The following is a 288358-nucleotide window of genomic DNA, read 5'->3' on the forward strand; positions in this document are numbered from 1 at the left end:
GTGCAACCCAGATGAGGATGGGTTTCCTTTGAGTCTGGTTCCTCTCAATGTTTCTTCCTTATGCCATCTCAGGAGTTTTTCCTTGCCACAGTCGACACACCGGCTCGTTCAACAGGGACAAACGTACACATAAAGAACAATCTTCATCATTCATTCTTTATCACCGCATTATCTGTGTAAAGCTGCTTTGAGACAATGTTCATTGTTAAAAGCGCTATACAAATAAAAATCAATTGAATTGAATCGAACATGTGAGCTGAGTTTATAGCATTTTTTTTCACTATACATCATTCAAGTTTATATGCCAGTCACCTCACAAGCACTACCTACACATATAACACATCATATTATAACAATATCCAATCTTAGATATGAGGAGTTTGATTGTAGTTAGTTCCTAATTAGAGACTTAGTCTACAGTACTTGTGGCTAATGTTTAATAAATGTGTGTAATGTTAATAAAGATATAACTACAAAATACATTTTGCATGGCCAATACTTACCTAACAAAAGGGTTTGTCAAAAGTATGGAAACACCTGGTAAGAGACACATACATGTTCTTTTTGTTTATATTCAACAATCTATGTAAATGAATTAACGGTATGGCCATTGACATTGAACAAACAAATATATAAATGTACACATGTTAAACATTATTTTTATTGAAAAAGCCTTAGTATGAATAAAATCCGTACACATGTCTGGCATTCAGACAGTTTCTCCAAACCTTCAGCTGAAATACTGAAAAGTTTACAGAAACTCTTTTTCTCCTGTAGAACCTACCTGTTCTTCTCTAGTTTAATATTTCTTTCTGACCTTGCAATCAAGTTCAACCATTAGCAGTTTAATAAAATGTATTTGTGGTGACTGGGCAGGCTGTTCCATGATAGAAAACACTTTAGCTGACTCTAAATGTGATACGGAGCTTGGACATATGGTTTGGGTCGTTGTCTTGTTTGGTGAAGTTGGTTCCAGTTAGCTGCAGTCCAGATTGAATTGCAGGGCTCTGAATTATGGAATGGTAGCCATGTTGTTTCAGTATTCCTTACACCTGGATTCTCCGATCTTTCCTGCTCCAAAACAACCCCAAACCATTAAGCTTCCACCTCTATATTTTGACTGTGAGTGTGAGGCAGTCTGTTGTTGAAAGGCATCTTCTCTCTTGTTTTTCATCTTACATAGGCTTTTCTGTTAGAGCCAAAAATATCAACATCTGTCCATCTCGCAGAACTTTCTCCAGTCATACAGTCACACACTGTCCCATTCTTGTGAGTTTCTGCTTTCTACTTAGATTATTGCATATAAACAAAAGGAAAATGCATGTGCCTTTTTAAATAATCAATTCCATTTAATTTAATGTGATTATAAAATACTAGGAATCGCCAAACTTTTGACAAGCACTGTAAAATCAATACAGAAAATGATGCAAATGATTTTGATGCACTAATACAAGTTTTGAGTTAACAGGCATTTTTTACCTCAGTTGACCACTTTCAAAACTTGTTAAAAATGAACAGTTGATGATTGAAATATGGATCAGGAGATCAGTCGTTTCTGAAATCGACAGGGATAACACATTCAATGTTACTAAGATCACATTCGTCCCTAATTTTGATGTCTGTAGTGAAGATAATATACTGAAGCTCTTGACCTGCATGTGAATTATATTGAGCATTATGATGCTGCAATGTGATTGAAGTCAAGAAGAAGTCAAGAAGCTTTTATTGTCATTTCAACCATATATAGCTGACGCAGTACACAGTGAAATGAAACAACGTTAAACAACAGAAAACAGAAAACACAGGGCTAAAAACTAGTAAGTGTCCTCGCCACATAAAGTGCATCGTGTGCAACCTGGTGCAAACAGTGCAAGACAACACAAGGCAGTGCAAGACAATACAGGACAGTGCAAGACAAATACACAAAATACAAAATAGCTCCACCAGTGAACCTGTTGTAAAGAGACATAAAGGGAACAGTAACAAAAATGTAAACAAAATAGTCAACAAAATTGACTGTGCACAGGTAGAGGTACGTCTTTTAACATGGCCAGTTGTGAATATATGAAGAGAAAATGTTACAGGCTTGTAATAAAAAGGGTGCTATCTGAAAACATCCACTCTGATGGTTCACTGACTCAGGATTTCAGTATCTGACAGATGGCTACTACTCTCATAAATTATTCAGCAATATACCCTGTGGACAGCACAATAGTTTCTCTAACAGTAGATTAGGACAATAGATCGGTTTAGGGGTATCATATCACAGTGTCCAATAAACATATGTTGCAATAAAATACATGTACACTGGATAAAACCTGCCAAGCATGAAACAACTATCTTTACTACCTAATGGTGTTATAGATGGATATGGGAAAACAAGCTCTGGCTCGATGTTCTGAGCTGAAATTTTCTCAAGCATTCCCAATACTGACTCAAATTTATGTCTTGTATATCAGACCCCCGAGGGTGTTAATATCACAACAGCAACAACAAAATGACCAGGACGTGTGCTGTGTTTGTGTCCATCATCCAATATACCAACAAGCAGCTTGTTTTGAGTGTCTACAGATGGAACCTTTTTAAACTTGTGCTTGATACATCAGGTGTGTTTGGCTATTAACTAATGCTCTTAAAAAAAAATGAATACTAAAAGTAGTGCAAAAAATTTTTTTTCTCAACCTATACAGTAGAAACTAGGTCGTTGTGGTACACAAAGCCTGTTTAAACTTCTGTACCTCTGAAAAACGCTACTGTAGTATACTCTGCAATAGCTTTTTCCCACATGCCATCAGGCTACTCAACTCACTCTGACAATACTGTAAAACCTACTGACCTGTCAAGACTAGAACGACTTTTTCATTCTTAGACTATTGTGCTATTTATTTATCTTTAGAAATTATAAGTTTATATATGTCACAGATATTTTACATTCTTGCAGTCATGCACTAAACTTAACAATGTGACCATTTATCTTGCATTAATTCTTTGTACTGATGTGCAATATTTTGCCTTTTTTTGCTCTGTGTGTGTCAAAGTGTAGATTTTCGGTATTGTCTAGTCTGCTGTCTATTTGTTACCTGTTATATGCTGACTGTTATATGTTACATCCCCACATTCTGCTTTGCACCTTGCTGCCTGGCTAAATGACAATAAAGTTCACTGTGACTTTGACTTATACAGTATTTTAAGATTACAGTAGCTCAGTTTTAATTCCAGTTATTTTCTATAAAGTAACAACTAATTTGGCAACCCAGTCAATAAGTGTTCTAGCCATTGCTTTTCCTCCGTAGTCAGCACAGCTAATGTGCTACAGGGTGATTCCTGCCCCACTGGACCTTTACTACTGCTTGTTAAAGTTCTGCTAATTGACTAGGTGTATTAATAACTCAGAGGGGCTTCAGAAAGCAAATCAGGTGAACAATGGATAATATTCATCAACTTGGAACATTAACTGTTGGTAACTCAAATGTGTTAATTAGTATGTTAACAGAATTTTGAATAGACAAATTTATGAAGATAAGCGCCACATAGTATATTGAAACTCTGCTACAGACATTTTGTTATTTGGTTGCTTTGGTGTCACTGTTGGAATAGTGCATGGTTCCTGTGCAAGGTTTACAGTTGTGTTCATTGTATATTTTTCCTTCAAAGATTATGGACCATCAACCTATTTATGGGTAGACATATTTTCCTTGATTGTGAGATGGTTTGCAATGCTTTTCTGCTCACAGTGGTTGGAGTATGCACAGAAATGCAGTATGACAGAGCACTGAATAACAGACAGGTATCTCATGCAGTGAGAATAAATGGTATTAGTAGTAAAGGCATTTATTTGTCATATGTACATTACAGCACAGTGAAATTCTTTTTTTTGCATATCCCAGTATATTAGAGGGACCAGGGTCAGAGTCATGATACAGCACTAGAGGGTAAGGGCTTTGCTCAAGGGCCCAACAGTAGCAGCTTGCCGGTTCTTGAATCCCCAACCTTCTGATTAGTAACCCACAGCCTCAACTGCTAAACTACCACTTAATCCAATAATAAAGCAGAAAACCCAAAGAACACAATTCAAACCATCATTTCTAACAGAAGCAACAACAAAATTGCATTTTTTTTACGGAATTAAAATGAAGGCTAATTGTGTGTTTTGTGCAAATTCCACAGGAAAGTAAAAGCAAAAGTATAAATGGTTCATGCCAAAAACTTAACTCTTTTGAATTGTTTTGGCTGCTCACCATGATTGCAAACAGTGGTCGTTTCTGGTACATTTGGAGGAGCCGCCCCCCTGATTTCTTATTTATGGCATTATTTGTGCAAATGTTCCAAATTTTAGTGTCAAGCAGGATTCTATTAAGAGGATTGTTTTTTATAAGGAGTTTTTCCAGACTTCCACTTCCGATCGCAGAAACCGGGGAAGTTCTCGCGCATGACGTCATACCTCTGACTCAAGCCTCTGCAGGTGGCGCTGCGCCTTTAAGAAGGTGCTTTAATAAACAATGAGCGTCTCGGGCTGGCAGCATGACATCACCGCTGGATTTGGAGACAGAGACGCGCACGGAGAACGCCGAGGCCACGTTAACCGAATCTGCACCATCCGAGTAAATCCTGGCACCGTTCTGTCTCCGGGTTTCTCAGGTGGCTTTGGATAAAGACTATAGACCATGTTCCATCCACAACTGGTCACAGACCCAGCAGGATTTATCGTCACTGGCTGGATTTAGGACTGGACGTCTTCAGCATCATTATTATCTCACGGTGAGTGATTAATAAGAACCGAAGGCCTGTGGATGCTTTGTGTAGAGAGCAACATGGCATTGTGGTCAGAAATACTTTTACATTTGTAGCCTTTCGAATAGGTAAAATTTCATGATTGCAAAAAATTAATAAAATAAAACCTGGATCGCAATGCATTTCCCCTGAATTGATCACTGATGCACTCTTTATAGATTGCACGAGAGACAAAACGTGAGGAGTGCTGAGAAGCTGAGAGAAGGGTTGAGATGGATAGGCACATCAACATCACATGCATTTGCTCTGGACCTTGTTTTGGCATGCTCTCTGACGCTGATGCATGCCCCTCTTTATTGCGTGCAAATGCAATGGCAATAAATTCATTCATAGAATAATGGTAATAAATACAGGTGTTCTCCATCATAGTGTTGGCTCTGGTGTCGCCTGTAGGTTAAAATACTACAGTGCATGAAAGGTTCTCTCGCTTGATTTACAGTTATGTTGTAATAGTTTGTTTTTTTTTCTTCCAAAGGTACCGGATGTCCCCTCCCCCATCACCCCGTTTACTGATGGTCCGATTATAGGTGTTAATACAAGAAGAAAGAAACGAAGCGGATTTGTAGTGATCTCCGTCCCGGCATTTCTTGAGGTGTGTGCCGGGTGGTGATGCGCACAGCTGCGCGCCGGGTTTCGCTCGCGCGCGCGCCCCAGCCGTAGCAGATCGTGGTGCTGTAGGACCTACAGTGTAGGTGAGATCGAGACCTGCGAGGAGGAGTAGAGGAGCATGGCCGCGGGCAAGCTGCTGCTCTACGCCGGCCTTTCTCTGTCCCTGTGCGCATTGGGCATGCTGGCCGTGGCCGTGTGCTCCGACCACTGGTACGAGACGGACGCCAGACGCTATCGCGAGCGCTGCCGCAGCTTCTCGAGCCGCCGCAAGGACCCGGGTTTCATCTACATCCCCAACAACAGCCTGCCGCTGCGCGCCAGCCGCTCGCGCCTCGACCGCTGGGAGGGCAAACTACTCGTGACGCGCAACCGGCGGCAGCTTTTCGCCATGAGCGCCGCCGACGAGTGCAGCCGCCAGTACAACTCCACCAACATGGGCCTGTGGAGCAAATGCCACCGTCTCGGCTTCGACCAGGACATCGAGGACCTCATTCGGAAAGGTAAGGGCTTGATGCGTAAGGGCTGTGGTCTTTATGGCTTCTAATGAACAAGCCATAAGAGGATCTAATGGTTCCGTGTCCTGGTGAACACCGAACCATCGGTTGTGTAAGCATCTCGTGCCAGTTTTACATCCACAATCCCATGCAAACGCTGAAATTTCCCTGCCTGTAATCCTGCACACATCACCAGGCGTGCGTTATGCAAGAGTCCTCAAATCAGTCACTATATGTCCTGTGTGCTCCGATCCATTTCTCGTGCTGAGCTCCAGATGTGGTTCACTGTGTGATGATCTATATTACTTATCTTTATTTCTAGATCAATGCTTAGGCTAGTAATCAAAGTTAGTTCCCAGTTTGTGATTGTTTTGGATTAATGTTAGATATAGAAGATCAAGTCAAGAGTCATGAAGCCTTTATTGTCATTTCAACCATGTATAGCTGACGCAGTACTCAGTGAAATAAAACAACGTTCCTCCAGAACCCTGGTGCTACATAAAACAACTTAAAGCTATATAACAGAAAACGCAGGGCTAAGGACTAGTGAGTGTTCTCGTCACATAAAGTGCTCTGTGGCAACCTGGTGCAAACAGTGCAAGACAGACAGTGTAAAGACAACACAAGACAGTGTAGGACAAATACACAAAAGCACAAAATAGCACCGCCAGTAAACTCGCTATATGTTACACAGTGCAGCGTGTAAAAGAGAACGTATGTGTACTCTTTGACACACTGCACTGTACTAACGAATATGTACTAATTAAATCTGCATGGTTTTGGTGTAAAAGCTGAAACCATGCTAAATAAACCCAGATCCTTTCCCAACTCTGATATAGCAACAAACAAAATTCTAAACAAAAAACGTGAGGAATCTGCAATATCCTTTTTGTACCCGAGTGTAAATCGAGGCTTTGACTGAGCTTGGAATAAACCAATCACATTCAAGCTGCTGAAATATAACTATTCTAATATACTGTACCTGTAATCAGTGACATGACACGTTGAGGTTATCCCCAAATAATGACCAACTTTCCTGCAGGATTTTTCTTGACATCTTGTTTTTTATTCGACTACTGAAGACAAGGTTCACAAAGAGCTTATTATGCATGTATTGGATCTCATTTATGAAATGTACCAATTATTAGAGGGGTAGAAAAGAATTTCCAAAAGTCAAGTTAAGTTTATTTCTATAGCGCATTTCACAACAGACATTGTCTCAATGCAGCTTTACAGAAATCAACAGTTAAGGTGAATGGTTTGCATTTATCCCTGATGAGCAGCCGTGGTGACTGTGGCAAGGAAAACCTCCCTTAGATGTTATGAGAAAGAAACCTTGAGAGGAACCAGACTCAAAAGGAGAACCCATCCTCATTTGGGTGACATCAAAAGTTAGATCATAAATCTTTCAACAATACAGAACACTGGAGAGTGAGAACAAATATGAGTACTGGAGTATAGGATTATAAGTAATGTTCTTTCTACAGTCATTATGGTTATAAAACTAGGAGCTACTGAGCTCAACATTTGCGATTATCACAGCTCCAGCACCAGCTTCTCCATGCCAGAGTCTTTAAACACTCCAGGAGGTCCAATGTCAAAACTCCACACATGTAGTGGGATCCAATTGACACTGGTACATTTCTAGATGGAACGGGATGTTTGTGAGTTCGGCATCTACTTCTTCAAAGGTCCATAATCTTCATGGGGTGGAACAAAAAACTGTATAGAATAGAAAAGCGTTTATTTGTCACATATACATTACAGCACAGTGAAATTGTTTTTTCGCATATTCCACCTTGCTTGGAAGCTGGGGTCAAAGCGCAGGATTGGCAATGATATGGCGCCCCTGGAGCACAGAGGGTTAAGGGCCTTGCTCAAGGGCCCAAGAGTGGCAGCTTAACCCAGCACCTTAAACACTGAGCTACCACTCCATTATGTAACCATTGAACACCTAAAGAATACCATACCTGTGATAAAGCATGGTGGTGGAAGCATCATTCTAAAGGGCTCTTCAGCTGGAACAGGGGCTCTAGTTTAAAAAGAATACCAAGGCATTTTGGTACAGAAGCTGCAGGCCTAACAACCCAAAGTACAAACCAAAATCCACAAAAGAGATTGCTTCTAAAGAAGGAAATCAGACTTTGGGATAAACCACTTAGAGCTAAATCTAAATCTTTTTGACAGGCTCTGGTTTAGCCTTATGAGGCCTGTGCAGAAGAGATCCTCTCACAATTTTTATTAGATCTGAAGCATTTTTTTGCCAGCAAGCGTGTTAAGTTGTACTCTTACCCAAACGTTTGAGTGCCATGTTAAAGCAGAAGGTACTTTTCCAAAGTATTATTGAAAGAGAAAGCACACTTGTGCAACCAAATTATTGTATGCCTTTTCCCCCTTTTTTATTGTATGCTTCTCTTCACATAAACATTTTTTTTATTTGAAGTTTGTTGGTTTTTCAAATCACAATTTCAAATGATTTATCTCATAATTCTGCAATTTTAACAGCACCGTGTAAACCTTTTAAATACACTTATGTGATTACATTGCCAGTGACTTTTTTTTTTACAGCAAATACTATATTTGGTGCATCATTGTTGTTGTCTTTGCTGATTAATAGCATCAAAGTTCTGGGTTTCCCTCAGCCAGGGATATGATACAATTGAGTTTTAAAAAAGCTATATTTTTTATTTTTATAACTATATATATATATATTTTTTTTTAAAAGAGAAAACTTTAAGTAATTGTGAATTTATCAGCAAACAAATTGCAGCTATTGGGTTTGCATAAATGAATTATCTGAGATCACTGATGCTGAATATAATTGTTTGTAATGTTTAGCATTTTTTTCTTATGAGGGCTTTGACTCTTGAACAGTAATGAGGCCAACCACATTCTTTTCTCACTGGAATAAGCAGAGAAAATATTACAAATGAGATGTGATCATCATTATATGATATTCCTGTTTAGAGATTAGCAATGTATAATTTGTATAAACTGGAATAAGGAACAGTTATTGTTAATATAACTAATACAGGATCTTTAATGGTGTTGTTTTTTAAAATGAAATTCTGAATTTCCTTTTTTTGGTTAATCTTTTACACATAAAGTCTCTATGTTTGATATGACGTTGTTCTACATGGCCCACAATGCCATTTGCCAAATATCTTTACTCTACTTTACATAAAGAAAGTGATGCAGCAGATTCCCTTGAAAAATGTCTTCAAATTTTTGGGGGAATACTGTGGAATGGCTGCATTGCATTCTGGAACTTCGAGTCCAAACAATTGCACCAACAATTGTATTTATAATTAACATTTAATACGTTGAATTTTGCTGAAAAATGTTGAGTAAGAAAAGAAAATTTTGAGCTTTTGTATTTAGGTGCAAACAAAGACACATTATGTCACTTAAGAGCTTTGACCTGTGTCTCCTAATTACAGCGCAAACAATGTCCTCCAGTGACATCACTGCGGCAAAACATCTGTCTATCTGTCTAAAAATAATAATAAAATACAGCACCAGGCAACAAATTGTAGCCAGACTAAACACATTATAAATATTTCATCATGAACAGTTTAATGTGTTTCAGGATACAGTTGTAAAGAGCTTCAAGGCTTCCAGCTTTCTCTGCCAAGGTGAATCTGCATATGACAGCACAAAATGGCCTCTGTGCAACATGCACATGCAAGCTTTTACACGCGCGTATGTGTACCGTTATGTAACTCGCTATTTGATGAAGAGGCGTCTTTGTGAGTTGTGAATGTTACAAACCTGTGTGTAGCACAAGCTGTCTGTGTTTTGTTTAATTGGCAAAAGGCTTGTTTTCTTTACTCATAGCGCGATTCAGAAACCATATTAGATATGGTCATGTTACAGTGTGTGTCGACTGCAAAGTACAATGTGTAGTGACCATTCACTGTCTTCCTATTTGTGTGTTAGAGAGATAACTATCTGGCAGATTTGTCATTGTTTGCTTGAAAATGGATGACCATTTGAAGTGTGTGTGTGTGTGTGTGTGTGTGTGTGTGTAAATTCTATTCTCCATTACAATCCTCACACACAGCATATCTTTGCATGAAATCTGCTGACTTTACTCTCATTGTCACCCCTCCTCCCTTTTTTTTAATTCCCAAAGGAAATTAATTTTGTCCTTACAAACACATTAGATTCCCATGAGAGAGAATAAGCGAGCGAGAGAAAGAGGAAGGGGGTGAAAATAGAGTGCTGAAAGGAAAGGGCTTAAGAATAAGGGTTGTGTTTTTTTCCCTATTGTAAAATGACAGGACTTTATGCATTACTTTGTATCCGTTTCCTAAAATTGACAGATTTAAAGAAAACAATGAATGTTTAAAAAAGCATGTGTGTTTCTAGAAAATATAAAAGACATGAACTAACAAAAAGTGTTTAAAATCTCTTTATAAATCTCTTATGTGGTTCTTGATCTCGTCCCTGGCAGAATGAAGGCTTCACTGTTAATTCCAAGGAATTGTTTAGGAAGAAGGAAATGATTTTAAAGGCCTTTAATAAGACTTATATGGCAGCATCTAGAATCATTCACTATGTAAGTTGCTCTGGATAGGGGCGGCTACCAAGTGACATGAATGTAAATGTATCTATGTTAGATAGTTGATTATTGTTGTGGTAAAAAAAGACAGCTACCTTATAGCTATTATAAAAGTTTAAATTGCTATTAGAAGGAACAGATGACAGATTCTTATATCATTTCCTCGCACCACTAGCTAGCTATCAAACAGGAAACTACTTCCTCCAAGACACATGAAGATTTTGAAGGAATTGCCCTATTCTGCATACACGATGCCCACAACTGGGTAGTGTGATGACAAGTGACATGGTAAAAAAATCAATATAGGCCCCTCGTTCACAGAGCAGCACCAGTGCTAATTAGATTGCTGGAATTCAAGCACTTTTCTGTTGTGCTTTATTTACATTTGGTTAGTATGAAGTATTTAAAGTATTCATAGTATTTTAACCACAGATCAATTACTTCCCTTGCTACATGTAAGCTGCACATGAGTTCCACATGAAAGTGTTTGATACTGAAAGAAAACCCACATACTTTTCTGTACAAACATCTTTAAAAATATTAATCAGCTAAATCTAAGAAAATCTGAACTCTTTCCATTCTCAACGAGCTGCCATCAACCAAACAAGTAACAGTAGCTTGTATGATTGGTGGCAAAACAGGATCTGATACAAAAGCTATGAGGTTCATGGTAAGAAAGCTGGAGATGCCATTTTTTTCATAGGCTGATTGGTTGATGGTTTCTGTTACAACGTGTTTGGAATGCTTGATTCGATCCTCTAAAACACTTTGCCCACAGCTAGACCATGTGTCAGTCCAGCAATGGATGATTTCTGGACTAGACAGTTACTCCAGGTGTACAACCTCAAGATTAGGAGATATTGGTAGAGAAATTGGGAGAAGAAGAAAAAAATAAAGGAAAATGATTCTTCAGGCAGAGGCATCCTGAGATTACAGGTAAAGCAAACAGTAGTAAACAAAAAGAGGAGAGAGAGAGAAAGAGAGAGAGAAAGAGAGAAAGTGATCACTCAAGGAAAGTGAATCCGTTTTCATCATCCACCATCTGTTCCTCAGCTCTCTACAGGAAACCCATCAGGAAATGATAAAGATGTTTAGGCCTTAGAGTGCAATCACTGAGTCGCACAGACAAAGTGAGAGATGCTTGGCTCCCTACCTAAACCACATCGTCTGTCCTCTAACCTAATGAGCAAGAAAGACAGTGAGAAGGAGGTGGGGGTAGTAATTAGATGAGATGAGGATAGGATTACCCTTCAGCTCCATGGGGAAATTCCTATCCATTGGGTGTGTATATTTGACACTGTGAGAGGAGGATGTTCTGGCCTTTTGGTTTGTCACCAAAACCCTAATGAGACATAGGTGATGACATTAATCAGAGAATTTTACTGCTTGCCTCTTCAGGGTACAAGTAATTTATTTAAAAAAATACCATTAGGAAGTCCTATAGTGAAAATAATAATGCTTGTGAGAATGTGTCAGGTTGAAACTCTTCCTGCCTTTTAAATATTAAAAGACATCAATAGGGTTTTTTTTTTATTTGGCACCCGTAACAGAATATTTGTTGTTACCAAAGCTCTTTAAGCAAATTTTGTATTAATTTAAGCTTTTTTTAAATCAAGCACACAGAATTGTATACATGGAATTGTGGCTTTCATGCTAGACCAAGATGCCTATGGGAGAATGGATAAGCACAAATTACACAAATTTCATAATAGGACAGATTAAGGACATGTACATTTTGTGATTTTGTGTTTGAACGAAATGGTTATAGCTTTTTTGTTGACCAGTTTTGGTATTCTGATGAAACATGACATGAACTCAGTAGATCATCAAAATTATAAATCATGAATGAAGCTGTTTATCTATCTTCAAGTGTTCATGTCTAGTAACTTGCCCCACATCATTCTTATTATTCCAGTGATGATGCTCATGATATAATGCATTACTCAACTACTATATATCTATAACTATAATTAGGCCATTGAAAGACATTACATTTCTCCTGTAATATAATGACAACCATTACTGTGTAACATTATCAATATCTTTTGATTCATATATTATAAAACTTTTTTTTAGGTTTTCTTTTAAACTTTTTTTTTTGCCTTTTGCCTTTAGTATTTTATTTGTTTCTATTGCTGGGTCATGAAGGACACAGCAATAGACCTCGATTCATCACCACACTCCTATGTTAGGTTTCTGAAGGAGCTTAACATTCTGACAGTCATAACCCAAGCCAGAGCTCGCAAATCTTTTCATTATTTTTGGAGCATCTTATTGTGGATGTGCTCTTTGAGGCATGTGCTGTGAGTTTACATGTTTTTTCATTGACATTTAACCTTGTTTTTTTGCTTCCTTATTCCTGTTGACATCACCTACATACGGTATGTGTCATGAATTGATGATGGAATTGCTTCCATGCTGCTTGTGCATTTCACTAAACCAAATTGTCAGCATTAAGGTTTTAGACTTTCTTCTGTGTTTAACAGATAAGGAATTAAGCATTTTGGCCATTCTGTTATATAAAAAAAACACCAGCAGGGTGGTATGATACAGCTTACTATGAAGCAGAGCTACTATTTCCACCCCATAGTTGATCATTTTTCCAGTAACAGCACTTTTACAATCATTACGTCCAATATTTATTTCCACTCTTGGTGTGGTTAAATTCAAAACAAAATGTAAGCTTGCTACATTATAGAGAAACCGCAAAGCCGTCTACTCAGGTAGAAAAAGGTTTACCTCTGACTGTTACAAAGCACTGACACTGAAGACGTTCTTTCAAATTCACCATATCGACAACTGCACACATTTTTATTCCCTTACTTGTTATCAAAGAAACAATAATTACTGTAGATAAGAACAGCACTAATAATTTATATAGTCCTGAAATTTGCCTTGCAGCTCAAACTGCAGTTTGAGTTTCATTTCTGAATATGCACAATCAAGAATTCAAGAGCACTGTGGTCAAATGTCCAAATGAATATATATTTAAATATATGTTACTGCCTGAGTCTTGCATAGAAGGATGCCAGTAAATAATTGGAAAGATACAAGAATTGGAAATACTGAACATGAATGTTTTTTTGCAAATGGTCCCAGAATATCAGTGTGTGTGTGTGTATATGTGAGTATATCTCTCTCAAAGATCCATTTGAGGCTCATGTTCCTTTAATACTACCCACCCACATTTGCAAAGCTCCCGTTACAATTTGCGTAGAAGGCAGGAAGCACGGATGCTTTACTTACGTTACTTAACCTTTTGGGAGCATCTGAACAAAACAAAACCTGGGTTACACAATACTAACACCATCTACTGATCTCTTATAGGCAAACTATTCTGAGCACACATCAAGCCCTTATTGCATAACTAAGCAGTGCCATCGGTAAAGCCGATTCCCAGAGAACAGCGTAGGCCGGGGGAGTAGTGATAAATATTGTTATTTCATGTGGCCAGAAGCCAGTGAATGGCTATCAATGTTTTATGACCCAGAGTTGTTCTGAGCTCGCTTCCTTCCAGTAACTGTTGGAACTTACTGTAGATTAAACCTTAAAGCCAAGCTTGCATGGTTAATGCTGCATCTTGTGGTATGGGAGTTGCTTGAATAGCAAACGTCGGATAAGGATTGAGTAGGGACACTGAACGCAGTATAGACTAATTCGCATGTGTTTACCTGTGGAACTCTGGTATATTCATTTGTTAAAGTGGACAGTTTGCTTTTTGCAATTATAGGAAGGAGTGAAAAGAGAACAAATGCATCCACAGAGGTGAAATAAGACCAGAAAAAGCTTTCTTTCTTCTTCGAAATGTCACTGTAATTCCGGCTTCATATGTCTCCTTCCCATTGGCTCCTTAGGACCGTAATAACACTGAAAAAGCCATCACTGGACCAACATCATTTTTCTGTGCTTCTCTCCTTTATGTCTGGCTTTTCAGTTTTGACATGTTACCAAGCATTTTAGTTATCAGAACATAAAACTTTTAAGCCATCAGATCACCAAGCTAAAATATAATGAAAAACAAAACTAAAACAAAAACAAAAAAAAACAATGTACAAGCCCAGAACTGATAGAGGTCAGAAAGAAGAACCCAGCAAATGGAGCTCATACCGTTTTCATTTTTTAATTCAGAATACACTAGAACAAGACTGGACAGGAAAGAATGTGAAGAGTTGATATTTACATTAAGTTTGGAATGAAAGAGATCTGAGAAAGAAATATGAGCTCTTTTTGATTGAAGGGTGTTGATTTGCTGTGGTCTGACATGAATAATATTATTATATTGTAATGAGATTAATCTTCTAGTCAAATTTTGTAAATGATTTTGTAGCCATAACCAAACATTTAATTCTACCTGACTTGCATTACTGTAACATTGATTTTGTTCATATTCATGTGTATGTTAATAAATACCAATCACCTGTAAAACATCATCTGTTTTGTGACAACAACAAAACTCCATTAAAGGCAAAGCTTATAGAGCTGGAAAATAAATCCCATCAATTAAATGGTAATGAATGTCTCCCAAGGGTGTAATAATGCAGCTCAGCCACTGCAACTCTTCCTCCTGTTGTATGGTGCCAATTTATTTGTCCTAACTGAATGACTAGTTGGACTTGTCCTCAGTGGTGGGTGATCAGGGCCAGCAAAGCCTTCTCTGACTGGCTTAAACACTATCAGAAGCACTGACCTTCATTTACAACCTAAATTCTAATATTTGTTCCATGAAATTGTATTAATTTTTCCCAACCGTCAATTCTCTTCATTTCGTAGCGTTTCTCTTGGCTGCACTGCTTCCAGTACGTGTATGTGGATGTTAGATTCTTTTGTCCAATCAGATTTTAGCCTCTATGTGCTGCCATGTCAATCTAATCTGCCCAGGGCCTTCAATGTCTGTTCTGCTGGCTTTTGACCATAGTCTCTTTCATATTCACCTCACAGGGCAGCTAGCTGGCCCAGAATAGCTTCAGCATTTTTCCGTTCTCTGATTGGTTGGTTAGAGGTACACTGTTACAGCCAGGTTTGACTGGCAAAACATGTGTACACACTCTGCACACATTAATACATCTGATATAGACTTTTTATGCCTATGGAGGAAGAGAAATTGATTTGGTTCGGACAAACTTAAAAATACATTTTGAAGAAAAGCTAGACATCGTGAACCCCAAAGCTAGCTAGTGTGTCTCAGCCCAGGAAAGGGTTTAAAAATTATGAGTCTGTATCTCTGGTGAGTAGGTTGTATTTTATTTAAATTAGTATGTTTTTGTCATGTTATTAGACAAATATTGATTCTGAACTATTCCAGATGATGTAGGTGGCACAGTTGCGGTGGTAATCTAGAGGTTTTGAGTTTTCTTATCTGTGTTTCTTGCTTTAGTAAAATAGTATTCACTCTCCATATGCGAAATGCCTCTCTCTGTAATGCCACGCATTGTTATATTGTGTTTTTGTATAGTGTTGATGGTTTCTTTAATTGCGACGCGATAGTGGTCGTATTAAAAGGTGGATTAATTCGGGTAAATCCCCATTGAAGGCCCAGGTACCAAATGCACGGCCTGCCACCGTTTGTCCTAATATGTGGATTTCATAAAAAATACAGTAACTTTTATTGATATGAAGTTGATCAATTGAGGTGCACATTAGCACATCAGTGAGTCTTCTTATTTGTAAATTTACACAATTGATTTATGGATTATATATGCATTTCTTGTGGAAATGCACCTGTGAATAATTTATGAATAAATATGTATCTGGTTTGATAAATTAGGCTTATGTATGAGAGCCGAATTAGATATAACCGAAAAAGGAAGCTGAAAAATATAAGCAGGTATGGTAATAACTTGCCAGTCAAAATAACAAAGTAACAAAGGCCTTATTTGTCTAAAGCTCTGTACAATACTATCATTGCTGTTATGTGACCTATTAATTTCACTGCACAAAAAGTGATTTTAATATCGATTTTTTTTTTTTTTCAAGTTGTCACACAGAGAAACTTCTATCCTTACCCGTCACTCTGTCTGCACTTCCTGCAGCCTTAAACAGGGCTCAATAGACCTGATTGAGCTCCTAGCTGGGATCTGTACCAGCTCTGATCTCTGTATGTATGACCTCTCCTTCGTCCAGGTGGGTTGCTCCATCCCTATCCTCTTCCTCTGCTACTCTTGTCCATCTCCTTTGATCAATGGTTCACCAGAAGGGCTGGACTTTGACCAGGGCCAAGCAGACAGGGAGGGAGATGACACCAATCAGCTTCCTATTCAGAGTAGGAAAAAGACGAGGCACTTGTTAAGGGCCGTGTAGAGAGGAAAATGGGCTTTTTTTTTAATTAGAATCACGTTCTCTGCAGCTGCCTGACTGAATGGGGAGCTTTCAGGCTGCCTACAAAGCAAGAATTATACCCAACACAGGAGTAGTGCAACTGCTTAAACTTTTACCCCAAAGAATATATGACAAAGCATAGGGCACTTTAGCTTGTTAATATTCAGTCAACAATTTTGCCTTGATAATCAACTTTTTTTTTTTTTTTTTTAGATGGACCATGCAGTTCAAATAAAAGGTCTGGTGAAATAAATGATACCAGGGCTCTGATGAGCAGAAATGTTTTCATTAATAGGAATAAAGATGCTAGGCTATGCCTTACCTATCAATTGCATCATATGTGTTTTTTCATGTTGGGAATGTATTTTACAATGGCACACATTTAAGGTACTAGGACTCTGTGTCATGTCACAGATATCAGATATAAAGCTTGCATTTCACATTATTTTAATGCAATTATCATCCTTAGTATCTGCCTGTTCAGTTGTCTTCTTGAGGCTACTAATGTTTTCATATTTGGTAAATTACATTAATTTGTAAAATATTATGAGTAGGTACAAATGTAAACAATACCTGAAAGAGCAGGATTAATAAAACAGAACTAATTAAGTAATTATCTAAGAGACTTAATTACAAAAGTATTGTTCAGTCATCTGTGGGTCTGCCCAGCTGCACAGAGTGGCCTCCAATCGAAGAGAATACGTTTGGATGTGGTTGCATTTATTTTCCCTTCTGGTAGACCCAAACCTGTTCCAGCATGACAATGCCCTTGGGTCAGCTCCATGAAAAAATCTGGTATATATTTAATATGCTGTTCTTCACTAGTCTGCTATAGAGCCCTGACCTCATCCCTACTGAACACATGAATGAATTGGAATGCTGACTGCACATCGGGCCTCCTCACCCTACATTAGTATTTGACTAACACCTTTTTGCTGCATGAGCACAAATCTCTACAAGCACACTCCAGAATCTAATGGAACATCTTCCCAGAAGAGTGGAGATTATGATAACAGCAAATGGTGACTAAAGGTGGAATATATTTTAAAAATGTAATTAAAATCCTTATAGCCAGGTATCTTTTAGCCATTTTTCCATACAGTGTTGGGTTCTTCCCAATGTTTTGGGGAGGCATATTGTTTAGGTGTATTTTTAAATGCAGCTTTCAGGTATGCCACACCTATGCTAGTTTTAAAAACCGAACAGAGTTACAGATACAGATGTATAGTCAGATATTAATGTCAGTGCTTTACACCCCGTACCCCAGGAACATAAGTTGGGCACATTGCAGGGAACAATGTACACATATTCACTTCTATCTTTAGCCAGTCCACATATTTGCATGTTTTTGAGGGAAAGTGTTCATGCACAGACTGTCTGAAACTCCACACAGTCAATAATCTAAACTCAGGTCCAAAATCGGGACCTACCCCTCATGGTACCTTAAAGTGACAAGACATGGTGCGTACAGTGGGTTAGATCTCAATGCAGTCAAGACTCCGTATGACAGTCTAGTCTGCAGATAGGTTGTTGGATAGAGCTTAATGGAAGGACCAGTTCTTATAGATGTTTCTTGCTCCTCAGTAGACTGACTCAAGTCAGACCCTTGCAAAAAACTGAATGACACCATTTATCAACAACAGGATGAAAATCGGTAATCATTTCTCTACCTCTGTTGTCATGGTAACATGAAGACATGGCTTGACAGATGTTTTTTCTGCTCTCCAGAGCAAGGCATTCATTGCTTTAGTATGTATGGTCCTAGACTGCGATTCAGAATGTGCGATGTCTGTGCGCTGTGCCAGTTGCAAATACAAAATCAAACTCATCCATATGTAGTTAGAAATGACTGATGTACTGCTCACAGTCGTGTGGGTATCTATACATAATAATGCTTGAAACACTGTGCTGACATGTAAATGTGTGAAAGGGGGAGGAGAAGAGAGAAAGTCAAACACAAAGAGGATCAGACTAAGACAGAGACTTTTATTGCCATCTAAAAGGACAAGGTGTTAAGTGGAATTAGAAAGTCCTTCATTGGCATTGATTTGCACTGTTTTTTTTCCTACAGGACACTGATTTTGTTTATTTCTGTTTGACATCAGAGGCACTTAAACTGATTTTAGAGCCATTGATGTCAATCATCGGAACAATCTCTCTCTTACACACACACACACACACACACACACACACACACACACACACACACACACACACACAAGTATTAGTCTTATTTAAGGTGCTTGAATGTGTATTTAATGGAGAAGTCTTGCTTGTATGAAAACCAGAAGACTCTGAAATCGCTTTGACATTTGAATGGTGTCCTTTTCCCCGACATTTAATTGGAGCTGTCAATGAAATATGCATAGGACAGACACACACTGCAAGTACTGTCAAAGCATTACAAGATCAAGAAGACAAAATCATCCTCTAATTAATATTAGTTCTGTTTTTCAGAAATTAGAGATGTGAAATGCTTGTCTAGCTGTTTCCTGAAATCATTGTAACATTTTTCATGATGTTCTATTTGGTCTGGTATCAAATACTGTATAATTTGTCGTTTTGTGTAATTTTTTTTGTATTGTGCGAGCAGTTTATGAACATACTCAATTAATATAGTTGCATATGTAGTTATTTATATATGTGTTTGTGAATTGGTTGTTGGGTTGTTAGCCAGGTGTACTTTGCTATATTAGTAACCCTGTAACTTTAAGATACTTCAAGATCCACACATCGGATTAAGGAAAGATGCCCTCACTCACAGCTCTGTCATTGTATGAGGTAAAAGATTGCTGCATTTGAGGGAAGACTGTCTATGATCTTTAAGATTAAGGATGAGGGAATGATCCAGCTAAACAAATTATGTTAGCCCAGGTATCAACAACATTAATAAAGAAAACTTGTACAAAACTTCTTTATGAAGTCAAATTTTTATAGTAGCCTCCACACTTCTGGGAAGTTGTTCCACTAGATGTTGAAGTGTGCTTGTGGAGATTTGTGCTCATTCAGCCACAAGGGCTTTTGTAACGTCAGGTACTTATGTAGGGTGAGGAGTCAGCATTCCAATTCATCCCAAATGTGTTCAATAGGGTTGAGGTCAGAGTTCTATAGGAGGCCATTTAAGTTCTGGTTTTGTGCACAGAGTGTCCATTATCATGCTGGAACAGTTTTGGGTGTCCTAGCTCAAGTGAAAGAAAAATGTAATGCTACCACATCAAAAAAAAAAAAGACTGCTCTACAGGATCGTTTGCTTTCTAAATAACGTTTAAATGTATGCATTGGATCGGGTTGTATGGTGAAGTTGGTTCCAATTAGCTGCAATCCAGATAGAGTTGCATGGCATTGCAATTATGTATGTAATGGAAGCCATGCTTTAGTATTTCTTTCATCTGTAAAAGTCTCCAACCTTCTCTGCAACCAGTGTTGTGTCCAAAACAACCCCAAAACATTAGACTTCCACCTCCAGTTTTGACTGTGGGTGTGAGGCAGTCTGGCAACATGTTCTCTCCAGTTCTCTTTCTTACATAAGTTCTTCTGATAAAACCAAAAAATGTCAGATTTGAACTTTTTTTCCACAGAACTTTATTTCAGCCATATATATATATATATATATATATATATATATATATATATATATATATATATATATATATATATATAGACACACACACGTACATACAGTATATTCATGTTTTTTTTTTCCTGAAGCTGACTGTGTGTAAGGTGTGTGTAAATGTCTTTAGGTGTGTAAACTCTGTGGGCTAAACCTGCACTACAGATGTTTCTCCTTTACATCTTAAGTGGTAAGGTGGAGACAACTTCCAAATAAAGGATAATTCCTGATACAGACTTTTAGTCTTGCAGTGGGTGGTATAAAACCTTGAGAAAAAAGAACCAGCAGCTTGTTGGTGGCTCAGTGGGTTAAGGCCAGTGACTCTATGAAGGTGGTAAATGTGGTTTGATTCCTGGTTCAGGTAATGTAAGCTCTTATGTTAGTATGTCTGCCTTTGTCAGTAATTACTTTCTCTGCTATTAAGGGTGTAGAACAAAAGATAATCTCCTTAAAAAGGAAATGGACCTGTCAGATCAGCCTGAATAAATATCTATACTTGTCTAAGTTATGAACATTGGCTCAGTAGTTGCTGGTTTTTGATGGAACTGTAAATTTTAGCAGAGAAGAACATTGAGAATTCTATTCTGTCCCACCTGGAGACCTGGTAGGTAGTGAAAGTGGCATGTATATATACATTTTACTATTTATTTTTATATTCTACATTATTTTGAATCCGGAAAATGCTACATGCAGTTTTGATAATTATTTGTATTAGCTGGTAGTAGTAATGGATGCAGTTTAATTGCGGGCTGTTCTTGTTTTCTGTATACTGGCGTACCAGCTGGTATGAGTGGGTAAGAAAACTGGCTCATCCAGAATGGGTGAGAACAGTTGGAGTTGCAATGCAATGCACTGTAATGCTGTCATAAATTTCACATCAAATAATGTCAAACACAAAGCCATACCTGCTGCAGCATCATACCTGTATAGGATATTATATATGAATGAACAGTGGATATACAAGAATTCATACTGGACTTGCTAATAACATTACTAGCTAAAATGAATTAAATTGAAGTGAACTAAATTGAATTGAATTAATACGATTTCCTACCTAGCAAACTAAAGGACAAGGAGCTAGGAAGATTTAAAGCTTAGATTGGATAAGCTGTATGTAATATCGCAGGACACTCCACAAAGCTGGACTTTAGGGAAGACTAGTGAACCATAGAAAATTCCATTCTACATTTTCATAACATGTATGTTTAAGACCCAGCAAACCTGGTAAACGTTTCTCTGGGATGATAAGACCAGGGCTTTGGCACAAGGAGTTTCATATGGTGGAATATCTCATCACCTAAAGAGCACCAGTCCACACAAATAAGCATGAAAGATTTCGAGAGTTACCCATGATCATCTTTTTGCTTCCTTGCCTAATGCCCAGTCAGTGACTTTTTTGAAAAGGATACAACCCATACATAGTAGATGTTTTGCAAGAATTTTGTCTCAGATTTTGAAAATGCCTTGAGCTGAGTATGACTTGCATGAGTTGAGCATGACGCTGGGAGTTCATGGTAGCCATACTTCAAGTCAGAGTTGCATGCGGTATTGAATTGGAATTTCAGGATAACTGGACATATGACTCTAAAAATAAATAAATGAAAATAAATTCACAGTCTTGTTTTATTTTCTTATGTTATTAATATGTAAATATAAGTTAATAAGTCCAACCAAACTGCTGTTTAAAAAAACAACAACTGTCTAGACTGTTTAAATACATCATTTATCTATTTATTGTGTATACAAAAAGGACAAAGACATTCAGAATACCACCGCCAGACTTTCATCAATGCACTGGCTATCTGTTTCATTTCAATTTTATTATAAGACTCTTTTACTGGTAAAGCTTAATGGTATAGAGCCTTTGTCTCAGACAGGATATTCTCAATATCAGGCTAAACGATAATCAAGGGCTGGCTTACTGAACATTTCGAGGTGAAAGTATGAAGACAAATTCAGCAGCCTTTGTTGTGTTGCAATATTTGGAATAGTAGCTATTCAAATTTGACAGAAAATAAAAAAATACATGAAAGAAAAGCAGCTAAGTCAGTTTTTAAACACGTTTCTTTATATTATTGATTGATTTTATTAATTTTCAATTTTTAAATATATATATTTAAATGTATAGACTTTTTATTCCAAAATAGTGTATTTATAGTTGATCCATATTATTATTATTATTATTATATAAAACCAGAAGATCTTTTAAAATCCAAGACTGTAGTGCTGCAGATGTCAAGTCAGTGCAAGGTTCTGTGTATCCTTAGAAGTATTGCCTCATGCCTTCTCCTTGAGAGAGAGATATAGCGAGAGAGAGAGAGAGAGAGAGAATACTCCGGCTAGACACAAACCAATCATGCAGGTTTTGCTTGCCATACGTCATAGTACTGTCAAAATATAGAACAAACTAAACATGCTTAGATGATTCTTCACAATCTTCGTTCATTTAACAAAGATTAGCTAGCTGTGAGGAAATAAAGGTGCTATCATTTTGCATTTAAACTGCCATTATTTTCAATATAAAGAACAATAAAATGCTTTTTTCTTTTTTTAAATAAAATGCCACAAATACCAAAACACATTCCAGGGCCTTTTGTGTTACCTGAAGTTTTTCCACAACTGCCTCATTCCAACTTGAAATATATAATTTATAAACCTAGCCAGAATCCTACACCACCCACCTGATCAAAACCGGACTTAATTCACAACCATGTTCATGAGTCAGACCTGCTTCTGCTTGCATACGTAAAGAAATGACGGCTGTTGTTTCTAAAGTGTCTCTGTAATATTACATGGAGAAGTAATGTAGGGTTGATTTGAGCCTTAGCCATTCAGAACAGATCAGAAACTTTGACAAATCATCACACAAATAAAATATTATTTTTTGCAGCAAATTGACTTGTTCCTGTTTGCACCTCTACACAACTCTACACAACATGAAAATCTACAAAATTTTTTACAGTGTTGCTACATGTGAAGCAGCTGAAGCATGTTTAAAAAGTCACCAGAAGTCAGATGATATCATAGACTAATTTGCATATTGACTCACCCTGATTATTTACATATCAAAATGGGTTATGAAGTTCTGATGGCAGATAACAGATGGTATAAATGTCTTTTATGACTGATATTGGGACCAGTGAGCATTTGTGACAGTGGTAATAGTGTTTTGTCATTGGGAACAATAGTGATCAGTGATAAGTTGTTAGAAACAGTGTCACTCAGTGATTAGATATTGGCAATTATGACAATCAGTGATTGGTTGTTGGAAACAATAGAGATTGGGAACAATAGTGATCAGTGATTATTTGCTGAGAACAGTTGATGATTAGTGATTAGTTATTGGGAATAATGATGACCAGTGATTGGAGTTTGGGAACAGTCATCAGCGAGGGGCTGTTTGGAATAATAGTGATTAGTGTGTAGTTGCTGGAAACAGAGCATTTGTGACAGTAGTGATAGTGTATTTACGATCAGTTAACAACTGATTGGGAACAATACTGATCTGTGATTGGTTGATTGGAATAATGATGAGCAGTGACTGGATTTTGGGGATAAAGATCAGTGACTGGATTTTTGGAATCATGGTGATCAGTGATTGGAGGTTAGGAATAATGCTTATCATTGAATAGTTGTTAGGAACAATGGTGTTCAGTGATTGGTTGTTGGAAACATTTGCTAATGCAAGCATAAAGTAGACTGACTTTGAGTGAAACTGTTCACTCAGAACTCATGTAACCAGCAGCTGTGATGTGAGATGGAGAGCCTTGTTGTGCAGGACAGTCAGTGAAGTAGGTAAGCTCATTTTGTATAATTACACCTCCACAATAAAATGCATCTTACAGTATATTCAGTGCATGGACGATGGCCTGTGAGCTCTGAATGCAATATTGTGAACCAAAATAAAAATTAAATCTAAAGTACTTGACACAAGATTTCCTCTTTGAAAGACATAACCATCTTCAAAATGACACTTTGCTGTGATGGTAACAGATAACCTGAATGCATTATGTTTTAGATTATGTATATGAGTAGTCTAAAGCATTACTTAGCCAACCACATTTCCAATTAAGAATCCTTTTAGTGAATCATCAGCAAGCAAATTATATTGCAGATGTTTTACTTGTGTTTTAAGTTGTAAAATTGTATTTCGTCTTCATATTATTTGTTTTGTTTCTTATGCAAATGTAATGCAATGTACCCTGTTTCTGATCAGTTCACAATGCATAATTTAAAAAAACAACGGTTTGTTCTATGACCCTTTGCCTTTTACGGAATTGGCATTTTATGCACAGCATTAAAAAACTGTTGTTAAAAAAGAATTGTTGGTAGCATTGCTGTCTCACAGCGCCAGGATCCCTGGTTCAATTTTGAGCATGCACAACGAGATGGTTCTCTGCTTTCTCATGAGATTCCTCTGTTCTCTCAGGTTCCTTCCCAACTCTTAAAAACATGTCAGCAGGTAGACTGACTTTGCTAAACTTCCCCTTGTGTGAACAAAGGTGTGAATATGTGTGAATGCATGGAATAGTATCCCATCCAGAATGTATTCCCACATCATGTCTAGTGTTTCTGAGACAGACTTTAGATTCACAATGATTCTGACCAGAAAAAAAGCACAGATACTGAATATAATTCCTAGAATTAATGAGCAATCATGCCAGTTTATCTGTAATATCGTTTGTCATTTCCTAGAATTTGTTTCAGGCCAAAATCAACAGCAACACATCTGTCTCGCTGAAGGATTATTGAAGGATTATAATTTATTTTGCTCTGCTCTTTAAAAGTTTTATCTTCTCTAATAAATTCTCATAAATCCACTAGACATTATCCATCTACATCCATCATTAATGTGTTTTCTTTTAGAGTGGAGCTATAAAAGCACATTTGTGATAGCTCTTTGTTCTTATGTTATTTTACTCTGACCTCTGCTGTAGAAGCTTGGGCTAAAAACAAAACAAAACAAAAAAACACCTCATCAGGCAAAAAAGAAAGTGAACACAAGAATACAGGGATATACGGGAGATGGAGAGAGAGTGATGGAGTAAGAGAGGGAGAGTTCATTTAAGATAAAGCAACACATTTTGAATGGGAAAAGAAAGAAAAGAGGCGGAGATGGTGATGTACTGGGAGATGAAAGTGGTCCTCAATCTTACGCTCGCATTCTGCTAGTATGATAATGAAGGTAAGGCAGATAAAAATCTGTCCAGATAGATCTTGAGTTCATCAGTAGGATACCCTCTGGATAATTGGCTTTTCCCTGGGCTACCTGTACCATAGCGACAGCTCTCACTCCTCATATCTCACTCACTCACACACACACAAACACACACAGCTGCATACTTCCATAACATACTGTACTGCCTCATATTACCCACTTCAGCACCAAGGTTTATGATCATAAAAGAAAAAAACACATGTAAGAGGTTTACTGTGCAGCTTCGATGTGTGGAACAGAGTTCTCATTACAATCACACACCTAGAAGTGGCGTAATTGTAAACTAGGACAATGTTACAGTGAATACATTATCATGCAGTGTGAATGGATGTGCTGCTGTGTTAGCCAATCGGAGGAGCTTTTTTTAAATCCAATTAATAAAATGAATGCACAGTGAGATTTCCTTACTAACACAATACAATTACACTTAGTTTAACGGTAAACAGAACAGAATGGCTGAGGTATGTACTGTAGGTGTTCACTCACATATAGGGGTTTCTGGGTAACCATTTATATTGGATCATTTATTTGCCTTTAGGATGGAAAAACATTTTAGGATCTTTTTTCTCTGTCAATTCTGTAATGATGTTTTGACTGTCTGAGACACATTTAGTAGCGCCAACTGAATCGTTGTTGTGCTATGATTTTTTTTTTACAGGCTGGCAGGGATTTCACGGTATGTAGGACAGGATACATGCATGCTGCCATCAGATAGTACGTCATGCAAGTGTAAATGATGATGCTTTTCCGCCTCTAAATATAGCGTAAGAAGGCAGCATTTTTCCCTCATATTTTAGAAAATATTTGTTGGTCAAAAACCATTATGAACAAATATTAACTTTCAGGTAATGAGAAGCCAAAAGTGGAAGAAAGACTGAGGACAAATTCAAAATTTGTTTGTGACTTAAAGTTGCAGTAAAATGGCATTACAAATGGCCTGTAATATAAAATGTTATTTTTTAATAGGTAAAAAAAAAAAAGATGAAATAAAAAATATAGAGTAATGAAATGTACAATAAATTATCTTTAATTATTGCTCTGTAATTAAGCTCCTCCTGACAGTTGACATTTGCAATAAAAAATCTTCCTGAGATTATATTTGGACCATTGTAGCTCAGTGGTAAAGGCATTGGACTCTAGACCGGAAGGTCATAGGTTTAAATACCAGCACCACCAAGCTGCTACTGCTGGGCCCTTGAGCAAGGCCCTTAAGCCTCAACTGCTCAGTAGTAAGTTGATCTGGATAACGGCGTCTGCTAAATGTTAATAAAACGAAGAATCTTTGAGGGGACCCAAAAGGGGATTTATGCTCTCCTGACATAGATACTGTGATTTTTAAATCATTGTAGTTTACAGGTGAAGAAAAATGAAATCATGTGCAGAACTCTGATGTTCTCAGATGTTCTTTATAAGCATTTTTTTAATAGGAGTCCTGGGATGAGCACAGGACAGTGTTTATGATTACAGCAGCAATTCTACATTATTAGATGAGATTATATATTGGAAGGGTGTGTCTTGTCTTAGTTTTATTGTTTGTTTGGAAAGTGTAGAAGTGTAAAAGCTCTAATCAGAGGTCGAGCATGCGTTTTCATTCACTCTGCAATAATTTAGGGATGTGAGAACGCTGTCAGGGTTACAGCACTATAAAATGACCAGGCAGCACTCTGCTCATTAAGCCTGATTACTTGTTTTGATTCCATCAAGTACACTTCTGAAACACACACACACACACACACACACACACACACACACACACACACACACACAAGAAAAGTGCCTTGTTCAAAGACCGTAGGCGGGCAGCAACTTTTTTGAGTTTCATGTACAAAATTTCAGAATAAATGAAAATTCAAGATCATCATTATCAGCAATCAGAGATTATATTCTCAAATCTAATCTATCCAATATTTCCTACAACATTTCGAGTTCTAGAACGTTTGAAAAAAATGCTACCAGAATTTTAGTGCGATGACATTTGATCTGTCAGCACTTCAGCTTTTCAGCTTGACAAGTACCCCTATATTACATCTGCTAATGACATGTTATAAAAGCGATTACCGGCCAGAGAATCACCGCCTAAGAGGATCCTGAGGGAATACAATTATCTGCAGCCCTGTGAAGGCAGGACATGAAAGATTGGAAAATATTTGAAGCACCTCCCAATTGCGGCAGACCATTGATTTCTTCACGGCTCCTGTTCCCCAGGCTAGAAGGCCATCTGTATAAATGGCAATGCTGCTCAATGTTCACATTCATCAGTCTGCAGGTTACCACCCTTCTCTCTAAATTACTGCATACTCTCTGTGAAGATGCAAATGTAGAAGTCAAAGTGAACCATAGCAGATGTTTGGAGATTTATGTTTGGTTTGTATGTCATATTTTGATTGCATATTAACCCTGTTGAAATGGGTTGTCGGAGCAGTTCCTTTTGCCACCATAGAAATCTGCATGAGCGATTTTCAGGTCTCACAAATTCGGAATAAAATGCTAAGAAAATATAATTGTGCATAAAGTAATTTTAAATGAGCAGAAAACTCATACTGTAGGATGTTTACAGAATTATTCCAGTTAGATGTAATCTTTCTATTGTAATATGTGCTGGATGCTTTTTTTTCTTTTCTTCAAAACAAGTTATGAACAGCTCTGTGAATAATAACAGAACTTTTATTAAAGCCATATGTAAACACATTTTATCTTAATTAGAAGCACATTTTGAAACCGAATAACAACGTCTCTGATTCTCTATTTCCAAATAAAACTGAATACGTACAGGATTTCTATTAGACGCACACAGGTCAAAGCACCAAGATAACAACACTGTTGCACAGAACATTGTTAAGGCATATGACTGGGTCTACTAGGTTCATTGTCAAGGTTGTTTGTTAAAAATATGTGTTGTAAAATAGTGACCTGTTTTTTCTTATTTACTTGTCCCACAGCAACAAAAAACAGAGAACATTCTCTCATACACACACTCAACTAGTAAAAAGTTTGGAGACACCATCTCCAGTGGTTTTTCTTTATTTTTCTTATTCAACATTGTACATACTGAATACATCCAAACTACGAAAGAACATGTATGGAATTATGTAGTAAACGAAAACATGTTAAATATATCAGAATATGGTTTATATTTTCGATCTCTCTCGAGCACACTCTTGGTATTCTCTCAGTCACCCTCATGAGGTCATGATCTGAATGGTTTTCCAACAACCTTGAGAAGTTCTCAAAATGCTGTGGTAGCCATGCTGGTTAAGTGAGCCCTCAATTTTTTAAAAATCACCAAGTGTCACCAGCAAAGTACTTTCAAACGTTCAGGAATCGTCTGCTCGCCCTCTGTACATCTAACAATGACAAAGTGTTTAGAACCATAAATCTCACATTTGGCCTCATGGTTTCTTTACCACATTTTGACGAAGATGCCCTGACTCTCCTTTGAACAGTGAATGTGGAAATATGTCTGGTACTCTAACGCCAACAAGCATTTACTGTGTGAAAATTGGATTTTCCATGGCTGGTAATTCTAATAAACTTATTCTTTGCAGCAGAGGTAGCGCTTGGTCTATTTGGGATGTTCACATGAGAGCCTTTTTCAGTGTTTAATGATTTTGGAGACTGGAAATGGGGATACATTTAAAGTTCTTGAGATTTTTTTCGATTGACTGACTGACTTTTGCGGTGGTTACGTTCGTTACGCACGCGATAAACGAAAAAACGAGATAAACAGATGAAATAAAAAAATGCTATTTTATGTATACAGTACAGTACTATATTAGCATTTTACTTCGTTTTATAATTAACAATTATATTTTTATTAATAAGTATCATTATTTGAACATAAAACTCCATACATACAAAACTATTCCCTACACGTTTTTTGGTCTATCGTGCTATCGGCGAGAGACTGGGAAAATCAGAGAAACAAATTAGATATGTGGCAAATGCAATTCCGCAATAAACGGGGCGCCAGATTCAAACCGCAGTAAAACTGGGGAATTGCTGTGTGTGTGTGTGTGTGTGTGTGTGTGTGCATGTGTATATATATATATATATATATATATATATATATATATATATATATATATATATATATATATATATAATATACAGTGGAACCTCGGAGCTCGCGGCCTCAGCACTCGCGACCTCGCATGCTCGCGACTTTCATTCCGACCGGCGACTCTCATTCAGATCGGCTCGTGAGCAACCGCGAGCTGCTCAAAAACGCTAGTTTTAACATTTCTAATCAAGGTTTATCTCATTAAAATTGTCTAAAAAATGCTTTAAAACTATTTTTATTATGTATGGAGTGAAATAGTGTTATTTACTCATTTAAATCGATTTCGTATAGTGTTCTTTGGGTTTTTACTGGGTTGGAAGGGGCGTATCAAAAGGTCGCGAAAATTTGGAACTCGCGACCGGTCTTGGTCCCTAACCCTCGCGAGCTCTGAGGTTCCACTGTATATATATAAATTACACATTGAGGACAGAGATCTCTAAGAGGCAATTGAAGAGCATCTTCTTAGAGCCTTAATTGAGCCTGTATACAAAGACATCCTTTACAAATGTGTGCCGTACCAATGCTTTTGCCCATGTAATGTGTGTGTATGAACAAGGCACTTTTCTTGTGTGTGTTTGTGTGTGTGTGTGTGTGTGTGTGTGTGTGTGTGTGTGTGTGTGTGTGAGACCCTGATTTTGGTAAAGACTGGAGTAAATATTTTGTTTAAACAGACCACCACTTTGTAGAACTGCATGTCCTTGGGGAAAAAAACATTCATTGAATGAAATCTACATTCTTTACTAAGCAAAGTTCTGAAGGATTTACGGTACTGAATGCTTCTCTTCTGCATGTATTTCAAAATGAAGTTTGAGCATTTTATATTGGCCCAAAAAATGAGAGAGGAAGAAAAATGCATTTAAAGATTTCAATCCGATTGCAGTGCAGAAGCATCACTGATTGTTTGACAGCTAGGAGGTGATTACAAACTAAACTGATGAGGCTTATGTCCACTTCGCTAAAGCGTGATCTTCAGTGAGGAAGAAAAAATCTGTAAGGTTTTAGACAGACTGACTGTCTTTACCACTGCATTTTGACAGTGTGATCTTTGCAGGAAGACAGTTTGACAAAATTAAATAGTATCTAAAACATTTCCTTTTGGTGAAGTATATTTATGGTTTTGAAACTGAGTTGTCAAAGTAGGTTACAGACAGACAGACTGAGAAACAGTTTGACTAAGATCAGATTTTTATCTTTTCTGACTGTTTTAAAAAAATCAACCACATTGACGACTGAACTCCTGCCTTGGCATTTAAATGAAAAAAGTTTATTATCTTAAGCCTGCACTCATTAAGAAGTGCACAGTCTCTGAATTCAGACTTCATTAAACTTAGCCTAGTGTGATGAGGTACCGAGAGTCTCAATGGTCTTATGCAATGCCACAAAAGCTCTGGGATTAGATTCCTGCTCATAGCAGCAGGAGTATTAATGTGGCATAAAAGGCTAGATGAAGCATAGGAGAGTGTTAAAAGTGCTGCTGAATACAAACAGCTGAAAATTTAACACAAACATAATAGAGCAAAAGGCATTATTACCAGTTTATTTGTTCTTTAGCTTTTAAAGCAAAATGATTTCACAGCAATGTTGAATTCAACAATCTGATTGGACAAAAGGTGGTGATTCATTGTATTAAATGTTTTTGTCACAATAAACAGGATGTAACTCAAATTGCAGATTTCTATTAACTTCACAGTTCACTGGAACTTGTATGAAGCCATGTAATCTAAGGCTTTAGCACTTTTCCCTTACAAAAAAAGGTTTCAAAAATATGGCAATTTTTTAAATAAATAAAAAGTGTAGTCATGGCTAAATTTCTGTGGTGTGAAAGAAATAAAACACTTTAGGATGTGCTGTGTGTTAGAATGTGCTATCATACAGTATTCATTCTATCAGGCTAACATACAGTATTCATTCTAACAACCATAAAACCCATTTTTGTTTCATATGGACTTTAAAGTATAGAAATGTCAGTAAAGGTTATTTAGATTCATAAAGTAATATATCTTTAACCAGTTTCTCTATGAATAGACAGTGATTTGTCAGTTTGTTGTGGCAACACCATTTTCGTGAGTAATAGATATTAGTCAGAAGTCAGATATCTGCATTTTGTACAGTTTAAGCAGTGATTTGCTCTGTATTCACAAGTGTTACATCTTCTTAAATCAAAAGGTGGTAGTGGCATTGGGAATGGACTTTTAAAATGTATGTGAATAGGTCTAGCAGGAATATATAAAATTACCAGCTATAAATACACTTAGCCCAGCGAGGGGATTTTCAATAACGGACCTATGTGAAAGCATAAGTCTTATATGAGACAAACTAAACCATCCCTAGGGTGCAAAAAGTGTTACCGTCTAAGCTTACGTTCACAGACCCTTTAGTATCTTTGTAGGATTAGCATAAGGAGTCATACTGACCATTACGGAAGAAAAGGACATCTAGCACGCCCACGGCTCTTTTTAATGAGATGCTAATTTTGGTCCTGGTTTACAAATGGGCTGACAGTTTCATAGTAACCTCACCCATCTGTGAGGTGATGCAAAGTAAAGAAGCAGTCTCTCACCAGACTGCAGTCAAAGATGGCACCCACCACGGCGCCCGCCTACCCAGTGTCTGTATTTACAATTGCCTCATTGCCTGCTTGCTATTCCGGCCTGTGTTTATTTCCCCGGAAGGGCCGAGATACAAAAGCACAGAAATATTGGGGCAAAGGTGCAACATAAGAACGTATGAGAGCACACGTAATCGTCAGGTAATTCCAGACACCGAGAGAATACCAACACCTGAGCCAGGTGGGGAGCAAAAGGCCAGAACAGCACAATGGAGAGAAAAATAGCCTTTAATCTTCTAATCTTCCATATCACCTGATCCACTAATAGAATTCATTTCATAAAAATGTGACATCTGGAATGATAGCTTTGGATGTTTTTTTTTCTTTCTTCAAAGCAATTTCATGTTTCAGAAAAAAATCCAGAGATAAATTTTTTTTTACTTCCAGATCCTATTACTCTTATCTCAACCACTCTACTCCCAATCATATGTCAGTGGGTTTTTTTTTTCTTACAAGCATTTTCTTACATTGTCAACTAAAGTCCTTGAATGAAATGAGAGAAAATATTTGAGAATTGGTACCACATTTGATGCAAACTAGGGCGCTTCGAATTTTCTTCGGTGTGCTTTATATTACACTCATTTTTCCCACCGATTTTTTTCAGCATTTTGTACAGGCAAACAGAAAGGCCTGTGTTCTATTCTGTGTTCTATCAGTAAAAAGGTTCCTTCCACTACCCTAAACAGTTCTGTAAGTGGTCTTACCTTAAGCTGGGTGGCGACCAAACAAAACGGTAAATGGCGACCAAGCAAAAGTAAAATGTCTGTATATTTCTCCAGTGTTAGTTTTTTAGCAGGTTTTGAAACTTTGCTTCATCAGTTGAATGATAAAAGTGTAATTCGCCGAGACAGACAAGAGGTACGTTTCAGTCAGAAAGAGCTTTATTAATGCATAGCTCTTCTGCTAGCTCTGACCCCGAGGCCATGCAATATTTAAAGACAGCCATTTTTCTATTCTGTGTTCTTTAAGCTGCAGAATGGACAGAGAAGCCCACTGGCTTTGTAGATATATCAGTTTCATTGACTGAAGTGTTAATAAATAACTTACAGCCTTATCAACCACAAGTGGTCCTGCCAGGGATAATAAACTCCTCTGATGTCACCTGGAGTAATAAGCTCACAAATAAAGCCTAGATATAATTTGGTGCCAGTTTCAAAGCCTGTATTACATGCTGCTGAACAGTCAGGGTTTAACTTGACATGTAATTTATTGACTTTTATACCACAGTTGTGCCAGCTCACAGGGTTACTTTAATTCATTTATTCTAAAATTGAGTTTCTATAGTAACGGTTAATTCCCAAGGTAATGCATTGTCTAAACTCAAGTCAAATAATCAACAGATTAGGAAATAGGATGTTTAATAAAAAAAAAAATTATAATTGTTGAAATTGTGAAAATTTCTCTGAAAGGAGTCTCCAGTGTCAGGCCTCTGTAACAGCTAAAGTTTAAAGTTTCCACTATGAAAAAATAAAACTTTCTTTCGGCTTCTCCCATTAGGGGTCGCCATAGCGGATCATCCGCATGTTTGATTTGGCACATTTTTACGCTGGATGCCCTTCCTAACGCAACCCTCCCCATTTATCCGGGCTTGGGACTGGCACTAAGAGTGGCTGGGGTTGGTTCCCTGACTGGGGATCGAACCCGGGCCGCAGCGGTGAGAGCGCCACAGCCTAACCACTAGACCACCAGAGACCCTTCCACTATGAAAACATTTTCAGGGCAAAAGAATAGAATTTCTTTGTGGTTTCTCATTAACAAGCTGCATTTCTGTGATTTATTCACTTCTGCCTATTAATACTAATCTTCTGAAGAAAAAATGAAAGGACAATTGTTTGTAGCTGCAATAGTGGAATTTGACAACAGGAACTAAATTGCTTCACAGATGTTCCATAGGAGAACTGAATAAGGCATATAATGTGTTGGTAAATTAGTGTGGAGTAAAAGGAATAACCCTTCTGGTTGTGTTATAAACAAATATTACCTACACTTTATGGGGGTAATTTATAATATTGCATTGCTGATTTATGTTTTTTTCTTATAATGGTGTGTTTAATGGTGTTTTATTCCGGTTTATGTGTTGTATTCCGACATGTTTAGCAAAGCATGGCATGGCATTAAGATCCAGCTAAAGCAGCATAAGAAGGAGACATCTGAGGAAGGTAAAATTATTTTTATGTAGTTTGGACATTCAGCCCAACTTTCTGAAAAGTGATTGCCACACAGAGATATTAGGTGAGAAACACAGAGGAATTATTGCCTTGTGGATCCTGTAGGCACTAAAAAAGCTTTTGAGCTTTTTCCAACAGGGTCTTTGTGCAGAAACCACATTTCCCATTTGCATTGAATTATTTTGGCTGATAGTTTTTTATCCAAAATGATTTAGGGCTAAGGCAGGATTCAACTGAGCAGACGTGGGTGTCTTGCTCAAGGACCCAACTGCGGCAAATTAACTACACTTGGATTGGAAGGATCACAGTCTTTAGATCACTGTCCTAAAGCTTTAACAACTGAGCAGCCACTGATTTTAGGTTGACAGAGGGCTTTATTGATCAGTTTCAGTTTTTATGTCAATATTACTATGAAATGAAAACCAAAGGAAATGGATGAGACTCTCTTAAAGGTTTTCTTTCATTGTCACTGTCTTTTAAAAAAGAAAGTAACTGAACAACTGTGTTTTAATGATCAACTGTGGGATCTTCACGTTAATCACAATAAATTTGCATGTGTACTCTTATGTCTGCCTTATCTCAAACACAGTCCATGCTGTTCATACCTTATTTTAATGGCAGTCATAAAATAATGAACTAGTATTGCTATCCCCAAGCCCATGACATCCCCAGACTGGAAACAAAAATCATTTTCCAACAAAGAACCTTTTTTGCTAATGAAATGTGACAAGAGGTTCAACATTATCCACCAGCTCCAGAAACCTCACCTGTACTTTTTGGGTTTTAAAAAAAAAAATCTAAATATGCCTGAGCTCTCAAATGTATAAAGGTAGGAAATGATCTGAGATTACATCTCGTCGCGTGAGTAGGAGGAATATCACAGGGAGCTACAACAGTTTCATGTGTGTAAATGAAAAGCATAATAGACAGATCCTCCCGAGAGACAAGCCCAATCTCAGGCACCCTCCTCCATCTGCATGGCGTTTGATTGAGTGTCTTGTCCCGGGTCTAGTGCTGCAAAACATTTGCAAGCTAATCAGTCAATTAGGACCCTCTCTATGGGTTGACAGGCCGCATTTGGAGTCTGCGTGTGTATGTGAATGTGTGCGAGTGTGAAATTACTCATCTCGTTGAATGTAGGACTGTATTAAGTGCATTCAAGTATATGATTGGGAGTAGACAGTTGCCTTTCTGTGGCTGTAGAGTAGCAGGGACAGTCTAATTCAATTGTTGAAGACAAGGTTCTATACTATAGGTACTAAATACAAATCCGATGTTACTACCACAAGCATTGAACGTAGGATATGTACGTATACTAGATGTGATGAACTCTCCAAACATGAGTCACACCATACACCCTCAAATCTACGCATAATTATTAGCACCCTTCCCCCTTAAGTAGGTTTGTTAAGGTTACCATGGTAATGACCGTCTCATGCTGCAAGAATGGTATAATAGTATTCTGCATCATGAAAGCTGTAATTTTCTGTATTTTCTTTTATTTTGTTTATAATATAAATTTTAATATGAAATGACATTGAAAAAAAAACTAATTTAATTACAAACATTTCTACTTTAGATTCATATACCTTGGATACGAATTGATACCTTTCACATTACAGACTTTTTGTGAGACAAAACCAAATAGAAACGAAAACAACATTCCTTTCACGTTCTCCCATTCCCCATCCATCTTTCAGCCCTGCAGCAGTATCTGAGTGTCGATAGTATTTCTGCATGAGAGGACACGGATGTTGCTGTGTGTGTGTGTGTGTGTGTGTGTGTGTGTGTGTGTGTGTGTGTGCTGTGAAAGATGGCTGTATTGTTTGGAATTCTTTAGTGTGCATGGAGGAGGACATGTCCATGACTGAAAAGCCGTGAGGCAAACACGGTATGTCATGACAACGCATTCTGACAGAACTTGACTTCATGCCTCCCCAAATCTCTGCATCCACTCATGTGTGAGTCACACTGACTATTTGACCCACTTCATAACAGACCATGAGCGAATGATGTCATTCGAAGCACTGAAGGTTTAGACTGAGCAAAATGAGCACCCTTCAAAAACTCGATGGATATTAAGCCCTGTTCAGACAGGTGTAGTTCTACATGGGAAGATGGGGTCAATTCATCATTACTATAATATTTGTAAAGTAAAAAGTCTTGTCTAAATATATCATGTTAGAGAGAAATACCATAATTTATATTATAGAACGTAACACACAGTAAAGTACACTCACAGACAAAAAACATTACCTTTACATTACATTAACTATCTTTTTTTTTTTTGGTAACCCTTTGTCCCCAATTCTTGGTAGACAGTGGTAGAACCTGGTGCTAAGTCTGCGTTACTTATCCACCTGAATGTTTAACATGTTCATAGATACTTTACTGCTCGCCACGCTTGTAAAGATTATTGGGTATTGAAATGAATGTAACCTTTCTTGTCAGCAGTTTGGCCATTTTTTTCTGACCTCTTTTAAGAGAGCATTGCTTAGTAGATGTTTTGTTTTACACACTCCTCTGTTTTGTGCAAACTATGTAGGCTTTAAATCTTTCCCTAATTTCAAACACAGAACAATAAAAGACTTTTAAATAAACTAGGTCTAAGAATTAATGATTTTGAGGGGTTTATATATTAAGATATTATTTTTTAGCACATGTTAAGCCTACATACATGTTAATGTCATGTGACCTACTAATGATCAAGCATTCTCTTCTATGCATTACAACAAACACTAATAATAAATGGAAAAACAAAAGGTTTGCACTAATACGAAGTGTTTTTAACATGCATGGAAGCATAAGGACACACCTTTCTCTGTGATTTATGCAAAGATCATGTATCCTGTATGAATCGATCATAACTATAGCAGTCCTCTGGCAACAGTACTTAAAACACATATGTCTGGAAATCCTATCTGGTTTGAAGAGAACATGTGAATGATTTTTGTTAAAGTTTCTGAAATAATGTTGGCGATTAATTCGAAGTCTAGTGAAAATCAATGAGATCGGCATTGATCAGGACAGGATCAACCCCAAGTAGTGTATATATTTCAAAAAATGAATAGCATTTTGCAATGGCCATAGAATAGACAACACAGATCATTGAATCAGATGAATTTTTCTGCAAGCTGGCCATCCAACACAAAAGCGCACAACACGATCCATCAAGTAGCACAGTGTCTGCAGACATGTTTTGTTTTCGACTCGACTCAATACCACCCGATTTCATTAATGAGCTTGTCTCTTTAACAACATAGGAATACTAATTAATGGAACAGATGGAACAAGTACCTGTAGCTGTAGGAGATCTCAACAAGCCTTCAGGGAATTTAACAGGGAATGTTTTCTTAATTTCATACGTGAATTATCATTTAAAGTAAAAGTAAGTTGGAGACATCAAAAGCATGTTTTATGACATTAGCATTTTGCCTGTAGCATCCTCTGCTATCTTTAATGTTGAGTAATCATATGACTTGGTGCATCTCTTGTTCTGTTAGTGTAAGTCATAAATCTTTACCAACTCTGAGGCCTTGAGTTGAAACATATTACTGAGAGATCCAGCACAAGAGCAATTTTCCGAAAAATTACTAGTGTAATGGAAGAAAGTTCTGAGGGAAAGGGAAGCAACAGGCTTATGAAAAATCAAAGCTTGTTTTATCTATCTATCTATCTATCTATCTATCTATCTATCTATCTATCTATCTATCTATCTATCTATCTATCTGTCTGTCTGTCTGTCTGTCTGTCTGTCTGTCTGTCTGTCTGTCTGTCTGTCTGTCCGTTCACTCATTCATCCATTCGTTCATTCATTCATTCATTCATTCATTCATTTGTATACAGCTATATGAGACACCAATGTCTCATAATCTACATTATGTTTCATTTTCATTTCTTGGGGATGTCCCCTTTTAGAATGAAGTGGCTGTTCTCATTCTCATTCTCAGGTCTTTCTCATTCATCATCTCATCTCAGTGGAAGCTTAAAGACTTCCAGTATGCATGAACAACACTAGCTTCACTCCTTCAATGTTGCAAAGGGTAGATCTATCTATCTATCTATCTATCTATCTATCTATCTATCTATCTATCTATCTATCTATCTATCTATCTATCTATCTATCTATCCATCCATCCATCCATCCATCCATCCATCCATCCATCCATCCATCCATCCATCCATCCATCCATCCATCCATCCAATTTGCTGATTGAGATATGGAAAGAAAAAAGTTTTAGATTTTTTTAACTTTTATTTATAAAAAGGAATTTAAAAATGTTTACCAGCATTAACAACCATGTTATTAAATTTAATAAACATTTTTGGCTGATTCCTGAGTAGAAATGTAGCATTTGCATTAAATACGACCAGCAAATGCATGGTGGTTGAATCTTTTGATTTCTGTTTATTTTCCCTCAACCTGACAGAAAAGGTTCATACCTTATACATCTGTACAATGTCTGGATAGAGCTGGAGGCTGTTAATAGAAAACGTTATTTGTGCCTAAAGGCAAAGTGCCGCATTTCCCTGTGAAAATGCGGGAAATCAGTCTCCCCGGTATGTTCATTTCATTTGGACTATGTGGGAAGCTGGTCCTGCAGTTTTTGACGATATTACAACCTGCTGAGATGAAAGCGCATTTAGTTTTCACTTTCTGTGATCCTTTTTTATCTACTTAGTTGCAAACATGAGCCTGCTCATGGTGAAATGATAGGACAACCATCTCAGGGTTTTTTTTAAGGGGTTTCAGCTAAAATGTCAGAAAAAGCTGACAGCCATAGCATCAATCTGTACCACAGTCTATTAAATACTAAGGCTGAGTGTTGGAATCAAGCAACATGTGGATTTTGCACCTGACAGGATAAAGACAGAAATAAAATGAAATAAAATGTGTCCCTTTTAAAAAAAAAAAAAAAAAAAAAAAAAAAAATAGCTGCTTACAGGAATGAAGGTTTCTAATGGTACTTCTTCGAAATATTGCTGAATGTCAAAACTTTTAACTGTTCACTTAAACTTCAATGATATGGATAATATGATTGCTGAGTCATGTGGAACAGGGTCATTATTATCTGATGATAATGATAGCAAGCTCAGCATTTATATCTCTCCTGTAGAAAGTGATGATGACCCGTCCTTCTGTTCTGTAATTATCTATGTAATTTTTTTTATCAGCTGACCATATGCAATATATATATAATATAACAATCTTAATCTATTTTGGAAATCTTAACTATTTAAATACAATAGGTTTGAATCTATATTCACCTTAATTTCATGCATCAATATTAAGAAGAGTTTTAAAGGATTTAAACTAATGTTAAAGATCATGTCCTGGAAATATAGTGAAGAAATTTGGGCTGCTAGGTTTATATTCATGTGCTGGAGTATACGTTTAGAGCATTTGGCAGACACCTTTATAAGAGCTACTTACAATTATCACACTTATACAACTAAACAGTTTAGGGACTTGCTCAAGGGTCCCACAGTGACAGTTAGTTGTGGTGGCATATATGTAAACCTTTTATAAATAGGTCTTTTGTATTTTATTGTAAATTCATTTTTATTCAAAAATAACTGATCAATCATCAACGCATAATCCATCAGTATAATCAACAGTCTGGCTTTACTCTGAGAGGTTAATATGGATCACCATGTGATTTTTAAAAACAATAAGAAAATGACAGTTGAAGGGAGGCCTCTTTTTACAATATTATGCCATGCATAAACGCTCCAGACATTCATTGCAGAGAAAACCCCCAACCTGCCCTGCCCTGCCCTGCCCTGCCCTGCCCTGCCCTGCCCTGCCCCGCCCTGCCCTGCCCTGCCCTGCCCTGCCCTGCCCCACACTATGCTCTACTAGATTGTCTGTAGTTTCTGTATATGTGTTTGTATCTCATTATTCATAATTTGTGCAAATGGCTCCAGTAGGGACATTTACTCTGAAGAAAAGACAATGAAATTACATTTTTATTTCCGGTAACATAGTTAAACTGGAAATATTGTTCACTTTGGGACATTCATCATATTTGGTATTTGATATTTTGACTACCGCACTTTGAATAATTAAAAGAATAGAGAAAATTCATAAATAAATAAAAATATTTTATTCTCTTTTTTGTGTTCAGAAACAGTAAAAAGCCATATTTTTCGGCTTTTAAAACGAAAAGAAGAAAAAAGAATATAAAGGCATTGCAATTTACACTTTGTTTTTCACTAGCAAATCAAAAAACAAATGGATGCAACATTCACAGGTCATTTAACACTTTACAGTAAAGTCTCTTTAAAAGGAGCTACACTATGAACAGCATTAATGTACCATGCAGCATAAATAACCTACACTTGTGTTGTACACGAGTAACTCCAGAATGAACATGTTTGTGGTTGTCCCCTTAAAGAGTGTCAGGAATTCATCAGCATTTACTTTAATAAAACACATGCAGCTGTTTAATTTTTGCTAATTTATGTAGACTTGTTTTCTTGATTTATTTTTAGAGTGCAGGTGTTTTTTGTTCACATTTCATGAAATGTCAGGTTGTTAACATTATCTTCTGTCACCAATGATTTATATTCGAACCTCCTAAAATGTCTAATTTCACTTTCTGCATGTGGGTTGTTTATATTCAGGAAAAATGGAAACTATTTCTACACCACAGTGCAGTTGAATTCTTGATTCTAATTCTAATGCTAATTCATTTTCTATAGTATAAGCTCTTACTGACGTGATGTCTCCAATGCAAAGTGATTATGCAAATGGTTCTATAGTAAGAGTAATAAGTAATATTAATATAATTATAACTTTTTCACAAGGAGGTTACATTCTTTACAGGTGAATAAATGAAATGTCCTCAGTACACAGATGTTCATAATAATTAATTGGTAGCATTGGCAAATTAATGGAGTAAAAGAGGACCAAGATTTTTTACAGCAAAGTAATAAAATTTTTGCTGGGCCACATCACACCATTTTGTCATTAGGTATTGTTTGATGTTTCAATTCTTCATTATGAAAGGTTCCTATACACTTATGAATGGCTGTAGATGCACATTATTGGCATTTTCGCTGTAGATCAATAAATTGTTTTGGCATTCCAATCAGTGTTAGTTATTTGTAGCTTTTAATGCCAATCATTGACAGCTATGTCTATCATTGAAGCACATTTTAGCTTTTTAGCTATTGACAAAAATTGATTCCTCTCTAGAATGTGGTTTTACAGAGTGAGGAGGAACAGAATTGTTCTTGCCTGGCTGTCGATCCATCCCCAAATTGCTTTGGTTCAATTTGATTTGGTGCCATCAAGCTCTCTTATTAGATGGGCCAAACTGCCTTTATTTGAGGAGGCTACAATTTTATGACCGTGAAAGTGACAATGGTGGAGTAAAGGAGAGTTTTGGTTAGTTGATTTTGTAAAATGTATCACTGTCTAAAAGAAAATTGATTGAGATTATGTTTATAAATATTAGACACCTCAGGCTGATAGGTGTTAATATATGAGGTGATGGTGACATTTCCTGCTTCAATTCTTTATATGATATTTTGTGAAACTACAGCTACCTTAACAAGTACCTGGGCATAAAGGATTCTATGTTTGTCTAGTATTTATAGAAAACAAAAAATAATATTCAAATTCATCCACCTATAAAATTCAATATTATACTCTTACCTCAGTTAGAAACAAATATACATTCTGTATAATACCTGATGCAATCATTAATAGAAGGCAACATTGCTTGTTGGTTTTATCTCACCGTGATGTTTTTAAATGTTATTGTATATTTCCCCCTTTTGCACCTTTTATTTGAATGAATATAAAACAGTAATTATACATTTTAGGAAATTTGTCCCTGAAATGGTTGTCCTATTATTTCACTATGAGCAGGCTCATGTCTTCTGGCTGCAAGGCAAACTACAGGTTTATATCACGATAATGATATAATATATCAAATATAATGGTAATATATCTAATTCATGATCATGTCTATAGTAAGAACTTACACAGGGATTTATTTGGGGCAAAACTTCTTTATTTGGTCATTTTCCTAGTGTCAGTGTTTTGTAAAGTCATAGATAATTCTACAGATTAAGGTTTTCTGACTTAAAAAAGTATTTAGGACAGAGGACTGTGTGCTTTATTTAGTTGTTTTATCAATAGCATGATTGAATAAATAGAGTCTGTTTAAGAAAAGTCGGTTTATAACTGTTATGATCAGTGACAACCAAGTACTAACTTGTTCCATGGATATACAACATTTCATGTAAGTATAACTGGACGAATCTATAATACATAAAAAATAAAATTGTTATTGACTTGTTTTGGACATGACTCCTAACACCTTAAATGTCAGAAATGTCATATTTTAATTTGAAATGTCCCAAAATTTGAAAATGATAAATGAGTGTACAATTATTATACCCAATAATGAAACTAGTTTACAGTGAGTCATTATTCTGAGAGCTGAAGATGGCAAACAATGCTTAATGCCCACCCACTGATTCTGAAGAGTGGACAGTCTTCTTATTAAGTGATGTCCTTTTTTAATGGGCCCTTTTTAAATGCCTGCTCCCTGCAACTGGAGCACAGTCACAGGAAGATAAAGACCACATGCTAACCGATGCAGTTGTGATCATTGCTGTGGATCTCTTAAAAGGGTTCATGGTGGTGAGATTCAGGATATCACTATTTATTTATATTTATATATGAAGAAACATTTGATTTGTTTAAACTATGAGGGAAAGAAAGTTACAAAAGAAGGTTCCGGTTGCTTTGTGGTATAATTTCTTTATTATAGGTCAACGGTACATCTTTGTGTTGAGTTGTGTGGGAAGTTTCTTATGTTTGTCTCTTAATAATTATGGTTTGGGAAAGCCCCAATTTCCCTAATCCCTAAATCCTGTTGGTCTATTTGGTTCACCGAAAATTCCACTTCTACAAGAATAGACTAATGCACATGATTCTCAGGGGTTCATTATAATTAAAACCCAGAAAAACTCATGAAATGTTGCAATGACCGTCCAAAATTACAAAAGAAAAATCAGGCAAAATTGTTTTTCTTCCATTAGCATATGTTGACATTTCCACTTAAAGAAACCATCAATATATAAATAATAAATGATGAATAATATATGGTGTCTTTCTAGGGAATCTATGCTATCTTGGGCAAGAAGCCAGTTTAACAATCAACCATATAGTGTCTAAAGATGTTTACAACCTTGCTAGCTAGGCTTAGTTCTTCACAAGATCAATATCACAGTGTAGGATAGCTGTGTGTTGAACCGAAAGTTAAATAAAAATAATCAGGTCAGTTTGTAATTAGATATGCGCAGTCAAAATATCAAAATACATTTTTCATTTAACTCAAGAGAATATTATTAATGTGTTATTGATATTATACATGTGTGCTATTATCTCTCCAAGATTGTCTAGCTATAGGGGAAAGCAAGTGATAAGGTTACGTACCTTATCAAGACAAATGTGTTGATGTGATCAGTAGATGTATGTCTTTAATATACAGTACAGACCAAAAGTTTGGACACACCTTCTCATTCAAAGAGTTTTCTTTATTTTCATGACTATGAAAATTGTAGAGGCACACAGAAGGCATCAAGGGCTATTTGACCAAGAAGGAGAGTGATGGGGTGCTGCGCCAGATGACCTGGCCTCCACAGTCACCGGACCTGAACCCAATCGAGATGGTTTAGGGGTGAGCTGGACAAAGTGAATGAAGGCAAAAGGGCCAACAAGTGCCAAGCATCTCTCGGGGAACTCCTTCAAGACTGTTGAAAGACCATTTCAGGTGACTACCTCTTGAAGCTCATCAAGAGAATGCCAAGAGTGTGCAAAGCAGTAATCAAAGCAAAAGGTGGCTACTTTGAAGAACCTAGAATATGACATTTTTCAGTTGTTTCACACTTTTTTGTTATGTATATAATTCCACATGTGTTAATTCATAGTTTTGATGCCTTCAGTGTGAATCTACAATTTTCATAGTCATGAAAATAAAGAAAACTCTTTGAATGAGAAGGTGTGTCCAAACTTTTGGTCTGTACTGTATATCAAGTCAACAATTTTGAAATGATTAGAAGTGTTGTAGACCTAGAATTAGACGTCTATGAACATCCAGTGAAGAACGCACAACTGAGTTGGTCCTCTATGTCCTCTATGAGTAGAGACTGTGTATTGCCAAATTTTTGTGAACACCTTACCAAACACACCCAGATGTGCTTATTAAACACTCCTTTATATAAGTCTTCCTTTGTTGTTGTAAGGGTCTACACTTATCTGTAAAGAAATGGTGTGTCTTTTCATTTCATCAGGACTTTGTGCAGGATGCTTAAGTTTTCTACCTCAACCTTTGCAGACCTTGGATTTATGGAACACGCCTGGGCCCCTCAGCTGCAGTAGAGGGTACTTCTTAATGCTATGGCAGGCAAAGACACCCTAGACAATTGTGTGCTTCAAACTTCATGGCAACAGTTTGTGGAGGGTCAACATATGGGAATGATGGAGAGCTTTACCCACATACTTTGAACAAGAAAGACAAGAAAGTCCAACAACCCAAACAAAAATCAATGCTTCTTGCTAACTACTGAAAATCAAACATTGCCGTTTGGCATGGATGTCTCAAATGATTGCACTTCATGGTGGTCTGACACACCCCAAAGTTGTAACTATGATGCATGCTTCTGAATCTTCACCCATCCGCCAAGATGCAATCTGGTCGATGGAAGAATAGTTTCTACTATGCGGCTTAATTTGTGTACCGATGACAGATGAGCTTTTCAAATCAGGAACATGCAGGTCTGAAGAAACACTGACGAAACCGAGCAAAATAAAGTGCAGTGCAAAGTCTGCTGCTAGCACAATGCACACGTCACCTCACAGCTAAACATATCATGGTACAATAAACACGCTATGCAGACTCCAAAAAAATATTTGTGCGCATGATACAAAGAGAAAACACCGCGGTTTATAGAACAATTTGTCAATGTTCATTTTAACCAAATAATATTTACTGTAATACACATGAACATTTCTAGTCCAAGTGTTTCAAAAATAAATATTGCTTTGCTAGCAAAAAATGATGAATACCACACCAAAGAATGATTCCTTAAGGGTTTGCTAGATGGATAATTGTTCTTAAACACTATGTAGGTTTTATTTATACTGTTTGCGTGAAAAGGAAGCAGCCTTTATGTTAGGTGGAACCTATTTTTGTACGAGTGTTGGCCAGCCACCAACGTTTAAGCTTCTTCCTTCTTTTACCTCCTAAATCTCACATTATTTTTACTGACCTACTAAAGTGTTGGTGGTGATTTCTCTGGCTTGTGTTACAGTATGTTGTAGTAATGTAGATAGACAAGACACACCAGCTGGGATGGAGCGTCCGGGAGTGTTTTGACATCCTTCCCCATGCAATGAACTAGTGCGTCTTACTCCATTAATCCTGAGCTAGGGCTTGGGGGCGAACTAGGTCACCAAATAATGAGGGCACAGCATGCACTGCATCGTAGCATCCATCTGCCAGCTACGTGTGCTCGCCTCTGCCCAAGATGTGGAGGACTCAGGAATAAACAAGGCAAGAGGGAGCTTTCAGCCCGCACTCACTCAATGCTGGAGGAGTATTGCTAATGCTAGTCACCATTTCAGTGCAATGTGAGGAAAAAAAAACCAAAACAAAAAAAAATTCCCCAAAAAACAGAAAAGTGCATCTTATAATTTGAGGAATAACAAGGTCTAATCACAATATAAAAAAGTCACCTCTTTTAAATAATAACAAAATACAGTATACAGTATATATTTTGATTGTTTTAATTACATTTCTAAAGAAAACATTAAATGCCACATTACTTGATCCAGACATAACTTATAGGTATGCTTAAGAAAGTCAGCCATACCACCAACAAAGCTGTCAATTTTTCACCCACATCGTCCTCAAGGCATTAGTAGGAACAGCTTGTGCTCTACTGTAGGCTATGACAGTGATCTACGATGCCCATATGGACACTAGTTGCAAAAGAAAGTGACTCAAAGAACAAACTTGACTCATGCTCTCGAAAAGTGTTTTCCAGTCTTTATCATCTTCATTAAATATACTCCCACCACCATGAAGCACTTTTGTTGCAATTAGGCCATGGGGCATGTGTTAAATAGAATTGGTCGATTGTATTAGGCTGATGCTCAGACAGTGGAGACTTATGGTATAATAACCTTGATTAGTTATTGCAGGCTTATGCCATTCTTATGGCAGTCATTATGAGTCTCCTTTGTTGCTCATTCACTCACCTGAAAGGCTAGAGGTTGAGGTGCAAGCATGTGGAATTACAATAATGTGCAGTAATATAGTTCTCAGATGATTAACCAGATTAGAGTTCAGTAGGTAGGTTAAAACCGAGAATAAAACTAATATTTGTAATTCTTCTGGGATGTGCCCGTATCAGCTTTTTATAGGTGGATCCAAAACCTATTCATCAATCTAACAGCAATTTTTAGTTTTGCCAAAGATATAAAGATTGAACAACTAATATATAGCTTTAGCAGTATGCAGAGCCTCATTGTCCTGTTGGAAGTTGAACCACCACCTTGCAGACTGGAGCAGGTTTTCTTATAAGATTGCCCATCCATATAGTCCTCATCTTGCACCAGTTTCCCAGTCCTTGCTGACAAAGAACATTACCACCAGCATTTTTCAACTTCTCCTAAAGTTAGATTTTGTTGAAATTACACTAGAGTACCTTAGGATTTCAGTAAAAAGAAAGAAAAAAAATAGATTTTAGCTCATACTTTTTTTATAGTGTATTACTGGTAAGAACATGATCATCTAAAACATAATAAACATAATCGTCTCAGTCACTGTTACTTTGGCTGTATACTATTGCACTAAATACTACATCAGTATACTATACTAGTATAGTATGACATTATTCTGCAACCAGCCTACATGGATTTTTTTTTTTATTTCTGCATCCCATAATAATAAATCCAAAAATTCTCAAACATTTCTCTTTTTTTGATTATATAGTTATTTTTTTTTCATCTTCGAATAGAAGCCTAACCATCTAGATAAGGTGATCTGGCACAGAAACAGACTATGAGTAATGTTTTAAAGTGAACACTGCTGTGAATAAGCCAGTTATACAGTCAATGCTCCTGTAGCAAGCTGAGCGAGAGCTCTATGATTGATTGTGAGAGATGTGGAAAGCATCATACCAACTGCTGCCTCCAATTAGCTCAGCTTCCTCCATTGTAGCTCTGCATTGCAAATACACTACATCACCGAAATGAATGCAGCCTTCAGTATTGTGTGTGTGCACAGAGCACTCGGTGGGAAACAACAGCATTTTTGTAGTACTACAGAAAAATGGGAATACAAACGAAATAACAGGATTGGCACATAGGTCAGAATGGAGTATTGAAAACTGCTTTAGTCTGGTATATGAAAGCTTCTCCTGTTTTACAAAGCTTCATCTCTGAGAAATATAATATCCTATAAAAAGAATAATAGTATATTTCTTAGAATATATAACAACTATTGTGTAGTGATAACCATTTCAGTGTTTTCTAGTATAATATGCCCAATAAGCAAAAAAATGCAAATATGTAGAGAATGGAAAATATTTTTGGCTCACTCTTCTTTACAGTGTTGCACAGATTGTTTATTCCTGTCACAGCATTTAGGTTTGGACTTTAAACTTTTTGAATTTGTACATTGCAAAACCCCAATTTTGTTCTTTTCCAGCTAATCTGTTGTAAATTTAGCTTAGCAGACAGATGGCCTTCCATTTGAGCTTCCATGGTCAGCTCAATGATTACAAGTTGCACTGATCCTGTGGCTACAAAACAAGTCCAAATTATCACCCCTCCACCATCATGCTTGACGGTTGGTATGAGGTGTTTGTGCTGATAGTGTGTGTGTTTGGTTTGTGCCAAATGTGAACTTGTGCATTATGACCAAACATCTTTAAATTGGTCTTATCTGTCCAAAGGACATTTTTTCAGAAGTCTTGTGGTTTGTTCAGATGCAACTTTGCAAAACTACTTTGCAAAACTTTTTCAACTGGTAATGTAGTGTAAATTTCCCATTGGGATGAATAAAGTATCTACGTATGTATGTATGTATGTATGTATGTATGTATGTATGTACAGTATGTATGTAATCATCCATCCATCCATCCATCCATCCATCCATCCACCCCTCACATTTAAAATGTTAACTGAGGCCTGTAGTCACACCTCACACATCAGTGCTCTAAACCAGCAAACTACTAAAAACCTAGGCTTTTATAGAGTCACTTACACTTGCTGATGATCTATTAGCACCTGGCTGCTAATAAGCCTCTTAAATCCTGTGAAAGCATCAAAGATTTGGGTTTATTAAACACATTGCATGTAGGCATAAATATACTTTGCAAAATGTATTGCTCATATGAATAATATCATACTGTAGAATACTTACTTGTAGTAAAACAAGAAAGTAAAACTGCCCTAAAACAATCATATTTTCAATACTTACTTAATAACACGCTCTTTGAGTATACATTGCTTTGAATTAATATATTCCTTTGCATGCTCCTCCTACTTTTTTGTTTTGTAATGGTTTAATGGTGCTCCATAGGGTGCTCAACCAAACCTTGATTATAATATTTTACAGAACTTTGTCTCAGCATTGTTTTCATAACTTCATGGTTTTCATGATTGTGTTTGTCTAAGTATCTTCTTTGACCAAATCTAGGGCTTTCGAAGAGCAGGTGTATTTATTCTGAAATCACCTGACACCAGAGGTTGACCATATTCAACTAATTATATGACGTCTGATGGTAACTGATGCACCACTGTTTAAAGCAAAGTACTATAAAATACTTCATAGTAGTGCACAGTAGCACCCAACTTAAATATTTGTTAATATTTTGTATAGATTCATGACATAAAATCCCAATTAAATTTCTTTCTTTAAGCCACACACACATACACAAACACACCAATCATCAAATCACCAAATGTTCATGGACAATATCTTTACACCGAATACCACATTTTGATATGTTTACTTGTCGATGCAACACTGTTACTGCGATATTGTTCTTATTTGTGCTGTGTTGGGTGTTTGTTTGTACACGTGCATTTTATATAGTCCTCCGCTTATGTCCTAGTTACTTCTGTGTTTTGGCTTGTGTAAATGTATGTTGTTTCACATCGAGTCTTGGTCCTGGAGGATTGTTGATTTATTTTACTGTGTACTGTAGAAACTGTAGGTGGTGAAAATGACAAAAGAAAAGAGTCACTTGACAATTAAGTACATGAAAAATTTAATAGGGTGAATACTTATGCAAGGCACTGTATGTAATAATCTGAGAAAAGTGTCTTTTGTCTCTGGCTTGCCATCCTGAGGTTTCAAATCCACTTTCTCTCTGTCAGTGCATGAATAAAACATGGAAATTGATTGTCCACAGATGCTTCTGTTGCATTTTTATCCTGCATGATCTTTGACTAGAAGCTATAACCTTATAAAATTATATGTATTTTGGGAGACAAACAAAAAAGTCTTTATTTCCATAAATATTGACAATTAGGCAAACGGTTGGCGATGTGCACTTGGCTAACTCATTTTCAACCAAAATGTCAGCTCATTATGATTCAAGACAAGTCCATCGCTCTCATTAATCCCAGTTAGTAAACAATATGAGGCACTTTGACTAAAACACACATTTCTCACATCACTCTAACCTCCAGTGCCTTTGACAACGAGCCTTTGGCAATGAATGCGCAATTAGCTGCACTAGTATAAATATTTGAGAAGGAGAAAATACCTCTCTTGATAACTGTGTTTATTTTTCACTGGGACAGTTTCAATACAAAGAGGTTAAATAAGGTTCTTTTATAAATTTTTAAAATGAAATGACTAGTGCTTGCGAAAGCTGATTTTAGAGAACCGAGCATTTAAAGGAGAATCTAAGCAAACCATGGTTATGAGACATACATATAGATATTTTTTGCAGGATATATTACATAATTAATATGTACTGTTTGTGTTTGATTTTTAAGAGTTACTGTTCATTTATATGTCAAAGATGATGTCTTTGGGGTTGAAGGCTTGTTAAATGCCTGATAGACTGCAGTTCCAGTATAATACTTGTTTGAGATACTAGTCTGAGTTTCATTTGTGGACTTACTGAAATTGAATTCTAACCTGATATAATGTCTAAATCTGACAATTTAAAATTTGTAGAATATTTTATTAAAACCCTCTTAAATATTTTTATAAGTAAAAAAAACAGTGAAAAATGTATTCTTTTAATTTTGGTATGCATAATGTGCTACCAGTCAACCTTCTTATTATTGTATTGTTTTCAACATTGTATATTAATACAAGACATTAAAATTATGACAGAACAAATCTCGAATTATGTAGTCAACAAAAATTTTAAATAAACCCAAAAATATAATACATATATTTTTGAGTCTTTGAAGTAGCCAGCCTCATGATGTATTCACCTGTAATGGTGAGTACATAATAGGAAGTATATAAAGATTATGATGTAATAATGAAAAAGTTCCCAAAGGTGTTGAGTACTTGTTGGCTGCTTTTCCTTCACTCACTGGTCCAAATCATCCCAAACCATCTCAACTGGATTTAGATTGAGATTTAGATTTTTAGTCCAGGTCATCTGATGCAGCAGTCTATCACTCTCCTTCTTGGACAAATAGATCTTACATAGCCTACAGGTGTGCTTGGGGTCATTTTGCTGACATTGTTGGAAAACAAATGATGGTCCCACTAAGTGCAAACCAGATGGGATGGGAGGTTGCTCCTTAAAATGCTGTTATAGCCATACTGGTTAAGTGTGTCCTTAATTCTGACTAAAGCACCCCCACACCATCACCTCCTCCTCCATGCTTCACAGTAGTAACCACACGTTCAGGAACTGCCCGGTCACCCTTTGTAAGTTTAACAAAGACATGTCGGTCAGAAACTAAAATCTCATCGGACCAATTGGACTTATCAGACCAAAGGAATTTTTTCTATTGATCTAATGTCCATGCCTTGTGTTTCTTTTGCCAAGCAAGTTTCTTCTGCTTGTTGTTCTTTCAAAGTTATTTCTTTTCTGCCGCAATTGATTTTGGCAACTGCACTTACATTATATTTTAAGTTCTTGAGATTTTTCGAATTGACTGACCTTCGTTTCTTAAAGTAAAAATGGAATGTGTTTTCTCTTAAGAATGCCATGACAAGCTGCCATTTAAGGTTAATGTAGATACTTTGGACAATCTAAAATCTAAAACATGCTTAACACGTTTTTGTTTATTACATAATTTCACATATGTTCTTTCATCGTTTTCATAGATGTCTTCAGTAATAATGTACAATGTTAAAAATAATAAAAATAAAGAAAAAACACTGAAGGAGAATAAGTAAAGTTTTAACTTGTTCTCTCTCTCTCTCTCTCTCTCTCTCTCTCTCTCTCTGTCAGATGTGTGCATCATGGCAGATTTTAGGGCTGATTTGAGACTTGGCACGTCAGTAAAACAAACGTTTACTGATTAAATAATTTTTTTTCATAGTTTCTTTTTTAATATCTGAGTAAAGAAAGGACGTTGTGCATGAATGTGTTAAAGGTTTTAATTTCGACTCTTTTATATTTATTTATTTATTTCAATTTTTTTATAAAATGGTCAAACAGAAATGCATGCTGTATTATCGCTCGTTCATGAAATTAGTGTTGTTAAAATTAATTTGTTAAGTTATTAACAATTTAATTTTTCATTTATGGCGTGTTTTAAGAATAATGTTACAGTTATGAAACTACGTTTTGTGATATCAGAGCATTAATATAGATTTAGTTGTAAAACCAAGACCATGTTCCTCTTTAAGGAAGGAGCTTAGAGCTAATAATATGAGTATGACCGATTGATCAGTCTTGTAATGTAAGTAGTAATCAATCACAAGCAAACTCAAAAATCAGCCAATGGGTTTTGGAACCGTATACTCATTTACTGAGGTACTTGTGTAAAATGATCCTGTGCATTTTGCTCCTCTAAACTGTTTCCATCCACAACTGGTCAGATGAAAATAACCGACAGTATGAGCTGCTATTACAAATATAAAGCATATAGATCATACAAGAGAAGGGTACAACATACACCCACATTTTGAGGATAATTAATTCACCAATTGTGTCTTTGAGGTATATTTCAGAATCCAATACAAAGCAAGCGTGCAAATTATTTTCTTATTTGGATGAGCAATCCCATTAGATGTAATAAATGCTAAATCAGTGTGAAAAATGATCAATCCTGCTGAATGTTGATGAAAATATTCTTGTGATAAGAAATAAGCACAGATCACATTTAACCATGAAAACCAGGAAAATGAAAGGTTTGAAGTATGAGCTCCTCCTTATTTGCCAGATGTTTTATGTGGATCACAGTGAATAGGAACCAGAACCCAAGGTAGAAAACAGAGTGGTTTGATGCTTATGGCTATACAGAAATGTGACATCTATTTGTGATTATTCATAGCTCTGGTTAAAAACACTAAAACACTGCAGGAACGCTAGCTACTGTACATGTCAACAATTGTCTTCAGGTGTTCTTGGCTGTACACCAACATTTTGTAGTGACCTCATTCTAGTAGTCACTACACAACATTTAGAGAATTATAAGGAAAAGAGTGAAAATTGTTGCCTAAACAAAGACTACTTAAAAATGTCTCCTATGTATATATAAAATATTTTATGAGCACTTCATTACATACGTTATGAGCCATGACTCAACACAAAATGTTGTGAATTCTTTATGTTTTTCAGCTTCAAGGTTATTTTCTGTTTGTGTTTTTCATCTAATCTTACTGCATGTTTATTACTGGCATTAAGAGCGCAATGTATTAGTGTTAATTCCTCATGTAAAATAAGCGGATTTAGACTGTCAGAACAGATGTTTATATAGCCAGAGTATTTCAAGTAAAATATATTTTCGTATCACTTTACACTTTACAGTTCATCGTTATTCTGGCAGATTTGTTTTAACGATGTGTTATAATCTCCATATAGTGTTTATATCCTACTGTTTCTTTTGAGTGCTGCTAATAATATCAATAGTATGCAGACCATCTGTGTTTATGTCTGTATTTATATTGGTTTGTCCTATTTTTTATAGAAACATCCTCAGGCACATATGTATTATGTGTACATGCTTCAAGACTGCACAAATAAAAGGCCAAAACCCATTTATGACTTGCTTATCAAATTTATGTAGAGGTCAATATCTTAAATCACCAGCTCTCAGTGAGGAAATACCCAACCCGGTGTTTCTGCTACGACCCTGATTATTTTCCTATAACAGCACATCACAAAGTGTTTTATATTTGTATATTTTATTATCCATTTCTGGTTACATACTTCCCACTCTTCTGATCAGTTTGACAACATACTGTATTTGCTTTGACCAAATTCTAAACTAGTTTGCAAAATGACGTTTTGCATATTATTTAATTGATCAAACTTTAAATAAGTAGAAACCAATCGTCCTAATGGCAATTGTTAATAGTTTGAGCCACCAACCTTTCTTGAAATAAAGTTCACTATAAGTCATATTTTCAAAAAGATATGCTTCTTTTCGTTTGCACAAATGTGAATAGTGTCCAATTTCATTGAGATTGCATCAGACAGTAGTGGGGCCATGCTAGAAACTACCATTCATGTTTCATAGATCAATGTTAATCCTGTACAATGTCTGCTGAATATCTAGTCAGCTGTTGCAGCCATGTTTTTAAATAATGGGTTGTCATAAAATGACCTCCCACAGTTTATGGAATCGATGCAGAATACTGTATTTCGGGTCAGATGGATTGAGAGAGGCCTGAGAGCTAAGCCCTGAGGTTTTAAGCAAATTCCATATCAATGACCACACTGGAAAAATGAGATATTCATTGTTGATTTTGTTTGTTCTTAGATATGGAACATAGCACTCCATGTGAACGACAGTGCCACTATCAGGCAGATTAGACCCATTTACCTGCTTGCCAAGTTTCATGATTGTAGGACTTATGGTTTGTTCTGCACACTGTGTTTCAAAAAAGAATTATGGTAATACAATATTAATAATTATAATAATAATAAGAAGAAGAATGAAAAGTCCAACACTCTTGTTTGCTTGGATCCCAAATTAGACTTTAATATACTGTAAACGTGTTATTTAAATATAGTCAGAGCTGCTATTATAGAAAATTAATGAACTTTCTTGTCTGTTTCTTTCTTGCTGCATCAGTAGAAACAACATATATCTGATACATTTAATCTGGCCTAATTGGGTTTTAATGAGTCTTTAGACCAAACTAGGACATAAACACATGTAAGTGTCCAAAACAAACTCAACTGGCGGTCCAGAATTAACGCTGTGGTACTGATGATCTGCCTTTGAACTCTTCCGCCTTCACTGTACATAACTGAGATCTCACTGGTTTTTCTCCAGCTCAGCCTTCAGGAAATACATATAGTTAGGAGTAGAAATGGTTTACACTCTGTCCAGGATCAGATTTGCTCCACAAGGACAAGCGGTGAATAATATTTTAAAGAGAAAAGAGCTGTATTACACGCCACATGGAACATGAGATGTTGCACAGCTCCCATTAGTGAAGGCCATATCTTTAGCAACCTCCGAGTTATTAGCATAATTGTAAATTGAATTTGAAAAATGGCAAACTGCGATTATAAATGTGTCCCCTGTTCATAACGCACGGTAACATTTTATTGTTTTTATTTTTTTTCCCCCTCTAAAGAACCATAATTTTAAAAATGGCAACAGAGTTTTTGTTGCTATGCGATATTTTCATTTTAAACCATTTTCAAACCAGCATGCTAATTACTAATTAATCATTTTGGCACTGTTCCTCATGCTCTTAAGCACTGTTTTCTGGAAGACAGGCATGAAACGCTGGCCAAATACGTGGACTGTAATTTGCTATTTAGGGTGGAAAAAGGTGCTTGTGTCCATTCAGCACAGTGTTATAATTACCAGGCAATGATATCTTAGATGCAAATGACTTCTGGGATTAGTGAGCTTTTAGTAGATTATATTTATGTCTGTCATCAGCCATGTTCTCTTTAGTGTGTGTTTAGCTTTTTTAGAGACCAAATGGATCAAGGATAGAAATATCTGACAGTCTGACCTTGTAAAGACAAGTGGCTTGCTCCCATGTGTTGCTCCCTTAGTAAGACAAACATATATTTTGTTATATATGTATTAAAAAATACAAAACGGTGTTTTTAATGGGTTTTAATGGCTTTTTTAATGGCTTAACTGGGGGAACATAAGCCATTGTATAAATACTGTTATTGTATATAAGCTGTCCTTGTTTGTATACAACTGCAAATGCAGTTGCAGTTCTAATCAAGCAGCAGACATTTCAACAGTCGTGCTCTAAAGTGAAATCACTTTAGTCTTGAAACAAGATCTTAATCTCCATCTTTCCAGATCACACTCAGTTGCAGGATTTAAATTACAGTCACTTGGAAATTTGTAGCTGCTGCTGTTGATGATGATGATGATAATGATGACGATATATCAAATATGTAATTGCCTTGTTTTTCTCCCAAGAAGAAGCAAAAGATTAAACAAAAAAGGGAAAAAATCACTAATTAAATGCTACATAAATGAGATGTTAAGCAGTAAATGAAATGTGTCTACTATGGTGTCTACTATATTTCTGTATTGCTATATGAATAGTCCTAGTAACAGTGATCATATGAATACTACTAAATTTGGTTTCATTTAATCCACATCATTAATCAGCAGCATGATCCAAAAAAACATTTAGATGTAACTGAATTTTTTATTTTTAAGTTTACAACCACTGGCTTTACTCAAAGGAAATAGAAATTAGTTTTCTATAGCTGTCCAATGTTTGATTCTGGCCTTCTCATAGTTTTATAACTGCCTCCTTTTGGTTATAGGTTCCATTGCACGATGCTCCTATATCAAGTACCACTACTCCTCAGCCACAATACCCAAGAATCTGTCCTACAACATCACCAAGACTATCCGGCAAGATGAATGGCACTCCTTGCGTGAGTATTCAGTAATTTTACAGTCAAGTGTAAGATGTAACTCTAAAGCCTAAAATTTTTCATGAGAAACATTGGAGGAAAAGTAATGAACGCTTTTTACGATTATGGCTAGCTATAAAACTATACCATTCATAGCTTTTTTTATGATTTGGTAAAATCTAACACAATTACTCATGCTGATTACACATCCTAAATATTTAAAGCCTTATACAAAACCTTGTACAAACTGTTTTGTTCTGTAATGGATGTTCTGGTATTCAGTGAAAGAGGGCAAAAGCTTGTATTTACACTGAAACGAATGTCCAATCATTAAATCTCAGTTTATTCAGTAAATGATGTCATCCCTTCCTTGCTCAAGGAAGTATCCAATAGTTAACTTAAAAAAATCTAGGGAAGGAGCTGAGAGAACCATTGTGTAGTTGAAATTAGTCTGGTAGTGAGCTCCCAGTAGATCCAACCCAACCAGGATACAGCCATTTGTTGTGCCTTCTAAATAGGACACAAAGTCTCAAGTCCCAAATACGCCTTACTAACCCAATTTTTTTCCCCTCAGCTGAAGAATTTAAAAAGTGAATCCATACAGCTATTAAAAGTTTTGGCAGATTAAAACAGCACCAAAAGACTCTTTTTAGTGTCATAATTAATAACAATTAAATAACAGCTTTAGATAGAAAGGATCAATGTCATCTTTAAAGAATGTGTATATATATATATATATATATATATATATATATACATATATAGTGGACTTGTTTATTCAGCTTGCACATTTGTTAATGCCATAACCTTACAACCTTCTACTTGTTGTTCCTGTGTCTGCACATATTTTTTAATACCATAGCCTTAGAACCATTTACCTGTACTTCTCAACAATGTCCACACATCTGTGCACTGCTATAGCCTTTATATGTATATACTGTACAAATGTTTACACACACACACACACACACACACACACACACACACACACACACACACACACATATATATATATATATATATATATATATATATATATATATATATATATATATATATATATATAACATGCTGAAAATGATACATATTTATCCGCACTTGTCTATTTGCACTTCTGGTAGATGCCAAACTGGATTTCTTTGCTGTTTACCTGTACTATGCAATGACAGTAAAGTTCTATCTATCTATCTATCTATCTATCTATCTATCTATCTATCTATCTATCTATCTATCTATCTATCTATCTATCTATCTATCTATCTATCTATCTATCTATCTAAATGAAAATTGGATATATTTTTGAGTAGTCAATGTGCAGCTTGTAAAGCAGAATAGATGTACTGTCCTCTAAAAATAACTCAACATACAGCCATTATTTTCAAAATAGCTGGCAACAAAAGTGAGTACACCCTAACTGATAACAGCTGTAAGTCACTTAACCATGCAAAGCCACATGTCCTATTCATCATGTTAAATTTGTCTGCTGACAGGACCATTCAATTTTGTGTATCTTGTATTAGAGCAGTAAAAAGTTGGTGCTTTGAGTACAATTCTCTCATACTGAACACTGGATGTTCAACATGGCACCTCATGGCAAACACTTACAGTACAGAGTTACAGAACAGTGACCAGTGTCATACAGGGGATTTTCAAGACGTTTTCCACTCACGTGAACAGGCCTTGCAAGGGTCGATCAAAGAAGTTGAGTCCTTGTGCTGTGCGTCAGTTGCAGAAGTTGCTTTTAAAAACATACCCATAATTGTAGATCTGAAACAATTCCTCGAGTAACTCGGGTGATTCGAATATAAATAATACAATACAAATAATATGCCTCAATGCTTTGTTCGTCCATTTAACTGCACACGGAGCACTGCGTTTCCTACGGACCATTATTACTGACACACCACCCCACTACACTCTGGAGCGCCCTGAACAGGTAAACACAGAAGATGCTGCAAAATCATAGAATAGAGGAACAGGGAGAAAACGGCGAGGATTCGAGGAGGTTCTACAAGAGGTTGTAGAAGCAGAAGGTCTGCTTGTCAGTGCTCAGACCATACGCCGCACACTGCAACAAGTTGGTTTGCATGGTTGTCGTTCCAGAAGAAAGCCTCTTCTGAAGCGGACTCAAGAAAACCTGTAAACAGTTTGCTGAAGACAAACTGTTTAAGAGCATGAATTACTGGAACCATGTCCTGTGGTCTGATGAGACTAAGATAAACTTGCGACGCCCTGGTGAGGCCAAAGAAAATTCTGTTTTGCTTACAGTCAAACATGGTGCTGATAGCATCATGGTCTAGGGCTGTATAAGTGCTACTGGTACTGGGGAGCTGTGGTTCATTGAGGGAAAAGTGGGTTTCAGCATTTGCTGTGACATTCTGAAGCAGAATATGATGCCCCCCCTTTAGAAACTGGGCCAAACAGCAGTTCTTTAACATAATAACAACCCTAAAACACACCTCAAAGATGATAACTGCCTTGCTGAAGGTGTGGCCAAGTATGTCTCCAGCCCGGAACCCCATTGAGCACCTGTGGGGCATCTTCAAGTGGAAGGTGGAGAAGCGCCATGTGTCTAACTTCCAGTAATTCTGTGATGTCATTATGGAGGAGTGGAAGAGGATCTCAGCAACAACCTGTGCAGCTCTGGTGAATTTCATGCCAACTAGGTCTATGGCAGTGTTTGGTAACTATGGTGCTCAGACAAAATATTGACACAGTTTTGACGTTCATTTAGGGTGTACTCACTTTTGGTGCCAGCTATTTTGACAATGATGGCTGTATGTTGAGTTATTTCCAGAGGACAGTAAATCTATACTGCTATGCAAGCTGCACATTGACTACTCGCAAGTTTATTACATTTTCATTTAAATAGTATTGTCCCTTGGAAACATATACTAAAATAACTGCTGAAATGTGAGGGGTGTACACTATATGTCTAATATATAACAGTGATCAGGTTACTTAGATCCATTAACTGCACAAGTGAACTTGTTTACCTCAAATGGACCACATATAGTAACACTTTCCGAAGCAAAGAGTTGTGAAGACCACCTACCTTGCCTGCTTGCTCAGCTTATAAATTCAATTGGACCTGACTTTTATTTTAGGAAAGATCATAAACTAATCAAATGTACATATTCATTTTATTTTATTTTATTATTACTACATTATAATTTTGTAACATCAATTTAGTATATTTTTTATAGTAAGTAAACCTGCATAAAATACACTATATGGACAGAAGTATTGGAACACCTGACTCTCCAATCCATGTGATTTCTCCCCAAACTGTTACCACCTCCAAGTTGGACTCACACAATTGTATAGGATGTCTTTCCCTTTACTTGAACTAGAAGATCCAAACCTGTTCCAGCATGACAGTTCTCCTGTGCACAAAGCCAGCTCCTTGATCATATGGTTCACATAGCTTGGAGTAGAAGATGTTGAGTGGCCTGCTATAGAGCTCTGACCTCAATACTAGTAAACACCTTTTGGATGAATTGGAACACTGACTTCACCTCAGGCCTCCTCACCCTGCATCAAGACCAGACTTTACTAACATCATTGTGGCTTAATGAGCACAAATCTCCATAGGCACACTTGAGCATATAGTGGAATATCTATCCAGAAGAGTAGAGGTTATTATATATAATTATTATAAGGGGGACTAAATGTGTCATGGGATGTTTGCCACATAAAAATCGCACATGACTTTTATTTTCAGGTGTCCACAAATCTTTGTCTGTAGAGTGTATTAAAATGTCACCTAATTAAAGTTTTCAGATTCAAGCTTAGAATGGGAAAAATTGAACATGAATTCATCGTCAATGCAATATAACAATTTTAATAGTCCACATACAATGAACAGGACCCAGGACCATCTTTAAATAAAATATCCCACTACTGCTTCACAGTCATCTTTTTAAAAAATATATTATTGAACAATGGTCAATTGTGTGTTATGTTTAAAGCAGCCAGCCTACTGGTATACTCTGGTAGACTAAGCAGGTAGTTGGGACCAACCTGGCAGTAGGACTAACTGAAAAAGGTGGACAGTGTAGGATAACACATAGCCTAAAACTGTCAGACAGTTACACTCTAGTGAGCAAAGAAAATCAGCCTCTATGCAGTGATAGGACAGAAAACACTCCTTTAACATCAGAGCCTCTAGCAGCACTTTCTTTAACTCTCGTAAAGCTGGTTTATGCTTTCTGTTGTGTATTGATGGGATAAGAATGTGCACTATCCACTATAGTGAACTATACATTCATAAAAGAAAAGTTGTAGGGTGCCAAGAATTTACTCTTGCCAAAAAATTACTTATTTAAAAATCAAGCTATCCAGACAAACATTTTCTCAGGTAGTAAAAATGTTAGTTGATTATTTTTGTTTTAATGCAGCTACATTAGTTTGCCTTAAAAATCTTTTTAATCTGAGTAAATTTGCTGGTAATATGTATGACTAAGTTTAAGCAGTCTGCTAGTTTATTTATTAGAAGTGAATTATCACGTAAATAACCAATATTTACCATTAGCTCGGATTTAACTCGCTTCCAGTGGAATCAATGCTAGTCTTGCCTTAATTTAGCAAAGAAAACAGACTAGCATTGTTAAATACAGCACGGGAATGTTAGCAAAATCTTACATTAACATACTTCTTTAAATAAAAAAAGAGTTCATGCCTTGTAGGGAGGTCATTTTTATATGTCTTTGTTTATGATTTGTATCCTTTTCCCTAAGCTAAATCAAGACGCTTATCCGCAAGTCTAACAATGCAGTCTGGTAGCCTTAGAGCTAGCAACACTGTGCAGCATGGGAAGGACATCGCAGTTGGCGAATTGGCATGATTTTCTTATCTCATTCGCAGAGACTGATTGAATGAGTGTATCACGCTCAGGGCTGTTCTATACAGTATAGATTTTGGTCGCCTCAGCACTTGTACAACCACTCATCCCTATTAGAGAATAATGATTATATATATATATATATATATATATATATATATATATATATATATATATATATATATATATATATATATATAATCATTATTCTCTAATATATATATATATATATATATATATATATATATACTGTATAAAGATCTCTCCTTAGGTTAAACCTGTATCAAGACAAAACAGCCACGTGCAACTCAGTTTCTACATTAATGGTCAGAAATTAACGCTCCAGTGCCAGTGTGAAAGGGGTTATAAAATTCTGAATTAGTATTTTAAATCCACACTGATCCAGAATTGTGGTAATGTCAAACCACTGGTCTGCCCTATTTTTTCCAACCCAGTTTTATGGATGTGCACTATTTATTTCACCCACTTAAAAATAAAAAAAAAAGGCCATCTTACCCAACTGCTAATCAAATCCAACTAAATCAATTCAATTCAATTAAACATAATAAATAAAAACATCTAATACAATTAAAACTTTAAAATATGAATCAACAGAAGTTGATGAATAATTCGTTTTTATACATGTATGTAACCAACTCCAAGAACAGAAATTCTCAGGCATTTATTCATACAAACTAAAATACTGATTGAACATCCGTCATTAAAATGTAATAATATGATGATAATTTAATTTTAAGCAGCACAGATTAGTTTGGAAATTATAGAAGTTGTCTGGAAATCACCAAACCTCTTAGATAATTTTCAAACTCTATTTTGATTGTATCTTGAGAATTATTTATTTATTTGTTTTTGTCATAACGTTCCACATTTCCATTACAACATATATGGATTTTACGATTTAAGTCTAAAAGTCAGTATTTATGCAGAAATTGTACGGAAAATTACAGTATTCAAAGTCGGGCGTCAAAGTGGCAGAAGCCAATTTGCTAAATTTCTTTATTCAGATCAATAATTTTGTCTTTGTGTAGTTCCTTCCCAGGGTGATAGATTTTCCTTGAGGCACAAAAGAATGCCTTTGAACAGGATAGAAAATGGAGAATGAAGAGATTTTCCCTGTCAGCAGTTAAGCTTTGTCAATGAGCAATAGCCTACTCTTACTAACATTTTACATCCATTTTCTTTTTAACCTACCTAAGGACTTTGATTATCCGATGGGCAAATTTTAAACCAGAACACATACAAGAACTACTGCACAAAGTATTAACCATAGTAAAAGCATACAAGTTCATGCTGGTGAATATTGCATATATCAATAAAGCAACTATACTAATTAAAACATTGTAAATTAAAAAGTTGTTTTTTTTTACCAATATTTGGTAATTCAAAAGCCACATATTGTGTCTGGCCCTAATATACTGACTGTAATGTGTATAGCAAACACCAGAGATTTTCAGTTCCATCTACAACCTTTTAATTTTGGAAACTTTTTCTGTCTGCCTGAAATTAATAAGCAGAGAAGAGCCACAGGGACCTCTTAGCCTGATATCAGCTGGATAAGTGAAATTAATAGTAGGTCATTTAGGTTTAAGGTATTATTTATTTGATTAATAATTCGCTTTAACAACCGATCTCCTTGAATTTAAACAAACAGATGCGATATTGGATTATGCTCCGTTTTTAATGCAGTTGTGAGAAAACAGACAGCTTATCGGTAAACCTTTTTATGCATGTTCAATCAAAAAATTATATCAAGCATTAAAAAGTGTTTTCAGTGACTTGAGTAATTTTAGTTTTCTTCATTCAGAGATCCAATGCAGAAAATACAGTCAAGTATTTATTACTAAGTATTTTTTTGTGTGTGTATGCCTAGGTGTTTTATGTGTGTATGCCTATGCTTAAAATAAGAACTATTTTCACACTTAGCCTAACACAAACTACTACTGCAAGCAGGGAAACACTGGAAATCTTCTGTTCGGTCTGAATAAGTTAACTAACTCTGTGAACTCACTGATTCATCCAATCCACTGTATGTGAGAGGAATGAATCACAGTCATGACTCATACACTGATTCATTGAACGAGAGAGGATTTGTTCTCAGATGTGTCGAAAAGCTTTTCTAATTCAAACACTGTTCTACGAAATGACAGATGACTGAATCATGATCGCAAGGATTTACTGATTCAGTGGGTGAGAATAAGGTTCAGCACATATTGTACATTTAACACAATTTTGCTGTTAACATGTTTGTCTGGTAATCAGAAGTTCAGTTATGGATGGGTATTGAGATAGATATGGGTAGTATTTTGGTTTGCGCATTTTTTCTTCTTTGTGTTCTTTGTTTCAGTTAAAAATAGTAGCTAATGTAAAAGTTTACAGAGTCTACATTAGCATTTTATACAAATCTGAGATTTGAGATCTGAGAACTTTACTACTAGCACAAATAACAATAAGAAAAGTATCCTTTTTGCACTTGTAACCCCTGGTTCTTATAACAAAACCATTGAAGTCTGAGAAAGTGATCATATTGTTCAATCATCAAAAATGTGTTTTCTTCTAGAACTCTAAGTTAGAGAATTGAGATGCGTACTTTGACCCTCAGAGTAGAAGGTCAGTTCCGGAGTAAAGCTAGCATTAAGTTGAGCTGTTTAATGTCCTTATTACCAGCGATGCTGACATGCCATTCCTCATCCAAGCAGACGATACTGCCATGATGGATGAGCTGTCATGTAATAGCAGAACCTGAATGAAAAAATAAAGACCAAATAAACAAAAGCAACCACTTTATTTGCACTGCTGAGTGCAAAATCAGTAACCCAGAGGGTGAGAGGTTTAAAAAGTCTAGGACGAAAGGAGAAAGAACCTGAGAACTCATGACTGACAGTCTGGGATTAGAGAATATGTAATCATTTAAAAAAAAGTTGCACAAAACCCTCATCCAGAATATGCGTCATTGTCCTGCACAGAGTCTGGTCACTTCCGAGTTGTTCTTGTTCTTATTTGGATGACCGGCTCCCACTCGACTCTCATGAAGAGCGTGAAATTGACCTATGACTTATTTGAACCATTCCCACAATACATTTCTGCTCTCATGTGGCATCAGGCAAACTTTAAAGACTGTGACATGTACACAAAACTCATTTGTAGTTGTCTCTCAAACTACTAGAAGCAGGTTTGGTGCTGATACAGTCTCAAATAAAACTGCTTCTTCTATTACAGCCAAATGTAAATACAAAAGGTTAGAATCTCTATGCATGCACATGCCTATATCTTTTGTTTGCACAGAGCTAGTGTAAATTCATTGGAACCCAATTAATACTGGGGATTTTTTCTCTCCCTTCTTTTTTTCTTGGTCTACAAGAAAACAGGCCTAAATACTCCTTCCTAGGGATTTTTTTTTAAATCAAAGGAAGTTCACAAAGCAAACTGTCAATAATATGATGGTGACAATGGACAATGTTTAAAGCTGTCAGTCTACGCTAATTATTCCCCTGAAAGTTCAATACCACACAATTCACCCTCTTGATTGCAAGAACATCACAATGTCAGTTGTCAACTTGAATTCTGGTCAATTAGGATTTATAGATTTGAGCATTTGGATAAATTTACAATTCTAATGGCTAAAATCCCATTTTGCAGTACTCACCAGAAACAACTATTAAAGGTCATTATTTTTTCTTTATTTTTATTTACTTAGAATACTTTACTGATCCAACAGTAAAATTCTTTCTTCGCATATCCCAGCAATGTACAAAAAGCTTGGGTGGGTACGCAGAGTCAGCCATGTTACAGCGTCCCTGGAGCACAGAGGGTGAAGGGCCTTAAATCCCAGACCTGCTGATCAGTAACCCAGCGCCTTACCCACTGAGCTACCACCTCCCTTAACTACTTTATTTTAGAATTTATTGCTATTTACACCATACCCCAAAAACAAGATTGACTGTCTAATTGTTTTTGTGCATGCAAGTTTACCAACACTCAAGTAGTCTAGTTTTTGAATGCAGGGATTTCTGCCAACAAAGAATAATTTTGTTGAAAATGTTCTCAATGCAAACACTAATTGCAGTCTTCCAATCCCTAGACAGGTTTTATAAATCAGTATGACATTTCTCTGCTGATCATAACATAACATTCCCTGTAATCATGAAACTTGTAACAGGAAGTAATACGCAACTAATAAGTAACTAATCATCTTAGAACTAATCATGCAGAGTTGACGGTGTATACCTTCCACACTTGATGTGGACTGAACCACAGTTTACTTTAACTGGAATCCAGACTATAGTCTTTCAGAGCACCATGGATCAGTTCCCCTTCTTAAATGCTTGTAAACCTCCAGTCTCGTGTCAAATGGCCTCATGCCTCATAAAATGTAGAAAAGGATCTAAAACTGACCAGACACTTACTGGCCCTGGATGGGGGAAGGTGTAGCAGAGAGCTAGCATGTGATGAGTAAATGTTTAAACCTGTGGGTGGTTAATAATTACATTTGATAATATTAATATTTGGTGTGCTATGTGTGTTTTAGTTTGTTAATGCTGATCATTCAGTATGTCAATATCAGTGTGGATTAAGTAAAAGAAATTTAATAAGCTTCTCTCTAAAGCCTACTTCTAGTGTCTGCTTACCAGGGTTCTACAGCAAAGTGTTTGCCCCAGGGTGGGTAATAAACAGGGTTTATTTATTTCTGGTTAAACAAAATCTATTTATCACTCGTCAATGAGGTGCCAAATTTAATTAATACACTAAAAGAGAACGTACCAGTTTATTTTAGCTATGTAATGCCTTCCAGATACTAAAAAGATGAACAGATATGAGTAGGACCTAGGTCTCATAGCTATAACTGACATGGGGGTTAGAGGAATGGGCCGATCATAGAATAATCAACTGCCAACTGTTTTTTAAATTGTGTGCTCTGATTATTGTTTGTGTATAATTTTGCATATTTTCGCACTGCCTCTTTGTATTTCCTCAAAGTACTCTAGGGTGTGTACCTGCTGTCTATGCTGGATTGGATTCAAGATTATTGCACTGCATTATAAACACCTAATCGTACACTTATCCATATCTAGGAGCAAGCTAGTTAGAATTGCCAATCTACCTCCAGCACAAATTTAGGAATTTTAAAGTAACTGGAGAACCTGGGGGACAACTCTCTACACGGTTGCCTGATCTCAGGATGGAAGTGGAAACCCTGGAGCTTTCATATTGTTACCCAGCAGTGTTACCCATATGCCAAAAATAATTTTCTTTATCTATGTTTCTTTACTCATTTTCATTTCACTGAGCTTTTTACATGCAATTGGTCAATCAATGTTATACCTATCAGAGACAGATGGTCTTAGGAAACGTTGTCACAGAAACATTGTTCTTTAAAACTTGGTTTTTAAACAGTCTCCTATAAAAAAAAAAGTGAAACCTTCCTGTAGAATACTAAAGTCCACATTAGATACACTTAGAAACCAACAGACATATGATCAGACTAATACTTATTGATTAAATATGTATGGTAATCTTCCTTCTACAGCACTTCATGAGTTTTATCCGCTTTCTATCACACCAGTTGGCCAACAATTACATTTTGTATGTAATAAATAATTACATACACTACATGGACAAAACATATTGGGACACCTGACTTTTCCAGCTATTTGTCCTTCTTCCTCAAACTATTACCAAAAAGTTGAAGGCACACATTAGGATACAGTTGAAGGCACACAGTAAGATGTCTTTGGATGCGGTAGCATTACAGTTTTTCCTTAAGTTGATGTAGGAGACCCAAACCTGTTTCAGAATGACAATGCCGCTGTGCACAAAGCCAGGATCTAGCTGGAGTATAAGATCGTGAGTGGCCAATAGACCTCAACCCTATTGATCATGTTTAGAATATATTGGAACACTGACAGAACACCAGGCCTCCTCGCCTTACATCAGAATCGGACTTTTCTAACACCCTTGTGGATGAATGAGCCCAAACCTCAAAAATCACACTCCTATATCTAGTAAAACATCTCAGAAGAGTGAAGGTTTTTAGCAGCAAACAGGGACGTAATGTGGAATGCAATGCTTAAAAAGCACATGTAAATCCTATAGTCAAATGTCACAAACTTTAGTACATTTAGTGTACATTATCAGCTTATGGTTACAGTTTATGAGAGAAGTTAGTTCCTGTTGTAATTGCTTATTATGTTAAATAGTCATTTCTTAATTTTTCTGCTAACAAAAAAAAGAGTCAAATCATTTGAAATGAAGACTTAAAACTGTACAAACTTTTACAAGCACTCACATTGGAGTCTCCTTCCATAAATGTTAAACACCTCTGTACAATAAACTCTTACCATATAAAGACTTAATATAAAGACTTTTTATATAAAGAAGAGAGAGAGAGAGAGAGAGAGAGAGAGACTTATGTACGACAAAGTCTTATATAAACTTATAAGACTTTAATAACAACACGTTTTTCATTTACTTTAATTAGGATTCATTTCAATTGATGTTACTATAGAAATGATAGAACGAGTACATACCATGAAACTAATTTGCCCACTATCTCTACAACAACTACCGTTGCTATAAAAATGTGAAAGAAAATCAACTCTACTGGCTACTTTGTGGTATAGAAGACATTAGATATCAGTATATAAACTTCAGAGTGCACTTGTATGTTCTATTAAGAAAAGGCACAGACACTTGCATTGCTGCTGTCTTTGTGCCCTATTACTAGCTGATTACTCAGCATTGTAATTGAGTACGCCCATCTGTAATGACAACATTCCAGGCTGTAATTTAGTCTCTTTACCCCAGATTGTGATACTCAAAGGAAATAGCATGTTGAGAGTAATTAACTGTCACTGGTGTAATCAGCTACTGTTAAGGTACGATAAAGCAATTTACTCAACACTAAAGCAGATCTTGGTATTATATCAGCAGTATCACAATGAATCGAACATTCAGTAGAGAAATGCAAATTCATCTTTTCTAAAACTCTTCATTTGTATTGTGCCACATTTCAGCTTAAGCTACCTGCCTCGACTTGATTTCATTTCCCTTAGACAAGCCGTTTCCACAAGCGTTTTGCATTAGTAAGCAATGAAAATAGAAAGCGGTCTGTGAAGACACCTGGGCCTAACATCATTGCAGCTGCAGGATAGAAGGAATGAGGGAAGGTGCTGAAAAAAATGATTTAGTGTGATATTTCCAAGAATCTAATGCAAGATTGCCATGTTATGTCTTCTGTGTGATATCCTCAACCTTTCTGAAAGATGAGTCATGACAATCAGGAGGAAATCTTAAGATTTCCTGCCTTCAAGCTCTTTAAAATTGTGTTTCTCAGCAACAAAATGAAGAAAGGAGAGAAAAAAGTTGATGAAATGCATTAGCACACAGGCTGAAATCGACAAATGCCAGTGTTTCTAACTGGGTTTAGGTGGAGAGCCTTGAGCCATTAGTGAAAATGCTGTATTGATTGCCAGTGTATGGAGTTTCCTTTTGTAAATGAACACTTGAGCCTTCTGTCATTACGCTGGAAGTCTAGTTATACAGTAGCAAAAGCGATTTTGAGGTACAAAAACACCTCGAATACAAATGCAGAGAAAATAAGTAAATGTTTTAATGCTTGTAGATATATTCTGTAGAGTAATATGTAAAGAATAAAGCATGACAAGGTGTGCTGTTATAGGAAAAAATAATCAAAGTAATAAGAAGGGTTGTATCTCTCTTCACACCAAAAAACAATTTGACAAATCTGAGACTGTTTTATTAATTAAATATCGCACATCATTATGTTTAAAATTGTAGAACGTCTGCAAAATATGTTCTGGTGTCAGTTATTATAACAGTGGCAAAGAGCTTCCTCAGTAAACTGGAAAAAAATTAACCCACTGCTTGTTATGATTCCAGGAAACCATAAAGAAAACGTAAAGATATTGATTGACCCCTGAATTTTACAAAAAGCTGAGACTGTCCAACTAGAGTGCTGCATCACATAAGTACCTGGTGATGAGGTGTTACTACAGAAATGATTAAGGTGTTGGATCAGAAGGTGATGACATCAAATCCAAGCACCACCAAGCTTTCACTGCTGGGCCTTCAAACAAAGCCCTTAACCTCCAACTGCTCTTTAAATGCGATCATTGCAAGTCACTCTGAATATGGGTGCCTGCAAAATGCTATAAAAACTGTAAAAATAATCCTTGTAGATCTAGTGTCAGAGCTGCTGTTTAATTAACATTGAATTAAAAATGCATCAAGACCTTCTGGCCATTCAGAATCAAAGTATTCAACAGAGCTGTGATGTAACACTATCATTCCTATTCCTCATTTGCAATAGTTATCAAGCTGTTAGATAGTTTTGCGGAAAGAAAATGATTTGAAATATTGTCTATAAAATAGGTTTTCTTCATTACGCAGCCATGAAGCAATCATGGCAAAAAGAACTATTTTCATAAAGACAATAAAGTACCAAAGTTGCTGAGTGCACGGATACTAATCATTCAATTCAATTCTCAAACATCAGTTGCTGAATGCTTGGCCATTTTCAGCTTCTGTTATTATCTTTTTTTTCCAGCTGTGTGCTATTCGTAATACGTATGAAGTGTATTAAGAATAGCACACAGCTGGAAAAAAAAGATAATGGCCACAACTGTAGTTGAGGACAAATCCTTCTCTCAAGCTGCAAATTGTCGATTGATACAGAAATCCAAGGTCAATGTAGTGCAAGTGCTTCACTACTGAACGATTATATTTGAGTATTCGTGCTTTACTCGTACTGTACACATTTGCTATCTACATTAACGCACATTTCATTTGACTTTTCTATGGTGAGATGAGTCTGAATATGAATGAAAAATATATTTAACCATTGTTTGTGTGAATGTTTTTTGGAAATACCAGTTTAAGCATACTGCATGTTGCAATTCATATTTTGTTATTTTAAATCCTTTTTTTATATAAAAATGATAAAATTTCAATTGATTTTGTTTGAATAAATGAACTCTGATGAATTCTTTTCTTTTTTTTTCCCCCTAAGTGAAGTCAAAACATCTCAAATCATGCCTAATTTAGATGAAGAGGAAAAAAATGTACAGCCAGACATGACTAATAGCCCTAAATCAATAAGCCTCATTACACACACATATGGGGTATTTCAGTTTAGCCTGAATCCTTTTCACTTTTAGTGGCTCGTGACCCTGGAGACTCATCACCAAGGCTCAGCTGTGTACACCATGGAAAATAGTGCCTCTTTTCGACCCGTGATGACATCAGGACTAACCTTGAGAGAAATATTTGATTAAATTATGTTGCTTTGGATTGTTTGTTCTTTTCTATGATTATTGAATGAGGATACATTTATATTGTGTATATCTCAATCAAAAACTCTAGGCTGACGGTGACTTCTGTTTCTTCAAACACATTTTTAGTAAAGGTTTATTTAAGATCTAAACATTTCTACAATGTATAGTTCATTTCATGCGTGGTTATATCTATAGACTGATTCAGATTTATGTTTGATACAATGTCTCACCCCCAGTAAACATTAGAGGTGATAGCAATTCCAGACATAGGCAGCATTAGACCATGCTTCTTTTATTATCTCCTTCCTTTCTCCACCTTTTTACCCACGTATACCTTTCAGTCTGTAGAGATAAGCTGATGGAATCTGAAGCTCTGATTTTCTTGGATTTATGTCTAAAGATCAAAACTAATTTCTTGGGTCCTGACTCAGTGTTGCTAAATTTCTAACGTCCTGGCGCTTTGACCAGGGTGCCACATTAACATTTCGCTTGTTAGCGACACTATGATTTATCAATCAGTAGAAAACTTTATATATACATTCCATTTAACATTTGGTCCTCATTTGCTGTTATAATAACCTCCATTGTTTTGTAAAGATGCTGCATTAGATTTTGGATTGTGCATGTGTATATTTGTGCTTATTCAGCCACAAGGACAAGGTTAAGTCAGGTAGTGAAGTAGGGTGATGAGGCCTGGGATGCAGTCAGCGTTCCTATTCATCCCAAAGGTGTTCAATAGGGTTGAGGTCAAAGATCTATCAAGCTATCTTCTACTCTAACCCATATAACCCATATCTTCATGAAACTTACATTAATATTGTGTTTAAATACAAGGTCCTCTTTGGTGTTAACACACCTCTGAATGCTCCGGACTAGCAAAGTGCTAAAACTTGGGCTTTTATAGAGATGGTCACACTCCTTATGGATCATATGTATTTAATAACATGGTTTAATATGTCATGTGTTTTTTATTTGAGGATCTAAGACCTAAGAAACAGATAGTTTTTATGTCCTGAGACATATGACCATATAATTCATAGAGGTTGTACTTTAATCTTTACATTACTGTGTAACCCTGGATATATTTAGTGTCCTGTGTTTGATCCTTAGCTTGAATTTATTTTTGCATGGAGTTTTGCATGTTCTCTCTGTATCACATAAGGTCTACATTTTCCTCTTACTGTCCAAGAACGAGTATGGTGCTCTCCATTAAACTGGTGCTTCATCCAGGGTGAATTCTTTTTACTTTATGCACAGTGTTTGCAAGAATTTACAACCATGAACAGATTAAAGCAGTTACTTACAATATATAAAATGTATGCATTTTTAAGCATTAGTGAAAACGTGCGTTTAAATGGACAATTTATGGCAAGATTTTTTTTTCTTTCAGATTTTGGGTTTCCATACAATTCAAGTAACATTACCAATAGTATGTATCTTATGCTTCTAGTATCCTTCAGTATTTCTTGAAGATATTATGAGGGCATGTTTTTTCTGCATGCCTCAGGGCTTAAGTACAGGCTCGTTTTTTTTTTTCTTCAGTCTCCTCTTGAGTGTGTGCTGACTCACCAACTCTGAACTCCGTTGCGCTCTAGTGTACCTTCAGATTGATTTAAGCCAGAAAGTCACCATGAAGACCTGTGTTGGGAAGCATGATCGAAAAAAACTAAAGCAAGGACACTGTGCAAGGCAAGCTTTTTTTTTTTTTTTACATTGCTATCCTAGTTTGCCAAGGTCAGCAATTCAGGCCTGCTGTTACATTACTTAAGAGTAATGAGAACCTTAAGAGTAATGTAGCCTAATGTAATGTTCTTTTAAAAATGAACATAGCCTCAAGTATCTCATAAGAACTGATGTGGAGTGGTGTTAAGGCATATCCATGCACCTTGTGAAGTCGGTAGTAATCGAGAGAGCTTCTGTAAGTGGTGATTTGTAAATAAGGGATTTCACAGGAGCAAATGTATTTCTTAAAGGCTTTCAGGAGATGTGCAGTGCACCAAGGGGAGGGTGTTAATTGTGTGCCAGATTTGATCACCTTCATTCTCATAGCAGTGAGAACATGGACTTTGTCACCATTGGCTGTCACATCCTCAGAGACTCTTGTGGATTAGCTGAATAGCTCAACTGTGGCCCGTGGCTTCATTAAGCTCTTGAGTAGGGGCAGCTTAATGACAATCGTTCTAATGACTCATCCACTAATTTTTTCCGTGAAGAGTAAGTGCACTCCTTGAGCTGCCTGCCCTGCCTTAAAATTAAACTGCTCTAAGATCAGCAGCCAATTACATAAAATCAATGTATAGGACTTAAGATGCACTCCTAAATTCAGGCTAATTATTTATCTGATGGTAGGCTTTCCTCCAAATATACCTTTGATGGCAAATCTTTAATTGGGCTTTTAGAGAGAACAGGTTACAATGAATAATATAGTAAATTCAGGCTCAAGGATTTTTTTCTTAGCAGGTTAGAACTGTTCTTTTGACCCCAACTAAAATCTCACTCAAATTTATCTTACTGTACCATATTTTTATTTATTTAATTGAACTTAAATGCCATTAGGTTTACAGGCATGCATCATTCTGTTTATCTTTACCATAACGCTATCCATTTCATTTAAATTGAAGTGCTATTAGCACTACTAGTTTGGTGCTAACTGCATTTCATTGTACCTGTACTTATAGACAAAATATGACTATCTGTATTAGAATGAAATATGTTGTGCAAACAGTATATAGTGAAACTGTTCCCACATTCCAATTAGTTTCACTCTGGTTGCTGAATGATTCATAGTCACTGAATAATCGTCACTGAATAATTAAGAAATAAAACATGGCAGGATGTTGCTGTTGTAGAAAGATAATCACCAATATAGTGGTATGATCTGTTACCACCACAGTGTTGATTATTTTGTAATGTGATTAGCACATCCAGTGTTTAATTCCTCGTATACCACAGCAGTTTTTTCCATTGATCACATCTACGTTATGGCCTGTCATACTTCTTTCTTGGTTATAGTTACATTTAATTTAGTAAAACGTCTGCAAAGAAAGTTTGTTAGTGTTATCATTTACACTCTAGCAGCTATCAACTGTCACTCCCTCACAAGGGCCTCTTAATTCTTTCTCGTTATCATGTTACCAGGTTTAATCAAGTAAAGCGCTCAGGTTCTTCAAGTGCTCCTGAAGAATATCCTGAAGATGTTTTCCAAAAATGGCCAATAATCGTTCACATAAATAATCATAGTGTTTTAATCAGTTTATTTGAAGTGTTTATATATATTTATTGTCTTGTATAGTCTGTTTTTGTCTTGTCTTGTCTGTTTTGTCTTGTATATTCCAAGCTGAATGTATAGTTTTATTTATGTCTGTACTTTGAGAGTCACTAACAGCTGGAACCAAATTCCTTGTGTAAATGAATAAAAACTAGCCTTTAAAATGTTAGAGGAAATGATTGTTATACAAAATGAAACAACACCTTCTGAACGATTAGAATCAAGAATTTAACCGTCCCGTGGTGTCATATTATTTTTAAGATTGAATAACACCATTCGAATAATAAGCTGGGACTGGCCATGTGTTGATGTGTTTTGCCAGATGTAGACCTGACCCATTCTTTCTGGACGACGTCAACAAACAATAAGTGAGACAGTTTAGATTCATGTTCTCAGGGATGTGGTTCTGTAAACATAATCAATGCCTGGCGCAGCCCAGAGACAGCTTTGCACCCTTCATTATGTTGTTGGAACTATATCAGAGTTATGCATAATCACTCACAATGTCTTAGTCTACCCTTGCAAGTGTTCCATGCATTTTTTTACTCAAGCTTTAACGATCTGATCTTGAGAAATACGTTGATGAAAACATCCATTTCTGCAAAATCATACTTGTTTAATGAAAACAGTAATTATACCAACAAACTAAATAATACTGGGTATTGGAAATGTGCTGGCAAAACAGTACAGAAAAGGATTCATTTGCACGAAGGTTGGACTCCTCACTGAATAAGCATGGCAGCACTGTGAGACATTTTGAACATAATGGCTTTTGTTAATCCAGCAGATGCAGTGCTATATTTGTCCGTATGGATAATCTCTTTTCTACAGCACTTTCCTTAAACAAAAAAAAAAAAGAAAGACAGCTTCTCTCACTGTCTGTCTCTATTCCTTCCATCACTTAGACTGTTTTGGGTGGACAATGATGAACTTGGAGACAGCTTCACCTCAGGCTACATCGCATGACAGTGACTCACTTGCTCGAGCATCCAGTCAATACAAAGCCCTTAAGAGATCAGGTCCTTGGAACTCCAGGTCATCATCATCTGTAAATGTGTCCCTTTTATCTAACTTGATCGCAAATCTCAAGCTTAGACTGAAACAAACATTCTGAGTACTTTGCTAAATCTATATGTTGGATATTTGTATGTATAACTCCTACATGGGTTTGACAGCTAAATAAGCTGTTACTATTAATAACTTGTCCAGCTTGGCAGGCATTGAAACCAGGTAAAATTATATAAGCATTAATAGTAGCTTAGACATTTCATGAAGCATAACTCTGTTATAATTGATCTTTTGCCAGATGATCTGGAAACAGACCACATGATCATACTGATCCCACTTATCACTGCCTGAAGCTGTTGCAGTGATGATTTAATTGGATCTGTAAAGAGAATTTGATGATGCATCTCCCTAGGTGTTTCCAAGGATTTAAGATTTAAAAGCCAGGAAGGTCTCTATAGTCCCATTAGCCCTATTAGATTTACATGGGGAAGTTGGGTAGAGCTTCATGTTTTAGAGCTTACAGGATGCATGAATGTATTTGAAAATCAGCTACTCCATTGTGGTCAGTTGAAATCTCAAATATAGTAGCAATAAAATCATTCTGTTGTCTGCTTACTGAGCAACTGATGTCATTTCTCAGGGATGAACAGGGATTGATATTTCTGTTATGTATTTGTGTGACTGTTGTTTCTGCTTGAAACTGCATAAACAGGGCCTAAAGTTGGACATGTGCCATGTATTCAACTCAACATCCATACACTGGTCCTACAAACAATGCTGCTTTTGTAGACTGGACCATGAGATGCTCTTGTACACGAATGGGCACACTGCAAAATACAACAGAATGAAATATGTGGTACAAAATGTATGTAGTGAACTACATTGGAACCCGGTTATCTCGCCCTCAGTTACCTCGACAACCCTATTAAGTCGACGTTTTTGAAGTGGAACCGCCAAATTCTGGCTTTTTCTAAGTATTTTTTATCGGTTATGTCGACTTTTTTTATGTCGCCGAACCCTGATATCTCGAGCACAAGGGGGGAAAAATTTGCCATTTAACGTCGGTTATCTCGGTGCAGCCGCAGAAGAATTTGCGGAAGTGGGGAAAAATCAAGGGAGCTTCAGAGAAAGCGGCCGAGAAAGCACCTGACACGCTGAAGGGAGCCGAAGGGGGTGTGGCAGGTGGATTCCTGACAGATAAACATGTACTGTATGTATTTTTATAGCATGCCTTCATCAAACAAATCGCGGCAACGCTGTTGTGTAAAAAACCCTCCAAAAACACGTGCATGCACATTCTCATTTATTAACGCACATCATGTTCATAAAGAAATTTCAAGCACGTTAATATATTGTCGCCATTTTGATTTTCGTTTATCTCGATCATCGGTTACCTCGATGCTTTTTGGCAACCCCCTAGCACATCGACATAACCGGGTTCCACTGTATTTCCATTTTCAAATGGGTAACTGAGTCTTGTGGAAAATTATCGGAATTTTTAATGTGTTTCAGGTTTGTTGAATTTTGTGTTTGGAATGTTGAATTTTCTGTCACTAGGTTTGCCAGATTTGACTAAGTAGGATTAAAACACGTTTTTGAGTTTGAGATTACTGCATACAGTATATTGTTATAAATACAGGAAATGTATAAATGCAGATACATATTATAACATGCATTGCATGCCTGTAACCTTAAGCTTAAGGATGGCATCAGGATGATGGTTGCTTAGAGGTTACTAGAGGTTATATTCCATCACCCAGATAGTACCTTCATGCTTTTTTGTTTCACAAGTAGGGTGCAGTAGCTTGCATTTAAAAAACTCTGAACCCAGACAGAAACTTTGCTCACCTGCTAGTCCTGAGTGCCTGGGCTACTGATTTGTCCACTCGTTTTTGTATTCTGCAAAAGAGAAAAAATAAAGCATTTAGAGCACTCAGAGTAGATTCCCTTGTGGTGCTATTATCAACTAAAGCTCAGTGAACCAAACAGTTTCTCCTCTGCCGCACTGCCACCATTTTCAGAGCCACTTCCTTCCTCTTCCCAAAAGTGCAGCAGTAATCTAGTTAGTCACATTGCAAAGCCTGTCCACTGTTGGCCAAATCCCAAACTAATTTGAACTTTAAAGAGGAGAAACTAGTTTAGCAGCACGTTGCTTGCCTGCCACATAGAATTTCACACCGCAAAATCATACTATTCAGTCATTTTCTTCTGTTTACTGACATCGGGTTTAACGTGCACACAGAGAAGCCACCTCAAAACTACACTTAATCTGACATTAATGCTGATTAAAATTCGGAAACCTACACAGTGAGAGGCACTCACTATGTAATCAAGGCATGCACACGCTTCATGAATATTAATAAGGAGGGCTTACTCATTGTTCAAAATCAGTGTACTTTCTGCATGAACAACTGTAATCGCTATAGCTTGTTGATACATAATGTCCACTCAGTGAGAGGTCCACAAGGTTAAATCCCATCTATTGGACAAAAAACTTTCAGAAAACAGAGACATTTGAAGGTCCTGGTCATGTGGATAAAAAAAAAATGCTTTGCCTATAAAATACTTTAGACATGCTACAGATATCCGTCATGGCCCCTCAGGCACTAAGAGGATTACTGCAGAGGAAAGGAGTCACCTTAATTTGTGATTGAGGTAAGAGAGGTAACTAGGAAACGCTTATACTGGAATTATGATTAATAAAGAAAGCGTGTCCTGTCAGCACCGTTTTGTTCGGTATTTGATATTTGGTTTCAGGCTCAAGAGGATTTTATTGTTTATTAGCAGATAAATCCCAAAGGTCCAAATAGTTTGGGTATTCAACAGACAAATGATACAAACAACATACAAAACAAACTAGAGTCAAAACCAGAACAGCATAGACACAATCTACCATTTGGTTTGTATTTAAAGCTTTCTGGTAATCAAGAATATCATTGTTGACTGATTAAACGGGTTGTCATTGGATGATCATTGGATGATCATGTGACTGTTTTTTCATGGTCCCATCCTGAGATTTATGTTTACTTTTTTTTAACAATTTCTTTTTGCAATAACAAAAAATATGCCATTTGCTAATAACCTTTTGTGATCCCAACAACACAAAACAGGCGCACAATATAGATCCATATATCTCACTCAACTACAAATTCCTCATTTCCTCCTCTCGTTTCTCTTTAACTTTTTTCCTCTTTTCTATCAGCTATTAGCTCAGATTGTTTTTTTTTCCTATGCTTTTTCCTCCCCTTAGCTTTTCCCCTTTCTGTTATTCTCACATTTACTTATTTATCTTCCATTTTTCCTTTCTTTCCTCTCACCTTCCATTCCCTGTATCTTTTTAGGTTTTTTTGCAAGCACTGGCTTTTTTTTTTTGCAAGCACTTATTTGTTCAATATGTGATTCGACAAATAAGTTATATAATAGTAAGAGATAAATCAGGGTAGATTCTGTCATAATTTTGCTAATAAAGCTGTATCCACCCTCATAATGATATATTGTGTATTCCAAGACACTTTAGCTTAGCATGTAGAATTTCGCATAGTTTTATATCATTTGAACAGTTAAAGGTTAAACAGAGCACTGCATTACTTCATACCATACTTCTTGGTATACAGACAGATTTTCAACCCTTTCTGAGTTCAAACCAAGAAATCGCACCTCTCAGATTACTTTATAGAGTTCAGAAGAAAAGTGGACTAAATTTTACTAGACTTTATTCAGAATTAGCTCATAAAATGCTCAAGATTTACACTGAAGCTTTTCTCAGATCATTGTGCAGAAGTCTGCAAAGGCATTTGGTGTGATTCCATGTCAACAGATTGCTGTGTAATTACTTTGTGAGCTAGAAGGCATAGTCGTTTACATTACCTAAAAAATAGATTCATGTTTATCACAAGACCAGAACGCAACATCTCAAGTTCTCTAAACAAATAGTTGAATAGGAAAGAATGCTTTTTTGAAAAGCACCAGTTGAAACAAAGTTTGTTATGTCTTGGCAAAGCAAAAGGGAATAAAACACAAAGATCCAAACAAGCCTTGGTGTTTCTTCATTTCTACTAAATCCTGAATCCTGCTGTGAGAAGATTGTGATCCATGGTGGATGGAAGTATTGTGTAAAGGTCAGGAGTCTGTATAAGTGTGTTTTCATCCACATGGCTTACATGCCCTTTGAGAATATCAGTAAGATCAACACTCTAGAACCGACCACTTGTGTCAAAACAGATACCTGTACCATTGACCCTTATACCACCATCATTGTTTTGCTCTCAGTGCATAGGAGGCCATTGTTGGATTAAAGTCAAGCTTTGAACTAAGCTTTTTTATTAAACTTAATTAAATTATTTTTATTGTTTAATTATTTGGCCTTGATAATTTTTTTTTTTACCATTGAGAAAGCTGTGTTGGGTTTTTATCTTATCGGAACATAATGACACATAACGAATTGGATCAATACCAGGATATACATATGCTTACCTCATTGAGCATGTAGGTAAAGGTACAGTTACTTGTGAAGCTGGCTATCAACATGTCATCTTTATGTCAGGATTAAAGAATCAGCCTAGTGCGATAAATATGAGAATGCTTTAACTCTGGCTCGACTTTAGGTACACAATATTATCCAAGCACATTGAATACACAGCATTGTCATTGCATTTAATACTGGATTTAAACTGTGAATCACGTTAAACGCTACAGCTAAACCAAACTTGCTTTAATCACTATTAGGCAACATAAAATATATTCTTTGAATATAAAACAAATTAGATTTGCTTGTGTTTAGTCTGGAGATAATCCAGAGAACACATTATAAAAGTGCTCTATATTATGAGCTTAAAAGACATCATTTCAATCTTTTCCAAATGTAAACTCATTTTGTAAGGATACAATTATTTATCATTTGTGAAAAGAGTCACCAGTGTCAGCACTTTGTTCTAGTTCAAAAGCTATATCTTTTTGTATGCCAAAAAAGAGGACTTTGCACTTAGTGAGTTCAGCCATTGGCATCCAGAGTATCTTAACAGAGAAGTTCAAGAAGAATCGCTCATTTGCAGATTGCAAGAAACATAGCACACAAAAACCAAAAATGACAAGGAACATAAACATTAGGGCATGTTCTGATAGAAGCTGTCAAAGGCACAGAACCACAGCAGGGAGTCTAAGATAAGAGCCGGCATCCTGACAAGAAACTGAACAAAGTCATCCAGCGAAAACCTTTGGGGTCTGTATGCGCAGCCGCTCTGTGAAAAATCCTTGCAGGCCTATGCATCTGTGACTCATGCCATCGGTGCTCGTGGCCATTGTTTGAAGAAGAGGTGAGCATCAGCAGTACAGCCTTATCTCCTAGTACATGTGGCCAATGGATGCTCTGTTTCACCCAAGGTCATCTCCAGTTCTCTCATACAATTGTGAAACATAGCGCATACATTTTTTTTTTTCCTTTCTTTTTTTTACGCTGATACGCTATTAACTGTGGCAGTGAACCCGGGAGTGTAATGCAAAAACTTTCCCCAACTTTTTCCTCCAGGCTCTTTTCATGTCTGTACTTCCTAACCCGATTGCACTGTGCATCGTATACACTGCGAGCCTCCAGTGAGAATGAGCTCATATGCTGAATTAGGATTAGTGTTCCTGTCCCAGTTAGTATGCTTAACTACAACAGAAAGCTGTAAAATTGTCTCAGTAAAGACACTCTGCTGGGCGCTAGGAGGAAAAAGCAGCAGGGTTTGACGAGTTACAGAAGAAAGAACTGCAGAATGGCTGCGAGCAGTACAGCGTTTCCATAAGCTCAGCTGGTGATAAATTGCTAGTGCTAATGTCTGTTCTCGCTGTTGTGACATGTGACAAGTGGAGATTTTTTTCTGCCCTCTGAATGTACCCCCGAGTGTCTCTAGCACTCTCTCTGCTTTAGCAGTGAAATGTGCTGTCATTGTTGTGAAAGTCCCTGACACTCTTTGTAGGAACATCTAGAAAACATAACCACGAAGATGGCTTTGGTCTGCAACTGATATGGTCGCATTTGCTATTATGGATAAGGACGAAAGTCGAAAGCCTCAACAAAATAGACTTTGTTAAAACGAAACCACTGTACTTTCTTACCAGTTATTGAAGAAAATGTTTGCATCCATCTATCCATTGTCACCCATATGAGGACGGATTCCTGTTTTTTTTTTATGTTTCCTCCTCCTTTCGTCTCAGGATATTTTTCCAAGCCACCATAATTTCTGGACTGCTCATTAACTGATTTTAAAATTTGATGTTTTTTGTTGAGGTCAATTTAAAAATGAAAATTATTTACACAAATATAAGACTGAAAATAAATGATTAAAAATAAAATGCAGTTAGCATGGGTCCTCGTTAAACACCCATGCTAACTGCATTTTATTTTTAATTTAATCATTTAGGAGCAAAACACCCAGATGTGTTTTAATGCTAGTGCTGTTAGATCTAGCTTGCTAACTGTAGCATGATCATAGTAGTTAGCCAACAAGTTGAAAACAGAACACCTAAATTATCTTGCCTTTAGCTGATAGTGTTGAAAAAAAGAAAAGAAAAAGGCAAGCGCATTGTCTAGCGCATGAGACGAGAGAATATGGCGTGAGAACAAACTGTGAGGTTGTTCCCTTACTGTGACTGGAGCATAAACAGTCCTCAGCTGCTAGCTTTGTCAGAATAACTAACTATAAAAACAAAGGCCATTACATAAAACATAATAGATGAACACTGTCCGATGAAATACAGTAATCACACATTTTTAAAGGCTCTATATCGCGGTGATTTGATGTGATTGCTAATACGAGAGTAATAGAAGCAATTATAAAGTAGAATCTCAGTTATATGAAAAATGATAGAAAATCATAATTTTTTTTTTAAATGGCTTTTTTTGGGTTGTAATGAACTTTTATAAAACCTAAACCATGCACATTGTTTGCATTTTTATTTGCCACTTTTTTTAATGTCCAGTCTTTGAAAAGCCCAGAGTCTGTATTTTTCTATATTAAAGGCTGTGTAAGCATAAGCACTTTGGGTGTTTCTATGGCTTTGCTTTTTTGCTGGGAGCAATTTCTTTATCTTCTTAGAGCGACTGTTTGGCTTCAGGTGGATTAGAGAGAGAGAGAGAGAGAGAGAGAGAGAATGTATAAGGCATGGCATCAGCAAATAGAAAGTCCCTCTTCACTTCCTTCACTTCCATATTTTACCTCATGAGCAATCCTAAACTACCGATTGCCAGCCCTGATCCAGGACTACCGCTCGTCCTACACATGTAATAAGTGGGTATTTTTATTGTCTAAAATGGGTTAGGAACATGATCATTATTCAGGCCAGCAAATGAAGCATTGTTTTGGTTCAGTTACACAGTGGCTCTAATCATGTGTACCATATTAAGAAACTTTGACACTTTAAGAAAAGAATACAGCAAAAAAAAAAATTATAATAATATGGCTACAGGTAATTTGTTGGAAACAGTCTATTTTGCAAAAAAGAGATGGACATATTTCTTCCAGTTTCTGCTGGATTCAAACTCGGAAACATAGATGTGTCACAAAGAAACCAGTCAATTTCAGTTATCGCCAAATGATTATGGCTATTGAGCACCAAATGGCAAAGTGCTTTTTTTCTGATGAAGTTTCAGATGGTTCTGCTTCGTCAATACAGAACCAATTACAGCAAGTGTTTGTTTATAAAAGTGAACCAGGCTTTCTGCACCTTCTAAAAGGGTCAAATTGGGGCAATGTTGCAGAGTTTACTGTGAAACCTGCTGTGGCATTTTAATGAAAGTGTGTTATTAACTATTATATGAAGAATAAAAACATTTACTGAGGGTTTAACAACTTTAGAAGTTTTCTTAGTTTAAACAATGTTTTGCAACAAGCTGGCCAATGGAATTGCATATGAGGAAAAGGCTTGAGGTAATATTTGTGTGACAAGGGCAGAAGATTTATGTTTACCAGTGTGGGAGCTATGCAAAAGATAAGATGCTCGCTAAAAATGAGCCATGAAGGAGATAACGATAGAGGAAAAGGTGTAAGTGTGGGTATGTGATGATTAATTTTATCAAGTGCTGCTGTGGGATCTTCACTTTGTATTTATCAGCTGACCACAAGACACTTTGTGTTCAAATGGCTAACAATGTTTACCTGTTTGTATCTGAACTTAGGGCATATCAAAAGTTAAGTTAGGAAACCAGGACAAGGACAGGAAATAATTACTTTCCTCGGGTTGGCAGCAGGCATGGCTGGTCATTTGAAGCCAGATCTCTACAAAGGCAGGGTGAGCTGGATTAATGGAAGAGGAAGGAAACAGTAATTGAATATGGCGAGGGAAGCCTCCTGAAAGTGGGAGCTCCGTTTAATCAAACGTATCGACTGTGGCAGGGCACTGGCAGAACCCTGCCACTGGAGGCTTTCAATTAATTCAAATCTATTTTATTTGTATAGCACTTTTAGCTATAGATATTGTCACTAAGCAGATTTAGATTTGCTAAATGTGCAAGCCAGAGGTAAGGAAAACACAAGAAACAAACCGTGACTCAAAGGCTCTCTTTTGTTACTTACAGTATATTTTCCTTACCTCTGGCTTGCTCATGTCCTGTATTCTGTAGGATAGGGACAGAGATTATAAATCATTGCTCTTTTACAACTTTACACTATAATGTCAAACAGTATGAAGTGTGTTGTAGGGATGAGAATATTGTGAGTAAGCATCCTGGGTTGAGCAAAAGACAGTTTTATGATTATAGCATCGTTTTTATGCACGGTATCCAGGTGAACAAAACTCACTGAAGCAAGGCTGAGTCTTGGATAGAATTTTTTTTTGGAAAGTGCAAATCTTAAGGGTATCCATGTGGAACTGTCCACAGCATCAAAAACTGAGTCACAAGTGCAGAAAGCTCCAGGCAGTAGTAAAGCATCAGGAAGAAGTGTAGAAGTGGTAGAACAGCAGTAGAAGTGTGTCACAGTCAGGATATATATTCCTTTGAATGTGAAACTTAAAAATTCTCAGTAAGAATCTCTGTTTTTATTTTCTTCTTTATTTTATATCCTCTTTTCTGTATTTCACATTGAGACAATTTAACAATTTGAAGCAAGAATGTATCAATAAACTATCTTAACATTGCAGGTGTGTTTACTAAGCTATTTTGTAAGGAGCCTAGTAAAGAGATGAGCCACCTGACAGATGGGCAGCAAAACACAAACACTCAATGCTTTCAACCAGCCAGTCAATGTGCAGACACAGAGGCCAAGGCCTACACTAAACTGTGAAGGATGTAGGATGGGCTGTAAAAGAGCCACTGTCTCACTTTTCCAAAGTGTCTTTCTTTCATCAGCTTGCCATGAAGCATCCACAGGCCTGTCTGTTGAGTCAGTCTTCAATTCCACAACCAAATACCAAATGTAGGACGGAGGCTCCAATGCACTATTACTTCAGTTACACAGCGTGGGTGTGTTCGCGTACTGCCATAAGCCTTAATGACAGAAATCCGCTGTTCTGGGAAAGGCAGTAGTGCTGAAGCATCATTTAGAGACTTGTTCATGCCGTCAGACTGAACTTATGTAGTAAAGTTTAAAATTCTCAGGCTTTTTAGGATCTATTTGTGTCTGCAGTAGGGGTTTTAAAATAAATTCTTTTTTCTGAGATCTCATTAGTTTAACATCACTCCTTACAGAAGACAGGACTAACCAAGCCTAGCTTTTGCTCACAGTCCCAGAAGCTGTTTGCATATCAGTAGCTAGTAGTAATGCACTAATATATAAATTGCACACCAGGAATTATTTTTTTTTTTCTTTGTTTGAATTACACACAAAAATAAAATCTTTAAAAGTAAAATATAAGAATAAGCCTATCATTTCTTATGAAATAAAACTTAATCCCAATTTTAACGTATATTACCGTATTTTGCGGACTATAAGCAAAATACTATAAGTATTTTGCGCTACTTTTTTCCCACATTTTGAACCCTGCGGCTTAAACAACGAAGCGGCTAATTTATGAATTTTTCCTGGGTTTTTCCCGGTTTCACAAACTTCAAGACAAAAAACTGAACCCCATAACATTAGACCAATGAAATTTCCGAACAGAAACGGAAAAAAAACGCACCTCACCTGTGTTCTGAGCTGCACGGCATCGGGAGAAAAAACTACCATCGGGTGATTTTTAAACACACGACGATGCCAAAAGATAAACTACCAAGAGAAATAGTTGTGAAAGGAAGGAGGAAGACAGTGAACAATGACTTTCTTGGTCAGCTACTGTTTAGGTACAAGACGTTGTAACGCGTTGAGTCAGGATGAAGGGAGAGCTCGCTTCTGGCATGCTATTCCCAAAATACCGCTTTGCTACTAAAGGAAGCGCAACATATTTCACCCGTTACACCGTGTGTAATGTGTCTTTCGTTAAAGCCTGTGTAAAGTACATTAGTGTAGACACCTGTGGCTTATTTATGTTAAAAATAAAAATATTTGTCAAATTCATATATGGGTGTGCTTTATAGTCCGGAAATTACGGTATATTAATGTGTGATTAATGCAGTGCACATTTCTGCTTGATCATTTTTAAATAAAATATAAATAAATAAATAAATGAATAAATAAATAAATAAATATAAAAAGCAAAATTAAAACCTTCAATACAACACAATTATTCAAAACGTCCTTTCTTTACTCATATTTATAAGAAAAATTATAAACTAAACATGTTTTACTGATGCACCAAGTCTCGAATCAAGCACCAAAATCCACCATGATGCACATATCTGGCAATTAAAACCGTCCGTGTGGAAACAAAGCAAAGATTTCCTTTTGGTGTCCTGATAATTTACGTAATTTTAAACACCGTAATCACTTTATTTTGTCTTCATACTATATGTTGAGATGGTTTCACTAATAATAAACATACATTTGCATAAAGCATCAATATTTGTGCATGCACATGTTGATTAGAGTATTAAAAACATACGTAACAACTTACAGCTTAATTTAAGGCACATTTAGAACAGATAGAAAATGTAAAATTGAGTTGCAATAATCATAAGTTAACCCATGACAGCTATATGGACAAAAGTATTGGGACACCTGGTGTGTGTGTGTGTGTTTTTATGTCAAGTTGTCAAGTCCATTCCAAAACACTAAAATCTTACACGTTTATGTATTGGGTGAGTCACTGAGTGGAAGTGTGATCTGTGCAGACAATCTACAGTGCTCTTATTCTTTAGAAGTGTGTTTCTAACCTGATCGATTTGGAGAGACAACTTACTTGATTTATCTTTGTATCTGTGGGCCATGCTGGAAGAGCAAAGTCAATATTCATTTAGGAAGGGCGGATAGTGTCATCTGCCAAGGATTTAAAAACAACCATACCATATGTTCCTACTCAATGAAGTGTCACGAATTTAGCATGTTGCTCAACCTTATTAGCTGGATAATGGATGTGTCTATATGCCACAGTAATTGCACATTAAATAATCATTATAATATACATTATTATGTGTGTTCAACGTGTGCACATAATGCTTATCACCTCGAGCTCTCTAAAAGCTTCCTAGTTCCTTTCTTCTTGATTTCCATGAATAAATTTTAAGAATTGGTGCATCCTGAAAGACGGTGGATTTTTCGATTGATTTTCAATGTAATATGGAGGAAAGAAAAAAGATCAACGATGCAAGGAGATTATAGAGATATATAAAGCTAACATACATTGGGGGACAGTAAATTTATTGATAAATCCATTTTTTAGCTCCACCAAATGAGTCCTGTTTATAGGCTCTTTAAACACTCAGCCAGGTTTTGAGTCAAGGATCGAATTCTAAACCTTCTATTAAATTCTGTCTCTTGTATCCTTCCAACACACTATTTCCAAGGAACGTCATGCCTGACCTTTAGGTGATATATAAATATGAACGCTATAGGCATTATATACTCTATATAGTCTTTTAGTGTAATATGCATTACAATTTTTAATAAGCATATACCTGATTTTGTATTGCTTGCTTCATGCAGAGAGCCCATATGGAGAGAGAAAGAAAGCATGATGCAGATTTGAAAGTGTCATTGTTTCCATGTAGCTACCATGACCCTTGATGCATTGCCATGTGTTTAGGCTTATTCCTTGCTTAAGCCTTTACGTCCTCATTGGCAGATTCCATGGAGTTATTAGCTTACTCGCCTCTCCTGATTATTCTCAGCTTTTTCTTTTTTGCTTTCCATTGCGCTGCCTCTAAATCTCTCTCAGCTTAGCCCGCCTCTCACTATGCAAATCCACTGATGTGCGTGAGCACTCAAGCACCAAGTTAGCTGACAGCAGCGACTAAACGTGTAGCTCCTGTAATCCCACACGTGTCAAGATGCCACAACAACAACCACAACTGCCCAGTGCTGTTGAAGAATGACAGAATGATTGGCGTTGATCACGATTGCCTTGCCTTAAACCACAGCGACAGAAAATCGTTTTCGCGTTGCGAGAGTTATACTCCAGGTGGCCAATGAGATCACTCTAAGGTCCAGACTAACAGATCAGAATAAACAAAGTCACACAGCTGTCATGGCCAATAGTGACCACCTTGGATGATCTGTCCACTGCTTGTCATGATATCGTGATTAACTTCTGACAGTCATTGCTGTGTTTCAGACAGTGACTTGACATGGCTAAGTGCCAGTCCACTGCAAAGAAATCGCTCTGGGAGGTTCATCAAGACAAGATGGAAAAAAATCAACGGGACTATATGTAAATTGTTGTATGCCTAGCCAGATTACAAAGTATAGTAAGAAAAAAATGGCTGAGTATTCGCAAAGTTTTCTTACTCATTTACAGTATATAGGGTAGAAATCACTTAAATAATACATCCAATTGTCTTGCCTGGCTTTTTTTTTTTTTTTTGGCTGCCAGATCATTCAAATTGACACACTGATGATTTAATGCACTGAGGCTGCAGCCCAGTTTGAGTGATAGACTCTCAGCACCAGCACCTTTATCCACTCATACCATTCCTATCAGCACTTACCCAGTCATGCATGACTCCATTAAACTGCTCAACCATGACACTTGATTAAAAATGGTTATTAATCCGCCCCATCCAATTTCTCCTCTATTATGTGGGGACTGAAGGTGATTGAATAGTGCATAGAGGGCAGGAGTACCAAAAATATCTACAAGCATCCATAGCAGAAGTTTTTTTTTGTCATTTAGTGGTGTTATTCTAAATAACATTTTTAGTAATTTTATTTGTCAGTTTATTTATTTGGGTAGCACTTTTAGCAGTAGAAATTGTCCCAAAGCAGCTTTACAGAAATACGGATGTGGATTTAAGTTACTAATGAGCAAGCCCTAGGTGACAGCACCAAGAAAAAAAAACTCTTAAAGAGAATACAGAAAAAAGCTTCAGAGTGTCTAGACTCAGAAGGGAAATCTGTGCTTCTCTGGATAATATGGGATCATTTCTTTAAGTCATCTTATATAAACCTAGGAAATTTGAAGGTACTATTAAAACTTTTGTGAATTTAAGATACTGAGGTACAAAGTTTCCGCCAAAACAAGCTTAAGGCAGCTACAGGTTTTCAACTGCATCATTTTTATACTATTAAGCAATATTTTCTTGTACCCTTTTTGCAAAACCGGGCAATAAAATAAATAATAAAATATAATAATAAAAATGTTTTGTTGCAGTGAAAATATGAAACTAAAAAAGCGTAAACAAGAGTCTTAAAATGAACACTGGCGAACATTGACATACTAGAACTGAAAAACGGATATGGATTAGAACGATGTGGTTTGTGTTACAAGTTTTTGGCAGCTCGAGATGACTTTTGGGTCTGTAAAATTCATCAAACAATGCTACACAAAGCAGCTCATTTGTTTGTGCTTCGAGTCTATTTGGTCTTTTAGAGGTTGTTGCTTTTTTCCTTTTTTTTTGTACAATTGGTATGTGGATATGGAATCGGCACTCATCAGTGTGGTTATCCTGGCACCTCTTCTCTAGCATGAGTATTGTCGCTTTAGAAAAACCCATATCCTGATCCACAAGAGTGAACAATAACTCTCGGCACTTAGCAGCAAATGCAATCACTGCACTCCACAGCTGCAATCATCACAATTTAGACTAATTAAATGGGTGGCGGAAATATTTGTGTTGCTGGCTAATTGCCTTCCCTGCAATCTGACTGCGAGACAAAAGCATGACAAGACTCCACTCAGCTATATTGTTAACCCCAGTATCTGATGTAGCACACACCAGTCACCAGCCTTAGGAGGAAGCCCGTCACGCCTGTTCACTATCCTGATGACGGTGATGGACAGAATGTCACCATAGCAACTGTCAAAAATAACACCAGCTAGTACTCCAATCAGTGGGTTTTGTCAAGCTTTTGGGTTATATGAGCTGTTTTTTCAGAGAATGCGATCTTCTCATTCATATATCATTGTATTTATGCTTTTTATTGTTTTTTTTATTGTATATGTCTTTTGCTTCTTGTCGCTTTATAATTTTTTGTGGTTTAAAGGCAAATGATAAACCTCATTTCTACTACTGTCTTGAATTTGTGAATTTCATGCAGGTGCTTGGAATATTGTGAATAAGGATTCAATAAAATCAGGCAAAGAAACATGCACAAACTGATCCATGTAAATCCATGTAAATTTCCATGTGTAAATATTGACAATACTTATCCATTGATGAAAGTCAACGATTCTAAATATATCTCTAAAGCTTTACTGAAATCTTAATCCACATCAAGATATCTAATGCACAAATGTGACAGTGGTTAAGAAATTCTTAAGGAAGAATCCATAAGAGGAGTCTCAAGCTCTTGATTGACAGACACATTTCTCATCCAACCTTCAGACCCAACATGAACTGCTCCCTGCTCCCTAATGAATACTAAAACACAGTGCTGTCTGGGTTATATATCCCTCAGGACTGAAAGTCCCAACAGCTGCCTTGCCTTGAAGTAGCTTTTTGGCTTTATGCAGTGCATTTTCTAGGCTGCCTTTTCAATTTGTAAGAAGACCTGACTCATGGCCTTTCACTTTTAAAACGTCACCCGGTTCCAATGCTCTATCAAGAAATGCAGCAGGAGCAGACACTGCTCCCTTCTCTAGCTTCTTCCCTGCTGGGTGTAATTTGATTCAGGGCTGTGACTGTTCTCTCACTAGCAGCACTTGACATGCGGTAATGAAATTAATCTCTATTATCCTCCCAGCCAGTGGAGGCGGAGCTGACTACTGGAGCAAAGAGAAACAAACAGACCCATAAAGACGGTCAGCAGATCTCAACACTGGGAGGGCAAGGAGCAAGGCTATAATAACTTCTGAACATGTCAAATCATTACAACTCAACTTACTACAGTATGTATTCCTCACATCCAGTCAGCTCTTTTCAATTTTGGCACTCGCTACAAAAATGGGCAAGCGTAAATCTGCAAAACATTGACATCAAAATTACTGGCACCCCTACAGTTTGCTAATTGAAAGAAAAGTTGTTTATATTCATTACCTGACTTCTGTATATCAGCTGTCTGTGAGTGAGGCTCTTTTCCTCATTGTTGTTGAAGATAGAGGATAGACAGAGATTCTTATTTGTTTTTGAAAGAAAATATTATTAAAGGCAAATTATTGTAAATATTTCCACTCTTTTTTTTAATGAATATTGTGACAGAGGGCTGTTTGACATTTTCTCCAGATCTTTATGTAAACCTTTATTCAGACAAACAGCAAAGGACAAAAACCTTCCATTGTTTAATGTTATAGTCACCTTCTTCCAATCCGTTGAAGGGGTGCCAGTAATTCTTGAATTGAGTATAAGTATGGAGCACAATAGGAAGGTCTCCAATCAGGTTGGAACAATGAACAGTTATGCATGTCATTATGCATCTATTGTGTGTTGCAGCAAAAAAAAAAAAAAATTATATATAGGCTGTCATTTTATCCGTACATCGGAAATTTTCATTTTCTCCCCAAGAGCCTTTCATTTACAGAGGCACCTCTGAGAGCATATAATTAAAAGAAAACAGTGGCATGAGCTTGAACAATGCAGGCTAACGAGCCAGATAGGACCGAGCAACAGCTTTCAGCCTGTCAAGGGCTGATGCGTAAATAAACGAACATGGTTGTTATCCACATGGAGCTAAAAGTTGCTGGTCTAATGCAGGAAAACTAGGCAGAACTGTCAAGCTAGGTCAGAGGAAAACTTAACAATATTACAGAAGCAGTCTCAACAGTGTTCTTAAAATATCATTGTGCAGCCCAAATTTCTCCCAATAGCACATTACATTGCTATAAAAAAAGACCCAGGTGACAGGAATCGATGTCTGTGTGAATGCATATAACCTGTAAATGCAATGATATCTCTCTCTCGCTCTCTCTCTATCTATATAAACTTTCTTTGGCTTCTCCCGTCTGGGGTCGCCACAGCGGATCATCCGCGTGTTTGAATTTGCACATGATGGATGCCCTTCCTAACGCAACCCTCCCCATCTATCCGGGCTTGGGACCGGCACTAAGGCTTGTGCAACCTTAATGGCTGGGGTTGGTTCTCTCTCTCTCTCTCTCTCTCTCTCTCTCTCTCTCTCTCTCTCTATATATATATATATATATATGAATCAAGGTGAATCAACTGATATCTACCATATTTCAGTTGTAATAGTGTATACTACCTTGATGTCAAAGTCAGCTGTCAATTACTCATGTTAATTGTTTGTTAATTGCTTTTCACAGCTTCAGTCTCCTTTTGACCCAAAACTAAATTGCCCCTAGGTGTAAATGAGTGTGTGAATGCATATGTATACACATATGTATACACTGGAATATAATACAGGTTGCATTATTACTTCACACCCTAATCATTGCTTCAGGACACAAACCTGACCAGGATAAATTTTGCTACAGTCCTTTTAACTATGCAACAAGCAAGTAAAACATACCTGAAATACATACTGCTGATATTCATAATTTACAGAGGAAGACTACTCGATTTCACAAAATCTGCCAAATTCTTGTTAAATCAACATTTTATTTATGGAATTTGGCAGATGTCCTTATCCAGAGCGACTTATAATTATTATACAAATAATTATTTTAGGGTTAATGCCCTTGCTTAAGCAGTTGTATCTTGTCTTGCAGGAATTTGAACTCAAAACTTGTAAACAGAAGTCCATTTAAACGACTTACAAAAAAAAATCGCTTGTGTGCTTGTATGGGTGCAGGAACCGCTGCAATGTGAAAGGAATGCTAAGAAACACCTACAGTAGTAAAATCAGCTCATTAGAAATTGTTGTCAAAAAATACGACAATTATGTATATATCAACATTTTAAAATGTGCCATGGTGGAAATTATTTAATTACATTTTATTTGTATAGCACTTTTAACATATTGGATATTGTACCAAAGGAGCTTTACAGAAATAGATTATAAATATAAATGTAAAATTCATAGATTTACCCCATACATTTACTCCTAATGAGCAAGCCAGTGGCGACAAGGAGGTGCCAGTGGCAAAGAAAAAGTGGCTGGAGATGGTGGAGAGGTGGTATCTTAATGATTAAGGCTTTGGATCTAAAGGTCAAATTTTAAGTTAAATTTCCAGCCACACCAAGCTGCCACTTCTGGGCCCCTGAGCACTACTTAACCCCATAGCTGCTCAGCTGTATGAATGAGAGGTAAGTCGCTCTGGACAAGGACATCTGCCAAATGCCATAAATATATATATGTAAATGTAAATGGTATGAGGACAATACCTTGAGAGGAACCAGACTCAAAAGTGAACCTCATATGGGTGATACTGTATGACTGTTCATTATAGGTGTTGAGGTTATCAAATGTTCCCAGTGAACTTTTGAGTGCAAAACTGTTTGTGACAATTGTACTCCTAAATTATTGTAGCAATCTCTTTATTAACTACAGTACAAATCCATCTTGATGTTCCTTGGGCTGTTTTGTGGAGCTATCCTTAGCAACAGTGAGTGGTTTCCAGTTAAAGAAAACTTCACTGATTAGAGTAGGGCATCAGGATGAATCAGTCATGTTCAGAAAGAAGAAGGGGACAGGATCACTTATCAGACTTGTGATCTTGTTAGCATAGATAAAAATGAAAAATACACCCAATTATTGTACTTATTAAACTTTATAAGGTTTGTTTTGAAATAAACTTTTTTCCTTTTTTTTTTTCATCTACATGTTCTATTTTCCACAAACTTCCAGCTTTCATGCTATATACCGTAATCAACAACATCAACTGTGATAAAACAAGCTCCTGCATCACGTAATGACAGCTCATCCTCGCTGTCACTTATTCTATACTCAGACGAGACCTAATTGCCGGATCTTTCTGCATACATAATTATACACCTCTGCTTTCATGCACAGGAGAGCAGCACAGCACATTGCTGAGCTGGAGAGCAGCTATTGTCAACTTTTAAATTCACCCTTTCACAACAAGCCAACGGGGAAAAATGCACAGAGGCATGTGCCTGCTGATTTTAGAAACACAGTGGTGTATATTGGGTAGAGGGGAAAATTGCTAAATGATCTTTGACTCATGTCTAAAAGTGTTTTTAACTGTAGCACCTCCTTCTTGCATAATGATTTTGCTTTACTTTGGTTCCAGAAGCATCTAATGCACCTTACATCCAAATCTGTCTGTAAAGTCTGTCTAGCCTCGACACAAGCTTGTCATTCTTTGTGTTTTCTGAACTGCTTTGTATTTTTCAGAGCATACTGGGCGTCCAGTCTGTGCCCAGTTGGGGAACACCATTAAATCTTCAAAAACAGGTCAAAACTGGCTGGACATAATCCAGACAAACCAATCACACAAAGCTCGTTTTACTTGTGAAAAATATTTTTTCACTAAGGTTAAGTGCTTTAAGCAGCAGGGGCTGTCAGGAACATCATGTACAACAGAACAGAAGGAGCACTTATTGTTTTGATTAGTTTTTTCTTCTTTGGATTTTGTCCAATCATCCTCTCTAATTTGGTCACCTTCCAATTTGCCACCCAACAGTTACTGACCGGGGAAGATGAAGGCTTACACATGCTTCTATATGCTCACGTTTCATCACAAGGCAGCGTAACACATTCAGAAACAAATGTTATTTACTCTCTTATGCATACATGAGCTCATAGACAACCCCAACTGACAAAACAGAAACCATCCCTCGAATGTAGACATCATGGTTAATTTTTCAATCTAAGCTCCCAGCCAGTGGCTAAAAGGCTGTGAGATTGTCAAAACTCTAAATTAATTTGTCACACAAACAACAATTCAGAGGACAAATACTTTTTTCTGTTAGGCAAATTGGGAGGCCCCAAAAAGAAAATTTCAAACACATCCACCCTGAACACATGCTTCTTGTTAGTCATTATTAATATAAATATATACAGGATTGTTTACAGTAGTGGACAGTAACAAAATACATGTAATTCGTTGTACTAAGTACATTGTACTTAAGTAGCTTCCTTACGTATCTGTACTTTACTGAAGTATTTCCGTTTGGGGAGACTTTTTTGTTACACTACATTTCAAAGTCAAATATCTTACTTTTTACTTAACTACATTTGGCGAAATCATTAATTCCTTTTTATTTATTTATACCGCAGTGTGGTGGTATCTACCCATCACCAACATATGGTTCAGCGTCAGTTAAACAGCAAACAAAACACAGTAAGATGAATAAATGATGGAAGAAACTCCTGACTCGAACTTAATTATGCGATTTTTGAAGTAGTTGAAAAGTAAGTTTTGGTCTTTAATAATAATTTTATTAGATATCAATCAGTGTTTGACTCATTAATATCATTCTATTAATAGATTGGTGCGCTAAAAGAACCATTATAGTCTGTTCACATAAACTGAGCTGACGAAGCAAAGAGTCTTGTGACTAACTGTGTTATTAGGAACATTATAGCTAAAATAAATCATAATACATTGGATACTTAAGTACATTTGAAGGCAAATTTCTCAAATGAAAGTTTAAAGGGACACTTTTACTTTTAATGGAGTCATATTTCAACCTGTGTATCTCTACTTTTACTCAAGTATATGGTTTGTGTACATCCACCACTGATTATTTAACAATTTGATCCCAGAAAATCCACAACAGGTCCGTTATGTACGTTTGTTATAATATAAGAAGTTAAATTGGGATGTAGGATGTGATGGAACAACAGTGATATTGTGAAAATGTTTATCTTTTTCAGTAGTTCGACCAACTACAAATATGTTGCATAATATTTGATTATTATTTGGTCATTCAGTTGATTCATTATTCTAATCACAATAAAGAGTAGGAACAGCAATGGATCGTTTTATCTCTTTTTACTGAAACCTAACTGAACTACAATTTTGGCACATTGACCCAGACTGGCATTACTTTAGGAATGCGAATATCTCGAGAGTGGTCCAAAAAAGGGTTATCTGTGAGTTTATTGTCAAGCATTTAATATACTGCACACAAATCTGGCTTATCAGTTGGCAGACCAAACAGGGATTCTCTAAAACTAAAATTTCCATTAATCCAAATAGTTCCATTAATATGATGTAGAACCTGTAAAAAAAATAAAATAAAATCTGTCCTTCCATTCCTTACTGGAAATGTATATCTCTACAGTATATACTATATGTGATACTCTGTCATTTAGAGTAGGATAAGCGCAATACTGCAGAGTGAGAATGTATGAGGATGAATCGGCCTTCCAGACCATATCAGTCCATAGTTTTGAATCAAACACATCGAGCAGTGATGGCTTTTTGAATCCATTCCACTTGTATGAGTAATATTCATCTCTCAACCCCTCAAGTACATACTGTATGCAAAGACAGATATGAACTTTTACTATGCGACAGCTTTTTATTTTCCACCCCATTTTTTGGTGACTGACTACACAGAATAAAATTGCATGCTCTACATGTAGTGCACACTGTAATCTATAATCAAAGCAATTATGGGTAAAATCTTTAAATTAGGCAAGTGAACACATCTGACCTTCTTGTTTATAATATACACACAGCAACTACCTGTTGCCTTGACTGAAGTAATATATTTGTAGTTTATAAAGCAGTGAAAGATTTTAGTATATTATAATTATCACCATAAGTCATATTTTTCCCAAATTATAGTACTGTATTTACTCAAATGTATCGCAACTCAGCTGGCTTGAGCTCAATGAATAAATAAATGAATGAATGAATCTTTCATGCAACGCTTGAGGCTTGTGAGAATCATTCCAACTTTGAACAGCAGCAATCTTGTTATTAAATTTTAATGCCACCCCCTGCAGCCCTGGAGCATTTGTAAACAATAGCAAATACAAACCACAAGAGAGAATGCAAGTATGTAAGCTCATGAAGGTCATTTGGTTTGTACACAGACATTGTCTATACATTGGGTCTATTTTTCTATTGTGGAATAGCAAAATATGAATTTATGTTCAACACTTCTAATTGCAAATAGTAATTTGCATGCAATTCTTTAAGCAGTAAATTTCTCTGTGTGTATCTGTGTGCATGTGTCTGTGTGTAATACACCAAAATCCTTACCACATATTGAAAGTGTAAACCTGAAAATGTAAACCTGAAATCTCAAAACACAGGAGTCTTGTTAGGGACGTTAAAATCAGATTTTCAGTCTCTCGCTTGGTTTCATCCGCCATCTCCAGTCCTTCTTTCCTTCGCAGAGGAAAACCCTTGTAACCTTTTCTTTTCCGGTTGTTGTCTCTGGGCTTTTGGGTCGTTCATACTGAGAGAAGCACACTGAGAGAACTCAGCTGTGAGATTAATAAACAGCACACAGACGCTGAAGCTGTGTGACCTGGCCTCAAGCTTACAGAGTTGACTGTAATAAATACATAGCGTGTGCTTTAATTCTGCTTTGCGCGCACACACACACACACACACGATACAGTAGACACACACACGTGCACAGAGCATCTAAGTTTACCTGCTAAAAAGTAAAGAAATGTTCAAGACAATTGTGGGTGTACTTTCATTGGGTTTACAGATTGCTATTCTGATTGAGCCATTTTTGGTTTTGAACTGTGCAGTAATTTGAGGCTAAATGACTAGTGTGATTATAATATTCTAACCGAAATGAGGGTTGTGTGAATGACAAATGAATGACAAATGTTCTTTAAATAAACAAACAAACAAACAACTACAACACAGAATTAAATCCAATATTTTACTATTTTGACAGCAGCATATACACATTTCTCCTGTACTCACTCCAGTGTTGTGAGCTTTGAATTGCAGTTGACCTCTGGTGATATGTCTGTTTTGTGTCTGTGTGTGTTTTACATAGACCTGCGCAGGATGACTGCAGGCTTCATGGGCATGGCCGTGGCCATAATCCTTTTCGGCTGGATCATTGGCATGCTCGGCTGCTGCTGGGACCGAGGCCTCATGCAGTATGTGGCAGGTCTGCTCTTCCTCATGGGCGGTGAGTGAAAAACACATACAATTTGCATCAGAATTTGACAAAAAAATACTTTCAACGACCTAATAGTGCTAATCATTTTAATGTGGCAAAAATCTCATCATATTAAACCTAATACAAAGATTGGGACCAAAAACGCTATAAAAGCCTCAACTAAAGAAAACACTAAAGTCTTTTTCTCTTGCTGCTCTGTGAAGACCTTGAATTACAGATCAGAGACTGGTGACCAGTGTAGGCGTGTGGCACCGTTAATTTCATCAAAAGAATTCACTTTCTTTAAGTTCAGACCATTAAAGCATGTGTCACTCTTTTGTTCAGCAGGTGTGTACCGCAGCAAGTTCATTAGCACTGCTTCAGTGGTGTACAAGGCTAGTCATTTAGACTCCCTCTGAAACACTGTGGCTCAGGTGTCCTTGGGTTTGTTTAGATTGAAGGTGCTAATAGTAGGAGCGATTTTGTTGCAATGATTGAAGATAAAACAGTCATTTTGCCTGTCACACAATTATACTCAGCAGCTTATATGATATACAAAAAAAAATCTGTATAATGAACTTAGATGAGTTGAATTTATTTTTCATTTTCTTTTTTTGACGATATAGACTGAGCAGCCATAAAGAAAAATGACAAGAAAGTGTTACTATTTTCTTCATCCATGCCTAAGGACTTTTTAAAAGATTTGTTCCATATGGACCTCATTAAGTGAACATTGTGACCTTTCAGCGATTGGCAAACTACAGTTCTGGTCACAAGATTTAAAACAAAATTACACCACCTGTACCAAATAAAAAAATGGATTGTCTAAAAATATTTATATATTCACATAATTTATATTTTGATGGAAACCAGCAGTTTTATTTTTATCCTCCCACTTAATTTGCACCAAATAATCGCTGTCTAGTGTTGTCTATTAATGTAGGGTTTTTTTTTTGTTTTTTTGCAATTCAGTTTATGTAGTCTGTCAGTAAATATACCTGGCATATCAGTGTCTTCAGGGTTTTTTTCACACTGTTACATCATATTGTTTGGCAAGTCAAGGAAGTATGTCGAGGGCTTTAGTATAGATGTTGATTTTTGGTAAACACAGAGGCCTCACCTCACGTCACACTGCCTCGTCTGTATGCAGCATGCAGCTCCAGCGCTGTGGGGAGCAAAGCACGGATGCAATTAAAATGGGTGGCATTAATGTAGTCGCCCGCTCTTGAATAATAAGGAGGCAATTAAAAAGCCAATTAAGATGCTAAGTCATAAAAACAGAAGGTTGTACTGAGGGTCAGATTACAGGGGGTTGAGCGCTCGCTTGGTCACAGCATACACAAAAAGTGTGAGTTGGAGTATGGATTTATAAGTATGTAGAGCAATGAGTAGTGAAACCATGTGTTTGTTTTGAGTCACATCCAATTTCGCCGTGTCACGTGTTGGTGTCCTGAGTCATTCAAATGAAAGAAATTAAAAATCTGTGTGATTTCAGTGATTTGTGAATGGCATACATTTTCATTTATGCTGACTTGCTTTTTTTTCCCACCCTGCAGGTACCTTCTGCATCATCTCGCTGTGCACCTGTGTAGCAGGGATTAATTTTGAGCTTTCCCGCTATCCGCGTTACCTGTACGGCCTCCCAGACGACATCAGCCATGGTTACGGCTGGTCCATGTTCTGTGCTTGGGGTGGCCTGGGTCTGTCGCTCATCGCCGGTTTCTTCTGCACACTGGCTCCCTCTGTTCAGCCGATCCCGCGCTCCACCTGCCCCAAATCCCGGCAAGAAAATGGCACAGTGTGTTAAGCGGAGCTTTCGGGAAAAAAAAAAGCCACCGTGCAGCCATGTGCTGAGCAAAAAACAAACACTAAGAAGACTGATTATCAAAACCATACGTTTGTTCCTTAGTCATTTTCTGATGTCACCAGTCAGACGCCATTTTCGTGTGAGTTTGGAAAATAGGTATCCTGATCATTCCATGGCAAAAAAAAAAAAAGAAAAAATTAAGATCAGTATGTTACTGGGATACCAAAATGGAGATACTACACAGGAAGACTTTTCAGGATTATATCTCTCTCCCATGAGACCATTGGGAAGGGGAGCATGAAATGGTGACTAATGGAGACTTGTACATCAGTTTGTGAAAATACAGCAGCATGAAACTTGAAAGGTGTGTAAGAGTTTCTAGCTGTTCTTTAGTTGTCTCTTTATTGCTAAATTGGTGCTTTTGGGGTTGGAAAAAAAAATTAAATCCCACTATAGTATATGTGTTTTGTGTTTGAAGAGCTACTGAACTGGAGGCAATGCCAAGCTATACCGAAGGAGGGGAACAATGCAAATGGCATTTTGGAGCAATGGATTATATAATACAAATAGACCAATATAGTTGGAGCAACACTGTATACTGAATACAGCTGCAGGCCCTTCTTTCGGCAGGAAAGAAAATGGTACACTGCTTATATTGCAAATTGTAAAGATTATTCCGGAACAGATCATTACCATGGGGAGATATTTGGGAGAGTTTCACTTCTTCCATCCTCCAACAGGATCATTTGAACATTTTGAACAATGTAGTTTGCCTTTTTTTTTGTCTACTTGACTTTTTCTTTACTTGACATGTACCATGAATGGATGTGTGTGTATGTTTGTATCTGCCCTCCATTTTGCTTATCAAAAAAATGTTTGTGTGGGGAAAATGGGGTGTTTAGATTCTGTAGAGCGTAAATAAGGCAGGAAACATAAAAAAACAAGGAAACTTAAAACATACTTTAGTTGATGGTTAAACTAAAAGGAGAATTGAAAAGGAAAAAATGCCATATCTTGTTTGAAAAGCAGAAAGCACACAATTTTCATACAGACATAGTTGACTCAACGTCACAGTCTGCGAGATGCCACTTTCCAAACGATCTCTGGTTATTGTGGCACCCCATATTAACGGGCACATTAAAAGGACCCACACTGTTTGCATGCTTCTTGATTACAAGCGACATTAGTGACCGAGAAATTCTGGCACCTTTGCCAAAAGAGCTTCAGAATAGATGACGAGAGCAGCCATTAAATAAAGCACAATCTTAATGCGAACTAAAAAGCCTGAACACTGTTGGGCCCAGATCAATCCTCCGTGTCTCACACAGGTCTGCTTGCTTTGCATTCAATTTCATTTTCCTCAGTATCAATTATTAATGTCCTGAGTCCTGAGAATTGTAAAGTGTATCTAAAAAGCTTATTCCCAAGTGTTCTCAGTCCCAGTCTGGCCTAATTGTATTGTGGAAGACCGTTTGTGGAGTCTCTAATGTCTACAGTCATTCAAAATGCTGGACTGTGTTTTCTCTACATACATAGAGGACTAATGCAGACCTGCCAGCCCTGAAGGAGAATTTCTAGTTTCACTATGAGGGGAAGCAAACTTGCTGGAAACACTACAAAAACAATTATAATTTCAATACATTTCTTTTACAAAAGTCCCCTAAGCAAAACTATAAAATGTTTCAACATGACCAATATTTATCTGAGGATATCTGCTGCTCAAAATGTCACCCAAGCCAAGACAGTTTGTAATTACTTTCTCATTCATTCATTCATTTGTAACGTAGTCACACATTTTTGGTCCAAAATTGACTAGAAATCGAAATCATCATTGTTTAGTGAGCCATCATCACCAGATTGTTAGATTATACATTTTTTTAAAACTCTTTGATCATTGACTATAAAGTTAAACAGTAAAATGTGTTAACGTGATCTTTAGGTTTCAAAACTGAAAAGAACATCAGTCAAAATATTACTAATGTGAGACTGGGGGAGGGAGGGGCTTTAAGTAGACGTCAGTTCAAAATCATAGAATCCATATCATCTACACCACTGTCAACTATTGCAGATTTATATGGGAGGAAAAAGACTGAACTCTTGACATATTTCTTTTTTCGGGGAGGGAATTTCTTGTTCTTGGTTACTTCTGTGTGAAAATTCCTACACGTAAAGGTTGGCAGGTCTGCAAAAGTGGAAGAACACTATTTGATAGAACAGCTTGGGTTCTTTATCCATCTGTGCTCTCTGGTCTGGAGTGTAAGGAGGTTTGGGTGCAAAATGCTATGAAATTACATTAGCTCAGTCTATAGAACCCAGATGGAAAAGTGTGCCCTTGAACACTATATTCTTCCAAAGATGTGTATGGAAATCTGGTCTCAAAGGGAAAATTGTATAAGCCTATCTGGTCTTATATAAGATAGTGTTCCTGGACACACTTAAAAGGAAAAAATATTTAGGCTATTTCAGTCTGCGAGGATTATGCAACCAGGCATTGATATAAACGGGGTCGCATCCATTCCTCACTGGTAAAAAGCAGATGAGCTCTTTCCCATAATTTCTTATCCGGAGGCTGCAGGCCAGTACCACCACATGTGCTTTTCCAAAGCTAGGAAACAAACATTACATCATCATACATCAGACAAATGCAAATGCACATTGTTCATTTACATTTTTAAAAAGCATGAGGCCAGTATTGGCATGGGGTTTATATGCATTAAATATTTAAGAAGACAAGATCGTAGACCATTTTTACCCGCCATTTCAACAACCCCAAAGCAGTCATAGTCCAAACCTATAGATCAGACATGTAGGCACTGACATCTACCTAATATTTCCCATTCTACCATAATGGAGCAACTATTTTACTAAAAAGAAAAATATAATACATTGAGCATTTATTGGTCATTCAGATTCAAGCTGTTTTCATCAATCTAACATTGGAAAATAATTTCTAGACATATCATCCATTCAACTAATGTCTCTGTTTACATGAAAGCAGCCAAATATGCGTATTGTGTCTCTCTGTTAAAAGAAAAAGCATTCGAATGTTTGGCTCTAACGTTTTTTGAGTGAGTGGGAATATATTTTTCCTCCATATGTTGTAAAATAGTAGCAGAATAACAGGAACTGCAATGTTCATTTTTATGAGACAAGTAAAATCTAAGGACTTTGTCAAATCTTTTTTCATCAGTAACGTGTCTGTTGCATAAATCAAAAAATTGTACAAAAAAAAAAACCTGGAAATGTAAAAACTGTGGAATGTAAAAACCATAAAATAAAATGTCATTGGTGTGATTATTTGTATGGCCTAATCCCTGTACACACTGGAACCTGATTTCACATGTGCTGTTCAACTTGATAGACAGATAGATGAGTCAAGAACCTTAATTAGTTTCTCATATTGGCATACATGACCTTCATAGAGTAAAATATTGGAGAGATGTCATAAATAAATAAAAAAACACTTCAAAATACATGACGTTCTTATTGAACCAGAAATAACCTTAGGCTTCCTCTCAGTGTCATACGCCTACATTACAACTATTAGTATTGTTATTTTTTATATATATATATATATATATATATATATATATATATATATATATATATATATATATCATTATATGTTAATGCAATAATCTAATATTATACATTTTAGAGAGAGGGCAAATAATAGCCAGACTGTTTATAGCTAACATAAAAAGCTATGAAAACTCCAATAGCCACTCTACAAAACACAGGGGGCAATAAAAGCATCTCACAATGCACAACACAAAACTTTGAGGTGGATGGGCTACAGGAGAAGACTACATGAGGTTCCACTACGATCAACCAAAAACCAGTGTGTGTGTGTGTGGGTGAGAGAGAGAGAGAAAGAGAGAGCGAGAACACCATAGTAATTCACACAGAAAAAGTGAAAAAGTCCCACTTCATGATTTCAAGCAGCCAATCAGAAGAGAGTAACAGTGTGAGATTATGGGAAAGTCAATACAGTCAATTAAGAGTTCTAGCTTTACTTTTGCTGCAGCAGTAAGGTAATGAATTATGACTTTCCTCCTATCATTATCCAGTCTCAAAGTTGCTTTAAAAAAGAAAATATAATGACTGGAATGAGGATATCTAGCTGTGTTTGGTAGATTTCTGTGTATTTTTGTACAGTATAAGCTACATATATTGCCTAAAAGTCATGCAAATGTACCCAGTGATCAGTCAATTAATGGCCAGATATAAATATTTTGTTATCTATACATTTCTCTTTTAACTAGCCAGAGCTAATTTGGAAGCTTTCTACAAAAAGCCCCCCGATATGTTTAAAGCCGCAATAGCATTTTTTTTTTTTTACTAGAGATTTCTTTCAAACACAGCTTTAAAGTTTTAAGTAATGTGTGGAGTATATCATGTTAATATTTTAGGAATTAATATAGTAATATGATTGCATAGTGGCTTTATGAGACAAGAAGGACAGAGAAAAAGATACTTACCGAATAAAACCGGTTCAGTACAGAATAAAGTGACTAAAATACTGATTTGAAAAGAAGAGGATAAAAAAAAAAAAAAAAAACCCTTTAGGCTAATGAATTCTTCATGAAAGCTTTTAGAAGAAGGGCATGACTGTGAATAGCCGCTGCTGATTATGAACAGACAGCTCTCGATTTGTGGCCCAGAGTGCCAAGGTGACGGAGGGGCATCTTCCAACCCTGAGCAATTGCCCTGCATTTCATTACCCATTTCTTTCACTCAGACATGCTTCCTAGGCTTCGAAACATGCCATTAAGTTAATACTATTGACAACCCACCAGTGCAAGAATGAATACCTGAAGAATCCTTATACTGCAGCCACTCATTGGTGTACTTTCGGAAGCCTTAATTTAATAAGTGATCACGTTTTAAAAATTGTTCCTGTCAATTGTGACAGTGCATATAATTTATTGCACAGAGCAGTTTCTGTACAGAACCCAGCCATTATGGATGCACAAGCCAGTGCACTCTTAGTGCCGGTCCCAAGCCCGGGTAAATGGGGAGGGTTGCATTAGAAAGGGCATCCAGCGTAAAACATGTGCCAAGTCAAATATGCGGATCACAAATGAGAATTTCATACCGGATCGGTCGAGGCCCGGGTTAACAACGACCGCCACAGGTATCATTAGCCGACAGGGTACCGGTGGAAATTGGGCTACTGTTGGCCGAAGAAGGAGAAGGAGAGGAGGAAGACGTCTACTGAGACGGCAGGGAAAGGAGCAGTGTAGGAGAGTGGAGGTTAGGGTTGGTACTATGATGGGTAAAGGGAGAGAGGTAGCTGATATGATGGAGAGGAGAAAGGTAGATATGCTGTGTGTTCAGGAGACCAAGTGGAAAGGAAGTAAGGCCAGGAACATTGGAGGTGGGTTTAAACTGTTATTATGGTGTCGGGGTGATTCTGTTTCTGATAGGGTGATGATCGTGAAGGTGGAAGTTGAAGGGATGATGATAAATGTCATCAGTGCCTATGCTCCACAAGTCGGCTGTGAGATGGAGGAGAAGGAAAGATTCTGGAGTGAATTAGATGAAGTGGTAGATGGGGTACCTAGAAAATAATGATCGGTGATTGGGGCATACTTTAATGGGAATGGAGGTGAAGGGAACAGAGGTGATGAGGAGGTGATGGGTAGGTATGGTTTTAAGGAGTGGAATGTGGAAGGGCAGATGGTGGTAGATTTTGCTAAAAGGATGGAAATGGCAGTGGTGAACACTTATTTTAAGAAGAAGGAGGATCATAGGGTGACTTATAAGAGTGGAGGAAGGTGCACACAGGTGGACTATGTGCTATGCAGGAGATGCAACCTGAAGGAGATTGGAGACTATAAGGTGTTGGCAGGGGACAGTGTAGCTAGACAGCATCGGATGGTGGTCTGTAGGATGGTTGTGGAGGCAAAGAAGAAGAGGAGGAGAGTGAGGACTGAAAGAAGAATAAGATGGTGGAAACTGAAGGAGGAAGAGTGTAGTGTGAGGTTCAGGAAGAGGTCAGACAGAGGCTCAGTGGTGTTGAGGTGTTGGATGATTGGGCAACTACTGCAGGAGTGATGAGGAGGCAGCTAGAAAAGTACTTGGTGTGACATCTGGAAATAGAAAGGAAGACAAGGAGACATGGTGGTGGAATGAGGAAGTGCAGGAGAGCATAAAGAGAAAGAGGTTGGCAAAACAGAAGTGGGATAGACAGAGTGATGAGAAAAGTAGGCAGGAGTACAAGGAGATGCGGCAGCAGGTAAAGAGGATGTGGCGAAAGCCAAAAGGCATATGAGGAGCTGTATGAGAGGTTGGACACTAAGGAAGGAGAAAAGGATTTATACCGATTGGCCAGGCAGAGGGACCGAGCTGGGAAGGATGTACTGCAAGTTAGAGCAGTAAAGGATGGAGAGGAAATGTGTTGACTAGTGAGGAGAGTGTGTTGAGAAGGTGGAGGAGTATTTTGAGCAGCTGATGAATGAGGAAAATCAGAGAGAGAAGGTTGGATGATGTGGAGTTGGTGAAGCAGGATGTAGATAGGATTAGTAAGGAGGAAGTGAGAGCAGCGATTAAGAGGATGAAGAGTGGAAAGTCGGTTGGACCAGATGACATACCGGTAGAAGCGTGAGATGTTTAGGAGAGATGGCAGTGGAGTTTTTAACCAGATTGTTTAACAGGATTTTGGAAGGTGAGAAGATGCCTGAGGAATGGAGAAGAAGTGTGCTGGTACCGATCTTTAAGCATAAAGGAGATGTGCAGACCTGCAGTAACTACAGGGGAATTAAGTTGATCAGTCACACCATGAAGTTATGGGAAAGAGTAGTGGAAGCCAGGCTGAGAGAAGAGGTGACCATCTGTGAGCAACAGTATGGTTTCATGCCGAGGAAGAGCACCACAGATGCCTTATTTGCTTTGAGGATGTTGATGGAGAAGTATAGAGAAGGACAGAAGGAATTGCATTGTGTATTTGTGGATTTAGAGAAAGCGACGACAGAGTGCCAAGAGAGGAGTTGTGGTATTGTATGAGGAAGTCAGGTGTGTCAGAGAAGTATGTGAGGGTGGTGCAGGACATGTATGAGGACAGTGTGACAGCAGTGAAGTGTGCAGTAGGTACGACAGACTGGTTCAGGGTGAAGGTTGGACTGCATCAAGGATCGGCCCTGAGCCCTTTCCTGTTTGCAGTGGTGATGGACAGGTTGACGGACGAGGTCAGACAGGAGTCTCCCTGGACTATGATGTTTGCGGATGATATTGTGATTTGTGGTGAGAGTAGGAGCAGGTTGAGAAGAGCCTGGAGAGGTGGAGATATGCGCTGGAGAGAAGGGGAATGAAAGTCAGTAGGAGTAAGACAGAGTACATGTGTGTGAATGAGAGGGAGGGCAGTGGAGTGGTGCGGTTGCAGGGAGAAGAGCTGGAGAAGGTGGAGGAGTTCAGGTACCTGGGGTCAACAGTGCAAAGTAATGGAGAGTGTGTTAGAGAAGTAAAGAAAAGAGTGCAGGCAGGGTGGAGTGGGTGGAGAAGAGTGACAGGAGTGATTTGTGATAGTAGGGTATCTGCAAGAATGAAAGGGAAAGTTTATAGGACTGTGGTGAGACCTGCGATGTTGTATGGATTAGAGACAGTGGCATTGAGTAAAAGACAGGAGGTGGAGCTGGAGGTAGCAGAACTGAAGATGTTAAGGTTTTCGTTGGGAGTGACGAAGATGGACAAGATTAGAAATGAGTTTATTAGAGGGACAGCGCATGTAGGATGTTTTGGTGACAAGGTGAGGGAGGCGAGATTGAGATGGTTTGGACATGTGCAGAGGAGGGACATGAATTATATTGGTAGAAGAATGCTGAGGATGGAGCCACCAGGAAGGAGGAAAAGAGGAAGACCAAGGAGGAGGTTTATGGATGTGGTGAGGGAAGACATGCAGGTAGTTGGTGAGAAAGAGGCAGATGTAGAGGACAGGGTGGTATGGAGACGGATGATCCGCTGTGGCGACCCCTAATGCGAGCAGCCGAAAGAAGAAGAAGAAGAGAAGCAGTTTCTGTACAGCTTAACAGTTCGTTTTTCTTCCCACTGGTATATGAATTCCAATTTTATTTTATTTGTATAGTGCTTTTAAACAGACATTGTTACAAAGCAGCTTTCATTTGTGTAAAAAAAAAAAAAAAGGAACTTTATCGCAAGAACAATTTCACTTAAATGTCTTTTTTCTATACAAGAATAGGAAGATCTTATGAGGCTTAATTAATTTGATGAGAGATGCATTTACGTTCGGTCTTGTGGACAGATAGTGGAGAGAGATATTCTTCTTGAAGCTCCGCATGCTGGGGCTCTTGGGCCACACATAACCTTCAGCATGTCCATCACTCCTGGGCTCCAAATCTAACCAGCCCACGGTAAAGTATGGTGCTAATATACTAATGATGCTTGCTGGTCCAGGACATCTAGGGGAAGTTCACCACCTCGGTGCCAGAACAGAGAAGAGCTTTGAAGTATACTTACTTAAGGTGGTAACAGTTGAGCAGTGCTGGAGGATCTCAGACAGCATGGTGCAGTGCGAGGTGTGATGAGCTCTCCAAGGTAAGATGGTGTTGGTCCATTTATGGGCTTGTAGGCAAGCATCTTTGTAGATTTTGCCAAGTGCATGGATATGTAGGATCTAATCTGGTTGCCTCTGCATAGAAGTTATACTTAACCTTAGATCTTTTAACAAGATGATTCTGTCACATAAATGCATACAATAACCATCTTCATCTATATAAGCTTCTGTGGTTTAATTAAAAAGACAGTCCACATGTTTACATATAAATGAGCTTCAGATGTTCTAGATGTAATAAAATATTCCAGTATATGTGAGTATAAGTCAGGTTCGATATCACTAAAGAGAACATTAGGGAAACTGATCATTTTGGGGTATCAATAATCTTGACTGGTCCCCTGGTGGTCTAGTGGTTAGGATGCGGCGCTCTCACTGCTGCGGCCCGGGTTCGATCCCCGGTCAGGGAACCAACCCCAGCCACCCTTAGTGCCGGTCCCAAGCCCGGATAAATGGGGATTGTTGCGTTAGGAAGGGCATCCAGCATAAAAACATGTGCCAAATCAAACATGCGGATGATCCGCTGTGGCGACCCCTAATGGGAGGAGCCGAAAGAAAGTTAAATAATCTTGACTGAAATATAGAAAAAATGTATTTGTATATTTATTTACTCTATTTAATTAGCATTGATTACTACATATGAATATTTTATGATTTGTCATAGTATGAATTAGTATAATTTTTTCATTTATGTACTATTAATAATATTAATAAAACTAATATACATATACAAGTATAAAATGAGTCAAGAATTATTTTTCTTAATCATAAGTGCACAATCCACCAAATGGTTTGCAGATTCATTGAGCATAATGGACTTAATGGACTCTAAGATTCAGTAGTCACTACAAAGGTCTCTCAAAGAACCAGAATTGTGCTTCATCATCCTGTAATCATGTAAGTGAAGGAGCGCATGTCTTCTCAGCAGGGTGTCTGTGTTCCAGCATTAAGCAGTCTACCACGCCACCAAGTTCTACAGAGGATTCTGAATGGGCCTGGAGAACGAATCACAGAAGAAACCTAATTTTGACAATGATCTGATCAACATGCACTTAAGTAATCAGATAAGAGGGAAAGAAAAAAAAAAACAAAGTATGAGTTTCAGTAATCGGTTTTCTTCCTAAATGCATAAAGTCAGCTGGCTGCACAAAAGTAATAAATACAGAGGATCATGTCTTTACATTTTAACTCTGCAAATTTTTTCTCTCTTATTTTATAGAAAAATGTACTTCTATAGTAGCAAATTTGAAATGATGTTCTTATTTGGGCTGGTAATGCAAAACATCTCTCTGAACCTAACCACTAAAATATCTGTGGTGTGCAAAGTGTTTGTGGTGATAATTTGGTGGTGGTCTTGTGAGATTTTGCGCCTTCCTTCCATGGTAATGTCACAAACGGACATTGCTAGTGTAGATACCAAAGAATTCAATAGTCAAAAGCCACTAAAATTTACAATACCGGTAGTTATTTTTTGCAGTTAGTTCATTAAAAAAGAGCAAGAGAGTGGTATGTCACATGCTATTTTCCAACATTTATTGTCATACACTGGAGACAGATGTTGAAGTAAAAGTTCCAGAATGCAGTGCAACTACTCAACGCAGATGAGGGTAGCATTAGCAGGAAAGCTTTGGAACCTGATCAGTTTCAGCAGTTTGCGCAGATGAGTGGATGAGTTTTATATAGACAAAAGTAGTTAAAAAGGGCATTGTGGGTAATTTAGCACAATATTATGTCAATTAGGTCAAATGTCAGTTATCCTGGATTCCAATAGAAAAAGCTGCATTAATCAATCGCAATCTTTAGCCGAGTTTTTTTTTTAATACTTGAATAGATACTGATATGAATGAATGTATCTAGCTCAAATTTCAAGTCATTGCTGAATCATTTAGATGTATAACTAATTAAAGAATACCCCCAATGTCATGTGCACTGCATTTCATACTTCTTCAATGTATTAAAAACATTAAATTATGGCAGAGTTTCCTTTTCACAGCACTCCAATTACTAACTGCTAGATGAGCGCCACTGGCTGGGACTAAGAAATCTCAGCATGATGCACTCTTGACATACAGAAAGTGCTGCCTCCTCACTTAAATTATGCTAGCTCTCTGGCAGGGACAGTAAGAGCATGCAAAGTGCTCCTGGTGCAGAGGCTTGTACTCATGTATGGTTCTCTTTTCAGTCTTTGGTCTTAAAGCAGTTCCAAATTGCGCAGTCTTAAATAAGCACAGCCTAGAGGAATGTTTGAGAGAAAATGCACAAAGAACAATGACAAAATATGATACAGCCATGATTTAAATCATTAAATGGTTTCAAATATTAATGATCAACTCTCTCTGTCCCAAATTAAGTGCGTCTAGGTTCCATCTTTTCCTGATGCATGGCAATGACTGCTGCATGAGTGAAGGTGAAGATGAGTGGTGCAGGAAAATGACCAAACCCTTAACAAAGTCATGTAAACCTTCACATTCAAGAAAATAGCGGAGTAAACTTCACCTTCTGGACCCTCGAGAACTGAAAAAGGGGCAGTTTAGTCATAAACAAATTGTTCCTCCTCTTCTTCCTGTTAAGTTTTTAAATTGTGTTCACTGCAAGTATTATTAGCCAACATCATCTCTTTGTTAGCCTGTATTCACATTGTGACTTATTTTTGTTCATGTTTACTCTCCATGTAAGCTAGTAGAAGCGTTTTTAAGCATTCATTAACTAGTATTAGCTCTTTATGATAATCAGGATTAGCTTTTTATGTTGTTTGAAAATTATTTAGCGGTTTTCATCTTGGAACTCTGCCATGCAGACCATTTTTGCCCAGTATCTTTCTAATGGTAGAGTCATTAACACTGACCTTAACTGAGGAAAGTGAGGCCTGCAGTTCTTTGGACGTTGTTGTGGGGTCTTTTGTGACCTCTTGGATGAGTCGTTACTGTGCTCTTGGGGTAATTTTGGTCGGACAGCCACTCCTGGGATGGTTCTCCACTGTTCCATGTTTTTGCCATTTGTGAATAATGGTTCTCACTGTGGTTCGCTGGAGTACCAAAGATTTAGAAACGGCTTTATAACCTTTTCAAGACTGATGGATCTCTATTACTTTCCTTCTCATTTGTTTCTGAATTTCTTTGGATCTCAGTATGATGGCTTGCTTTTGAGGAGCTTTTGGTCTACTTCACTTTGTCAGGCAGGTCCTATTTAAGAGATGTCTTGATTGCAGACAGCTGTGGCAGTAATCAGGCCTGGGTGTGGCTGGAGAAATTGAACTCAGGTGTGATAAACCACAGTTTTAACAGGGGGGCAAACACTTTCACACAGTGCTATGTAGTTTTGGATGTTGTTTCCCCTCAATAATAAAAACCTTCATTTAAAAACTGCATGTTTTGTTCACTTGTGTTCTCTTTTACTAATATTTAAATTAGTTTGATGATCTGAAACATTGGTGTGACAAACATGCTAAAAAATTAATCAGGACACTTTTTTACACCACTGTATATACTGTTATTAATGACGTTTTATGCCTTCTAGAGAGGAAAAAATAAATACAGCACAGTGAAGTGGTATTTAAAGTACTTTTTTTGCCTATTTGTTTACTATTTTAAATGGATACACTAACATCTTTGAAGAATTTCAGTCAGGTTTTAGGCCCCATCATAGCACAGAAACTGCCCTAGTTAAAATAACTAATGACCTGTTTTTAGCTTCAGACCAAGGCTTCATTTCGCTGTTGGTTTTACTAGATCTTAGTGCTGCATTCGACACTATAGACCATGATCTCCTCCTAGATCGCTTACAAAATTACATCGGCATTCAGGGACAGGCATTAAGCTGGTTTAAATCCTACCTGTCCGATCGTTACCATTTCGTAGATTTAAATGGAGAGCTATCCAGGCTAATGCAAGTAAATTATGGCGTGCCGCAAGGTTCAGTTCTAGGACCCCTGCTTTTCACAATATACATGCTTCCGTTAGGAAATATTATTAGAAGGCATGGAATTAGCTTCCATTGTTATGCTGATGATACTCAGCTATATATTTCATCTAAACCAGGCGATACAGCTCAATTAACCCGGATAACTGAGTGTGTTAAGGAACTAAGAGATTGGATGACCCATAACTTTCTACTTTTAAATTCTGATAAGACTGAGATTTTGCTCATCGCCCAAAACTAGTATACAGACGCTCCAGCATCTCAACCTGCATTTAGACGGATGTTCTGTAACCACTAGTTCAACGGTAAAAGACCTGGGTGTTATTTTAGACAGCGACTTGTCTTTCAAAAATCACATCAATCAAGTTACAAAAACAGCCTTCTTTCACCTTAGAAATATTTCTAAGCTAAGAAATATGTTGTCTATATCCGATGCAGAGAAGCTCGTCCATGCTTATGACCTCCAGAATAGACTACTGTAATGCGTTACTAGGTGGATGTCCTGCATCATTAATAAACAAGCTTCAGTTAGTCCAGAATGCAGCAGCCAGAGTTCTTACAAGGTCAAAAAAATATGATCACATAACCCCGATCCTATCGTCCCTACATTGGCTTCCTGTTAAGTTTCGAATAGACTACAAACTATTACTTCTCACTTATAAAGCACTAAATGGTTTGGCTCCATGTATCTATCCAGTCTTTTAACACGCTACAATCCGCCACGCTCCCTGAGATCTCAAAACTCTGGGCTTCTAGTAGTTCCTAGAATAGCAAAGTCCACTAAAGGTGGTAGAGCATTTTCACATTTAGCTCCTAAACTCTGGAATAGTCTTCCTGACGGTGTTCGGGGCTCAGACACACTCACCCAATTTAAGTGTAGATTAAAACATATCTTTTAGCAAAGCCTACACATAACACACATCACATCATAACCTTGTGCTCCAGAACATCTGATCACATGCACATTATCAACTTGTGCTGTTAATATCATGAACAGCAGCTACGCTAATTCCTCTCCACTGCTTCTCTTTCTCTCCCCATCCCGAGACACCCTAAAGTTTGGCCAGCTCCAGTTACCTCCCACCTCGTGATGATTACGGACCTTTGAAGAAGTAGATGCCGAACTCACAAACATCCCGAACCATCTAGAGACGTACCAGTGCCATTTGGATCCCGCTACATGTGTGGAGTTTTGACATTGGACCTCCTGGAGTGTTTAAAGGCTCTGGCATGGAGAAGCTGATGCTGGATCTGTGGTGATCACAAATGCTGAGCTCATAAAACTCGGAGCTACTAACCATATAGACTGTATAAGACTGCAGAAAGAACATCACTTATAATCTTATACTCCAGTAATCATGTTAGTTCTCACTCTCCAGTGTTCTGTATTGTTGAAAGATTTATGATCAAACTCTTGATGTCACCCAGATGAGGATGGGTTCCCCTTTTGAGTCTGGTTCCTCTCAAGGTTTCTTCCTCATAACATCTAAGGGAGTTTTTCCTTGCCACAGTCGCCACGGCTTGCTCATCAGGGACAAATTCACACCATTCACCATCACTGTTGATTTGTGTAAAGCTGCTTTGAGACAATGTCTGTTGTGAAAAGCGCTATACAAATAAACTTGACTTGACTTGACAATTCATAATTCCACTATCTGGTGTTCTTCAGAAGGTGATCGACTCCTGGTCCTGGTTCCTCTTACACTTTCCTCTTCATGTCATCTCAGGGTTTTTTTCCATGCCACTGCTTGTTTGCTCATTAAAGATCTAAACCTTACAAAAATATTTGAATGGTATACAAATAAAATGTAATGTCGTTGGACTGGATATTGAGAAAGACAGACCAATTTGGTATGTGAATATTCAAATTAATAAGAAAGGTGAATTTTGTGAAATATCTTTAGTTTGTTAGCGTACTGACTGGTTGTGCGATGGTACAGCGCCATTTAAGCGTACATAGATTTTAACATGGGTACAAAATCAAAAACATTAAAACTATGCACACAAAAAATATCTAAAAGGCAATGAAAACATTTAAGTAACTGTCAAAACATTTGACTGACACTGTTAATGACTTCAGTAAACAGTCTTAAGATATTTCTATTAGAATTTAATGGACCATCTAAAGTTCAGCAATATTGGAAGCAGGAAAAAAGTTTGGGGTACATCAGTAGGAGAATGCTGAGGATGGAGCCGTGAGGAAGGAGAAAAGGAAGACCAAGGAGGGGGTTTATGGATGTGGTGAGGGAAGACATGCAGGTAGTTGGTTTGAAAGAGACAGATGTAGAGGACAGGGGGGGTATGGAGAAGGAGCAGCTGAAAGAAGAAAAAATGTATATTTAATGATAAAGGAGGTAGATTACAGGGTTAAGCAACTGAGCAGTGACCAATATTTTATATGGCAGAAAAATAAATTTTTGGGGAAACGTGATGAGTTCAGAGTAGCTCCAAAAGTTGGTCCTGCCCAAAAAAAAATACACCAGTGACCTGCAGCATCAGGTCATTAGCACCCAAGGGTCTCTAATGCGAGTGGGGAGTAAAAGCCAGTCTGTTATTAAACCGACTGTAGAAGGTGACCTGGTCTGATTGATCACATCATACAACCTGGTGCATGTGTCTGTTACCTGTGGATGCAGTGTGATGATCTGGGAAATGTTCCGCTGAGAATTCTGACATTCATGTGGTCATTACTTTGACATGTACTTACCATGAACCTAATCATTCTAGTAGACCAAGTACACACCTTCATGCCAACAGAAATTCCTAATGGAAATTCCTCACTTTTTCAGCAGATTTATGTTTCTTGCCACACTGCAAAAAATGATTCAGGAATAATACAAAGAACAATTCTTCTTGGTGTGGACTTGGAATCCAAACTGCCAAGATCTCAATCCAATATGCATCTGTGAAATGTGCTGAACAAACAAGTTGGATCCATGGAGGACCCACCTCACAACTTACAGGACTTTAAGGATCTGTAGCTCAAGTTGTTCTGCCAGATACCATAGCACACTGCCTTGTAGACTCCAAGTCCTCCTGTGACAGCACAGCACACATCCTAAACACTGCATTCGACTTGAATCAGAATTCAGACTTAGATTTATGTCATTTTAAACATTCTGCCTTTGAGCTACAAAGCAAACACTAGTACATAAAGAATAACACATTTAAAAGTGGCATTTTGATTCATGTTGATTTGCTGTCACTTGCCTAACTCAAAATTTTCAGGGTAGAAATTCAGAGTTTGCTTTTGCTGTTTTTCAATGTCAAGATGTGGCTTTAAAGGAAAACATTTCAACATCAACTTCATATTTAACCTTTTATTAAAGACCGTTGTCTTTTTCTTGCAGACCTGCAGAGATACAATTCCTTTTACTCTTCTTTTGCTCTTAATCTTCAGCACTGAGTAAAACCCATAATTAAATTGTATTGGTTTTATTTTTAATCTTGATTTTTAATTTAATCACTGCTCTTGAATACTGCTGAACACTGAACAGTGGCAAGAACCTACACAAGTGATACAGAATTAAGACCATTAAAAGAACATTAAATGAGGCAGAAGTAGAAGAAGAATGCATTTTTAGGACCTCTGGTAAAGCCCTGTGTTAAGGGGCATAGGGGTGGGACTCTGTTGCCCCAGTGCTGCTATCCCAGCTTTCATCAACAACATGGCCAGATTATGTCGGCTGTGATAAAAACAAACACAATCACTTTCCTGTTATCTTTTCTGACAATTTTAAAATGGGCTTCAGAGCAAGTCGAATTAACAACTGAATTTTCTTTACATCACTGAAATGCTGCTTGCACCCCTAACAGGTTTTTCGTCTGTCCGACGCCCATCAGTGCAAAAAAAAAAAACCCACACATGGGTGCTTTTCTCATTGAAGAATAGAGAGGGATCATGATTTTGTCTCGAAGCTAACTCTCAGAGTTTGCATGAAACACATCCAGCGACATCTCCTCGAAAAAGTGTTGATTCAAGGGAGAATATATACGTTCTAGAAACGTACGTCTTTCATTATGTCCGATTTCAATAATGGCAGCTATGAAAATCACCACATGGTGGTGCTCCACCTCTACCCCTACCCCTTTTTTGAAAAGCGTCTGACAGCTTGCTTGTTCTTTAAAATAGAGGCTTCCGGCTTTTCACTTTGCAATGCACTGCACTCTGATACAGAGGTTACGCCCAGTGTTGCAGCTGGAAAGTCTCTTGCCCATCCTGGTAGCAGTCAGCTGAGAGGAGGGTCATGAACAAGTACCTGAAAGACCAAATGTAGAAAAAGGGGAGTATAACTGAGGACACATCCTAGATGTTTATTTTATTAAGGCATAATGCATAAGCTGTAACCAAGCTCAGAGTTAACTTCTTAAAGGCCTCTTTACTAATAAAGAAAACAGAGTTAAAGACTCTACATTCATTGAGGAAAAAAAGCCCACAGATTTCTCCATTACTCTTCATCCAGGCTCTCAGGGAAGTTGAAACTACAAAAGGGAAAACTACAGATTTGTTGGATCATTGCATGATTTTTTGTTTTGTTTTGTGTCACGGCCTTATAAGATTATTAAAAAGAGCCTCGTAAGTGCACCCAGACAGAAAACAGGGATTATATGGTATAGATTTAAAGGCAGATTTGATCGACACACTCGACTTTCAGTAAAACACTGTAGTCATCATTTCCACATAGACACCTGTTTCGTCCTCACCAAGATTCTTACTTAACTCTCAATAGTAATACTTTGTTCAAGAGCTTTCTTGCTTACACTGGGATAAGAGCACTCGGGCAACAGGAGCTGAACACTAAACCAAAGAAAATGTGAAACCAAGAGTTAAATTAAGGTCAAAAGGACAAAAAAGTGGAAGGGAAAAAAATATAAGAATACGTAATCCAATAATTACTTTGTTAACAGGATTGTTTTTTCATATTTATTCTTCTTGCTCTGCGTGTTGGGTTTTCTTTGAGTAAAGGAAGGGGGTTTTTATTGTCCCGGTCCCTAGTGGCGGTCCAGTCCGGCACTCTGCAGCAGGTCTGTGGGGGGCTGAGCTGAGGCTCTGAACGCTGTCTGGAAGCCTGGTGGGGGAGAGTGGAACTGGCTAGCAGCACTGGCAGTGCCTGGGGGCAGGTAGGGTGCCCAGCTGGCTCTATGCAGAGACATCTGGGCACTAAAGGGTGTACTGTGTGAGGGCTGAGGGTGTACTGAGGAGCCAGAGGGCACGTCCATCTCTGTCAGGGTCTGCAGGGATTTTAGCCAATGTGGAGGACTGTCGTCCTGAAGAGAGTCCAGGCAGTTGGCTGAGGATGCTGGGACACCTAAAGAACAGGAATAAACAGCGAAATAAGTCAAACTTTGGTGTCTATATATTTTTAAATGTATTTAGAATGCAAGCCACCATGTAAAGCGCTTGAATGTACTGAGTAGCTATTAAAGGATTAATCACCATGGAAACAGGATGTTATATTTTTTGTTCAGTGTTAAAAAAAAAAAAAAAGTTGAAACATTTCACACAGAGGTTTGGCTGTGAATCATTAATTTTAAACCTCTTCTAGTTGATAGATGATGCCCAGCAGCACCCACCAACACTCAGACAACAGACGTGACTTCCATGCTGATCATCCTCTTTATAAAAGCAGACAGCACAAACATGCTTAAATCACTGCCTGCTCCCGGATTATAATTCTCTCTTAAGGAAGACAGCTTAGATAAAATCAAATAAACAACTGCAGAAGATGGCTGAGATGAGAATAATGCTTGTGATGATTGAAAAGGTCACCCCTAGGAGTTCATTTGTGCTGCAACAGGATCCTGCACTTCTCATATTTGATACGATGGCAAGCCAGAACTTATTTACATGGATCAGTCACCTCTGTAGCTTTTCTTTTAATCCTAATAATTAAATAAATGTAATAATTCTAATGAACACACTTTGCCACCCTCTCATCGAATTTACAATCCACTCTTTTTCATAAGGACCGGTTGTAAACTAGTAGTCGTAACGTACACATGATCGGTCACGGGTTCACACATCATGGACATGCAGAAAAAAGGGAGGATGACTTGCTTGTTGATTCTTAGAGAAGCAACCACAAGTGACTGTAAAATTGCAAAAGAAAAAAAATAAATAAAAAAAATACCCAAAGGATGCGTAATTTTTGTTTTTGGCCCGATGCTTACAAAATGTACCTTTTTGCTTTATTTGCTGAGCGAATAGAAAGAGAAAATTTTATGCTTTGGGGGGTATTTTGCACAATTAGGCTGACAAAAAGTAGTTTGTCGATACTCTTACATTGGTATTTATGTTGCAGTATTAATTTTATGAAGTTTAAATTGGCGAATCTCTTCTGTTAGACCCTATTGTTCAAGGAAAAAGGCTACATGATTTAGCTTTCCCAATATGTGCTCAAATCACAAGAAACCCAAAAGCATCACTAAAATAAAATTGTTGGAATCCATTGTTGTACCTCAGCCATCATATTTCTGCCACTAGCCTTAATGTACAAATCAATAAGTCTATATATCCTATAGTCTTAGCCAATATGATGGTATTCAACTGTATTATGAAAGAGTTTGAACAACTGCTGTATCTGCATGTTCCAAGAACTTGAGTTCACTTGCTGGATCATGTTGCTGGGACACATTACAGATTAAAGGACCTTCAAGATGGATATACACTTTAGATTATAGATGTATTACAGTAAAGGCTTAAACAATGAAGCGGCTAATTTATGGATCTTTCCTGGATTTTTCTCGGTTTTACAAGCTTCAAGCCACCAAAAAACTGAGCCCCATAACATTAGACCAATGAAATTGCCAAACGGGTTAGGGTGAACCAATGAAATTCTTTATAAAAAAATCGTGCTCCTACTGAATCGGGCCGCACCACATCATAAATATGGATGATGTTCCTCTGACGTCTGACCTGCCGCTCAATTGGACTGTCTACAGGAAATGCAAATAATAAGTCACGCTGAAAACAACACCTGTGTTTGAGCTGCACGGCATCGAGAGAAAAGCTTTACTGGTGGTGATTTTTAAACGCACAACGATACCAAAAGAAAAACTCTCGAGAGAAATAGTTGTGAAAGGAAGGAGGAAGACAGTGAACAATGACTTTCTTGGTAGGCTACTGTTTAGATACAAGCCGTGTAACAGACACTGTCTTTCCTGTGTAAAGTTCATTAGTTTCAATGTAGGCGGCTTATAGACAAGTACGGCGTATTTATGTTCAAAATAAAAATCTTTGTCAAATTCAGTGCTTATATTTGGGTGCGTTTAATAGTCTGGAAATTACGGTAACTGTTAAAAAGGTTAAAAATGATCAGACAAGACATTTTTTTATACAGAAAAAATATTAAATATAATCAAAGATGATCGATTCTGCAGTGACACTGGTTAATTTTATATTGTCAGCTCCATTTTGTGTTAAAACCTCCTTCAGAATTATAGACACAATGATGTTATTGGCTTTTTGTCTGAAATGGCTTTGATATACAGTTAACTGTGATTTATTCAAAGCCCTGCCATGATTACGCACTTGCCACTATATACTGTGTGTGTGTGTGTGTGTGTGTGTGTGTGTGTGTGTGTGTGTGTGTGTGTGTATATTATATATATATATATATAATATACACACACACACACACACACACACACACACACACAAAAAATAAAATAACCAAATACATCTATACACCCTTTTTGTCCATTTCAGTTATGCTAATGCAGAAGATAATGCAAAAGAGAGTTCAATTAATCATTCGAAAGCCCTCAAGGACGTGTCCATTTAAACTGTAAATTAAATGTCACTTTTAAATTGGTGGGACTGAAGCTACACTGGTTCACATAATGAGTCTGCAGCACTTCTGTGCACTCATTATTGTAAAACTCAGGAGAGAAATAAATAAACTGAGGACATGGTGGCGTACCTGTGATGATTGCTGGGTCCATCCAGCTGGCCGTGCCGTCCCAGCTCAGGCTGTGCGTCATGCCCCCTGTGTGGTTCACGCCGGAGGAGGAGGATGAAGAGGATGAGGATGAAGATGAGGAAGACGAGGAGTTGGGCAAGCCACCGAAATTGATGTTGATGTTGGGTAAAAGAGCTCGAAGGCCATCTTGCCACTCTTTGACATTTAAACTCTCTACTGAATTGCTGTTTTCTGCATGGACGGAGACAAAAAGGGGAACGGGATCAAGAAAAGGCCAACGATTACAGGGGTGTGGGGATTGTACACACACACACACACACACACACACACACACACACACACACATATATATACATACTGTATATATACATACATACATACATACATATATACACACACACAGTACAGACCAAAAGTTTGGACACACCTTGTCATTTTCATGACTATGAAAATTGTAGATTCACACTGAAGGCATCAAAACTATGAATTAACACGTGGAATTATATACATAACAAAAAAGTGAACTGAAAATGTGTCATATTGTTGGTTCTTCAAAGTAGCTCATCAAGAGAATGCCTAGAGTGTGCAAAGCAGTAATCTAAGCAAAAGGTGGCTACTTTGAAGAACCTACAATATGACATATTTTCAGTTGTTTCACACTTTTTTGTTATGTATATAATTCCACGTGTTAATTCATAGTTTTGATGCCTTCAGTGTGACTCTACAATTTTCCGAGAGAGAGAGAGAGAGAGAGAGAGAGAGAGAGAGAGAGAGAGCGCAAAAGAGAGCGCGAGAGAGAGAGAGATAGACAGACAGACAGACAGACAGATGTGTATATATTTATTTTCATGTATTTAAAAGAAAGAAATGCACTACTAAATAAAATGGCCAAAAAAGTATTACCTCATCAAGCCAGTACGCACCACGAGAGAAATACGAGGGAAACATGTTAATAGTGAAAGAAAATTAGCAGCCAGGCAGCCCTAAAGTTTACAGTTTCAATAGAGAATTTGTACCAAAGACTCGCTTGAATATAGTAAAAACTGCTCTGTAATCATAACGACTTACTGTTTGACACATTAGTAAGATTATAGTGTTAGAAGCCTGATTAATATCCAATGCAAAAAGATCTGTTCCCTTCTTAATTCGATTCCTCGCAAGATTTTTCTCAAGTTCTGAAATCTACCTCCAGATTTCAAGAAGGCTGCCTCATGACAAAATATCTTATTGAAAGCACTGCAGGAATAAATATACTAAATTACTAAACTAAATTCAGCAGCCTACTAGATCAATCAGGCCCAAGCAAAACTATAATTAGGCCTCTAGTTGTGACTGTAACAGTTAGTTTGTGAATAGATAAAGAGAGATACAAAAAAGAATAAAGTCGGTATTACTGAAGTTCATTTAAATTCAAAAGCTATATGCAAAAAGGAACAATAATTCCACCACCTGATTCTTTTAAGTACGTACTGATACATGGATGGACCAGGAGCAGATAATACAATTTACTATCAAATTCAACAAAGTGCATCAGTAGAAATTGAGCAGCGTGTCCTGCAGGTTTCTTCCAATAAAACCACTTTACTGAATAATCCATCTGCCAACGTAAGCATCCACTTCACTGTAAAATGTTGATTCTACAATTTAGCATGTGCTGACATCAATGAACTGAATCGCTACAAGCTTCACTAGATGTGTAATTTGATTTTCCGAGCCTCAAGCAGCATTGCCGATAAAAACGCATTTGTTTCGTACTGAGGACCTTCAACTAAAACTATTACTGGTACCAACTATGTGACCTTTACATGTACCAGCAATGCTTTTTAAACCGTATCAGGATACGAGGCAATTTGTTTTTCTAAACTGTATAAATGCTGTATTACACTAAGATTAAAAGCCGGCCACGCTTGGCAATTCAGTTCCTTCAAGGTAAAGGAAAAAAAATGAATGTTTGTCTTTTTTGCTAGCTCAGGAAATGAATGCCATTTTGAGGAAAAACTTGCAATGTGAAAACATAATAGGGGAAGTGAGCTCTTTGCATTTAATGCAAAATTAGTACAAACCAATTAATTTTAGCACACCGGTAATCATTGTTATGATGGAGATGGCAGTTTAGTTTCTTGTTTAGTCGCTATTCACCATAATGATACACACCCATTTTTTCCTTTACTTTTGTACCTGTTAAATTCCTATCAGAGTTTTGCCCTTTTTATTCAAATCACAAATTCCATTCTTAATCATTTTAAAGAGTTTTGTGAATAAGAAAAAGAAAGTACCAGGTTTAATGTGCTTTCTTTGTAGAGCTCTGAACATCACAAGTCTATTTTATCTTAAATCTATTGTGAGCGGTTCTAGCATATTTAATGCACGATACCTTGGAGCTACGGTGACAGGAAAGGCAAGCACTGCTTAGGAGAACAAAGTCAAAGTGCATATGGGATTTCTTTCCAAGTATTCTGGGGACACATAGGATCTGAAGAAAAACACAATTCTTAAAAGCTGACACATTTTAGCTGTGCTTTAAAAAAATATATATATACAAATTCAAAGCATTTTTCTGGTTGCAGAATCAACGTATTAAATCAATAAAGAAATGGCACATTTATTTATTTGCTCCCATTAAAATTAGTTATTTATTAATAAACATATTATAAAAGTAATTGTTTAGGTTTATTGACTTAACAGACTCAGCAGGAATATTTTAGCTTGTATGTTGTGATCGCTAATTGTTGAGCTGCTGAGATTGCTATGACCACATCACGTGTTTTGCTCATATCGTGTACTAACATGAGGAGGACCAAACACGAGTTAAATTAAATATTTAAGTTTTAATGCCACGGCTAACGCTTATTAAAAGATTTGCAATAATTATATACCAAATCTAAAAACATTTCCAGGTATATAAAAAAGAATGAACAACATAAGTGTTCATTCAGAAAGCTCTGAATTTCAAAACCAAATAAATAGAAACTCATTCATGAGAAGAAGAAATGAAAGGCGATAAATGGTAGGTAATTAACAGAAAAGCTCCATCATAATCAATTAAGGATTAGGTCGACATATGCAATGAATATGTAGCACACAACAAGCATGTAAGTTCCATGCTAAAATGATTAACACTGCATAATTATGCAGGCTAATTGTGCATATAGTATATGATCCTCCATAACAAAAAAAAATTGAATGGTATATTATAGTCAATGGGGCCAGTTAGATAGAAACACTGGCTTATTCATGCAGTTATCAATTCAGCACATAATGTGGCTGCTGTGCAATGCAAAAATTGCATATATAGGTCAATAGTTTAGAGTTTCAGTTAATGTTCACAAAAAAAACTCAAAATGGGAAAGAAAAAAATGCCAGATGGGTTGAGTATCTGAGAAACTGCTGATCTACAGAGATTTTGAGACGCAAGTGTTTACTCATAATTGTGCAAAAAAAAAAAAAAAAAAAAGGAGAGTAAATAAATAACATCTTTCTGTACATGGTTTAATCACCAACATGTATAATTTTTGCAAGTGACCCACTGAATCTAACAGATATGATAGACTGTAACATGCAGACAAGCAACGCAATATGAGGAACTGATTTGATCATAAATGATATTTTTACTATTAATCATCCTATTTGACAGGCATAAGCAATGCTCAGATGTCAGCTTGGGGTAAATATAATCAAGGCGCAGTCTTTGAAGATTTGGTAACTATTCTCACAATAGATCAATCTCACAGGCACTTACCAGTGACCTTGCCTGAAATGCAACAAAAAAGTCTGAATGGTAAGAATGTACCATTTGTTTATGAGAATGCAGCAAAAACTGGATTACTTTTGTAGCAAATGTGTACGTGAATATAATAAATATTTTTAAATCTGAACAAAAAAAAAACAGTAAGTATATCCTTTCAGTGATGATTTCATACCAGAACACATCTAATTAAAATGCTGGGCATGAAAGCACTACACATACATATTAAAACACAATAAAAAAAGATCTAAACATTAATTATTAAGTTGTTGCAAAGCATAAGAATGACAGAGCTAATAATGCTTTTTATGTGTTACATGGGAGAACTGCTAAATCAGCACACCTGTCTTTTTGTTTTCATAATTGTTTAGACAAGAGTAGTTATAAAAACTCAAACCCTCTTCTACAAAGAATTTGAATCCCTAAATATAACACCTAGTCAGAGTAATCAGTGCAGACCTATTACATAAAAGACTACACTTTTCCACTTCGGGATAAATTGTGAGAAACAGTCCCAAGGACATCACTTATACACACCGGAATATTCTTGATAGGGCTACGTAGTCTGCATCTAAAGCCTTTTTTCCTTTCATCACAGCATTACAGTGCCTCCTTGTGGATTAGTGCCTACTTTATTTCTTATTTAGCGTACCTGACTTTAAGCAGAAATTTGCACATGTTGGAAACAGTACAACCCGAAATCCTCTGTTGGCCCTCTAAACGTACCTGTAATGGGGATTCCTCCTAGACCTGTACTATGCTGTTGCTGTGGTGGCAAACTCAAGTCCAAGAAGCTGCTGTTGTGTTGTGCTGTGTGGTTCAGGTGTGGGAAGTTGGCGCGTGCGGTCATGGACAGCCAGCTGTGACGAGATGTCAGCGTCTGTGTGTGCCCGGGCAAGGTAAATGTGGCGTAGCCAGGGCGCTGGGAAAGATGGGGATGTTGGAGATGGTGGGGGAAGGCTCGCGGGGCCAGCCCACAGTTCGGGGGGAGGTGTGTGACCGAGACAGGAGGCAGCATGGGGCCCTTGGCACTGTGAAGCGAGCTGGGAAAATGGGGGGGAAAACCTGGCGCTGGGGTCAAATGGCTCATGGGCAATGGGGTTTTGTCCTGTACTGTAAGCTCTTTCTCGATGAGGTCAGCCAGCGCCTTGCTCGTGATGTCGAACGGGTCAAAGCCAAGGTCATCCTCCTGCTGCTTGGAGGAAGCGCCAAAGCCAAAGGCCGCTTGCCAGTCTGTGGAGGATGAGACTGGTATGGTATCTGCCAAATAAAAAACATGTATTTACTTATTACAGCAGATTTTCCCTCACAAATGTTACATTTTCACCATCTTTTAAACCATCCAAACACAGAATGGTTGACTAGGCAATACAGTATTTAAGGCTTTTCTAACCTTATCTGTGTTCTGTTAAACAAACTTTATCAATGACTATTTTCCTGGCAGGTTCAAGGTATGCAAGATGGGACATTACGGCAATAGAGGTTTACAGTGTTTCAACTGTGGCAGAAATGTGTGGTATTTTTTTTTTGGGGATACATTTTTAAAAACCCTGTCTTGTGTTAAGAGTATTGCAGTCTATCCAGTCTTTTACTGTATTGTATCTGTAGGCCTGTACCCATGACAGCCTCGAACAGTTAGCTGAATATATGAAGCTGGTTACAAGCACCACCGTAATTCTAATTGTATTAGCTAACATAAAAATATAAATGTGATTTAATACTTTACCTATTTACCAATAACTTTTTTTTTTCCATTCGAAGATTCTAGTTATAGGCATAAGTGATACACATTCCGGATCTGTAAGGGGAAAGCAAATGATATTTCAATGAGTGTCTTACTAACCTGATGTAAACAGACTCTGTGGTTCTGGAGCAGTAGGCCAGTCTGTATTACTTTGTGTGGAACTTGGGAACCCAGGAACACTGCTGCTACTAGGGATAGGGTTTGGATGTCTAAAGTTGCTGTTGTCAGAGAACAGAGACTGCGACTCGGTTCCTGCCCCCTCAAAGGGTGACCGCACTGTTAAACCAGCAACATTGGGAGGCACTACCAAACACGGCTTGGTCAAGCCTGGAGGGGGCGATGGTGAGTCACTGGAGAGAATCTGGGTGGGGAGAAAGTGTGTGTCAAAACTGTCGATAACACAGGAAGGAAATAAGGAACCTAAAGCAACGTTTGTAAAAAAAAAAATAAATGTAAAAATAAACACTGGAAATCCTAGATATAGGAAATAGATAAAATAAAAATTTAAGAATCTTGGGTACTTCTGATCTAGAAATTACCTGTGGTATCTCTCCATTTCCTATACTGATGGCTTCTGTTGGTTTTTCAATTGGACTAGAGTGAGAGTGAGAGCGAGAGAGAGAGAGACGATTACTCTGACAGATAAAGAAGTGAAAAACTATGCAACAGACATGAATAAAGTCTACTCATTCAAATATATGATTTATTAAAAGACTTACACAACTGATCAGAACGTATTTAATATCAATGTGTGAAGAAACAGGATGCAAGTAAAAAAATATTTTATATGAAGCTATTAAATGATTTTGACTAAAGCCATTTTAAGCCATTTGTATTAAAATTACGCCAAAATGTATAAAACATGCCCAAATTCACAATAGCTATAGTCATATAATATCGGAGTAAATAACACAGCCTGCTAAACAATGAATTAATGAATTGTTAAATTCTTCCATTTAGTCCAATCATAGCTTTTGTGATCACACTAATAGCAATTGTGTTCTATTTTTGTACCTAGCAGGTTCACAGTTTGAAGAGAAAGGCAAGAGGGCTGGGAGAGGTCCAAGGCCCAGTTCAGAGTCCGGCCCATCAGGAGTCAAGTGCTCACAGTCTGAGCCTCCATCCAGAGGCGGGCTTTTTCCGGGTTCTGGAAGCCCATTGGGCGTCTTTCCCATGGGCTGTAACGATGGCCATGCATCTTTATTGACATTATTAGAACTGTAAATTAAAACAAAGAGACAAAAATGAGAACGAGAAATCTATCTATATAAAGGATATAAATGATTTTGTGGGGGTGGATCAAAGAGAAGTGCAAAAAAATAGCAGGACACAACCCCATTAAATACCACAAAAAGACAAAAATTTCTCAAAATTTTAATCGGAAAAGTTTAAATGAAAAAGTTTAAAGATCCAACCCAAACCTCTGTGCAGAGCCTGACTTGTTTTTTGCCTTTTCCCCAGTCCCAGTCTGCAAGAAGTTCGGGTTCATTTTGTAGAGCTCTTGTAAAAGCTTCTGTTCATATTCCTGATGCTTTCCTGCCTGCATTACACAAACAAGCCACTTTAGATTCAAGTTTCTCTTTTAACAACCCAGAGGTTTCAAAAAGGCAAAATTTTTACCTGCATCTCCTCTTTTGTGAAACTGGCTGCCTCGTCCCCTAGCTCGTGTAGATACATGCAGTCTGGTTTGGGACACTGCATGCTTTTTAGAAAGTAACTGCAGTACTTTGTTGTACCTAAAGATGCCTGCATTGTAAATGACAAATGAGTTGCTTTGAACAATATAATGGAATAAAACCAGACCTTAAATGCCATTTATTGTATTTATTGAGTTACCTTTAAAGTTCTGCCATCTACTACTACATTGTTGACACACTGTATAGCTCGAAGGGCATCTTCTGACCGAATATAAGTGACATAGGCACTAGCGCTAGGACCCTAAAGGAGATATGGCAAAATGAGTCCTTCAGTTTGGGGAAAAATGTAACCAAACAAAAAGTTCACTAATGTAACAGGAAATGAATTACAGCATAATCCCAAGTAAAATTTAGATACAGACAATAGTGAAGATTACCTGTGAGCCAGCATATGAGGTGCTGTTGTTGATGACCACTTTATGGATCTTCCCAAACTTCCCAAAATATTCGGGCCTCTTTAAGACCTGAATGGCATTGCAAGAAAAAATAAAGTTAGCTTATTAAATTTGGCAGGAAAAAACAAGTCTAAAATGGGGGTGTAAAAGGAGCAGACTCCTCAGTGGCACAACAAAAATGTCTGCCCTATTGTCACAAGTTCAAATCCTGACAAGTATGCAATGATCTCCATGGCTGGAGGCCAAGAAGGAGAAACCTGTCTGTGCTTTCGGGATGAGAGGGATCAAAAAGCCCTGCCCCATCGATCAGTCCAACACTAAGCAATAGTAGGCGCCTGTCAACTCATTCATATGCAAGCTATTAACACTTTTGTGAGAATTCAGTATGACATAGCAGCAGTTGGGAAAGATACGGTTGCTGGGTCCATGTCTCCCGTAGGAAGCACAGCCTAATCATTATGTGATAAGCAAGAGGGATTGTAAGCATTTTATGCAAGCAAATTAAAATAGAAAAGTAAACTAATAAAGAAAACAAAGGGGCTGAGCCCAGAAGACATTGAATCGTACAGGCTCCCTCATGCTTGAGTGCCATTTCATACACAGGCAATTTTAGTCTGATAGATGCTTTTGAGACTGCAGTCACTCTTTAACTTTAAACTAGAGCCCAGATGTTTCTTTGTGGCTTTGGCTCACTCAAGACTGCTCCCTTTTTAAATGTGAAGAAAAAGCCGAACAAGATGGACTAAATAATATTCATCAAATTTGCAAAACAAAAATTGCAAGCATTGCTTTTAAACCATCACACATTCACAACATTCAGACATTGCCTGTCTTGTCAATTTGCACATACAGGGGCGTGTAAGTGCTAATAGAGTAGAACGAGAAGACAAAACTAAGCTGAAATGAGTACGAGAATGTAACTAACGAAAAAGAATTTACAGGAAAAGTAGTTTTAAAATACTAAAAATGAGACCTGCCAATATGGAAGACGTGAATAACTATAACTTTGACTTCGGAGAACTGAAAACGTTTTAAAAATCGGTGCGGCGGCAGTTTCACTGGGAAATATTTCATTCGGCAAAACTTCAAACTCAGGTGGGATTTATCATTCAAGACACATTAGCACATCAACCCATCAGTTTCTGTATCTCTTCTGTGCTTTCTTAGGCAGCAGGGTGGAGGTGGGGTTTAATGCTGTATTTGCAGGGGGGTGGGGGGTGTTTGAAGGTGGTTTGAAGGAGCCTTGAGCTGTTTTTAGCAGAAATGCATGGTGCAGATTGAAGGTTAAACCGTAACAGCACAAACACATTGCTCCAGTCTGAATGTTTACTGAGCTGTATGCTCCTAATCGCATTCAGACAGTCTATGTACAGGCAGACATGTTAGCACTCTGCCTCTCCACTTTTCACTCTGCATAATTTGTTCTGTGCTGGAAGCTATTCGTGGTGCATGATGTCAGCAGCGATGGCAATCGGGAGACAGAATGAAAGAACATGCAAGAGTGAGTGAGCGAAAGAGTGAAACAAGTGAGAGAGATGCAGTCCGTGGGCATGAAGCAGACTGAGAGTGGAGGCTGAGAGAAGCTGCAAAAAAATTGTGTTATGAAATATAGGATCCATTTCTATAAAACATCTTCTCGAAAATTGTCCTATCAATATGAAAACATAAAACACAAAACCATACTCAGAAATTGCAACAATACATTTTCCTGTGGAAAGACCTGCAGCCAAAAACAGCCCCAGTTTATTTACATTCATTTAACTACATTAATTCCTGAGTCCAAATGTGATTAAAACATTTGAAGTGTTTATTTATTCCAATTCTATTGAAAACGAGGCTGCATTTTTTTGTTATTGCTGTGACGTTTCAAAGAGCCGGAAAGTAAATAAACGGCAAGCGGAAATAACACGGGTCGAAGCGTCTTACGCTTTGCTCATGTGCAATACAGTGGCTTTAGCACTTTCAGACATTTCAATGTGGATGAGCAAATTCTGGGAAATTAGGGCTGGGCGATAAATCGATTTTATCGATTAACTCGAATGTGTAGTTTACATCAATATGTTTTAATAAAAACCGGTTTTCTCTTTAATGTCCGCCGACGCTCCCCTCTGGGCTCCCATAGTTTCGAACGAACTCCCCGCGCGTTTGCTATAGAGATACACAAACAACATGGCAGCGAGCAAGCAAAGGTAGCAGTACCACCAATTTACTGCAGCATCTCCAACAGAGGCATGCTGTCGAGTGGGAGAGATGTAGGGCCCTACGAAGTGAACAAGACAGCGGCAGCACAAGACTGCGCTTAAGCAGCCGCATCCTGAAAATACACGGTTAAGCAGCCGCACTTTGTTTAGTGTTGCGCGTCTAATCGTACACTTCCGGTATGGGTGGTGGGAGCGGTCAAAATACCTGTAAAGACGCTTCAGAACGGCGTTTCCGTTAAGAAACAGAACAATCAGAGCATTTGAATCACCACAATCAAACGCTCATAAAACATTTTTTTGAGGTTTGCTCAATCTTTCAAATAATTCTTATTTAGAATCTCCCTGTCTATTATATTCTTATTTCAAATTTCAACTCATTTTTCTGTGGAGTTTTTAAGAAAGGTAAAGGCAAAATCACTCCAAACCTCAGGTGAATTTTCAATCATGTTCCACATTTAAACACTCATAAAACATTTTTCTTTGTAGGTTTGCTCATTTTATGTTATGTTCTATTTTCACAATGTACAATGGCTTGTTGTTTCTGATTGCACTTTAACCCATTTAATAAAGTTACAACTTTTTTTTGTCATATGCAGGTTGATTTTAAGCAGGGGGGAAAAATCGATTTAAATCGCAAAACGGATTTTTTGTGAAAAAATCTGGGATTTTTTTTTTTAGGCCATATCGCCCAGCCCTATGGGAAATGATTGAAAATTAAGTGTGGACATGTACCTTTTTTGTTTTTACATTTATCCGAATTCTTGTAGAGGTAGCCTGAGCATTGAACTCACAACCTTCTGAGCAGAAGTCCAATGTTTGAACCACTCAGCTACCCCTTATACTTCATTAACATTTCAGTGTAAAACAACACTTTGTGGAAGAGGATCTAATAACCAAGATGACTTGCATCAGGGGTTTTCAACTGGTTCTGTGCCAGGGACCACCATTCTCACTAACAAGTAATCCGCGGCCCACTATTGTAAAAAGCGATCCATGCTGGTGCTGACTAGCAAACTTCACCTTAGTTAGAAACGTTAGCTAACAGCTCCACTCCAAATTTCAATTCACCAAAACTATTAAGCGTCTATTCAATAAAACCTGAACAATATGTTTTCTTAACTCCGAGATGCTGGTCTATTTCGTGCGCAAGATGAATGTGTACGTATATGACGCAAAACAACGTTAGCAAAGCATAGGCCTGATAGGTGCAAAGCTAGCCTATTCTGTGTCAGTTTAAATATTTTAGATATTTTCATTAAATTCAGTTTTCCCACTAATGTACAAATATTCTGGATATGTTTGGAAAAACAAATTATGGAAAAAAAGTGATTTTAATAGTGAAATTATGTAGGCTGTCACGGACCACATGCAATGCCGCCGCGGACCACCGGTTGAAAACCCCTGACTTACATAATCATAAATAAAAATATTAAAAAACATTTTAGATTACTCTTTTAAATTAAAAATATATTTTATATATGAATAAAAGCCCATTTCCACTACACTTATAAAAAAATAAAAAAATAATTTAAAAAGTTTGAATAATTCTGATTATTTTTTTCTCGCAAATCTGACTTCATTCCTCACAATACCAACTTTTTTTTCTCGTGAACATCCAACATTACCGGTGCATCCACCGGTAACAATGTTGTTTTGAAGTTTGAAGCTGTTCCATGTATGTTTAACATCTGTCTTGTTCCGTCTCCTCCAGAGCTGATTGTTACACAGGGATCGGAGGCTTAGTTTGAAGCCCATTTCACTTTCAATGTGTAAAACTTTCTGGCACTATAGAGGGGGTGACGCAGCCCGATTGGCCAAAAATAAATAAATAATACAAATAATCATAATTTTTCTTCTTCTTGCACCTCACTGTTGTCTCCCATTCCTCATTTTTTAAATTCTGCAGCGTATTCTGTATTTACATGTCCAGAGCGCTCCAGAGTTTAGCGGGTGGTGCCTCAGTAATACTCTGTAGGTAAACACTATGCTTCGTGTAGTCCATTTAACTAAACACTGCATAGAGGCTAATAATTAACCTTAATGCTTTTTATGTATTCGAATTACTCAAGGAATCATTTCAGCCCTATTTGCATTGTGTGCTAATATAATATTTTGACTACATTAAGTGTGTGTATTAAAAATCACCTCTGGGTCAGCAAGCCTTTGTGATAGTCCCACCACAAACACCAGGTTCCTCTGGACGACACGTACACTGGCCAAGTGTTTGCGGTTCTCTGTGATCTTCTGCTTGCGCTCGTTCTGCTTCTGCTTCTTCTCGTTCTTTATCCTCTGTAGCTCTTCCTGAGACAAGGGCTTGTATACAGCTGGGTCTTCTGGATAGGGCTAGAGCACAGGGAGTGTGGTTTGCCATTTAAGAATAATTGTTACTTGACCAACTTGCAAAAAAAACACAAAACCTGGTGTTGATTATATTCTCTACAACAGCCTTATGTAGTGTAGTGAGATGTTAAAGCATAAAACTAAGCATAATCACTAAGCATAATCACTGGATGGTGATAAAGAGACTGTTGGAACTGCCACCCTTTTCCCCCAGAGAGCTCCAGTGCACTAAAATAATGAAATGACTAGAAGCCTGAGGAAACAGAGCGCAAATGATTCTATCAAAGCTTGCTGAGATGTTGAACACCAGCTATCAAAAAACACTTTTCTCCACCAGCCCCTGTGGAGCCCTTTCTGAAAAACAAAGTGTTATACAGAAAACATCTTAAGAAGTTCCTGAAGCTAAGAAAATGTTACAGTTTTTCAAAGTGACAATTAAAAAAAATCTTGGATTTTTTGTGTGTCTTAAGTTAAATCTTATATTAAAAGGAAAAAAAAAACAAGGGGGCGGGAGGGGGCTCGTCAAGCAAATTAGCACCACATTCTATGGGACATAGCACACTTTCTCTCGTCCAATAAAGGCATTTTTCAAATCCACTCGGTTGTGCAAATAAGGTTCCTACTTTCAACTCCTGTGGGAGAAATCCCTCAAGTCTCCTATTTCACACACAGCTGTACCTTTCTGCAAGCGGGACAGAGGCCGTTCTCGTCTGTGCGGATACGATGCCAGCAGAAACGGCAGATTTGGTAGCCGCAGGTGCATGGAAAGAAGTTAACGTCATCTATCTCCAAGGGCTCCATGCAGAGAGGGCACTCCATTGGATCCTCTTTCACCTCAGGGCTACGGGACATCCTATGGCACGATGGGGCAAATGGAGGCGTTGTTTCACTGCAGAGGAAAGTCTGGGCGTGACACTAGAGAGAAACATAAATGAGAGGTGAGATGAGGAGCACCACATTAACTTCAACAGAAAAGATGACCCGATGAACAAAAGGCACTTGCATACAGACGAAGATTTTAGCTGAAATTATTTTGGGCTTTTCTAAAAGCAAAAAAAAGCTTAAACACAGTTACTATGTGCATTAGAGTCTCCTGAAGTCTCAGTCTAAAATATATTTGATTATAGTAGGCCTTTTTAAACAAACAGAATAAATGAGTGTGAGTGTGAGCGAAAACAAATAATACAGAACATGAGTATACAATATAAAATGCAAAATATTGATTCATTGCATAAAAGGGTGTGGCTAATCTTATTTTTGTTTAGTAGGAATAAATACTTAGAAAATTAATTAGAATGGCCCATCTGGGTCCTGGTGTTTATATTTGGTTTTGTTTCAATTTGAAAAAAAAAAACCAAACAAACAAACAAACAAAAAAACCAAAAAAATTATATATATATATATATATATATATATATATATATATATATATATATATATATATATATATATATAAATAAAAAACAGGTTTCTCTCTTTCCTCTTAACTAATATCTATGACTTGAGAAGAACTGGCCCTTGCACTATAAGAACCCTGAACACACTTACTAATGCTGATTGAGTGAAAATCTTTCCTTCTGGTTTTTATTTTAGCTAAACACACTTCCGTTGCTAAGCTCCGCCAATAACTCCTGATGACTACTTTAATTTCTCATACTAAAAACTGCATTCTTAAGACACAAAACCACCAATTAGTACAGACCACGGTGAGCACAAACAGTCAGTGTACTGTTTTTTCTTAGTCACACTGTATCATGCATTAGCCCTGACTAAGCTCTGCCAAAGTGCTGATAAATGGGCTGGCAGACATACTCCAGGTCACTTTGACTGCCATATCAACATGACATTTGGACCTACTCATCACTGCCTCCTCCACAATATCTGCATTTAATACACTTCAGTGTAAGGTGTGGGTAGTGTAACGGCAAGAGGAGAATGGGTGGAGGTGGGACACAGAAAAGGGAGCTAAAAATACCATGTCCAATGCACACCAGCTGTTGAAGACCGTGGTAATGCCTCTGGTCGCTTTAAAAGGACAGTAAAGATTGAGAACCGGGCAGGAGACACAGCTCCTCCCCTCACCATGCTGCTCTACATGTAGGGTCATCAGCTCTTCCTCAACCCAACGTCCTGAGCAGTCAATGGTTCGAACGTACCATGTCCAGAACATGCCTGGATGGAATTAGCAACACTGCCCAGGGTTGGGGGGTTTTACCCCATCAAATATCCAGGATTCCACATCCAAAGATTCACTGCATCTTAGACAATCTTTTTCAAGTGCTTAAGAAACAAACTTGCAACAGATGCACTTTATATTTGTGCAGACAAATTCTCATGATTAGATTCAAGGCAATTGAGTCAAAAACTAAACCCAAAATTTTCAACCAATTACCTGATTTTACTGTAACATCGACAATAAAGCAACAAGCAGAGAGCAATAAAGTTTACTGACCTGCGTTCCCATCGAGTTCCATGTCCAGCTCAGGTCAGATGCGTGGATATATTTGCGGAATTAGCACCGGTGTAGCGTTTCGGTTGACCAGTCATAACTTACTAGCAAAAGTGTTCCCTTACACCAGACCTTAAGGATTTTAGCCAATCTTCCAGTCCCAGTTTACGGCTAACGATACCCACTGCTGCTTTTCTCATAGCATTATCATAGCATTAGGTAGTATCAACTCAAACACTTAAAAACTTAAGTTGTCAATTATCCTACATTATCCAAAATAAATATTTTTCCCCTCATTGCAGAAAAACATATAAGGCAATCAAACATGGCAGTCATTTTCAGGGCAAAGCAGCCTGAAGCCTTTCGAAAACCAAAAGCATTAATACTGCTGGGCATAAACTGAACTAAATAAATCATAATTTTGTAGAATTAGATCATATATGAAAGGCAAAATGTTGCCAGTTGTGCAGTACGAGGCATTTCTGCTGGCACGGTTTGGGTCCATTTTTTCCTTTAGACAGGAGGGTCATTGCAAATCGATAAAAATTCCAACCCTGGGTGGAGTGCTTTCTTTCAAAATGACCCTGTCCCCATCCACAGGGTTTGAGAGCTCACTGAACAAATTGGCATTCACGGGCACTAAATCTCAAACCAACTGAAACTAAAAACTTATGGGGAAATTTGAGTGAAATGTTCGCTATTCCCACATCATATGGGGGATTATTTTCTCCACAATTAATGATATTCAGCTCAACAAAAAGCTGGTTTTACTGGAGCTTATTTTATTGACAAATTATCCTTTTCTTCCCTTAAAAAAAAAAGTACTAATGTCTTACATAAACCTGAATTGACACACTATGAGCATTACTCACACATCACCAATGCAACATAATTATTGCCATTATGACAACACATTTTGCTCAAATTTATCACTTACGGTGACCCACGGTCTACAACCCCATTAACACACGTACTTAATTCAATTTACACTCTCCACAATTGGGATCAATTTGAAATGACTTTTGATCTAAACTGGGTAAGAGTCTCAGCGAAAACACTTTCCCACAGATACAGTGTTTGTAAAGCCTTTGCATTGTATAAACCAAGAGGAAGCGCATTCTTCTGTTATCTGAAAAGTGCATACATGAGAGAACATCTTTTGTTAGAGAAAAACTGCTAAGAACAAACAGAATGCAAATTATTTACACTATCAAATGAAAACATATGGATATTTCAGCTCACATTTTACAGCACATGACTGACACCTTCTGCCTCACCCTGATCATAAAACAGCATTCGGGTCATTATCTGAACAGCTTATTTGGGTTTGCTTATTAAAGATTCTCACAAATATGAGTTGTGGAAAAGATCATATTAAAAAACAGCTAAACAACTAATCAATCATGTGATTATGTATAAAATGAAAAACGCATGAAGTAATGAACATACAGCCTAAGAGGCTTTTGTTAAAGATCTAATTAATCATCAGAACGGGGAAAATATGTCATGTGGATGACCGATCTGAGTGAAATCTAACAGGAAGGCTACAGTTACCAAAAAATAACCACTTTTTACAACAATGGTGAGAAGAAAAGACCTTAAAAAAGAATGCTTCAAATTTTTGGGTGAATCAGTTACAACACCAGATCAGCAGAGCAGGTTCCACTCCTGTCAGCAAGAACAGGATTCTACAGTAGACAAAGGTTCACTAAAATGAGACACATTGATTAAATACCAAACTAAACTGAAGAATCTCAATTACTTTTGCCACAAACAGATTATAAATGAACCAACAGCAAGAATCCATGGATTTCCTTGGGCCAGTCAGGCATGGTTTAAATGCCCCAAACTATGAGTATTACTGGTGGTAATGTCCTCACCAAAGTCCTCCCTAGTCATCATATCTGAATGCAGTACAGCACCTTTGTTTTGAAATGGGAGGTCTGAAGTATGAACTTTGCATCTGACAAAAATGCAGTAACTACATCATATGCGACATCATGAACCAGACATTAAATAAGCATTTCGCTTTGTTGAAGCTATTCCACAAATAAACGAAGCTGTTCTGAGAATCCTACCCTGTGGTATGTTGCTCCTAAAAAGGTATATGTTTAAATAGAAATACACATCTTATATATAACTACACATATGGCTTAATTCTTACTTCTGCTTCTTGGTAGACTGCTAATCTCTAATTTCTTGATTAATTGATGACAAACCAGAATTCCACAAGACAGGGTGGATTAAAGTGACTGGAAATACGATTTACCAATAGCTATGAATGTTTCTGGAAGGCTTATTTATCTAATACGCTAATTCCAAAATCATCAGACCAAAAACCCAGACAAAGAAACACAAGCACCGACGTTATAAATAACGGTAAATAATAAATAAAGCCTGGGAGTATGAATGCAGAAGGGAAATAAAGCGTAGGCAGACAAAAATGCCAGTCTGTGCAACTTCTCTTTTCTTTTTTTTTTTTTTTTGCTTAATGTGTAAACAAAGAGGAAGTGCTACATGTCACACAACAAAAAGTGTCATGTTATAACATTGTAAGTTTGCAGTCCGGTTTATTCGTCAATAAATTGCATGGGCATCTGGAAAGACTAAACCTGGACTAAGGGTTTCTGTGCATTACCATAGAACAACACTTCTCAAAGTCATACATTTACAGTTAAAACTGTGATTCATCTTCTCATCTTATTGATCGCAAACCCAAATGTCCTCAGGGTATAGCAAAATCATTTGAAAAAGGACATTTATTCAGTTTCAGATGAAAAGAACAAATGGATCATTTCCTATGAGGGTCAGCAAGTGTTCAAAGCATTATCAGAAACTGTACACACAGAGTGTGTGATAACAGACCTCAAGTAGGCCACCTCAAACCCGAATAACAGGACTTAACCAGCATACTTGTTTTCATTCAAAATGCCTCCTTTCAACAACTAAAAAATTCGCCATGCACTCTTTGAGAAGTCACACAGAGAATTGATCCTTGCTGTGACTTATAGCGTTGCGTCTGCCACTATTCAGAACTGCCAGAACAAATGGGGCCAGGGAGATTTCTGTACATTTCTTAAGCCTTGCCCAGTCATATCCTATTGAACTTCCATTTTCAAGCTATATTCTCTCTCAGAGAGCAGACCAAGCAAACACCTGGAACAGATATTCAAGAACAGAATTACATCAATACAATACATCAATTAGGTCATCAAATGCAATTCTAACATTAATTAGCTGGCTATAGAATTCACATAAAACAAAAACAAAATCATGTTACTGCACTATAACAAAAATTACTGATTAAGTGACTGGTTTGAAGCTCCCTAGTGGTACAACACTAAAAGCTTTCATCGTGTTATCTGGAAATTTACAATTTAAATCCCACGATACCACAGCCATCAGATCCCAAACAGACCAACATCTGTCAATCACTGTAAAGCTAGCCAATCACAGGCAGTAGTGCATACATGCATATTGTAGACAGCAGAAACTAAAGGTATTACAATGATGCAGCAGTAGTTCAAATACATGGCCTTCACTACTGTCAAGAAGACTTAACTGCCAGGTGAGAACTGAGAAAGAAAAAGATTACACACAGTGTGTACTTTAATTAGGGCACTCTATTAAATCTGCAAGCAGCAAAGATATAAAAAGAAGTCTAAATCAGACTACTGTTAGAATACAGAATCACCTTTCGTCTGTCAGCAAGATGCTTGCTGATCATATCTGCTTTATTCATGCAAGGTTCTCTCACAAATACACATTTTTAATGTTTAATCTGTAATACAAATGTATGTTGCTGTTGATCTGATACGTTTACAGAAAAAGGTTCTTTGTTGCTTGCAGGAGAAAAAAAAATGTAAACAGTTGCATCTCACACATGCATGGAAAATTAATCACCATTTTTACACTGCATGAACTTTAATACAAACATAATTTAACACTTTACACCCAGGACTTTATTATTATTATTATTATTATTATTATTATTTAGTAGTTATGAGTATAACTTGTGCAATATTTCCTTATTTCTGACAACCCTGTTTGCACTCCACTGTTTGCACCAAGATCCAAGTCCCACTGCACGTGCATAGTCATTATAATATTTTAGTCATTATTATTCTTGAGACAAAAAAAAAATCCTGACTGAATGTGCAATATGTCAGTCTACACAACAAAACTCATCCAACAACAAAACCGTGATTCAAGAACATCTCTGAGTCATGTTAATCCATCAGTGTGACTTAAAATGAACTTGTGCAGAAAACAGGCTCACCTAACCGAAAACATGTCGGGTTCACATAATCCTTTACTCTCCTTTCAGACAAATGTTTTGAGAACATATTTCAGACACCACAACTGAACTTTGACACTGTGACCAAACACTGTTTAAACACTGTGCAAAAGCAGCGGTCTCATAATTATAGCTTACTACTGCAATTATCTTATAGAAGATTACCACAGTAGGAATTATAACATACTGTGAAATAACTTGTTTGTCCATGAAAGTTCTATAACAGGTATGCAGTAATGCAGCACAGGTCTGTAGCTTTCCAACCTGAAAGTTTCCTCTAGTCATAATATTGCCAGTAAGAACGTTCTGCCCCTGAGTGGCACTAAATTGGCTGCGGGTGAACGTGTTACAGAATGCGCACTGAGACCACAGATCTCAGCTCATGACCAATGGATTTCTGGTGTACAGTGTAAACCCAGCATTACTGGACGAACTAAACAGCAACATGACCAATTCAAGACTACAATGAAATGTGTGGATTAATGTTATTCAAAAGTCTGTTCTCAAATCAAAATACATTTTCTGTCTGAAGGACTTGCAGCTACTAGATAGATATATAGATAGATAGATAGATAGATAGATAGACAGACAGATAGACAGACAGACAGACAGACAGACAGACAGACAGACAGATAGATAGATAGATAGATAGATAGATAGATAGATAGATAGATAGATAGCTAGAAATGGATAGAAATGGATAGAACTTTGTCAAAGCATATTACAGGTTTGCAGCAAAGAAATTAGTTTAGCATCTACTAGAAGCATTGTGCAAACTGACAAGTGCAGATAAATATGTAAAAATACATACAATATATATCGTTATATAACAAATAAATATAAAGGAAATGTGCAGTGAAAATGTATAATATACATGTAGTCTCTCAACAGCCTCGGTACATTATATACATATATATTTATATTCATTTTCATATATATTCATATAATAATTTGTATTATTTTATATATATATATATATATATATATATATATATATATATATATATATATATATATATATATATATTACACACACCTCTTTTCTTCGCTGCTGTAAAATTCCCACTGTGGGGTTATCTTATCGTGTGTGTGTGTGTGTGTGTGTATTAAATATATTATATATAAATATATATGATGTACAGGTAGGTACAGGAACAGGTATGCTATCTATAATCCATATATGAAAAGTAAATTCAATTTTGAGCAAGATAAATGTACATTAGATTTATGTATTATATATGTATATTTATATACACAGAGTGTATGTGTGTGTGTGTATATATATATATATATATATATATATATATATATATATATATAATACACACACATTTATATATATATATATATATATATATATATATATATATATATATATATGTGTGTATGTGTGTGTATATATATATATATATATATATATATATATATATATATATACACACACACACACACATACTACACACACATACACACATTTATATATATATATATATATATATATATATATATATATATATATATATATAAATTGACAATGAGCTATCTACATTGTATGTACAATTGTTCAGAAACTTCAACAGTGTATATACAGACAGTATAAAGATATATAAAACATAACCCAGGATATGGTGTGAATTTAAAGTTATACCCCGTTATAATGCTACAAACCTTCTCATTAAAGACACAATATGAAACACTTCTGGCATTTCTACTATGCTGAAGTCCTGAGCGCAGTGTAACTACCGTTACAGTATAGCTGGGTGTGGGGGGAGTTAGCTCTCTAACCTAGCAAGATACCCATCTACCTACCTTACAAGGCCAAGGCACACAATATCCACCCGTTATATGACTTACTGCACAGTTACACTGCAATTAAATGCAATAAAAGTCTGATATTACGTGTTGCTTTGCGCTAACAAACAAGTCACATCTAGTATGCGAGTTAGCTAACAGCCCTGGATGTTAGCTACTGACAGTTAGCCTGCTAGCTAGTTTGTTGACAGTACAGCAAGACCGCCAATTACACGTCTACTTAAGATGACTAATACGACTTCTAAAGAAATTATTGAAACAGAAGAATATGAATTAACTAGAAATAAAAAAAAAAATAACATGGAGGCTGCAAACAAACCGGCAATAAGTGACTGGGAGCTAACGAATAGATATTTATTAGCCATATTAGCAGTGAGGCCTGTTCCGGGAAGTCTTCCACAGCCGAGTACACTCTTCTGAGGAGCCCACCAGATTTATTTGCGATAAAACAATACACGTAAAAAAGCAGACACATTACCAGTGGTGTGTTTGTTCAGTCTGGTTTGTAATAAACTCTTACACTAAAGTGTGCACCAAAACTTTGGTCTCCGTTTGATGGCGAGATCAGGCTGCGAGCTAACGCGGCTAGCTGGAGGGATACTCACCCTGTCTAAATGTGTTCTTCTCAAGATTTATTCACAGCAGTTGGGCGGGTGATATAAGAAATCTTTCTGAACTCCAGATTTTTTTTTTTTTTAAAGAAACTGGGACCTTTTTCTTTCTGTTCTTTTCGTTTGGATTACTCGTTTTCTGGCTACACCAAGGCGTTCTGATAGCCTCTATAACCATGTACAGCGGCTGCACCTTCAAACCTCCATCTTACGTGAAATAGGAGGAGAAAGGGGGCACTGAGTTACGCCTTACTGCGCATGCGTCATCGTAAACGCTTCTGGGTAACTGAGTAACTTATATGTAGTACTGGCTGTTGTTATTGACTCATAAGAGTCGACTCTTACGACTCCCCAAATGGCTTATATGTTGTTCCCAATTCCAATTCAATTTTTATTTTGTATCACGCTTTTAATACTGTCCCATAGATGCTCTTTTTCTTCTTCTTTCGGCTTCTCCCTCTGTCCTCTACATCTGCCTCTTTCAACCCAACTACCTGCTGTCTTCCCTCACCACATCCATAAACTGTTTTCTTGGTCTTCCTCTTTTCCTCCTTCCTGGTGGCTCCATCCTCAGCATTCTCCTACCGATATACGCCATGTCCCTCCTCTGCACATGTCCATACCATCTCGCCTCCCTCACCTTGTCTCCAAAACATCCTACATGTGCTGTCCCTCCAATAAACTCATTTCTCATCCTGTTTATCATCGCCACTCCCAATGAAACCCTCAAAATCTTCAGCTCTGCTACCTTCAGCTCCCCCTCTTGTCTTTTACTCAATGCCACTGTCTCTTAACAATACAACATCACAGGTCTCACTACAGTCCTATAAACAATGTCCCAAAGATGCTATTAAGTCTAAATATCTTATATCTTTGCTGCAAATGCGGTTTGCAAGTTCTGTTTTGAGTCTTTTTTTTGTATCACACATTTCACATTGTCCCAAAACAACAAAGTGTGCACAAATACATCTTTGCTACAAATGCGTTCTGACTAGTGCGCTTTCTGACCATCCAATCAAATGACACGGAAATGCCTACGTTGTTATACGTCTGCTAGATGTGTAGAAGAATTAGAGATGCTACTGGGCTTTAATGGTTATGGAGCTGGTGTTAAGGGACCAGGTGATGTTCTCCTCACAGCCAATGTGGTGGCTGAATTATGATTGGATAGAAAATATAACCTAAAATTACACTTCCAAATGCAGCACTACAGAGAAAAGCTACAAAATGAAGACTGATAGACATATAGACATATAGACAGATAGATAGATTGATAGATAGATAGATAGATAGATAGATAGATAGATAGATAGATAGATAGATAGATAGATAGATAGATAGATAGATAGATAGATAGATAGATAGCCACTGCTTTACAGACATAAATAGGTTATAAAATATAAATGTATAAGTTAGTGCCTATAAGTTTATCTCTTTGAATCCTCTTAAATTGATGCTAAAACCAATTCAGTTTTAATAGTATTTATTATTATACAGGCAAATCTACCTGCACGTACACAAATCTTCTGTACTGTATGGGTCACTGCTGCAGTGTCACTGTGTCTTCTATTTCCCTGTATTATGTTGTTCTTTTTGCACTAAATGTCACACATGTGCACTTTATGTAATGCTCCAGGTAGTTTTCTGTAGTTCTGTGAAGCGAAACAGTGGCAGGGAAAATCTCACTGAGAAGGTAAGAGGAAGAACCGTTGAGAGGAACCACACTCAAAAGGGACCCCCCCCCCCCCCCCCCTTTCTGGGTGGCACGAAATGTCTATTCATTATAGTTCCATTATTGTCGAATATGTTATTTACTGATGGGTGCTTAAATGCAGAGCTGTTCATGTAAATTGCCGTCCTAAGCCATTGTAGTAGACAGTTGATATTAATTGCAATCCAAATCCGTCCTCATAGTTTTAGAGTTGCTCAGTTTTCTTTAGTCCGTTCCCTCTTCATTTATTTCCGAACGGTGTGCAAATATTTTTTGTCAAACTATGACTAATACTCTTATATAAAATGATATTCATTATAATTATAATAACACATCCAGGGCAAACCCATATCTCAGATGTTTTAAAGATTTCCATGGAATAATTTTGGAATGACAATCAACGATCACTCAAACAGGCCAACTTAACAAACCGGCTCACACACAAACAACACGGTAGAGTCTTTTCCGTTATGTAACTATTGTAATAGTTATATAATTTTCAATGATTGGTCAGTTATGAAAAAGTTACCTGAACACCATGTTTTTTATTTCGGCCCACATGTAAAGTTTTTTACTATTCACCTGAATATCAACAGTGTGATTTACTTAATTCACAACTTTACTCATACCTACATATTTACACTTACACGTGCCTAGTTATTCGATAAAAAATAGAAATTTGTAAAGTAAAAAGCATGGCAGAAAGAATTGTTGCTCCAAAAGCATGTCATGATAATATCTCCATATTACAAGAATAGTTGGAGATATAGGCTACCAGAACAGAACCAGAATTTGTGATTTTTAGGTCAGACATCACTGGCCACTCAGTTTGGTATGATAAGCAACACATTTATTAAACAATGAAAAATATTACTATCAACATCATGTGCAGCAATGTTTCTGGACTTTTTTTTTTTTCCCAGGTGATTAGATCAACAATGCTATATTTCCTGCTACAAAATGAAAACATGGGAAATTCTAATGAACAGAAGGGACTTTTTGAAGAATAACTTAAAAAACAAAAAACAAAACCAATGTCATCATACACATCTCTATATATATAATATATATGTATGTATGTATATATTATATGACTATAAAATAAAACAAGTTTCTATCAAATAAGCAAATATCTAATAATGCACACTGTATACTGAAATTTATAGCAAATATTCATTTAACAGTAGGGGGAGACAAAGTCACTTTGAACATTCGTGCACTTGTAATTTTACACAATAAATTCATTATTTGTTCAGTTGAGGCAATTTATGCAACTGCCAAAAACACTTTATAAAATCGTTCATACAGCGTTCAGTGATTTTTTTCACGATCTTTTACTTATTTATACCATGGCGATGTACAATTCTACAGAATATTTCAAGGTGCAAAGGTTATATAATACACGTTTCTCATTACATTATCGAAGACTTGTGGAGCAAAAACTTTGCACGGACAAATTAAGCGTTTATATGGAGAATTATTTAATTGGTATTTTAGCTGCTATAATGTAACTAACTTGCGTGTCAGCTTTCACATTATCAAAGTTTACTATAAAGAAATTAAAAATAATGTTTAATTGATTGAAAATTACAATAATTGCCAAATTATAGTATAAAAGAAATAAAAGACCTTGGAACACACTGTTATTGCTTTGATTCTCCTGGAGCTGCCATTGAAATAAATGTACTTGAGTGAAATGGCAGTTTGCTGGGGATCTTTACCTTTGCTCATTTAATAAAAGCGCATTTTCAGCTATGTCAAAAGCAATATCTTTCAGCACCATACTTTTGTCTGCAGTCTTCAAGATGGACCTGAGACTAGACCAGAAAACCTTTCTCTTTGTTTCATCTGTTGGCCACTCTAGATATGTTTTCTGTCTTAGTAAGGTTCTCAGTCTCATGAACTTCTTAGGCAGAGAGTCAGATGGGATGGGCTCCAACAGAATGAAGACCAGAGAGTCATCATTCACACTTATCGCTCTGTGTTGGGCGAAAAAGAGCTCATAGTTGCACCATTCACTCTGAACAAAGTGCTCTGAGAGAATAAAGATTGTTTTGTAGCTCCTTTCCACACATCTAATGATATTGTCCACAATCCACTGGCCAGGTACAAAGTCTCGCTCGTGAATGCAGATAGACAAGCCTGCGCTCTCCAAAGTTGGGACTAGTTCGGAGTTCACCCAGGTGCAGTCGTGCTGGCTGTAGGAAATGAATGCGTGGTAAAGAAAGTTGCTGTTCGTTGATTTATTTGCTTGTTTGGTGCTCCGACGCTTCACTCTTATCCATACCCAGAGCATTTTGGTGTACCAAATGCCATCAAATGCATAGAAAATTATGCCCAAAACACCTGTAATAGCAATAACTACTGGTAGAGCCACTGCTGCCTGGAGTCCCGGTAGACAGGAAAGCTTTCCTGGTTTGTATGTGTCTAAGTACTTTCCTGCTAGTGATGGTGGAGAACTGCATGTGTAGTCAAATGGCCAGTCAGGAAGAAGAGCTTTGTTCGACATGGTAATAAACCAAAAAGAGTCACAATCGCAAACAAATGGATTGTTGCCGGCTTTTAAAGTCTGCAGGCTAGAGAGGCCCTCTAGCGCAGCCTGGTCAATAGATGTGATGGCATTCTGATCAATGTAAAGAGTTTGCAGTGCTGGTGCATGGAGATCTGAGGGAATGAACTGTATGCTGTTACAACTCAAGAAAAGATGTGTGAGTTTGGGGAACTGTGAGAGGACATATTGGGAAATGACACTTATGCCTGTTTTGGAGAGGTCAATCTCTTGAAAATGAGGGGACAGGAATTGAAATACAGTGTCGCCCAAGTTGTTATGGCTGAGATTTAGTTTCGTTAGGTGTGATGGCCATAAGCATTGACTCCCAATCTGAATGGAGTTGAAACTTAAATCAAGGGATGTTAAAGATTTCATTTCATGAGTCCTTTTAGAAATATAGGCCAGATCAGAAAAACGATTCTTGCTTAACGAAAGGTGTCTCAAAGCTGGAAACACACCTTCATAAGAGCACAAATACCACCAGAATCCGGTATCGTCCAAAAGGTTGTTAGACAGATCCAAAATCTGCAGTGATGGGATAACTGAAATGAGATTGCATGGAAGAATATTCATTCCAGAACCAGAGAATTTCATGTAAGTCAGCTGAGAAATCAAATCCATGCTCATGTTGATTGTTGGATAGTGATATTGATAGTGGTTTATGCCGTCAAAAACAATTGCTCGTAAATTGAGTGTATGGTTTTGACTGGGGAATTGAAACCCATAAGGGGTATCTTCATTATAAGTTATGTTCAGAAATTCAAGTTCTTCAAATGATGATTTCCACACACTTTGCAGGAGTTTCACCATGACTGAGCTGTTAATTAAGGTGTCAACAATGGTTAAGTTGGACAATACATGGAATTTCTCAAAGCTTTCGAAAGGATCACCTGTAATTGTACACTGGTCTGGGAAGAGCTTGATTAGCCTGATTCTCTTTGTATGTGTTTGGTCAAGGTCCATCAACATGGTTTGGAAAATATCAAAGTTGTGACAAAAGCTCACTCTAAGTGACATTTCCTCCAGTGATCTGATTTGGGCAAAAGAACCAGCCTCGTATGTATGCATCTCAGTGTCACCTCCAAATGTGAATTGTTTTAAATGTGTATTTCGAAGTGGCGCCAAATCACTCATCTTAACTGACGTTACTTTTGAACTTCCAATTGCGAAGGTAGTAAGATATGTCAAGTTACTGAAAAAAGCTGGCAGTGTATAGTTGTCATAATCATTGCCAGAAAGGTCTAAGATCCTAACCTGTGGCAGAGGCAAGTAAGGTATAATGGTCAGAAGATTGTAAGAGATGTTGAGAATCTTGAGTTCTGAGTTCCTGTAAAAGGCATCAGAAGAGATGAATCGAAGTCCACAGTGGGTGATCTTGAGGAAACATAGGTGAGTGAGTCTGTACAGTTCATCGTGGATGATACTAGAGATATTATTTTCAGATACATCTAAGTATTCAGTGTCATCTGGCAAGTCTGATGGTATCCTGTTCAAGTTGCTATTGGTGAGGTCCTTTGAATTCTCTTTCACAAAAGAGCAGAGCTGGACATTTATATCTGCGTTTATTAAAACTGATGTGACCATCAGAAGCAGTGACAAGACAGCACTGATCCAGAAGGTGGGTGGCATGCTGTGCAACAAAGAAAAAAACTTAATTAATTTGTATTCATTTATTTGAATCTAAAACTGTTGGGTATTTAATAGTAAATTTATAAACTGCATTCATTAAATTCCTATTTCCTAAGTAAATGCCTATTACAATGATAATCGATTAGTGGATATTACTGTGAAAACACACATTAGCGGAGTATTATGTTGCTATATTTCTAGTTTACCTGACTTAACCACTAAGCTACCACCTCCCACTTTTAAGTACACTTCAAGAATTTTTTTTTAAATTTAGAGTTTCAAAGTACTCAAAGGTCTCTAAGTCTTTCGGCTAACATATTAGAACGCATTACATTACACTTAAATGCATCCAATCTAGTTCATTGTGGCTAAAAAAACACGAATTCATCACCTGCAGTGTCTTTCACATGGTAAAGTATTTCTCCATGTACTTTTGAATAATGAGAAGACACTGTCTGTATAAAATGATGCACTTACTTTTAATCTTTAAAACTCCTATCTGATTTAAAAAATCATTCTGATGTACATTTCATTCATTTGCAAACATAAAATCGATACATTTAACAAAATTAGGTTAAGGCAGGTTCGACTTGCTTTCATTCCAGTAACTATTGTAATCTGTCTATGTAATTAATCACAGCAAGCAACTAAAATTCTAGTTATTTTCGGTTAATATTATTTTTTACATTATAAATGATACAAAAACTGAACAATGTTACCAAACAGAATGAAAATCCTTTTGTATAAAATACAGTTTTTAGATCATAAACAGTATTTGCCCCAAACTTTGAATATGTTAATATCCATTTAAATCTTTTACTTAAATATAATGACAGATTTACTTTCACTCAAATACCATTTTCACACATTATCTCTCTTATGCTTAATTATGATTTTCCACTTCTACAAAATATTGTCATTGTATTGTATTTATTAGTTGAACACCCATATGTGTGAGCATTTTTTCGTATTACAATAAAAAAAAGACAAACATTTACCTTGATGTATTTATCAAGCACAAAAGCAGATAGAATATAGAGATAGTTTCCTTTTTTCCTAGTTTTCTGTGTCTGAATAATCCTAATTTCAGATGTCGTTATAAATGGTAAATGTCCAGTATTACAACCTCCTTTGTGGGAAAAAAAGGCATGTGTTTATGTATGGTAGTGTGGGTGTTGCATTCATTTTGTAGTGGACAAAATAATAAAAACAGGAAGTTCACCCGTATAACTGACCGATTCTTCCACATTTAATCATGAAACCAGCTTCATATCACCCACTCTTCTATTGTAGATTAGAAAACATTACCAAATATCACACACTGACAATTAGTCAAGGAATGTAAGTATGTGAATAGGATAATATATCTGCCATAATATATTAAAAATATCAAAAAAATGACAGCATATTCCTGATGTCACATGACAAAGACGGAACTTCTAGGCATTCATTGTGAGTGATGATCGCCAGCGTAACAGAAATAAGGAACTAACTGGAAATCTCATAAAACAGCTAGACACACAGTAGACTGTTGGTGCTCCAAAGACCACATTGATTTTTATGTAAACTGTGGGGTCTATGCCAGCTTGAGTGCACACTGAAGCATAAAGAGTGCATAATAAAGAGTAAAGAATTTTGAAATTCATGCAAATTTTTAAATAATATTTTTTATTAAAATTATTAATAATAAAATTTGCACTTGAAAGCTTTGTGTTAAAATGAAATACTACCACTACTACTACTACTACTACTAATAATAATAAAAGGCAGAAGCATTTTTACTTTCACCCCATATTTAAAAGCCAAATGAAAAAAACCTTCCTTAATTAGTTTCCTTTCTGCAATATTATTTTGTTTAAATGTTGCATGAAGTACTGCATCTTGTTGTGTTGTATCTTAAAATAAAATTTGTTGTTAATCTTTTACTTAAACGTCACAATATATAGAAATTCATGTTTCCAATTTAAAATTCCATAGACACAAATTTAATACTAAAAGTCCTTGAACCTGTTAGTTTGTCCAGACATTTCTGGCAACTACTTAACACTACTTAACTACTAATTTTCCTGACACTACTGGGTAATACAGTAGTTACTGAATCTACTTCTTCTTTCGGCTTCTCCCATTAGGAGTCGCCACAGCGGATCATCAGTCTCCATACTACTCTGTCCTGTACATTTGCCTCTTTCAAAGCAACTACCTGCATGTCTTCCCTCACCACATCCATAAAACTCCTTGGTCTTCCTCTTTTCCTCCTTCCTGGCGGCTCCATTCTCATAATTCTCCTACTGATAAACCCCATGTCCCTCCTCTGCACATGTCCAAACCATCTCAATCTCGCCTCCCTTACCGTGTCTCCAAAACGTCCTACATGCGGTCCCTCTAATAAACTCATTTATAATCCTGTCCATCTTCGTCACTACCAGTAAAAATCTCAACATCTTTAGCTTTGCCACCTCCAGCTCCACCTCCTGTCATCAGTAACTAAAGAATTCAGTAAGAGTAGTTACTGAATAATGCATTTTAAGGTAAATAACCTGATTAAAATATGGTCTACACAGAGTTACAATATACACAAATCATGGCTCACTCACCGCTAGATGGTAAGAAATCAGTGAAAGAAAGAAACAAAACAGATATGTACAGTGTATACAAAGGCTAAATGTGTAGCTCAAAGAGACCTGTGAAGATGCATAACCTGAATGAAAATAATTAATCTAATAACACAGGGCTATCAGAAAAAAACTTCTGTGTTGAATTATTTAAGATTTTATATATATATTTGACTGCTCTAAGCAAAAGAGTGCATTTTTATATATTATTAATATATTTGACTTAACAACAAAAGACTTGTTATTGCTATGTTGAATGCAATTTAATTTAATTTAATTTTTTCCACTATTTTTAATACACCAGAATCATCTAATCATCTAATACAATACACCATCTAATTTCTGTCTTGTCTAAATCTATAAAATACTTCAGAATATACACCTAACAGGCATAATTTTATGGCCACTGATCGGCTATAATAAGACCACCTGACTAATATTATGTTGGTCCCCTTTTGCTGCTAAAACAGTCTTGACCCATCGAGCATTAACAGCATTAACTTCAGCATTTTGAGCTACAGGAGCTTGTCTGTTGGATCGGACCACCTTCACTCCCCACGTACATCAATGAGCCTTGGCTGCCCATGACCCTATCGCCTGTTCACCACTGTTCCTTCCTTGGACCACTTTTGATAGACACTGACCACTGAAGCCTGGGAACACCTCACAAGAGCTGCGGTTTTGGAGATGCTCTGACCCAGTCGTCTAGCCTTCACAATTTGGTCCTTGTCAAACTCACTCAAATCCTTATGTTTGCCCATTTTTACTGCTTCTAACACGTCAAATTTGAGGACAAAATGTTCACTTGCTGCCTAATATATCCCACTGACTAACATGTGCCCTGATGAAGAGATAATCAGTGTTATTTACTTCCCCAGGTATAATGTTATAATGTCACAATGTTATGCCTGATCGGTGTAGTCACGTATTTACATTATCATGTTTAATACATATTTGGTACCCAGGCATTAGGGTTTGGCCTGAACATTTTTCCAATTTGCAGAAAAGCATTGTTGATGTATAGGATACTGATTAATTAACATGAACTATCCATTTGTGGGGATTGCAGGAAGGCTTTATTGTATGCCAAAAACTAACCTTTTATTAAATAATACCACACCACTTTATACCACACCATACTGCACACTGACACTTTAAGGACAATCACGTTAATCGCTTTAAATGTTACTGTTTTTACTGTCATACGCATCCATGTATATACACATATATCTTCATATATTTTATATTTTATATAGGTTATACTTTTTGTTTATCTACCTTCTTTCTTTTTGTTTATTTTTGCTTATTCCATTCCCTTTATATTCCATTCCACTTTTATGCTTGAATGCCGGAAAGCATTTCACTTCATGTCGTACTCTGTATGTATGTGTATGTGACAAATAAAATTAGATCTGATTTGATTTGGAATAAACCTTAGTGTTTTCAGATAAAAATAAATGCTAAAAGCTATTTGATTTTGATTAATCAGCAATTATGTGGAACACTGTTCAGGAAGCTGTTTATTTTATTCTGACTTGCAGAATCAGCAGTTTTGAACACCTGATATGAACCCTCTAAAATAGTTCCTAGTTGTATTATTGTTTCTTGTTTTTCTTACATGTCTGATTTTATTATTATTTTTATCCATCTCAATCCAACTTTGTTTTTAATCCAGTCAAGGCAGAATTCTATAAAACCTTGGATAGCAAAGTACACCTTGGTTCTATCTGACATTAAACATGAACACGTTGACATGAACTTTTATATAACATTTTGGAACAGCATGCAGCATGAAACCTCAGACTGTCTGAACTCTATTTCTGTGGTGCAAATCTGTAGCACAGATTTACTCATTACACAGTGTTCAAAGTAACAACATTAAAAAAAAAATTATGTTAACACATCAAATATTTCTGAATGATATATGTAGATTTAGTTTGAAAGAACTTTTGCCAGGTTTTTCGCAGATCATTTTTTAATTCAGAATTTCTCAGGCATTTATTTTCACTTTTACTTTTACTTTGACTTTTTTGATGTCACTCAAATGAGGATGGGTTCTCCTTTTGAGTCTGGTTCCTCTCAAGGTTTTTTTCTTATAACATCTAAGGGAGTTTTTCGTTGCCACAGTCGCCATGGCTGCTCATCAGGGATAAATACACACACACATATTAAAATTCTGTAAAGCTGCTTTGAGACAATATTGTGAAAAGCGCTTTTGTTAAGTCTTGTGTTTGTTATGTCTATGTACAGATGTTCACAAGCCATTTAATAGATCTTAAAAATGTTAAACATTGTTCTACAATTAAGTTATAATATATTATAATAAAAATATTCATTTCAATAGCTTTCAAATGACATTTTAGGGGCAGTCTATACAGTCTCATGTGCATGTAACATATGCTTTTTGTAAGCTTAATATCACTTCATGTAAATATGTGATACCTTATTTACCATAATTAGCTGACTGACAAAAGATGAACAGGGAGACCTTTATGTCTTTTTCATGTTGTTGTTCTGACGTTTGGAAAAGGTGCTGAATCGGCACTCACAGCCAAGTTTCTTACAAAACATCCTCAATAAGTGACTGGATTCTGATACATACATTTAAACATTATAATTGCCATTTTCTGCACAAAAGAACTGCCGCTAAATCAACAACAAATGTTTAAATGCACAGTATTTATTGTTACATGGTTATTTGCACAGTTGTATCTTACATTTAGCTCTGTGTACTTGTTGGTGCTTCATGATTATTGTTAATATGTTGTGTTGTTGCACTTAATGTTTGCACATGTGCACTTTATGAAATGCCCTGTTTGTACGTCTGTTTGTTCAAGTTAGTTTTGTGTTTTCTTGTGATAATTGTTGTAGTTTTGTGTAGCACATTGGTCCTGGAGGAATACTGTTTCATTACATTGTGTACTGCACTGTATATGGTTGGAATTACAAAAGAAAATACTTGACTTGCCTGGAATTAACTATGAATAACCATTTAATTCTGATTTATGTTTGCTTTTGACAGCATGTATGTGTACACGAGGTGGCGCTAGTTGTATCCTGTGGTAGTGTATCTCCTTATTTTTGTGCTCCCTTGGAAATTAATGAGGTGTGGTGTCAGCATGTGGTGTAATGCCAACGTAAATGTGGAGTCAGTATAGGTCCAACTGTCAACGTGTCCTTCACTGAAAAGTCAAACATTATGTCTCAGATCATTTATTATTTGTTACTAACAAACTGTTTGTTTGACTGTATTTTTAACACCATCTAGCAGGTGTACAGTAACATAAGGAATTTCATGTCCTTTGATTGGATGGTCAGAGAGCGCCGTAGTCAGAGCTTGCAAACCTCATCTATAGCAAACTGCACAAGCTCAAATATATACAGTATGTGTACCCGTAATATCTGTTTTGTTCATCCCACAATGGCTGACAGAGAACAAAAGATTTATTTGTTTTGCAGATACACTTACGAGGATATTTAAATAAGATTTTTTAAGAAAAGCTGGACATCGTGGGTCACCAAAACAGTTCAACAGTTGTTAAGCTTTTCATGAACCATTTATACTTTTGCATTTTCTTTCTAGTAGAATTTGCACATAAACAAACAATTTGCCTTTATTGCAGCTCTCAGTAAAAAAACCTGTAATGCACATAATAAATGCACAAAAATGCACTAAAACCTGGGGCCATTCTATGAGGGGCCGTTAATATTGATGCTTCTGCTAGAGATGATGGGTGGCACAGCTGTGGCTGCAGTGAAACAAGACTTGGTGAATTGTGTTTGTTGGGTTTCTTGCTATAGTAATGCCATTCATTCTAACTGCATGAGATACCTGTTTGTGAAGCAGTGCTCTGTTATACTGCGTTTCTGTATAATATTGGTGGTTTTGATAACCATGGCGGCATAATGATGCTATTAATTTAGTTAAATTCAGCTTTATTTGGATAGCACTTTTTTACAATCAATATTGAAACCATCAAAACTAGACTTAAAAGGGAACCCTACTCATCTGAGTGGCACTGAATGCCCATTCATTACAGTTCCATCATTGTTGAAGTGTGGTTCAGTGATGGGCGCTTAAATGCAAATTCACTGTTCGTAAAAATAAATCAGTGTAACAGGCTGTTGAAATTAATTACAGTCCAAATCCATCATCATAGTTCTTGCATTGCTCACTTCATGGAAGTGTATTAAGATGTGGCTTGATTCAGGTAGGACACCACCGAAGGCTTAGGTGTGCAGGGGAGGTGGTAGTTTAGTGGTTAAGACATTGGAATTTTAATCTGAAGGTTGTGAGTTTAAATCCAAGCCATACTAAGTTATCACTCCTTTGTCCCTGAGTGTGTTACCCCTGTAGCTGCTCAGTTGTCTGACTGAGATAAATGTAAGTCACTCTGGATAAGGGTGTCTGCCAAATGTCATAAATGTATAAAATGCACAATGACACACGACCTCTAACTGTTTACAGGAATGATGAAAATGTAGGAAACAATTATCACTGAACACATTACAAACAAACACGTGAAGTATTTTCATTTGACTTTTGCAGTCAGGCTCGACAGGCTATTAGCGTGATATTGCTCGCGCGCCCCCTAGTGGAGTTCCGAAAAAAGTGAATCTTCGGTGTTTTTTTCCGGAAATAGCCGAAGCGACTCTCGGGCACCGCCGGAAGATCCGGGTGCTGCTGGCCTTCAACATAAACAGCAATGGCGGAGGCAGCATCGGTGGCGGCGGCGTCTATCGCGGCTCCGGCGATAGCGACGGGAGGCTGGACGAAACACGTTACCTGCAGGTTAGTCCGGGTCACCGAGAACGTGGGGTTAGACCGTGTTTTTAAACGGTCGTTGTAGGTTATTTTATATGTGGACCAGAGCTGAAGGACGCCAATGAGTTCCTGCTTTGAAGCGGTGACTGTAAAGGCAAGGACTGTGTTTGTTGTGATACTCGATAGCGAGCAACGCTCTGAGAGTAAACAAGACTTAGCCGGTTTGACTTTACTAATACAACCACTTCATTGAGTCTAATTTGGACGGAAAGACATTTGAAAACAAATGACTTTCACTATCAGTTTGACATGTAAAGAAAGCTTGGTGTGGTGGTCGGCGTCAGTTCCTTTCTCTGAACTGCCTGACCCTTTGCTAAGTTTCTTACAGCCGCCATTGTTACACATCCCAGACAACAATGGACACAACGAGGTTTAAAGAGAATTGGCAGATCTTTTAAAGTGAGTAGGGAAACATCGAGTTACACAAGTACGCTAAAAATCCAGAAGCCATCACTGAATAGTTGCGGATTTGTAATGTATTCATCATTAGAAGTAGATACATGTACACGTGTTTATCAAAACCCACTCACATGTATGCTTGTTTCCATTTAAATTATCAGTTCAACCTGGAGACCTTCTTTCATTTCTATTCTGAAGCACGTTTGGATCTAGTCATACATCATTGCAGTATCATTGTCACCTTGAAGATATTTCTGATGCTTGACTCTGATTAAATGGATTTGTCCCATTGCACACTGTAAAACAGAGATGAATTGTGCAACGATTCAGCAAGACAATGTGAGGACAATTAAAAAGCCAAACTGGTTTGTTTGGGGCAGATTTTGCTTCCGCAGACACAAAAAACAGAAATGGTTCTTGAGATTGAGGATCCTCGTTTAAAAGCCATACTGGATTATGTGAGACTCCCAGCCGGGCTACAGATAGTAATTCTGTACACATTTGTTTCATATCATTAGTAGTCACACTGTGTAAATACCGTTTTTGCGTCTCTCTGTGATAAAAGTGTGTTTGGTATGGCGTTGTCTTAAACACTGTGTCTCTGTTTCATTTCAAGGTATTTCATGCACGGCCTTTGCAAAGAAGGGGACAACTGCCGATACTCGCATGACCAAAGCAGCAGCAAACCAGCCATGATCTGCAAATTCTTCCAGAAAGGATGCTGCGCGTTTGGAGACCGGTGCAGGTGGGAGCGGATTTGGATCATATATGTTCGGTGTAGTAGTACCAGATCTGGACTGCTACATGTATATTTTAGTGCGTCCTTTTTTTCTGAATTGTATCGTTATTTTGTAGAAATGGCAAACACAAGTCACTGAAAAGAATGAAAATCCTTTTGTTTCCCTGGTGGTCCTTTTTACATCTCAGTCGATTATGGAGATAGAAAAATGAATAGATATACAGATGTCAGTTTTTAGTTTCAGTGACTTTTACAGAGGGGTGAAGTATGGATAGTTTTTTATTTATTTATTTTTTTCCTCTTAAACTCTATTATGAAACCTACTATATTTAACATTATGGATTTTAGAGCTATGAGGCAGTTTGTCTGGACAATTCTGTTGTACAGGTTTAATTCAAAATAGTCTGTCTATATTGTCGTCTGATGCGTTCTGTCAATAGAATAAGGGCGTCTGCTAAATGCCATAAATGTAAATGAATGTGGTTTAAATAAATATCAAAAAATGTCAGTACACATTAGCCTACTTGAATTAGTTAAATTCTGTGCACCACTGAGGATCTGTGGAAATAACGTTACAAATAAAATGCAAAAAGTCCGATATCTGCTACTCTTTATGCTTCTCTAAGTGCCGCAAATGTAAGTTGGTGCATGTTATAATTTTTTTTTTTTTTTTTTTTTCGGATGGCTGTTTAGTCCCCATGATGCCTTTTTATATCTTCAACAGTTTTGACCTTGCTCAACAACATGGTGCTTCAATACACTGTAGACTGTTTATCATTAAAAGTCAACTCGACCATGGTGAGCTAAATGAACGTTCAACAAATTCACCTGACAGTAGATTTGCCCAAACCTGGTATGCTGGAAATAAATTTAGCAAATAGATCTCGTGACATGACCACATTATATCCGAGCGTATAGTTGGAGTGTGAGAATAAAGCTACCCAGACAGTGTTGGTTTTGTGTGTGCGTGGTATCTGTCTGCGGTCAAGTGCATCCCCATAGTAACTGCTGCAGCGAGGGAATGCTTTTGTGCTCTGCAGCTTGCTCGGTGACAGCGTCACTGGACGTCAACCCATTCTCTTTCTCGCTCACACGCTTGCTCCTCCTCCTCCTTCTTGAGGTCTTGGAGTTTGTGTTTTGGCTGTGTGCAGTGAGCAGTGTCTGGATGTATGTGATGAGGCTTTGTTGTCATGGTAGGAGGGCAGGCATTTCTCCAGCAGACTGTGTGTGACTTGCATGTACTGGGAGAGAGGGTTCATGGAAACCTTGCAGGCAATGGTTCATTATGGATGGGGAGTCTGCTTTTTTTTGTTGGCTCTTGTCTTCTTTCTTTTTGTGTGCTGCCCCCCCTGCTTTTAATCCCTGGGGGCCAGACAAAGCAGAGCATACTGCAGTCTGCATCACGATTACATAACCCCGACATGTTAACGCATCCATTCCGTCTCTGTTTATGATCCTGCTGTCGGGTTCACACAGTTCAACACCACCCCGATGCGGTAGCTTTTAATACCACCATGTCGCTTATTTTTACACTCCCTTCAGCTAGCGTTACATAAAAAATTAAAGGAACTGTTTTGTTCTGAGAGGAGGCATTGTGTGTTTTTGTTGGTAAGCTAATGGTCTGTAGCTGTCGGCATTCTCATTTCATAATTTCCGTTTCTCTCAGTCTACATACACTTCATTGTTGCACGAGAAAGCATGTGTGACAACAGCTTTCTAGGGATGCATGCACTTCCTTTTCTTTAAAGCTGAGCATGTTATTTGAAGTTTTCAGCCCTGGACCCCCATTCAGTCCAAGTTTCTAAGAGATTTTGCACTGAACAACACAAACCCAATCTCAAGGCTGTGTAAATAATGGACCATCCCCCTTACAAATGGTTTATCTGTAGGTTAATGTGTGGTGACACATTAACTCTGTCTCTTGTTCGATTTGAACTCGATAGGAAAAAATGTTTTGCTGGAAGACTTTATTCTTTAGTGAATGAATTAGAATGTAGTAACTGTACACATCACAGCCAGATATGCTATGATGTAGATGTTGAATAATAATTCAGGATAAAACAGGAAGATATGCTAAATCTTGTGTGTATTTTGTTCTGCACGTAAAAAGGATTGCATTTGGTACACGCGCCAAAACAAAAGCCCTTAATCGATAAAGTTCGATATGTTTGCGTGTACCATTACACCCCTAGTTTAGGATAAAATTATTGCTGCACTTTATTCCCAATAAATCTTCAGATTTTCTTCCTGTGATTGTTTATTTACTTTTTTTTTTGTAATTAAAATGAACACAAAGGAAGTAATAGTTAGCTGATTAAAGCCTTCTGGTGGTTTAATATGGCCACTTGTGAATTCACCAATCTGCATCATTTCATTAAATTAAGGATTTATCTGGCAACAGAAAAAACTAAATTGTCTCCTGTGTGCAGAGTTGTTGCTTATGTTGCGTTATGTAACCTGTTAAACGTTGCATTATTCAATCAGTCTGTAGGGGAAAACAAACTAAAGGCACATTTGTGCTTCTGTGTTGAAGCGTGTGAATATCTGATGGGGGTTCTGAGTAAGTGAAGACACAGGGTTGTGTTATGGTTTGTGTAAATTGCCTGGCATGTGGTGCTATATTAAGCACAGAAACCTCCAGAAATTGATGCTGATGCGATGGAGAAAATGTCGAGCTCCTGCACTGGAAAGGGTCTGGATGCATATTTAATACATATGGGCGATTGCAGTAGCTAAAACAACTCCTGAGTTTCTGCTCGCTCAACTATTGTTGACACAATTTTTTTGGTAATCTTGGATTTGAATGATTTCTTCTTTTCTGTATTGTCTTTATGTAATTCCTGTTCAGATATTCTGTAACTACCGTGTGCTTGGCTGAGATTTGTATATTGGTATTGGTAATTACTAATGTAGTGGTTGTGATCTCAGCTGTTTACACTGATCACTCATGTAAACTGTTCTCTCTGAGGCAGTGCAGTATGGCGTGTTCCTGGCAAACAAGGATGCAGTTGAGGCAAACTTTTAAGTGCGACACAGCCGATAGCATCACCTCCTCACTGCTTTAGGGTCCCATCCGTTTTTGAAGTTCTGGATGTTCCTGTGTGTTTGTGTCTCCTGTGTCTTTCTGTCGCATCTCTCAGAAACTTGCCTCATTCTCACTATCTCAAGGACATGCTCTGAGTCCACTGCATATCAATCCAAATCAAAGTGTTTACTGAAGATAAATGAGTGCTTTTCTTCATACCTACTTTTTCAATGGCAATCTTTTTTTTTTTTTTTTTAATGAACGATGAACAAAGTTAGATAAAGGATGTGACCAGTTAACACCTGAAATCGCTTCCTTTTCTTCATCAGTTCATTATATGATCAGCACATATAGTAACGGAAGTCCTTGTGTTTAGTTTATTAATGTAAACCCCTGACAAATGCGTTTTCCAATCATATGATTGAGATCTTGTTCTTCGTGTCATATTTCATGTTCGTTTAAGACGTTCAAACTACAGCTTGATGTTTACTTAATATTTGTTATAGGTATGAACACACCAAACCAGCCAAGCAAGAGGACCTCCCTGGACCCATGCCCTCTGAGCTGCTTCCCGCTGCCCCCCTCACCCTTGCTGGTGACTCTGGGTCCATGCCCAGTGGGCCAGCTGGCACGTCCAAAGCCCAGGAAAGGCCCCAGAGCTCTGGGGGAGTGGACTGGGTCAATGCTGCTGAGTTTGTGCCAGGCCAGCCCTACTGCGGAAGAGGTGAGTTGATGCATGTTGGTGGTCTTTGATTCTTTAGATTCAGTAACGTGGCATATCCTGTATAAAATACTTGCAGAGACAAGTCGCACACATGGCAGTGTGTCCAGATAAACACTCTGCAACGAAGATTAGGGCATTCACACAACCTCTGAAACGAAACTAGAAGAAATAGATGAGCTTGTACACTTATGAAAGTAGTGAACGTTCTTTTTATAAAAAGGATGCAGGGATGTGTGCTCTACCCTTGTTCTCATAGTTGAATTTAGCTTTCTTATGCATATGAGGATTATTTCTGGGACTTTCAGATTCACCATTATACCAGCGTAGCTGCAGATGACGGTGAGGTCAAACTTTTAATTAATTTTCCCTTAAATTTAAAATAGCTGTGACCACAATCTATTATCCTGATTTAGTCCAGTGAAAGTGTCCCAACTTTTAATGGAACAGGAAAACAAACTGTGTTATGCTGTGCTGGTATTTATCACTTATTGATTCATTCTGGATTAAAATGTTTTATTAGGTCAAGGTGGAAAAATAACTTTGAATACTAATGTGTTATTCAAAAGAAGCAGGAGAAATAAGTCAGACCTTTTATGAGAGCTACGATCTCACTAATTGGCTCCCCTGTGTGTTTCTCTCTCTCTCTATATATCTCTATAACTATAAAATACACACACGCTGGTAGAGCTAATAAATCATACCCTTTTTACTGCTTTGAGCAACTGCACCAGGGAAGCTGATACTGTGTTCAGGAGTCGTGCCTGAAATTTGCCTAAATATTTCAGTTTCTAAAGCATTATAAAGATCACTTCAAATAGAACTCTGGTTTCTTTCTTTACACACCGCATGATTTGCCTTTCTCTTGCTAAGCACAGGGTGATTTAGCACTTGTGTAAGTCGCTCTGGATAAGGGCGTCTGCTAAATGCCACAAATGTAAATATTAATTAGTTAATCTTTTTTTTTTATTATTATTTAACAGAAGCCTTACTGCTAGATTTGTGTCAACTGTTACTGCCGTCGGTTTATTGTGCTGTCTCTGGCCTCTTATTGATTTGGTTTTGACCTGTGCGTCTCTGGCTCAGCCTAGGTTTAAGTGGTGACTGCAAGTTGTGGGTCATGTGATTTGAATAACTGTGTACTGATTGATGGTTACATTGTGTGTTGTACAATCACAAATCTATATTCTATTTATTTTACTTAATCTAAGAGACTGTACTGGACTTGGGGGAACTTGTACAGTTTTTCATTTTATCATGGGACACATTACATCCATCATTTATCCCTCCTGTCACACTTGGATATGCATGTTAAAGCAATTTCTAAGGAAGAAACAACTCCTTATATGGATACTTGAAAAGAATGCTTCATGTGGTATAAGAAGTCAGGATAAGACGTATTTGAAATGTGGTGTTATTGGATTATAATCTACTACAGGGTAGCTTTTGGTTTCAGGCTGCATCACTCCTTTCTTCTCCACTGTTGATCAAGACTCCTTTTATTTTCGTTTAGAATTGTACTGTTCAATCGAATCATCATAACGCTTTATATTCTAGATGTTTACCAGACCAAAAAATAATCATCCTGCATTTGAACTGAACTTTCTCCTCCTTTCCTTGCACTCACAGCAGATCCTGATGATCCGGGGCCTTTAATCGAGGACGAGTATGAAAAGGAACAAACCAACAAGGAGCTGAAGAAGCAGCTGTGCCCGTACGCAGCTGTTGGCGAGTGTCGCTATGGCCTCAACTGCGCCTATCTGCACGGTGACGTGTGCGACATGTGTGGCTTACAGGCGCTCCATCCGTCCGACACTGCTCAACGCTCGCAGCACATCAGAGTGAGTTTTTCTTTTTTCCTTTTCCTATTTAAACTTTATACATTTTACCTACAACGCTTTGTATACCGTAATGTGATAAGCAATGGTAGACTGTGGTTAGTGTGGTCCCCCCCCCTCCTCCTCTGCAGTCCATGTTGCATATGCAGGGAATATTCAGTTTTAGAAAAGCAATACACCTCAACTTGACAAGACTTCACTTGACATTTTGTTAACAATCTTCATTATCTATGTATATTAAAAGTAATGCGGCTGATGCAAAGTCAGGTGGTTTCATCAGTGTGCATGTCTGCTCGGGGACAGTTGGCAGAATCAAGAGCATAACTAGCCAGACAAGTATAGTTTGGTGCAAAGTAGTCATTAAACACCCTGCTAGCAAAACCTGCAGTTGCTGTTATACGAAGATGGAACGATAAGAGCATTTGAATATCCTTCATCCAATGTTAGGACAGAAACTCATAGCCTGGAACCCAAATATTTGCTTGATTTTTGTCAAGGGTAAAAACACTGTTTTCTTAATTGTTACTTTGTCTATATGAATTGCTCTTTAAATGCTTGGAGACTGGTGATTAAGCTGATGAGTATGATTTCTAAGCACTAATGAACACCCTTCAGGTCAGGTTAAAGTGTGCTGTGCTGTTGTGCGTGACAGGCGTGCATTGAGGCCCACGAGAAGGACATGGAGATCTCGTTCGCCATCCAGCGCAGTAAGGACATGATGTGCGGCGTCTGTATGGAAGTGGTGTTTGAGAAGGCTAATCCTTGCGAGCGTCGCTTCGGCATCCTCTCCAACTGCAACCACTGCTACTGTCTTAAATGCATTCGCAAGTGGAGGAGCGCCAAGCAGTTTGAGAGCAAGATCATAAAGTAAGTTTACCGATGAAGAGTACAGTTTCTGCTGATGCATATTATTGCTGCGTAATTAATATCCAGTTCTGCACTCCCTTTCTTATTCCTGTTTTCAGGTCCTGCCCAGAGTGTCGAATCACGTCCAACTTTGTCATCCCAAGTGAATACTGGGTGGAGGATAAGGAGGAAAAGCAGAATCTCATTCAGAAGTACAAGGATGGCATGGGGTACAGAGTTTTAAGATTCATTTATAAGCTAACGGGAGCCAAATGACAACAAGGAATATAATGCGGTCACACTTTAATTTTGTTTGTGGTGATTTTATTTAATAAAAGTCAGCCATTTTTGGAATATAAAGCTGATTTCTGTTCGTCCTCAGGAGTAAACCCTGTCGATATTTTGATGAGGGCCGTGGAACCTGTCCATTTGGAGCTAATTGCTTTTACAAACATGCTTTCCCTGACGGACGTCTCGAGGAACCTCAGCCTCAGTCCCAAAACCAGCGAAGGCAAAATGGCTCGAACGCAAGAAACAGGGTAAGTGGTCCTCAACCTTTTTTTTATAATTATACCCCTGTTTTAACATTAAACATATTGAATGACTTCCATGTCCCAGTCAGTTGTATAAAATTTTCTTGAATTGGCAATTAGGAGAGCGTATTTAAAGGATGCAACTGTCGCTCGTATATTTTCATTTTCAGCGCTAGTCAAAGCATCTGGAGTCTATTTGACCTTTTTTTTTTTTTTTTTTTTTTTTTTTTTTATATAAACACAAAAGAAAAACCTCTGAGTTTACCAACCGTCTATGGGTGTTTGGTGCTCTGATGCTTCCCTCATTTGCATTGCTTTATTCTTTTTTTTTTTTTTTTTTTTTTTTTCTTTTCTTTCACTTGTCTCTCACCACAGATTACACACTCAATTCTCTCCTTGTCCATTGCTTTAATCAAATCGAAGATAACTGTCCAAATAAGACCTTGTATTATTTTTAGTGCATTCATTTTATCTTAATATGGCGTTTTGCCATATTTTCTCTTTGCTGTCTGGTTTTTTTTTTTTTTTTTTAAAGCTACGTCTGTATGTTCCCACTCTTGCAATAAGCTGCAAAAAAATATTGATGTTACGGAAATATCTTCTTTTAAATATAATTTGTATATGAAAATATTCAGAATTGAATTATTAATTATTAATCGTGCTGTTAGTAAATTAATTAATACAAAAAAAGTGTGCTCTTGAGAATCTTTAGCGACCCCTAGTTGGGAACCAGTGCAATGTAGAAGAAATTGCAAAAAAAAAAAACAATTCTAACAAAATTGGGGTCTTTTTCTTTTGAGCCCAAATTAAGGCTCCTTAACTCACCCACTCTAGCAGAACAAATCAAGCAACATTTTCAGAGAGTAAGAACACTCTTTAAATAGTGCAGTGTTTGTCTATGTGGTTAGGATAGTTTTAGATGTGCCGAAGCACAAATGTTCAAAGTGGCCTAAATCGTTCTGTTATCTCAGTATTATCTTTTCTCCATTTTATCGACCTGCTTTATATATTCTCCTAAACTGACAAGCAAGCTATAGCATACACACCAAATTGCTTCTTTTTCCCAATGGTAATCTATTTCTGGATAGTTGTGCCAGTTTTTAGGAATTATACCTTCGCAATGGGAAAATGTTATTGCTCCCCCTCCTATCTTGATCAGCATCTGCCTCGCTGCTAGAGGCATCAGAACACAATCTTATCTTATGCTGTCTGCTTTTAGGCCAGTGAGGAAAATATTCTCTGATGGATCCATCGAGTCCTCACTGTTGGTGTATAAGCAATCATTTTTTGCATTTAGGTTGTTTTAAAAGTCAATGTTTCTATATAAATAAACTATGGATTTGTATGGATTTACTTTTATAAGATTTAATGAAACAGACTTTAGCACTACTATTTCCTGCTGTTCTGTATTTACAATAAATTCCTTAAGAACAGAATAGCTGACAATTTGAACCTGCCATGATCTTGTGAACAGCCTTATAAAGTGAAATAATGTGACTTCATTTAAATAAATGAGAATTAATTTAATTGTTGCGAAACATGTCATGTAATGTTTTGACACTATTTCACAGGGCTCGAGGCGCACACCACTCTGGGATCTGTTCGACGAGCGGGAAAGCAGCGACTCCTTGGATAACGATGATGAGGAGATGGTAACATTTGAGCTGAGCGAGATGCTCCTTATGCTCCTGGCAGCAGGAACCGACGATGACGTCACAGACTCCGAAGATGAGTGGGACTTATTTCACGAGGAGCTGGACGATTACTATGAGCTGTACCTATAGCACCCCATCGTTACTCCCTCCTTCCCCCCCCTCACCCTCACTAACCTTCCCTGCCACCATCAATTACTCCTCTCCCCCTTCCCCTTACTAGAATCTAGACTGTGTGAGTGATGGACAGTAGCTTATATTTCTCCCTGTGTTGTGGCAGTGCCTTTCAGCAGGCCGTTAAACTTATGAATTCAGTTCAAAGTAAAATGAATTATTATATATATATATATAGAAAAATTTAATATTAAAAAATGAGAAACAGGGCTGTGCACCCATGCTAAACCCTCTTCTAGAAATCTCCTCAGTTCCGTGTTTGTGTACATTATGTACAAAAAAAAAAAAAAAAAAGAAAAACAGAAAAAAGGACGTTTAAAAAACAAAAAGACACTAAGTTATACGTGTAAAAATTGGAATGATATTGCTAATAAATCTTAATGATTTTATTCTGAAGTCTAGGTTTGACTTATCTACCCAGGTATAGTCCTGGTTAAACGGGACTCTGAGCATACAGCAGCTTTATAAGACTTTACTGTAACTGGTGGTGGCTGTGATGCTTTTCTGGAATATTCTCTTCTCATGCACTGATTCTGGGGTGGTGGTGGTGGTGGTGAGCTTCCTTGATGTCAAATGCACACATGCACTCTTAACGTTTATAAAACAACTCGTCACTGAACATTGTTCTTTCTGTCTCTCTTTCTCCGTCTTTCTTGCTTTTTCACCCTCTCACTCTCCCTCCTTCTCTTTCTCTCTCTTTCTTTCTTTCTTTCTTTCTTTCTTTCTTTCTTCTATCTCTAAATCTCTCTAATTGGCCTAGTCAGGTCAGTTTTTAACCTACCTGAAGTGTACAGGTTATAATCACCTGTGGTATCAAATACAGTCTCTCCTAAGTACTGAGTGTAATTGGACTCCCGAAAGCAGACTTAAATGCATTCAAATACGAAGCCGAGTGTTTCATCACTTTAACTGTCTAGTAATTGTAGGTTTGTTTTTGCTTCAGTATTGCATATTAAGCTCGGCTGTCAGTAGCCAATCCACAAAACACCCAGTTGTTATTCGGTTCTTGTTGAACTTTAATTAAAATTGCATATGTTTATACTGATATGTGCTTGTTTTCTATGGTCCAGAACCATCCAACATAACTTGAAAATTAAAGTTTATTATCACAGTATTAATGCAGTATTGTCTTTCTTTTTTTTTTTTTTTTTTTGTTGATGTTTAGATGATGTGTATTCACAGATTTAAGGCTAAAGCATCATAAATACACACATGATCATGGTAAGTTTTCAAGTGTAATGAAACCTACTGCAAAGTTTCATATCAGCACATCTACTTTATTGGTCTTGTAAAACAGTAAATTGCCACATTAAATGACTAATCAATCATATTTCTTGTCCAATTATAGGTGTAGGGGGGTGTTTTTTTAAATTTTTTTTTTAATTTATTTATATATATATATATATATATATATATAAAATATATATATAATTACACACACTTTCTTATACTACTTTTGGTAATTAGTTAATAAAAAAGCAGAATCTGGCATCATTTGAGAAGATGCTCAAATGTGGAGCACAGGCCTAAAAAAACGCTAAGATTCCTCTATGGAAGCGCGCGCAGTCCATTCCAATGCGCTCCATAACGGGATTTCTGCGCCATTCTGAGCGATTGTGACTGCGCAGGCCGGAGACGAGAGAGACGGACAAGAAGGCAGAATAGGGCAGGTGTACGATGCTCGCGGACATCCGTAAGGCGAACTCCGTGGCCAGCTGTGTACGAGCCGAAGCGGCGATCTACCCGGACTCCCCCGTGTCCTCGGCACCGGAGAACGGCCAGCTTCTCCTCCGCAGCGGCGCGTGCACGCAGGCCACGGGCACGAGCGCGTCCAGCGCCAACGCGGACCGAGGCAGCACGGACACCAGCGCCTCCGCGGCGGCCCGCGCCATGACCTCCGGCTGCGAATTCGCGCCGTCCGCGGCCCCATTCGTCCCGCGTTCGGCTAAGAACCTATTCTACAAAGTGCTGTGCTTCGCCTTTCTAGTGCTGCAGGGCGGCATCCTGGACTTCTACCTCATCGCGTTCACCGACCTGTACTGGTGCTCCTGGATAGCCACGGACCTCGTGGTGGTCTCTGGCTGGGCCATCTTCTTCGTTCGCAACGCTCGGAGCAAGCGCGAGCGCGCGTGCGGCTTCCGCCAGAAGAGCTCGCTCTTCGGCTGCCACCTGGGCGAGTTCGCGTTCGCGCACCTCGCGTGGCTCGTCTACGTGATCGCGTGCGCGCCCAAGGTGGCGCTCGTGCTGCAGACGTCCATCCTGGAGCTGGTGGCGCGCGAGGTTCCGCTGGGCGCCGCGGGTTTCGAGGCCACCGCGCTGCTCGCCGCGCCTTTGCTCTTCTGCCTCGTCAACTCGCTGGTCGAGGACCCGCACGGCGCGCCGCGCTACCACTCGCAGGGCTGCTTCGTGAGCACGTGCGTCGACGTGCTGGACAGTTTCACGCTCGTGGACGCTCTGCTTGTCCGGAATGAGGTCCCCGGCAACGCGTACTACCTGCGGTACGGCGTGATGGCGGCGTACTTCGTGGCGCTGGCCGTGCCCGTGCTGTGGCTTTACGAGCTCTCCGCCGCCTCGCGGATGCGCTGCCGCTGGATGTGCGCGCGCTTCCTCAGCGGCGTGCTCCTCGACGCGCCTCTGCTCGCGGTCAGGTGCCTGCTCGTGCTCCTCTACGACGCGCCCGTGTCGCTTTTTATGTTCAAGAACGTCTTTTTCTTGGCGTGCAAGTGCCTGGAGCTGGTGGAGCAGTGCGCCAGCCTGAGGAGTGTGCGCAGGCTGGCGCGCGGCGGAGACCCTTCCCAGTTCTCCCACTGCGTCTCGGAGAACGACATGTGCCCGCGCGGCTACGTTAACACACTGGCTGTGAACACGCAGCCCTAAATGCTGCGGAAAATCACCTGCCACGCGCATTCACAAGAACTCACCGTACTAACCAGCCTTACGAAAACGCCGTCGCGAGACCAACATCCTCAACAGGTGCTGCAACCAAACACATCGACGTGCCAGTGGGGGGGCAGAATCTCAAATGACTCCTAATATCTATGTGCTATGAGTGTTTATAGGGTCTGAAATAACGTCTTTCACACTTCCTAATGCGTCATGATACACACCAGGGTCCATCTGTAGCTCACAGAAGGGAGGTATTTGAGTTCAAATGTTAGCAGTGGTGATTGAGCTTGGCATTGACACTGCTCCTCAAGCTCCTAACCAGGGAGGGTTTCTAAATCAGAGCATCACATCATCCCATGCAAGGAAAACTGCCTCCTGAAACACATGAAGTTTTCTCATAATTTCAGTATTAGTATGAAAGTTGAAGATTTTGCAATATTGTCGTTTTGACATGTTAATGAAAGAAAAAGTTTAACAAACAAACCACATTTAATCCTAAATCGTTTACATCATTGAAAATCATGTTCAGGATGATTTTTTTTCCTTTGTTGATATAAGCTGAGCTGATACTTTCTTATGTACAACCCTAAGTGTTCAGAATGACTGGCATTTTCTAATGTTCTCAAGTGTAGCATTAAAAGTCCTCTCTAACATTGGTATCTAACTGGTCTCAAAGCCTCAAATACACGTCCACTCTTCTGTGAGTTGCAGACAGATTCTACTTTGTACCCATGTCATATAAACATGAGATTGGATGTTGTTTAATATCAGATTGTCTGATGTACAGAAAATATATTTAAAAAGAAATGGAGAATATTTGCTTTTGAATATTTTGAACTTTGTGACATACAATTTTAAAACAAACTCTTAGAGGTGTACAGGATATTTTCGAGGGCTTCTTTGGAGTATTTACAAACCTGCTGGTCTCCTGGGATTTTTACACGTGACAGTTTCATCTTACACAGCAACTGGTTGATTAGAGAAGCCGCAGGAAATTGGACAGATTTGTTTTAATTGCTAGGTGCAAGCTCATGCAATCACTCTTTACAACTGTTTTGAGCTGAAACGCATATCAGCATGAGCAAACATGTAGCATGAGCCACAACAGAAGAAGGTCACGTTGTGTTTCTTTCCTGTCAGCCAAGAACTTTTAAGTCTATCATAGGGAAAGAAGCACCAAAAATGTAGATTAGGAGGGAAAAAAAAAATCACAATGTTTTTATATATGCGATATATTTTTTATGTGCAAATGTCAACCTAGTTGCCCTCTTTATAGTTGGTTTTAACATTGTATGTCAAACAGTTCGAATAATAAACCAAGTCTTAAAAATTAATACTAAATATAAAATATTACTCTACACCCTAAACTACAATGGTGGTTTTTAATTGCAGCCACTTGACTGCAACCTTATATATATATATATATAAATTCCTTTTGGATCTAATATCAAGCAAACTTTATATCATAAGACAACGAAGCTCTATTATGATCCAAATCCGACTCCTCTTTCCCCGGCTTCACCAGTCGTAAACCGTGTGGTGTGATCCCGATGGTCATTAATGATGCGTGAATCATGGTGTTTTTGATTTGCACTTGTATCATGAGGCACTTTAATGAAACTATAGAAAATATATTAATATCAATAATAGAACATTACACATGTGCTGCCAAAAAGCATAAAATGCATCTATTACCGACACGACACTACTGACAGGGTAGTATGTGCTGTAGCTACACTAGCTACAGGCTAATGCTTAATAACACAAGTAGCTCAATCTCTTTATTTCGTATGTTAGAATATGAATTTTCTCTGTTTTTCATAACAGTTAAGGCAAAACACTACAGGTGAATAGAATTTTGTATTTTTTTTTGTAAGTTTTTGCTATGAATTATTACCATTATTTGTCAATTAACATTTTTTTCATAAATGTAATTTTTTAATGCAAATCAGGCATCTATAGTAACATATGCATAATGCGGCATACTAATTAAAGCCTTAATGAACTGAATATTTATTAAAATGTGGAGAAACTTCATTTTTACTGAACAGTTTGTTTAATCAAGCAAAAACCATGCATTTATAAATTAAAAAATTGCCATTTTCAAATGTACAAATTCTAACATAAATCCAACAATACTTAGTATTTTTTGGATTTATTTTTCTGTAAAAATCCTTCTATTTAAAACAGGCAAGTTTTTAAAATGATTTTACGTTTTCATTCTAGTCATAACAGTCTAGAAGTTTACATAGCATTTATCAAATACAGATAATGTGCACAAAAACAATGAATTTAACAAATAATAAATTTTCAAATGAATATTGTATATTAAAAAAAATTGTAACTTGACCGTTGTTGCCCAGATAGTCTTTTCTACCTGTAGTGTGTTGCTTTAAGAATTTGAATCAGTCTTAAACTGTAAAATCTTTGCGTACTGGTAGAAAACGAACAATTTCTCAATATATCAATGTTACATCATAGACAGGTTCTTTCTGAAGAAAAAATATATATAAAAAATGTATTGACCAATTTATTATGTAATAATAAAAAAGGTACAAAATAAATAACTGAACAGCTGGCAAAGGTGATTAACTGTTTGGTCTGTGTTTAGGGAGCTGACCAGCTGATCAGTTCAGGCTGAATAATGTGTATTGAAGAAAAGAAAGCAGGTTGAGGATGTATTGATGAGCCACCGCAGGACAGACAGTCTAACAGTATCACATGGTTTGAAAACTGAGCTAAGCAATGAAGTTATACATACCTCACATTTTGACTCACAAGCACTAACTCGTGAAAAAAAGTGTCGGTAATAGGTGCTATGCAATTAGTGGTTTATTTTATATACTACAAATATATTAACATTTAATCGCTATCATTGAACTAATGTGATGTAGATATTGTGTCCCACTTGTTGAGCGGTTGAGACACATTGGATGTATTTAAATGCACTTGTGAAAAGCTGTGAACGTGTTAAGGACTTGGTGTATGTTTCAAGTTAACATCATAATGTATTCTTTTTAATGCAAATTGTCAGTGGAGGATATGTTATGGCCCATAGATGTGGAGGAAGTACTGCATTTATTGAGTATGGGCTGGGAATGATTGCTTATACATTTGGTTACATTCGCATACCTGGTAACACTAGCCACAAAGATAGGAAATATTGAGCCCATTTTTGACCTCGTTACGATAGCGGCTTCCCATTAGTCTCCACTCAGAGCTATGCTACCTCTCTGCATAACTTCAAAATGCTGACAACATACAAAATGTTCAGTTCAAGATGTATCACAATAGGTCAGAGGCAGGAAATATGAGTAGGTCTGATGTAACAAATGGAAAACCCCATGCTTTCAAGTTCTTTCCACAGTTCTCAAATACGTTGCTTTGAAAACCTGTTTGGCTATCCTAGAGGTTCGATTAGATCTGAACAACAAGCATTTAAATGACACGGAAGTGTATTAGCTGCATAAAGAGCGATTGTATCTTTAATTATCACGAACAGGTAGAAGGGGAAAGCAAAGTCAAAGATGCAGGCCGATAGTGCATTATTAAAAATGGGATTTGTTGTGCCTCACCATGCAGTGTGAATATGTTTATAATACAAAATGTTTGAATATGTTTGTCAGAAAAAAATAACAAGCATGTACAGTTGTCATACCGACTTCTACTCGAGCATACACCTACAATTGTTGTACAGTAGTCTCTCTGAAGAGTTTTTATGGGTCTTGTTTTGCACTATTAAATTCTCACATCACCTTAATATAAAATGACAGAATTTTATTTGCAAATCTGGAGTAATTATTTAACCATAGAAAAAGGTCATTTTGTTTTATATGTCTACAGTAAAATTCCACAAAAAAAGCACACAACAAAGACAACCAAAGAATGCAGTTTTTCATTTGCAGATAGTAACATAAAGTACAATTATAGTATTACATTCAAAGCCCCATCTGATGGAGTCATTCATGTGATTATAAAAATCTACTTGTGAGAAGACTGAGAAACAATTCATCTTCATACATATTTGTTTTTACATGAAAAGTTGTTTATAGTGCAATGCATGCGATGGTAACAAAAAAAAAAAAATCAATATATTGTAAATTACAGCTTGTAGAGTCCCTGTGATAAAAAACACGTTTAACCAAAAGGTTTAACAAAAAGGTTATGTGCAATATTAAATGTAAAACCTGTTTAAATGGAAATCTGTGAACTCGGATTTGTCCATCTGTCTGTTAAAATGTGTCATCAGAAATGTTACACGATTATCAAATTCATGTAAGCAAATAACAGTTCACAGGTTTCAGATAATTGTCACTTGGTGTATATAATTATTCAATAAAACACATCTCCTACAGAATATGTGGAATTACATTGATTTCCTGTTGACAACATGAGAACATAAAAAAACTAAACCCTAGTAGGTGAATTGGCTATGCTAAATTGCCCGTAGCTGTAAATGTGTGTACGTGGCACTCGGGGATGGACTGGCACTAGGCTGCATTCCTGCTTCACACCCATTGTTCGTGAAAAAAGATGCACCAAATGCAATTCATGGCTTTTATAAATGGACTGAATGTAGGGTGTACTTGAAGTCTACGGTCACATTAATATCAACTCTCCATTGTCTCTGTGCAGAAACCGGATGAGATGGGACTGTTTAGGTATAGGGCTTCCTGCAGTTTAGCTAATGCAGTAAGAGAGGATGGGGGAGGCTCCTCCCTTACCATGGAGTCTCTTGAACTGTATCCTTGATCTGACCATCTTGATTGTCTCTGACCTGAAGCCTCTTCCACCTGACTCTCATCTATCTCGATTGGCTGGGATAATGGCATATCCCAAGATGATTGGAACTCATCATCCACTGAAGGTGGAGGAGCTGTAATGTCAAAGGATACTAGCGACACTTGGAGATTTAACAGCTTCTTCAGGGCCTCCTCTTTATCTATAGCAGGAAATTCCTCTAGAGGTGGCCCTCTGTTTACAAATACCTCATTCTTACTTGATGGTAAAGGTTCATGTATTGCAGGTTCCACTAAAATGCAGGGATGGTCCTCTAAATCTGCAGGGCACACTCCAGCTTTGTGGATACCAAAAGAAGCTTCCACAGCTGGATGGAGGGAATATACCTGGTGTGCTGGTTGGATATGTAGAACAGAAGGCTCCTCGAATTCCTGGTTAAGGTTTGGTATTTCAGTGGACCATACACTATGGGTCTGGTCCATTTGGTGAATCTCCACCTCACACGTGCATACAGAGGGTCCATTGTTGAGCACAGGCTCACACACAAGAACCGGTGTGGAACAACCCTTAAGAAAAGGGCTGCTCTCATCTACTGGAACCTCATCTTCACTGTTTAAGCACTCTTTCTCAAACCAGTCTGGATTCTCTAACTGGTAAGCCTGGAAGGCTTCAATGGCATCCCTCAAAGCTTTGCCTGATGGGCAGTCGATATACTCATCAATACCAAGTCCCTTGATTGTGTGCACCCTCCCCTTCTGATATTTCTCCAGTTCCAGAATACGAAAGAAAAGCTCTTCAAAGTGCTTCATTAACTTGTATTTGACCGCTACATCAAACATGGAAGGCACGTCATTTGTGTCACTTATATCCTCAAAATAGGCTACCATGTACTTGTCATAAGAGGCGGGCCGCTGCATGTCTGGTGTAATGAGCTGCAGGGCGAGTGTCAGCATGTCCCCCATTGGCGAGCAAACATCTTCACGTAAGAGGACTCGAGGCTCACCACACATGGCCCCCCACTTTGCCTGCACTCCTCGTGAGCAGAGGACCAGCACTTTGCCAGAGGATTTCTCTATACGACGCATCTGTAGTTCTGTCCATTGCAAGCGGCCCATGGCTCCAACAGAGGCCGTGTCCAGGAGGTCCAAGTAAACCTCCGTACCGCATTTTGCCCTCAGGAAGGCACAGAGCTTCAGTACTATATCAGTGTATTTTGGATGGTCTCTTGAGTAGAAGATCAACACGGAATGCTCAACGTCTGGAAGATCTGGAGTAGGGAGCTCAGTTGGGTTTATTGCTGGACCTGTGATCCAAAATATAATTGTGTGATTTTTTTCATTTTATTAACAGTTAAAACATTTTGTTCACATAAAGCAATTTTTTTAAAGCCAGTTTCTATATTTAAAAAAAATGAAAAGATGCTATATTGCTTACTTTTCCGATGCTTCCTGTATTGCAAACAAATGCCACAAATGGCACAAAGACCACAGAGTAGGATAAACAACCCTGTAAACGCCTTCCACAAATCATCTGCAACTTTGGATGGCTTTGGTGGGTCTGTTTAGAAAAATTAACATGACCATCACAGCCAGAATAGATTCAACTGTTTATTCTAGCAATGGCAAATGTAAGAATAAAGTAAACTGCATGATTTTATCATTTCATACCTGGACATATATTAAAAAACTTATTCTTTCGTAAGCAGTCATGTCCACACTTAAAGAAGGGCTGGATCTACATGTGGAGGCATTACATGTATCAGAAGCATTATACAACTACATTATGCAGATTTTACACACACACACACACACACACACACACACACACACACACACACACATACATATATACAATAAATATATATATATATATATATATATATATATATATATATATATATATATATATATATATATATAATTAAAATATAAAATGTAAAGTATATAATATTATTATTATAATATTTATCGCTATTGTCATTGTGATATTGAAAAATCACACCATCATAACTTGGGGACCATCTGTACAAACATGCATACATACATACAGTAAATAAATGAGATTGTATACAGTTTAAATGCAGTACTGAAAATAATTATGAACATACCTCCACATTGAAACCACAGCAGGTGTGTGGCCAGGATTCAAGATTAAATGTGACATTGAGAGATGAACCATTTTCCTGTAAAAAAAAAAAAAAAAGATCCATAGAAAATTTACCTTATAAAAAGTTGATATCATTAAGTGTTATCACTTTACTGCTTTCTGCCTTCTATCCAATTCTTATCTTATCCAAAATACACCAATTTCAAAATATATGTTTATAATTATGGTGCAAAGTGTCTCTTTTAATTCTTTACCTTACTGAGAGCTGTGGTTTCTTTATGTTCTTTACACTTCACATGTACTTTATACTTTTCAGAATGCTCATCAGTGTTGAAGGTAACAAATAATGTCTTGTTCTGAGGCCCGGACCTCACCATGGAAATATTGGGATTCCAGTTTTCTCCTGTGGCATTAGGAGATCAGTAATTATTACATTGATAGGCAGTGATGTGTGGATATTAAGTGTAACAAATCAGTGTAATTAATAAAAAAATTACAAAATAAAATGAAGGTACACATGCATGTGAGTTTTTGTTTTCTTAATGCAAATAAAATCAGATGTTTACTCACCCCTTTCAATACAGATTCGAGTCGGCTGCATTTCAGGACTTTTACAACCTGTTGTAAGAGATGCATTTATTGCAGCATTCAAAACTAAATTTGAGTTAAATTTGGGCAAAACCTTTACATTTGTGACATTTGGCAGATGCCTGTATCCAGAGTGACTTACAACTATTTATACAACTGAGTACTGAAAGGTTAAGGGCCTTGCTGAAGGGCCCAATAGTGACAACTTGGCGGTGTTGGTATTAAAAACATTTTTTTTGCAGTAACTTACCTGAGACCTGGATAGTCTGGTTAACGTTGTAAGTGGTGTGGGCTAAGTTTGGTTTGGGGAGGTTAGAAACCGACACCAAATATGTCCCACCTGGATCAACAGCCACTTTGTCCAGAGAAAAAGACCACTGAAATTACAATTGCCACATTAGAGATTTAACAGTAATAATAATAATAATAATAATAATAATAATAGATAAAGGCCTTTAGGTATAAAGAATGTGTTGTTAAACCTCTTACCTGTTCACCTGCTGGATTTCTCATTGCCTCAATCTTGTTTTTAAGTATGTAATGGACACAGAAGTGCTCACCGCTGCCCTGCTTTGTTATTTGAAACTCAGTTCCATTAATGTATCTAATGCTTGCTGAAAGAAACAGATCCGTTACAAGATAAAGTCTACTTTAAAACACACCAACAGAAAAGTATGTAGATTAGACAAGGTTGTCAATCATGGTCTATGTTTTTTTCTTTCTTTTCAACACAATATATCAGTAATTACACTGCATGCAACAATCATTTAAAAACAATCATGTACATTTATTAATATGCTAAAAATGTATATTGTCAAAAATGTACAGGAAATGTAGGCAAACTTTATGTGCCATTGGCTGAAAGAAGACAGAAGTCCATATAGTTAAGCAGGAAGCACCTTATCGAGTGCCCTCCCACATTAGCACAGTGTGCTGAATTCACATACTAACCGTCATCCATTGCTTTCCATTCTGCCACAATTACAGGCACCAAGTCTCTGTTCTCATTAATCCTGACATCTACATGAACCTTCAGATCCACTGGACCGGATGGAGTCCAAGGCTGAGGGGTCATCCATTCTTCATACACACAGTTATCTGGGAGGTGGGTGGGGGGGGATGTGTACAGAGGGTGACCTCATAAGAAAAATTGCTGCAGGAATCTGAATATTTTGTATGAACTTCATATTGTTAGTTTTGAACATGAGGGGAAATTTTAACATTAATGCGACAATAATGCAACAATAATGACTAATAAAAAGGAGCAATAAAAAGGAATAATAATTATATATATATATATATATATATATATATATATATATATATATATATATATATATATATAATTACGTAATAATATTATGTTATTACAAAAAAACCTGTGTATTATTATTATTATTATTAGAATTATTATTGAAGGTTATTTTTGGAATTGTGTGTGTGTGTGTGTGTGTGTGTGTGTGTGTGTGTGTGTGTGTGTGTGTATACACTTACTAATGCGAATTGTGCACGGCACCTTTAAAAAAGAAGAAACAAAAGAAAACAACTCATTTAAGACCAGTAAACACTACAATATGGGTTATACGTGTGTACATAAGAAAAAAAACAAACAAAAAAAAAATATATATATCCCTTTATAGTTTAGAAAAATAACCCCCCAAAAAAACCTGTAGAAATAATAATGAACAATATTTAAAAGCCGTTGTAGAAATCAGAAAAATATATAAGTAAAATAAAAAAAATACAAATAAGAAAGTAATAAAAACCTGTACATATCAGAAAAAAAATAAGAATCAAAAAGTTTAAACAAAAACAAATAACTCCAAAAAAAAAAAAAAAAATCAGAAAAAAAGTGAAATGAGGTCGAGGGATAAAGAAAGTGTGCATTCAGCATAAAAAAAATGTTCACCTCATTGTAATAATGTTGTAAACACTATAAGACCTAAATCTTCCTGAAATGCTCTTTCTGAAGCTTGTGATGAACATGTCTTTATATTTGACTGAAAGCTGGTGTTTACTCACAGCTTGCTCGCAGGTCAGAGAGGAGATGTTCACCACGCGTAGATTTGAAACCCCCGAGAAACAGAGGAACAACACAGCAGCTGTTACACACTTCAGAGTCATGGTGATCTCATGGTAGACCAACAATCCTGTAATTATTACTCCTGAATTTTTCAAATTCGGGTCTCAAGCTGTTTTTCGTTTAGTGTGTGTGTGTGTGTGTGTGTGTGTGTGTGGACGAGACAAATACACCAAACTTCCTGGTGTTTATGTAAATATGTCTGCACCTGCCTTTACTGGAAAGACCTGCCCACCTTTTCTTAGAAGAACTGAAAACGGAAGTAGGCGATGTTTTTATTATTTTACCTGCCCTGCCATTTTCTTTATAACTTTCACTCTCTTTTACAATTAATAAAATAAACCATTGTTTTTAAACAAAAACAAAGAATATCTTGCTTGTTCTACCTATAACAGAGGTATAGTCTCACTTGTATGTATAAACAGCATGAGAATACAGTATAACCAAGTCACTGGGTAACTTCCAAATCACGCCCTGCTCCCTATATAAGTGCACTACAAGGACTACAGAATGGCGGCCCGCACACCCTACAAAGCACACTAGCGCGTTACCTACAAAGCCGTTTAGAAACGGCCCGCCTACGAGGCGTTAGAGCAGTGGTGAACTAATTACAGCCTTTGGGCCACATCCGGCCTGTTAGGCTGTTTAATCCGTCCTGCTGAGCTGTTTAATCCGTCCTGCTGAGCTGTTTAATCCGTCCTGATGGGCTGTTAAATCCAACACGTTGGATTAAACATAAATTTCTTGAAATACATTGCGTTTCCAGTTGAGTCCACTAGATGGCTCTAAACACTCCTGGTATTTGCTAAAGGGGCTTGTACTTGTCACGTGTACATTACAGCACAGTGAAATTCTTCGATTGCATGCTAGGAAGCAGGTGTCAGCCTTGGCTGTAAAGGGCCTTTCTCAAGGGCCCAAGAGTGGCAGCTTGGTAATACCAGGACTTAAACCCCAACCTTCTAATCAGTAACCCAGAGACTTAACCACTGAGCTACCACTTCTGGGTTTTGTATGTCTGTTGTGAGGAAGCTGGGATCAGAGTTCAGGGTCAAAGCACCAGTGGAGGATAGGGTTAAGGGCTTTGTTTAATGGTCCAACAGCGGGGCTTGAACCCCCAACTTTATGATTAGTAATCCAGACCTTAACCACTGAACCACTACTGCCCCGAGCCAAGCATCTTTACACAAAGATATTCATTCTTCACAATTGCCATTGCACTGAGACTTACACTAACAATGTATGGACCAAAGAAAAGAAAAACCCACACTGAGGGTCGAGTTTGTAGTAAGGATTGGAGAGTCCAAACAAGTCCAATCAAACGCGGTGTGTCTTGTTTACCAAGAAACCAATGCAGTTTTCAACTAATACTGTATCAGCTGCCACTTTTCCACCAAGCATGCAAGCACACAGTCAAAGTAAGAAAGGGTGCTCAGAGGATAGTAGCTCATTTACAGGTTAGCAAAATGTTTTATTTATTTTTTGCTGTACAAACTACTAGGAGTCAAGCAGCAGGGCAAAATATTTGCTGGCTTTCAAATTACAACTGCCAGCAAGCCTTTATCCTTTGAAGGGGAATTTTTTAAAGAATGCATGTCAAAGGCAGCAAGTGTTTTGAGTCCAAAGAGCAATCTTCAATGCGATAGAAAAAAAAGCTGACCAGCAACACTGTTCTCAATGAGATTGAATAAAAAAATGTTTATAAACCCCCACCACCCCCACCCCGGCTACTGCTCTGTCAAATTTTAAAACGCAGTGTGGCCCTTGGGCCAAAATTTTTGACCATCCCTGTGTTAGTCTTTAGAATTCGTCAATTTTTAACTCGTCCACAAGATGGCAGCATTTCCCGAATCAAAAGCTACGTTTACGTCCTAAACACCAAACCCATACAAAAGTTTATAAAATTAACGTTTCATTAAAAATGTTACAAAGGAGCACTTTACACGTTGAATGTCACTGGGACCTCATACCTTGTTACGTTTTTTAGTGCTGTCACTCACTCAAGATGTTGGATTAATGGTTAAAATGCATGTTTCAATAAAAACGTGTTTTGTTTGAGACACGTTAGCTGGTAATATTAATTATGAGTTGATGATTTATATACTTTCTCAAAAAAAAAGTTATTGTTATAGATTGAAAGTTTGTCTTGATTAATATACATTTTATACTGATATAAACTAATTTAAAGTTGTGACATTTTATGTGCAGTTGACCGTTGGAGCGGCCATGTCGCCTTGATGATGTCGTTTATTATTTTTTCCCTATGTTCCTTTTTTCTTGAAAAAAACCCAACAACCTATATTTTTGTTGCCTGGTACAGTACGATTCAGCTCTTGTTTCTTCTCTGACTAAAGAAAATGATGCAGCATTGCTTTTGTTTTGCTCTTTTGTTTTTAGCAAACAGCAAAACCTGACCGTTATCACCATTATTTTTGAAAGGGCTGAAAATGTATATTGTAATACTATCGTAACGTTTTTCAAAGCCCCCTGGGACATCAGCATGGGAAACATGCTGTAACTTTTGACAAAATACGCCAACCTTTAAATTTGCAAAAGAATCCCAAAACACATCACTAACAGTTTGCAATAAACATATTTAATTTGTTCGAGTGAAACTCTCAAGTAAAGTATTAAGTAGCTGTGAATCAAATGTGCTACACTGTCATGCTAACTCATTTTCCCTATTTTCACCTTCCATTCTGGGGCTCCTCACTGTCAGTCTACGTGACTGCAATTGAATGAATAATGTGAAACAACCGAATCTCATTTCATTCTTCAGTCACGTGTGTCATATTTTATATACAGCGTGTTTAAATAGTGTGTGCAGGATTGTCTCACTCGTAGTACATTTGCACATGGATTATGAAAGGAGCAGCAGTGAACTGAAAATGTACAGAGCACTCAAGCTTGTGTAAGAACAGTAATGGTCATGGGTCACTTATGTAAAGCACGCTGAGATCAAACCAAATTCTATGAGGGCAAAACCACCTCACAGGCCTGATATCAAAACCCAGAGATTAGCCGTGTGATCAGGATCAGGGCTGCCCACACCCAACACAGGTGTTCACTCTCATGTTCACTCTCATGTTTTTAGACAATGGAGGGATTAAGGGGCCTGAAATGCAGTACCCTATGCTTACAGTGAAGTGTTTGGACAGGGTGTGGAAAGATAGATAAAGATAGTTTTAATGATAAAATCAAAGAATTACCTAGACTTCAGAACTGTGAGATCTAGCTAAAACATCTCCATTCTCCAATGTTGTTGTTAATACCACTTAGTGTTACCCATCTGCACACTTTACAGTGTTAAAGCAGCAGCATTGACTGAATCAGGACAGGACCAGGCCAATCAAATATTAGCTTTATCACAACCATTTAACAACAAGTTTATTGACTGGTGTGTTGGCACAGTGGATTGTGCCAACACACAGAATAATATTGCTTTACTGAGTAACTGTAAAATGGGGGAGTGGGAGCTCAGTGGTTAAAATGGTAGATTTCTGATCGGAAGGTTGTAAATTCAAATCCAAGCATCATCAAGCTCGGACAAGGCCATTAACCCCCAACTGCTCAGTTCTATAAATGAAATAATTGTAAGTCCCTCTGGATAAGGGCATCTGCCGCATTCCACAAATGTAAATGTACCTATAGAAAATATCCCTTTATCAATTTTTCAGCTCTTTGCAGATATGTACCACATTTAGTATCTAAAACCTGAAAGCAGCTGCTTTTGTGCTAAATATCTGATATATAAATTATATTTAGTTTGACAGAATGATACAGAAGGTTTTCTGGAGCACTTCATTTACAGGGTCTATGTATGTAAGATGACACATACAGTATGTGACATTGACATGTTTTTGTCTTGTTCCTGGAATAAAGATTGGCATCGGTGAAGAATGTTTGTGGGAATTGATCCTGAAGTCAAAGAGATAGAATCTCAAGAGTGCAAACCAATACATATGCCAAGTGTAGATTATAGAAATGGATTTCAGAATGTTTTTACAATGCATATGTAAAAACATCATTTTTTTTACATAATTCTCAAACCACTAACCTCGTGAGATTGGACTGGACTAAATATAGATATACAAATCTAACTTTCCTCAAGCAATAATGTGTTTCAGTAAAAGAAATGTGTAGGTGAGGTGAAATGTGCCATGTAAGTGGAGGTCAAATCAGGTGAGTGCCAATTTGTTTTTTTCATCTGTAGGTGTTTCCTTGCTTTAATACAGCACATCATTTCCAGTCAGTCACTTGTCTGTAATGTAATCAAGACAAAAACAGTACAAAAAATATGATAGACAATATTTAATCATGTAAATCTGCCTTGTAAAACCATTCAATTGTCTTCTACTTGCCTGGTGTGTGTAGTGCACCAGGTGGTGGACTTGGGAAGAATGCACTATACTTAAAGGATTGAGATGCATCAAGTTGAAACCCATCTCTCATAACAAATGCAAATTTTTGTCTCAAGATATCAGTAAAGAGTATTTTGTCTGCATGTAGCAGATTTCCTGATCCAGAGCAAATAACAGAAGTCTCTGTCAAACAATGTGCTAGTAAAAATAGGACAGGGACTAACAAAACAAACAAACTGATGGTAAAGCGTTATTATACTGTAGAACATTTTCAGGTTGTTGAACTCACTTGTCTACCAGGTGATGGTGATTGAAAAGTTAATAACCCAGACAAAAAAATATGGTTGTCCTGGGCTGCTGATATGTTGCCCCCTGTTACTTACATCTGAACTTACTGAGACACTTGGTTTGCCTTCTAATTCTGGAAACCATCAATGGTTTCTGTTCAAATATTGCATCTGTAATGACTAATGTTATCTCTATTTAAGGTTATATCTATTATAATTTAACAGCTTTCCCAAAACATTCTGCTGATTCTCCACATCATAAAAGAATCAGTCTTCATGTCTAGCACACTCCTGGCTTATATGAATGCATCATAAAATTAAAACACATTATATACACTATTTATATTATACTTACTTTTCCCTCATCTGTATTTATACATTGTGTTGTGTATATACTTGTAATATTATAGTATGTCTTATTCGTCTATTCTTTTATATATTTGCATTACATTTTTTTTTTAATGCTACTGTAACAAAGAAATTTCCCCACTGTGGGACGAATAAAGGTTTATCTTATCTTATCTTATCTTATTATAAACACACAAATAACATGAACATCATTTAATTTTCAGATTACTTCCAATCTGAACTTGGATTTAATTAAATTCATTTCAGTTGTATTTGTATCGTGCATTTAACAATGCACATTGGCCCAAAGCAGCTAAACAGAGATAAAAAAGTGAATTTATATGTTACTGCCCACAAGATAAATGCATGATAACAATGATAACAAATAAAAACTGTATGACAACTGAGTGACAATTAAACATGAAGTGTTTTGTTCAGAAGTTAAGAAACAGAATGCTCTGTGGCTCTAAATAATAATATAAAATATACATATAAATCATTACTGTGGTTGCCAGTGTAATTTATTTTGCAGTTAAAGGTGTCCAAGGCTACAGTTACACTTAAAATGGTGAGGATAGAGTGATAGTGGAGAAGTGTAACACTTAAACCCATGCAGGTGGGAGAGTTCTGTGAAATAATCCAGCTCTTCTCAGTAGTGCCAGATGTGTACTTAGGCTCTGTGCTTTGAGGGAGTAAGTCACAGGTATTCTTCTAAAAACACACACAAAGCCCTGAATGAAATTCAATAAGACAGCTTAATGAATTCACAGGATATATGAACAGTGTAGGTTTGATTTCTTTTTTTTTTGAATTGGTGTGGATAAAATAAGATAAACACACAACAATATATTAACATCAAGGATAATAAAGTGTAGCAGATTTTCAGAAAAGCTTCAGTCTGTTTTGGAATACTGTCATGCAAATCCTGAATTATGTGTTGGAACACTGGACTGTTATTCCAAAATTTCCCATAATGTTTTATTGATGTTTAAATCAGGTGATTATGGAGCCCTTAGAAGTTTTTGTGTTGTAAATGACGAATGATTTAACCAAAAGGTAGACATGTGTACTAGGAATGGGAGCACCATCAGAGAAGTTTGTTTGCATCAGTGTCCCATGAATCAGTACACCCAGTGATTTCCACAATCTATCACATAGACTGACTTAAGATTCAAAATGTATTAATTCTTTCATTTATTCGTTCATTTATAGTCAGTAACCACTTTATTCTGGTCAGAAATGTGGTAAATCTGGAGTCAATCATCACAACACGGGCCATGAAGCAGGAACAGACCCTGGATAGAACGCCATCCCATCTGAAAAGATCTGGCATTTTTATTTGAATTATTTATTTACGTAAACATTTATCCAAATGTGTAACCATGCAAACATTATACTTTTGGAAAAGTGTTTGTTGGCTTGTCCAATTATGTAAACCCTTCAAGGTCCTGGGTGATTACTAGACATATAGTAATACTAATACTTTTATTGCAATTATACATAGCATTTGTAGGAATGTGTGTTCAAAAACACAGAACATTGTATTCTGCCCTGTTTAGTTCTACTTTTATTTACGTTAATGTTACCTCATCTGTTAACAATTTGGAAATCAAAAATTACCTGATGGCAATGTATTCCACAAACCCAAAGCCAAAACTTATATTATATAATACGATACTACATGCTCTATATCAGATAACGGGCAATGGAAATAGATGCAGTTGCTGTTGAGGGTATTTAATTAAAGCCAGGCAGATAAATCCAGAACTTTTAAGGGATTGTCAAAATTTCAAAACAGGTATAGGGCAGGCAAGGCTCAAACAGAATAAGCAAAAAAAAAAAGGCAAAACCTCAAAAAGAAAAAACAAAACAAAAACAAACTAACAATCCCATAAATATGAGACTTGGCACTAATCAAGCTGAAAAATCTAATGGCATTACTTTAATGTGTTTGCAAATAAGTGTCCTCTGGGAAGATGGTAGTTAAATGGTTAGGCTTTGGGTCTAAATGTCATGAGTTTAAATCTCACACCAAGCTGAATAAAGATCTCTGTATAAGGGTATCTGCTAAATGCTGTAAACGTAAATGCCATCTGTTGTGTATGTGTGTGATAGACAATAAGTGAATAATCAGAAGAGGGTGAGAGTGATAAAGTGTTATAGAAAGATTAGTTAGGAGTGGCCATGTTTGTAGGTTGTTGTGTCTTCTGGAAAATTAGGTTAACATATGAGGTTGACACTCTACATCTGTACTGTATTTTGAGAGTTACAGCACCTCCAAGTACAACCTCTGGGTGGGTTTTTTTTTAGTTTAATACATATTCTACAACAGACATCAGGATTTAGTTAATTTTACTACAGGATGTCCTTTATGTCAATGACTCACTGTATTGTCACACCACTAGGCAAACATGTCATTTGTTGATTGACTAATATTCCTCATTAAAACATTGTGTCACTTTCATTTGAATCAATTAGATTGTGAACTGATTGAAGCTGCTCATCACAAACTCCACCTTTCATCCTGTGGCCTCTTGGGCAGTCAAACACTCCTCCCATCTGCTGTTGTTTGCTTACTCATTTTGTCCAGGATTGGTGGTCAAATATTTTCTTGATCGCTGTAATCTGCGTCATTTGCCCCCCTCCCTCCTTCCCTTCCCTCTATTCCCTCTGTGAAGAATAGTTCTCCACAACCTCTCATGAAAGTAAACTTTGTCTCCCAGAGGAGAGTTGGCAGAACAAGAAGAATCGGATAGCACAGCACTTTATTCCAATGAGCACCTTGCCTGCTCCAGCACACACACACACACACACACACCTGCATTTGCACACTTATATAACCTGGCCTGGTCTAATTATTGCTCCTAGTTCCATTGATACTGAAGTTGAATCCTAAGTAGGATAACAGTAAAGAATGAGGTTAGGAGGTAAACCTTTTGCCATAACAGATCACTGGCTAAAGCTCTGTTTATGAAAATTTGTGAAATTAGGTTATTACAATGAATTTTAGGAATTCTTCTCACTTTGGCCATGTGATGCACAGGGAGACAGTGGTTGTAGGTTGTGTTAGGTTGTATCTAGGTTGTATTCCAGTCTCACCCCCAGGGTTCCTGGAACAGGCTCTGGATTCACCAGAACCCTAAGTCTGATAAAATAGTTACTGAAGTTAAATAAATGAAAACATTGTTAGCAAATCACTGTACAAAGTATTTTGATTTTTTAAGGTCCTACATATTTAATGGTTCGGATAAATTCAGTTTGATCTACATTACTTGTTTTGTATGGTATGATATATGGTATGACACAGTACAATATTTTTGTGGGTATTCCCTTTTTTTGGACACAATTTAAATTCTACAATAAAAGAGTTAAATAAATCTAATGTCTAATAAAACCCACACCAATGTTTCTACTTTCTTTCTCATCTTTCATCTGCCATGTCCTACATGTCCCTGACCAGGCTGCCACTGCCACACCACCCTTCAACATTACAATACAGATGGGAAACTAATCCTGATGTCTTAGATTCCTAACCCTCCGTGTCCTTGCACATTCCGAGCATAGCAGCGGTATGCTGTCGCTGCCCTGGAACCAAACGGAGCGGAGCGAGAGCCACTGTGCCTTATCTCGGCGTAAATACCTGCACTTTTCCCAGTATGTTCCGCGCCAGTTGAGACGCAGTAGGCTATCTGCTCTATCTTTGTGCTTGGTTCCCGTCAGTGAGGCAGTGAGAGTGCCAGGTGCCAGCTTCTGCTGTTTAATTAAGGTGCACTCAAACACACCAGGTGACTCGCCTCCTGAGGAGAGCTGCTGTAGGTGGTCTGTGTGTTTGTGATTGCTAGACATTTCTTTGGGCATATTTTTTTGCTAAGTAAAAATGGCAGTGATGCAAAATTCTTTTAAAGTAATCCTTTAAGTATCTGAAACTTACTCAACAGTTTTTGCTTTATAGTGAGTTAAACACCATTTGAATCAGGAACGTTAGCTATGTTGGCATCAGTAAACTCTGCTATGTAACGAAATGTATACTGTGTACTACTGAAAAACACAATGTGATACTTTTTACTCAAGTGGAATGGCACGTACTTACACGGTGTGGCTGAAGCTAGAGGATATTACACAGGAAAGGAGGAGATCCTGATGGCTTTAGATACCCTCCCACTGTTACTGTAACATTCACAATTCCCTCTGTTGAGGACACTCAGGCAGTCCAGACATGCAAACTGCTGCCATTTCCTGAGGTCATGGAGGAGTCCATTAGTGTGACGATACCGGACGTTCAAACAAGTCATTCCCAAAGACTTGCATGAAAAAAAGACAACATAGATCTGGTCTTATCTGCATAGATGAGGTGACGTCAAGACTCTGAGTCTTAACCATAATCCCGAGTGGTGTAATTAGATTTATTTACTTTTCCAGTGAGTCACTGAAGAGCTACAGGATTAATGTTTCAGTCACGTCTCAAAGTCAGAAGTGCAGTGAACACCGAAGTGAGAATCTTTTGACCCAGATCGAACATGGCAAAGAGTTAAACAGACATGTAATTTTAAAAAGTATAAAGATGTATGTAAAGAATTTATAATATCCAAAATCCCATCCTGGCATCAACTGGCAACTTCAGCAACTTTTATGAAAATGAGCAAGAATGTAACCTACGGGTTAATATTTTTTTGTCTGAACATATGGTGGTTATGCGTAGCATTCTAAATTTTAAGTGGTGCCTCTTATATATAAATAATGGTTTTAAAATATTTGGCACCTCTATGATTAATACTTGGTGTAACTGAGATTTTGGACTAGTCCTCCATGTTGAAGATTTTAAACTCCTTTCTTTTATTAGGCTTGCGAATGCACCAATTTTTTAAGCCGATTTCCTTAGGAGTGGCAATAACTTGACTGTGTGAATTTGAGAGAAAAAGAAAATCTTATAGTGATGTACTTTGTTAGAGAACAGTTAAGTAGACTTGCTAGGCTAGTGAAGAAATTTTCATAGTGATTATTTTAGGCAATAATTTCTGTTTATTAGTCTTAGAAGTAGCTATTTATTAGCAATTAAATTAGCTGGGGGAATTTCTAAATCTACAGTTACAGACATAACATTTAAAACTTATTTAAGAAACTAATCATAAATATTAGCTGCATGTGGTAGGTTCTTGTATTGATGGTGCCCCCTCAAAAACATTATTCCCCCATCCCCACAATTGGTATAACAATGATTGCTCTGCATATACCGGAGCAGAGGTGATATCACCCTGGCAGCACATGCTGGGTCAGTAACAGAATCTCACCCTTTTGCTCTGAGATTGTTCTCAGTTTCAGTTTTCCAGCCATGAACACACTCTCACAGGTATTGGCCTACTTTTTTGGTCTTACATGGCTGGTCTCAGTTGTCCTCATTAACTGCTGAGCAGTGGCCCAGTGCTTTTTCACTCGCATCTCTGGCGATCACAGTTAATGAGACACATTACCACTCATGTCTCTGCATGGAAATAAATCAGTCTTCCATTAATTCAGCTGCCTGCTGTGACCTAACAGTGTGGAAATATAGGTATATTATATTTGAGGCTGCATCACAAAAAAACAGACTACAGTTATAAAAATGGTTCTGCTTCCTAAATCACTCATGCGTTTATAATGTAATTGAAATGATAGTTGGAAAAGAAATTGAATCATTTGCAAATTGCAATATTGGTACAACTTTAGTAAGACAATTTAAGTAAGAAGACAAAATAAACTAGAAAATTAAAATATTAAATAATTAAAATTCTTGAATATTACAACCTTGAATAATACAACCTGGGTTTTTTAATGGGATCATATTTGAAAAATGTACACCAAATTCCCATATTATTTAAGCGAGTAGAAAATATCACAAGCAAGGTTGTTATGCTAATCCCAATATGCAAGTAAGGTTGTTATTCTAATCACACTATGCTAGATTTTCTGGCCAGTCTCGCTATACTTGCAAAATGGTTAGGCACCACCAAAACAAGATTATTATAATCTCTCTCTATTAGCAAAATAATTATTATAATATCACTACATTAGCAAGATCATTATTATAATCTCTCTACATTAGCATAGTTGTTTGGCTAATCTCAGCACACTACTAAGATGACTTGGGAGCATTACTTTACCCCCTTCATCCATTTCTATTCGCACCATCTCTCTTTAAACCTTATTAAAACTCAACTTCACTGGTAGGTGTACCACTGTGTTGTCTCTATATACTGCAGAGTCGAAAGAAGAAGCTGTGATGACGTACATCTGACTGCTGTTTTGCTTTTCATTGTTGTTACCACACACACCTGTTCTAATCTTATATTATCCTGTGCGTGAAGAAAACTCATTCATCTCTAACGTAAACATGTCATGCTGTGGTCAGGTAGTCTTGCATGACAGCGTGAGGGCAGACCATTCCTGCTGCGATTGTTCGGGAGCCAGCATTTGTCCGGCACAGCTGGAGATCTGTTCTGCCTGAGAACACATCTGGAGCAGGACTTCATCGGGTCATTATTACCACACTTTATTCCCCGCAAGAACTGGCCGGTGCTGAACTATCCTTCACTGCGCCTGTTGTCCTATTTTAGTTATTATTATTATTATTATTATTATGTACTTTTATATAGCCCTGTGAAGTTCAGTGCAGGTCTGTGTAGACTTGTGTAGTTCTGCGGTGTTACATGTACCACCATAATCCTTAAGGATGATTGTTTTGTTTCATTGTGTACTGTAGCAGCTATATATGCTACACACACACACACACACACACACACACACACACACACACACACACACACACACACTTAAACAAAGGATGAAGAGGGTGCCTTTACACTTTCCTACTATATTGTTTTTAACACCAATACCCTCAGTGAGTGGGAAGGCTTCAGAAAGTAAGAAAGGTTATATGGTATGTACAATATTATTCATTCTGTCTCATGCCCACATTTAGAAATGTGCTTTAGAGAGGAATGAATCTGGGCATACATAATAGCCTGCTTTGCTTTCAACATACAGCTAAACCTCACAGCAGCTATTATAGCCCAAGGTAATCCACAAGAATAACAGTACATTTAGCTGGATTGTGTTTATTGCCATTTTAATCAACATGGATTCTTCATTTAATGAGATAATTGTCATACAATTGCAGAATTTGAAACAATCAAATAAAATTAGATTGAATGGGATATTTAATTTCACAAGGATAGCATCTGAGATTGAAGGAAAAGATTCTCTGGGTATCATTTGGCTTGTTTGAAAGTTATGATGAGATCAATACTGACAATATTATAAGCTGTATCCTGTTGCAGTGTATTGCCTTGTATTTATTTCAGAGTGGGTGAGGAATTATGCAAAATGAACTGACACCCTCGTGCATTTTACCAAGCAGTAGCAGAATTAACAGTGACGTTAATGACAGTTCCACCAAAACTGATTAATATAATTAATAGTAATATGGAAAAAATGACTCATAAATGTCTTATTACATCTTAATAAACCAGACTAGTCTTTTTTTTTCTATTTCTGTAGTTACCCTTCGAGTACTTTATCACCTGTAACTTTAACAGCCCTGAGTGCAGTTAGCTGATTAGTTTCCTCTGAGCAGAAATGGGAAAATGGAGGCTAGTAGTCAGAACGATATGATTAAACAAACTAAAGAATGCATTCATTTGATATATGAACTGGTAGTGTGGGGATGGTTTAATATGCTCCTACTTTTAGAAACATAATTATACAGCAATACTGGCACATTCAGTTTGCGTTTATAGGAACTGAAGCACTAAAAAAAGTATTTTAATGTTTATCTTGCAATTACGAAGATTGTCCTTCCTTGAGGTCAGAGTTGCAAACCAATTTAACCAACAGCCACCTAAATCTACTTTTCCACTGCTTTCTTACACAGTGTTCTGCTCACATGCACAACTTCAAAAACGTTCTCAACTCTTACTGCTTCAAACAAACATTTCTTGTCAATTCTACAAAAAAATTATTTTAGGAAACACAATTTTCTTCCATTCTGGTAATTTCATTCATTCATCTTTAGTAAATGCTATATCCTGGACAGGGTGGAGATAAGTTCACAGTCTATACTAGAAAAACTGGATATGAAGCAGGAACACACCATAGATGGAACCCCAGGCTATTGATTTGCTTATGAAGGGAAAAAAGCCAGACCTGCAGACATGGGAAAAACATGCAAAACAATGACGCAAGAACAGGATCGAACCAGAAACCCTGGAACTGTGAAGTGATCTAGCGAATTTATAGAGATTTATAGAGATTTTGATTAGCAATGAATGTTAAAACAAACACAACTTGTCACTAAGGATTCAGTTAGCTATTTTGGCAAGTCGATTACAAAACACAAAAACTTGTCTTAATATTATGAAATTATGACAAACCCAAAACGTGAAATCACCACAGAAGACAGAAGGAACTTGGAACACATACATAGTCGTACTAGTGTTCACACCCAATAATAATTAAACAATCCAAATGTCTGCATCTCCTTGATAAGCAGAATGCTGACAAAACTCACATGATGATGTGTTAGTATTCTTAACAACACTCTCAAAACCAAAAGCCATTTTTTAAGAGCTCAAAAACATGTTTTTGTTTTGTATGTTTTGTAAGGATTGTCCCTTTTTGTGTATTCTCAGAGCAGGTGGCTGCGTCTGGAACTGGGGATGGATGCATGATGCTAGCCACAATGTCTGTGAATCACTGACAGTTTAATGGTCTATGCTAAAGGGTGAAGAGAAATAACCTTGGCCTTTTCAGCATGTCTCTGTCCGAGTCATCTCTAGAAGATGAACGTCAATGATTAATCTGTCATATTAATGTCATCAATACGCCTATGCAGGATTTGCTTGGATTTGTAAGTCGTATGATTCAGTGTTCTGAGTGGGATTAGTGGTGCAAATTTTGAAAATTGATCACTGCTTCTGTAATGACATGGAAATTTACTCGAAATAGACAGTATGCTATAAAACAGATAATGTAAAAGCAATGCTTTTACCTCATTTACAGCAACGAAATAAACGTGTGGTGTAATTCTGTTAAAATGTGAATAAATGCGGCAAGCTGGTTTTGTTTAATACATCAATAGCCTGGTCTGGCATAGTGACACAGCAGGTAGCATTACTTCCTCATTGCTCCCCTACACCTTTTTGGGTTTCCTCCAGGTTCTCTAGTTTCAACTAAGCTCCCTGTGCTAGTAGGTGGACTGGCTATGATAAATGGACCCTTGCTGTGAATATGTGTATGAATGGTGCTCTAAGATGTAGCATCTCATCCAGGATGTATTCCTGCTTCGTGTTCCCAGGACAAGCTCCAGATCCACCACAATTCTGACCAGGATAAAGCAATTGCTAAAAATGAAGTAATAAATATTCCAATATATAAAAATCTGATAATTGTAGGATGTTCACAGAATATTGCAATGAAAACCAGCTGATAATTGAAGGCCAGTCCTCGTTAACTGTACTGTTACCGTGCATCTGTAAAAGTCTGTGTTGTATACTACTTGTTATTGTTTAAGACATACCGGCTATGTTTTTCTTGTGGGATATGCAGGTAATCTATTCTTTTTGAATATATCTTTTGCACTGAAACGTGTCAAATTGTTCATACAAAAACAGAGCTATTTTTAACACAAATACTAAAACGAGCCCAATCTTATAGCTTATATCTTATGATATCTTTTTGTGATGCTTCAGTTTAGTTTAGAAAAACAAGTTCTTTTGTTTTTTTTTTCTTTAAGAAAAGGTTGTTTCAACTTCAAAGCTCCAACCATCAAGATGTAATTGCATAATACTGAGGTCTGGAGTCAAGTCAAGTCTGGTTTCACAAACAACCTTCGCTTATATAAAATCATATTGAATGAATTAATTGAAAATCCAGAGAGTTGTTCATTTTGGTTGATTAACTGGAGAAACATTTAGAACCATTCAGCAACAGCCTACAATGACGATCACACTCTATTTAACACACAAAGTGTAAATAGTCATTTAGTGATGTTTTTGGCACCAAAGCACCAATGATTTATAAATGATATGCTTGATCATTTTATTAATATTTCCTTTTAAAGCTGTTGTAATTGGCCTGCAGAGGGCTGCCTGATACAGACAGAGTAATTAAATAGCAAGATTTATTAACAATTTAGCTGGAGTGCGACTTGTGAATGTGGTTGAATTTATTATTTTGATAGTTAATAGATAATTTGTGGATAAAAGTGGCATTACAAGCAGCCATTATAAAAGGATTATGCAGGGAATCCTGAAGTTAACCATTTTTTCGATCACTTTCAGCAATTGTTTCCCTTTAAATTCATTATGCATACATATTTTGTTCACACCTTAAAAACATTATGAGGAAAAATTGGATGACAGAGTACCCTGTTTAGCTTTATTAAACTGTATTACCATGATTACAGTATTTCATGTCATGGTTATAGATGTTTTAGATGATGTTGTGGATAGATCAGAGAGATTGGCTTGAAAATATGAGACTGAAACTGCAATCAAATCAGACACAACATTTGCTCATAGACTGCATGTAACTACAGTCTGTGCAGAAGGTAATCAGGCCCAGTCTCTTTTAATTTTAATTAAAATTTATAATTTTAGTTAAACCATTACCATTATAATGATCATATCATTCTAACGTAAGATTCTTCTTTCTATATTAAAAAATGATGACTTCATAACATTAACTTACTAAAGACATTTTCGACCATTTTAACTGACAATGGAGTGAAAATACCTATAAGATGTAATAACAGTCCAGACTCAAGCTTTAAATGTCCTGGAGTTATAAAGTGTCCGAAACAAACGGTAACCATGTTAAACACTATTTTTCACTCCAAAGGGTCAGCAGTACATACTTTATATAATTAATGGACTTGCATGAAGTAAGTGGCTTAGTCACTCTGCTCTGCCCAGCAGTGCTCACTTCTAAAATTAGCTTAGTGAGGATTATACACCAAAACAAACCAAGACTTTGAAAACACCTTAGACTAGTCCAAGCATGCAGAAGGAGAGTCACTGTAGTACATGGGATGGAGAGCAAAGGTGAAAGCTGTTCCATTTTATTATACAATAGAAGACAGCATTTCAAACATACAGAGAAGTTTACAGAATGGCACTCGGGAATGTTACTAGGTTCTGAAATACCTAGTCCATTTTTTATGATTTTAATGAGTTTTTCAGACATAACATTGGTGGCTACAAACTGTCACACAGCAGTTTTAATAGTAGAAGCGTTTCTATATGTGACCTCGGTATTTTATCTTTATTTTAAATACTGAAAGACAAATTGATTTATTCTCCCACTGTTTTGCATTTTCTTTGCAATATTTGAAAAATAAGTTCTATCTGCAAGCTCACAGATAAATATTTAATATCATCTGCTAGCTATTCATCATCTAGGATGAACAAACACTATGGCCAGGAGCAGTGCATGTCGCTTTCTAGTTAAAATGTACTTTTAGTGTCCCTGGATTATTCCTCAGTTTACTGCATGTTCTCCCTGTGTCCATTTAGGTTTCCTCAGGGTTGTCTAGTTTCCTTCCACTTCCAAAGACATAGTGACAATCATAAATCTCCCTATACAGTATGTAAACCAATGTGAAATTGCGTATGGTGTATTCCCTCCTCATACTCAGTGTTCCCAAGATTTGGATCTCTCATGATCAGGAAACATTGATTAAATAATATAGTATTGATGATTGAATGAATGTAGTAGTAGCTCATAGGGGCCCTTTTCATTTGGAAAACCTGCAATGTTATACAACGTAAAGGGTTAGCCTCATTGAGATGTAATTTATGAGCAATATATTGCTCGAATTGTCTTTAGAAACTCTAGAACCTTGCCAAGAAACTTTGTCGCATATTTTAAAGCAGCTCTTCAGTCTTATACTATGAAGGTCATAACTTGTCTACTCAAGTCTATGCTCATACTCAGACATGAAATGTAGCATACTATATTTGCCAATTAAATGCACCGTCCAACAAAGAAACATTTCGAGAGCACAGTTGGAACATTTACGACAAACTGCAGATTATGTCAACCAAAAACGGTCTCCCCGAAACACACTACTGATAGCACTTGGCTGACGTTTTACATGTGATTGCATGCAGTAGGCAGAAATAACCATGTAGATCTTCAATCCACTTGGCACTTCAGTAAGAAGCGAAATGCCTCTGTTATGACCGTGGCAACGGAAGTGTCTATGCACGTCTCTCTTTGTCCTCTGGTACTCGCTCACACTGATTTCCGACGTTTGCCGAACACATTGTTGATCAGTTTAGCCATGGATTTCGAGCCACTGGGTCGCCGCCGCCGCTCTTTGGCTTTGCCGTTTAGGCTGGCGTTGCGCACCAGCTTTGTGAACATAAGCGACACTTCCTGGTAGCACTCGGCAGCGGAGAGCTCATAGAACTGGCAGCGCCCTTCTGTTGCCAACCTTTGTCCTTCCTCCTTGCCCACCTCTCGCATGTGGCACAGGTCTTGTTTATTGCCCACCAAGAACACCACGGGCTCAGAATCCCTAGAAGGATTAAGAAATCATTTTGTGACTAAAGGCGACTTGTGTTATGAATGATTTGTCTGAATGTTGTTATATTTCAGTATATCAGATCTGTAGAACGGTGTAAGAATTATACATTGTTCATTTGGAATCCATGAAAGTGGTCCATCTTCATTGTGGTGTTTATAGTTCTGCTTTACTTTGCCCATTGTGGACAATACTTCTTAATGACCAAACTAAACATTTCTGAATCCATGCACAGGATCAGGAAACGGCTGGTAAATTACAAACAGAAACGCGTTTCATATTTGAAGTTCTGTCACAGCTTCACTTCCAGTGCTTACAATGAATCACAGCTCCACTTTGCTATTTAAAAAGCCAAACAAGACGTGGGCTAAAACTGTAGGTGGCTTTAGCCGTTGACAAAAATAAATGAGGAGGCTAAGCTGTCAGTCCTTGTCTTAACAAAGCGCCCACTCAGCCTCCACCAGCAGATATAGCCTCTCTGTTCTTCTCTACAATGAAACTCTAAACTGGGTTCCTGGTCAGATATCAACAACCTACACTGCAAAGTCCAATCAAGTACATGTGAATGGAGGATCAAAAATAATTCTTGGTACACTTTTTCTTGATACCTTTTGGCTGCTCCCAGGTTGAGCTCTCGGATCAGCTGCACGATAGCTGTAGCGGTGATGAAAGAGGAGCGGTCGCTGATGTCGTACACCACCACAAAGCCATCTGCCCAGTGGATCTGCTCATTCAGAGTGGTCTTTCCCTCACAGGGCTGCAAAGACATAAACAGAGTAGATTCAGAGTATTTCACCATTTGATTAAAGATGATCTATAGCTGTGGTGCAATCGGAATATCCAATTGCAGCCAAATGATGCTCATGAAAAGTGGTCAGTTGCAGGTATAATAGGGTCCTACATGAACAGTTCATCATAGGGTTAAAGCTTCATAAACAAATATGGCAAATTAAGAAAATAGGATTCTGTTCAACAATAATTTAACTACAAAACAAGCAAAATTGGCTATTTAAACAAACGTTGCATGGACAAAGTATATCATGATGGACGTTCAATAATTTATGGAAAACTGAGGTACTGTATATAAACAAGCATTGTTCCCCACCCCAACCCATACTGCAGCTAAATGCAAGTGTCTAGGAGTAAACATCAAATATCCTTACACAAGCACTTCTTTTCATTGCAGCATTTTAACAGCAAATTGTATTCACAGTCTCGTTTTCCTTAATGCATCTATTAACCTTTATGAGGCTGTGATATCTCATAACTCATGGACCCAATTTTATTGTAATCATTATTGCTGCTTTCACTGCTGCAGTAAACACATACCTGGGAACAGGGGTCGTAAAGTTCCAGATTCAGCTGCCTTCCATCAACGGACATACGTTTTCTATAAATACACTCTGAAAGAAAAAACAGCAAAAAATCAGAGTCATGCAAATGCATTTTGCTGCACTTGGCAAATTTCTGCATTTTATTATCACACTAAATAACTAAGAACAGGCAATTGGCAGAAAGCCCTTCGGTTTAGTCAGCAGTGGGGAAAAAGTGATTTTGCCTCCAAAGTATCAGATTATAGATAAATTTTGAACAGGGTATATTTACAAATATGATGCATTCTCTCTGCTGAATAGTGAATACTGTGTGCTACTGTATGTAACGCTTGTCTAGGTGTGTTAGACAACTATGTTGAGTTTTAAACACCATTACAACAGGCTATACAATTTCATTACACATGCATTTGCTAGCTCAAGCCTGTCATTCAAACTAAACTAACAGCATTACCTAAAACATAGGGTATGTCTGAGTTCTTGAGCCAATCTCTGTGAGAAAATATGATTGCATAATCTGCACTTAAAAGCAGTATTCTCGTCACATTTGAGCACACGCCACAATGATATATATTTGATGACATTACATATAATCTGATATACTAATGAGTACTACTATAGAACTCAGCTATATAGACTGGGCCTGTTGGTTGAGATTATATTATTTTTTATTTTATTTTCACTTCCCTGCTCCTGCATGTTTTGTCTCTGGTTTAACATGTGTGATCAGTTGATAACTAATCATCTAATCACTTTATTGAATTAAATAGAACATTAATATTTTAGGATGGGTACTACTTCAGGGCCGAAGCTGTGAATCAGTGGTGTGTGAGAGTACATCATAGAGATATTATGAAAAATGATTATACATCATCTACTGTATTAACCATTGGTTATATATGATCACAACATGTTCTATACTCTAATGTGATAAAAACAATATATTGTATATATCATTCTGATAATAGACTACATCACTTCACAGTGTGATTCTGATATACTGTATATAATTTTATGCATGTTACACTTTACAGTATTATTATGATGCGTTATAGAGGTTACACTTCAGTGCGATACACTCCATTACAGTATAATCAAAATGTGTCCGTTTTGCAGATTTGTTTGCATCATCAGTAAAATCAGGTGAATGAACAAGTGTGTGAGATAAATACAGGGAATAAAGTGAGAGTATTACCTGATGATGAGGCGTACTCTCCGATAAATCTCCTGGTTAGGAATCGCACAATGAGCGCTATGAGAGAACAGTAAAGGATTGCAAATGAACCGAAAAAAAAATTGCAAAATGCAAGGAAAAAAGGGATCATACAAGAGATCACGAGCTTACCTGATTTACCGACTCCTTCTCCTCCAAGAATTGCAACTTTTATGTCGTTCATGGTCCGTGCTTTTTTTTTAATTTTTAAGTTTGCACACTAACACTTGGGATCGCTTATTAATAATAGATTATTTTGTGCTACAAATGTTTCGTGAATGCTGTGGGAGGAAACAGTGCAGCTCGCATCCTGCGCTCAGTGCTCTCGCGCGCGCTTCGCAGCAATAAACCCCTGTGCACGCGCTCTGTCGCTTTTCAGCCGGACAACCTTCCAGGGCTTGGGGGTTGCCAGATTGACATTTTATAAATCTAGCAGACCCTGTTTAGCGCCCGCCCATATTCACTGGAACCCACCCCTGTAATGGAACTTACGATAAACAACTTGGTAATTACAAATTATGAATGAAAGCACACGAAATAATAGGACCACTAAGGGCCATGTGTTTCCACCGTAATTAAATAAAATGAGTTGGGAGATAACGGGAAAATAATACAAATCTGGCAACTTTGACTAAACGAATTCACTGTAAACGCTGTAAAACACATTAGTAACCCTATATTTTCCCTCTTTATTAAATGTTTATTAAACTATTCAAGCATCAACTAATACATTCAAATAGCAATGTACAAGACTTTCTATAGAAAAGTACAGAAATCAGGGGCGTGTCCACGTTTTTGTTCATTTATTTAAATTCATCTGAAAATTATTCATAGATTGCATGAATAATGTAGATATTGTCACAGAGCAGCTTTACAGAAATCATATGCACTCCATTCAAAAGTTTGGACACACTTTCAACACTGCACATTAATACCAAAGAAATCCAAAGTAAGTGTTTTATGTTTTAAATTGTCCAAAGTAGCTCCATGTAGCTGAGGCCTTGGGACACCATGGCATTCTTTTTATCAGATTCATGAAGTAGTCACCTTAAATGGTTCTCGGTTCACAGGTGTGCCTTGTCAAATGTTAATTTGTGAAATGTCTTACCGTCTTAATGTGCTTTAGAGCATCTTGTGCAGAGAAAAGGGTGAGTACAGATCCAGTAGACCTATTAGTGCTACTACAACTACTGTACCTATCCATATTATGGCAAGAAATTATATGGTCTCCAAAACCATCAAACACTTTGAAAAGAATGAGCAAGAGCTACCTCTGCTGCAAAGGATGTTTGTTAGAAATGCCAGCCTCAGAAACCTAAACATAAATGCTTTTTAGTGTTCAAATAACAGACATATTTTAACATCCACTTTTCAGTCAGTCAGGCCTTCATGGTGAAATTACAGCAAAGAAACCATTGCTTCAGTAGAACAACAAGCAGAAGAGACTTGCTTGGACCAAAAAACACAATGAATGGACATTCGATCATTGGAAAACTGTCCTTTGATCTGGTGAGTACAAATTTGAGATTTGTGGTTGTAAGCAGCATGTCTTTGTAGATGTACAGTGGGTCCAAAATGTGTGGGTCCCACTGTAAACAAACTGAATAAGGAGGTGTAATGGTGATGGTGTTGGTGACTTAGTCAAAATTGAGTTGGATTTACTCCATAAAAATGTAACTAATTTGAAATATCTAAAATCTAAAACATATTCTGGGTTTAACTGTTTACTACATAATTTCATACATGTTCTTCCATTGTATGGATGCCCTCAATATTAATGCACAATGTTTAAAAAATTAAAATAAATAAAAACCCCTGAAGGAGAAAGTGTGTCAAAACTTTTTGCTGGTACTGTACATCCACCAGTGAAAAAGCAGGAAGTGTTTATATAAAATGTATTTAATTCCATTGAGCTCAGGCCTCTGTGCTGGAGTTTCCACTCTAACTATAGCAAACCATGTCATCATGGAACTGGAACAGGTTTGGGCCTCTTAGTCTAGTGAGGGGAAATCATGCTACAGCATTCAGACATCCTATATAATTGTGCGCTTCCTTACATGTGATGGTCTGGTGGATATATAGTGCAGTTTATACAATTTAAATCAATGTAATAATTATTAGTTTTGTCTAGTAATGGGTTCCAAGAGTTTTAGAATTAACAGTATATACAATCCAATAGGAATTTTAGGACCAATTACCTATCAACTGCATCACAGCTATTCACAAATCCAGATAAATCCAGATTTATCCAAAGGTTTGCTTGGTTAAATACACAAAAAATATAGCACAAATAGATATTTATTTTATCTACATTTACAAACACGCTATTATCAGATCAAAATTAGTGACTAATTCGCCTTTATTTGCAAGCTGGCTTGAAATCTAGCTACATTCCCTACTTTACTCAGGATGTTCTTTCTCAGGTTGTTCTTCAGGTTGTATTTTTCTTCTTGAATGTTCTTCGAGGCCAAATCCTCTTCCTACTGCTGGTGTTTTGCCCTACAGGCATTCATCATGCTGGATTATCTGACTTGAGTACACTGGGTTCCTTTTGGACCTAAATCTGATAAACTGACTTAAGAAGAGGTTAGATGAGGAACTCTTTGAAATGATCAGTTTGTACGATTTCTTCAGAAGTTCATCCATGACATAAAACACAATATCTCGAAACTGTTAAAACATAACGTGACCCATTGCTCATAATTCACACTGAAATGACTGAAGTCATTAAGAAATGAACAGCAGCATTTATAATCAAGTTGAGAAGATAAGCGTCTCAGTGCCTGGGTTTGGATTGTGTATATTTTCTTTAACAGACAGTCCCAGAAGAGATTAAAAATGTATTTATTAAAACTTTTTGACAAAGAGTCAAGAGATGATACAACCCAGGGAAATTTAGTGGAAAATGTTATACAGTTTGTATGAGAAGAAAATTAGTTATGGGGTTAATATATAAACAAAGGTCAGGATTGTAACCAAAAAATTAATACATTATTTGGAATAACAGATGTGTATTAAATAGTGTTTAATCATGTTCTTTTTTCTTTCTTTGAAGGGTTGGCACAAAGGTTCTCAGGGCGTCTGGCAGAGATTAGAGGTCTGCATTTGGCCTTGGATCCATTTTTGCTTATTATTGTATAAATCTGGTTACTATGTTATATTTAATAGAAACCACTGATGTTAGAAAAGAATAAATGTAAATACCAGCAAAAATAGAAAATCACTAACAAATTCACATACCTTGCTGATAGTAATTAAACATCTGGATTTTTTTTTTTGCTGGCGTTTCCCTGTGTTTTGTGTAGTAGTAGGGTCGGTTTGGGTTGAAATGCAAATATAGATATAAAAATTTGGAGCATTAATCAGATACAGATAATGATAAAGTACTACAACTTTAGTCGTACAGTTTTACACCACAAACAAAATAATATTGTTGCATAATTCCTTTCTTGTTTGTTCAAGTACATAAAGACAACAGGATAAATCTGCTACATATGTGTATTTAGTTCATGTGTTTAAACCATTCATTTTTTTTTTCTTTCCACTCCCATGCAGGTTTTCTGAAGCCTGTGTTTGTCTTGGCCTCTACTTTAAAGCACACCTCTAAATGGAAAAAAGCTGTGAGAAAAATGACAATTTAAAGCACCGGAGACTTTTCAGCTCTACAATATCGCCCCAACTAATCCACACAAAAGGATAAGGATACAAAGAGACTGGAAGAAAGGACATGTGAAGAATGGGATTTTCGTTTTCTCATTCGGCTCATCAGACTGATATATCACTTCATCTCTGGCCAAGATATTCTTCCTTTAAAATCCATATCCTATTCTGCACACTAAGCTCCTATCCATAATAATCTCCCAGAAACACAGCCAGCCATTTACCGTTTTCCTTCATTAGTTCCACTCTGGACTGATCAAGTCACCCAGAAAAAAACCTGGAGTACTATTAGAGAACATGAAAATGCACACAAGCTCAAACTTAGTGGTTCATGCCAGGAGACAAAAAGACTTCCAAAAACGTTTTGCTGTTCAGTTAGCCAAGCATAAAATGATTCATATTCACATTATTAATACAGTGCATTCAAAATAAAGACCCTGTATAAAATAAAAATTTGTAGGTATGCAGTTAGAGCTAAGCTTTGTGTAGACAGATATCAAGCACCAAACATCCTTTGTCCCAATAGACTAGTAATGTGAATGTCCAAAGTAGCAGGCTTTTAACGCTCTATAAATGGCACCAAGCTTTCATTATCTCTAACATTGTCCAGTTGGCCATAATTCTGGCACTAACTGCACTTTTAAAAGTGGATGTTGTCAAGATTGGCCACTGCTTCAATATTAAATATTTATGTCAAAGCATTTATATCTTCCAATTTTATGCCCATAACAGTGGTGGAAAATATTAGCAGTCCTCTTATAAAAGATTAAATCTATTTTTAATTCTCAATTTAAAAGATCCACATATACAAGTGCTCTGATAGCATGAAAATAAATGTTTTAAATATGCTACCTTTATACAAATATGAACCTGATTAGATTTCGTATACCAAATCAAAGCACAGAATATTGAACTTAGTTCTAAAATACATTTTAGTATGTGCCTGCCTTTTAAACAGCTGATGCATGAGGGAAATGAGAGAGAGAGAAGGATGGTGTGGAGATGGTGAAGCAGGAAGTAGATAGGATTAGTAAGGAGGAAGTGAGAGCAGCGATTAAAAGGATGAAGAGTGGAAAGTTGGTAGGACCAGATGACATACCGGTAAAAGCATAGAGATGTTTTGGAGAGATGGCAGTGGAGTTTGTAGCCAGTTTGTTTAACAAGATTTTGGAAGGTGAGAGGATGCCTGAGGATTGGAGAAGAAGTGTGCTGAGACCGATCTTTAGAAATAAGGGAGATGTGCAGACCTGCATTAACTACAGCAGAATAAAGATGATCAGTCACACCATGAAGTTATGAGAAAGAGTAGTGGAAGCCAGGCTGAGAGAAGAGGTGATCATCTTTGAGCAACAGTATGGTTTCATGCCGATGAAGAGCACCACAGACACATTATTTGTTTGTTGATGATTGAGAATGTTGATGAAGAACTATAGAGAAGGTCAGAAGGAGTTTCATTGTGTGTTTGTGGATTTAGAGAAAGCGTACGACAGAGTGCCGAGAGAGGAGTTGTGGTATTGTATGAGGAAGTCAGGTGTGTCAGAGAAAAACGCAGGTTGAGAAAAGACTGGAGAGGTGGAGGTACGTGCTGGAGAGAAGGGGGATGAAAGTCAGTAGGAGTAAGACAGAGTACGTGTGTAAATGAGAGGGAGGGCAGTGTAGTGGTGCGGTTGCAGGGAGAAGAGCTGGAGAAGGTGGAGGAGTTTAGATACCTGGGGTCAACAGTGCAAAGTAATGGAGAGTGTGTTAGAGAAGTGAAGAATAGAGTGCAGGCAGGGTGGAGTGGGTGGAGAAGAGTGATAGCAGGAGTGATTTGTGATAAAAGGGTATCTATAAGAGTGAAAGGAAAAGTTTAAAGGACTGTGGTGAGACCTGTGATGTTGTATGGTTTAGAGACAGTGGCATTGAGTAAAAGACAGGAGGTAGCAGAGCTGAAGGTGTTGAGGTTTTCGTTGGGAGTGACGACGATGGACAGGATTAGGAATACGTTTTTTAGAGGGACAGCGCATGTAGGACATTTTGAAGAAAGGTAAGGGAGATGGTTTGGACATGTGCAGAGGAGGGACCAAGGAGGAGGTTTATGGATGTGGTGAAGGAAGACATGCAGGTAGTTGGTTTGAAAGAGGCAGATGTAGAGGACAGAGTAGCATGAAAGCACAAGAAGTAGCATGTGCCTGCCTCTAGGGAAAAGATGTTTCCAATGGAAGCCAAGTGATTTGAGCTCAAACACTCAAACTGGTCATAGTGTAGTCATAAATCACTTGTAGTGATAGCTATCTACACATTTTGAGAAATTCTTCCACATTTCCAATCTAAACAATGACACTTTTTTGTGTGCTGGACTTTTAATTCCAACAGATTACAGAAACATGTTTCTTATAAATATATCTAGCTTTACAATAAATATATTAATATATCAAAGTATATACAGATATACAATTAATATATTTCTCTGCCTTACAAAAGGGTTTAAGTGGATCCCCATATAGAAAAAGTATAAATTCACCCTGAACATTTTTTTCTTCTTTAACTGAGAGTGATCCAGCAGGGCTTTAGTCTCTTAGTATAACCAGGTCTCTCATCTCCTTATCTATACACTGTGCTGAAGGGTTCCACAATTTATCCACAAGTCAAGTCAAGTCTACATTGGATTTCAATAAAACACAGTGTGACTTCAAAATGACAAGTGACAAAAGAAGCTCCTCTGCCTGTTAAACACCAGTGTTATTCCAATGGCCATGCTGATGCCCAACTTTATAAAATAATAATAAAAATGTCACTAAACATTTCACAAATAATTTTATATTAAGTACATTTAATTGATATAATTAAACATGTTTTTAAGGGACAACTTCTCCCATCAAACAAATCCATCAGTAACCCTTGGGTCTATAATTAAATTCTGCCTCGTGTGTAAATAATTCCGCATAAAAGTCATTGCTGAAAGAACAGAGTTTGTTGGCCAGCTCATACACCCGCAATACAACACAGGGCAAAAAGATGAAAGCACAGAGATGCTTTTTTACATACAAATGCATCCACGCACCTTTCAAACCCAGAGCCACTTAAACATGAAAATCCATTTGGCTTCAAGGTTATGGCTCTATTTTTGTCTCCTCTTGAACACTGATGTTTAGTACAAAAAAGAACAGAAACTAATCTACACACAAAGCAGGGATGATGTAAATCATGGCACAATACATGTCTTATATAAATCGAAATAAAATGTGCATTTGGTGTAACCTGTGAATGCAAATTCACTCACTTCCCCCTGGCCACAAATCAAACCATCCAAACAGAATACCTCAAAACATCCAAGAACTGTTTATTCTCCCACTTAGTGAATGATGACATTTTGACACCAACCTGTGTTTTAGCTATGAATGAAAACAGCAATCTCTTCACACCTATGCACAAGAACTAGAAAACAGGGATTATACCTAACACATAATTATATGGCAAAGGCAACCACAAGATACAATTCAACTTTCCCAAAATGCCATTCTACATTACTTTCCGTGATGTCTAAGCTTTTTTTTTTTTTTTTTTTTACATTTAACAAGGCCTATATTACTTTACAAGCCTAAATATAGCACATCACACAAAACAGCGACAGAGAGAAAAACACAAGCACTTTGTAACCAACTAATGTAAAACCAGTCCATGTTAAAACTTAAAACTTTTACATTATGCATGAATGAATGCGGGAGTATTTCATAGCTTAAAGGATTTCGCTGGCTGTGAGCGTAAACACAGAATAAGGCAGAAATGCCTTTAAATCATTACATCTGTAATCACTGAGCTCCTAGTTAGCCAAAACATGATATCAGTGATGTAGCATTTAGCTTTACCCATTCATCCTGTTCATCAGCACAGAGCAGATGAAGTCTCACAGCATTTTAGACTCGGACATCAACCCCAATTGCTCAGGCAATAGAAATGATCACAATGCAGCTTTGCCAAAATCCAGATGTGGATTGAGATTCCTAATAAACAGAGGTGAAGGAGGCAAGGAAAATCTTCTTGTTATATCCAAAGCATTGGGTTTTAAGAGCTATGTGAAGGATAGAATAAAGAATAATAAATTGCTTGTTCACTCGTACATAAAACACGAAGTTAATCATAAAAACAAAAGATTTCAAATAATTATGGTGTAGAAGAACATACTGCATTAACATATAGGGCTGCTACTTGTAGGAAAAAAATAATAATAATTGCCAATAACAGGAATTTTTCCTGAAATGCTGATAAATAGAGGTTCTTTAAATGATACCTTTTTGCGTTTATCTTAACATTTTAGAGTTGATTACAATGATAAATCATAAATGGCTGATTATTGCTTTATTTTAAATGCTGACAGATGTGACATTCTCCATTATTTGGTGACAATAACTTTTAGATCAGTTGTGTATTTTATAGTGTTGAGATTTAAGTCGTTTCTATAAATGTTCTTGCATGAAGTAGATAAGTAAACAAATGTTTGTCACTTCTTTGTCACAATTAAATAAAAATATAAAGTAAAATTAAATGAAACTCAACAAACATTAATTAAAATGCACTTTTTCTATGACAATAATTAAGTGTCTTGTTACTATTTATGTGTGGAAACTGTTAAACGTTTATCCTGCACCAATATTTCTTTCAGTATATACATTAGATATGTCCTGGACAGTCCTAAAAGCATCTCTGAAAAAAAAAAACCAGTGATATAAAGTTAGAATGCCTTCTTTTATTAAAGGTAATATTTATTGCTTAGTCCTACTTCACAGGAAGACTGGCTTTTGTAACACACACACTCTTTCATGTGGATCCATCATGTAGGGTCACTGCAAGAATATGGAGATAAAGAGGTTGTTATTGTTTCCTGGTGCTGAACATTAGGGCTTACTGAGTTAGAATTCATGCTTTTATAAGATATCTATCACACACACACACACAAAAACAGGGCTCACTGCCAGTGGGAACCATTTCAAATCTCTATTAATCAGACATGTCTACAAACAGTCTAAGTTCTCACCAGGCCTAGCCTTATGCTCCCTATCTCAAGGCTACAATTGTATATATTTATGCTGTGCTATTATAAGTAATCTGAAAATGATTAGGAAAGACAACTTTATATGGAGATATAGTGCTAAATGCAGACGAAACCTGAAAGGAAAGAGGTCAGTAGTGTATGACAGTGAAATTAGACACATACTGTTCAGGATGGATCTAAATTCAAATAAAACATGAAAGAATCAAATATGTGTGTAATGGAAATTAAGATTGTTTTGATGCTGTGGGATTATTAGCATCAATAATCAATTAATATACTTTATGTACTGTAATTATATAAAGTATGTTCGGCGTCGGCTATACAGAGTTGAAATGACAAACACTTATTGACTTGGAAGTACAGATTTTAGTAGTATATAGAGCTATAAGAGCCTGTTCCTACAAATTAAGGTGCATTTCTTTAAACACAACCAATCTGAGTTTTGCCCACAAGTTCTGACGTAATGATCCACCATGTGTATGCATATGAAGAATATGCTATGCATTATTAGTCATTAATAATCACATTTCCACAACAGGAATGCAGCATTTCTAAAAGTAAACAAACCTACATTTGACCAGTTCCAAAAACTCATGAGCCTAGAACTATTACTTATAAACTTCCAAATATTGCCAAATGTATTTCTGTAAAATTCATGTCCCACCATGTCCTTTATAGATATAAAATAGAGATACAACCATTATTGTTAAATGACATTTTAAATGGATGTCTAAAAATATGAAAAAAAAAAGATGTCGTCTTAAAATGATGTTTGGTATTGGGGAGAGCATGGGGTCAAATTCCATCCTTAGAAGGACTTTAATGTCTGTCAATATCAGATTCAACCACTTTGGACCAGCTAAGCTGCTGCTAGTGCTGAGATTGGAACTCACAAACTTCCAATTAAAAACCCACCATCCTAACCAGTGAGCGATGTTTAAATCCAGTGTTTTAACCACTGAGCTCCCGCTTGCCATACAAGCGCCTGACCCCAGACAGGCTTCACACACATTTAATGAGACAGAGGCCTTAAATGATTAAGCCATTGAGGCTGATGGCATTTACCAGAAAACACTGCGGCCTTTAAATATGGCCACCGTTGAATACAATACACACACACACCCACGGCAGCACTCTGTCACCAAGCTACTGATTGAGGACAGGTGTTTTTTTTTTTAGACTAACACTTAAACACACACATTTTTATAAAGAGACAAACTGCAAAGTAATTGCTCAGTTCCTGTCCTAGTATGACTGAAATTACTGACATTTATTTTTTGATTCAGATTCCCAGATTGTTTCTTACCTGCTTGGATTCTAAGTTAACAATTATAGCCTAGTCTTGTGTTAGCAGAACACCCGACCCTGTCCTTTTTCATGACTGAGTTTGTTTTGGATTATTCTGCCCAAGATTTACTAAAAACTATAACCTGTGATCATATCCATCCCTATCCTTATAGCCTGAGACTGTGTGTGCATGGGTTGTCACCAGGGCCAAAAGGTTTCCTTCTGTCTTTCCAAAGCACTCTAGTAAGTAGACAGGACATTCTAAATTGCCGCTAGGCATAAATAGGTAGGTACTGACATGAACTGGTCTGTGTAGAATGTAAATCGATTAAAACATGTTGTCAGTGACTTTCTTATAGATTTTTAAGGCTATTAAAATGGACAAAAACCATGAAACTTTGTTAAATTGAGAATATACACTGATCAGGCATAACTTTATGACCACCTTCCTAATATTGTGTTGGTCCCCCTTTTGCTGCCAAAACAGGAGCTTGCGTGTTGAGTCAGACCACAAGGGTCAGCTTTGCTCAATGAGCCGTGGCTATCCATGGCCCTGATGCCGGTGTACCACTGTTCCATCCTTTAACATATCAAATTTGAAGACAAAATGTTCACTTGCTGCTTAATATACCCCACTCACTAACATGCCATGATGAAGAGGTAATCAGTGTTATTCACTCACCGGTTATAATGTCAGTGTGATGCCTGGTCGGTGTAATTTCCTGTACTATTGCTAGCTTTGTGTTTGTGATTCTGCTGTAGCTGCCAATCTGGGTGTATTTCTTTCATATTCAAAAATGCTACTGCAGAACAAGTGCACTATGGAGGTAAATAGAGAAAATCACTCAAAATCCTAGTACTTAAAATAAGGTCACCTAAATGTCAGCTGTAATGGTTTCAGTGCACATAGATATCACCTGGCTTAGAGGGCAGGTGAGTAAAGTGTCGCACCCGCACACTGCTACTGATGTGAGCCTCAGTCCTGACTCCACTGTTTGATCTGCTCCCTCATGCCTAGAAGAAGCAGGGGGTCAGTGCATTGGTTTTACTCTGACCTACGTCACCACAAGCTCCACATGAAGGTCGGCAAGTAGGACACTCCACAGGAGGGCGGGCGGTGGCTGTCAAACTGTCATGTGGAACCAAATACTAAATTTGTACATAACTGAAGGTAGATTTGAGTAACTAGAATGGATATTAAAGTGACATTTAGAACGAAAGCTTCATCACTTTCTAACTGTGACCTTTATTAGGTTCTTTTTTTCAGTCTGATAAAAAAAACAAAAAACAATAATAACATGTTACATAAAATCGAACTGTGTTTTAACATTTATGCACAGTGGGTTCCAATATTTTTGGAGTTGTCTGTATTGTATGCATGTATCAGGATGCACTCAATAGCAAAACACAACCCTCTGTAACAAACACATTGCTCCTGCATGTGACTGAAGCGAAAGTGTTTTCTTCAGAAGAGCACATCACAACTGTGTATGTCCTTGACCATGGGGAAATTTATCAACATTCAGATCGCCTCCATGTTGGTGGAAGACAAATTTAGGCGCTAAATGGGCCACCGGTGTTTATTATCCCTGACTATATCTTATTAAAATAATAAATATTCAGAGTTTTAAATGTGAAGCAGTTAAAAAAAAATCCCCTTCTTAAGCACTTCCAAGGAAGCAGGAAGATTTTCTGCTTGATAAGAATCTGATGCTATTCGCAAGGAATAGTCGTGACACGTAACAGGTCAGAGTGGGAACAGCTCAGAAGTAAAACATGTCAGCTGAGGCATAACCTGTAAACTAAATTTGCAATTTTAAAAATCCAAACTGCAATTTAGATAGTAATATATTTAAAGTCATTAGAATGAAATTTGCATGAAATGTAACTGCATTTTCCAACAAAATCCTGTCATAAAAATATCTAATTTACAAAGTTAGACAACAAAATAAAACTTTGTTCCTTGTTTCACAGAGAAAAAATCTAAAAAGCATTTCATAAACATTTGTACTGATTCCAAATTTAAAAGCAAAACGCATCTGTTTATCCATTAAAAAAAATTATGTGCATATTTGCAGTACAGTTTTATTTCCTTCCTATTATTTCCAGATAACAGACTCATTCTGATGTATGTCCTAATTTAATGGGAGTTAATCTCAAAAATTAATTGCGATATCCTCCTTTTGACCCAAAAGCATTAATTTTATGTTCATGTCATCGTTTTTTTAGGTGATGAAAAGGACCGGGACTTCGAGAGAACAGTTCATGTGGTTCAAACGTTGCTCATGAGCCAAGGTCGAGTTTGGGATGCAACATCGGCGTCTTTTGTTTTGTGCTCAAGTTTACAAGGCGATGCGGTTCAAAATTTACTTCAGATGTTACATTAGTTTCATTAGAGAACAAAAGGAGAAAACTTCAGACACTATTCACATTGTTTTGGTTGATGGATTCTATTTGAGATAATGGAAGATTGTATAAATTCTATTTAATCCTGCTGCCTTCAATAATCCAAGCCATAAATCAGTGTACGGTTTTATGCAATCATCTACGACTATTTACACACAGTAAAGTAAATCAGTTTTGAAAAAAAAAGAGCTTTAAAACTCTGTTCGGTACAAATATATATCTGTGCATTGTAAACATCAGAAGTTCTATGTAAATATTATGATGTGTTTTTCCTCCATAATCTTTCACTAAACTTTTACTCTTATGTAACTAATATAATTTGGACTTGTCCATACACCACCACACACAGAGGTACATTGCGATGCATCTGTTATTTATAAACTCATTTCATTTTTGTGTTAATGTGTTGCGGTACAGACAGTTGTGTATGGTGTCATCTGGCCAAACCCCCACCCCCATCCCCATTATTTGACACCAACCAGATTGAGACGAAATACAATTTACTACTGCAGAGTAGCAACAAATGCTACCCAGAAAATCATGTCTGTAGAACATTGTATTGTCCTGTGGTTATAAAATAAAAGATGCACCATAAGTGATGATAATATCTTGAATCTCTCAGAATCATTCACAGTAGTAAAAGCTCCACTTAACTAAAATACAGATAAAAACATTTTGCTAGACAAAAGGCAAACAGAATAATGGTACTTAAAGTATAATTTGGGAAAATGGTAACACTGTGTTTAAGATGCTGGGCTTCTGATTGCAGCGTTGTGAGTATAAATCCCACCACCACCACCACGCTGCCACTGTTGGGCTTTGAGCAAAGAATTTCACCCTTTAATGCTCAGTTGTATAAATGAGGTACTTGTTCATTGCTCTAGAAATGGCATAAATGTAAACAAAATTGACTACAGTCAGCTGGCTGTGTGCTTCTGATGCCTAAAAAGAACAGCTGTACAGTAGCAGGACATAGTGTCATTTTAACTCATTGGTACACTCCAGGGCAAAACGAGATGCTACACTTTTATTGGATTACAAATCATTGGTTATAAAATGAGCAAGTCCTTCACTCCTGAAAGCTTCTGAGCTGATTGTGGAAAAGCTACTGTAGAAATTGAGAAATTCACAAATATATTGATTTTGTATGCAAAAGAAAAACCATGATAACAGTTTAAATGTTTGATGTCCAATCCATCACATTTGTAGGGCTGCAACATTTTCCATGGCATTCTCCAACTATAAAAAGCTGTCTGAACTTTTACCTATTAATATTTTATGTTCATTTAATGTCAACGTTTTTGCCATCACATATTACATTATCTTTTTGTTCAATTCCTCTGCATTTCCTGACCAGTGAGTGACCAACAAAAGATTAATATATTGTCATTTTGGGTTCAACCCATTTTTTTTTTTTAAAGACAGCCCATGTGTGTCTGGTTATTAATCATTCCACAGACTGTGATTGCTAAGCATGATGGAACCAAAAGGCCGTTACTGCATAATCAGAAAGCGTCTGCAGTCTAGTAAAGATAGTTCTGCCTCGTCTGGATCAAGGGTGAGGACGTTATTAAGAATGAAGCGTCTAAAGTCTTTTGCACATTATTTATTCACCTGGTATCTGGTTTTCTAATACAATTTTTATAAAACATTGTTCTCATGTATAGGGAAAATACATGTTGAGCTCCAAACATAACGAAATTTAAGTCACACTCAACAAATTAAAGTGGACAAAGAATAACCCTGGTTTAATGAGAGACATGTACTACCTGTACACCAGAAGATGTAAAGGACAAACCAAGCATGGTGACCTCTTTCACCTATGAATGATTAATAAACTCTAAATGAAAGAGAAGGAAAAAGAATTCACTGATACACTTTCATTTTAGCATTTGGTTAATAAAAGTGGTACACGTAGGACTAAGCAGGTTTATACACCAAACCAGTGCTTCAACTAATTATAATATAATAATCTGTGGTTGAACATTAACATCAGACAGAAATACGGGCGTTACTACAGCAAAGCAATACTGCCACCCTGTGGCGAACTGCAAAACGACAGATAAATTGCTTTCCACTATAGACGGAGTTTTTCTTTTCCTCAATCAAAATGCCCATTCAAAAACACCAAACACAGATGTTAAGTGCATTTGAGCTGGAATTTCCTGTTAAAGGCCAAAATTTTCCTGTCAGCAAATCAGTTCAAGTTTGTAATATAGATTTTAATCATAATCAATGAAGGTGATATTAGCAAGTAGATATTCTTGATAAAATGGCAAGAAATGCTGCATTATCTGGAATTGCACTTTGTAGCAATTCATTTGATTTTCCGATAATAAATGAAGGAATTTTATGTTGTAAAAATCATGTTTTTAGATTTGATAGTCTCCTTTTTTCCCCCTTGTATTCAAATTCAAATCTCTTTTGAAAGGAACTACATTGTTATTTGGACATCTGTCCAAAATCATGCACATAAATGAACAGCACAGTGTTTGTATACATGATGTCTTTAAAGAGACGGTAGTTGTATTGTGGGTGACACAGTGGTGCTGTGGTCACTGTTGCCTCACAGCTCTGTGGTCAGGGGTTGATCATGGGAGTAGTGTGAGTGGAGATTCACATGCTCTCCTTGTGTCCGTCTCCTTCCCCAAGATCAAGAACGTTTCACATGGATGTAAAAAGTTTAAAAACACCAAGTCTTTCATTGTTTTTTAAATACATGCATGTTCCTTTTGTTTATATGCAACTACTAAACAACAAAAATGTACAAGAATTGGACAGTGAATTGAATAGAAAAAAGTTTTGCGGACAGGAGTCTACATCTGACATTTTTGACTCCACAAAAAGAACATGGAAGATAGAGAACAGGAAAGACGATATCAGAACAGAAGGTGTGAGCTTGAGGGTTTTTTGGGTTATTTTGGAGCAGAAGATGGTTAACGGCTTATTTCAGGTGAAAGGAATACTGAAGAAACATGCCCACCATTGCATAATTCAACATCATGCAATCTCGCCTGGACTGTTGGAATTGGAACCAACATCACCATACAACAAGACAATGACCAGAAGCATACATCCAGAAATCATAGTCTGCTGGACAGTTATCTATTATGGAACAGCCTGCCCAGTCCCCCCTTCTACAGCTTGTATAACTGCTCTGGGTGCACTGAATCCAAAATACATTTAATTATTTTTTGTTTTAGACCGTATGGCCTATATTTCATAGGCTTCATTAATCTGCTCTGCTATGGCATGTTGTTTAGTGGTTTATGATTTAGTGAGGAACAGTGAGGTACTTTGCTAAAACCTCCTCTGGACCATCAGCCACTATTTCATGACTCTTACCTGCTTCCATTCTCTTCATCTTCAGATAATCTTCCTCATTAATGCAACATGTAAACGATTCATATGCAAATAATCTTGACAGTTGAACGACCATGTAAAATAGCTTGAAACTTCTGCTGACTTTATGAGCATGTACTACATCTACTGTTACGTCACCTTGCACCCAGAATTCGCAGAACAGGTAACAGATCCAGAGGCCATGACCAGGATAATGTGCTAAATGAAGGTGAATGTTTTCCATGCTTGCCCTCTGTGGCCTGTTTCCACTGACTCTTCTTCCTCAATCGGTTTACAAATGACATGTAAAGTGTCACAAAATACATCATGTAAACTTATGGTCTCTGTATTAAAAAAAAAAAAACTTTCAGAAAAGGGCATTCAGATCCCAGGACAAATATGGAGGACACTTAGTGGGAAATATGTGCTTCTGGACTAGAAATCTCTTCAGGACTTCCCCATTGTCATCTATCCAGGTTTGTATATGAAGTTGATTATGTTAAATGACAACAAATGCCAGTTTTGTTTTTGCATTTCAAAACTATAAAGTAAAACACAGTGCAGAGATTTACACATCAGATTAAAAAAAAAAAAAAACAGAATTTCACATATACTCTTCAGTTGCCATCAGGCTTTACTCCTGGTTTTCTGGTTTCATCCCACCTCTTGTAAAGCATGCATATTGGTGCACTGGCTACTTAAAAATTTCCACGAGGTATTAATGTGTGTGTGAATGTGTTCGCATGCATTTTGTTTGTTAATTTCCTTTCTTAACCCCAAATCACCTCAACAATCATGACAAAGATAAAGCATTTACTAAACAAGCAAAAGAATGAGGAATAATATTCACACAAACGAAGCAAAGAACGAATCTCATAGCTTTTTTGTTTTTTTTTGCCCAAAGGAGGGTTTTATTGTTTACTAATAAATGACCAGTGAGTTTATAATGAAGAGTCTAAACAACAACACGTGCTCACATACACTAGTTGACCACTAGAGGGCGCCTTTGGATATAAAATGCACCAAAGCGTCAGGCAATTCTTCCAGCACATGCTCAGGTTTATAGGTGTAATAAAACAATAAAAACAATGATAGAATAGAGGTCATTATTAATAACACGTCCAAAACCTTATCTGTAATCAATTAAAAAAATATTATTTGATCAGTGTTGGACAAAGTCTGATTACCTGATCAAACCCAGTTCATACAAATAAACCTGAAGCCAAAAATCACATCACAGGAAGACACATACGGCACGTTACATTTGACTAATTCATATAGAAATAGTTAAACTACTATCCTGTGTAACAGCTTTCAGTAACATGAATACACCTGGTAAGAAGGTAATATTATAAAGAAAACACATTATAAACTTTAGAGTAATAAAACACAGAGGAAATCAGATCACTTATGATACTATACATCACCATGATTCCCAATCAGTATAACTTTCTATTCACAATCAGTAGAAAATCCCTTCATGCACTTGTATTACTGTATATTGCACTTCATTTTTCTCCCCATTAATAATTATACATGATGCTCTGGTGTTAAGTAAATGTAGGAGTGTATGTTATTAGTAGCGTTATAAGTTATAACATAAAGCAGCACTGATTAATGTGTTCAGCACTTAAAGGTTTGTGCTTTTAGCATATTCAGTCGTCTGTATTACGTATGATGGAGCACAAAAGACAGACAAATAATAACAATAAAAGAGATTAAATAAAGAACAGTTTTGTTCTTTGGGATTTAGGAATAGAAATAACAGATCTAAAAACATGTCAGAGAAAATCACTCTTGAGTATGAACTGATCGCATTCTTGCAGTAGGAATGAAGCTAAAGTAGTATGCAGATTATACCAGTCTCCTAGCAGCTTCACCAGTCCCGGTCGAGAGTCCAGCATCTGCATCGCCTCACAGAATGACGCAGCTCGAGCCAGATGATTCCTGAGATCTGCTAGTAAAAAAAAAAAAAAAAAAAAAAAAATTTACGTCTGATTACATTTCCAGATTCCAGATACACTTCCGTTTTTTACATAAATATGGGCAAATAGCATGACCACAATGATGAAATTATAAGACTGACTCGTTATTTTCTCTCTAAACTCTATATCAGAATGATCAAAAATGTAAAAAAAAAAAAAATCAAGGTAGCCCTTGAGTCACACGTGCTTCATAAAATTATTTTTATACAAATATCAGTTATGGCGGTGTTTTTTTTTTTTTTGTTATGCTTCATTTCAGCTAATGATGAACTCAAGATGAAAAATACTCATCTTAAGAAAGCTGCTGAAGTTTGCATAAAAAAAAAGGAAATTTGCAAGTCATCAAGTCTGATCAGACAACGTTTCTGATTCAACTGAGGCTAATACTGGTCTAATACCATACTCAAGAATGGATTGGTATGGACTGGAATTACAGGTATAACTTACATTTAATGTCTTTTTTTTTCATTTGATATTTGAACAGCAATGTTGCAAAAAGTGAAAACAAATAAACCAATATAACTTCTAATAATTGTACTAATATGATACCAGACATTTGGTTCAGAAAAAGATTTAAAAAAAAAATCTAATTATAAAATTGTTACAAATATTAAATATTTTTATTATATTTATAAAATATACCTGTGTTTTCTTCATGTTGATTTAACATTGGACTAGTAATAAATCTATATTGCATTATTACTTCAAATGTATATATTTTTTAATGAATCTTTAAATGTTAACATTTTGATAGATATTTTTATATATTATTTTTAAATATATTTTTTACTGTCAACAAATATGCACATAAAAAAAAAATATTTATTTATCATATGCTTTGTGTGCTTCATATTGCGCACCTCTAGTGTAATACTGCCACTAAAACGAAAGAGTCCTTCCTGGTGATAAAGAGTTGTGTTGGAGGTATTTTTTTTTGGTCTGTAATAACAGATGGCATGTCCAGAGGAAAAGGAAAAAAAAAAGAAAATACACAAAAACAAATGGCCTGAATAATTTCTCCAGCTGACACGTGATAAAACCGGTTTTGACATTAAACTCTCAATACACGTGTGAAAGTGTTAATGAGGTGTTATTAGAAATGTGACTTTTTCTATCCTGACTCTATACCTCACTCTTAAATATCAAAAGATTATTATTTTAAATAATCCTACAACAATACAGGAAAACATATACATGGTTAACTGTAAAGAACTTCCTCTAAAGATTGTACACAGAATCACTTACACGGCATATGCACTAAATATAATAGTGAATTTTATAACGAAAAATTTATTTCAATAGATGTATGTATTGACGTATTTAATATGTAAATCTATGCAATATCTAGGTATGATTGTGTATTTCTTATCCTCTTTGTTATTTTAAAAATAAAAATAAAGTATAGGAAAAAAAAAAAAAATACAGTGATGAGACTGTATACCTTCCAGAAGGAGTCTCGGAGAATTTAATCTTTTTGGATGTGCTGCCTACACTCTCTCCAGCTGGAAGTATGTGGTTGCTCATGCCACTCTCAGTCTCTGGTTCACTCGCCTGCACAAACACACAAACACTCAAACGTCTCTATTTTGGGTAAAAGAGGACTGGCTGTATAATTCACCCCTTTAGTTTATATTCTTTGAAGCCTGTGTGTGTGAGATGGTGTGAGTCTCTGACCAGAGCCCTCTTCCTGCTGTGTATTTGGGACGAGGCCGCTACACTCTGCTGGCTGTGTGTGGCTGCGCGGAGCGGTGGTCGGAGGAGCTCCTCTCTCCTGTGCACTACTGTGTTCTTTGTTTTCAGCTTTCTGTCAGAAGACACACAAGAGCAAACGATTTAAGCAAGTATTATTGCATCAGAGATGTTTCAATATATAAATATGTGTGTGTTCTTTGGGGACATGGCTGCTTACACTCAGTCTGTGCCGACATATTGCGTGTGGGTGTGTGTGTGTAGTGGAATGTGTGCAGAATGTGTGTCCCTAATTGACACTAAGGTCTCCTACTGTGACATACGTATGTTCAGCTTTCCTGAAGTTACTTCCTTGTCACTAAGCACATCAATCTGTCCAATGCACTGAGACAGAGGAAAGGTAAAAAGTGTGTGTGTGTACTGATGTAAGACTTACTGTACTGCAAGTTTATGCAATGGCAACGCAAAAGCCTATCACAATTTTCTCAGGACTATATTTCACTGGTATGAGAGATTATCAGTCAGTGGCATTAACGTCTGCTAATGCTAGAAAAGCTGGATGTTAAAAAGATCAAATTTCTCCAGCACAAGCAATAAAACTAAACATCATCCTGATACTAATAGCAGAAATCGGATAGTTGCACATGAAAGCACTGTATTTGGATTACTGATAATCATAGGGATTTGATTTTTAAAAGCCAATCGGCAGCAATGCGACACGGATCAGAGACATCAGCAGTTTTATATTGTATTCTCTTTTTTAAGTTTTACTGATGAGATAAAATTATGCACACATGACAAAAGAATAGGGAAATTTAAATTTGCTCAATATTCTACCTAAAAATCATTTGTAAGAAAAATCCTCAAGGGAAACCACACAAAGAAATTCTCAATGACATCCTTCTTTTCACTCAATGCTCTCAATAACACCTGCGCAATATAAAAATGTGATAAATACCTATACCTGTTCCTATATCACAATAGATTTAATGCTGCCTTGCAACAATGTCCACCTAAACAATGCTATACAAAATAAAATTGGATTAAGTGAAATTCAATACTATTTATTTCTACTATTAGTTGCACAATGTGATATAAGACCAGTGCTACTGAAAATCCTCATCAGCACAGACATCATCAGAAAGTGATTTGAAGGATTGCATTATATCTTTAAGTTTTTAACCTTATTCTCCATATACAAAATACTAGAGTAAAAAAAAAAATCCACAATACGACAAGCAGGTCCTCACAAACAGTGCTGTGTCAGATACCACTCTAGACCTTTTTACAATTTCACTACAATAGTAGAAAAAGTAGTAGGAGAGTTTTAATGAAACTCCTCATGTTGCTTACAACCCAACATATTTTCCTTTTTAAAAAATTCTTAAAATTTATTAACATATTCGAACTATAATAGTATTAGTCATGTTATTTAAATGTATACAAAAATCACTATTTGTTGGATTTATAATATATATATAAAAAAAAGTTTGAGGTTTAACCAGTTCAGTATCTCAAATATACACACACACACACACACACACACACACACACACACACAATTTAAATGAATTTTTCTTTAAATAACATCAAGATATGTAATTGAAGGTGCAGCTCATGATAATGAAACAGCAAAGAAAAACATAAACGTATGTTTAACATGAGGAATATTTTTATGGAAAGCTCTGAATTTTCCTCTACCAAGTTTCACCTTTATTCCACCTAAAGTATAAGTGTGTATACACACATACAAAGGCACATACTTCAACCTAATATTTAAGGCATTTAAAAAAAACAACACGATTCTTAAAGTTTTGGGGGACTTAGTACTTTAATTGTAGGTTGAATTTTACTTTTTCTCTCAAGCAGCAGAGAAATCAAAAAGCGCTCGCTTATCGCTATATCTCAACAGGTCATTTGCTTTATCTTTCTGTTCCTCACAAACAAACACACCTTTTCCTCCTCCTGCGGCTCGCCTCTGACCTCGGCCACCACAACCTGTCCAGCTCGGTGGCTAATTACACACCCCTGAGCTCGTGCTTTGGGCAGAGGGCCAGCGGCGAGAAGGCTCCTCACTGTGAGGCCTCTGTGCACCGCCATCACTCTGACAGGCCTATAAACTAATTAGCCTAGCCATGAGAGTCAGGTCTTTTCCCCTGTGAGGAGCTTGCCCTGATGCTAACCTCCTTGTGCCCCCACGTCCTCTGAAAGAAGACAAGGTTGATGCTAAAGTAGCCGTGACTTGCCTTTACTATAGGTTGGAGCCCGGGAGGAGGGGATAGAGTAAGAAAGAAGCTCTGAGTTTCACAATTAAGTTAGTGTTACAGCAGGAAGATATAGATGAAGCAAGTTCATACCCGATGGCCAGGCAAAGGCTGCGGTACCAATCGTTAATGTCCTCCTGATCGCTGGACATGAGGAGCAGCTTGACTTTGGAGAAAGTCAACTGCAAGAGATGAGGAAAGACAGAGAACATGAATGAGGATAAACAATTTTTCACCTTGTAATTACAGTTTCTAATTGGTGTTGACTTATTTTGACACACGCACACGTGTATTATGTGTATTTTATATATAAATAAATATATATTATAAATATATAAATAAATATATATATATATATATACATACATACACACACACACACACACACACATACACACACACACACACACACACACATATATACATACATAAGCCACCAATCAGGGTAGTGTGTGCACTTTGTTTTGAACATGTTCTGATTGCCGCTTGGTAGAATCCATCACCAACATACAGTTCAGCGTCAGTTCAACAGCAAACAGAACATTGTGAGAGGAATAAATGATGGAAACACCTGACTCTAACTTGCCATAACACCCATGGACTTATTTGCATGATTTAATTTTTTTAAAGTGGAAGACAAATACTTTTGTACTGTTGCTCAAGTAAAAGTTTAAAGGGAGCACTTTTAGTTTAATATTTACTGTAATATTGTAATACTTTAATATTTTACATAGTGTATCTCTACTTTAAACATGCTGGTGATAAATGACTTTGTGGTTTAGTTACCCAACATTAAATATAAACATAAATTGTTAAAAAGCTAAATATTAGATAGTAATTCTTGATATAAGAAGAAAACAAGAACAAGAACAAGAACAACAACAAAAACCTCAGAACTGTTAAAGGAAAATGACCAAATTCTTGTTAGGGAACTTGACTCAAAGTGTCGGGTCAGTCATGATATCAAACCCATGTGGTTGAGTGGCTTAAGGGTCTTGTTCAAAGCTCAATAATAATGTGGTGTTATTTTAAGTGTTCAAATTGGTAACCCAGGACCATAATTAAGAAGAGATACGTGCTGGTGCCAGTTCTCTGTACGTCGTGGGAGCATGAGCACCAAACACCTTGTGCTCACTAGAGGGCAGTCCTGAATCAATAACTCCAAGACTTTTCCACCACTATCTAGTGACACAAGAAGATTGTTTACACAACCACTATTAGCCATGGTCTTCGTAGGAATGGAAGGACATTAATTACAGAAAGTAATAGCAAAGCCAAGACAACATCTGTGGCCTTCTGTACATCGCACATCTCTTGCAAGAACTGAGCCTAACCTCACGGATCCACCTTCGACCACGATGATTGTTTGTCTACATGCCAGGATGTCAACTCACAAAAGCAGGCCATCAACGAGAGAATAAAACAGCTGGAGGAAAACCAAGAAAGACACCTGTCTTCGAAGATGCACATCCGATGCTAATTTGGCGGCCCCCTGCACTTGAGAAGTTAGTTCAGCATCTCTCTTCTCCTCCTGCTATCAGCCGGCTCATCCTCCAAGTCAACAGTAATTATCATCACTCATTCATGCTGAGGAGACTTTAGCGAGAGATTAGGCATGTCAAACAACACAATAGGTGCTGTCCAAGACCAAACAAAAGACACGGGCTTTATCCTTGAATAATTACAAACCGGAACCCATTAGAGTGGATTATAATTGGGGGCCTGGAAAAATATTAAATGACCTTTCACATTTACCTGGGGCCATCGGAACAGAGGAAACAGCGGCGGTACCGGCGGCATATCAATAATCAGCTCTAATCTTTATTACAGCCAGGAACAGAATCTTAACGACAGGAAGACAAGGATACTTGGTTTAAAAAAAAAAAAAAAAGGCACCCTTGTTAAATCTGGGTCTCTTTCATTATATATGAAAGATTAAGATTCCAAATTTGCTATCAAAAGTGTTCTCTAATTCCAGAGTTCAGTAAACGAGCCACAACCTGGTGTGAAGTGCCATTTAGATATCAGGCGACCACCACATGGGGGACCGAAGGCTTGATTTATGCTCATATAGATCGTGCTTCTATTGCGACGCGGTAATTAGGGATTTGTCACACAATCTGACCCTCTTAGGTGAAAACGAGTGTGTGTAATGTGAATGGCGGAGCACGAACGCTATATTCGTAGCACACATAATTTCACTTGATTATTTATACATCAAAGAGATTCGGTCATGGATGCAGAATAATATGCAACAGGAGAAGGGAGAGACAAGGATGAAACTTGAGGATTGGAGAGAATGGGTAAGAAGAAGACAAAAAAAAGAGAAGAGTTTATTTTTGCCAAACACAAACATGTGGAAAGGAAATCGTCAGTGCAGTTTTTTTCCCCACCGAAAGAACCTCATTCTCTTTTTACTTCTTCTTTCAAACTTTGCATATAGATTGCCATGGCATTTCCAGCTGTCAAATTTAATTTGGCTTTAATTCTTCATGGCATGGCCGAGGAGGGGCCCAGAGTGTGCTGACAGTCTCTTCTCCCCCTGGTCCAGGTAGGAGGTGGGGTGCACCAGGGATCGATAATGTGTCCTTATGAGAAATTACGCCTAATGCTATTGAGTATGCATTTGAGCCCTGGGTCGGATAACAAGCTAATGAAATGCCATTTCTTGCCATTAGATAATGTGCAGCAGCAGCCCCTGCAGAGAAGCAGGCTGGAGTGGGGCTGAAAAAGAGAAGAGCAATAACAGTGCTTGAGGAAGATGTATTTGCTGGTACAGAGGATGAGATGGCTCTCGGCTCTAATCTGATCGAGTGGTGCGAGAGGGTTCTCTTATCCCATCAGAACAAGCGTTTAAACAGTCCATCAGCGTGCTCTAAATGTTGCCCAAACCATACAGGACATCACTAGGCCTCACATATGATCTCAGTTCATCTGAAATGATAGACTTGCACTAGTCCAATGCTTTGAGAATATTAAATTCTTTTTGATTTCTATAAAGAAATCACGATAAAAATAAAAATAAAAATTTGAGCGAGAATATTGCATTAAATTCTGCCATCCGCATTGACTACATGTAGAACAAAAGCATTATTATTGTTTCATAATAAACCTAAAATAAAAAGGAAAAAAATATGCTTAATTTAATAGAGATCCGGAATTAAATATTGCAATTTTTCCCCAAATGTATAAAATAGCAGTCGGTAGAAAATGGACATTAAAAACTCCTCGTTCTTGTATGAATATTGAGAAGTGCGACGCAACACAAACTGTTTATTTGGGACTGCAGTGGTTGAAAGTGCGATACACTCAGCTGAATGTTTCACGACAGCACACTGATCATTTAGATGTAATTTGTCACCCGACGGCAAAACAGGCCTGGAAAGAGATCAAGCAGCAAGGAGACTTGAAAGCTTGAACCGTTATGAGGAACCAGAGCAATTAGAGAGAGAAGAATGATGCATGGAGCATTTTTGCTAACTTGGGGATCCAATCTGTCTGAAATCAATTAATCTTTTAACCTCGTGTGTGCTGAAATGTTACACATGATAGAGGGGATTTGGCAAGAATGATGACAAATCTGAAAAGTGCTTCAGATGTACTGGAGAATAAAAAAGTCTCACCAAATGCTTAATTTTTAAATTTTTTTCCCTTTTAAAATTTGCAGGGTAATGGGTAAATATATTGTGGAAGCTAGATGGTAAATAACCTGAAATAAAGTGACTAAACTATTCTGAAATGTCAGCCATTTAGTAGCTACATTTTTAGTACAAAAACTTAGCTACTAAATAATTATGCCAGACATTTAACTATATTTAACTGAAATGTTCTAGGTATTTACTTTTTTTTTTTTTTTTTTTTAAGTAATAAGACTGACTTACATTCGGACTTAAATTTCACTGTAATTTCTTGATTTTCAGATCTATCTATCTATCTATCTATCTATCTATCTATCTATCTATCTACACACACACACACACACACACACACACACACACACACAACCATGTATATATAAATACACACACACGCAACACCTATATGTAACTATACATATATACATAAATATTAAAAGAAAAAAAAAATGGTGTTTTTGGCATGTACATATAAACCCTAATGGCTACAACTATTTAGTGTTTAATTTAAATCTCTTGGTATGTTATTAATCACAATTATTTTCCAGTATTTCTGGAATCTTACCAGTACCACATACTGTACATAGCGGATTAATATCTAAATCTTCATACATAATCATCTAAATTGGCTGAAGGTCCAGCAAAAATTTCTTGACTATTAATGATTGAATAGGCAATTAACATACCTGCATGGTGATAACAGTTGACTCTTAACACTTATTAGCCTGAATAGATTATTGACCTTCACGTCTGTGCGTTACATTATTAGCCATTTCTTTATCTAGGCGCTTTATGTTCTCATTAAATAGAAATTTACCCTCTCATTTAAATACATTCTGGAATCTCTGCATCATACTACGAGCAGTATCTTCTAAGTATTTGTAATGCTAATATTTTGGCTTTGACTTTCTCCCTTAAAATGAAGCACATATAGCAGTAGTGAATACTTTGTCACACTCACACTGATGAGGCCTCCTTGGCTCTTGGTGTGGCCAAACACTTTGTCCACGGTGCACTCTTTAAGCGGATAGACTCTCTGACACGCCAGCTTGTCTCCATTTGTTGGGTGCATTAGACTACACCGTTTGGCCTGAACCAAGATGTCTGAGAAAAGGAAAAACATCTTGGGTTTGGTCTCCGTGCCTTTAGGGGGCACCGTTTTTAGCCAACCTTCGCGGATATACCAGCGACCTGGCAGACAGGGGAGGAAGAGGAGAAAGAGCTTATGTTAGGATAGAGTCCTCACACTCGTTAATACGTCGACTTCTCAGTTTACATCCAACTTACAAACATCCAGCATGTGCACTGGTTGGTGTTTACAAAGCCATGAAGAGTAAAATGCTAGACGCAGACGTTGGAGAGTCTGCTCTCTGCTCTGACCGACTGGCAGGTGTATGATGGCTACTAAATTGGATGCTGACATTTTGCAAGATAAGATTAAATTTCACTCCCGCCAACGATTCCTTATATGCCCCGGCACACGCGAGATTGCAGCCGTGGCGGAGGGTTCAAAATGGATACTCTGAACAAAAAAAAGAAGAAGCAGCAGCTTTCTATGATTAGCGGAAGGGGCCGAGCAGGGGTCAAATTGCTTTTAAAATGCCATGGGTTTTAATATGTGACTACAATAAGGACACGGCGCGTGAGACTCTCAGGTGGTGTGTGAACATTAGATTTGATGGCTCCTGTAAATCGGTTAAATCCATTTAACTGGCCAAAGTCTGCTTGCTGCACAACAAATGGTGAGGTCTAAATCATGGGGCCATCTCGGAGTGAAAAACACACACAAAAAAAAAACTCAATGCTAACAACATCCAGAGACAATATTGTCCCATGTGTCAGGGGAAACTCATCCTGTGGTAATAAGAGTTAGATTAAAGTCGCTAAGGATAGTCATAGCCAATTATGTAACTATTCTCACTATGAGGTGTGTGCAGTATCCAGCGACATTTCCCATCTGTCTAAGCATAAACTTGGAAGCCAAGGTGGAGATCATAAGAGGTCAGGGTTTATAATAAAGAGTTATTTCTCTGTAGTCCAGAAATGTGTCGTGAAGATGAGTAGGATAAGCGGTATAGAAAATGGATGGATGTCAAGAAACAAAGCAAGACGCACCAAGAAGGAGCGACACAATCTTTTGCAGTATGCTGAAATTCTCAGCCCCATGCATCAGATAAAATCAATAATTGCATCAACTGTTATGCTTTGCCCACATGATTCTTTTTTTTGCAAAAAGGTCTACACAATAACGGCATTCTGGGTCACTGAAAGCAGCCCTTTCAACAAAAATAAAAAACACCATCAAAGTTAAAAAAAATAGAAAAAATGTTAAAGGAAATTTTTTAATTGTTTTCAAATGAATAATACCACAGGATCAACCTGCACATCCCATTCCATTTTTGCATGTGTGACGAATGCATTACGACAGCGTGTTTATCATCCTGCTAATATCTTTCTCTGTGCTTTATTATCACACTCTTGTGCATACTGTGTCTGAGTATGATGCACGCTATATTGCTCCTAAATGATCTACTATGGAAGCCCGTTTCCGCCACATAAAAAAAAAATAAAAATACTACCGTAATTTCCGGACTATAAAGCGCACCCATATATAAGACGCACCCACTGAATTTTAAAAATATTTTTAACAAATATGCCGCACCTGTCTATAAGCCGCAGGTGTCTACACTAATGTACTTTACACAGGCTTTAACGAAAGACACGTTACACACGGTGTAAAGGGTAAAATATGTTGCGCTTCCTTTAGGAGCATAGCGGTATTTTGGGAATAGCCTGGCACTGCATTCTTCCTTTATTACTGCGTGTGTGTAAGACTGAGGATTATGTCCTTATTATTTTCTGATGCTCATTTCTAAGTTTCTAAGTGACTAACCCATAAAGCTGTTGCCAAGAAAAAAAAAAAAAAAAAAACACGAGTTTTGGAAACCTGTCTGTGCTTATATGATTTCTGTTGCAACTGGGGTTAGCGAGCTCTCCCTTCACCCAGACTCAACGCGTTACAACGGCTTGTATCTACACAGTAGCCGACCAAGAAAGTCATTGTTCACTGTCTTTATCCTTTCACAACAATTTCTCTCGGGAGTTTATCTTTTGGCATCGTCGTGCGTTTGAAAATCACCCGGAGGAATTTTTTTCTCCCGAAGCTGTGCAGCTTAGAACAGCTTAAATTAGCCGCTTCGTTGGTTAAGCCGCGGGGATTCCGACTATTTCTTACAATTCCGACTTTTATTTTAAATGTTTTATCTGATCTGGAGGTAACAGTTTCTTAAACAGTTGTTATAATGCTCTATCATCACTTTCTTAACTTACACACAATAAACAACAGAAAGTGACAAGTGGGAATTAGCCTTTGCTTCATCTTTACCTAAAGTAACATTGCAGCAACTCTTTAGTCTTTCTATTAGGTCTAACGCTCTCTTCTGTCCAGCGTTTTAAAATTAATTCGCTTCCAAAACTTTGATCTGTGCACAAATACCTCATCTTGTACACCACTTACCAAACTGTAACTCCCAACTCTGTCACTTAGCTACATTGAAATGTTAAAAATCACTGGAAGATCATAAGTTAGGAGGAAAAAAAGCCTGTTCTCATGATCATTATCGTTCATGTTTGAGACTGTTGATTTTTTTCTTCAATTAAACAAGGTGGTATTTCCACTAGAAGAAAGGAATAATCATAGGAATAACAAAAATACAGCATCAGCTTAATCACTGAACTATTATGTTATTATATTTATCAAATCTAAACTAATTTAATATATTTTTCAAGGTGGGGTTTTCCAATTTTAATTAATATCATTGCCTAATGCTGCCCAATTCAAAAAATGAACATAAGCTTAACACCAGTGACCTGTTGAAGAAGAGAAGATATTAAACAGTATTTTCTTTCATTGTTCCTTTGTCTACGCGTTAGACTGACACGTCTACGGAAAACTCTGTCTGCTCCATCAAGAGTGCGCAGTTCAAAGAACAGGAACTTGGAGCACCCCTCACCATGTCGTATGCTTTCAACTCCCCCTGTCAAAGAGCACCTCTGCCCATCTACAAAGGCCCGATGAATTTCTGGGTGCTAAAGGTTGCACTACAAAGGCTGCCGTGTCCTCCTGATGTGACCGGGCCAAAGACTGGGAGACACATGAAAGCCCGCGTACGGTTGATGGGTGCTGGATGACACCGAGCGTGATCATTGTTAATTTGAAGCTGGACTTGGTTTGATAGGTGATACTTTCATGTCAGGAATCTACAAAGGCTTTGGCGGAAAAGCTTTTCAAAGCCTGCGAAGCCACTCTTGACTCTCGAGACAGTGAAGTTCGGTTCTTCCTGCTGAAATATATACATGTGCTCAAAGTTATGTCCTGGTCTTATGAAGGAAGAGAAGAAGGGAAGAAAGGCTATCGTTAGGTATCCTGATGCATCAGGACAAGAAGAGAAGCAAGGTTGTGGTGTTAATCAATGGTATGTTATCGTTTTTTTTTTCTTTTTTCTTTCTCCCCTCTCAGTGTCCCTCGATGTCCTTAAGCGTGTAAAAAGTGGAGAGATGAGCCGAAGCATGTGGACAGAAGTAGCAGGAGTGGCGGCAGGGCGCCCCGCTCATGGCTCTCAGGAAACAGACAAACTGTCTGCCGTATCGATGTCCCATTGATTCAGACTTTGCTTCTGAGAATCGTTTGCACCCTTATCTCCATGCTCATCACCCAAACTCCACACAGACACACTTTAACTGGGTTTATACTCATATATTTGTGATGTACTTATTGATGCAAATTTGATTTTAGAGGCATTCTTGTCAGAAGTTAGTGGTTGTCTGTCATCACTGCAGAATACTGCAAGCATACTTATAATAGTGTTTAACAGGAGAAACAACTGCAGTGATGGAAGCTGAACAGTTTCAGCCGACTAGCGCACAGATTTGCAGGTGGACAAACTAAAGGAAGGACTAAAATGCTGCTGCAACAGGTGGAGATCAAGCAAGGGCTAAATCCTCCTGCACTGCTCTCAGCAAGCAGAGCTGTATTGTGGTAATGTAGAAAACCATTAGCCGAAGCAAAAATAGAGCAACCAAATAGACTGTGGAAGTTGTTCAGGGGAAATCTTTCCTTTAATAGCATACAGTATAGCCCACTTGCATCAGGCTATTTTGGGCACTTAGTGTACATCATTGTTAAAGTGTAATTCTGTTGAGTTTGCTCTAAAAAAGAACAGAAAGAAAAAGTCAGCAAACGGAAGAAAAGCCTTAATGGACAAAAGCAAGGAGCTTGGGAGAGATCTAGAGGCCTGAAAATCCTGCCCGAGAGGGAGAGTGAGAGGGATTTTTACACTTCCCACATCCGGCTCTGCGTGAAACGAGACCGCTGCTCGTTGGGTATTCATCGCCAGCCCCGAACCACCTTTGTGCATGCGCACGTACACACTCTCTCACACACGCTCTCTCTTTCTCCCCGGCTTGCTTTTTATCTGCCGGTCCACAAGATGAGGAGAAGCGCTAATTGGTCCTGGGGGAGATGGGCAGGCCAAGGCATTGACGACAAGACCCTCTCAGTCTTTCTCTCGCTCCCTCTCTTTCCCTCCATCACTAGCTGTCTCTCTTTTGTTACACATTGGCATTCTCTCCTGGGACAAACAACAGGGGAAGAAAGGACCTCCACTCTACAAGTAGCAAAAGGGAAGAAACGAGAGCGAGAGGTGATAAAGGACACTTCACCTTTCCCAATTAGCTCAGAGAGCTCGTTGATGCTGTCAATTAGTCCTTGTGTCCGAATGGAAGATTATAACGTGCAAAGACAAACTCCTCTTGCGTCATTGGACGAATAGCACGCGTTCTAACTAACTTCATTCCACCTGGTCATACTTTTTCTTTTTTCAAGATACAGTTGAAGCGAGAGAGAGAGAGAGAGAGAGAGATGAAAGGAATAGCAGATCACAGACTCTAACCTGGAGCCAGCAGCCTGGTCTTTCGGCCCTTGAGCAGTTTCTGGACCCTCTGCAGCTGCAGGTGGTTCTCATGGCTGCGGGCATTGTGCTGGATGCGCTGGGCCACCTCGGAGACGGCACTGACTGCCCCTGTAGCACCACATACCCACACACATATACACAAACAGCAGATGAAAACACACATTCAAACTACCCTGCAAACACATGGTTCTTGCAGCTACATTGGCAAGCGTGAATAGTTTCTTAATGAAATCTGTGAGTTTTGTGAAGTCAACACATTGTGGTGTATAAGAATTCAAACCGAACACACACACACACACACACACACACACACACCCCTCACATTTCAGCAACTATTTTATGATATTTTCTCAAGTGACAATACTATAAAAATAAAAGTGGAACAAACTTGAGTAGTCAATGTGCAGCTTGTATAGTAGTACAGATTTACTGTCCTCTAAAAATAACCATTATTGGCAAAATAATTGGCAAAATAAAAAATAAAAAATGAGTACACCTTAAGTGAACATGTCAAAACTGTTTCCAAAATGTCAATATTTTGTGTGAGCACCATTAATATCCAACACTGCCTCAATTCTCCTGGGCATGGAATTCACCACAGCTGCACAGGTTGTTGCTGGGATCCTTTCCCACTCCTCCATTATGACATCACGGAGCTGCTGGATGTTAGATGTGCTCAATAGTGTTCAGGTCTGGAGAAATACTTGGCCACTCAATCCCCTTCAATTTCAGCTTCCATAGCAAGGCAGTTATCATCTTGGCTGTGCGTTTGTGATCGTTGTTGGAAAACTGCCAATCTGCCCAGTTTCTGAATGGAGGGCATCATGTTCTCTTTCAGAATGTCACAGTACATCCAAGTTTCCAAGTTTCCCTCAATGAACCACAGCTCCCCAGTACAAGCAGCACTCATGCAACCCCAGACCATGACGCTACCACCACCATGCTTGACTGCAAACAACACACAATTTTCTTGGTACTCCTCACCAGGGCGTTAGTCACACTTGCTGGACACCATCTGAGCCAAACAGGTTTATCTTAGTCTCAACAGAACACAAGACATGGTTCCAGTAATTCATGTTTTTTTGGCAGGTTGTTTTTAGAAAACTGTTTGTGGGCTTTCTTGTGAGCCAGCTTCAGAAGAGGCTTCCGGACCTTCCGCTTCTACAACCTCTAAAGCAATGCTGGCAGCACTTGTGTCTTTTTTTGAAGCCAGTTTCTGCACCTGACACACAGCACAAAGACTCAACTTTTTTGATGAACCGTTGCAAGTCCTGTTCTGAAAGGAACCCGTATTGAAAAACCTCTATGACCCTGGCCACTGTACTGTAACTCAGTTTTAGGGTGTTCTCATTCTTCTTATAGCCTCGGCCATCTTCGTGGAGAGCAACAATTCTTATTTTCCAATTCTCAAAGAGTCTTTGCCATGAGGTACCATCTTGAACATTCAATATGAAAGAACTGTGCTCAAAGCACCAAATATTAACTAAAACGTGAGGGATGTTCTCACTTTTTTTTTGAGATATTGTATATATAAATATATAAAAACACACACGACACATACACATGTGGTTCTCCCAGTGGGGTATAGGGACACCCAAGGGAGAACATATAGTGTACCCAAGGATTTCTTTTGTATTCTTTTGTTACAGTGTTGAAAATCACAACAAATAAACCCTGATTATATTTATTTCCAAATTTAAACAGTTATCATTTTGTCGTCTCATTTTATTTAAATAGGTTTAATAAAAATTACAGTACCAAATTTAGACCCAAATTGTTCTTTTGGTAGACAGTTTAGGAATAAAACACTTGTTGGATAAAACTATTACTACACTCTTCTTATCTAAATAAAACATTTTAGAGTTTAATTATTTTGGCAGTTGAAGGCATTTGCATCGGAAATCTTTTGCTACTGAATCCGAGCACTTACTAAATCTCTTTGTGAAGAAGCTAAAAGAAATTACTGAAACATCAAAAAAGTGGAAATTGGTGCATAAAGATTCGATCAGTGAGTTATCAGAATACATATCCAGTGCCTAGAGATGCTGCAGACTTCAGGTATTTTTCTGAAAATTCGTTTTAAACAGTAATAAATTAATATATTTAATTGGTCAGCAGGAAGAGAATAAAACAGGGTGACAATGTAAATGCAAAGTAAATATAAAGCATTCTAAAATGCCTTATTAGAATGTAATTTTCATACTCAAACCATTTAGTGAGCCTGTATGACCTGTAGTTGGGGGCTGGTGTAAAGAAAGACCCTGCCCTTCAGGATAGACATGTTATTCAGAAACTGTTTTTGCAGTGACACTTTTCTGTAGGAGGATAAATTGACCCTGTAACCTTTAAATTGTTACTCTGTACATAACAAATAGTCAGGTACTTTAACCTCTGTGGTTTAGAGAATTACCTCAGTCAGGTACTTTCTGCATTTTAACCTCTGTGGCAGATGAGAGAATGGTTTAGCAAAAGTCTGTCACACATCAGACTTCATTAATTGCCAACTTTTTCTTTTTGTGACTGTATAGGATAAGGTTGCTGAATATAAACTAGAATTAAAATGATCATGATCGTTATTATATCCAGTTGGCAAAAATAAAACCTATGACAATGTATACAAGCATTCAGATGGCTAGGTTTAAAACAGGCAACTAAATTCTGATTAGATGGCATGTTATTTGAACTGGAAAGAAATTCTGCAATCTGAGTGACAAAAAGGGAGAAAATAATCACCTGGAATTTGCTGCTTTCTGTCAAGGGAAAAAAAAAAAATACAACTCAGGCAACAGCATGGGCTAAAGCCAGCATGAAGGCAGGTCAGGGAAGAAACAAAGACAGTATATATAGACACGCACACACAGTACATATACACACAGCTGTAAGAACGATATACAGTGTCGGCTGCAAGAATGCTGCATGCCATCGCGGTCCTGGTCATTTTTTTGCCGCTCTTCTCTGACAAATACATTTAGACCTTGCGACCTTTCCATAAGCAAGAATGTAATCTAGGACCATATCACCATGCTGGTAGTCACCTCTTTAGCCGCAATTTCATTTTCATCTACTCTAAGTACATATAATAATAGACTGTTACTATAGCAGGTAATGTGTATATACAGCAGTGTGAGCAAACCCGAACTGATCACATGTAAAATTCAATGTAAATAAATAAATGTAAATAGTTTGCGAAAAGGAATTAATTCAAAGCGCTGCTAAATAAATGAAAATATGAAAAATAATAAAAAAACAAGTTTCTAGTATCTAGTTTTAATAATGCACTTGCATGAACTTCTTACTGCATATTTCTTATGATGTACTCTATATTCAATGTCATTTTTATATATATTTTTTAAATATGAAATCTTTATCCGCCCATTTGACTCCTAATGATAATGTAGCCACTGTATATTTACTATTTCAGACTGGACTTCACCACAGAGTGATGTGCGTGTTCAAGTTATTGTTTGTTATAATTTGACAAAAAGGACAAGCCCACAGCATTTCACATGCACACACGTCTACATGTAGTCTACAGACTCTGTTGTATATATAAACAGAACGTGCAGCTTGCGTTTGATTTTTGACATCAACCCCCTGGAGGCAGATGACCGAGAGCAAGGGAATGAACACATTCAGACTGCACTGATTGAGTTGGATATGCCGCTGTGCAGTGTGTGTATATGCGTGAGGCTTCCTTAATTAGTTGTATACGCAAGTCCTGCTTTCAAACTGCTGGTAAAAACACAAGGATTATTAGGATCTACATAATATTTTAGATGTTATTAATGGACTAGTACAAAAGCATAGTTTTGTCACCCTGATCAGTTCCATGCATTTGCTCTTTTCACAAATATCCGGATCATCAGAGCATATCTCTTGTACATCAAAATGATTTAACGTTGTTAAACAGAATTAACAAAGTGTTGTGTAACTGAACAACACTCTGAGACGAAGCTCGCCGTGCTTCAGATAATACATTTTCAGTTACGCAACACAGAAGCTGTGAATAAACGCTAGGGCCAATTATTGTGTGCCGAGTATATTCGTCTGCACAGACATTAGCGTAGTCGAAAAACAACATGCAGCAGATGGATACTAATTTTACATTCCACTCTTTGGTCTTGCTACAGAGGCAGTACAATCGTTTCGTCAGGATAAAATAATAACGATCTAATTGGGACACTTATTCTCAGAACAATTCTATAAATTGCAGCAGAAACCAAAGGCTGAATTGTGTCTCAAAGAACAAAGTTGTCGTATTCATTATGAGGAGAAAAAGCACCATTTAGCACCCTAAAGGATTCTGGAATCATCTCCTAATGTTTCTATGTAGAAATCTACATCAGAGGCTTTTTCCCCCACTTATAAAGAAGTTTCCAGTTAGAACCTCTTTAAGACAATATCTCCTTTAACCATTCAACACATGAACCCTTGAACTGTTTTAGGCTGATAAATGCAGCCTACCGTAGCTATGTTTTTAAAGACATGAGGTATGTACCTACAGGCCTAATACACAACTACACAGTTCTGATTATATTTAACAGTTTCAAGAATATGTAAAGGAGAGAAAAAGCACATAATTTCTGTAAAACTTTTTTGTATTGAATAAAAAAAAAAAAAAAAAAGAATAAAATCAAAAATGTGTATCATATATATATATATATATATACATATACATACACACACATACATACATACATACATACATACACACACACACACACACACACACTATACAGACAAAAGTACTAGGACTCCTTATTTTTCTTGCTTTTTGTGGTTCGTCCCTGAACTCTTACCACAAAGTTGGAGGTACACGATTGTACAGAACATCTTTGGAGTTGGTACATTTTTAAAAACCAACTCAACCTTGAATTCAAAAGACCCAGAACCAGTTGACCCAAACCTGTTCCAGGTTGACAATTCCCATATGCACAAAGCACCCGGAATGGAAGATCTATGGTGCTTTAAATGTCACATGTACATTACAGCACATTGAAATTCTTTCTTCGCATATGCCAGCGATGTAGGAAGCGCAGGGTCAGAGCGCTGTATCATCAGCCATGACACAGTGCCCAGTTTAGCAATACCAGGGCTTAAACCTCCAACCTTCTGATCAGTAACCCAGAGCCTTAACCACTGAGCTACCACTTCCCTGCCTGTCTCACAACGGCCTTGTAAACTGTACATGATTGAATTACTATTAGTGACGGAAAATAGTGACAACCTGATGCAATGTCGGTGCTGGAAGCTGGTTATGTTCATATATAAAGTGTTCAACTCCTCTTATACTACAGCAAATTACCACTGATTACATTTTTATGCATTAATGAACTATTCATCCATTTATTCAATTCAGTTCTATTTATATAGTAGTTAAAAGCACATTGTGACAAATTGGCTGATTTATGAAAAAATTCATTTCAAATATCATTTATACATAAAGCCAGCCATTATGGTGGCAAGGAAACACCCCTCGAGACAAAAAGGAAGAACATTTGAGAGAAACCAGACTCTAAAGTGAATCTGTCCTCTTTCGATTGACCCTGAAAAGTGAGATTATGAATATCATCTTTCTAATATAGAGTAAAAAAAAAAGTGTTAATTGTCTTAATCAGGCCTTGAATTGAGCATCAATTGAGTTAAAACTTTTAAATCGATTGTACTTTGTGCTAGAGGTCAAATAATCTGGCCGATTTTTGGCATATTTTTATTAATCGGCATCGGCCGATTGTGCTGCAAATTAGGCCGATTATAGGGCAGGTGCATCTGACACACCAAACCGTGCGTGTATGTTCTGCGCTTGCGTGAGAGAACATAACTTTCCCATACCAGCAGGTGTAACATTTCGAGAGAGAATGCGAAGAACGTTTTGGAACTGTATTGTTAGTGAACCTTCAAACAGCTGTGTTTTTAGGCTAACAAACCTGCTAACAAGTGCACTGATTGGAGAGTGTTGTGTCTGTAAATTACTGTTATATTATATGAAATGAAGGGGAGAAGAAAAAAAAGTCCGCCAAAAAATCTGCATCTTATATTGGCCTTAATATCAGCATGGGTCAGAGAAAAACCCATATTGCTCGACCTCTACTTTGTATCTTTTAAGTGTTTGGCGACTTCAACGGAAACTAATCATAACCCTGGAGATCTTTAGGTAATCTGTAGTGCAGGGCCACAATCAGCTGTTATTAAATGTTGAAGAGACAAGTTGCAGCTGAACGAATCGACACCTTTCAACTGAGAACTCGTCAGCGAAGTACAATAGGGCATTGCACGAATGTACAACAGTTTATGCTATTTCATTGAGAATCACATTTAAAAAAAAAAAATACTAGGGGGTGTTTAATTTTTGGGGCGCAGCAAGAGTGTGCTTGCATATAAGAAAACTGTGTTTCAACAGAGCCATGCCTCCCGCATTAATAATCCAAACTCCCTCATTATACATTCCACAGACAATTTCTCCCCACCTCGTGTTTTTATCCCCTCCTTCTCCTTTCCACATTATCCATCGAGTGTGTTTAAATGGAAACTCTTGAGTGTTAACTTTTTTAATTAACCTTTGACAGTGCTGGATTGGTCAGTGGGTGGCTGTCATACGGGCTGGCTGACAGGCATGCAAAAGTACGTGCTGAAAAGGTGCTTTAATTTATGATTGACGAGGAGTGTGAAGTGCAGCAATTACCACAATTAAAGCTGTGCCATTCCACATGAAACGTCAAAGGGGGTGTGGGGGTGTGTGGGGGGGACAAAAACAAAACAAAACAAAAACTCTTCACTAGAACAAGCAGGAACTGGAAAACAACAGAGCCTGCTGGAATTCTCAGTGCTGGTTTGCTTAATCAGATGCAACGTGATTTGTCTGGGGTTGTTTTTAAATAATTCCCTTTACAATGTGCTTGAGTTGGGTGTGCAAACCCCCTCCATCCTCCTAATAAAAAGCAGGCGAGCGGGAAAAAAATGGCTTTAATGAGAAGAGGAAGAGGCGGCATGAGGGGCAAATCTGGATATGTACCTTCATCTTAGAATCAGGCGCTGTTTTAATTTGTAAGCAAAAGCAGCACGGAACCAATGAGATTTTAATTGATACACATAAATAATTCTGTGTGTACACTGCCGCTTAAGTCTGATTTGCTGTTTATTTGACGATAGAAATTAGTCATTATCGGCGCTTCTGTTGACTGTGGAGATTTTATTTATTTATATTTTACACGGTTGATATCCTCTGATCTGTTCCCAATTAATTTTGTCAAAAATCCACACGGGGAATTTAGACTCACGTTAAGCTTCGCCGTACTTTCATCCTCGGCGAGCGCTACAGCGACGGTGGCTGTGACAATAATAACAAATGAACGATGAAAGGAGAGCCCAAAGTTACTCTGTTTGTCACCCTAACAAAGACAAGAGAGGCTCTTTTTCCAGCACCGGCTCCAAACTTCACAGGCAGATTTGTTTTGCCACCGTATGCAGCACTTTCTGCACCTCTTTTTCCTCCAAAAGGGCCCAAGGTATCATTGCTTAGAGGAGCAAAAAAAACAAAAAAACAAGATCACACGAAACGCTGAATGATCTTTAGAGGTTTTCTGGAAAAGTGACAAACCAGAATGGAAGGCAAATGCGTAATAAGCATGGCTTTGGGTGACTGATTTGGCGTTTTATTGTCAAGATGCAGATCTTGACAATAAAACGATAATAAAAATAATCCGGGCTGGATGAACCCATCAACACTTTTGTCACGAGGATGAGAGGAGTGTTTGTTCGACTGCGAGGCAGAAAAGTCAGAAAAATCTTACTTGAAAGCTGCTGGAACTCTGGGTTGTCTGGACTGGTGTTCTCTGTCAAGTCCCTCAAGAAGTTATTGTACCTGCAGAGAAAATCCACAAAATAAGCATGGTAAAACAACAGGCTTTTTCTTTTGGGGAAAAAGATGAATAAAAAGACATCTTTAAAAAGGGGAATAAAAGAACTGCATGGGTGAAAAGGTTAGACCGGAGACTTCACAACATGAAATTATTCCCACCAAAGAAAATATCAGGTCACTTAAACAAGTGCTTTTGGGGAAGAAGAAAGTCTCATTCATCCCCATTGTGTCCAAACGTACATGTCTGCTCATAGTGAGAAATGAGGGGACAGGAAAAAGAGGAAAAAAGCAATAGGAAGTGAATATATTTCCTGTCATACTCTACACATAAACAAGTGAATGAATTTGACAGGGTTAAGCTCCACACATTAAGGAGAAATTAAATATTGATTATTGTGCTATCGCCAGCCTGTCCAAAGATAAAGGTTATTAATGGCCCACCAAATGAAGGGCCCTATTAAGGAAATGACCCCTATCGCAAGGTGAGAGTGAATTGAGAGGGAGAGAAATTTGGGGGTAATTCATTTCGCCGTTTCAGCGGTTGAGATAAAGACAGAGTGAGCCTTAATACCGGAGATTACAGCTCACTTAAATAGAGTCCAGCGCCTGCTGACATCAAAGACCTCGTGCAAAATCAGACGGCTCTCGAAAGTTACGAACCGTTCGGCTCTCCGTGAGCTTTGGCACATATTGGGGATATTTCAAGAGATTTCAGGTAAATCCCATAGTCAGAGTATATTTTTTCTAAACATGCATTGTAGAGAAAATATTTTACAGTAAATACTTACAGTTTCTATAGCAATAATAAATGTTAAAAATCCAGTCTCTCTTCCTGAGAAATCATTATTGATGATACACACTCGCTCATCAGCCAATCATGTTTCTGCAGTTCAATACAGGTCAAGACATATAAAGTTCACATCAAACAACAGAATAAGTCAAAATGATCTAAAAGTTATTCCAATTGTCCAGGAACAAGTGGTAAATAGTTGAAGAAAAGCTGTAGATGTAACACATAAGAGAGCTGCAATAGCACAGGGTTTTGCTTTTAACTAAAGGAAATTGATGGCCATTTTGGAAGCATATAAACAAATAGCAGCAGTGGCTGTGACACCATGCCAGCTGTCAACCTGCATGTAGCATCTTTTAGCTTCACTTCTTAAGAGCGGTTTTAGGAGCTTGACACTTCAAGGCCTTCTGCAATAAGCTATTTGTCGGTTTCCACGCTCAAACAAGGGGTTGAACCAATATAGTGTATCTGGAAAGTAATTCAGGAATGATGGGTATTTCTTTACAGCAATATAAGCATTTCTATTTTCAAAAGTGCAAAAATGCCAGAATGGACACACTTGTGTACAAAGACATGAAGTCCTGATGATGTACTCTGTACATCCTGGACAGTTTTATCAGGAAATTCACTGCAGCTCACCTGAATAACCAAATCAACTTGCTTTGAATCTGAAAAATAAAGCAGATTTTCTTATTAAAATAAAGGAGAAAAAAATAAAAACAGATGCAAGCAGCATCTGTTGAAAAGCAGCAAAACATCTCACAACTCAGATGAACCAGAGCGACTACTTACAGAGAAATCTCCACATCTACGTTACTGCACGTTCTGACTCTTACGGTGATTTAAACAGTCACCAAAAAAAAAAAAACTGACAAAAAGAAACAAACTGTGGAAAGTGGAGCGTGAGGAATCCAGGTTTCAGGGTTCTAGCCTGAACATAACACACTGTAGAGCACTGAATTGTAACTAAAAGAGCTAGGGAATGCCATGATCCGATATCAGTATGGTGGTTAAATAGCAAGTTTTTTTACGGGGGTTTTTTTTTGTGGAGGTAACGGGTATTTTTTTTTTAACTTTTGATCACGTTTTGATGAACTCGTTTTTGTACTAAATATTTAAAATTGTAAAAAAAAAAATGTTCCCCAAATGCAACACAATTTCCTTCTTCAATTTCAGGGCTAATTATGTTTTTAATCTGTGACTAAACTGTTGAAAAATATGAGAGAAATCAATGTTTTTATTAGAGTAGACTTAATCTAAAAAATACATACTTTTAACGTTTCATATCAAAGTGGTTACATTCTTTAATTTTTTTTTTTATATTTATTTTGCATGTTCCACTTATATTATATAGAGCAACATTAAGTCAGTATCGAAGAATACTTGAAGATTTGTTTCTTTTTTTTTTATATATATGTAATTATACCAACCCACTCCACACATGCAGAAATATATCTTTTATATCCATATATTTTGCAAGACAAAAAATTATATATTGTCAAACAAACCATGTCCTCGCCTGACATTGTCATTTTGCTGATAATTTGAATTTATGGACTAAATAGACTTTGCTTTTCTCTTATTGCTGGAAAGTCAATATGGGATCTCGGTACAATATGACGCAGAGCGACAGCGAGCTGCACTAAACTGGAGAAGAGGACAAGAGGTCACTCGTGAAGTGAAGATCAGGGAAAGTAGTTTTGCTAAGCGATCACTCTCTTAATCTATCCGTTCGGGAAGAAGGGGGGGGCACTGTGACCTTGAAGTGCATTGACAACTGACATTGATTTCTGCTCTGAGTGCTTCTCTCTGCCTCTTTTTCTTCTCTTTCGCGCCCTCCATCAGATCGAGACAGGAGCAGTCCTCTTCCATTTGCAGTCTACCGATGGCTGGGACAGACAAACGGGTGCCAAAGTGGCTTTTAAAGGGACAATCATGGCAGTACACATGGGATTGAGAGCTTAATGCTATGCAAGAGTTTGAGGAAAAATGGCTATCGTAGTCATCGTTTCTTTTCTTAGCTCTCTTGATTCTCTATATGGTAGAATATTTAAGTGACCAAACAAAGTTTTCTACAGGGCTACAAAAAAAAAAAAGGCAACAGTTCTCAAACTCTTTGCTGCTTTTAATTGTAACTTAAAATCCTTAAATAAACTCAGATTTAGTTAATGAATATAGTAAAATGATTCAAATACTATTTATGTACTAGCCTCACCATTTAAACACAACATACAATAATTGTATTAGTAGGGTTGCCACTTGTTTGGATTGCTTAGCGATAACTTATAGCTGGTAAAATCCTGTTTCTAAGAGCTTATTTTGAATTCATTTCCAAAAAAAACCACAAGTCATAGAAATTTAAGTGCAAAAAGTATATCTACAATGTACAGAACCAATCTGGCATAATATACACAGATATACAAGATTGACACCCGACAGTCACAGCTATGCATACCTTTTGAACATCTCATTTCAAAATTCTATCTTTACCCTTGCTGTTATGATAACCTGAATCCCATCCTTCTAGATGTTGGAGCATAATCAGGGGGAATTGTCACAAAAGCTTAGGTGTGATCAGGCACTGATGTTGGGTGAGGAAGCCTGGGGTGCAGTCTGTGTTGTAATTCATGATAAAAGTTGAATTCAGGGTTCTGTGTACACTCAAGTTTTTCACCTCCAACCGTAGCAAACCATGTCTTCACGAAGCTTACTTTGTGCACAGGGGAACTGTCATGCTGGAACACATTTTTGGCATCTTAGTTTCTATAAAGGGAAATTGTAAATAGGCAGCATATATTCCAGACCATTCTGTGCTTCCAGTTTGGAAAAAGAACAAATACAGTTGACAGGTGTCCACAAACATTTGGCTTTGTATTGTATATAACGAATTAAGAAGTAATTCTGTAGTGTATAATGACTGTACCAGGTGATAGAGACAGTGTATTGCAGATACCATAATTTAGATGTTTCGTATGCAAAAAAAAAAATTATGTAGTTTTTTAGCTTTTATTTTTCAGTTAAAAAATGTGCAAAAAAAACCCATAAAGCCCTACCTAGTAGTGCTTAAAACTTTACAGAGACCTGGCAACCCTTTCTGTGAGAACCTACTTCAAGAACCACTGTTTTAATTGAACCTTAATAGAACACACACGCCTCCTCTAAAATACTGTATAACGCATTAACAATCAAAGGGGGAAAAAATTAAGCAAAGCCTGTCTAAGAGGCAGAGTATTAAGAGGCATTAAAAAGAGAAATAATCTCGCCTCATTTTCTTCATGTCTGATGTTGTTTTAACAAACACATTACAGGCATTATCAGCCACGTACGCCCTTATTAGGGCTGAAGGGTGTGTGTGTGAGTGTGTGTGTATGTGTGTGTGTATGTGTGTGCATGGAGCAGCGGAAATCTAATTAAAGAAGCAGCTTTAAAAAGGGAATGGCCTAATGAGCATTATTAAAGCACATTCCAAATAATGTCGGAGAAACTTGCTCATTTAGCCACCCTGTCCCACTCATTAACACCAAAGCAAAGAGAAGATAACGAGACAATAACATAATCTGAGCCATATTTATAACAGTTCAGATATTCTAATGAACAGGCACGGCGTGTTATAAAGCACGAGTGGCCTAGTTACCGCCGCACACGCCCCGCCGCACTAATGCCTTTGTAGTATGTAGATGAAATGAGCTTTATGTTTTTGGCCCCCCCATCATCACCCCCCCCCTGAATAGACGTGGGTCATTTCATACTTACACACGTGTCATTGCAGATGAAAAGAGAGGAAATATCTGTCTAATTATTTCCCTTTAAATACATGCATTAAGGATTAAAATTCCTAATTAAGAGACAACAGAAACTGTCAGGCTCCTACACGGGTTATTGAGCACTGCACAGGCGCTTGCATAATTACGCCGTTTTAATAGCTTGCTCGGTACGAGCAAGACACTTTGAGGTGGCGACTACACTTGCCAAAACTCGGCAATTAAGCGGTAATCGTAAAGTAAAACAGAGTGAGCATTGTCCAAGTGAAAATGTAGTTCTACTAACTCAGAGATGGAAAAGCTTGAACAGACTGGCGCAAGTTTTATTCAGCAAATTCATTGTAATTAATTAGCATCTCGGAATATAGACATATCTCTGTATATGTGTGTGTGTATATATATATATATATATATATATATATATATATATATATATATATATATATATATATATATATATAATACTTTTGTAGAGTGCGTTAAAAAAAAAAACAAAGAGAGAGGAAAAAACTAAAAGAAATGCAGAAAAAAAAATTAAGAAAGAAAAAAACAAGTGAAGAAAGCGAGAGTGAGAGAAATTTATATGGTCGGTCAGATATTATGCAATATTATGTACAGTTCACATAAATTTATAATTTTTCACCAAAAACATGGTTTCGTTTCCATTCATTGCATTAGGAAGAAGACCTAATACAGAGCAACTTACAGTTATCTTATTTATACAACTGAGCAGTTGAGAGTTAAGGGCCTTGCTCAAGGGCCCCAGCACTTTCAACTTGGAAGAGCTGAGATTCAAATTTACAACTTCCTGATTCAAAGTATTTAACTACTAAGCTAGCATCTTCAATATTTCACTGCTTATACTACACATGATTCAACTAATTATCTAATCAACTACTTTTAATAAAAGGCACAAAGAGAGAAAGAAACTCGTACCTTTTTTCCCTTCATTTCATACAAACAAAAAGAAAAACAGATTCGATCATTCGATGCTTCCAAGAATTTTTTCCAACTGCTTCCAAGAACCATCCCTCTCACAAACCAGTTATCAGAAGCATTCGCAAGCTGAGGTCGACATATGAAAGTCGATAAGATGAAGGTAATGTTATATTTATGGGATCAATAACTGTGGTGAGAGTAAATGCATGAAATATAAAGCTCTTTAATGAGAGGACTCAGTGTAGCACTACTGCTTAAAAAGATCCTTCAACTCCTTTGTATGTTGACATGAAATAAAGGACGACAGCTGAGGTTTGGTCAGGTAATTATGTAAAGGAGTGGGATAATCAATAACAAGGTTGTATACTGCCATACCATCAGGCCCTGAAATGTTTTATTGCACTGATATCAGAGCAGTTTGGCAGCAAATACAAATCTTCTGTTTAAGAAAGTTTTAAGCTGTACATTTTATTAGATGTCGACCTATGGATCAGCTGGTCGAGTAATCGGGCCGATTTTTGCCATTTTTTATTACTCGGCATCGGCCGATTGTGCTGCAAATTAGGCAGGAGCATCTAAGACACCAAACTGTGCGTGTACGTTCTGCGCTTGCGTGAGAGAACATAACTCATTCATACCAACAGGTGGCAGTAGTCTGTATTCTGCATCCAAACAGGAAAACCAGAAAAGCAACAACTGTAAATATCAATAATATAAACAAGCAAGGAGCGGGTCCATCTGCTGCAATCGTTACTAACGAATTTGTGTAGCATTTTGCAATCATGTCTGCTAAGTTGTAAAGACAAGAGAAAGAATGACAACACGCGTAGTCAGTTTTTTCCCCATGAGTTCGCTTAGCCAATCAGACTCTCTTTCTCGCCAACAAGCTCCGCCTTCAATTCGACATGCAGAATCAGCAGAGAAACAGCTGATGCCGTCCTACCAGGGCCAACGGTGCGGGAAAAGACTAAAACCGACCGACACCCAACCCCCAATGGAGTTTCTATGGTAAATAGGCGATATATAGATCTATCTATCTATCTATCTATCTATCTATGCACACACACAAAAAAGGTGTAATCGAACTGTTCTGAAATATAAAAAAGGGAATTATATGGCCATCCAGATATTATAAAATATTATGTATGATGTTCTCTTTAAAAACAGTAATGGAATTTACTGTCATGGAATTTGACAGACACCCTTATCTAGAGCGACAGAGTTTTTTCAGTTGAGGGTTAAGGGCCTTGCTCAAGGGCCCACAGTGGCACTTTGGTGGGGCCGGGATTTAAACACACGAATTCTGATCAGAAGTCCAATATCTTAACATCTAAAGCTACCACTTTCCACATTTTACCTTTCTACTGCACTTAATTCAATACATTTTCTAATCAACTACTTTTAATTACATATTGTGTATAATAACAGATTATAGAAGAATGCTGCTGCTTCACATGAGGCACAATAGTGCAGTAGGTAACAGAGTCCTGGGTTTGATCCTGAGCTCAGGTGAGAGCAAAGAACTTCATTTTATTCCAAAGGTTTGAATTCATGATCAAATCATGTCAGCTGAACAAAAACAAATTGTGTTAATGCCATGCAACTCATTCATAATAAATAAATAAATAAATAAATAATAATAAAAAAAAGCTGTACATATAAATTCAAAGAATGTGTTTAAAAGCAAGGGGTGTCAATAAAATGATGCACAATGTAACCCAGGGTTAAGAAGTGAAGTGAACAAATGCTTTCATCAAAAAAAAAAAAAAAAAGGAATTCAATCATGCTTTTTTCATCCAACTTTAATTGGAAAACTCGGTAAAAAGCCTTTGCGCCCCGCAAGCATTATTTTTCACACCAACCGGAATGTACGCAACGAGAGTCTATATCTAAGCTGCAAAATAATAGTGTTCAACTCAGTTAGGAAATAATGTGACCTGCTTTTACTTTTTTTTTACGTCTGTTTGTGTTAAAGTGATGCAGCAGAGCGGGTGCGGTGTGCTCTGTGCTACAAAACATGAAGATGAAGGGTTAACAATTTCACAGGTTACTGGCCTACATTCATTCTTTAAATCGGTTCCTTTCGAGCCTTTTCATTTCAAACACTTGCCAAAGATCTTGGCTGTGTTACGGGTCATGGTCACATGGCAGAAGAAAGCGGACGAGGAGAGGATAGGAAAATTGAGATCAGTCGGTAAAAGGGAACAGACGGAAAAAAAAAAGGAGAGAGTAGCAGTTTTGCCTGTCTTGAGTAGCCACAGAAAAACCGCTTAGGGTCCATTTCCTGAATTCTGTGTCGGCAAAAACATCATCCGTGGACCGATATCAAATAGCACTTTTGTATCCGGATGCTGTAGTTCGACAGGAAATAAGAATTACGTGCTAGTAGCAGATTTAGCTCGCTATACTATTTACGAGAAAACGTTGCCCGTTGCTGTCGTTTGATGCAAAATCCATTGAAAATTCCAAGCTTTGAGGAAAGAATTTCTTTTTTTCCTACATAGGATCACTTTCGCTACAGCAGATGGAGGTGTCAAAATTGAAAAAGTGCTCATATAGCATTATATAAGGAGGAAAAAGACACGCTGTTACGCAAGTGGGAGAAATTTAAAAGGTATAATTATCTCCATTGCAACGCTGACATCGTGTCTGCTTCTTTCACGTTTCGAAACTATATTTACAAAGCCGGAGTGACATGAAAGCCTAATTAAGATCGACTTGAGCAGCTTGATAAAGCAGTGTCACATCATTTTCACTGGCTCTTAAGCATGTTTCAGCCCATTTCGCACCCTGTTACACTAATTAACAGCTGAGACCACGACCGCATGAAATTACATCCAACAAAATCGGTTGCTTAACAAAGGCGATTTTGACAGTTCTTGGACAGTCTAGAGGCTGGTGTGAGCCTGACATCAAACAATAATTATGTCTGTCATCAAAAAGCCTTTCCTCTGTACAAGGTATGTGTATTTGTGGCGACTCCGCCAAGCAACCAAACAGAAAAAGGGACAACTCAAGCATGGAAAGCGTAACCTGGTGGTGACAGCTTTCCTGCACGGCTACAAGTGAGTCCCAACAACCACCCCCCCCAAAAATGTTTGTTTTTTTGTTGCTTTTTTTTCCCCCCTTCTTTCCCGTACGGACGCAGTCAGATGTGGGAAAGAGAGCGTTGAGTGATTTGACAGCCATCGAGAAGACTTTTGTCACATCAAAGGAAGCAGACTGGCCAGTGTCAGGAGACACTGATGCATAACCAAAATGCATTACATTCACTTCAGAAAATGACTACATATCCACGTTGCCATCTTGTTGGAGCTGTCGAACGGCCGTAATCTCTCCGCAAAAGCAGATGGTTTAAAATGCACTGTGCTGGCGAACAATTCATTTCATTTGCACGTAATATGGAATTCAATGCCTGAGTTACTCTGACATCTGATGAGTCAAAACTTTCTGAGCCAATCTTAGTCAATAATTCAAGCTTGGAAAAAAATTTCAAATGTTCCACAGAACCAAATCATTTCTCACCAGAAGGGACCGTTTGAAATGTGTGCGTGCGTGGTTTTACTATTCGGAAGCGCTATATTGTGTTTATGGTGTGTGCATGGAGTCGCTTACTGCTGTATGCGCTCCAGTGGAAGAGGAAGCAGGTCTTCAAGTTTCTGTTTGCGGAACTCAGGTCTGGCTTCCTGAAGCTTCTTAAAACGTCTGAACGCTTTGTTTTTCTTCAGCTGCACCTGAGAGAAATCAAAATGAGGAATTCTTTAAAAGTTTTCATCTCGCAAGCCATAATGTATAATATCGAAATACGAAGTGCTGCTGATTCTGATTGGACAGAGGGCAAAATCGTTGATTCCTGTCCTGCAGTTTGATATCAGGTCAGAAGATTGTTCCATCTGTACTGGATGCTAGACAAACTCTTGACAGTTTTTGATAAGGGATCATGTTGCTAACCCAATGACCACCCTCTTCCATTCGCCCGCCAGGTGTGGGACCGTCCATGACAGAGTTCTTTATCCCCTTTCCCACAACTGAGCAGCCATGGAGGTTGAGGGCCTTGCTCAAGGGCCCAAAAGTGGCAGCCTGGTAAAGCCAGGAATTGAACGCACAACCCCAGGAGCCAAATTCCAATGCCTTAATTACTAGTCTACCAACTCCCTACCATCCCATGCAGCTGGTTCAATTGCATCAAGCATGCTCTGATCATGAAATACACATCTATCCAGAGGTCACATCAGCAGGAAAGACCAGCAGCCTTAAAACAAAAACTAACCTCCGTTTCTCAACAGAGCTCAATTTAAACCAGACTTTTATTCCTACACCTCAGTATAATAAACATACACACTCAATCAGCCTAGTGTGGTGTAATGAGCGCCGAGTTGACCATGTACACCTGCTCGACTGGATTTTATGGCTGAGGCAGCTGGGGTCTTTCTCTATGAAGCTGAGAGACGTTAAATCACAGACATGTAGATGGTTATGTAGCATGTGAACAGAAAAGTTATGGTTGTGTGAGCAGAAAGCTATTTTGCATTTGTTATTTTTATTATAAATTATATTACTGACAACAATCTGGGTAACAAAGCCGACATGTCAGAACATGTTAGAGACAGAAATGTGATAGCAATCTTTCTACAGCTGATTTATTTTATTTTTTTCCTAGAATTCTAGATGCAAGATCAGGTAGAATGCGTGAACATCGACGAACCCAGTATCTTCTTTTTTGAACATTTATTATGAAAAATAAATAGAATTATATATACGTATATGTATATATGTTGCACAGTCAAAAAAAAATAAATAAATAAATAAACAATACAAAACGAAATTGGAACGTTCCCACAACAAAAGTCTACATTCAGAAATATTTAGTAACAAACTATATTCAGTAATGTTTAACTAAGCATTAAAACTCACTAAATTGCATCTATAAAAAGGATAAACAATAAACAATTAAATAAACTTCTCTGTTTGGCTCTTACAATGATTTTGCTTGATTTCTTTGTCTATTTTCAACTAGCTAAATAAAGAAATAAATCTGAGGTGAAAAACTACACAAATGTAGTTTATGGTTATGGGATGATTTATTTCACTATGGAATTAATTAGACCCTTCTGTGCTCTAAGAACCAAAATGTGTGGAAAACAGATTTGAAGCTCAATCTCGTATCAGACGGAATTGGCCGGAAAGCCTGAGCAGTCGTTAGTTTGTTTGAGTGGCATAAACAAATATACACAAGGATCTAATAAACTAATCGCAAGCTCTTACATTAAACACAAATAAATTCTGCCTCTTGTATGTGTAAGAGATCCTTTATTAGCTCACCCCACGTCAATGACACAGCGGTGATCTGGAGGGACAGATTGCCGGTGTGTGAGTCACGCGTCAGGGCAAACATGCTGCTCTGTGTTCCTGCAATTACTGCCATGTAGGCCTGGTGGGGGAATCGATGCTAACTCACACAGCTCGGGCCCGAATCGATGGGAATCAGTCAATTTGGCGCAGACATATCCCTCTCTTAATTAAGACATTAATATCTGCAGAGCTCCAGGCTTCCCACAGATAAATAAGAGCAGATGTTAGCGATGCCTCAGCTCTGGGCTGATAGGTGAAGAAAACATTTAGAACATTTCTCTTCCTAAGAGTTCAAGAATCACACTTTAATTTGATTCTGTCCGGTTTGGAAACGGGGCCTGTCTGGTAGTTATCGCTGGTATTAGCATAGTTTGGTGATAATTCTTTAACTGCTACCTGATTTGGCTTAACAAGGAATCAGTCATCCATACACAGGGGTACAGCTGCCATACTGAAGGAGGAGCTAATTAGCAGAGAGAGAGAGAGAGAGAGAGAGAGAGAGAGAGAGAGAGAGAGAGAGAGAGATTCCCAAATGCACTTTTTTTGGGGGGGGCAATTGACGGAGACTGCCCACTTAAGTCAGGCCTAATGAGACGGGAGTGTTGGACTTAATGGTACCACTGGGCTTTGCCTGAGAGAGATCTGTTTGCACAGGGTGTCATCCACCAGCCTTAATCAGGTAGGTGGTGACGCTTTTTTTCTTTTTTTTTTAATCGCTTCGAATGTCAATCATTTTGAGTGGCGATCTTTGAATTACTGACCCAACAGTGATTTCTCTTTTCTTTTGCACAATGGGAGAAAAATAAATGTTGTCATTGATGAGCCACGATCCAAAGGTTTAATAAGTTCAGGCTAATTAAAGTGGAATAGATGATGTACTGTCAATCACACACATTACCATAGATCTATAACAAATGCATATTTATGAATGTATATAGACAGGCATGACTACAGAGTCACACAAAAGATAAATATAAAATCTAATTATTGACGTAAAAAAAAATCATCATGAACAGGATTCAGCTTTGGAGTTTGTACATGGTATGTAGCTCATTTAAAGGTCTGGCTGAACTTACTGCAAGGGTCTTCTTGGATGTCTGGAAGTTGTCGACGTAGGAAGTGTAGAAATGCAGGTGAGGGCAGAACTGGTCAAATCCTGCACCAAAATTGCCGTTCTCCAGATGGGCAAGCAGCGTCCTGGTTCGGGCACAGAATATAAATCCTTATCCAGAGAGCATAATTGAACTACTTTCTCTAATCAAAACACGAGCACAATACATATGTCTGGACTGGTAAACCCCTTCACAGGGTGAAATCAAAACTATATTAAACTATACATCCTTTCCGAATAACAAATTATAGCAAAGCATAGCAAAGCATTTCAAAAGTGAAAAAAGGGGTGAAAAATGCATTTTAATGTTTGGCTTCTGACTGTAGCGCAGGAACATGGCAGACATTTTGACAGCAAGTATCTGATTTCAGACCGTCCGTTTCACTGCAGCATGTAGCTATCCAGAGACGTGATCAAAAATGACATTTACTGCATGAGGAAGAAAAAAATAAATAAAAATCACACTCAACCAGCAAGGTCTTAGACATCTTTAGGCAGACTGACATTATTATTTTTATTTTTTTGCCACCACGTTTGTTAAACAGGCTCCTCACAAAATATGATCTCTGCAGGAAGACAACCTGGGCATCATATGTAAATAACAAGTAAGTAAAAACAACTGTGTGTTGACATGTATTTATGGTTTATAAAAGCAGAGATGTCCAAGCATTTTTCAGGAAGAAATGAGAAATTATGGGCCAAAATCTGATTGGCATTTATGGCTGTTTACCAGAACTTACAGATGTTTTCCCCCAACCAAGAAAAAGTGTTCAGAAAAGAGGTGGGTCACTAAGTGACCGAGCTTCTCCTACATCAGGGGATAGGTCAGTAAAAAGAAAACACTTCTCGACACGTCTTTCTTGTGTCCTGAGGGATGAGGAGTTAAGGAGTGGTGGTACAGAGCAGTTTAATTCATCAGGTGGATCAGGGTTCATCTTTGGCTTTGTAGACAACATCGGTGTTTGGATTGACGTGGGAGGACGTGCAAAACATGTCGGTCTGAAAGAAGTGCTTGACGTGATTAACTTCATTTTAAGCGACTTAAAGGATGTGTGCATCAACAGGTCGGACTAATTAACTCTGAAAACATATGCTAGACATAAGAGAAAATATTTGCAGCGTTTAACACAAACGCGTTGAGGCTGTAAATAAACGGAGCCTCGCCTGGCAGCTTCTTCTGAACCGGAGCTTCTGTTTAAAGCACGGCGGAGGTGAAATAAAATAAATAAATAAATAAATAAACAGTACTAAACGTAGCTCTATTTGAAAATTTTAAGCGTTTGTAAGTGGAAAAGAAATAACGAGGGGGGGTTATACAGAGTTCACAGGTAGAGCTGTTTGCAAATAAAAGTGCTTGTGTGGCATAGTCAAGGCCTGACAGTTGGCTGTGACAGTGGTTCAAGAACAATGCAGCAGGGGTTAGGGCTTTAGGGCATCATTGTGGCATTTTCCACAGTGCAAATCCAGGAACAAAACACACCCGAGCGGAGCACGTGCACAGACGCCTCGGCTGCCACGCGCATTACAGCGCCGCAGACGGAATTCAAGGATGTGAGAAAGACAATGCTGATGCTTGTGAGGGAGCTTATTATCCAAACTTACAGAAAAGTAACGTGCGCAGATGCGTGCGTGCGCACACACACGCGCGTGCGCACACACACACACTCCCTCTCTCTAATGATGTTCCCTGAGACTTTACATCCTCACATACAGGAGGAAGGAACACTTTTTTTTGCAGCTGAAGTTGATTTAAATAGATCTTAATGAAGTTGCAAGCCAAAGGTAGCCGCTGTGCGTAATCAGTAGATGCTGGAGCAGCCAAGAGAGTTGTAACGAGGGCAAAGGCCGTGGAAAAGCTGTGCTTCCATTTCCCTTCTCTCACAGCCAGAGGCTATTGTAATAAATATGATATAACGAATTACATTTTTATGAAGGTTTTTTTTTTTTGAGGGTAATTAATTTTTTTTTTAGCCACCAGGAACACGCCAAAGATAACATTAGCATTCCTTCTGAGTCGCCTTAATCCACATTAATTCGGAGCAGTTGCGACATCTGGGGTGGGCACAGACTCGACTAAACAATGGTTTTATCCGTGGAAAACTGGGACGGATGAAATTTATTATCGCCGGGTAGCCAACACAAGCGAACAAGAGAATAAAACAACAACACCATTTCGAACCGTGATCCACGCGTCACCCAGCCTGACCAACACCTTTCTTTACTGTTAACGATGAGTGAAAGCCCATACAACAACTATTATTAGATGTTTGTGTGCCACATTTACATTTAATGCATCTGTTTTACAGAGTTACTATTCATGTTTTTTTTTTTTGTCAAAGTGCAGTCCCAACAAGCAGATTAATGAGATTTTTTCTTCTACTGAGGAAACTGATTCATTTTCTAACTTTTATTTTATTTGAATTTTTTATTGTAGATTATTCAAGAAAATATTCCATGAATCTTTTTAATAAATTGTATTGTGTTGAATATCGAGTTGAAATAATGAGATAGCTCTAAATGTTGAGTTATGGCAAATTGATGAAATATTAAATCAGAAATAATGACCTGGCACCTGCACAGCTTTTAGGTTCAAACCAGTGATGGTCAGTAAGAAAACTCGTTACTGTAAAGTAGCTTTTTCACGCATCTGTACTTTACTGAGGTATTTCCATTTGAAAAGACTTTAACTTCACTACATTTCAAAGTCAAACACAACTACATTTTGCAAAACCAGTCAGGGTCGAGCGCGCGCTCTGTTTTGAACTTGTTTTGATTGGCGCTTGGTGGTATCGACTTTTCGCCAACATACAGTTCGGCGTCAGTTTAACAGCAGGCATCAGTGTTTGACTATTAATTAAATAATTGATATAATTTTATTAATAGATTGTTAGAGTCTTTCCACAGAACCTGAGTAAATTAAGCAAGTGTCTTATGACAAAAATGATAATAGAATATTATAGCCATAATAAATCATTAGATACTTAAGTACATTTTAAGGCAAAAACGTTTGTACTTTAACTCAAGTGAAAGGTTAAAGGGGGCATTTTTACTGGAGTCATATTTTCCTTAGAGTATCTCTACTTTTACTCAAGTACATGGTTTGTGTAACACCTGTATATTCATGCAGATGTACACTAAGCAAAACATCATGCAGATGTAAGCCAAGAGCTTCAATTAATAATCACATCAGACTTTAGCCGACTAACATTTCATGGTTGTTTGAATCACAACATTTTTACACACAACAGTTTCAAAAGGTTAACTGCATAACTTCTACCAGTTGAGAATACTAATTTTTCACTACAGGACATAGCCAAGTCCTAAGTACATTCAAAGGAAAATAGGGGTCATTACGAAAAATGCAGACAATTGACTTTTTTTTTTAAAACGTCCATCGGAAGGGTGCTACTTTAGTTTAAGGAAAAAAATTAATTACATAAAAAATAACTGTTTTCAGGCATTGCTAGGGTTCTGAACATGGCTAAACGATGGATGCTGGCGCCTCTGTTTCTTATTGAGTTTAAAAGATTCTTCTGGGCGTACAGAAAAACAGACTGCAGCCTTAAGATTCTGAAGCGTCTCTCTAGAAAAATGTACAAAACACTTATGGAGCCATGAGCCCAGTGTCTGTGACGCTATTCATGGAGAGATTATTTTTATATTTGTCACAACAATACGTCTCTTTAGCTGATAATCAGAGTATAGAATAAACCGCAGACATGATTACTGCAAGTCATTACGTTAAAGTGGACTCCATGCATTGACTTCATTTACTTCATTCGAGACTCACCATCTGATCGACCGTCGAGTTTACTCAAACCCGGCAGTAGACCTAATCACCAAGCCTTAGCTGTTTAACTCCATTCTTGAATCGTGGGTGGATAATATGAAGAACACATTAATTATATTCATAAAGGAAATCAGTGCTTTGTATGTGTAGTGTGAAGAAGAAAAAAAATCCCAAACCCATGCATTAAACCTAAAGTTTTTGCTGCAATTAATAAAACCACACACACACACATTTACTTTTTTTTTTTTTGTGGCATTTAGCACACACACACACACACACACACACACACACACACACACACACACAGTGACTGTTACGGCGCACCCAAAAAACGCAACCTGAAGTGAGGAATAAACAACCTCTTCTGTCTGTTCAGAGATGTAAATTGAGAGGCTGGCATTATGGCTCATGCAGACATTCAATAAGCGATTCTAATGATGATATATGGTAACTGAGTACCAATTTATCTGATACATCAGCCTCTGTAACTCAGCCCTCCATCTTCATTGAGCCGCCGCAGCCCGTCAGTCTGGCAATGATGGGAGCCTCAGGGACTCATAGTGATTCATTATTCACACCGCAAATATGATTCTCGATCAACACGTTCGAGGATGAGTCCCTTTCCCTGCTGTCACTGTTTTGTCTTGCTGGATGTCTAAATGCGTGCGGGGTCCACGTGGAGCGGCAGCTCCGTCCGATCCAATCATGTAAGAACCCGGAGGATCCCGTCAGACGTGCATCTGTATTGATCGTGTCATTAAATATGGCAAATGCCAAATCTGACTTGATGTGGGAGTAATCATTTATTTATTTCTTTTATTAGTTCAGCCCTAAAGATCCGAAAAATGAACACGAAACAAGCTGGAGGCTTCCTTTCTCTGTTGTTATTGGACATTAAGAGAGGGATTTGGCTGCTCACGAGTTGCTTTCATGTGCACTAAACCTGCACCGCATCAGATAATTCACAGTTCTTCACAAGAGCTCCTTAGTCCATACAGAGAAATCCAGCGTTCACAAGAGCGACTTCTTGACACTTGTTTAGTTAATTTGGTAGTTTGTTCTCCCCACCCTGGAAGATCAATGCTCACTCTGGACTACAAGCTAGCTTTTTTTTTTTTCTTCCTCCCGTTGTGTTATTTCATCTTCGTCCTTTCATTTCTCCCTGGCCTGGCTTTTCATTTGGGCCGGCTGTCATGAATCGAGGTTCCCTCAAGCAGAGAATCCGAAAAAGGCCTGCGCACAAGTCACAACTAGACTTCATAAATGAGTACCGAGAGCTTCGGCCCCCATTAAAAACAGCAGGCCACGTAGAAAACAAGCTGCTTTCTAAAACTCAAGCTGCTACAGGAGGGTAAGGGAAAAAAAAAAATAAATAAATAAACTCAACAAACACAAACTGGTAAAGAGAGATGAAATGTCGCTGAAAAATGCACGTGCTTCTATTCAAAGCATCAGCATTTATTAAAACATGCTGTAATCAATGTGTGCTGCTTGGAGGACATTAGTGCCAGTCATTATGAGGAAGAATGAGAGTGATAGTAAATGTTCAAGTAGAGGAGTGTAGTTAAGAGAAAATGCAGCTGTAAGCCTAAACGCAACAGCTTCGTCGATTCATGATCCCACTTTACACAATGCAGAGGGAAGACGGAGTTTACTTCATTTCACTGTCAGACCTCAATTAATGCTCACAACCTTCTCGTTCTCTTTAACCATCTCACGCTGTCTCGCTCTCGTTCTTTCTATGTCTCACTCTCGCTGGCTATCAATTTGTCTTTTTCTCATTGATGCATGCTTTATTTGTCTTGCTCTCTCTCCTCTCTCTTTCTCTCAATTTGTCTCTCTTGTGAGGTCTCCATTTTTCACCCTCCATCTGCCTGCCTACCTGCCTCTCGTACTGTTGCATGCTCTATTTCATGTAAGCTGCATTTTGCTGTCTCTCTCACTTTGCCCTTTACACTCATTGCATTATGTTCAGTCGCTTTCTTTCTGGCTTTTTCTGTCTGTCAGTCAGTCAATCTCTGTCTCTCTCTCTCCCTCCCTCTTTTGCTTCCTCTCAATTTGTCTGTTCCACTAAGCACTATAACATGCTGCCGGACTCCTGCTTTGTCTGTGTCTTACTCTTTAACTGTCCTCCTGTTTGTCTATCATGTTGTCTTTTTCTCTTTCTATTTCTCACTCATACTTCTCTCTCTTTCTCTGTAAATTTGACTCTCCTGTGCTTACGATATATTTCTCTGTCAGTCTCTCTCTCATGCTCCCTTTCTCCTGCTCTCCCTCACTCGGTCTCTCATACTCATGTTCCATCTTTCTCTTTCTGACCATCTACAGTTGTGTTCAAAATTATTCAACCCCCAATGCTGTAAATGGTTTTAGGGAATTTAGTGTACATTTGTAATTGTATTCAGAATGAAATCCTACAAGGACTTCTTAAAGAACCATATGCAACTAAAATGACATCAATTAGTTTTGTAATACAGTAGTAAATGTTTCTTTTGTGAATTCTTCATTGACATAATTATTCAACCCCTTAAAGACTACCACTCTGAAGAACAGAGGTTCAATGAAGTGTTTTCAATCAGGTATTGAAAACACCTGTGGATATCAGGGAGCAGCAATAAAGCCTAATAAGCACCAATTAGGCAGCTTTAAAATGACTGTGATACTCAGCTCCTTCTAGACATTTACTTGTGTGGTTACAAACATGGTGAGGTCAAGAGAATGGTCCAGGAAGACAAGAGAACAGGTGATTACTCTTCACAGGAAGGGCAATGGCTATAAGAAGATTGCAAAGATGTTAAACATACCAAGAGACACCATAGGAAGCATCATTCGCAAATTCAAGGCAAAGGGCACTGTTGAAACGCTACCTGGTCGTGGCAGAAAGAAGATGCTGACTTCGACTGCTGTGCCCTACCTGAAGCGTAGAGTGGAGAAAAGTCCCCGTGTGACTGCTGAGGAACTGAGAAAAGATTTGTCAGATGTGGGTACTGAAGTTTCTGCTCAGACAATACGGCGCACCCTGCGTAATGAAGGCCTCCATGCCAGAACTCCCAGGCGCACCCCCTTGCTGTCCCCAAAGAATAAGAAGAGTCGACTGCAGTATGCCAAAAGTCATGTGGACAAACCACAGAAGTTTTGGGATAGTGTTCTGTGGACTGATGAAACAAAATTAGAACTGTTTGGGCCCATGGATCAACGCTATGTTTGGAGGAGGAAGAACAAGGCCTATGAAGAAAAGAACACCTTGCCTACTGTGAAGCATGGCGGGGGGTCAATCATGCTTTGGGGCTGTTTTGCTTCTGCAGGTACTGGGAAGCTTCAGCGTGTGCAAGGTACCATGAATTCTCTTCAGTACCAGGAGATATTGGATGACAATGTGATGCAGTCCGTCACAAACCTGAGGCTTGGAAGGCGTTGGACCTTTCAAGAGGACAATGATCCCAAGCATACCTCCATATCCACTAGAGCATCGTTGCAGTTTGAAGGCTGGAACATTTTGAAGTGGCCTTCGCAGTCACCAGACTTAAATCCGATTGAGAACCTCTGGTGGGACTTAAAGAAAGCAGTTGCAGTGTGCAAGCCTAAGAATGTGACTGAACTGGAGGCTTTTGCCCATGATGAATGGGCGAAGATACCCGTAGATCGCTGCAAGACACTTGTGTCAAGCTATGCTTCACGTTTAAAAGCTGTTATAACTGTAAAAGGATGTTGTACTAAGTACTAAGATTGAATGTCACTTGGGGGTTGAATAAAACTGATAATGATGTGAGCTCAGAAAAGACATTTGTGGTTATTTCATTATAAATGTTATGTTATATTTGTCTGACCTACACGTGCCTCTTTGATTTAATTGTAAGCAGGATGACTGAATGATCATAATCAATGTCAAACCGACCAAAACAATTAATTTCAGTGGGGGTTGAATAATTTTGAACACAACTGTAAGTCTCTCTCTTCATGGCTTTGTCCTTCAGTCTCTCTTTCCCTTCTTCTGTTGTCTCACACTCTCAATTTGCCTCTCTTGCAGATCTTTCTTCCTCTGACTGCCTGCCTGCCTGTCTGTCTGTCTCTCTTTTCTTTCTACCCATCAATCACAGTCCCTTGTATGTCTCTCTTTCTTTATTTCTTTCTCTCTCTCTCTCTGTCTTGGTCTCTGGCTTTCTCTACACCCATGTCTGTCTCCATCCATCAGTTTTCTCTTTCACTCTCACACACACACACACACACACACACACACACACACACACACACACACACACCCACCCACCCACACACCAGAGCAATATGCAGTTAATTATTGAAAGGATACTTACTGGTTTACTAAATGAATTGATTTAATTGAACTGAAGATGCGCTCTCTAATGTCCTGCCTCAGGGTTCCTTTGGCCTTCAGAATCTCCACAAAGTACTAGAGAAGAGACGGAGAGATGAGAAGGGGGAGAAAATTAAATTGTTCTGACGCCACTCGCTCATAACTCTTCATCTTGTGAGTGTCACCTTACACCCAGCACACCCTTGAGACACAGAGGAAAGTATTTTGCATCAATGGCACCTCAATTATTTTTAAAAGGTTAGGAGCATAACTAATTCAACACGACCCAAGGGCAGGGGAAAACCTGAAGGAGAATATATGGATTCTCATAAAAATGTACGTGGGATTTAATAATCAGCCACTTACCTAACAAAACACGGTGCAAAACAAGAGGAATAATGTGATCGGTACACCGTGTTCAAGCTACGGTTTCAAATATTAATCGTTATGACGCATGCAGGAACATTGACAAATCCAGAAACAGCTGCAGTGCTCTCAGGTCATTTAGGAATAAAATGAGCTGTGCAAATTGAATGTGCTCAAGGCCCTTCGTTGAGTTACAAACCACAGAAGGAAAATTGTGTGCGATTGTTCGAAAATCACTCAAGAGTAAAATAGAAACATTACGAGGACCACTTTCAGATGGAGATGACGAGAGACTAAGAGTAATAACTTGTTATTATGTTATAACTTTTGTTATGCAATTTTGACATCACATTTTCAGATGTTAGATCAAATCTCTTTCGTGGGATCGCTCAATAAAAGCATTCAAAGCCTCACTGTGGTGATCACGTCCAGCTTTTCGCAGTATCTCTGTTCACTCTGGACCAGTTCTCGTCCGGTCCGCTTCCTCTTCCTGTCCCAGCGTTCCCGCTGCTCCTCAACGCTGTACACACCTGCAGGCACGCATGGGCTCGGACAAAAACTCATGACTGTCCAGCTGGGGGTGCTGTCTCCAGATCAAGGGGGTTTTCCTTTATTCTGGAAAAAACAAAAAATAAAACTATTTTTTTTTACTCATCACACTAAGACATTTTTTTTTTAGATATTAATAGTAATAATAGACACCATGTGGGAATTACATGAGCTCGCCCAGTAGGAAAAAAAAGAAATTAACAGCGCCTCATAATTTGAAATGTATTTACATCACAGCATTCGATTAACATTAATGTGTTCGAACAGCAGCTCTAAAAATAATACTGGCCATGATTCAAATCACAGATTTATATTGATGCTCTTTTTGAAATAAACAAACATTTTAGTTTGTTCATTAAAAGAGAGGCAGGTGTAAATTTAATCAAACAAAGTCTGTGTGAATTACTAAAAAAAAAAAAAAAAATAAAAAAAAATAAAATGCTGTCCATCAATTTCACTATGGTACAAGCAGAAAAACACACTTAGGAATGTGCCATTATGGGAAAATAATTACCTACAGGGTGGTGAGAAACATTACACCATTTATATACCACCAACAAGAAATAACATTATGACCACCTGCCTAATATTGTGTTGGTTCCCTTTTTGCTGCCAAAACAATCCTGACTAGTCGAGCATTAAAAGCATTAGTTCCTTTCTTGGACCACTTAAGATAGATACTGACCACTGAAGAGTGGAAACACCCCACAACATCTGTAGTTTTGGAGATGTTCTGACCCAGTCGTCTAGTCATCACAATTTGGTCCTTGTCAAACTCGATCAAATACTTACACTTGCCCATTTTTCCTTGTCCTAACATGTCAACTTTGAGGACAAAATGGTAACTTGCTGCCTAATATATCCCACTCACTAACATGTGCCAAGATGAAGAGATAATCAGTGTTGTGTTATGCCTGATTGGAATATAGGTATATATAATGTATAGTTACAGCTTAGAACATGACAAATTTAGTTTGAACTGTTCCACTTCTTAACCAATCAGAAATATTGGTATTACTTGAGCCCAGATAATACCCTGTTAGATGGACTGTCTAAACAATGAATAGCTCTGAATGTATATTTTCTTCCAGAAACCAGTCTATAGGAGAAAATAATGGCATTTGGTCATTTTTCTGAACAGCTTAAACAATTAATCTAATTAGAGGAACCTCATCCTGCAGTAAGACAATAAACCAAAACACACTGCCAACAAAGCGAAGAACTTTATCGAGGGAAAAAGCGTCACGTTTTAGCTTGGCCACGCAATTCCCAGACCTCAATCGAATTCAGCTGCATTTCAGAATTTGGGGTACAGTAAGATATCTAATTCATCCTAAAAGTGTTCAGTAGGGTTGAGGTCTGCGCTCTACAGCAGGCCAGTCAAGATCTTCCACACCAAACCATATCTACATAGAGCATGGTCATGCTGGAACAGGTTTGGGTCTCCTAGTAAAAACATGGTGTTCCAATCCTTTTGTTAGGCGTCTCAATTCTTTTTTTTTTGTTTAAATAGTGTATCCATCATCTGTTCCCGTACATTTCCTCAGCTTAAAACAAATGTAGGTGGTTAGCCAACAAGGGTGCCATGTTCTGAATTGTTTAACATATCTGAATATAGCTGATATGGTGAGGTCATCCTAGTCATTTGTCTACTTTTTTAACTAAAGTCCAAATGTTTCAGAAAAAAGTCCCTGCTGTAACAATAACTTTGGAGAGGACTGTATATTGCTATATATTCAAAGTAGTATGGAAAAAGTGTGATCGTGAACTCATGATAAACCGTATGTAGACCATCAGCCCTGTCTGAACCTCCAATTACAGGAACGCAGTTACACACATCTGACACACACGCCCCATCACTATGGCACATTCTTGATCTATGACCTAGCTCGCTCTCTGCTAAACACAGTTCCTCCATCACTCTCTCTCTCTCTCTCTTTCTTTCCCTTTCCTGGTCCCCCAGCTCTAGGGTGTCCTCCCTGCACTGCCTCATTAGTGTCAACTCTAATAGAGCATCAGGGCAGGAGAGAGGGACAACACCACCACTTTAACAGCAATTAACCCTTGTGCTGTCCCCAGGGAAGCTGGCGTCAGCCGCTCTCTAACATGGTAAACAAGCCACCTCCATCAGCGCAAACCAAAGCAGGGGGAGGCTCACTCTCTTCTCCGAAGAGCCGCGTACGATGGCTGCCAGCAGACCACTCATTAACACCTCGGACCAGTAGCTTGACTGCTAGCAAAGGTGAATTATAAAAGGTGCCATAACAATGTGCTGTTTGTCCACTTTTGTGCGGCCGAGCTTGCATAAGCAGTGCCAGTCACCCGGCCTGAGCTTAGCGCACGCCTGGCAGCCAAACAGCACAAATAAGCGAGTTAAAAAGTCAGAAGTGATAAGTACACCATGTAGCCCTGGTTATATCTACAATAAGCAAAGGCAAGATGTTTTACTCTAAATTGCATCACTTCTCTTGCACAATCGTCCAATTTTGTAGGGGATATAGCAGCATTTTTGGCCAAGTGAAGCCAATTAAAGGCCAACTGACGAGGGCTGGGGGGCAAACGGTGCATAGTAAGCAAATCAAAAGCAATCAAAGGATAAACAGGCACACTCTTAGCCGGCTCGAGTTCGAAATGATGACTTTCTGATGCTGTAATTAGGATTTATGGGCTTTTTATTACCACCTGACCTCTTGAGTTGCTTGGCAAAAACAAGATACGACTATTAAGCCTATTTGTAGACTTTATTCCATATTTCAAGATCGAAACCATATTCTCTTGGTAGGTCATTTTGATTTGTTCTATAAATAAATGCTTGAAATAAGCCAAACACACACCTATTAAAAGTTGGACGATGTTATCAGATATCAGCGGTGTTCATTCCGTTCATTAGTTTCAGAAATGTTTAAAGTATAGACGTGTCCTTTTTGAACACCCTAAAAAACTCGACAATATTGTCAAATAAATATATGCTTATTTACCTTACCAGTAAGAAAACTAACAAAAACATAATATTAAATCTAGTGGGCAGAGGTAGACTTCAAATAAATTAGAAAAGGGTGCAGAAAACAGTCACAACTGGCCACATGAAAAATGGGAAATAAAACAAGATGTAGGTTAAATTATACTTTAGGAATAAAACACAATGAAGTTACTGTACCTACTCTAAGTTTCCGAAAGCAACACGTTAGAGGGTGTTTAATAATCCCAAAGATTTGTCTTTATTAAAAGTTAACATACTTTTAATCATTTAATAGTTACACTTAATGTTATGAAACAGTGAATGAAAAATCTTCTCACATTATAACAGCTAAAAAAAAACAGTTATTCCTTTGCCAACCTCTTAATCCAGTCTCGTCAAAATTAATAAGACAAATAAAGCAGTTTCTTATGTTATCCAGAAACCACAAAGACCTCTGTTCATGTATTTAAGCAAATATCACAATTAATATCAACCAGATGGACCAAGCAGCTGAAAAACCCATGCTGCCTCTAGTTACATTCTTTTAGCAAACTTCAGTATAGTAATTAATATCTAATATTTAATATAAATAACTAATACATGGTAGGATTCCTGAGGAAGTGATAGGAAATGGACTACTAGTTGCATCAGCAATAATTTATTATTCATTGATCGATCTATCTGGAGAAACTGAGAAACTGCGACATGGTGGGTACGGCGCGGAGGCTGTTCCGGGAACACAAGGTACAAGGCAGGAACGCACTCCAATTGACAGCTATTACCCATCTATCTATAACTGGAGTGTTAGTATGCACTTCCACCGATTCTTTAAATTCTGAAGAGCTAAAATTTGTACATCACACAGTCCATCCATAAAATATCTTTCGACTTGAAAAACCTTTCTGGGGGGTATGTTTTAGCTGACAAGTCTCAGAGCTGTCATAACTTTCAGCTCCCAAAAAGTCTGGTGAAATCTGAGCTTTAAGTTTTATAGAAGAAAAAATAATAACCACAAATCTGACTATAATAAAACACTTCTTTCCTGGTCTAGTGGTATCTTCCAAGTTGGATCTAGTGGACCCCAACCTTCCTCACATAATATAGTGCCCCGATTTCTGATCACTACTGTTCCCATCTCCCTGATGGGAGGGGGTGTTTGATTTAGGATGCAATAATGTAAATTACATTCAAAACAATAAATAAAAATCAAGAAAACACACTTGGAAAATATTTTGACCATTTTTATGTTTCTCATTAGACACCTCTGATATCACAGCACATGTCTGTATAGCTTAGATTGTGAAGAGCTGTATTAGGAATTTAACTTCGTTTTTTTTAGTAAATGTGATTGTTTTATTCTATAGTTTTCATTGTACAAGAAAACATTGAAAATAAAACTGTGCTACACAGATTATAGAGAATTTATTTTTCAGCTTTGTTTTATATAAAACAGTTTGCTATGATGAAACATACATATGCACTTGTATAATCCAAATCTTTGGGCCTTCATAGAGAGTTTGTGCAGCTCTATTCTATAGGCTTTTATCATTTATAACCTGTCTGCATTAGTAGTTTTTAAGAATGTTGTCACCACACCCAGTCTATTCTCCACACTGTGAATGTACTCCGAATATGTAGACATACCAGCAGAACCCCTGCATTTTATATATATATACACACACACACACACACACACACACACATACATACATATACACACACACATACATACATACATACATACATACATACATACATACACATACATACATACACACACACACACACACACACACACACACACACATATATATATATATATATATATATATATATATATATATATATATATATATATATATATATAAATATAAACTCTATAAAACAGCTCGCAGACCATTTGCTTGCGTTTACTTACACGGGGTGAAGATGGAAAGAGACAATGGCACGATTTCTTCACCAAAACAACTCAATGTAATGAATTTAAAGCACGATAAATTCAATTAGTCCTTAAGTGTTTGTAACGCTATGTAATAAAAATAAACTCTCACTAACCTGGCGGAATGTGCTCCTTTTCAAATCAAATCCAGGCGGTCTTTTTCTGCTCTTGGTATTTCCGGGTTTGCGTCAATTTCTATTTGCTATCGGGTAAAGACGTCATGACGTCACGGGAAGCGTCTTGGGGGGGCGGATCCACTCAGATGCAATTCCGCCTATGAGAATTTATAATAATAACAATAATATTATTATTATTAATTATTATTAATAATATTATTATTATTGTGAACATGTTAATAATAATAATAATTATTATTATTATTATTATTATTATTAGTAGTAGTAGCAGTATTAATATTAGTCGTATTAATTATTACTAATTATTAAAACTATTTATAGTATTATTATTTTATCATTAGATATACATATATAACATTAATAATAATTAATGGATGAATTAATATAATAATAATAATAATAATAAATACAATTATTATTATTATTATTATTATTATTATTATTATTATTATTATTATTATTGTTGTTGTTGTTGTTGTTTTATACACAATAGAACCCCTGGTGGTCCATGAAGCATAGGCAATGATTTTGTTTCAGTGCAAGAATAGGTTTAATATAAACAATTTGTAAAAAATTATTTGGACCTAATGTTAAATTTCAGGACAGACAGACTTGAATATTCTGATTATGTTTGGAGCAGGTTCATTAAATTACTTTAACAGCTAAAGAGGTTCCTAGATGCAACAAGTTCATCAGTTTGTTACTCCACAGTCGTATAGAAAGGGAAATCCAGCAGTAATCTGCTTCACAAAGTCAAACTGTGAATGACATGATGCCATTTATGAGGAGAAAAAGGAAAGACAGAGGATGCCAAACTGAAAAGCTCTAGTTCATTTTGCAAGCCAGGAGCTAAAAGAGCTGGCACTTGGTTTGGAACAAAACATTAATTAGCTTTCTAGTAGAACTTGTTATTTCGCCATCTTTATCTCAGCTTTGTAGCTATATATAGTGAAGGCCCCCATTGTAACAGTGTTTAACAAGGTGGTCAGGGATCTGACCCCTAGCAAGCTGATAGAATATAACACATTCAAGTATTTGCAGGAAGTAGATAATTAGCTTTTCATTTTGAAATCTAAAATGATCAACAAGCCTGTGCTATGGATCAGGAAAAGTATATTAATCTACAAATAAAAATAACAAATCTAGCATAACCTTGACCTAATCTATAAAATATGTTGTCATAATGGAAATATCAACCTTGAATGACTTGCTCATTTATCTGAACAATGGCATGTGATCTTTAATAATTTTGTAATGCAATTCAGTGCTCATTTTTTGTTTAGCAACATGTTTATTTTTTGCCATTTTAGGTGATTGTTTGTACAATTCTCAGAATCCTGATCGAATAACTGCTAAAAAGGATGGGATGTGTGCGTGTGTATGTGCTTGTGCATGTATGTCTGTATGTGTGTGTGTGTGTGTGTGTGTGTGTGTGTGTGTGTGTGTGTGTGTGTGTGTGTGTGTGTGTGTGTGTTGTGTGTGTGTGTTTGCAATTAGCCCAGATTCAGACCACCCAAAGTAAAAACATAACCATCCTTTCACATCCCTACATTTCTTACCCTGTACACCCCAAAAACCCACAAACACACAAGCAAACTTGTCACTCACATTAGCAGGAACACTGACATCTAGTGTTGTCTGTATGAAGGTAACCAGCCTACACACCAAACATCAGGGCAATAAACTTTTTTGCATCCCCTTTTGCATTTGTCCAAAACACATTTAGTATTATGCACCTCTCGTTTATCTGTAGTAAATCATCACCAGACTTATATACTCTGCATATGTTAACTGCAGTGAAGACTAAGCTGCATTGCCAATAAGAACAAGCACAATTGCATTCATCTTAAATGGCATGACCTAGAGTTTTCTCTGCCAGTTTCCATACACAAACCTAATGATGGAACCATGTCCTCGATTAATGTTCGCAGCATTGATTGAAACAAATGTCTAAAATGTCAATGTCTGGAGTAATATGATCATTTCAACCAAAATATAAAATCTATATCTCTCATAAAACATACAAAAACGTATTTTTTTTCCAGCAGTTTCAGCAGACAATACAGATATTTACAAAGTCTTATGACCTGAAAGTTCCCTTGAAGCCAAGACGTATTTGATATCTGCCACTGTTAAGATATTAAAGTACCAAAAGTTGCCAGGCTGTCAATAAAAAGCATGTTTTGGCAGACTTTTATTACAATGTGTGATGATCTTGTTAAAACCTCCATTTATTTATTTATTTGTTTGTTTGTTTATGTATTTATTTAATCATGTTTCCAGAACATTTGGTATTATAATAATTGGCCCCAGAACAGACCTGTGCAAATTAGGCCCGTTTTGCCTGCAGGCTACTGAGGCATGCACAGCGAGAGACACACCACAGACAAAGGGTCCTTTTTCACCTGAGGAGAGAGGAGAGGAGGGGAAAAAAACTGGTGCTGGAGTCGATAATCTACACAAGTAAAGCAAGTCTCCAAGGTTTTTCAGACCCGTGGTGCATTATTCATCCTCACCATTGCCAGAGGACTCTTAATTGACCCTTGGTCCACGCAAAAACTTCACGAGATGAAAGAATGCAGTGTTTTGTAGTGCAACTTTTTTTTTTGAGTCCTCTCACTCCAGTCCAATAATATTGAATTTCAGCTTATGAATCATTCAAAAGATAGATAAGTGAAGGTAACCCTGCGCTTGAAGATGTCATGAGCGGCAATGCTGCAGCAACAAAAACACATTTAATTACTCAGAACCAAAAACAAATCCTGACTTTTTAATCATCATTTCACTTACAGCCTTGCCTTGTCATAGCTGCTGTAGCACTGGGGCTGCTAATATTTCTGTGGAGCTAATGTAATAAAAAAGCAAAATGTAGAATTTTGTTGGAGGTATATAATGAAAAATGATTGGAATGCTGCGAGAAAGAATTTCAGAAGCAATTTGTCGGAATGGTCCAATGTCTATATTTAGTGAGCCTGATTAGTCTCTAAATGTATCAGTGGTCCGGAATCTGAGTATACAACACAATGTGCTTATTAACCTACAGTCCCAAATTTGTTGTGTTTATTAAAAAATAGTACAAGAAAAAAAAATGTGACCTTTTAATGAGGAAGAAGCATAGACTACTTCACACTTCCTACAAGAAGTAGCCAAATAAAGTGAAAAAACTTGCCATGTGATTGCAGCAATATTATTATTATTATTAGTAGTAGTAGTAGTAGTAGTAGTAGTAGTAGTAGTAGTATTTATTCTTCTACCATTTCTTCTTCTTCTACTACTACTTCTTCAGACTAGAGTGTCAACAACAGCCAATACAACCATCTGCTAAAATGTTGTGAGATTTGGCACACTGATTGGGCCTAATGAACATTCTGGCCAAATTGGGGCCAAGTAGTGTTAACTGTGTATCTCCATCATTGGGTAAATCTGGCCCTAATTTGGAAGTACACTTATGTCTATCTATATTATCTATCTATCTATCTATCTATCTATCTATCTATCTATCTATCTATCTATCTATCTATCTATCTATCTATCTATCTATCTATCTATCTATCTATCTATCTATCAGGTTATTTTAAATTCTATACAATTAGCTAAACAACTGACTTTGACGTTTTGGTCATAAATAATAATACAAATATATTGAGGATAATGATATTTCTGCATATGGTAAGGTTAATTAAGTATAAGTAATAAAGTAAAGCTAAGCAAGCTACTTTAATGTTTACTCTATATAGACAAAGTATTGGGACACCTGACATTACCAGCCACATGTAGTTTTTTTTCGCAAAATATTACCACAAAGCTGGTTGCACACATGTTTACAAGATGTCTATGGATGGGTTGCCATGAAATTTTCTATTCATTTGAACAAGGAGACCCGGTCCCATTCCAGTATGAAAATGCACCTGTGCCCAAAGCCAGCTTTAACACTGCTGAAGATTTTTGGGATGAATGTTTTTAAAGACTGTAAGAGTCTACAGTCTTGGTTGTACACTGATTTTGCCATCTATTTGGTATCCATGTGGAACAATTCATTGCAATGTTTATATTAGTTTATCTCAGTCGTGTTCTCGTGTTCAATATGTGGTTGAATTGTACAATTTAAAGTTCAAGTCAGTGATTTTGGTGAGAGCTAACTGAGGCTTTGGAAGTCAAAACAGACACAAAAACCTTATTTCAGCTTATCCCCAAAACACACTTAGAAACAGCAGTGGATATTTCAAAAGAAATAAATAAATAAAAAAAGCCAAAGGTTAGATTATTTTTCCAATATTTTTTTTTTCTTCCAAAATCCTTTCAAAAGAAAAGAATTACATTTTATATTTTACAGTTTTATTAAAAAAAATAAACCATGTTCCACTAAAAGCATAGGAAATAAATTATAACAGTGCAATTAATGCTTAGGTTTGAGAGAGTTAAATTAAACCAAGTGTTTGGCCCTGGAAAAAAAAAATAATAATCATGTGCAAATTATTAGACACACAAAAAATGGAGTGACTCTTCAGTTGAGGAGGGCCATTGAAAAAGTGTAGTGCTTGCAAAACCCAGTGGTTTTTATGGATAATGATAAACTGTCAAGGCTGCAATTGCCATAACTGCAGGATGGCTTGGTTTTATGTGTGTCAATGAGGTTTGCTCCTAATTGACGATGGGGGACGCTAACTCTCTTGAAAGCTGTCATTCAGTCATCAAGCATTAGAATGAGTGAGTATTGAATTTGTGTGCAGTGTGCACAGCGTTTGGGAATCTCCGGTGTTGTGCTTATGACATGGTGACGTCCATCACTGTTGCATTTGTCAGAGTTGGCTACTTTTGGGAATGGAAATCAGAAGAGGAAACTTTTTTTTTTTTTTTTTAAAGCAGCATTCCATGGCGAGAGAGTCCGCCTGTCACACTCTCACTAGACAACAAATCTGAAGTTAAACTCCTAAAATGACATTATGTGTCTGTGCTGCTTGTTAACAGTTGGAGGAAAGAGTGTGGATATGTATGTGTTATGCTTGGTGCATTCCTGCAAGTTCTTACCTTGGTATTATTTGGTGCTTTCATTCACTCTCATTCATCCTTAATTCATTCTTAACCCAGAGAGAACTTTAGGATACAAAAATCAGGATGGGTTTAAAAAAAGGACATACATAGTTGGATTTTTTGCACATTTTTCCATATTTGCTTTTGACACACAGCAAGACACCAAGTTTCTAAGTATCTCACAAATTTACTTTTTGGTATTTTTGCGTAGGTGGATAAATTCAGTTATATCAATTATATACTTTGATATAGTTACATAGTGACATTTAACTTTACCACAGTCATCCACTTTTCCTGAAAGAGCTTCTTGAATTTGACATTTTGGAATCATACGCATGCACAGAAAAAAACTTACTGAGACTTTGCTGTGTGTGTGTGTGTGTGTGTGTGTGTGTGTGTGTGTGTGTGTGTGTGTGTGTGTGTGTGTGAGAGAGAGTTTGTGCTTGCATGCTTTTTCTGTTTGTAATGGACATATAGATCAAAGATTTTAAAAACAACCTATAGCATAGCCTTCAGCAAGCACTTAAATGAGCACTCATTTAAATTTAAAAAGGCTCCCCACTTGTGTATTTTCTTTCTGTACCCGCTTTTCTATAACAGGTTTTTAGCTTTATATTATTATATTATATTCGTAGACCCTGACCTATCATGCTGCTTTGCTAGAATAAAGTTTATACTCTTGATGGTAGCTACTACGAACTTCTGGAAGTTTCTCTGGATAAGAAAGTCTGCTAAATGAAGCAAATGTAAATGTGAACTCACCTGCAGACCTTTAAGAATCTCCGACCAGCTCTTAAAAATGAGAACAGCCCTGCAGTCACCAGAGGCCACAGGGATAAATAGGTTAATTGTTCAATGTTTTTAAATTGCAAAAATATAATAATACATTGTTTCATTCTGTTGTCTTTCTCTGATTAGTGTTAGGTCCAAGCAATCTATGAACTTTCCAGAACAATCTGAGACTAAATTCCCCAGAACACACTGCAGTTAAACTGCTCCTAATCACTACCCATTTGCTTCAGACTTCTCAACACATGTTCTTAATCTTACACACTCACACACTTTTTATATGAAGACTCATTCACAGTATATAGTGCCTGTCAAAGGTTTGGAAACACTTAGTCTTCTATCGTTTTTGAGACACATGCATGTTTATTTTGTTCTCATGGACTAAACTAGATAGAAAGAAAAATCACACAATATATGGACAGTGAATGATATGAAGAAAGTTCTGTTCACAAATGAGCCCAAATATGACATTTTTTACTGCAAGAGAAGAACTTATGTAAGAAGGTTGGAGACTCATTCCGTGTGGAAGAAATACTGAACCAACATGGCTTCCAATTCATATTTCAACACCATGCAATTCCGTCTGGACGTCTGTTATCAATCATGGAATGGCCTGCCCAGTCAACACAACTGAACTGCTCTGGGAGAAACTGAATCCAAAGTCAGAAAGAATTTTCAAACTAGTGAAAATTACTATTAGTGACTATTAGTGCTGTTAGCGCTGTCTTAATGAGGATCATTTTTGTCGGACATAGTGTAACTGTGCAACAAATTGTTGTACATACAACCAAATAATCATTGGTCACCAATAAATTGATAGCTCAAATGTAAAAAAAATTCATATAAACACCTGATTTAAATTTTATTTTGATTAAAAGGTGTGGTGCAGATCTAAAATCATCCAGTAAATAGGAAAAACATAAGCCAATATTTTCTCCCTTCAGATTGTGATGAAAAACGTACATGTAGAGTGCAGTGGTCTCCACCTTTCTCAGGTTTGGTGTGAATGCGATAACACTTGCACTATCTATAGAAATGCCCACTAGATTTAATCTCTGTTTGGGATGATATTTTTCACACATCCATAACTCTTTATCAGTACTGATTGAGAAGACCCATATGAAATACAATTGTAGGTGTAATGAGCACAATTAATTATTTATTTTTCATTCCTTTTTCCCCAAAAAAGTGTTTGGATAGAAAACTAGAATTAGAATGAGCACAAATTGTCAAATCAAAATATCATTAACACAAAGGGACAGATGCCAGAACATGCTTAGTGCGTGGAGAAAGCATGGCATCAACCTAGGAAAGAATTACAGACACACCACCTATCTGCCTTTAAATGTGTGTGTGTGTGTGTGTATATAATTTGGATTCACTAAGTACCCTTAATACAAATAATAAAATAAAACAGTTACTACTGTCCGTTTTATAGCATTTAACAAGGACCTAACCTTTTATGGATGAATGGGTTCTGTTCAGCAGGGGCTTCGAATTTCATGGTTTTCCCACAAATGAAGTAGCCCAGAATACTAAACATGAAATAACACATGTAGCATACTGCCAGATGGTGGAAAGAAAAGTCCAGTCTGAAAAGTGACCCACGCACAAAACCAGTTCCATTAAACAGTACACAAACCAAACTAGCCACAGATGATGGTGAGAAATGCCATGGCTGGACAAATAAGAAGTCCAGACGCTTGGGACGACAGATTTTATGTCTGGATTATTGGCTTTTTATTCACGTTGGTTCAACAGACAAGTAGGTTCAACAAACTGTAGCTGTATTCAGAGTTAACCTTCAGTTGATGCAGCCTAAACAAGAAGGGCTTTATATTCCTTTTTTCTTTCTTTTTTCTTTTCAAATGAACCACAATACTATGCGCCACATTGGAAAACAGACGGTAAAAAAACAAAAGATAAACATACCTGCACTGTCTGAATTGATTTTTAATTCCATTTAGAGGTTTGTATAGAAAGGCATTTTCCTAATCTGCTGTGCACAGTTATTATTTTGATATTGTTTTTTAGTTGGTTTGTGTTTTCAAATTAAAACAATCTAGTAGACTAATTTCACAGCGGTCTGGATAAGGCATCCCAGGTCCCCAAAAATCCCTTGAACACCACATCTTATAGCTGAAATATTTGGCAACAAGTTTTTCTGACAAAACAGCATCAGGTCTGCATAAAGACTATGGCTATTACTAGTTGCTGACATATGTTAATACATTACATTATGTATGGTTTTATAGATTGATGACTTTATTTATTCCAGGCAACCAAAAGTATGGGAGCGTTTATTTGGCCAGTGGGATATTTCAAATTAAATATTACATTTAATTATTGGAATGACATTATAATAAAAATGGTAAATCTTGATTTTGAAAGCATTATTAGAACGCATGTTTAGAAGCATATGTCAATATTAATGATTCTTAAATTTTCTTTGTTGCTTAGAAGTTGACATATTGACATTTTAACAATTCTTTGTTACATATGAATTGATGAGAGAAGTCCAACATTGTTTCTCTGAATGTTTTATAAAAGCTGGAGCCTTCCAACAGCATTAGCACATGTAAACCAAAAAGAAGCAGTTGATTCCTTTCACTGCTGCCTTATTTTTAGCTTTCCTTTACCTCATTACAATGCATTTATCCTCCTGAGATATTCTGTCTTTTCTTTCAAAGTGATTCTATGCAAAGAAGGCCTGGGTGTGCTCTTGTTTCATTTGAACATATTATTAGCACTCTGCCGTTCCTGATATGTCTGTTTTAATTATCACAATTCGCCTACTTCATCTGTGACTTCACAGTGTAAACACGGTCCACGGAAACTCGTTCTGACTGCTGAAAAGCAAACGTCTTCGTGAAACAAATGTGCTAGAAAATGTCGTCGACATTTCCCCTAAATGCATTTTAGCAGGTTGTTTTTTTTTCTCTCTCTTTCTATCTCCTCCACTTCAGGACATGCTGTATAGCCCTTCTTATCCCTGCAGTCTTTTGTGCACTTTAGGTCACACACAGTCGCTAATGTTTCCTGTACGTATGAAAGATAACATGTAGGTTGCAGTGTGGTTAATTAACTGAGTGCTCTCAAAAGGCCGTCCTCAGGGATCTGCGTCACAGATGGTTACCATGTTTCAAAAGACTTTGTCTGTGCCAGAGTTTACAGAGCCTGGAGTTGTAGCTGAACCTTCGGTTCGCTGTGGGACACTTTGTCTTAATAATTCTTCATGAAACAATAGACCTGTGTATGTTAAAAATTTAAACTATTCGTGGATTTTTTTTTATTTCACAATATTTTAGATGCTGCAGGCTTTATAGACATGTGTACATATTCTGAAGCTTTTTTGTTAAGAAAATATTTAATGGAATACCTTTAGGTCTTTCTGGGCCTGTGTGAAGAAAAATCAGCACTCGTGTAGGTTTAAACAGCATGCTTAATTTGTTTACACTAATCCGGTTGTGAAATAGGTTTAACGCCATCCTGCAAGACTTCATGCAAAAGCAGGATTGTCTGTATATAAGATGTTTTGCTGCATCTCAGGCTGGTGATTGGCAGTGCCGTTCACTGGGTGAAATGTGATGACAGAAATGTGAGCAGGTCAGCCTACTTATTGCCATGAGCCGTGTTTGCAGCATTACCCTTCTAGCTTGTTTTCCTCGATGCACAGCCAGAAACAAGGTGCCTCCTCTTTCTAATGATTTCTCCCAGGCTCCCCGTACCTCTCCACGGCTAATTCCCCTCAGTGCGCTCTATGCTTTTAAACTCAGCAGAAAGCCTATTTACCCACAAATTAAAGTACAGCATCGGTGTGGTGCTGGTTTCCCATGCATTCTGGAGAAATAAAAAAAAAACAGGGCAATTACTTGGAAAGAGTGCACCATGGGAATAGTGCTCATTGCGGGAGTGTGGGTGCGAGAGCCGAGCCTGCACGAGCTTCCACTGAGAGAGAAAGAGAAAGTCACGCTGTATGTAGGAAAAAACTTCTTTCCTGAAGTCAAAAGGAACTCGCACATCCCCAAAAGCGTAGAGAAGGTGGAAAAGAACAGTTTTTTTTTTTAGGGGAATGCCTTGCAGGTTCATTACATCATGGGCATGGAAAGCAGCGTTGCATCTTAGGACAGCCTGGTTCCAGTGGGGATTTCTTTGTTGCCTTTGTTTTGGGTGTAGATGTGCAGCCTCCTGGGACAGACCGGGGAAGAAGGGATTGGGGGACGAATGGGGAAATAGTATGAACTTTATCTTCATGAGATTTTACCATTTTTTTCATAATTCCAATCCCAAAGCTCACTTTTAATGTTGTTCGATACATTGGATCTTTAGGAAGAAAGGAGAAAATTTTGTTTTTGTGCTAAAGTTTCTTTTGGAGAAGTCTGGCCTCGAGGAGAAATACCTTAAAGCATTTCATTCAATGGGAGAAAATTGGAAAGTGCATACCTTAGTACCATCAGTCTTCTGTAACAAAACTAGGAAGAGTAGTAATCAGATATGTCATGATACCTATTTTTTCTGATACTGATACCACTGTTAAAATGCTGACTATTAACTGATACTGGAACTCACACGATATTATTTTCTTAAAAAACTACTCAGCTTTTATGTGTTTGAGGTAAAGTTCTTCATTTTATTTCTTTTACTTAAAATCCATTTGCACTGTAAATGTAATAAAGATAATAAAGTGTGTGTGTGTGTGTGTGTGTGTGTGTGTGTGTGTGTGTGTATACATATATATATATATATATATATATATATATATATATATATATATATATATATATATATATATATATATATACAGGGTTATTCAAAAAGGATGAACCGATATCATGACATATTGCTTAAGTTCAGTTCGTCATGGAATGAGTCAGTGACCATTGGAAAGAGGAGTTATCTAAGTTGATTGTGAGTATAATACTTGTGAAAAATCTGTACACTGTAACTTCCAATGAGGAGATATTCATCACCACTCAATTCTGTTTAAACTCATTACAGAATTATTTTGACTCCATTTGACAACCCAGGAGAATACCCACAGATGCTACACACAGCATTCTGAGCGCAGGAATTTGAACTAAAATGGCAGTGCTACCTGCTGTACCACCATCTGACTGCTTCATATTTTAAGTTCAAAATGTAATTTGTGTACATGTGCTTTTCATTTTGTTTATAAATTTCTGCCTTCATCATTCTGGATGCTAATAATTAAAAACCCATGCTAACAAGTTTTCTATCTTTGGTTTCAGGGGGAGGTGGTAGCTCAGTGGTTAAGGCATTGGGCTTTGGTTCAGAAGATCACAGGTTCAAATCCCACCACCACCAAGCTGCCACTGCTGGGCCCTTGAGCAAAGCCCTAAAAAAATCCCTCCCCTGCTCAGTTGTAAGTCGCTCTGGATAAGGGCGTCTGCCAAATGCCACAAATGTAAATGTTTGCTTTGTGTTTAAAGCCCTATTGTTCTTTTTTTTTAAATCTTCCATCAGTTAGAAATATGACATCCCCTGAACACTGGTGTTCAAGCATGCAGCCTATAGCAAGTTATTTAAATATCCCTTGAAGTTAAACTAAATTGAAATCTAACTTGCTTTATTTTCTAAATGAATACGTCAAGGTCTATCTGCATAAGTACGTCATTAAAGTTTTCAGTTTATAAAAGCGATTAAGATCTAGGCTCAGCAGTAAGAAACATGCAAATAAAAAAGCATAATTTATATGTATCCTTTTTGATTTAGGTGCTAAACATTCATTCAGATCTCTTTCCTTAAGCGAATGGTCAAATTGAAATATTTAATTATAAATCATAGCTTCAATATAGTTACTGTATAGGAACATGCATGATGCAGCATGGTAATTCATTTTCGTCTTCTTTGTCTTGATTTCTCGAACCGTGTATGCTTGCGCGAGTACAGCGGCTGAAACAAACTGAACGAAAGATCACAGATTCTTTTAAGCCTGCATCACTGGTCTTACCGTCCCTTTAGCCACTTTATCATTGATTCAAATTATATATCTGGTAACCCCTGTGCCCTCTGTTCAGATAGCTTTTGACTGTAATAAATTGCCTTCTGAGTTTGTACCTCATAAATGGCTCTTAAATCGAGATCTAGAGTGGTCTGATGATGTTTTAATTGTAACTCGCCGAATGTATTAACCGTGACCTACAGGCTTTTTGTGGCAGTTTCCATTCAATATGTATGTGTGTTCCGACACTTTGGGGTTTAAAAAGGTTAATTAACCTCTGGTGGTAGACCTTTCCTTTGCACTTAAGTTGGTCTATGTCCTGATAGTACCATTAACCCCTGCCCTAGCCTCTAAACCTCTTCTGTCGTTACCCACATAAAAGCTATTAAAACTTCCTATTGATTCCTCCATCCTTCCTCACACTTGCACTTTTTCATGGACAGTTTGCTAGTTTTATTATCCTGCGAGCTCAAAATGCTTCCCAGAACGACAAGTGGAGACTGTAGCAAAGCTTTTGAGATGTTAAATGCCGTAATTTAAAGCTTTTGTATTGTCTGCTTTTACAGTCAGACGGGAAGTTCACGGTAGCCACATGGCCTGTATTATGGTTGGCTGTCAAAGCTCAAAGGTACACACATAAATGTGTGCTCTGTAGCTTTGTGTAAGGCCTCTGAATGAGTCTGACCATAATTGATTAAAACACTCACCAGCCGCAAGGTGTTCAAACATTTGTTAATGGAAACAACAACCCAACAACGAAATCTGATGGAGAGACAGGAGTTGAAAAATAGCAGTGTTGGTTGTTTATGAGCAGACATCAACCTGAAGCCCTCTTTGCTCTTCCTTTCTGTCTGAAACAATAAAGCCCAATTAGCGGCGCCCTCGCTGTTTGTTCCGTTGCCGTGGCAACAGCATTGATTAACACTTCAGCAGTCTCCAAATTAATGAAGTAAAAGCTCCAATAAACAGCTACTCAGTTCACATCAGTGCATCTGTGCAGCTTTTTAAAGCTGCAATATTCATTCTAAAAACAGAGGAACACATTTTGACCCAGAATTCGCAGTACTGGTAGACCTTGGGTTTTTTCTTTGATTTTAAAATTGCGCATGTGTGTGAGTGTGTGTGTGTGTGTGTGTGTCTAGGATTGTGATACCATTCAATTATGTTAGTCGGTTCTTCTTCCAGCTTGAAAACATTTTCATTTTGAATTGTGGATTCACAATTAACTTATCCTTGTCCTCTAGAGTGAGGTTAATCACCAATCTCCCTGGCATTGTGCCCCTTCAGCAAAGCCGCAACAACATTCAGGTGTTTTTAGCTCCCTCCTTTATTTTAATCCATTGATCTAGAATAGATTTGTGCTGTAGAAAAAGAAATGGCCATGTCACCTTGAATGGTCAGAACCTAATTACCACCTGGCTACATGGCCAATTGTGGATTGTTCGATGCTGTTTAAACTCCAGGGAAGGAGAGCAGACAGAAGCGTTCGGCCTTTGGCCAGCACTAAGCAAAGAGCAGAAGTGTTTTAAAGCACGCCTCCACACATGCTCTTGTAATCACCATTGATGTGGGTTTAGCGCAGCACTCTGCAGGCAACACAGCCGAGAGAAACATTAACTCCTATTAACTATAGCCTCTCGCCAGGAGTGAAGCATCTGATCAAAGGTGTAATGCTGGGCGAATCAGAAATTGCAGGCTTTGTTAGGAAATCAGAAAAGTAGCAGGGAATGAATTATGCTGAGGATTAGCAACATGCTACAAAGCAAAGAGATTTTGAAAGATTCAGAGCCAAGGGCTGGAACAAGTAGGCACTAAAAGTTTATTGGAGCCACAGTGTCAGTTTGCATTTACTGATGTAGTCAAGGTGCTGTTTGGTTGTTGAACTGTAAACCGGAGCTTACTTATCAAAATAGATACAAACACATGGTTTATTTTTTTGTAAATAAATTGCAACAGGACTAGCACAAAATACATGATGACATGTTCTTGTATAAAGAGCTCAGCTGGTCAGTTTCAAATAGTAGAACTGGCATTAATTATAAAAATCTTTCAACAAAATTTAATTTTAATTGTAAAAACAGTTTACAATTTAAAACAACTAAAATATCTATTTAATTAGGAGCAAGGAAATGAGGCCTATAGCCAAAGGAAAAGCTCTTCTGTGTCTTTGGTACCCAGTGCACTGCAGTGGCTGAGCTGCATTGTTGGAAGATTTCCTGCTTAGTGCACGGTGCTAATGAATGAGGATAATTTATATATAATAGATAACAATAAAAGTGGTATTAGTTGGACATCAATAAAGAAAATGCAAAAGAAAAACAAAGGCTCAAAATTGCATGGTATAATCAACAATAATGTCTAAAGATTCTAAGACACAATTGGGAATAAACACAGGATTGGGTGGAGACTAAACAAAAAATGCAGGCTAAATGTTACAGTAACTATTGTCTTTTTTGTCATTTTATATTCTTTGAGCTTTTTCTTTGTAGAGCTTTTGTGGCATTAATAAAAGTAAATCAGCTTTGTTATGAACATGCTTTTTATATGATGATTTTATAGATTATTGACAATCCGCAGCATGTTTCGGTAAATGTGATAAAATCACTGACACTGGAAATTTTGTAAATCTGCTGAAAATTTTTTTGCAGTTTTGTTTACGGAAACATTTCACAACTTCTTTTGATAAATACGGCTCATTGTGCAGCTCAGTGCTCAGTTTTGAAGAAACAAGCTTTGCCCCACATTCAGCTTTAAGCCTCAGCATGAGCCGGTGGCAGTCCTCCGCCCCCCTTTCACCGTCCATTTAGCCCAGTTAATTCAAGACACACGCCAGCCGTAACGAAGTGACAGGTGGGACGCACGGCAAGACAGCGTGCTCGCAAAGGTTGACTCTCATTAGGTCTCCAAAAGCCTCTCCGACAGACACTCACAGCTGCTGCGCTGAATGTGCGCCCATCCACACCTGCATCTGTGAACTGCAGTGAGACAGGCAGCAAGAGCAGCGCAGGCACAACTTAAAAGGAAAGAGAGAGAAACAGAGTGAGAGAGAGAGAGTGAGCGAGAGAGAGAGAGAGAGAGAGAGAGAGAGAGAGAGAGAGAGATCCTTAAGTCGGCCTGTACTTTCGGGTTCCCTCCTGACGAAAAAAGCAATGGGGAAACTTCCTATCCTCAGTCGCCTAGCAGGCCTAACCCCTGTCAGGCGAACGCTGACACACTGTGCACTCCATAGCATGCATTTTATATTCTCTAATCCCAATTAAAGTCCAGGAGGAACAAGGGAGAGAAAGAATCAAAAGAGAAGCTGTCCCAGAGATGGGGTGCAGGCTGGTGGGGGCGAACCAATTATTTTGAAGGGTATTAAGTCATCAGATTTACTTTTATCTTGATTGCATTGTGGAAGTCGTGCATAATTAATGGCGGGAGCTTATTAGGAAAAGATGATTAGGCAAATTACACAGGTGTCGGATGCATTTTTCATGACGAATTTTGCCGGGACAATCCTGTATTTCCATCTGTTCTGCTCCTATCAGAATGTCACTGCAGGCGAAATTAATGCGACGGCATCGATAGCAAACAAATGAAAGGCTGGTGGAAACACAAAATAAAGGAAAATAAATGAGGCTTAAAGTTTCCCGTTGCCATAAACATAAACGCAGCAGTATCTTCTTTAGCGACAGCATAATTATTATGGCTGTAGGAAGAATTCGTATTAAAACAGCTTTTTAAAGGCTATTTGGGATTTCTGCTTCACTGCTTAGTGCACAACTCAGCAACTGATGCAGATTTGTGCATGGATAGTCTCAGGTCATTTATTTACCGCTTTCTGTAATGACACAATCAAGGCTTTTTTCTAATTAGTCCATTGTAAGGACAGAAGGTGAGAAAACTCAATGCTGCAGCTTTTTGTCATTCTGTTGTCCTCGCTATTTAATGGTAATCAATTTCATTAAACACAGATATTGATGCTCAGGACCTGCACTTAATCCTAGTTCTTTTCCCATCCTATTTACAAAAAGTGGTGTTGAAACAGACTCGATAAAATGTCTTGGCAGAAATTTTCTTGACTTTGACTTTGCTCCTAATAACATAGTAATGACATACATTAAACACTAGTGCAGTCCCTGAAAAAAAAACTTTGCCTGAAATATTTCACACCACTCAAGCTGGACATCGCCTGCTTTCCGTTTGATTTTCCTTTCCTGTGTTCCCCATGGACCACTTCAAGGACTGCTTCTGATCATTACTGAAACACACAGCTTCTGTTCTTTCGTCTGGCATCAGTGCCATTATGAATTCAGATTTTGTGTGTTCTGCAACTTCTACATGTATGCTATACCACGGTTATTTATATGTTCTCTGTTCACACCTTGAAAAAAAATTCAGGGTTTTTTTTGTCTTTGCATCATATTCTCAGTGTAATCTAATGCCAAGTAAGCACACTTGTTTAGTCTGGATAGGTATTTGTTTATGCTCCACCATGTTCTCACTTGATGTTCTAACATGTAGGTGTGAATGTTAAACCATCTGCCTCACTATTTTGCTAAGACAGAGGTGAATGAGTTGATCATTACAGTATAAGGAAGCAACACCTGGTCTCGGTTTCTACAAATAAACCAGCGTTTTTTATTATGATTGCCATGACAGAGAGGTGAGGAAAAGATCTGATGGATAAAATAAGTGGACTGACATGTAGTGGAGGTGAAATTGGATGTGGTTGCTGTCCCTTGGCATAGGCTGAGGGTGGCGCTGATCTGTGTAAACAGCCCTATGCCATTTCCATTTCGTTTTTTTCCCCTGCAAAGCATGAAATTAAAGCTATTTATAACCTGGACGATAATTACATTATACTTATTCCATCGTGATTAGATTCCTGCTTTTTATGATACAATGTCACAGTTTTAATTAAAAACGTCTCTCAGGCAGAGCGGCTGGCCAACTGGGCTGTTTGTTCATTTGCTCTCATTTGCAAGGGCCTCTCTCTCTGATTTTCATGCTGTCACTATCATGCTCTGCCGAAACCTACAGATTTACTTGATTGAGATTACAGGAATAAAAAAAAAATCATAATATAAATGCGAATAATTTGCGTCAGACCTTTAAACCTTATCTGATATTTTTGGCATGCGGCTATATTCAGTTAAACCTCGAACCATCTGTCAGTCTTTTAGCATTCACTAATTAACATGTTGGGATTTTGTTGGACTGCAGCTCATGATTCATAGTTTTGATGATTCACATTGAATTAGGAAGTAATTTACAGCATGCGAAGAGAACGGAAAGAAAAGAAAGAAAAGGAAAGAACGTAGGCCGTAAAAAAATCCTTCATGCCTCTGCAATAATTGTACTTTCTAAACCTTAGCGCAAGGTTTATTTAACAAACGTATACCTTTAGGATAGAAAACCCCTTCTTTTCTTTTTTAAACTTGTTGGACTGTTAGAATTATGAAACATAAACTCCCAGGGTAGTTAAAGAAAGTTTTGAGTTAATGTTAGCAGAGATACTTGTAAAAAAAAAAGAGAGAGCGAGAGAAAGAGAGAAAGAGGGGGATAGAGAGAGATAGAAAAAAAGAATGTGAGAATACCCTGTAGGTAGTGTGCACCGAGACCAAACTTAGGGCGAAGAAAGAAGTAGGCAATACTTCCTAAATATTTAATGGCTGATATATACTCAATAATAAATTACTGATTAATAAAAGATGCTTACTTGTCTTGATTAAGGTGTGTGTATTCCCTTCCCCTGATGCCAACATGCCTTTGATTCATATATCTGTGTGTGTGCAGTGCTTCTTCCTTTCTCTATTCAACATTTCCACTTTATGTAGCACACTTGAAAAAAGAACGGCTCATGGCTGGGGGGATGTTGTACAGAAATAAGCCAAAGAAACGTTTCGCCGAAGGCATTGACTCAGGGCATTGTTAGAAGCTGAGGCCACCCCGGATGCTCATTCATGTTTTATAGTGGAGAGACTATCACTTTAAATGTGTCCCTCTCCAACCAGAGTGGGTATGTGGCACTGGGAGATGGAGAACGGCGGTAATTAATACCTTGTGGATATCCTATGTTTCTGACGATCAATTAAATCATGCAAAACACTCCTAATTATAAAACCCCCCACCGGATGCCGAGTTTCTCACTGTTGACTGCAAATGTCATGACAGTGGTGTGAAGTGACAGCACTTATCCAATTATTCATATTTACCAGTTGTTTGTCTGCCTATGTGTTGTTGGCTTCATCGAAAACGAAGTCATATACTATAAATACACAAGCATAAGTCTTTTAAATGGAAAGCATGTTCAATTTGTACAAGGCTTCCTGCTCAGTGTATCTGGTGATGCTGCTATGTATTGTAGATTCAATCAGGCCAAGCTCTTCAGCACAAAACTGGCACAACATTTTGGGATTTTGGGCTTTATATCTGAGAATATTTTTTGTGACCCACAAAAATGTGCATCATTAAAGGTTACTGTAAGCGAAAATTTGCTTCTGCTCTTTTAAAGGGTTCTCCTCCAGGGTTCTTGGGATATTTCCGGGAACTTAGGTGGCTACAAATTCTCCCTGAGCGAAGAGCCATCTGGTGCATTTAAAGAAGTTTTGTAGGGTTCCACCAAAGGGACAAACCAAAGACCTTTCGGGTTCTAGATTTAAAGAGGAAACAAGTACAAAAAGAAGATAAGATGTGATAAAAAGCTGATGATACGCTTTAAAAAGGTTTTAATGCAATGCTAATCATTATACGTATAACAAAGATATGCAGGACATGTCTGTTACCACAGAGGAGACTTTTTCCATTCCAGCCATAATAGATATTCAAGTCAGATAACATTAAATCCAAAGAGAGGAGACTAAAAGGGTAAAGCAAGCAAGCAACATATATGGCCTTTAAGGTGATGTTAAAGGTAAAGCAAGCACTGCAACTTAATATTTGGGCACTAAAGGTTGTGCACCTTCTCTTGACAAGGGCTCATGCAGAAGCGTGCAGGTTTGACAGTCCCTCAGCAAGTGCCCTTCGTCAAGGCAAAACAGAAGGCCAGTGAAGCTTGTAGCCTGCAGAGCATCTGACCTTTTTACAAGCAGTTCACGTATTTGTAAGGTGATGTTTGGTAGACCTGCAAGCCTAAATCACAAGACTGTTGGTTTTCCCTGCAGTATTTGAGTTGAACGGGAAATCTAAAATGGCGGTCGTTGTTGAAAGGCCGTTAGATGATTAATTACGCTAAACAACAATTTGACCTTCTCGTCAGCTCCAACTCACTTTTAAAAGAAGCAAGGCAATATGAGCAATACTGAACTTATATAGTGTTGTCGGGATACAGTTTGTAGATTTATGCAGCCTGTTTTGATGAGATTTCTTTTCTGCTGCACTAATTAGACTGCACAAAAAGAATCATTTGGAATTGAATCAAAAACTGGAGAAAGATAAAAAAGATATTCATTAGATGTTAGTAAGCTGGCCATGAGATAAAATTCTTACCATTATGAAAAAAAAAGCAGCATCTTTTGAATTAATTGTGCTCTTTCTATAAAATACTCAAGCAAAATCTTTGCTCTTCATTAACTGTTCAAAAACATCCTTTCATGATAATAATGAAAACACACCCTTCATAAACAAAGCCTTTACTGGGATAAAGGGCCATTTCTAAATACAATGTAGACTGAGGCATGCAACAAAAGCTCTCCTGTTAATGGATATCAGTTCCTTCGTGTTGGAATGTCTCATTAATGAAGCTTTGAACTGAAAGCCCTCCTCTGGTTTTGGAGGCCACACAAGCATACCATTCCTACGAGTGCTCCTCATATGCCTGCCTGCTTCACTCGAGTTTAGTAGAAGATTACCATATGAATCTCTGTTAATTAACAACACCAAAATGGTAGACCAGTATTAGACTATCAACTATCAATTTTAGTTCTACTACACAGTTTTAATGCTGAGGAAAATGTCTTTTATGGATGAAAAATATATCTGCTTATTTCTGCTTTATCCATGAGATATACATATATTGAGATTCTTAAGTATCCTGGACTGTCCTTAAAATGTATCCTGCATTCCATGGGTACAGATTTAAACATGTTTCATGCTTAAGGCTCATTCCATAAGCAGTATATTATGGCTCATTACCTACACATTGATAATATTCAATAATGTTTGTGAAGTAGAAGTTTTGGAATCCCTTTTCCATCTGCTCCAGCATATAGTATTGACAAATCCCACCATTTCAAGCAGGTATACCTTTTTTTTGTACCTATCCCCAATATTTTCTAATAAAAATTGAAAATTTGTCAATTTTTAGTCCAATCCCAAATTATAGCATTTAGTGGTAACTCAGTGGTTGGAAGTCATATTCAATACAGCTGTGCAATACTGCAGAATATTGTGGACAATAAAACAAATAATTGATACCACATAGCCATGACCAGGATAAAGCTAGTGTAGAAAACATATATATTATACATTAATAATGCATTATTTGCAAACACAATATCTTACTAATAACAACACCATGCAGATTGGTCATCTGGGTTTAAGGGATTTAGGGATTAGGGGTTTGCTTACCTATTATTATAACAATTTCTATGGAATCATAAGAAATACAAACACATTTTACTTTTTCTCAGTTTTTCAATTTAATTTTTCATGAGATCATGTTCAATTCAAGTGAGTTCATTTTTATTTGTATAGCGCTTTTAACCATGCACATTGTCTAAAAGCAGCAATACAGAGATAAAGCAGTTATATAAGTTGTATAAAACAATGTATAAGTTTAATGCATATGTTTATCCATAATGAGCAAGGCAGTGGTGACTGTGGCAAGGAAAAACTCCCCGAGATGGCACGAGGAAGAAACCTTAAGAGGATCCAGTCTCAAAAAGGAATCCATCCTCATCTGGGTGAATGTTGCTCTATAGACGCTTTCAAATCTTTATATGCTCATAGGACACTCTATATTATGTCCATAAAACTGCAATAAAAAAGTAAAAAAAAAAAAAAAACAGACAGCTAGCTGCACAGCAGGAGTTTTTGGTCCTTTATTAACTACAACTTCTACTGAGCAAACAGCAGACACCATTAGGTACTTATCAAATATGCACTCAAACAGACTAGAATAAAAAAAAACCTGGTTTCTCCAGTCAGGGCTCTGTTGCTTTTGGCCTGTGGAACAGTTTTCTGTGTCTCCTGCTGGTGTAAAGTGTGGAAGGGGAGGTTGGGCAAGGGGAGGGCGGTGCACACAATCACACATCCCTAATAGCTCAATCTGAGACCTGCCAGCATTTCTATTTTTAAAAAGCAGTCCCTGCACCTTCATTAATGAACACACGTGCACCTCTCGCCACTGCGGCTGCCATTTCCATTGTGCAGCCTTTCATTAGGCTCCTACGCATTGGTGGAGACAATAGAGCAATTCCAAGGTAATCTTTATGGAAGCTTGGAAAACAATGGACCGCCGAGGGGAAGTTCACATGCTAATAAGTGGACAAACCCAGGAGCGATTAACTCTGCTGTAATCCCATTGAGTTCAGTCAAAGCGAAGCAAGTGGGGACCGTTTAGAAATCAAGCGAAGAGTGACGGGCAAAAGAGGAAAGGGACTTTGAGTGTAGCACCTGTCGTGTGGGAGCCACTTGTTTTAGTCCCTCAGGGACTGCATGACTGGGCAAAGAAGCTATAGAAAGAGATTAACTTAACTAGCAACAACATTCTTTACAAGAGCTTATATTCCCAAAGTATTAAACAAAGTTACAGAAATATCATTGCTCTCGTGTGAAATATGAACTTTTTTGAACAAATGGCTGTGCCTGGCAACTTTTCTTGCAATGTGTTATGACTTCAGTAAGATTGTAATATAAAAGGCATTGCTATCGTCATGGATGTGTATTGCTGAAAAAGTGTCCAACCACCAGGATAACTGTGAACTTTTGGCCATATTTATAAGTCAGCTAAGCATGAATACTAAGGATTTAATACCAAAATTGCTCATATCGGTTTTATGATTAATAGATAGTTATACATAGGGTGTAATTTGCTCCCAACAGACGAGTATATAATTTATGCACAATTCTGAATTTCTGATGTAAGCTAATTTTTCTTGCATGAAATCGGCTCGACTGAGGAGGAGTATTAAGTCCAGGGCCAGTCTGATGAAGGAGAGTTTGAAGTAACCACAATAAGTCACAGTGAAATTTATAGTTTGGGCTGTAAATACACTCAGTTGCTATTTTATAAGCTTTCAGATAATAAATGTGGAAGCCATATTGTTAAATTAGTCCACATTTGCAGTGATTAATAGAACTATTCTTGCAGCAGTATAATACACTCGTATTCAATGTGTTTTTCAACGGTTTCCCTCTTTACATGTATTTCATATGTCATTGTTTTAGCCTTCATCTCTTTTTAGTTTTCAATTATTACTACTTATTAATTTGACATGTTTAAAGGAAAGTATTTGTCTTTAGCTTCAAATTATTTCCCTCCACAATTAAATAGCATTTCATCACACAATTATTTTATGGACTGAAACAATATCAGGCACACAAAGGTGTACAGTTACCTTCTTGCTATTTATTTGAGCTTTTTTTATTTATTTCAGAACCTTCTACCTTCTGTCACAGAAGGTAAGTGGAGACAGAAGCAAATGATGGGAGTAGTTTATTTAGTGCAAATTAGATAAACAAATTCAATACTGTACACCAAATCATTATCCAGGTACATGCAAAGTTCAGGAGAGGTACAAACTTCATCGAAGGGTTAAATCCAAAGAATAAAAACTATGTACAATCCAGGATCGAAACCATAACACCTAGTAGCAAAGATAAGTTTGGTAAGTGAACTTTGCAAAGGGCTGATGAAAGACTACTGCCATAATTGTAAACCATGGTGTGTTTTGGGAAGCAAAGTTTTTGAAGGTTGTTGGGGATTGTCTGACACTTAGATGACAAATCCAAACTGAGATTTTTTATAGGGGATATTATTTATATTTTATAGAAGTTTGTTAAAAGAGTTAATACAGTTTGGACTGAACCCATTTTAAGTGACTAATAATTTAAGATCTATAACCAGGGTATGGTTTAAAGCCACTGAGAAACCATGTCTTACATTTCTATTCAAGAAAGCAGGTTAACTTATCGTATTTTTCGGACTATAAGCCGCTACTTTTTTCCCACGTTTTGAACCCTGCGGCTTAAACAACGAAGCGGCTAATTTATGGATTTTTCCTGTTTTTTTCCCGGTTTCACAAACTTCAAGCCAAAAAACTGAGCACCAAAACATTAGACCAATGAAATTTTCCGAACGGAAACGAAAAAACGCACCTCACCTGTGTTCTGATCTGCACGGCATTGGGAGAAAAACTTCCACTGGCGGTGATTTTTAAACGCACGATGATGGCAAAAGAAAAACTCTCGAGAGAAATAGTTGTGAAAGAAAGGAGGAAGACAGTGACCAATGACTTTCTTGGCAGGCTACTGTTTAGATAAATGTCATTGTAACGCATTGTATCAAGGTCAAGGGATAGCTCGCTAACTCCAGTTGCAACAGAAATCATATAAGCACAGACAGGTTTCCAAAACTCGTGCTGTTTATTTTTCTTGGCAACAGAAATGAGCATCAGAAAATAATAAAGACATATTCCTCGGTCTTGCACACATGCAGTAATAGCGGGAAAATGCGGAGGCAGGCTATTTCCAAAATGCCGCTCTGCTCTTAAAGGAGCCACAACATATTTCACCCGTTACACCATGTAACAGACACTGTCTTTCGTTAAAGCCTGTGTAAAGTTCATTAGTTTCAGTGTAGACAGTGTAGACGGCTTATAGACAGGTGCGGCTTATTTATGTTCAAAATAAAAATCTTTGTCAAATTCAGTGGGTGCGGCTTATATATAATAGTCCGGAAATGATGGTAAGTATTTAGTTAAATCAACTCTGAACATGAGGGACTTTCTGTGTAAATGTTTTCAATCTCTAAATATGCTGTTAGTATAAAAAACATTTTATAATAATTTAATGTATAAGATTATAATATAATTAATATAATATAATTATTATTATATATATGTATACTCGATAATATAAAGTCAATCTTTTGTTGTGCAAATAGTTGTAAAACCAGAATGAGTTAAAAAAAAGTTTTTCCTCTATATAGAAAGCTGATGGTTGACCAGGCTCTAACCTTTACCAATGACACACTGTACAACACTGACATAAAATCATGCAGCTGAAAAGAAACGATATAAGACCTGCTAATTGATACACTCCCACAGCCTGCTGATATAAATATCTATGCTTTTCCCTGAAGGATGCAGGAAATTCAAATCTGCTCATAGATTTGGTATTTACTGAAATTATAAGCTCCTTTGGTATTTGAATTTGTGGCCAGCCTTTGTGTCGTATAAAGCATTCCCATAAGGAGGCAGGTCGATTTCTAATCATCACAATGGCAATTCATAGAGACTGAGAACCATCGATTTGTGGGTGTGTCCACAGACCAATGGAGACCATTGGAGACATGGATATAATGAGAAATCATAGACCAGTGAAACATTTGTTTTCTTTTTGACACAAGGGAAAGTATGACCCCTGGATCAATAAGGGGCAAAAAGATTGATCGAAGCATCTAACTTTTGCCATAACTTACACAGCACTTCTTTCAGTTTAAGGTAAATGATGGGAGCTAAATAGGATAATCTTTACGTAATTTGTAAAATGTGTAAAGGGAAATAAATGCTCCATTCATTTCCAATAGTTGAAACCTTTATATGGTAGTTGAAACTTGTGATTGGATTCAAATTCGAATGAATTTTCTGTCACATGATTAGGAAACCTTAAAAGGTTTAAGAAAGTTTTCTAAGCATACAAACTATTTTCCCTCTGTACACATTAAGTTTTGGTTCAAGCATACTTTAGTGGAAAAGGTTGCGTCCCCCATGGTTTCTGGTGAAAGAAAGGACAATGTAGAAGAGATTCCATCAATGTACATTTATCAGCATGCTAAACCCATGCTAAAAGATACATTTAATTGTTTTACTAGACCACTGTTTTGCCAAAAGTGGTTTGAATTCACCCAAAATTATTGCTAAAATAAAGATCCAACAATTCACAGATGTCGACACCAGGAGAATCTTCACCATCCCTATGCCAAAAAATGCAAAAAATCCCACTTTACATTGGTTATTTTTATATTTTTCTGTAAACCAGTGCATTGCTCTAATTGCCTAATCATAAAAAGTATAATCATGTAAAGTAATAAAACTATATTTTGCTGTAAAATAAACAATGTAAATTTTCAGCATTATAGTAAGCAACACAAGAGCTTTTAGTATGGGTTTGGACTTTACTTAATGTCTGCTACAAAGCTCAGGACCACAGGTCCTTCATTCACCTATCACTGTACACCTCAACAACATTTTACTGTAATAAATAAACATTTGGTGCCACCCAGATGAGGATGGGTTTCCCCATAAGTCTGGATCCTATCAAGGTTTCTTCCTTATGCCATCTCAGGGAGTTTTTCCTTTACACAGTCACCAGTGGTTTGCTCATTAGGGCAAAACTTACAATTACAAGGAACAAACTTATACATTCTTTTTTACCACTTTATCTGTGTAAAGCTGCTTTGAGACCAAATCAATTTAATTGAATTATATAGTAGAAATATGAAATGCAAAAATTCTAATTCTAATTCTAAAATTCTAAATCTTAGCATTGTTAAATGGGCAGTGGTGGTGTTTTGATGTGGAGAACATATATGTAAATCTCTCCATAGACTGTAATCTGTACTCAGTCTTCAGACAGTAATCCATGACCCATTAACTGTGTGGTGGCAGTATTACCCACTAGACCATATAAAGGTAATATGAAACTTTTGAAATACTATGAAACATTAGGTATTAATATCTTAACATTACATTTTTTAATGAATATCTTCTACATTTAATTTGCATATACAGACATGCATTCAACAACATTTAATCAAAGTACTTACAAATAGATTAGAAAAGATGGCTAGGTTTAGAAAAGATTAGATATGAAAAATGTTAGATACTTATTTTTGTCATGGGTTCGACTGTAGAAATACACTTATATGGTAAATATAGAGTAACACAAGGTTATAAAATACAAGTGACTGAAAGAGACAGAGGCCAAGGAAGAGATTGTATTGATAATATTAGAAACATGATCATCCAGTCTGCCACAATGTTTAGAGGAGGGAGAGCGAAGCAGAAAGGAAATAAGACAGGATATGGTTTAAGAAACCATTTGTGTTCCCTTGCATCTCTCTATTCCTCTGCTCCATTCCAATCAGGTGTCCTGTTTTTGCAGCTGCTTGGCTGCCATTCCTCAGGCTATTGATGGAACTTTGGGACAGGGGGATGGCCCAGCCCAGCACTTTCTCATCTAGCACTGGAGTCAGGCCGTCTGTCCGCCTACCGTCCAAAAAGAGACACCCTGAATTTAATCTGAGCTGGAGTGGGGGTGGCAGGCAGGAGCTGGTGTATCATATCAACTTGTCTGATAATGCCTTAGCTATGAGGGATTGGAAACTGGCACCACGTATTAAGCTCATCTGATCAATGGCGCTTAAGTATTGGGTCAAGCAGCAAGGAGCAGATGTATGGTTCCACTTGTCTGCTTGCAATTAAATAGGGGAAATAGATTACCAAAGCACTGCAAAGTAAGACGAACCCATGTGAATCCCAGGTCCCACCAGAGCCATTTGTCATCTACACTGAAGTATGAAGGGTTTTGCTTCAAGGGTGAAAGCACACTTGAAGCCATGTTGTTACAATAATTATTATTTTGAACCATATTTTGGACCATTTAAAGAACCATTTAATCTCGGCTGGTGTAACTGACTATCCAGATGGGTCGAAGGCTTAAAATCCATGCACATGAAC

General features: G+C 37.4%; 8 protein-coding genes and 1 long non-coding RNA gene across 16 annotated transcripts; 3 read left to right on the plus strand and 6 right to left on the minus strand.

Moving 5' to 3' along the window:
• The first annotated feature begins 4199 nt into the window (after positions 1–4199).
• Positions 4200–101745, plus strand: tmem178b (transmembrane protein 178B). 2 transcript variants are annotated; one of them, XM_046874334.1, is made up of 5 exons: positions 4200–4758; positions 5267–5900; positions 56386–56499; positions 97188–97325; positions 98852–101745. In XM_046874334.1, the coding sequence occupies exons 2-5, from the start codon at positions 5519–5521 to the stop codon at positions 99100–99102; spliced, it is 885 nt and encodes a 294-aa protein (XP_046730290.1). In that variant the 5' UTR covers positions 4200–4758; positions 5267–5518; the 3' UTR covers positions 99103–101745. The 2 variants fall into 2 exon arrangements, with proteins under 2 accessions (XP_046730290.1, XP_046730291.1); XM_046874335.1 differs by lacking the exon at positions 4200–4758 and adding an exon at positions 4938–5131.
• On the minus strand, positions 97184–110562 carry LOC124401831. 2 transcript variants are annotated; one of them, XR_006928623.1, is made up of 5 exons: positions 110517–110560; positions 107578–107749; positions 98926–99062; positions 98416–98460; positions 97184–97306 (listed from the first exon to the last, which is right to left on the minus strand). It is a non-coding gene; the product is annotated as an uncharacterized LOC124401831 (long non-coding RNA). The 2 variants fall into 2 exon arrangements; XR_006928624.1 differs by lacking the exon at positions 107578–107749 and having other exon boundaries at positions 110517–110562.
• A 4332-nt stretch (positions 110563–114894) lies between these two features.
• Positions 114895–141018, minus strand: cnot4b (CCR4-NOT transcription complex, subunit 4b). 2 transcript variants are annotated; one of them, XM_046872952.1, is made up of 13 exons: positions 140797–141018; positions 132312–132548; positions 131439–131636; positions 127075–127161; positions 126837–126938; positions 126621–126746; positions 126422–126540; positions 126015–126218; positions 125540–125594; positions 125100–125361; positions 123983–124516; positions 119512–119742; positions 114895–116898 (listed from the first exon to the last, which is right to left on the minus strand). In XM_046872952.1, exons 2-13 carry the CDS (start codon positions 132483–132485, stop codon positions 116582–116584), a joined length of 2409 nt encoding a protein of 802 aa, XP_046728908.1. In that variant the 5' UTR covers positions 132486–132548; positions 140797–141018; the 3' UTR covers positions 114895–116581. The 2 variants fall into 2 exon arrangements, with proteins under 2 accessions (XP_046728908.1, XP_046728907.1); XM_046872951.1 differs by lacking the exon at positions 140797–141018 and adding an exon at positions 134086–135211.
• Positions 141019–143425: 2407 nt separating this feature from the next.
• Positions 143426–147804, minus strand: LOC124401351 (toll-like receptor 2). The gene is made up of 2 exons (XM_046873570.1): positions 147692–147804; positions 143426–146694 (listed from the first exon to the last, which is right to left on the minus strand). Exon 2 carries the CDS (start codon positions 146691–146693, stop codon positions 144231–144233), a length of 2463 nt encoding a protein of 820 aa, XP_046729526.1. The 5' UTR covers position 146694; positions 147692–147804; the 3' UTR covers positions 143426–144230.
• Positions 147805–153969: 6165 nt separating this feature from the next.
• On the plus strand, positions 153970–165171 carry mkrn1 (makorin, ring finger protein, 1). Of its 2 annotated transcripts, none has more exons than XM_046874395.1 (8): positions 153970–154097; positions 155146–155274; positions 158800–159017; positions 160644–160855; positions 161505–161719; positions 161818–161928; positions 162081–162237; positions 163803–165171. In XM_046874395.1, the coding sequence occupies exons 1-8, from the start codon at positions 154012–154014 to the stop codon at positions 164013–164015; spliced, it is 1341 nt and encodes a 446-aa protein (XP_046730351.1). In that variant the 5' UTR covers positions 153970–154011; the 3' UTR covers positions 164016–165171. The 2 variants fall into 2 exon arrangements, with proteins under 2 accessions (XP_046730351.1, XP_046730352.1); XM_046874396.1 differs by having other exon boundaries at positions 160647–160855.
• Positions 165172–165538: 367 nt separating this feature from the next.
• Positions 165539–167750, plus strand: tmem121b (transmembrane protein 121B). Its single transcript, XM_046873916.1, has one exon. It carries the CDS (start codon positions 165735–165737, stop codon positions 166932–166934), a length of 1200 nt encoding a protein of 399 aa, XP_046729872.1. The 5' UTR covers positions 165539–165734; the 3' UTR covers positions 166935–167750.
• Positions 167751–170699: 2949 nt separating this feature from the next.
• Positions 170700–177140, minus strand: il17ra1a (interleukin 17 receptor A1a). Of its 2 annotated transcripts, XM_046873915.1 has the most exons (12): positions 176400–177140; positions 175872–175893; positions 175329–175475; positions 174867–174991; positions 174628–174754; positions 174360–174407; positions 174044–174192; positions 173791–173865; positions 173351–173417; positions 173118–173240; positions 171506–172986; positions 170700–171474 (listed from the first exon to the last, which is right to left on the minus strand). In XM_046873915.1, the coding sequence occupies exons 1-11, from the start codon at positions 176499–176501 to the stop codon at positions 171554–171556; spliced, it is 2418 nt and encodes an 805-aa protein (XP_046729871.1). In that variant the 5' UTR covers positions 176502–177140; the 3' UTR covers positions 170700–171474; positions 171506–171553. The 2 variants fall into 2 exon arrangements, with proteins under 2 accessions (XP_046729871.1, XP_046729870.1); XM_046873914.1 differs by having other exon boundaries at positions 170700–172986.
• A 15386-nt stretch (positions 177141–192526) lies between these two features.
• On the minus strand, positions 192527–196935 carry rergla (RERG/RAS-like a). The gene is made up of 5 exons (XM_046872520.1): positions 196686–196935; positions 196536–196592; positions 195339–195412; positions 194618–194766; positions 192527–194003 (listed from the first exon to the last, which is right to left on the minus strand). Exons 1-5 carry the CDS (start codon positions 196735–196737, stop codon positions 193718–193720), a joined length of 618 nt encoding a protein of 205 aa, XP_046728476.1. The 5' UTR covers positions 196738–196935; the 3' UTR covers positions 192527–193717.
• Positions 196936–213167: 16232 nt separating this feature from the next.
• Positions 213168–261794, minus strand: arhgef39 (Rho guanine nucleotide exchange factor (GEF) 39). Of its 3 annotated transcripts, none has more exons than XM_046874319.1 (12): positions 261668–261794; positions 256519–256719; positions 255740–255834; positions 247602–247722; positions 244789–244907; positions 235616–235686; positions 227805–227933; positions 222815–223044; positions 218312–218400; positions 215940–216069; positions 215707–215816; positions 213168–214237 (listed from the first exon to the last, which is right to left on the minus strand). In XM_046874319.1, exons 2-12 carry the CDS (start codon positions 256666–256668, stop codon positions 214195–214197), a joined length of 1287 nt encoding a protein of 428 aa, XP_046730275.1. In that variant the 5' UTR covers positions 256669–256719; positions 261668–261794; the 3' UTR covers positions 213168–214194. The 3 variants fall into 3 exon arrangements, with proteins under 3 accessions (XP_046730275.1, XP_046730277.1, XP_046730274.1); XM_046874321.1 differs by lacking the exon at positions 261668–261794 and adding an exon at positions 261531–261661 and having other exon boundaries at positions 213168–214234; XM_046874318.1 differs by lacking the exon at positions 261668–261794 and adding an exon at positions 261531–261661.
• Between the last annotated feature and the right edge of the window lie 26564 nt (positions 261795–288358).

The sequence above is a fragment of the Silurus meridionalis genome, chromosome 18 (genome assembly GCF_014805685.1).
Source record: "Silurus meridionalis isolate SWU-2019-XX chromosome 18, ASM1480568v1, whole genome shotgun sequence".
NCBI classification, from domain to species: domain Eukaryota; kingdom Metazoa; phylum Chordata; class Actinopteri; order Siluriformes; family Siluridae; genus Silurus; species Silurus meridionalis.

What these genes read in the sequence shown, in the direction of transcription:
- tmem178b (XM_046874334.1), top strand. Translation starts at nt 5,519, where the DNA reads ATGGCCGCGGGCAAGCTGCTGCTCTACGCCGGCCTTTCTCTGTCCCTG. An exon ending in CGAGGACCTCATTCGGAAAG is followed by an intron (nt 5,901 to 56,385) that starts GTAAGGGCTTGA and finishes TTTTGGTTATAG; the next exon opens with GTTCCATTGCACGATGCTCC. An exon ending in AGATGAATGGCACTCCTTGC is followed by an intron (nt 56,500 to 97,187) that starts GTGAGTATTCAG and finishes TGTTTTACATAG; the next exon opens with ACCTGCGCAGGATGACTGCA.
- cnot4b (XM_046872951.1), bottom strand. An exon ending in AAGTCAGGCTCTGCACAGAG is followed by an intron (nt 126,219 to 126,421) that starts GTTTGGGTTGGA and finishes TTTAATTTACAG; the next exon opens with TTCTAATAATGTCAATAAAG. An exon ending in AGGAGGAATCCCCATTACAG is followed by an intron (nt 119,743 to 123,982) that starts GTACGTTTAGAG and finishes CCGTCCATGCAG; the next exon opens with AAAACAGCAATTCAGTAGAG.
- LOC124401351 (XM_046873570.1), bottom strand. Translation starts at nt 146,693, where the DNA reads ATGCCACCCACCTTCTGGATCAGTGCTGTCTTGTCACTGCTTCTGATG.
- mkrn1 (XM_046874395.1), top strand. Translation starts at nt 154,012, where the DNA reads ATGGCGGAGGCAGCATCGGTGGCGGCGGCGTCTATCGCGGCTCCGGCG. An exon ending in ACGAAACACGTTACCTGCAG is followed by an intron (nt 154,098 to 155,145) that starts GTTAGTCCGGGT and finishes TTTCATTTCAAG; the next exon opens with GTATTTCATGCACGGCCTTT. An exon ending in AAGTACAAGGATGGCATGGG is followed by an intron (nt 161,929 to 162,080) that starts GTACAGAGTTTT and finishes GTTCGTCCTCAG; the next exon opens with GAGTAAACCCTGTCGATATT.
- tmem121b (XM_046873916.1), top strand. Translation starts at nt 165,735, where the DNA reads ATGCTCGCGGACATCCGTAAGGCGAACTCCGTGGCCAGCTGTGTACGA.
- il17ra1a (XM_046873915.1), bottom strand. Translation starts at nt 176,501, where the DNA reads ATGACTCTGAAGTGTGTAACAGCTGCTGTGTTGTTCCTCTGTTTCTCG. An exon ending in CCAGACTATCCAGGTCTCAG is followed by an intron (nt 174,408 to 174,627) that starts GTAAGTTACTGC and finishes CTCTTACAACAG; the next exon opens with GTTGTAAAAGTCCTGAAATG. An exon ending in GTTTTTTAATATATGTCCAG is followed by an intron (nt 173,241 to 173,350) that starts GTATGAAATGAT and finishes TTTTCTAAACAG; the next exon opens with ACCCACCAAAGCCATCCAAA.
- rergla (XM_046872520.1), bottom strand. Translation starts at nt 196,737, where the DNA reads ATGAACGACATAAAAGTTGCAATTCTTGGAGGAGAAGGAGTCGGTAAA. An exon ending in TTTACGACCCCTGTTCCCAG is followed by an intron (nt 194,767 to 195,338) that starts GTATGTGTTTAC and finishes ATGTCTTTGCAG; the next exon opens with CCCTGTGAGGGAAAGACCAC. An exon ending in AACCTGGGAGCAGCCAAAAG is followed by an intron (nt 194,004 to 194,617) that starts GTATCAAGAAAA and finishes TAATCCTTCTAG; the next exon opens with GGATTCTGAGCCCGTGGTGT.
- arhgef39 (XM_046874319.1), bottom strand. Translation starts at nt 256,668, where the DNA reads ATGAGTTTTTGTCCGAGCCCATGCGTGCCTGCAGGTGTGTACAGCGTT. An exon ending in AGAGTTCCAGCAGCTTTCAA is followed by an intron (nt 227,934 to 235,615) that starts GTAAGATTTTTC and finishes GTGGTGCTACAG; the next exon opens with GGGCAGTCAGTGCCGTCTCC. An exon ending in GCCAAGGAGGCCTCATCAGT is followed by an intron (nt 218,401 to 222,814) that starts GTGAGTGTGACA and finishes CATCTCTTGCAG; the next exon opens with TTGACTTTCTCCAAAGTCAA.